This window comes from Ranitomeya variabilis, chromosome 1 (assembly GCF_051348905.1).
Source record: "Ranitomeya variabilis isolate aRanVar5 chromosome 1, aRanVar5.hap1, whole genome shotgun sequence".
NCBI lineage: Eukaryota > Metazoa > Chordata > Amphibia > Anura > Dendrobatidae > Ranitomeya > Ranitomeya variabilis.
The window spans coordinates 673,698,320-673,986,677 of NC_135232.1; the positions used below are offsets into that span (position 1 = coordinate 673,698,320).

The 288,358-nt window shown below is 46.4% G+C and overlaps 3 protein-coding genes and 1 long non-coding RNA gene across 6 annotated transcripts in view; 1 reads left to right on the forward strand and 3 right to left on the reverse strand.

Moving 5' to 3' along the window:
- The first annotated feature begins 91,804 nt into the window (after positions 1 to 91,804).
- Positions 91,805 to 119,905, forward strand: FBXO34 (F-box protein 34). 2 transcript variants are annotated; one of them, XM_077264508.1, is made up of 3 exons: positions 91,805 to 91,876; positions 114,651 to 114,804; positions 117,147 to 119,905. In XM_077264508.1, exons 2-3 carry the CDS (start codon positions 114,737 to 114,739, stop codon positions 119,245 to 119,247), a joined length of 2,169 nt encoding a protein of 722 aa, XP_077120623.1. In that variant the 5' UTR covers positions 91,805 to 91,876; positions 114,651 to 114,736; the 3' UTR covers positions 119,248 to 119,905. The 2 variants fall into 2 exon arrangements, with proteins under 2 accessions (XP_077120623.1, XP_077120614.1); XM_077264499.1 differs by lacking the exon at positions 91,805 to 91,876 and adding an exon at positions 91,893 to 92,196.
- Positions 119,906 to 143,194: 23,289 nt separating this feature from the next.
- On the reverse strand, positions 143,195 to 193,353 carry ATG14 (autophagy related 14). Of its 2 annotated transcripts, XM_077264531.1 has the most exons (11): positions 193,078 to 193,352; positions 174,882 to 174,944; positions 174,153 to 174,195; positions 173,813 to 173,894; positions 171,857 to 172,094; positions 170,595 to 170,824; positions 147,073 to 147,190; positions 146,296 to 146,386; positions 144,593 to 144,678; positions 143,710 to 143,806; positions 143,195 to 143,627 (listed from the first exon to the last, which is right to left on the reverse strand). In XM_077264531.1, the coding sequence occupies exons 1-11, from the start codon at positions 193,305 to 193,307 to the stop codon at positions 143,598 to 143,600; spliced, it is 1,308 nt and encodes a 435-aa protein (XP_077120646.1). In that variant the 5' UTR covers positions 193,308 to 193,352; the 3' UTR covers positions 143,195 to 143,597. The 2 variants fall into 2 exon arrangements, with proteins under 2 accessions (XP_077120646.1, XP_077120635.1); XM_077264520.1 differs by having other exon boundaries at positions 143,195 to 143,806; positions 193,078 to 193,353.
- A 7,605-nt stretch (positions 193,354 to 200,958) lies between these two features.
- Positions 200,959 to 239,330, reverse strand: TBPL2 (TATA-box binding protein like 2). The gene is made up of 7 exons (XM_077297241.1): positions 239,151 to 239,330; positions 236,841 to 237,220; positions 221,511 to 221,598; positions 221,347 to 221,438; positions 220,666 to 220,833; positions 218,071 to 218,165; positions 200,959 to 201,388 (listed from the first exon to the last, which is right to left on the reverse strand). Exons 1-7 carry the CDS (start codon positions 239,199 to 239,201, stop codon positions 201,309 to 201,311), a joined length of 954 nt encoding a protein of 317 aa, XP_077153356.1. The 5' UTR covers positions 239,202 to 239,330; the 3' UTR covers positions 200,959 to 201,308.
- A 48,269-nt stretch (positions 239,331 to 287,599) lies between these two features.
- The window catches only part of LOC143816663 (uncharacterized), a 4,792-nt gene continuing 4,033 nt past the window's right edge, over positions 287,600 to 288,358 (reverse strand). Inside the window, exons 3-4 of the long non-coding RNA XR_013223975.1 lie at positions 288,021 to 288,093; positions 287,600 to 287,931 (exon numbers count right to left, since the gene is read on the reverse strand). This is a non-coding gene — a long non-coding RNA (uncharacterized LOC143816663). The remainder of the gene's footprint in view (positions 287,932 to 288,020; positions 288,094 to 288,358) is intronic.

Consider the following 288,358-nt stretch of genomic DNA (forward strand, 5'->3'; position numbering starts at 1 on the left):
AAATGGCAAGGATATCCGTCTGAGGCGAACTCTTGGGAGCCGGTGGGCAATATCTGTGCTCCCCAAAAAATTGCTCTGTTCCATCAGACATATCCTGACAAGCCTGGTCCTGGATCGTCCTGAGGCCGCTTCTGAGGTGGGAGTAATGTAAGGATTCCGGACTTCCCTTGTTCCTGCTCACCCTGTTGTGAATTCTGCTCTTGGGCTCCCTCCGGTGGTTATAAGTGGTAGCGCTGCTGTCTTTGGATCGCAGCATTCATCAGGTGTGTCCACTTATTGCAATTCTGACTGGGCTATTTAGTCTTGCTTGACCCTTTAGTCAGTGCCAGTTGTCCATTGTTTCTGGAGGATTCACATCCCTGCCTGGTCTCTCCTGCTTTGCTGTTCATTTCAACAAAGATAAGTTCTGGCTTTGATTTTTGCAGTCCACATGCTGTGGGCCTTATTGTTCAGTTCTTTTCCATGATTTGTCTTGTCCAGCTTGGTCTGTATAAGGATTTGTTTAGCCAAGCTGGTATCTCTGGAGATGCAGATATACCCTCCATATCTTTAGTTAGATGTGGAGATTTTGTATTTTCTGTGGTGGATATTTTCTAGTGTTTTAATACTGACCGCATAGTACTCTGTCCTATCCTTTCTATTTAGCTAGAGTGGCCTCCTTTGCTAAATCCTGATTTCAGTCTGCGTATGTTATTTCCCTCTCCTCTCACAGTCAATATTTGTGGGGGGCTGTCTATCCTTTGGGGATTTTCTCTGAGGCAAGATAGTTTTCTCTTTTCTATCTCTAGGGGTATTTAGTCCTCCGGCTGTGTCGAGGTGTCTAGGGAGTGTTAGGTACATTCCACGGCTACTTCTAGTTGCGGTGTTAAGTTCAGGGTCTGCGGTCAGTACAGGTACCACCTTCTCCAGAGTACGTCTCATGCTGCTCCTAGGCCACCAGATCATAACATCGCCCTGATCCAAGATGGAGTCTTGGATCTCACCCTGTCATGGAACTTCCTGTCTGTCCTGATTATTTAAGTCCAAGTCATGTGGTGTTCTGTGCCTGAGTATTTTGCGCTGCTGGCTTCTGAGCTTCTACCTGTGTTCTGGTGAACTCCCTGCTTTAGCTGCTCACTACTCGGTGGTCTTCCTCGCTCCTTTCAGCTGCATCTCACCTCTGGAACTGCTGTGATGGGCAGCACACCTGTGGAAGGATTTCCCTAGTTTGCTAAACTTTTCCCAGTGCTGTGCCGCTTTGCACAACCATCTAAGGAGGTGAAGCACAAGAAGAGTCTGGGGGCGGTTACCTTCTCGTCTCTGTGCCTGGAACCATTGAGCTGTGCTACAGGTTCCCCAGGGGGCAGACTTAGAGACTGGGACAGGAAGGAAGCCAGGCAGAGAGCGGGAAAGGCATGCGCGCAAGGAACAGAGCAGCGTGAGCAGTGGTCAGAGCAGGGTGCAGAGAGAGAGAGCTCCCGGTCAGAGGACAAATACAGGGAGATTGCCTAGAAAGACTGCATCTTGTGAGTACATGAAAGTGGACTCTGCTGTGACTGGAGAGGGGCGCTTTGAGACCCGTGTAGAGACATTGGCCTGTGTGGAGACTGCGACTCCCTGGTACCCGTGGTATCAGTACAGAGACTGTGACCCCTGTTACCCACGGTATCAGTGCAGAGCCCCTGATTCCCGGTGAGTGACTTAACAGTGCAGAGCCCCTGATTCCTGGTGAGAGACTTAATAGACTGACCATCGTTTTCCCGGGATAGGATATGCTGTAAAAGCTAAGGATTCAGAGCCTGTGCATATCACATTAACTCCTGAAACCCCAGGCAGCGGGCTCCTAGAGACTACTCAGCCCACGGACAACAGAGGGACGACAAGTGCCGCTGTTTCTCGGCGCCTACGTTGGAGAAGACGACCCTTCAAGCAAGTCTTCATCAGACTGATAAGTGTTCTTTTCTCAAGAAATCCTGCTTATTTCTGTTACACTGTTTGACTCTCATATTTTTGCACTGTTTTATTGCTAGTTATACTGTATTCCATTGCTTCCTCCCTGCGAGGAGAACCTGATTCCTGTTATTAAACCCCTCAACTGTTGGTCTGTCTGTTCCGTGGTGACATACTCAGTACCTGCATACTATTACAACCACACCAGGTGAGCAAGATTCTAGTGTTGCTTTTCTCACCAAGAGAGTTTACTCATCTACTACGCTTAGATAGCGCTCTCCCTCTTTTTCCCTTCATTCACTTTCTCAGGACTTCATGCTCAACGCACCACCTACATATTTTTGAACTTCCACAAACAAGTGCTGTGCGCACGTAAGATCAAGTTTTGCTGGATTCCCAAGGTTAAGTACTGTGTGCATTTTCACTAATAACCTACTGGACTTCCTTGTCAAGTGTCTTGTTTGCTCCCTTGTCATATCCTTGCTGGACTGGTTAATATTAGCGGTCGCCTCCCGCTATTCACTATGCTGTGATTTACCATATTGTGCTGAGCACCTCGTTACAATTGCAGGAATTTCTGTGTTACTTCTGTTTGCATTTTTGTTTTGTTTAAATACATCATTTACTACAGCTTTGCTCTCAGACTGGTTTTATCCCATGCTATCAGATTCCTTAGTACCTATAAATTGTTACAGATCGGGTCCCAATAATTACATTACACCAGTAAGTATCTGCCTATCTCATGCACTTTAATCCAATAGTGGCGCTGCACCATTAGCACTACTAAGCACCTTATATTTTTCATATATACACACTTGTGTGCAGCTACTCTGTCCTCACTTGAGAGTACTGTCCCATATTGTTTGCACTAAAGCAATCTGCTGGTATTACACAACCTCTAATTTGAGTCATATTATGTACTTCAATATTAGATTGTGCTTTTAGGGTAATTTTTATTCATTAAGTACATATATATGAGATGCTGGATATTATGATTTACTACTGGTTGTTATAGACTCGTCATGGATTCCCATTTATCCCTATTTCGGCAGTATGATACTGTTTACTATCTATTTTTAAGTATTCTATTGAAATAAAACTTATTTGATACAAGCTACTCTTTTTTCCCTTTTGCTTTAATTAGCCTATAAGGATTGTGTATGCCAATTGTACGTTGAGTTGTGCCTACTAATCCCATTGTTGTGGGGATATCCTTGTGTTTATACAGATTGATATCAGTATGATAGGTCATCAGTATCAGATCTATGGGTGTCCATTGCCTGGTATCCCCACCGATCAGATATTACTAGCTGCATCAGGGGCCATGTGTAGATAGTTGACGGAGCAAATTAATTGGAGCTGATGTGCATTTCCAGGGAGCGAACATGAAACCGTGTGAGGGAGCCATGCTGTTCTGCTTTGCTCAACGTTTACAATTGGTGGCTACAGGTAATAGTGGATCAGTGAACTGAATTATTTGCCCAGAGTAATGAGTTGTCTAGTTGCACCATTTGTGGGAGGTATGACCCTACTATTTATTTGGCCACTTATTTAGCACAATGAATAATACTAGTTCTGTAATGATGACAATGGCAAATAATTGCTACAGACAAAGCTGCAGCACCAATGTGTACACTGCCACTGGGTGTTAGTTTGTCCCTTAATCGTGCCCTTGTCTGTGTGCAGCGTCGGACTGGAGCACCTTGGGCCCACCAGAGAAAATCATTCTTGGGGCCCACTATATAGTGTGGTGTTGCACTCACTAACGCGTTGGGGAATGCTCGCTTGGCACGGGATTCAAGCCCCCAAGCACGACTTTTAAAACACAAAACAGTCCATATGGTATATTTTATACAGCATAAACCGCACCGTAAGCCAGGTTACACATCATTGGCTTACACATAGTCCTTTACTTCATCATTAGCTTGCATCATTAATCTGCTGCAACTAAACATGCTGGCCCTCTCCTGACCAGTTGCCGTAGGTTACCACACAGTTCATAGAACATCATAAGCACCAACAGTCTATTGAGGTAACTTACGGGAGCTCCTGCTCCACCTGCTGACTCCTTGTCATTCCTCTCTTCTGGGGAAAGCTGGTTCACAGGGATCACCAAATTGCCTGGCAGGCACACCTCAGTCAGTCCAGACCCACCGAAGGACGGTAGCTTCCCCAACACAGACTGTCCAGGTCCACGGTCTCTCAGGTGCTCCAGGAATACACTCACAGGACCTTCCAACACTGGCCGTCCAGGACCACGATCACACTGTACTCTTCAGGACGTCCATCCCACCTAGGACCGTCCAACACAGAGGCATGTGGCCTGTCCAGGTGCTATTCAGGACTTCGTCCAACACCCCAGGCCACCAGTGCGCTATTCAGGACGTTCGTCCCAACCTGGGATCGTCCAACAGACAGGCGTGTGGACTGTCCAGGAGCTATTCAGGACGTTCGTCCAATACCCCAGGCCACCAGGTCCAACATGTGCTATTCAGGGAGATAGCACTCCCAACACATAGGCTCTCCAGGACCTTCAGCACAGACCATTCAGATCCATACTCAGAGACCATACAGGAACATGTGACCCACCCCACACCCTGGTCACATTATCAAGCTGTAGCCACTCCCCTAGATGGGAGTGTGTGTGTGGCTAGTTGACCCGCCCATCTCTCATAACTAGCCCTGCCAGCCTCCCTTTATAATTATACAAACACAACACAGTTACTTTGTGGGACTACAGGTCCCAGAACATCCTTACTTCAGGCTGACAGTGCAGAGTATCTTCCTCTGCGACACACATACCGGCCATTCACAATACTGCTGGGTTTTGACTCATTACCACCATTATGCCTGTGATTGCCATGCGTTCCTATGGCCTCAATACGCCTCCATGCGTATTCCGGGAAGACCATGCAGCGCGCCCTACCTGTAACAGGGGTCACTGCATCACAGTAGCTACATAGAAATAAATACAATACCACCAATTGTGTGGTAAAACACGCTAATATCAGAGTATAATGTAAGGTAGTATGCAGCGCCCCAGAGTTCTGGTCGTTGCAGTGCTGTGGCTTCGCCGCTAAGGGGAGCCATGGTACGTTCGATGGCACCGAAGGGGTTCCTCCAATCAGGTATCACAGACACCAATATGTTTCACAGCTGGGCCTCCGGGGGGAGCTAAGGGTGCTATTCATTAGGCCACTCCCCACCATAGTGGGTAAACTGGGGGTCAGGCAGGAAGTTAGAGAGAATGCTGACGGGATTGAACGGAGCAACACCTGGTGGCAGAGGGTGTTGTGAAGGGAGAGACTGTAGGGTCTCTGCCAGGGGTGGGATCCTGGCAGAGGCTTGGCATGGAAAGAACGTAAAGGGACCGTGCCTGCTCAGCATAGCGGCGGTGCCCAAGGAAGGACTAAGAAGCGAGATAGATTGTGCTGAGTGAGAAACGAAATCAAGCGAAAGGAGATACCAGTGAGGGTTGTGCTGAAAGAGGCAGCACCTTACTGAGGCGCACTACCGGTGGCCGGAACGCCGAGGAGGTAAAGAGTTTCAAGCCATACCTCAGACCTACGGCAGGGCAGTTAGCTTGAGGCGGACTGTCTCACGCATCACCCAGGAAGGCAAAGGGGGGTACCAACAGGAGAGGGGCGCAGATAGAGTCCCGGAAGATCTCCGAGCCTCCCCGTCATACGGGTGCGTTCCTACCATAGTATCTGGAGGGACGAGGAAGATCATTGCGAATTAAGTTGTTGTGAGGGAACACGAGAAACAGACACAACAGTTGTGGGGTACTTTCCGTAAGCACAGCAGGGAAGGACTGCAACACATAGCGCTAGAAGGAAGGCACCGATTTCCACCTGCAAGGAGAGCTCTGGAAGTGCCATTGGACCGGCCGGACTTGCGCAGCCTGGTGAGCCGTATTCCGGACTGAGGACCCAGAGAGCTTCAGTAAAGAGGTAAAGAGACTGCAACCTGGTGTCCTCGTTATTTACCGCGACCTGCACCCCACAACTGCACCGCTACAACATCACTTATTGCACCGGACGTCCCCCACTGACAGACAGGGCCACGGACCGGGTCTAGCCACCGTGACAACCCCAGGACTGAGACCTAGAGGCCCGGCTCCGGGTACCCCTCGGCCCTGCGGCGGTGTGGGGGCGCTCCAACTTGGCGTCACGAACAGGATCTACTTAAGCCTGAAGAATCAGGTCATGTGTGCCTAGAGACTGTGATTTATTGTGTGTGGACTGAACTTTATTGCAAGACTGTGTGCTGTGCCAGTTGCCGCCAAAATCCGCCGCCATTGCAGCGCTGAGGAGAGCGCAGGAAGAGAAGAAGGGCGTGGAGTGGGCGTAGACAAGCTGGAGAGCGCGAAGAATAATGGCCGCCCAGTCTAAATATTTCTGTGCAGTGAGGACGTGTCCGTCAGCAGCAGAGATCCGCCTCCTGATCCTTAATGGGGGGCGGAGGCAGAGAAAACGAAACTGCTCACGCAGGAGAGAGCGGGAAAAAGACCAGGAAGCGACCCACGTGGAGGACGCTATGGCCAGCAGCTCCGAACCCGACAGCGGGGTTGAAGTGGAAGTCTCCCCTGACTACCCGGACGAGCCCAGCAGCCTGTCCTCTGTGGATAACACCAAATTCCTGAGAGCCGAGATGGAGGAGTTATATACCCGGCTCCTCCAACTGAATGTGAGAATCCAGGCCCCGCATCAGGCGGTGCCGGCAGCGGGTTCCCGGACATCGGAGGAACCAGCGGGACCTGTTGCGGAAAGTGGATTCGTACCGGTGGGTGAGTCCCCCGGTCCTGCCCCACCAGCCGAGGGTGTGTTAGTGGGTCCCGTAGCAGCACCGCCTCTCCCGGGGACCCATAGACTTCAGCGCCTGTTACCATGGGAGGAAGCCACGGGCATGGAACACCGTATGCGAGCCCCTATCACCCCTACTCCCTTGCCGTGTGAGGTCAGTGCGGAGCGCACGGTGTGCCGCTGGGTGAACCCTGGATCCAATCTCATGGGGTTCCCCGGGGTGGAGACCCAGAAGGGGGAAATGGTACAGGCCCTAAGCTGGGAAGAATATCAGACCCAGCTAGAACAGCGGTGGCAAGAGGAAGAGAGAATACATCAGGCCAAACGGGAGGCCTACCATCAAAAAGATTTGGCGGTTAAGGATCGGGCCCGCAAGGACCCCACCACCCATCAGGCCCCGCGCAGGCAGGGCATTGTCACCATCTTCAAGCTCCGAGGAGGCTGGGGCTTTATCAAGGAACCGGGGCTGTATGCGGAGGTCTTTGTCAATCGCCGGGATGTGGAGTCGCACCTCAGAGAAGGTCACCCGGATCGGGACCTCTACCCGGGGGACAGCGTTACCTACACCCGGCACTTTGGAGAAAAGGGGTGGTTTGCTCTGAATGTGCACAAGCAGGAGAGGCCAGCCCCTGTAGCCAAGGTGTCACCGTGTGATCGATCTGAAGCCACTCCGGTCGCCTCCACCTGCCTGGCTGCGGAACCTGGAGCCCGCAGGTTGATCACCGCCACCACAGCAGTGGCCAAGGGAGTGCCTCTTCGGGTGGTTGAGACTCCTGAGGAGCCAGCGCAGAGAGCAGTGGGAACCCAGACCTTCATCGCTGCGCACGATCTGGTCATACAACAGACCCGAACACATGGGGTGTACCTGGCAGTAGGAGTGGACCTGAACCCTGAACAGCAGGGATCCACCTGCCGGGTGGCGCCTCGTGGAAAGTTTTGAAAGTACTATCATTGGATGGAAAATGTAAATAGTTAACTGTTCATTCCTTTAACTGTTCCTGTTTGCTGCTAAACCCGTCTAGGGTTAAAGGTGACCCCTTTGTTGACCCGGGGTCACTGTTGTTTTCCTGAAGTTTATACAGTTTAAAAAAAAAAGAGAACTGCAGAAATCATGAACTGCGCATGATTCAAACTTTCCCTTGTAAATAGTTTGCACTTTCTTAAAGGTGCACCCTACTGGTTTTAGCCAAAGACACTTTGCGAAGATGTTTGCCCTATTTGTTTGAGCCAAAGACACTTTGTGAAGATACCTTTCCTACCGGTTCTAGTTAAAGACACTTTGCGAAGATACCATGCCGGAACCTTTGCATGGGCCGGTAGGCTGAGAAGACGAGCTACCTTAGAAAGACTTGGTCTCCTCTTAAAGGGGATGTGAGAAACTGAACTTGAGAGAGATACTGTTGCAGAACAGTAATGCCATAATGATGCCTTGAAAAGAAATGTAACTGTTTTACATGCTAAGTTATATGTGTTGAATTTGTTGAAATGTCTAAATAATGTTTTGCAGAAAGAAAAGATGCAGAGAGCCCGTAGGGGTAGAGATAGAGGTCTGCATAGTTGAAAGTAAGCAAAGTAATAATGAAGGTGAGGATAGAAGGTAAACCCCGCGTCCCCATTGAAAGTTACTTTGTTACTAAGGACAGAGAGTGAACCCGTAGGGGTTAGAGAGTGAGTCCTTAAAGGAGCCGAGTAGAGCTGGCTCAGAGTTCTTTAAACGAAAGGAATGTTATGTCTATACTATGTATAGTAGAGAAAGGCAGTAGGCCCTGGATGAACAGGGCGGTCCTGTAAAAGAAAGGAGAGGCAGTAGGTCTGGTGCCATAGGGACAGGCGGTCCTGCAGGTTCAAAGTAGGAGAATGTGAAGTTACCTTACCCTGTAATGTGATTATAGGAAGGCCTTTGGTAAACTAAGAGTGTATGTTTCTTAAAGGCAATGTTAATTTATTGTTCCAGAATTTGCACTAAGTAGAATACCCGGTTGGGTAACAGGAGTTATGCATAGCCTGTAATTTATAATGTTGACCATGTTTGTAACGTTAAAAGTGTCCTCACCTCCCATAAAGGGAAGCCTGTTCAAGTATGCTTATTGTTTTACACTCAACAAAATTGTATGTCTTTTTGCTAATCTGTATTGTTGTTTTTCTTCCCAGTCCCGGAGTACTGTGTTTAACCAGGGGGGAGTGCAGCGCCCCAGAGTTCTGGTCGTTGCAGTGCTGTGGCTTCGCCGCTAAGGGGAGCCATGGTACGTTCGATGGCACCGAAGGGGTTCCTCCAATCAGGTATCACAGACACCAATATGTTTCACAGCTGGGCCTCCGGGGGGAGCTAAGGGTGCTATTCATTAGGCCACTCCCCACCATAGTGGGTAAACTGGGGGTCAGGCAGGAAGTTAGAGAGAATGCTGACGGGATTGAACGGAGCAACACCTGGTGGCAGAGGGTGTTGTGAAGGGAGAGACTGTAGGGTCTCTGCCAGGGGTGGGATCCTGGCAGAGGCTTGGCATGGAAAGAACGTAAAGGGACCGTGCCTGCTCAGCATAGCGGCGGTGCCCAAGGAAGGACTAAGAAGCGAGATAGATTGTGCTGAGTGAGAAACGAAATCAAGCGAAAGGAGATACCAGTGAGGGTTGTGCTGAAAGAGGCAGCACCTTACTGAGGCGCACTACCGGTGGCCGGAACGCCGAGGAGGTAAAGAGTTTCAAGCCATACCTCAGACCTACGGCAGGGCAGTTAGCTTGAGGCGGACTGTCTCACGCATCACCCAGGAAGGCAAAGGGGGGTACCAACAGGAGAGGGGCGCAGATAGAGTCCCGGAAGATCTCCGAGCCTCCCCGTCATACGGGTGCGTTCCTACCATAGTATCTGGAGGGACGAGGAAGATCATTGCGAATTAAGTTGTTGTGAGGGAACACGAGAAACAGACACAACAGTTGTGGGGTACTATCCGTAAGCACAGCAGGGAAGGACTGCAACACATAGCGCTAGAAGGAAGGCACCGATTTCCACCTGCAAGGAGAGCTCTGGAAGTGCCATTGGACCGGCCGGACTTGCGCAGCCTGGTGAGCCGTATTCCGGACTGAGGACCCAGAGAGCTTCAGTAAAGAGGTAAAGAGACTGCAACCTGGTGTCCTCGTTATTTACCGCGACCTGCACCCCACAACTGCACCGCTACAACATCACTTATTGCACCGGACGTCCCCCACTGACAGACAGGGCCACGGACCGGGTCTAGCCACCGTGACAACCCCAGGACTGAGACCTAGAGGCCCGGCTCCGGGTACTCCTCGGCCCTGCGGCGGTGTGGGGGCGCTCCAACTACACATCTTAATTATGTAGCTGGAGTTGGGTAGCTCCCTCATAGAATATAATGAGTGATTGCGCTCCCTTTGGGCGCGCGCTGTGATTACGAACCACGTAAATGGGGTGTAACCACGCAGCAGACTGACCTCGCAATGGGGTGTACCCACGCACTAGACTGGCGTATGTGCAGACTAATAGCAAACATAAACACCTGGTGTACCTTTCCTGCCACTCCTACATTGTGTATGAAAAAGCTCTGTAGTTAATACTGTTCTGGTAGAGCTATCCATGAAGAAAGTGAATGGGTAGAGCTACCCCATAGCCCTATTCCTAAAGGAAATGAACAGGTAGAGCTATCCGATAGCGCTATTCCTCAATGTTCCTGAGCGTAAGCTATTTCACATGGTTGAGTGCACTTGGGATCTGTCCCCAAGGCCCTGCCCATGCCCAATGTTTGGTCCGTAGGCCACGGCTTGGAGTTAGTCCCGCTTTTGTGTACAAAATGTTTTGGCTTTTACAATTGTTAAAAAGCTTAATAAAAGACTTCTTTGTACACACAGTTGACAGTAAACTATTTGTCAACTTTAGGAAAAGTTTATCTTGCTTCTGTATCTCAAATATTTTCACCCTTATTTGTTGGATTTTCCTTACCCTGGAGAAAGCCACATATAACTGCCCGTGTGAAAACACTGGGAGAGGCAAATAAATTCCTACAATATCCAAAGACTGTCCCTGAGATGTATTGATGGTTATTGCAAAAGCCAACATGATAGGAAACTGAGGCCGTCCCATCTGGACTGGCAAGTTGTTATCTTTGGAAATCAGGTCAATTCTTGGAATAAGGGTACTGTCACACAGAGCAATTTTGATCGCTACGACGGCACGATCCGTGACGTCGCAGCGATCGTATGATTATCGCTCCAGCGTCGTAGACTGCGGTCACACGTTGCAATCACGGCGCTGGAGCGATGCCGAAGTCCCCGGGTAACCAGGGTAAACATCGGGTTACTAAGCGCAGAGCCGCGCTTAGTAACCCGATGTTTACCCTGATTACCAGCGTAAACGTAAAAAAAACAAACAGTACATACTTACATTCCGGTGTCTGTCCCCCGGCGTCTCAGCTTCTCTCCACTGTGTAAGCACAGCGGCCGGAAAGCAGAGCGGTGACGTCAGACGTCACCGCTGTGCTCGCTTTCTGGCTGGCCGGCGCTCACAGTGCAGAGAAGCTGAGACGCCGGGGACAGACACCGGAATGTAAGTATGTACTGTTTGTTTTTTTTACGTTTACGCTGGTAACCACGGTAAACATCGGGTTACTAAGCGCGGCCCTGCGCTTAGTTACCCGATGTTTACCCTGGTTACAAGCGAACACATCGCTGGATCGCTGTCACACACAACGATCCAGCGATGTCAGCGGGTGATCAAGCGACGAAAGAAAGTTCCAAACGATCTGCTACGACGTACGATTCTCAGCAGGATCTCTGATCGCTGCTGCGTGTCAGACACTGCGATATTGTAACGATATCGCTAGAACGTCACGAATCGCACCGTCGTAGCGATCAAAATTGCACTGTGTGACAGTACCCTAAGAACTGTCTGACCCTTTGCTTTTCTATTTAAAGCAACTGCATGAATAACGTTTGCTTTTAAGCTTTTCACATAAAGCCTTGTGCCATTATAGAGGCCACGCTTTCTGTTAAGATTAGGCAGGAGCATAATTACAGCTCCTGGTTTCAGCTTTAGTTCATGAGGAGGCATCCCAGTGGGATTCAAAGAGTTAAGAAACTCTACAGGGTAATCTGTGAGAATCACACCCTCCTCTTCCGCAATTGTGTCGATGTTGAGTGTTCACCTTGAACTTGACTAAGAATTTTGTTGTTCAAGGCGTGAACGTCATCATTCAGTGGTGTAAGAATTTCTTTATTAGCAATTGCTTCTACTGTTGCAACGGTAATCTCAATTGAGTTGCCAAAAATAGCTGTAATTAATTCACCCTCTTCAATAAATGAATTCGGGATTTCAATTGTGTCTTCTGGTAGACCATATACATTTGACAACTCTCCATTGCCAAGTTTCAGTAACCATGAGTTATACTCAACTTCGTCCTGAGACGTTCTTGTATTCTGTTGTAATAGGAACCATGAAAACTGATTCCAGGATTTTGAGTATTTAATGGTGGACTGTACAATTTAGGCTATTTTTCCACCTTCCAATATCGGTAGGGTTTGATGAAAGTCACCACCGTTTATGAAAACTTTTCCACCAAATGGTCTTTTTTTCCACATATATCTTGGAAAAAATTATCCACAGCGTTCATATTAAAACAGGGAGTCATTGTTACTTCGTCCCAAATAACGACAGACGACTCCCTAAGCTCCTTTGCTTGAAGTGAGGTTGGCTTAATTTTTGACACTGTGGTCTCATTTGTTGTAATTCCAAGGCCAAACTTGGAATGGTAGGTGCTACTGTTTTGTAGTAATGTAGTCGCCAATCCAGTGGAGGCTACTGAGCAAATAGACTTCTTTTCTGCTTGTAGTGTCTTGTGAAAGCAGTTGTGCAAAAATGTCTTCCCACTGCCTCCTGGGCTGTCCAGAAAAAAACAGTGTGAGCTAGTGTCGTCTGGCTGTGATGCAGCATTGCCTGCTTGCATAATTGCATCGAAAGCTGATTTCTGAGCTTCATTAAACATAGCTTTCAATTGCTTAGCCTCCTGCTTTATTACAGCATATTTCAGTTGGTCCAGTATTTCATCTGGAACATTTACTGGAGTTGGCAATCCGTAGTCAGCACAGGACTTTTTATTGCTTAAGAGCACTTCATTAATATCACAAAGAGCCAGTTGCTCAGCAATTTCTGGAGTATACCGCCTGGTGTAATCCTCCATAAATTCGGTTTTATATTTTTGCCATAATGCCAATGGTTTAGCTGGTTGTTGTGAAATTGGATTTTGGGCTCCCCCTGTGGCCACTGGTGGAATTGAACTGGTGTGCATCATCCTCTCTGTTCACCTGTTTCCATCAGGATGTGGGAGTCGCTATTTAGCCTTGCTCCTCTGTCACTTCCATGCCGGTCAACATTGTAATCAGAAGCCTTTCTGTGCATGTTCCTGCTGCTAGACAACTCCCAGCTAAGTTGGACTTGAGTCCTTGTTTGTTTTTGCATTTTGTTCCAGTTCACAGCTGTAGTTTCGTTTCTGTGTCTGGAAAGCTCTTGTGATCTGAAATTGCCACTCTGATGTTATGAGTTAATACTAGAGTCTTAAAGTAATTTCAGGATGGTGTTTTGATAGGGTTTTCAGCTGACCATGAAAGTGCCCTTTCTGTCTTCCTGCTATCTAGTAAGCGGACCTCAATTTTGCTAAACCTATTTTCATACTACGTTTGTCATTTCATCTAAAATCACCGCCAATATTTGTGGGGGCCTCTGTCTGCCTTTCGGGGAAATTTCTCTAGAGGTGAGCCAGGACTATATTTTCCTCTGCCAGGATTAGTTAGTCCTCCGGCCGGCGCTGGGCGTCTAGGGATAAAACGCAGGCTACGCTACCCGGCTACTGTTAGTTGTGCGGCAGGTTTAGTTCATGGTCAGTTTAGTTTCCATCCTTCCAAGAGCTAGTTCTTATGTTTGCTGGGCTATGTTCTCTTGCCATTGAGAACCATAACAGTTTGACCGGCCCAAAAAGGGTTAAATTAATTGACAGAGAAAGGAGAGAAAAGAGAAGTCTGCTGAAGATTTTTTTTTTTTTTTTTCTCAGTTCTGAGTGTGCTTGTAATTGAATCTCTTGCAAGTCTGCCTATATTGCAGCCTTTCTCTCTCTCTCTCCTTCTAATCCTGGAATGGCTCTGTGTTCACCTGTTTAAAATGGATATTCAGAGTTTAGCTGCAGGTTTGAATAATCTCACCACGAAAGTTCAAAATTTACAAGATTTTGTTGTTCATGTTCCTATATCTGAACCTAGCATTCCTTTGCCTGAATTTTTCTCGGGGAATAGATCTTGCTTTCAAAATTTCAAAAATAATTGCAAGTTGTTTTTGTCCCTGAAATCTCGCTCTGCTGGAGATCCTGCTCAGCAGGTCAGGATTGTGATTTCCTTGCTCCGGGGCGACCCTCAGGATTGGGCTTTTGCATTGGCTCCAGGGGATCCTGCGTTGCTCAATGTGGATGCGTTTTTTCTGGCCTTGGGGTTGCTTTATGAGGAACCTCAGTTAGAACTTCAGGCGGAAAAGGCCTTGATGTCCCTATCTCAGGGGCAAGACGAAGCTAAAATATACTGCCAGAAATTCCGTAAATGGGCTGTGCTTACTCAGTGGAATGAGTGCGCCCTGGCGGCGAATTTCAGAGAGGGTCTCTCTGATGCCATTAAGGATGTTATGGTGGGGTTCCCTGTGCCTGCGGGTCTGAATGAGTCCATGACAATGGCTATCCAGATCGATAGGCGTCTGCGGGAGCGCAAACCTGTGCACCATTTGGCGGTGTCTACTGAGAAGACGCCAGAGAATATGCAATGTGATAGAATTCTGTCCAGAAGTGAACGGCAGAATTTTAGACGAAAAAATGGGTTGTGCTTCTATTGCGGTGATTCAACTCATGTTATATCAGCATGCTCTAAGCGGACTAAGAAGCTTGATAAGTCTGTTTCAATTGGCACTTTACAGTCTAAGTTTATTCTTTCTGTGACCCTGATTTGTTCTTTATCATCTATTACCGCGGATGCCTATGTCGACTCTGGCGCCGCTTTGAGTCTTATGGATTGGTCCTTTGCCAAACGCTGTGGGTATGATTTGGAGCCTCTTGAAACTCCTATACCCCTGAAGGGGATTGACTCCACCCCATTGGCTAGCAATAAACCACAATACTGGACACAAGTAACTATGCGGATTTATCTGGATCACCAGGAGATTATTCGCTTTCTTGTGCTGTATAACCTACATGATGTGTTGGTGCTTGGATTGCCATGGCTGCAATCTCATAACCCAGTCCTTGACTGGAAAGCTATGTCTGTGTTAAGCTGGGGATGTAAGGGGACGCATGGGGACGTACCTGTGGTTTCCATTTCATCATCTATTCCCTCTGAGATTCCTGAATTCTTGACTGAATATCGTGACGTTTTTGAAGAACCTAAGCTTGGTTCATTACCTCCGCACCGGGAGTGCGATTGTGCCATAGATTTGATTCCGGGTAGTAAATACCCTAAGGGTCGTTTATTTAATCTGTCTGTGCCTGAGCATGCTGCTATGCGAGAATATATAAAGGAGTCCTTGGAAAAGGGACATATTCGTCCTTCGTCATCTCCCTTAGGAGCCGGTTTTTTCTTTGTGGCTAAGAAAGATGGCTCTTTGAGGCCGTGCATTGATTATCGGCTTTTGAATAAAATCACGGTTAAATATCAATATCCGTTGCCACTGCTGACTGATTTGTTTGCTCGCATAAAGGGGGCCAAGTGGTTCTCTAAGATAGATCTCCGTGGGGCGTATAATTTGGTGCGAATTAAGCAGGGGGATGAGTGGAAAACCGCATTTAATACGCCCGAGGGCCACTTTGAGTATTTGGTGATGCCTTTTGGTCTTTCAAATGCCCCTTCAGTCTTTCAGTCCTTTATGCATGACATTTTCCGTGATTATTTGGATAAATTTATGATTGTGTATCTGGATGATATTTTGATTTTTTCGGATGACTGGGACTCTCATGTCCAGCAGGTCAGGAGGGTTTTTCAGGTTTTGCGGTCTAATTCCTTGTGTGTGAAGGGTTCTAAGTGCGTTTTTGGGGTTCAAAAGATTTCCTTTTTGGGATATATTTTTTCCCCCTCTTCCATCGAGATGGATCCTGTCAAGGTTCAGGCTATTTGTGATTGGACGCAACCCTCTTCTCTTAAGAGTCTTCAGAAATTTTTGGGCTTTGCTAACTTTTATCGTCGATTTATTGCTGGTTTTTCTGATGTTGTTAAGCCATTGACTGATTTGACTAAGAAGGGTGCTGATGTTGCTGATTGGTCCCCTGCTGCTGTGGAGGCCTTTCGGGAGCTTAAGCGCCGCTTTTCTTCCGCCCCTGTGTTGCGTCAGCCTGATGTTGCTCTTCCTTTTCAGGTTGAGGTCGACGCTTCTGAAATCGGAGCTGGGGCGGTTTTGTCGCAGAGAAGTTCCGATTGCTCCGTGATGAGACCTTGTGCTTTTTTCTCGCGTAAATTTTCGCCCGCCGAGCGGAATTATGATGTTGGGAATCGGGAGCTTTTGGCCATGAAGTGGGCTTTTGAGGAGTGGCGTCATTGGCTTGAGGGGGCTAGACATCAGGTGGTGGTATTGACTGACCACAAAAATCTAATTTATCTTGAGTCCGCCAGACGCCTGAATCCTAGACAGGCGCGCTGGTCGTTGTTTTTCTCTCGGTTTGATTTTGTGGTGTCCTACCTGCCGGGTTCTAAGAATGTTAAGGCGGATGCCCTTTCTAGGAGTTTTGAGCCTGACTCCCCTGGTAATTCTGAACCTACAGGTATCCTTAAGGATGGAGTGATATTGTCTGCCGTTTCTCCAGACCTGCGGCGGGCCTTGCAGGAGTTTCAGGCGGATAGACCTGATCGTTGCCCACCTGGTAGACTGTTTGTTCCTGATGATTGGACCAGTAAAGTCATTTCTGAGGTTCATTCTTCTGCGTTGGCAGGTCATCCTGGAATCTTTGGTACCAGGGATTTGGTGGCAAGGTCCTTCTGGTGGCCTTCCCTGTCTCGAGATGTGCGAGGCTTCGTGCAGTCTTGTGACGTTTGCGCTCGGGCCAAGCCTTGTTGTTCTCGGGCTAGTGGATTGTTGTTGCCCTTGCCTATCCCGAAGAGGCCCTGGACGCACATCTCGATGGATTTTATTTCGGATCTTCCTGTTTCTCAGAAGATGTCTGTCATCTGGGTGGTGTGTGATCGTTTCTCTAAGATGGTCCATTTGGTTCCCCTGCCTAAGTTGCCTTCTTCTTCCGAGTTGGTTCCTCTGTTTTTTCAAAATGTGGTCCGTTTGCATGGTATTCCGGAGAATATCGTTTCTGACAGAGGTACCCAATTCGTGTCTAGATTTTGGCGAGCATTCTGTGCTAGGATGGGCATAGATTTGTCTTTCTCGTCTGCTTTCCATCCTCAGACTAATGGCCAGACCGAGCGGACGAATCAGACCTTGGAGACATATTTGAGGTGTTTTGTGTCTGCAGATCAGGATGATTGGGTTGCTTTTTTGCCTTTAGCGGAGTTTGCCCTCAATAATCGGGCCAGCTCTGCCACCTTGGTGTCTCCCTTTTTCTGTAATTCGGGGTTTCATCCTCGATTTTCTTCTGGTCAGGTGGAATCTTCGGATTGTCCTGGAGTGGATGCTGTGGTGGAGAGGTTGCATCAGATTTGGGGGCAGGTAGTGGACAATTTGAAGTTGTCCCAGGAGAAGACTCAGCTTTTTGCCAACCGCCGGCGTCGGGTTGGTCCTCGGCCTTGTGTTGGGGACTTGGTGTGGTTGTCTTCTCGTTTTGTCCCTATGAGGGTTTCTTCTCCCAAGTTTAAGCCTCGGTTCATCGGCCCGTACAAGATATTGGAGATTCTTAACCCTGTGTCCTTCCGTTTGGACCTCTGTCATGATTCTCAATGGCGAGAGAACATAGCCCAGCATATATGAGAACTAGCTCTTGGAAGATGGAAACTATACTGACCATGAACTAAATCTGCCGCACAACTAGAAGTGGCCGGGTAGCATGCCTACGTTTTTTATCCCTAGATGCCCAGCGCCAGCCGGAGAACTACCTAATCCTAGCAGAGGAAAAGACAGTCCTGGCTCACCTCTAGAGAAATTTTCCCAAAAGGCAGACAGAGGCCCCCACATATATTGGCGGTGATTTTAGATGAAATGACAAACGTAGTATGAAAATAGGTTTAGCAAAATCGAGGTCCGCTTACTAGATAGCATGAAGACAGAAAGGGCACTTTCATGGTCAGCAGAAAACCCTATCAAAACACCATCCAGAAATTACTTTAAGACTCTAGCATTAACTCATAACACCAGAGTGGCAATTTCCGCTCACAAGAGCTTTCCAGACACAGTAACGAAACAGCAGCTGTGAACAGGAACAAAATGCAAAAACACACAAGGACAAAAGTCCAACTTAGCTAGGAGTTGTCTAGTAGCAGGAACATGCACAGAAGACCTTCTCTGAAAATCGCCGCCAGGGCACACTCATTCCACTGAGTAAGCACAGACCATTTGCGGAATTTTTGGCAGTATATTTCAGCTTCATCTTGCCCCTGAGACAAGGACATCAAGGCCTTTTCCGCCTGAAGCTCTAAATGAGGTTCCTCATAAAGCAACCCCAAGGCCAGAAAAAACGCATCCACATTGAGCAACGCAGGATCCCCTGGTGCCAATGCAAAAGCCCAGTCCTGAGGGTCGCCCCGGAGCAAGGAAATTACAATCCTGACCTGCTGTGCAGGGTCTCCGGCAGAGCGAGACTTCAGGGACAAAAACAATTTGCAATTATTTTTAAAATTTTGAAAGTGAGATCTATTCCCCGAGAAGAATTCAGGCAAAGGAATTCTAGGCTCAGACATAGGTGCATGAACAACAAAATCTTGCAAATTTTGTACCTTTGTGGCGAGATTATTCAAACCTGTAGCTACACTCTGAAGATCCATTTGAAACAGGTGAACACAGAGCCATTCAAGGATTAGAAGGAGAGAAAGAGAGGAAGGCTGCAGTATAGGCAGAATAGCAAGTGATTCAATTAAGAGCACACTCAGAACTAGAGGGGAAAAAAAAAAAAAATTGTAGCAGACTTCTTTTTTCTCTCCTTTCTCAGCCAGTAATTTAACCCTTTTTTGGGCCGGTCAAACTGTCATGATTCTCAATGGCGAGAGAACATAGCCCAGCATATATGAGAACTAGCTCTTGGAAGATGGAAACTATACTGACCATGAACTAAACCTGCCGCACAACTAGAAGTGGCCGGGTAGCATGCCTACGTTTTTTATCCCTAGATGCCCAGCGCCAGCCGGAGAACTACCTAATCCTAGCAGAGGAAAAGACAGTCCTGGCTCACCTCTAGAGAAATTTTCCCAAAAGGCAGACAGAGGCCCCCACATATATTGGCGGTGATTTTAGATGAAATGACAAACGTAGTATGAAAATAGGTTTAGCAAAATCGAGGTCCGCTTACTAGATAGCATGAAGACAGAAAGGGCACTTTCATGGTCAGCAGAAAACCCTATCAAAACACCATCCAGAAATTACTTTAAGACTCTAGCATTAACTCATAACACCAGAGTGGCAATTTCCGCTCACAAGAGCTTTCCAGACACAGTAACGAAACAGCAGCTGTGAACAGGAACAAAATGCAAAAACACACAAGGACAAAAGTCCAACTTAGCTAGGAGTTGTCTAGTAGCAGGAACATGCACAGAAGGCTTCTGATTACATTGTTGACCGGCATGAAACTGACAGAGGAGCAAGGTTATATAGCGACTCCCACATCCTGATAGGAGCAGGTGAACAGAGGGGATGATGCACACAAGTACAATTCCACAAGTGGCCACCGGGGGAGCCCAGAATCCAATTTCACAACTGACCTCCCTGCATCTTTTTCTATTCATAATGTTTTTCATCGGTCATTATTGCGCAGGTATGAGGTACCGGTTGTGCCTTCCGTTGAGCCTCCTGCTCCGGTGTTGGTTGAGGGCGAGTTGGAGTACGTTGTGGAAAAAATCTTGGACTCCCGTGTTTCCAGACGGAAACTCCAGTATCTGGTCAAATGGAAGGGATACGGTCAGGAGGATAATTCTTGGGTGACTGCCTCTGATGTTCATGCCTCCGATTTGGTCCGTGCCTTTCATAGGGCTCATCCTGATCGCCCTGGTGGTTCTGGTGAGGGTTCGGTGCCCCCTCCTTGAGGGGGGGGTACTGTTGTTAAATTGGATTTTGGGCTCTCCCTGTGGCCACTGGTGGAATTGAACTGGTGTGCATCATCCTCTCTGTTCACCTGTTTCCATCAGGATGTGGGAGTCGCTATTTAGCCTTGCTCCTCTGTCACTTCCATGCCGGTCAACATTGTAATCAGAAGCCTTTCTGTGCATGTTCCTGCTGCTAGACAACTCCCAGCTAAGTTGGACTTGAGTCCTTGTTTGTTTTTGCATTTTGTTCCAGTTCACAGCTGTAGTTTCGTTTCTGTGTCTGGAAAGCTCTTGTGATCTGAAATTGCCACTCTGATGTTATGAGTTAATACTAGAGTCTTAAAGTAATTTCAGGATGGTGTTTTGATAGGGTTTTCAGCTGACCATGAAAGTGCCCTTTCTGTCTTCCTGCTATCTAGTAAGCGGACCTCAATTTTGCTAAACCTATTTTCATACTACGTTTGTCATTTCATCTAAAATCACCGCCAATATTTGTGGGGGCCTCTGTCTGCCTTTCGGGGAAATTTTTCTAGAGGTGAGCCAGGACTATATTTTCCTCTGCCAGGATTAGTTAGTCCTCCGGCCGGCGCTGGGCGTCTAGGGATAAAACGCAGGCTACGCTACCCGGCTACTGTTAGTTGTGCGGCAGGTTTAGTTCATGGTCAGTTTAGTTTCCATCCTTCCAAGAGCTAGTTCTTATGTTTGCTGGGCTATGTTCTCTTGCCATTGAGAACCATAACAGCTGGTTCCCCATATACACAAATTATAGCAAATAATTCACAAAGTTGGTAGGGCATTTGGAAAGCGATTGTATCCGTTATATTGTCTTCCCATTGGAAATCGTCTTCCAAAAGATGAAGATCAATGCACACATTTTTATACGTGTCATGTACGACTCCATTGACAGTCCTTAAGTCAGCATAAGACTTTGCTCCTCTTACATGAAGTAAAAGGTGTCTTAGGTAATACAGCTCACCATCTGTTAAAGAGACTATATACATTCGGGCAATTGTTTTCCCAAATTGAGCCCGTCGTTTATTCCATCCTTCTGGTACAGGATTTCTATCCCAGACATAGTGTTCAGGGATTTCACTGTACAAATACTGACGAGCGGAAGCATCAACCCTGTTTAGCTCAAAATAAGCCTGCAGAGTAGAGGCTTTTGAGTCCGAAATAACCATATCCACATTACCATCTTCAAAAAACACTTGCTGCATGTTTTCAAGGTGAACAGCAAACCTTTTAATGGTATGTGAAGCATCATGCATTTTATTTTTTCTGATTCTCCACATGCCCTCAGGGGCGCTTATATACCGAGAATCTAGATACATGGCTGGTTCATTCCAGTTTAATGCATCAAACTTGATATTGGCACAGTCATGTCCTTTGTATACATATTTGAAGCACATATCTCAACACTGATTGGCTTCTAATGAAAGTCGACGGTAAAATTACTGGTATCCCAACTTTTAGCCCTTGGTGTAGCGCAGCATTATGGATGTGATCCATAACCCCGACATAACTGTCGACGCGTAATGCCTTTTGATTTTGTTTTTTATATTCGACCCTGTCGGATTCAATTTTGAAGTAACTGTCAACGATAAATTGTTGCGTCAACTTCCCACCATTTAAAAGGGGATTGAACTTGTCACGAATGGCAAGCCTGTATGCATAGTACTGCAACAGGGTGATTTTTTCTTGTCAATCTTGATCCACTGGTATGGAAGGTAGATGAATGTCACCAATTCCTTGATGTTGCACACTTAGGGCAATTGGAGTTGTCAAATTTATTGTCCATCCACTGTCCCCATATGGGAATAGAAGTGGATATGTCATTGCGTCACACTTTCTGTGAAGAAAGCTGATTTGAACAGTTTGGTTTTCACTTTTGAGGTGAACTCTGATGTTCCTATTAAATGGGGGTATACCCATTACATTTTGATAAATTATAGCTACTTCATTGCACCTTGGTGCATTGTAGCGCCTCTGGTCATCATTGTAGTCATTTATAATTGACATTGTTATTTCGAGTGGATCGCGATTTTCTAATTCAGCAATCCTCTCTTCCTCTATTTCAAATTCCCTCATCAATGTGAAGGCTCTTGTGAGTGGGTAATTGCTTTCATTTTCTCTCCAAGAGATGATAGCAGTGCTGGGGGGCACTTTTTATTTGCTTGACTTCTTATACCTAATGCTTCTTCACTGTCCAAGATATAAATTTGGGCAAACTTGGGAGTACTACCCACAGCGGGATGCAATGGGGCAGTTCTGTGGTAAATTTGTCCATGAATTCAAAAACAGTATGGACCATGCCCAGGAGGTGGCGCTACTGGTGCGCCCATTGATGCCAAAGCAAGCAAACTATTGTATTGCCTTATATTAGCCATAAAGGTATTGGAGTGCTGATGCTTTCCTTTCATCAACTTGATTAATTGATCATCCATACGAATGGGACGTAATTGGATGGCCCTCTCTTGCAGCAGGAAGGGAATGTTTTGTCTTGCGCCATTTCGTCTTTTAAATTTTTAGATAGGCAGAACTATCATCGAAATGTCAGTTCGCCAGCATAGTGCTCTTCAATACGTGTCTCATTAATTTGATTGAGAAGTCCTCTAGCGGTAAATGTAACTTGCCGTCATCGGAGTGGCTCTTGCATTTTGGACACGTATTCTATCTTGTTCTCTTTTTTGTGAAATATGTGTATCACTTTGTGCATTGCATGTTGCTCATTGTTGTGCTGCATTTTACGTTATTCAGTTACTTCATTCGTTTCTCTTGCTCTGGCCGCCCTCTGTCGGGCTGCATCAGCAGTTCTTCGACAATTTCATTCGTCTTCTGTTTCATTCAGATGCAGGTTACGCATCCGTATGCAATTAGCTTCTCTACGTGCAGCAGCACACTCAATTTGATCCATCTTTGCAATGTTGCCTCACACTGTTGCCTCACTGTTGCAAAAAAGGCTTAGCTTATGCCTTAACTCGCCACCAGGGAGAGCTCCACTCCTTAGGTATCCATGGTTACGCCCAGGCAGTTAGCTGCTAGTGGTAGTAACTATGGATACCTAAGTTACTGTTGTGGATGACTCATTGTGCACAGACACACGGACACATCCAAATTAGGTATATTGATGTAGCCCCCTCATAGAATATAATGTAGCCTCCCTCATGGAATATAATGCAGCCCCCCAAAGAATATAATGTAGCCTGTTGTATCCGCTTTTTGGCTCCCCTGGTGGTGGCTGGTGGTACTGGAGACTTGTGTGTGCTTTTCTGCCTCAGCTCACCTGCTTCCATCAGTTTTGGGAGTTCCCTATTTAGCCTTGCTCTCCAGTCACTTCCTTGCCGGTCATCATTGTAACCTGAGTCTTTCAGTTGCATGTTCCTGCTACTAGTCTGCTGATCAGCTAAGTGGACTCTTGTCCTTATTGTTTTGTTTTTCTTGTCCAGTTTACAGTTTTGTCATTTCCTGTTACTGGAAGCTCTTGTGGACTGAAATTGCCACTCCTGTGTCATGAGTTGACACAGGAGTCTTAAAGTAATTTCAGGATGGGTTTTTGAAAGGGTTTTTCAGCTGACCGTGAAGTCCTCTTTTGTATCCTTCCTCTATCTAGTAAGTGGACCTCGCTTTGCTAAATCTACCTTCATACTGTGTATGTCTTTTCCTCTGAACTCACCGTTAATATACGTGGGGGCTACTATCATCTTTGGGGAATTTCTCTAGAGGTAAGCCAGGTCTGTTCCTTCCTCTTCCAGGCGTAGTTAGTTCTCCGGCTGGCGCATGGCATCTAGGCAGCCGTAGGAATGCTTCCTGGCTACTGTTAGTTGTGTGGTAGATTTAGGTCACGGTCAGCTTGAGTTTCCATCACCCGAGAGCTAGTCTGTTATTTTTGTGTTTCTGATGTTCCCATGCCATTGGGGAATCATGACAGTATGACCGGCCACTGTTAAAGTAATTGGCAGAAGAAAGGAGAGTAAAAGAAGTCTGTAGATTTTTTTTTTTTTTTCCTCTCATGTTTGCTACTTAGTTGGCTCAGTTGTATTTCTGCTCTATTTACAGCCTTGCCTTTCTCTCCTTCTAATCCTTGAATGGCTCTGATCTCTCCGGTTTAAGGATGGACCCTCAGAGTTTGGCTGCAGGTTTAAATAATCTTGCTACGAAGGTTCAGAATTTACAAGATTATGTTATACGTACTCCTATTTCTGAACCTAAGATTCCTACACCAGAGGTATTTTCCGGAGATAGATCTCGGTTTCTGAATTTCAAATGTAATTGTAAATTATTCCTTTCTCTCAGACCTCACTCCTCTGGAGATCCTGTTCAGCAGGTTAAGATTGTGATTTCTTTGCTGCGAGGTGACCCTCAAAATTGGGCATTTTCATTGACACCAGGGGATCCTGCGTTGCTCAATGTGGATGCGTTTTTTCTGGCTTTAGGGTTGCTGTATGAGGAACCTAATTTGGAGATTCAAGCTGAAAAAGCTTTAATAGCCCTGTCTCAAGGGCAAGATGAAGCTGAGATATACTGCCAAAAATTTCGTAAATGGTCTGTGCTTACTCAGTGGAATGAGTGTGCCCTAGCGGCAAATTTCAGAGAGGGCCTTTCTGATGCCGTTAAGGATGTCATGGTGGGGTTTCCTACGCCCACAGGTCTGAATGAGTCCATGACAATGGCGATTCAGATTGATCGGCGTTTGCGGGAGCGCAAACCCGTGCACCATTTGGCGGTATCTTCTGAAGGGATGCCAGAGAAAATGCAATGTGACAGAATTCTGTCAAGAAGCGAGCGGCAGAATTATAGGCGCAAAAATGGCTTGTGCTTCTACTGTGGTGATTCCGCGCATGTTATATCAGCATGCTCTAAACGTACTAGGAAGGTTGACAAGTCTGTTTCTATTGGCACTTTACAGTCTAAATTTCTTCTGTCTGTAACTCTGATTTGTTCATTATCAGTTATTACCGTGGATGCCTATGTGGACTCTAGCGCCGCTCTGAGTCTCATGGATTGGTCCTTCGCCAGGCGCTGTGGGTTTGATTTGGAGCCTCTGGAAGTTCCTATACCTCTGAAGGGTATTGATTCTACACCTCTGGCTTGTAATAGACCACAGTTCTGGACGCAAGTGACTATGCGTATGACTCCAGACCATCAGGAGATGATTCGCTTCCTCGTGTTGTATAATTTACATGATGTTTTAGTGCTTGGATTACCATGGTTACAATCTCATAACCCAGTACTGGACTGGAAAACTATGTCTGTGTTAAGCTGGGGATGTCGGGGGGCTCATGGGGACATACCTTTGGTTCCTATCTCGTCATCTATTCCCTCTGAGATTCCTGCATTTTTGTCGGATTTTGGGGATATTTTTGAAGAGCCTAAAATTGGTTCTCTCCCTCCCCACAGAGAGTGTGATTGCGCCATAGATCTGATTCCAGGCAGTAAATTTCCAAAGGGTCGTTTGTTTAACCTATCTGTACCTGAGCATGCTGCCATGCGAGAATATGTTAAGGAGTCCCTGGAAAAGGGACATATTCGTCCTTCTTCATCACCTTTAGGAGCTGGGTTTTTCTTTGTCTCTAAAAAGGATGGCTCGCTGAGGCCTTGTATTGATTATCGACTCCTGAATAAAATTACTGTCAAATATCAGTATCCGTTGCCGCTGCTTACTGATTTGTTTGCTCGCATAAGGGGGGCTAAGTGGTTCTCCAAGATTGATCTCTGTGGGGCGTATAATTTGGTGCGAATTAAGCAAGGGGATGAGTGGAAAACCGCATTTAATACGCCTGAGGGCCACTTTGAGTATTTAGTAATGCCTTTCGGCCTTTCTAATGCACCTTCAGTTTTTCAGTCCTTTATGCATGATATTTTCCGTGAATATCTGGATAAATTTATGATTGTGTATTTGGACGATATTTAGATTTTTTCTGAGGACTGGGAGTCTCATGTTCAGCAGGTCAGGAGGGTTTTTCAGGTCTTGCGGGAGAATTCTCTGTGTGTAAAGGGTTCTAAGTGTGTTTTTGGGGTTCAAAAGATTTCCTTTTTGGGGTACATTTTTTCCCCTTCTTCTGTTGAGATGGACCCTGTCAAGGTTCGGGCTATTTGTGACTGGACGCAGCCTACTTCTCTAAAGGGTCTTCAGAAGTTCTTGGGCTTTGCTAATTTTTATCGTCGATTTATAACTGGTTTTTCTGGTGTTGCTAAGCCTCTTACGGATTTGACTAAGAAGGGTGCTGATGTTGCCAATTGGTCCTCTGCCGCTGTGGAGGCCTTTCGGGAACTTAAGCGCCGCTTTTCGCCTGCCCCTGTGTTGCGCCAGCCCGATGTCTCTCTCCCCTTTCAGGTTGAGGTCGATGCTTCCGAGATCGGAGCGGGGGCGGTTTTGTCGCAGAAAAGTTCCGATTGCTCAGTGATGAGACCTTGTGCGTTCTTTTCTCGAAAATTTTCTGCCGCCGAAAGAAATTATGATGTCGGTAATCGGGAGCTTTTGGCCATGAAGTGGGCATTTGAGGAGTGGCGTCATTGGCTTGAGGGTGCTAGACATCAGGTGGTGGTTTTGACTGATCACAAGAATCTGATTTATCTTGAGTCTGCCAGGCGCCTGAATCCTAGACAGGCGCGCTGGTCGTTGTTTTTCTCTCGGTTTAATTTTGTGGTCTCATATCTACCAGGTTCTAAGAATGTGAAGGCGGATGCCCTTTCTAGGAGTTTTGAGCCTGATTCCCCTGGTGATTCGGAACCTACAGGTATCCTTAAGGATGGGGTGATATTATCTGCTATTTCCCCAGATCTGCGACGTGCTTTGCAAGAGTTTCAGGCGGATAGACCTGATCGCTGTCCACCTGGTAGACTGTTTGTTCCGGATGATTGGACCAGTAGAGTCATCTCGGAGGTTCATTCTTCTACGCTGGCGGGTCATACTGGAATTTTTGGTACCAGGGATTTGGTGGCTAGATCCTTCTGGTTGCCATCTCTGTCTCGTGATGTGCGTGTTTTTGTGCAGTCTTGTGATGTGTGTGCTCGGGCCAAGCCTTGTTGTTCTAGGGCTAGTGGGTTGTTGTTGCCCTTGCCTATTCCGAAGAGGCCTTGGACGCACATCTCGATGGACTTTATTTCTGATCTTCCTGTCTCTCAGAGGATGTCTGTTATCTGGGTGGTGTGTGACCGTTTTTCTAAGATGGTTCATTTGGTGCCATTGCCGAAGTTGCCTTCCTCGTCTGAGTTGGTTCCTTTGTTTTTTCAAAATGTGGTTCGCTTGCATGGTATTCCTGAAAATATCGTTTCTGATAGGGGTACCCAGTTCGTTTCTAGATTTTGGCGGGCATTCTGTGCCAGGTTGGGCATTGATTTGTCTTTTTCGTCTGCCTTCCATCCTCAGACTAATGGCCAGACGGAGCGAACTAATCAAACTTTGGAGACGTATTTGAGGTGTTTTGTGTCTGCGGATCAGGATGATTGGGTTGCCTTTTTGCCGTTGGCGGAGTTTGCTCTTAATAATCGGGCCAGTTCTGCCACTTTGGTTTCCCCTTTCTTTTGCAATTCGGGGTTTCATCCCCGTTTTTCTTCTGGTCAGGTGGAGTCTTCGGATTGTCCTGGAGTAGATGCTGTGGTGGATCGGTTGTATCGGATTTGGGAACAAGTGGTGGACAATTTGAATTTGTCCCAGGAGAGGACTCAGCGGTTTGCTAACCGCCAGCGTCGGGTTGGTCCTCGCCTTCGTGTTGGGGACTTGGTGTGGTTGTCTTCCCGTTTTGTCCCAATGAGGGTTTCTTCTCCTAAATTCAAGCCTCGGTTCATCGGTCCCTATAGGATTTTGGAGATTATTAACCCTGTTTCCTTTCGTTTGGACCTTCCGGCATCTTTCGCTATCCATAATGTGTTCCATCGGTCGTTGTTGCGGAGATACGAGGTGCCGGTGGTTCCTTCTGCTGAGCCTCCTGCTCCTGTGCTGGTTGAGGGTGAATTGGAGTACGTTATAGAGAAGATCTTGGACTCCCGTATTTCCAGGCGGAGACTCCAGTACCTGGTTAAATGGAAGGGCTATGGTCAGGAAGATAATTCTTGGGTAACTGCCTCTGACGTTCATGCCTCGAATTTGGTTCGTGCCTTTCATAGGGCTCATCCGGGTCGCCCTGGCGGTTCTTGTGAGGGTTCGGTGCCCCCTCCTTAAGGGGGGGTACTGTTGTATCCGCTTTTTGGCTCCCCTGGTGGTGGCTGGTGGTACTGGAGACTTGTGTGTGCTTTTCTGCCTCAGCTCACCTGCTTCCATCAGTTTTGGGAGTTCCCTATTTAGCCTTGCTCTCCAGTCACTTCCTTGCCGGTCATCATTGTAACCTGAGTCTTTCAGTTGTATGTTCCTGCTACTAGTCTGCTGATCAGCTAAGTGGACTCTTGTCCTTATTGTTTTGTTTTTCTTGTCCAGTTTACAGTTTTGTCATTTCCTGTTACTGGAAGCTCTTGTGGACTGAAATTGCCACTCCTGTGTCATGAGTTGACACAGGAGTCTTAAAGTAATTTCAGGATGGGTTTTTGAAAGGGTTTTTCAGCTGACCGTGAAGTCCTCTTTTGTATCCTTCCTCTATCTAGTAAGTGGACCTCGCTTTGCTAAATCTACCTTCATACTGTGTATGTCTTTTCCTCTGAACTCACCGTTAATATACATGGGGGCTACTATCATCTTTGGGGAATTTCTCTAGAGGTAAGCCAGGTCTGTTCCTTCCTCTTCCAGGCGTAGTTAGTTCTCCGGCTGGCGCATGGCATCTAGGCAGCCGTAGGAATGCTTCCTGGCTACTGTTAGTTGTGTGGTAGATTTAGGTCACGGTCAGCTTGAGTTTCCATCACCCGAGAGCTAGTCTGTTATTTTTGTGTTTCTGATGTTCCCATGCCATTGGGGAATCATGACAGTAGCCCCCCTCATAGAATATAATGTGCCCCCCTCATGGAATATAATGCAGCCCCCCTCATAGAATATAATGTAGCCCCCCTCATAGAATATAATGTAGCCTCCCTCGTGGAATATAATGGAGCCCCCCTCATAGAATATAATGTAGCCCCCCATAGAAGATAATGTAGCCCCCTCATAGGGTATAATGCAGCCCTCCTCATATAGTGTAATGCAGCCCCTCCACAGAATATAATGTGGCTTCCTCAGAGTATAATGCAACCCCCTCATAAGCTATAATGCAGCCCCCTTAGAATATACTGTAGCCCCTCCCCTCATATAGTATAATGTAGCCCCCAGAATATAATGTACCCCCCTGAGAGAATAATGCAGCCCCCACACAGAATGTAATGCAGCCCCCCACAGAATATAATGTAGCCCCCTCATAAAGTATAACACAGCCCCCTCATATAGTATAATGCAGTGCCACTCATAGGGTATAATGCAGCCCCCACCTCCATCATTGTTCTCCCCTCCACCCCATCATTGTCCTCATCACCACCTCCATCATTGCCTTTTCACCCACCACCCCTATCATTGCCCTCTTCACCACCTCCATCATTGCTTTCTCCCCCACTACCACCATCATTGCCCATTCCACCACCTCCATCATTGCCTCCTCCCCACCACCATCATTATCCTTTCCATCACAACCATCATTGCCTTCTCCCCACCACCCCATCATTGCCCATTCCACCACCTCATCATTGCCATTGCCTCATCCCCCCACCGCCCCCATTGTTCTTTCCACCACCCACACTACCTTCTCCCCCACCACCCCATCACTGCTCTCTCCATCACCCACATACAGTGCTTTGCGAAAGTATTCGGCCCCCTGTAACTTTTCAACCTTTTCTCACATATCATGCTTCAAACATAAAGATACCAAATATAAATTTTTGGTGAAGAATGAACAAGTGGAACACAATTGTGAAGTTGAATGAAATTTATTGCTTATTTTAAATTTTTGTGGAAATTCAAAAACTGAAAAGTTTGTTGCACCACCTTTTGCTGCAATTACAGCTGCAAGTCACTTGGGGTATGTCTCTATCAGTTTTGTACATCGAGAGACTTAAATTTTTGCCCATTCTTCTTTGGCAAACAGCTCGAGCTCAGTGAGGTTTGATGGAGATCGTTTGTGAACAGCAGTTTTCAGCTCTTTCCACAGATTCTCGATTGGATTGAGGTCTGGACTTTGACTTGCCCATTCTAATACCTGGATACGTTTATTTGTGATCCATTCCATTGTAGATTTTGCTTTATGTTTGGGATCATTGTCTTGTTGGAAGACAAATCTCCGTCCCAGTCTCAGGTCTTTTGCAGACTCCAACAAGTTTTCTTCAAGATTGGTCCTGTATTTGGCTCCATCCATCTTCCCATCAATTTTAATCATCTTCCCTGTCCCTGCTGAAGAAAAGCAGGCCCAAACCATGATGCTGCCACCACCATGTTTGACAGTGGTAATGGTGTGTTCATGGTGATGAGCTGTGTTGCCTTTACGCCAAACATAACATAGTTCAATTTTGGTTTCATCTGACCAGAGCACCTTCTTCCACATGTTTGGTATGTCTCCCTATGTGGCTTGTTGCAAACTTTAAATGGCACTTTTTATGGATATCTTTAAGAAATGGCTTTCTTTTTGCCACTCTTCCATAATGGCCCGATTTGTGCAGTGTACGACTGATTGTTGTCCTATGGACAGACTGTCCCATCTCAGCTGTAGATCTCTGCAGTTCGTCCACAGTGATCATGGGCCTCTTGGCTGCATCTCTGATCGGTCTTCTCCTTGTTTGAGATGAAAGTTTAGAGGGACGGCCGGGTCTTGGTAGATTTGCAGTGGTATGATACTCCTTCCATTTCAATATGATCGCTTGCACAGTGCTCCTTAGGATGTTTAAAGTTTTGGAAATCATTTTGCATCCAAATCCCGCTTTAAACTTCTCCACAACAGTATCACGGACCTGCCTGTTGTGTTCCTTGGTCTTCATGATGCTCTCTGATTTTCAAATAGAACCCTGAGACTATCACAGAGCAGGTGCATTTATACAGAGACTTGATTACACACAAGTGGATTATATTTATCATCATTAGGCATTTAGGACAACATTGCATCATTCAGAGATCCACAATAAACTTCTGGAGTGAGTTTGCTGCACTGAAAGTAAAGGGGCCGAATAATAATGCACGCCACACTTTTCAGCTTTTGAATTTCCACAAAAATTTAAAATTACCAATAAATTTAATTAAACTTCACAATTGTGTTCCACTTGTTGTTGATTCTTCAACAAAAATTTAAAATAAGCAAAAAATTTAGTTCAACTTCACAATTGTGTACCACTGGATTACATTTGGTATCTTTATGTTTGACGCATGATATGTGGGAAAAGGCTGAAAAGTTCCAGGGGGCCGAATACTTTCGCAAGGCACTGTAATTGCCCTCTCCAATGCACACACACAGCACCACTCTCTCACATACACACACACACAGCAACGCACCACTCTCACGCACAGCACAGCACCACTCACGCACGCATGACAGACACACAGCACCACTCACCTCTCCGCATGTTTCCTGCAGCCGCAACACATCCCAGCAGCATCTTTGTCGCCGGCTGCTTTTGCGGTTGTAGCTAGAATGTATGAGCTCCTTCCAGGTCCTGACTACAGCCCATTCATTCTAGCTGTCTCCCAGAAATGACATCATACCTGGAAGCAGCCAATACATTCTAGTGTCTACCCTGCAGGCAGTGTTAGTCTCAGCCTGCAGTTAACACTGCCCACTAGTAAAGTAAAATGGAGCCCATGGGGGCGTGGGGAAGTATGAATATTAATTTCTCTTTAGCAGCGTGGACCGGCTCCTGTCTCCTGCTGCTGCTCCGCTGACACTGGGCAGGCCCCCCTGTTGTGAATTTGGATTCTGGGCTCCCCCGGTGGCTACTGGTGGAATTGAACTTGTGACATCATCTTCCCTGTTCACCTGTTCTGATTAGATCTGGGTGTCGCTATATAACCTGGCTTCTCTGTTAGATGCTTGCCGGTCAACAATGTTATCAGAAGCCTCTCTGTGCTTGTTCCTGCTCCCAGACATCTACTAGATAAGTTGGACATTCGTCCATGTTTTGTTTTTGTATTTTGGTTCCAGTTCACAGCTGCAGTTTCGTTACTGTGTCTGGAAAGCTCTTGTTGATCAGGAATTGCCACTCTGGTATTATGAGTTAATGCCAGAGTCCTAAAGTAATTTCTGGATGTGTTTTGTTAGGGTTTTCTACTGACCATGAAAGTATGCTTTCTGTCTTCTGCTATCTAGAAAGCGGACCTCAAATTTGCTAAAACTATTTTCCTGCTGCGTTTGTTGTTTCATCTCATATCACCGCCAATATATGTGGGGGGCCTCTGTCTCCTTTTGGGCATTTCTCTAGAGGTGAGTCAGGTCTTATATTTCCCTCTGCTAGCATTATTTAGTTCTCCGGCCGGCGCTGGGCATATAGGGATAAAAAGTAGGACATGCTACCTGGCTACTTCTAGATGATGCGGTAGGTTTAGTTCATGGTCAGTACAGTTACATCTTCCAAGAGCTTGTTCCTATAGAGGCTTATGCTAGTTCTCTGGCCATGGAGATCATGACAGTTTGACCGGCCCACTAAAGGGTTAAAATCCTTGGCTGAGAAAGGAGAGAAATAAGAAGTCTGCTGAGAGTTTTTTTTTTTTTTTTTTTCCTCTGTGCTCTTAATTGGATCACTTGCCAGTCTGTCTATGCTGCAGTCTTTTTTTTTTTTCTCTCTCCTTATAATCTTTGAATGGCTTTGTGTTCACCTGTTAATAATGGATTTTCAGAGTGTAACTGCAGGTTTGAATAATCTCACCACGAAAGTACAAAATTTGCAAGATTTTATTATTCATGCTCCGGTATCTGAGCCGAGAATTCCTTTGCCGGAATTCTTCTCAGGGAATAGATCTAGCTTTCAGAATTTTAGAAATAATTGTAAGCTATTTTTGTCCCTGAAATCTCGTTCTGCTGGAGACTCTGCACAGCAGGTTGGGATTGTGATTTCCTTGCTCCGCGGCGACCCTCAAGACTGGGCTTTTGCATTGGCACCAGGGGATCCTGCGTTGCGCAATGTGGATGCGTTTTTTTTGGCCTTGGGCTTGCTGTATGAGGAACCTCATTTGGAACTTCAGGCAGAAAAAACTTTGATGTCCCTATCGCAGGGGCAAGATGAAGCTGAAATTTACTGCCAAAGATTCCGTAAATGGTCTGTGCTTACTCAGTGGAATGAGTGTGCCTTGGCGGCTACTTTCAGAGAGGGTCTCTCTGATGCCATTAAGGATGTTATGGTGGGGTTCCCTGTGCCTGCAGGTCTGAATGAGTCCATGACAATGGCCATTCAGATCGATCGGCGTCTGCGGGAGCGCAAACCTGTGCACCATCTGGCGGTATCCACTGAGAAGACGCCAGAAAGCATGCAGTGTGATAGAATTCTGTCCAGAAGCGAGCGGCAGAATTTTAGACGGAAAAATGGGTTGTGTTTCTATTGTGGGGATTCTACTCATGTTATATCAGCGTGCTCTAAGCGTACTAAAAAGCTTGATAAATCCGTTTCCATTGGCACTTTACAGTCTAAATTTATTTTGTCTGTGACCCTGATTTGCTCTTTGTCATCTATTACTACTGACGCCTATATCGACTCTGGCGCCGCTTTGAGTCTTATGGATTGGTCCTTTGCCAATCGTTGTGGGTATGATTTAGAGCCTTTGGAAACTCTTATTCCTCTGAAGGGGATTGACTCCACCCCATTGGCTAATAATAAACCACAATACTGGACACAAGTAACTATGCGTATTAATCCGGATCACCAGGAGACTATTCGTTTTCTGGTGCTGTATAATCTACATGATGATTTGGTGCTAGGATTGCCTTGGCTGCAGTCTCACAACCCAGTCCTTGACTGGAGAGCTATGTCTGTGTTGAGCTGGGGATGTAAGGGGACTCATGGGGACGTACCTTTGGTGTCCATTTCATCATCTATTCCCTCTGAAATCCCTGAGTTCCTGTCTGATTATCGTGACGTCTTTGAAGAACCCAAGCTGGGTTCACTACCTCCGCACCGTGAGTGCGATTGTGCTATAGATTTAATTCCGGGTAGTAAATACCCAAAGGGTCGTTTATTTAATCTGTCTGTGCCTGAACATACTGCTATGCGAGAATATATAAAGGAGTCCTTGGAAAAGGGACATATTCGTCCATCGTCATCTCCCTTAGGAGCCGGTTTTTTCTTTGTGTAAAAAAAAGACGGCTCTTTGAGACCATGTATTGATTATCGGCTTTTGAATAAAATCACGGTTAAATATCAATACCCATTGCCGTTGCTGACTGATTTGTTTGCTCGCATAAAGGGGGCCAAGTGGTTCTCTAAGATTGATCTCCGTGGGGCGTATAATTTGGTGCGGATCAGGCAGGGGGATGAGTGGAAAACCGCATTTAATACGCCCGAGGGCCACTTTGAGTATTTGGTGATGCCTTTTGGTCTTTCTAATGCCCCTTCAGTCTTCCAGTCCTTTATGCATGATATTTTCCGCGATTTTTTGGATAAATTTATGATAGTGTATCTGGATGATATTCTGATTTTTTCGGATGACTGGGACTCTCATGTCCGGCAAGTTAAGAGGGTTTTTCAGGTTTTGCGGTCTAATTCTCTGTGTGTCAAGGGTTCTAAGTGCGTTTTTGGGGTTCAGAGAATTTCCTTTTTGGGATATATTTTTTCTCCCTCTTCCATTGAGATGGATCCTGTCAAGGTTCAAGCTATTTGTGATTGGACGCAGCCCTCTTCTCTTAAAAGTCTTCAGAAATTTTTGGGCTTTGCCAACTTTTATCGTCGATTTATTTCTGGTTTTTCGGATGTCGTTAAGCCATTGACCGATTTGACTAGACAGGGTGCTGATGTTGCTAATTGGTCCCCTGATGCTGTGGAGGCCTTTCAGGAGCTTAAGCGCCGTTTTTCTTCTGCCCCTGTGTTGCGTCAGCCTGATGTGACTCTTCCTTTTCAGGTTGAGGTCGACGCTTCTGAGATCGGAGCTGGGGCAGTGTTGTCGCAGAAAAGTTCTGACTGCGCCGTGATGAGGCCTTGTGCCTTCTTTTCCCGTAAATTTTCGCCCGCTGAGCGGAATTATGATGTTGGGAATCGGGAGCTTTTGGCCATGAAGTGGGCGTTTGAGGAGTGGCGCCATTGGCTCGAGGGGGCCAGACATCAGGTGGTGGTATTGACTGACCACAAAAATTTGATTTATCTTGAGACCGCCAGGCGCCTGAATCCTAGACAGGCGCGCTGGTCATTATTTTTTTCTCGGTTTAATTTTGTGGTATCGTACCTACCAGGTTCTAAGAATGTTAAGGCGGATGCCCTTTCTAGGAGTTTTGAGCCTGATTCACCTGGCAACTCTGACCCCACAGGTATTCTTAAGGAGGCAGTTATCTTGTCAGCTGTTTCTCCAGACCTGCGGCGGGCCTTGCAGGAGTTTCAGGCGGATAGACCGGATCGTTGTCCGCCTGATAGGCTGTTTGTTCCGGATGATTGGACCAGTAAAGTCATCTCTGAGGTGCATTCTTCTGCGTTGGCAGGTCATCCTGGAATTTTTGGTACCAGGGATTTGGTGGCAAGATCCTTCTGGTGGCCTTCCCTGTCACGAGATGTGCGAGGCTTTGTGCAGTCTTGTGACGTTTGTGCTCGGGCCAAGCCTTGTTGTTCTCGGGCTAGTGGATTATTGTTGCCCTTGCCTATTCCTAAGAGGCCTTGGACACACATCTCGATGGATTTTATTTCAGATCTGCCTGTTTCTCAGAAGATGTCTGTCATCTGGGTGGTGTGTGACCGTTTTTCTAAGATGGTTCATTTGGTTCCCCTGCCCAAATTGCCTTCTTCTTCCGAGTTGGTGCCCCTGTTTTTTCAAAATGTTGTTCGTTTGCATGGTATTCCTGAGAATATCGTTTCTGACAGAGGAACCCAATTTGTGTCTAGATTTTGGCGGGCATTTTGTGCTAGGATGGGCATAGATTTGTCTTTTTCGTCTGCTTTTCACCCTCAGACTAATGGCCAGACCGAGCGGACTAATCAGACCCTGGAGACATATCTGAGGTGTTTTGTGTCTGCTGACCAGGATGATTGGGTTGCTTTTTTGCCATTGGCGGAGTTCGCCCTCAATAATCGGGCCAGCTCTGCCACCTTGGTTTCCCCGTTTTTCTGTAATTCGGGGTTCCATCCTCGATTTTCCTCCGGTCAGATGGAATCCTCGGATTGTCCTGGAGTGGATGCGGTGGTGGAGAGATTGCATCATATCTGGGGGCAGGTGATGGACAATTTAAAGTTGTCCCAGGAGAAGACTCAGCTTTTTGCCAACCGTCACCGTCGTGTTGGTCCTCGGCTTTGTGTTGGAGATTTGGTGTGGTTGTCTTCTCGTTTTGTCCCTATGAGGGTCTCATCTCCTAAGTTTAAGCCTCGGTTCATCGGTCCGTATAAAATATTGGAGATTCTTAACCCTGTTTCCTTCCGTTTGGACCTCCCTGCATCCTTTTCTATTCATAACGTTTTTCATCGGTCGTTATTGCGCAGGTATGAGGCACCGGTTGTGCCTTCCGTTGAGCCTCCTGCTCCGGTGTTGGTTGAGGGTGAGTTGGAGTACGTTGTGGAGAAAATCCTAGACTCCCGTGTTTCCAGACGGAGACTCCAGTATCTGGTCAAGTGGAAGGGATACGGCCAGGAGGATAATTCTTGGGTCACTGCATCTGATGTTCATGCCTCTGATCTGGTTCGTGCCTTTCATAGGGCCCATCCTGATCGCCCTGGTGGTTCTGGTGAGGGTTCGGTGCCCCCTCCTTGAGGGGGGGGTACTGTTGTGAATTTGGATTCTGGGCTCCCCCGGTGGCTACTGGTGGAATTGAACTTGTGACATCATCTTCCCTGTTCACCTGTTCTGATTAGATCTGGGTGTCGCTATATAACCTGGCTTCTCTGTTAGATGCTTGCCGGTCAACAATGTTATCAGAAGCCTCTCTGTGCTTGTTCCTGCTCCCAGACATCTACTAGATAAGTTGGACATTCGTCCATGTTTTGTTTTTGTATTTTGGTTCCAGTTCACAGCTGCAGTTTCGTTACTGTGTCTGGAAAGCTCTTGTTGATCAGGAATTGCCACTCTGGTATTATGAGTTAATGCCAGAGTCCTAAAGTAATTTCTGGATGTGTTTTGTTAGGGTTTTCTACTGACCATGAAAGTATGCTTTCTGTCTTCTGCTATCTAGAAAGCGGACCTCAAATTTGCTAAAACTATTTTCCTGCTGCGTTTGTTGTTTCATCTCATATCACCGCCAATATATGTGGGGGGCCTCTGTCTCCTTTTGGGCATTTCTCTAGAGGTGAGTCAGGTCTTATATTTCCCTCTGCTAGCATTATTTAGTTCTCCGGCCGGCGCTGGGCATATAGGGATAAAAAGTAGGACATGCTACCTGGCTACTTCTAGATGATGCGGTAGGTTTAGTTCATGGTCAGTACAGTTACATCTTCCAAGAGCTTGTTCCTATAGAGGCTTATGCTAGTTCTCTGGCCATGGAGATCATGACACCCCCCTAACTCAGGGGCCCCATAGCAGCTGGGTGTATCGTTATTAGCGACACGCCACTGGCTGGGGGACCCTGGAGCAGCGGGGGCCATAGGCAGCTGCTAGCCCTGTATGCCAGCAGGTATAGGTGCCTGGGCCCACCGGAGAATCCTCCGGTTCCCCGGTGGGCCAGTCCGACCCTGTCTGTGTGCAGCTACGAAAGCATTGCCTGCTCCCGCCTGTATATAGCTACACAAGCAGTGTGCACTCCTGTCTGCGTGTAGCTATGGAAGCAACGCACACTCCCGCCTATGTGTAGGTATGGAAGCAGTCTACGCTCCCACCTGTGTGCAGCACCCCAGGTAGCCAGTTGCTGCAGTGATGTTGCCTTCCCTTCGGGGAGGGTGATGTCATGCTTGGAGGCAAGGAGGATTCTTTCTATCAGGTAAGGCACTTACATTCAACACATCTGAATCTAGGCGAGGAGGGGGAGCTCAGGAACAGGATTAAGGGGAGCTTCCTTAGACTTTGTTTCCTGGTCTGGAGAAGTCAGCCAGTTGTAGAGGAGTGTGAAGAGGAGAAGGACGTCTGGAGCAGACGTAGAGGCCCAGCAGCCACGAGGGAGCTGCAGCCTCTGGAAAGAGAGATAACAAGAGGAGTTGAATTGTGAAGGAGCTTAGAGGGAAGAAGCACAGTGGAGGAAAGAGCTCAGGAGGGGAACAGCGGAAGGACACCCTCAGAGCCAGAGTGCAGGAGCCGGGTACCAGGAGCCCGAGGTCGTGTTGTTCTCCAGGACGCGCGACAGAACCGGAGGGCATAGTACTATATGTCAATTGCCTGTAACAAGTCTGAGGTGAAGCAGTGATCTTTAGAGCCGGGTCATCTAAGTGATCCTATAAATAGGCTCAAACTGCCTATCGTACAGACATCTGTCTTAGGACAGGAGAGAGGGGACCCTGTCAGCAAGTTTTAAGCCGCAGGGACCTCGCCATCTGACGCAAGTAGGAAAGGCTTATGAACCTCACCTAAAGTGGGATCCCTTATTGCCTCCAAGCCGGCTGGACTACAGCTACGCTACAGCTGGTACCCTGGACTGCTACCATCAGTAAACCAGGTAAAAGACTGCAAACTCTGTGTCCTCCACTTATTCGTCGGCATACACCATCTTTGCCACATACCTTGGGAGCCCTGGGGACCCAGCTTCACCTGAGGGAAGCGTTACCATCTTGCTGCAACAACATCACCCCAGAGGACCCCTTAAAGCAGCGTCGGTCCCTACTGACCGAATACCACAGGTGGCATCACGAACAATAGACATTACAAATCCCTTTAAAGACCTTTCCCTTTAATTGGGTGCCCTCGGCCACAGACCGGGTCGCAGCCACCGTGACATCCCCTTTAAGACCGGACCTATTACTGAGTACCCCACTGCCCTGGCTGGGCATTTCATGTGTACCTGTTGACTCGTACCTGTAGTGCACGTCTCTGCCTATTTGTAGCTATAGAAGCAGTGCGAGCTCCTGCCTGTAGCTATGGAAGAAGTGAACAAATATGCGCTCTTGTCTGTGTGTAACTATGGAAGCAGTGTGAGCTCCTGTCTGTGTGTAACTATGGAAGCACTCCTGTCTGTGTGGTTATGGAAACAGTGTGCGCTCACACCTCTGTAGAGATGGATGTAGCTATGGAAGCAGTATATATGCTCCTGCCTATTTGTAGCTATGGAACAAGTGAAGACGTACTTTCTCCTGTCTGTGTGTATATATGGAAGCAGTGTGCGCTTGTGCCTGTGTAGCTAAGGACTTAGTGCACGCTCCCGCCTATTTGTAGTTATTGTAGTGCAGCAGGGTTGGTGCAGTCTGAAAAGACAGGCAGTGACCCAGGAAAGTTCAACCAAAGTCTCTTTTAATGGTCAGCGTACTCACAAACAGAAAGTAAATAGTATCCTCCGGTTTGTAGCCGGGAAAACAAGATAGTCCGGGACCGGTTGCCATGGGCGACTGCACTGCCTTGTACGCTGAGGGTGCTAGGCCTTTTGGCTCCGCTTGGCCCTGTGTTGTCTCACACAGGTGGAGCTTCGCAGAGTCTTCTATGCACGCTTGCCAAACCAAACTGACACATCCAACCCTCTGCTTCAGGGGCCTTTACAAGGAATCTGTGGCCGTAGGCCACATGGAAAACCTGGCCGGGAAGGAAACGGACTACCCCACTACCATCCTGTAGTCCGTTTTAAAAATAAAAGCCCAGAGCAGGTTTTCTTAAATCTGCCTTGGATAAATAGCTTACCCAAGACCAACACACTTTTATTTTGTATTGCAATCACAACTACGCACTCCCACGGCCTCAATACGCCTCTGTGCGCATCCTGGGGGGACACACAGTGACCCTCACATATGACACCGGTCACTGCCTCACATACCCCCTCCGCTGTTCAAACTTGTGGCGTTGAACACTTGCCACCATACAGGGGGTCCGTGACAGGACATCCCCATTTCCCTGTGACTTCACTGCCTGATGTTCCACTGAGAAAATAAAGTTTTGTAGGGACATGGTAACACAAAACCCATTCTTAATTAAAATAAAGACACAAAGCCTCAAATTGGAAATCAATGGCCGTGGTGTTTATTTAGGGTGACATGAAATAAATTAATTTAATATTACCAATAAATATCTTAATAAATAAATTAATACCAAGAATTTCATAAATTAATTAAATAACACCAATAAATAACTGAAACAATCCACCCAATAGTTGGGCGATTTTACCCTCAAATAAACAACCACGACAAGGAAGGGAACACAAAAAATAGGGAGGGTGGGCGGGATCTTCTCTCTTCATTAACGATATGAGGTAAACTGAGGTAAAGCTGTCTATTTATAGACAGAATTCTTCCCGCTCTTTTACAGCTGACCAATGAAAAGGCATAAAAAGAGCGCCAACCAACCAGAAATAACCAGCTCGTGTTACCACAGCTTTACTCATTTAACCCTAAAAATTCATATCATAAACCAACCAATATAAAAACCAAAGTGATAATTAAAGTAAGAAATAAAAATTAAACTGTAGGGTCTGTGTTCCCATGAGACCTCCCCGCATACTTGGCTTCAGGGGAGGGCTTCCAGGAACCATCTAGTGACTCGAGCATTCCTCTTTTTTGCGTTGCTCATCCAGACAAGGGGAGAATAGTCTGTTATCAACCGAAACAGCTGCCCGAGCAAATAGTGGTGTAGGGACTCAAAGGCCCACTTAATCGCCAAGCACTCCTTTTCCACTACACTATAATTTTTCTCTGCCGTGGTCAGTTTCCTGCTCAAGTAGGTGACTGGATGCTCATCCCCATTTACCTTTTGCAACAGCATCGCTCCTAGACCTACCTCTGAGGCATCTGTCTGCACGATAAATTTGTTTTTGAAGTTGGGGCCGATGAGAACCAGCTGTCCACACAATGCCGACTTCAGGAACTGGAATGCTTCCTCCGCTTGAGGATTCCATCGGACCATAACTGACTTCTTACCTTTTAACAGGTCAGTTAGGGGTGCTGATTTCCCAGCAAAATAGGGTATAAACCGGCGGTAGTACCCAATGATGCCAAAGCATGCCCTCATCTGTTTGGTACTTAAAGACTTGGGTCAGTTTCAGGGCTGGGACTAAAATTCAGCCCTGGCATTTGAAGTTACACAGGCCCACTTGTCACATGGTGACTGTATAATATCTTTGTACACTTGTAGGTTACAAGAAGTGAGGGGAGTGCAACACGACTACATAACATATAATCACAGCGGTATCCAGCATTACAGCTCGGTCCTATTTATTGCTTTTAGTTGCAGTACCAAGAAAAGCCGCTACTTTACCTACATAACTGGATCTCGTAGATAATGAAGGGATTGAGACGACCAAAGGCTATGGAACCTCATTCTGATGCTCCATATAGTTTGCCTACAGCCACTTTTGGTTCCGCTGCGCAGCACAATACCCGGTGACTCTGAAGAGCGGTGACATCAGTAACGTCACTGCTCTTCAGATATTCCGGGTCTTGCGCTAAGCTCGGCAACTGTGAAGAGCGGTATTGTTACTACCGTCACCGCTCTTCAGAGTCGCTGGGGCTCGCCAGGTCTGGGCTAGTAGTGGGGGTGTCTGCAGTGGCGTAACTACAAAGTTATGGGCCCCGGTGCGAACTTCCAAATGGGCCCCCCCCCCCCGCCATAAAATTCAATGTAACCCCCATAGAATACAATGCAGCCCCCCTCATAGTATAATGCAGCCCCTCCATATAGGGGCAGTGACAAAGACACGAGCAAATGGTGACGAGGGGGCAGGGGAGAGGGCACAAGGGGGCAAGGAAGACAGGCACAAGGGGACACATGGGGGCTAGGAGGCAGGGGAGAAGGTTACAAGGGGACTAGTGGGCAAGGGAGACTGACACAAGGGGACAATGGAGACTGACACAAGGGGCACACGGGGACAAGTGGGCAAGGGAGACTGACACAAAGGGCACACGGGGACTAGTGGACAAGGGACACTGGCACACGGGGACACGGACTAGTGGGCAAGGGAGACTGACACACGGGGAATAGTGGGCAAGGGAGACTGATACAAGGGGACTAGTGGGCAATGGAGACTGACACAAGGGGACACACGGGGACAAGGGACAAGCACAAGGGGACACACAGGGACAAGTGGGAAAGGGAGACTGACACAGGGACTAGTGGGCAAAGGAGACTGACACAAGCACAAGGGGACAAAGAAGACTGACACAAGCACAAGGGGACAAAGGAGACTGACACATGGGGACACACAGGGACTAATGGGCAAGGAAGACTGGCATATGGGGACACAAGCATAAGGGAGACAGGCTCAAGGGGACACACGGCCCCCTGACCTGCCAGAGCCGCTTGCAGCTGCGACCGTGGTAGTTACGCCGCTGCCTCACACACACACATACTACAGATATCACACACACACTACAGATATCACACACACACACACACACACACACACATCATATTACAGATATCACACACACATCAGTTATCACACACACTACAGATATCACACACACACACACACACTACAGATATCACACACACAGTACAGATATCACACACACAGACATACTACAGATATCACACACACACACACACACACTACAGATATCACACACACACACATACTACAGTTATCACACACACTACAGATATCACACACACACACACACCAGAGATACCAGCTCATATACACAACTCACAATCTCCTCTCTGGTACAGGGGTGGCTGATGTAAACCGGCTGCAGCTCCTCAGCTTCTCCTGACTAAAGCGGCTCTGTCCCGCACCTCCCCCCTGCTCTCGCCTTCTGTCCCGGGGTTATTTTGGCTTTCTCTTAAATATGATCTCATTCAGACGTACATGAGATGTATGAGGGGGGAAAAATACAGACTGAGAAGCTGTCTCATCGTGATGACTGGAGCTGCTTCCTGTCTCTCACGTGCCCCGGCTGCCCCCTTCCCCTAGATATGCCTCAGACTGTTGCCGTGCAGGAGGAATCTCCTGCACTGCAACATGGTGTTGGGTGCCAGCACAGCCCGCACAGTGGTCTATCCAGCACAGCCCGCACAGTGGTCTATCCAGCACAGCCCGCACAGTGGTCTATCCAGCACAGTGGTCTATCCAGCACAGCCCGCACAGTGGTCTATCCAGCACAGCCCGCACAGCAGTCTATCCAGCACAGCCCGCACAGTGGTATATACAGCACAGCCCGCACAGTGGTCTATCCAGCACAGCAGTCTATCCAGCACAGCCCGCACAGTGGTATATACAGCCCGCATCTCTCGCCCCCCCCACGAGAATGCCTCCACAGTCCAGTAAAAAAAAACAACACTCTCCTTACCTTTCCTCTTGCCAGCGTTGCTTCCTGCTCTGGTCTCAGGCTCGGCTGCAGTCTGCCTGGGACACAGCAGGTGCGCGATGATATGACGTCATCGCGCACCCGCAGTGTCAGAGGCAGAGTGGGGAATGATGGGAGAGGGAGCGTCTTTAGATGCTCTCTCCTCCGTCATAGACGCCGGTATAGTTGAATGCGACGGCAGGGGGGGTGAGTCGGCGGCGGTGGGGGGAGGCGGATCGAGCGGCCCATGACTGGCACCGGCTCTTCTGGCATTTGCCAGAAGTGCCCGATGGCCAGTCCGGCCCTGCTCTGACCTGCCGTCCCCGGGCCCCTGACCTGCTGGGCCCGGTCGAAATGGCGACCGCTGCAACCGCGGTAGTTACGCCCCTGTCCATACTGTACAATGGCCACACATAGTGCTCCATACTGTACAATGGCCACACATAGTGCTCCATACTGTACAATGGCCACATAAAGTGCTCCATACTGTACAATGGCCACACATAGTGCTCTATACTGTACAATGGCCACACATGATATTGCCTACAGTATAATGGCCACACATAGTTACTCCTACACACGCGGCTGAGCTCCGTACACATTGCACATGCGGCTCCCCTCCGTACACCTCGTACACACCCGGCTCCGCTCCGTACACCTTGCACACACGGCTCCGCTCCGTATACCTCGTACACACACGGCTCCGCTCCGTACACCTCGTACACACACGGCTCCGCTCCGTACACCTCGTACACACACGGCTCCGCTCCGTACACCTCGTACACACACGGCTCCGCTCCGTACACCTCGTACACACACGGCTCTGCTCCGTACACCTCGTACACACCCAGCTCCGCTCCGTACACCTCGTACACACCCAGCTCCGCTCCGTACACCTTGTACACACCCAGCTCCGCTCCGTACACCTCGTACACACCCGACTCCTCTCCGTACACACCCGACTCCTCTCCGTACACACCCGGCTCCGCTCCGTACACACCCAGCTCCGCTCCGTACACCTCATACACACACTGCTCTGCTCCGTACACCTCATAGGCAAAGTTCACATTTGCGGTCCGCGCCGCAGCGTCGGGCGCCGCAGCGGCGCCGCATGCGTCATGCGCCCCTATATTTAACATGGGGGCGCATGGACATGCGGTGCACTTGCGTTTTGCGCCGCATGCGTCACTGCGGCGCACGCGTCCGGGCGCAGAGGATGCAGCAAGTTGCATTTTTGCTGCGTCCAAAATCAATAGAAAATAGGACGCATGCGGCGAAAAACGCAGCGTTGTGCATGCGTTTTGCCGCGTTTTTGTTTGCGTTGAGCGTTGCGGCGCCGGCGCTGCGGCGCACAACGCAAATGTGAACGTAGCCAAACACACACTGCTCTGCCTCTGCTACATCCACACAAACCCCTCCTGACCTCACACAAAAGCTTACCCTCCTCCAGCATGATGACAACCAGCACTGAACTACTGTCCTGCACTACACGGAACTTGAAGCCCTTGATCATGTGACTCCGACTCCTCCCCTCCTGTGACCTCATCACAGGTCCTGTGCGCACAGAGCAGCTGCAGCCATAGTTGTGGTGTGCGGCTCTCTGCGGTGGAGGGGCTCTGCTGCGGGACAAGTGCAGTCCCACTCCCACCCGTGATCGGGCATGCACCGAGAGAGTGCACGCGCACCAGGGCCTGTAAAGAAGATTTATTTAAAGGGCCGGCGGCCCATTTTGTAGCTCAGAGTTATTAGGGGCCCGCCCAGTCTGCTGGACTGAGAGGGCCCCTAAGCACTGCGGGCCCCGTCGCAATTGCGACCCCTGCGACCGCGGTAGTTACGCCCCTGGGTGTCTGATAGACACCTCTCCATTACTTACACCAGAAATTGCTAGCAGCTGACATTACGCAGCTGGCATCAACCCTAAAAATCATTACACATACCAGAAATAAATGCTCTAGCGGCTGGGAAAAGCAGTAGAGTTAGCGCTATTCCAGGCGCCAGGTGCTAACTACAACTGTCATCATCCTTGCCTCATCTCTCTGCGAAGCATTTCTGCTGTATTTACATGCACTGATCTCAGGCCACTAAACGAGTGTGATCGACAATACTGAAGTCATTCGCTTGTTTCCCGACCTCTTTACACCAACTGAGAAAGAATGAAGAGAACAGAACAATCACAATGAGATCAATCTGTCCCCATACAGTATGTTATCAGCAGCACAACTACAGTTTACACCGGCGATGTGCTGCTGAGAACAAGGATTTCTGTTCCCACATAAACAATCCAATCACTCGATGAATAGGCAGCATTTTGCTTGTTTAGTATAATACACCCCATAGTCCTCCATATATTATAATGTGCACCTCAGTCCTCCATAAAGTATAATACACTCCTCAGTCCTCCATAAAGTATAATACACTCCTCAGTCCTCTATATAGTATAATACACTCCTCAGTCCTCCATATAGCATAATACACTCCTCAGTCCTCCATATAGTATAATACACTCCTCAGTCCTCCATATAGTATAATACACTCCTCAGTCCTCCATATATTATTATTATACACTCCACATAGTCCTCCATATAGTATAATACACTCCTCATAGACCTCCATATATTAAAATACACTGCAATTCCTCCATATAGTATAATACACTCCTCAGTCCTCCAAATAGTATAATACATTCCTCAGTCCTCCAAATAGTATAATACATTCCTCATAGCACTCCATATAGTATAATGCCCCGCCATTGTCATCCATGTAGTACAATTCACTTCCCATTGTATAATGGACCCCATAGTTCTTCATATAGTATAATGTATTCCCCATAGTCCTCGATACAGTATAATGCAGCCCACATATAGTATAATGATGCCACCCCAGAGTATAATGCAGCCACCCCACAGAATATATTGTAGCCCCCTGAGTATAATGTAACCCCCCAGAGAATATAATGCAGCCCCCTTATATAGTATAATGCAGCCCCTGCATATATAATATATGGTAGCCCCCTCATAGAGCATAATGCAGCCCCAATAGAATATAATGTAGCCCCTCCATAGAATATAATACAGCACCCCATAGAATGTAATACAGCCCTCCCCCCATAGAATTTAATGCAGCCAGCCCCCATAGAATGTAATGCAGCCAGCCCCCCATAGAATGTAATGCAGCCAGCCACCCATAGAATGTAATGCAGACAGCCACCCTAGAATGTAATGCAGCCAGCCACCCATAGAATGTAATGCAGCCAGCCCCCATAGAATGTAATACAGCCATCCCCCATAGAATGTAATGCAGCCAGCCACCAATAGAATGTAATGCAGCCAGCCCCCCATAGAATGTAATGCAGCCAGCCACCCATAGAATGTAATGCAGCCAGCCCCCATAGAATGTAATGGGGCCAGCCCCCATAGAATGTAATGCAGCCAGCCCCCATAGAATGTAATGCAGCCAGCCACCCATAGAATGTAATGCAGCCAGCCCCCATAGAATGTAATGCAGCCAGCCACCCTGTTGTGAATTTGCTTTTTGCTCCCTCTAGTGGTTACTAGTTTTTTGACTCTGGTTTTTCTGTCATTCCTTTTATCCGCACCTGGGTCGTTAGTTAGGGGTGTTGCTATATAAGCTCCCTGGACCTTCAGTTCAATGCCTGGCAATGTTGTTATCAGAGCTAGTCTGCTGTGCTCTTGTCTACTGATCCTGGTTCCAGTTATATCAGCTAAGTCTGCCTTTTGCTTTTTGCTATTTGTTTTGGTTTTGTATTTTTGTCCAGCTTGTTCCTAATCTATATCCTGACCTTTGCTGGAAGCTCTAGGGGGGCTGGTGTTCTCCCCCCGGACCGTTAGACGGTTCGGGGGTTCTTGAATTTCCAGTGTGGATTTTGATAGGGTTTTTGTTGACCATATAAGTTACCTTTCTTTATTCTGCTATCAGTAAGCGGGCCTCTCTGTGCTAAACCTGGTTCATTTCTGTGTTTGTCATTTCCTCTTACCTCACCGTCATTATTTGTGGGGGGCTTCTATCCAGCTTTGGGGTCCCCTTCTCTGGAGGCAAGAAAGGTCTTTGTTTTCCTCTACTAGGGGTAGCTAGATTCTCCGGCTGGCGCGTGTCATCTAGAATCAACGTAGGAATGATCCCCGGCTACTTCGAGTGTTGGCGTTAGGAGTAGATATATGGTCAACCCAGTTACCACTGCCCTATGAGCTGGATTTTTGTATTCTGCAGACTTCCACGTTCCTCTGAGACCCTCGCCATTGGGGTCATAACAGTTTGCCAGGCCAGTATTAAATGTTTAATGCATTGCAGAAGAGGGATTATAAGAAAGAAGATTCTGAGTTTTTTTTTTTTTTCTTCTTCCCCTTTACCTCAGAGTGGCTATGCTTGCTGCAGACATGAATGTCCAGACCTTGATTACAAGTGTGGACCAGCTGGCTACTCGTGTGCAGGGCATACAAGACTATGTTATCAGAAATCCTAGGTCAGAACCTAAAATACCGATTCCTGAACTGTTTTCCGGAGACAGGTTTAAGTTTAGGAATTTCGTGAATAATTGTAAATTGTTTTTGTCCCTGAGACCCTGTTCATCTGGAGATTCTGCTCAGCAAGTAAAAATTGTTATTTCGTTCTTACGGGGCGACCCTCAGGATTGGGCTTTTTCGCTGGCGCCAGGAGATCCGGCATTGGCTGATCTTGATGCGTTTTTTCTGGCGCTCGGTTTACTTTATGAGGAACCCAATCTTGAGATTCAGGCAGAAAAGGCCTTGCTGGCTATGTCTCAGGGGCAGGACGAGGCTGAAGTGTATTGCCAAAAATTTCGGAAATGGTCCGTGCTGACACATTGGAACGAGTGTGCACTGGCCGCTAATTTTAGAAATGGCCTTTCTGAAGCCATTAAGAATGTTATGGTGGGTTTTCCCATTCCCACAGGTCTGAATGATACTATGGCATTGGCTATTCAAATTGACCGGCGGTTGCGGGAGCGCAAAACCGCAAATTCCCTCATGGTGTTGTCTGAACAGACACCTAATTCGGTGCAATGTGATAGAAAAAACGCAAATTCCCTCATGGTGTTGTCTGAACAGACACCTGATTTAATGCAATGTGATAGAATCCTGACTAGAAATGAGCGGAAAATTCATAGACGCCGGAATGGCTTGTGCTACTACTGTGGTGATTCTACACATGTTATCTCAGCATGCTCTAAACGTATAGCTAAGGTTGTTAGTCCTGTCACCGTTGGTAATTTGCAACCTAAATTTATTCTGTCTGTAACTTTGATTTGCTCACTGTCATCTTATCCTGTCATGGCGTTTGTAGATTCAGGTGCTGCCCTGAGTCTCATGGATCTCTCATTTGCTAAGCGCTGTGGTTTTACTCTTGAACCATTAGAAAATCCTATTCCTCTTAGGGGTATTGATGCTACACCATTGGCAGCAAATAAACCGCAGTATTGGACACAGGTTACCATGTGCATGACTCCTGAACACCGCGAGGTGATACGTTTCCTGGTTTTACATAAGATGCATGATTTGGTTGTTTTAGGACTGCCATGGTTACAGACCCATAATCCAGTCCTGGACTGGAAGGCTATGTCAGTCTCAAGTTGGGGCTGTCGTGGTATTCATGGGGATTCCCTGCCTGTGTCTATTGCTTCTTCTACGCCTTCGGAAGTTCCGGAGTATTTGTCTGATTATCAGGATGTCGTCAGTGAGTCGGAGTCCAGTGCACTGCCTCCTCATAGGGACTGTGACTGTGCTATAGATTTGATCCCGGGCAGTAAGTTTCCTAAGGGAAGACTGTTTAATCTGTCGGTACCTGAACATACCGCTATGCGTTCATATATCAAGGAGTCTCTGGAGAAGGGACATATTCGTCCGTCTTCTTCCCCTCTTGGTGCGGGATTCTTTTTTGTGGCAAAAAAGGACGGATCTTTGAGACCTTGTATTGATTATCGGCTTTTGAATAAGATCACTGTCAAATTTCAGTATCCTTTGCCGCTGTTGTCTGACTTGTTTGCCCGGATTAAGGGTGCCAAGTGGTTCACCAAGATAGACCTTCGTGGTGCGTACAACCTTGTGCGCATTAAGCAAGGTGATGAATGGAAAACCGCATTCAATACGCCCGAAGGTCATTTTGAGTACTTAGTGATGCCTTTTGGGCTCTCCAATGCGCCTTCAGTTTTTCAGTCCTTTATGCATGACATTTTCCGGAAGTATCTGGATAAATTTTTGATTGTTTATCTGGATGATATTTTGGTTTTTTCTGATAATTGGGATTCGCATGTGGAGCAGGTCAGGTTGGTCTTTAAAATTTTGCGTGAAAATTCTTTGTTTGTCAAGGGATGTGCGGTCATTTGTGCAGTCCTGTGGGACTTGTGCTCGAGCTAAGCCTTGCTGTTCTCGTGCCAGCGGTTTGCTCTTGCCCTTGCCTGTCCCGAAGAGACCTTGGACACATATCTCCATGGATTTCATTTCTGATCTTCCGCTATCTCAGGGCATGTCCGTTATCTGGGTGATATGTGATCGCTTCTCCAAGATGGTCCATTTGGTTCCTTTGCCTAAGCTGCCTTCCTCTTCCGATCTGGTTCCTGTGTTTTTCCAGAACGTGGTTCGTTTGCACGGCATCCCTGAGAATATTGTGTCAGACAGAGGATCCCAGTTCGTTTCCAGGTTCTGGCGATCCTTTTGTAGTAGGATGGGCATTGATTTGTCGTTTTCGTCTGCTTTCCATCCTCAGACTAATGGACAGACGGAGCGAACCAATCAGACTTTGGAGGCTTATTTGAGGTGTTTTGTCTCTGCTGATCAGGACGATTGGGTGACATTCTTGCCATTGGCTGAGTTTGCCATTAATAATCGGGCTAGTTCCGCCACCTTGGTTTCGCCTTTTTTCTGCAACTCTGGTTTCCATCCTCGCTTTTCTTCGGGTCATGTGGAGCCTTCTGACTGTCCTGGGGTGGATTCTGTGGTGGATAGGTTGCAGCAGATCTGGAATCATGTGGTGGACAACTTGAAGTTGTCACAGGAGAAGGCTCAGCGCTTTGCCAACCGCCGTCGCGGTGTGGGTCCCCGACTACGCGTTGGGGATTTGGTATGGCTTTCTTCCCGCTTTGTTCCTATGAAGGTCTCCTCTCCCAAATTTAAACCTCGTTTTATTGGGCCTTACAAGATATTGGAAATCCTTAATCCTGTATCTTTTCGTCTGGATCTTCCTGTGTCGTTTGCTATTCACAATGTATTTCATAGGTCCTTGTTGCGGCGGTACATTGTGCCTGTAGTTCCTTCTGCTGAGCCTCCTGCTCCGGTGTTGGTTGAGGGCGAGTTGGAGTACGTGGTGGAGAATATCTTGGATTCTCGCCTCTCCAGGCGGAGGCTTCAGTACCTGGTCAAGTGGAAGGGCTATGGTCAGGAGGATAATTCCTGGGTGGTCGCCTCTGATGTTCATGCGGCCGATTTAGTTCGTGCCTTTCATGCCGCTCATCCTGATCGCCCTGGTGGTCGTGGTGAGGGTTCGGTGACCCCTCACTAAGGGGGGGGTACTGTTGTGAATTTGCTTTTTGCTCCCTCTAGTGGTTACTAGTTTTTTGACTCTGGTTTTTCTGTCATTCCTTTTATCCGCACCTGGGTCGTTAGTTAGGGGTGTTGCTATATAAGCTCCCTGGACCTTCAGTTCAATGCCTGGCAACGTTGTTATCAGAGCTAGTCTGCTGTGCTCTTGTCTACTGATCCTGGTTCCAGTTATATCAGCTAAGTCTGCCTTTTGCTTTTTGCTATTTGTTTTGGTTTTGTATTTTTGTCCAGCTTGTTCCTAATTTATATCCTGACCTTTGCTGGAAGCTCTAGGGGGGCTGGTGTTCTCCCCCCGGACCGTTAGACGGTTCGGGGGTTCTTGAATTTCCAGTGTGGATTTTGATAGGGTTTTTGTTGACCATATAAGTTACCTTTCTTTATTCTGCTATCAGTAAGCGGGCCTCTCTGTGCTAAACCTGGTTCATTTCTGTGTTTGTCATTTCCTCTTACCTCACCGTCATTATTTGTGGGGGGCTTCTATCCAGCTTTGGGGTCCCCTTCTCTGGAGGCAAGAAAGGTCTTTGTTTTCCTCTACTAGGGGTAGCTAGATTCTCCGGCTGGCGCGTGTCATCTAGAATCAACGTAGGAATGATCCCCGGCTACTTCGAGTGTTGGCGTTAGGAGTAGATATATGGTCAACCCAGTTACCACTGCCCTATGAGCTGGATTTTTGTATTCTGCAGACTTCCACGTTCCTCTGAGACCCTCGCCATTGGGGTCATAACACCACCCATAGAATGTAATGCAGCCAGCCCCCATAGAATGTAATGCAGCCAGCCCCCATAAAATGTAATGCAGCCAGCCCCCATAGAATATAATACAGCACAGCCCCCATAGAATGTAATGCAGCACAGCCCCATAGAATGTAATGCAGCACAGCCCCCATAGAATGTAATGCAGCCAGCCCCCATAGAATGAAATAAAGCACAGCCCCATAGAATGTAATACAGCACAGCCTCCATAGAATGTAATACAGCACAGCCCCCATAGAATGTCCAGGAAAGCATCCATTTGGTACCGGTTAACGAGTACCTGGCACAGCTACGGTTCGCTGCCGGCAGTGACTGTAGTGACGGTGAAAACTTAATCACTGACATGCAGCATGCTTAGGGGTATGCCTCAAGTCACACTGCCCGCATTCTCCAACCATATGTAGTGCAGCGGGGTTGGTGCAGAGTGACATACAGGCAGTGACCCAGGAAAATTCAACCAAAGTCTTTTTTTAATGGTCAGCATACTCACAAACAGAAAGTCCGTAACTGGGACCGGTTCCCATGGGCGACTGCACTGTCGTGTATGCTGAGGGTGCCAGGCCTTTTGGCTTAGCTTGACCCTGTTTCCCCTCATACAGGTGGAGCTCTGCAGAACCTTCTGCACAGGACGCTTGCAAAACCAAACTGACAAACCCAGCCCTCTGCTTCAGGGGTCTTTACAAGGAACCTGTGGCCGTAGGACACATGGAACTGGCAGGGAAGGAAACGGACCGCCCCACTACCATCCTGTAGTCCCTTTAAAAAATAAAAGCCCAGAGAATGTTTTCTTAAATTTGCCTTGGACAAATAGTTTGCCCAAGACCAACATTTACTTTTATTTTGCATTGCAATCACAGATATGCCTGTGACTGCAATGCACTCCCACGGCCTCAATACGCCTCTGTGCGCATCCTGGGAGGGACACACAGTGACCCTCACATATGACACTATGTAAGCACTGCGCACTACCGCCTATTTGTATTTATGAAAACAGTGCGTGCTCCCATCTGTGTAGCTATGGAAGCAGTGCATGCTCCTGTGTGTAACCATGGAAGCAGTGTGAGCTCCTGTCTGTGTGTAACCATGGAAGCAGTGCACGGTACCGCCTGTGTAGCTATGGAAGTAGTGTGTGCTCCCGCCTGTGTAGCTATGGAAGCAGTGCATGCTCCTACCTGAGTTGAAATGGCAGCAATGTGCGCTCCCACCTGTAACTATGGAAGAAGTACATGCTCCTGTCTGTGTGTATCTATGGAACCAGTGTGCACTCCCGTATGTATGTATCTGTGGAAGAAGGGCACACTTCAGTCTATTTGTATTTATGAAAGTAGTGCACGCTCCCACCTGTGTAGCTATGGAAGTAGTGGACGCGCCTGCCTGTGTAGCTATGCCTCCCGCTCCGGTCTGTGTGTAACTATGGAAAAAGTGCACGCTCCTGTCTGTAGCTATGGAAGAAGTGTGCACTGTGTAAAGATGTGTGTGTATCTATGGAAGCAGTGCGCGCCACCTGTGTGTATGCATGGAAGCAGTGCACGCTTCTGTCTGTGTATCTATGGAAGTGGTGCGTGCTCCTGTCTGTGTGTAGCTATGGAAGCAGTGCAGGCTCCTGTCTGTGTGTAGCTATGGAGTAGTACACGCTTCTGTGTGTGTAGCTATATTAGCAGTGCATGTTCCTGCCTGTGTGTAGCTATGAAGCAGTGCGCGCTCCTGCCTGCGTAGTTATAGTAGTAGTCACTCTCCAGCCTGTGTGTAGCTATGGAAGCTGTGCGCGCTCCCATCTGGGTGGTTATATGGTAGTAGCAGTGCGCGGTCCTTCCTATGTGTAACCATGGAAGCAGTGCGCGCTCTTGTCTGTGTGTAGCTATGGAAGCAGTGCTCGCTCCTGTCTGTGTGTAGCTATGGAAGCAGTGAGCGCTCCCGCCTGTGTGTAGCTATGGAATTAGTGCACGCTCCCGCCTGGGTAGTTATAGTAGCAGTGCACGCTCCTGTGTGTAGCTATGGAAGAAGGGTGCGCTCCTGTCTGTGTGTAGCTATGGAAGCAGTGCACGCTCCCACTGTATCTATGGAAGCAGTACGTGTGCCTGTCTGTGTGTAATTTTAGAAGCAGTGAGCGCACCCGCCTGTGTGTAGCTATGGAACCAGTGCGCGCTCCTGTCTGTGTGTAGCTATGGAAGCAGTGCGCGCTCCTGTATGTGTGTAGCTATGGAAGCAGTGCACGGTCCCACCTGTGTGTAGCTATGGAAGCAGTACGCAGGCCTCTCTGTGTGTAGCTATGGAAGCAGTGAGCGCTCCCGCCTGTGTGTAGCAATGGAAGCAGTGCGTGCTCCTGTCTGTGTGTAGCTATGGAAGCAGTACGTGCTCCTGTCTGTATGTAGCTATGGAAGCAGTGCGTGGTCCCACCTGTGTGTAGCTATGGAAGCAGTGCACGCTCTCACCTGGGTAGCTATAGTAGCAGTGCATGCTCCTGTCTGTGTGTAGTGTTGTGATCCGCTTTTTGGGCTCCCCCGGTGGTGGCTGGTGGTACTGGAGACTTGTGTTTACTTTTCTGCCTCAGCTCACCTGCTTCCATCAGTTTTGGGAGTTCCCTATTTAGCCTTGCTCTCCAGTCACTTCCTTGCCGGTCATCATTGTAACCTGAGTCATTCAGTTGCATGTTCCTGCTACTAGTCTGCTGATCAGCTAAGTGGACTCTTGTCCGTTTTGTTTTGTATTTTTGTCCAGTTTACAGTTTTGTCTTTTCCTGTTACTGGAAGCTCTTGTGGACTGTAATTGCCACTCCTGTGTCATGAGTTGACACAGGAGTCTTAAAGTAATTTCAGGATGGGTTTTTGAAAGGGTTTTTCAGCTGACCGTGAAGTCCTCTTTTGTATCCTTCCTCTATCTAGTAAGTGGACCTCGCTTTGCTAAATCTACCTTCATACTGTGTATGTCTTTTCCTCTGAACTCACCGTTAATATATGTGGGGGCTACTATCATCTTGGGGAATTTCACTAGAGGTAAGCCAGGTCTGTTCCTTCCTCTTCCAGGCGTAGTTAGTTCTCCGGCTGGCGCGTGGCATTTAGGCAGCCGTAGGAATGCTCCCTGGCTACTGTTAGTTGTGTGGTAGATTTAGGTCACGGTCAGCTTGAGTTTCCATCACCCGAGAGCTAGTCTGTTATTTTGTGTCTCTGATGTTCCCACGCCATTGGGGAATCATGACAGTATGACCGGCCAACGTTAAAGTAATTGGCAGAAGAAAGGAGAGTAAAAGAAGTCTGTAGATTTTTTTTTTTTTTTTCCTCTCATGTTTGCTACTTAGTTGGCTCAGTTGTATTTCTGCTCTATTTACAGCCTTGCCATTCTCTCCTTCTAATCCTTGAATGGCTCTGATCTCTCCGGTTTAAGGATGGACCCTCAGAGTTTGGCTGCAGGTTTTAATAATCTTGCTACGAAGGTTCAGGATTTACAAGATTATGTTATACGTACTCCTATTTCTGAACCTAAGATTCCTACACCAGAGGTATTTTCCGGAGATAGATCTCGGTTTCTGAATTTCAAATGTAATTGTAAATTATTCTTTTCTCTCAGACCTCACTCCTCTGGAGATCCTGTTCAGCAGGTTAAGATTGTGATTTCTTTGCTGCGAGGTGACCCTCAAAATTGGGCATTTTCATTGACACCAGGGGATCCTGCGTTGCTCAATGTGGATGCGTTTTTTCTGGCTTTAGGGTTGCTGTATGAGGAACCTAATTTGGAGATTCAAGCTGAAAAAGCTTTAATAGCCCTGTCTCAAGGGCAAGATGAAGCTGAGATATACTGCCAAAAATTTCGTAAATGGTCTGTGCTTACTCAGTGGAATGAGTGTGCCCTAGCGGCAAATTTCAGAGAGGGCCTTTCTGATGCCGTTAAGGATGTCATGGTGGGGTTTCCTACGCCCACAGGTCTGAATGAGTCCATGACAATGGCGATTCAGATTGATCGGCGTTTGCGGGAGCGCAAACCCGTGCACCATTTGGCGGTATCTTCTGAAGGGACGCCAGAGAAAATGCAATGTGACAGAATTCTGTCAAGAAGCGAGCGGCAGAATTATAGGCGCAAAAATGGCTTGTGCTTCTACTGTGGTGATTCCGCGCATGTTATATCAGCATGCTCTAAACGTACTAGGAAGGTTGACAAGTCTGTTTCTATTTGCACTTTACAGTCTAAATTTCTTCTGTCTGTAACTCTGATTTGTTCATTATCAGTTATTACCGTGGATGCCTATGTGGACTCTGGGGCCGCTCTGAGTCTCATGGATTGGTCCTTCGCCAGGCGCTGTGGGTTTGATTTGGAGCCTCTGGAAGTTCCTATACCTCTGAAGGGTATAGATTCTACACCTCTGGCTTGTAATAGACCACAGTTCTGGACGCAAGTGACTATGCATATGACTCCAGACCATCAGGAGATGATTCGCTTCCTCGTGTTGCATAATTTACATGATGTGTTAGTGCTTGGATTACCATGGTTACAATCTCATAACCCAGTACTGGACTGGAAAACTATGTCTGTGTTAAGCTGGGGATGTCGGGGGGCTCATGGGGACATACCTTTGGTTTCTATCTCGTCATCTATTCCCTCTGAGATTCCGGCATTTTTGTCGGATTTTGGGGATATTTTTGAAGAGCCTAAAATTGGTTCTCTCCCTCCCCACAGAGAGTGTGATTGCGCCATAGATCTGATTCCAGGCAGTAAATTTCCAAAGGGTCGTTTGTTTAACCTATCTGTACCTGAGCATGCTGCCATGCGAGAGTATGTTAAGGAGTCCCTGGAAAAGGGACATATTCGTCCTTCTTCGTCACCTTTAGGAGCTGGGTTTTTCTTTGTCTCTAAAAAGGATGGCTCGCTGAGGCCTTGTATTGATTATCGACTCCTGAATAAAATTACAGTCAAATATCAGTATCCGTTGCCGCTGCTTACTGATTTGTTTGCTCGCATAAGGGGGGCTAAGTGGTTCTCCAAGATTGATCTCCGTGGGGCGTATAATTTGGTGCGAATTAAGCAAGGGGATGAGTGGAAAACCGCATTTAATACGCCTGAGGGCCACTTTGAGTATTTAGTAATGCCTTTCTAATGCACCTTCAGTTTTTCAGTCCTTTATGCATGATATTTTCCGTGACTATCTGGATAAATTTATGATTGTGTATTTGGACGATATTTTGATTTTTTTCTGAGGACTGGGAGTCTCATGTTCAGCAGGTCAGGAGGGTTTTTCAGGTCTTGCGAGAGAATTCTCTGTGTGTAAAGGGTTCTAAGTGTGTTTTTGGGGTTCAAAAGATTTCTTTTTTGGGGTACATTTTTTCCCCTTCTTCTGTTGAGATGGACCCTGTCAAGGTTCGGGCTATTTGTGACTGGACGCAGCCTACTTCTCTAAAGGGTCTTCAGAAATTCTTGGGCTTTGCGAATTTTTATCGTCGATTTATAACTGGTTTTTCTGGTGTTGCTAAGCCTCTTACGGATTTGACTAAGAAGGGTGCTGATGTTGCCAATTGGTCCTCTGCCGCTGTGGAGGCCTTTCGGGAACTTAAGCGCCGCTTTTCGTCTGCCCCTGTGTTGCGCCAGCCCGATGTCTCTCTCCCCTTTCAGGTTGAGGTCGATGCTTCCGAGATCGGAGCGGGGGCGGTTTTGTCGCAGAAAAGTTCCGATTGCTCAGTGATGAGACCTTGTGCGTTCTTTTCTCGAAAATTTTCTGCCGCCGAAAGAAATTATGATGTCGGTAATCGGGAGCTTTTGGCCATGAAGTGGGCATTTGAGGAGTGGCGTCATTGGCTTGAGGGTGCTAGACATCAGGTGGTGGTTTTGACTGATCACAAGAATCTGATTTACCTTGAGTCTGCCAGGCGCCTGAATCCTAGACAGGCGCGCTGGTCGTTGTTTTTCTCTCGGTTTAATTTTGTGGTCTCATATCTACCAGGTTCTAAGAATGTGAAGGCGGATGCCCTTTCTAGGAGTTTTGAGCCTGATTCCCCTGGTGATTCGGAACCTACAGGTATCCTTAAGGATGGGGTGATATTATCCGCTATTTCCCCAGATCTGCGACGTGCTTTGCAAGAGTTTCAGGCTGATAGACCTGATCGCTGTCTGCCTGGTAGACTGTTTGTTCCTGATGATTGGACCAGTAGAGTCATCTCGGAGGTTCATTCTTCTACGCTGGCGGGTCATCCTGGAATTTTTGGTACCAGGGATTTGGTGGCTAGATCCTTCTGGTGGCCATCTCTGTCTCGAGATGTGCGTGTTTTTGTGCAGTCTTGTGATGTGTGTGCTCGGGCCAAGCCTTGTTGTCCTAGGGCTAGTGGGTTGTTGTTGCCCTTGCCTATTCCGAAGAGGCCTTGGACGCACATCTCTATGGACTTTATTTCTGATCTTCCTGTCTCTCAGAGGATGTCTGTTATCTGGGTGGTGTGTGACCGTTTTTCTAAGATGGTTCATTTGGTGCCACTACCGAAGTTGCCTTCCTCGTCTGAGTTGGTTCCTTTGTTTTTTCAAAATGTGGTTCGCTTGCATGGTATTCCTGAAAATATCGTTTCTGATAGGGGTACCCAGTTCGTTTCTAGATTTTGGCGGGCATTCTGTGCCAGGTTGGGCATTGATTTGTCTTTTTCGTCTGCCTTCCATCCTCAGACTAATGGCCAGACGGAGCGAACTAATCAAACTTTGGAGACGTATTTGAGGTGTTTTGTGTCTGCGGATCAGGATGATTGGGTTGCCTTTTTGCCGTTGGCGGAGTTTGCTCTTAATAATCGGGCTAGTTCTGCCACTTTGGTTTCCCCTTTCTTTTGCAATTCGGGGTTTCATCCCCGTTTTTCTTCTGGTCAGGTGGAGTCTTCGGATTGTCCTGGAGTAGATGCTGTGGTGGATCGGTTGTATCGGATTTGGGGACAAGTGGTGGACAATTTGAATTTGTCCCAGGAGAAGACTCAGCGGTTTGCTAACCGCCAGCGTCGGGTTGGTCCTCGCCTTCGTGTTGGGGACTTGGTGTGGTTGTCTTCCCGTTTTGTCCCAATGAGGGTTTCTTCTCCTAAATTTAAGCCTCGGTTCATCGGTCCCTATAGGATTTTGGAGATTATTAACCCTGTTTCCTTTCGTTTGGACCTCCCGGCATCTTTCGCTATCCATAATGTGTTCCATCGGTCGTTGTTGCGGAGATACGAGGTGCCGGTGGTTCCTTCTGCTGAGCCTCCTGCTCCTGTGCTGGTTGAGGGTGAATTGGAGTACGTTATAGAGAAGATCTTGGACTCCCGTATTTCCAGGCGGAGACTCCAGTATCTGGTTAAGTGGAAGGGCTATGGTCAGGAAGATAATTCTTGGGTAACTGCCTCTGATGTTCATGCCTCGGATTTGGTTCGTGCCTTTCATAGGGCTCATCCAGGTCGCCCTGGCGGTTCTTGTGAGGGTTCGGTGCCCCCTCCTTAAGGGGGGGGTACTGTTGTGATCCGCTTTTTTGGGCTCCCCCGGTGGTGGCTGGTGGTACTGGAGACTTGTGTTTACTTTTCTGCCTCAGCTCACCTGCTTCCATCAGTTTTGGGAGTTCCCTATTTAGCCTTGCTCTCCAGTCACTTCCTTGCCGGTCATCATTGTAACCTGAGTCATTCAGTTGCATGTTCCTGCTACTAGTCTGCTGATCAGCTAAGTGGACTCTTGTCCGTTTTGTTTTGTATTTTTGTCCAGTTTACAGTTTTGTCTTTTCCTGTTACTGGAAGCTCTTGTGGACTGTAATTGCCACTCCTGTGTCATGAGTTGACACAGGAGTCTTAAAGTAATTTCAGGATGGGTTTTTGAAAGGGTTTTTCAGCTGACCGTGAAGTCCTCTTTTGTATCCTTCCTCTATCTAGTAAGTGGACCTCGCTTTGCTAAATCTACCTTCATACTGTGTATGTCTTTTCCTCTGAACTCACCGTTAATATATGTGGGGGCTACTATCATCTTTGGGGAATTTCACTAGAGGTAAGCCAGGTCTGTTCCTTCCTCTTCCAGGCGTAGTTAGTTCTCCAAAAAGTCCTTTTTATATCACTTAAGATGGTACTTCCACAATACTAGTAACCAACCACAAGATGGCAGTAAGATCACTGTCACCTTCAAGAAGCCAACCATAAATAAGAAATTATTCTAAAAAAGTTTTTATTAAGGAAACAAACAATGAAAACAATACATCAAAACATAAATTAAAAACTACTGCATTCCATCAGGATAGTACCCCATGGGAAAATAGCAGTAGGAGGCCGTATGTATATATTAATACTGGGAAGAATAATGCAACAGATACAGACAAACAGAGAGATAATTCAAGAGTTCAGGATTCCATATGGATTTACATATATGGCGCTATCAGCATCCCTATTGAAACACCATAAATCCCCCGTATTTCTAGCAACTCTGCTTGTCATGAAGGCATAAAGACAATCATCATGGATCTAATAAAGCTGAATGCCACATCATACCAAGTAATACAATAAGAGATAAGTGCAAAATATCTTTACCCAGGTGCCGTGGATAACCGTGTGCCTCCTATACAGCTTTTTCCGGCGCCCCGACGCGCGTTTCGCCCTTTGCTTCTTCCGGGGGCGTGTCTCAAAGGAGACCGGGTGACGTATATATATATAAAGAAGGCCAATCAAATGCCGCCGCTAATGAAAAAATGGGACCGCTCATTCCGCCGATGACTCAATCGGCGCATGCGCAGATCCATCTCTCCCTGGATGAACCAACACTTCCGGACATCCGCCGTGTGGACCGCAAGCTAAAGCAAGCAGGAACCACCAATGGCGCTGTCTGAAGTGTACAGGGAGGAAGACCCACGCATGCGCACTATCATCCGGAATGAAAACCGGAACAGTGAAAAAAGAAGATGAGAATTTAATATACAGAGTGCCAAAATAAGAATACGGTACTAGTAGTGCAATAATAATAAAGTGCTAAAGTGCAATTACCACTTGGTATATAGAAATTGTCTATAATAACCAGAAAGTGCATATTTAATTACCCGAACAAGGGTGCAAAAAAGCTATATGTGAAAAAGTGCGAACTAGTGCGCATGAATGCAACATGAAACCACAACGCATGCATATTGTAAGTAATGCATACGCAGAAGTGAAAACATATTTATGGACATACAGCAAGTGCCGTGAAAACTATACTATAAAGCCAACCGAAGTGAATCAGTGCAAACAGCCACAAAAAATCTATAGTAGATAATTTAATATACTAAAAATGCCCATACAATAGTATAAATATAAAGTGCAGTATAAATATAGAAAGTACATAAAACACATAAAAAACATATACTAACTACTCAGGATCTCATTAGTAGAACAATTAATATGTGTTCATAATCTAATAAATAGAATAATAAACATCCATTCATGATACACCTCTTATAATGGATAACCCTTTAAAAATTACTCTATATCCAAAAGACCACATACAAACATAACACAATATCAAGACATATAAAAAGTATTTTTTCTTTTCTAAAGTGCATATAATAAAGTTAACCAAATTAAACAGCAAGTGTTCTTCACTCTTGATATAGATCCTTTTCGTAAGATCAACGTAACGAGTCCTCCCATTCTTCATCAAAAGCGGCAGAAGAAGCGGCCATGGCAAAATGCTATATCAACTATATGAATAAAATACACAAAATTAGAAACCATAATTAAAATACAATAAACTATATACTAATAACCCCATTAAAAACACCCAACCCTAAAAATACCTCTCAAAATGGATTATTAATGTACTTATATGATACTATTTACAAAAAGGCAGAAAAACCAAAGTTTTCATTAAGGCCACCTGGACTAAGGGTTCCCAGGCGATATATCCACTTACTCTCCACCCGGGCAAGAATTTTGGCCAAATCACCCCCTCTAGTACCCAAGGAAACTTGATCAATAGCTTTTACTACCAGACCTCTAGCATTACTTTCATGATAGATTTTAAAATGTCTGGCAATAGGTTTGAGGGGCACACCATTATCCACTTTTTTAGCCTTAAGAATATCCCTAACATGTTCCCTAGTTCTTACCTTCAGTTCCCTAGTTGTCATACCAATATACACTTTACCACAAGGGCATTGCGCATGGTATATAACCCCTTCGGAACTACAATTAAGGTGTTGTCGAATGTCATATTGTTTAGAGCCATCAAAATTACCAAAGTTTGTTGCCTTTGTGTGATTGAAACAGCCTTTACAAAAGCCACACGGAAAGAAACCTGGCCTTCCTATATTCTTCTTATTCTTTTTACGCTCGTAGTGGCTATGCACCAAAGTATCTTTCAAATTTGCAGATCTTTTCGCAACAAAAGATGGACGATCAGGTAAGCAATGTCGTAAAGTTGAATCCGCTTGCAATACTTTCCAATGTTTTAACACAATTTCTTTGAGTTCATTCCACTTATTGTTATAAGTTGAAATAAAACGTACTTGTTCAGGAAGATTTTGTACTTTAGTCATGGAAGAGTCTTTATATAATAGTTGGTTGCGCGAGGTTTTTGCAGCTCTAAGGTATCCTCTTTTAATCATCCTTTTGCTATATCCCCTTTCGGTAAATCTTCTTGTTAAATCCATGGCTTGTTTTTCAAAATTAGTATCATCTGAACATATACGCCGAGCCCGGAGAAACTGCCCAACCGGAATACCACGGACTGTGGAGAGGGGATGGGAGGAATCTGCACAAAGAAAGGAGTTAGTAGATGTTGATTTTCTGAAGATATCAGTATTTATCACACCACTGGGACCGACTCCAATTTTGATGTCCAAAAAATCAATTTCCCTTCCAAATTTAAATGTTAGTTTGATGTTCTTGGTATTGTTGTTTAGATGTCGCATGGTACATTCTAAGCTTTCCAACGAACCTTCCCATATAAACAGAACATCATCGATGTATCTCATCCAGTTATGGATATGACACATTTCCTGGATGAGATCACCTTGAAACACCTCCCTCTCCCAGGCCCCCAAAAACAAATTAGCATACGAGGGGGCACAAATGGCCCCCATTGCAGTACCCTGCAATTGTAGATAGGTCCGGTTATTAAACGTAAAGATGTTATGCGTCAGCAAAAATTCGAGCAAAATCATGATTAGATCCACCATGTCGGGTTCCACTGGACTGGAATTTAGAAAAAATCTTGTTGCCTCCAACCCATCTTGATGCCTTATGGATGTATATAAAGATTCCACGTCGGCCGCTACAAAAATCATGTTGTCCTCCAAACACAATAGATCAAGACGTTGCAATGCCGACGTGGTATCTTTAATGTAAGAAGGAAGGTTAGTGACCAACGGTTTTAAAAAATAGTCAATTACACTCCCAATCACTTCACAAAGTCCCCCATTACCTGCTACGATAGGACGGCCTGGGGGATCCAGATGATTTTTATGTATTTTCGGTATCAAATAAAGAGTGGAGAGTTTTGGATGGCAATTTCTAATCTGATCCACCAATTTCTTAGTCACCAGACCTTGTGTGAAAGCTTTTTCCATAATATCCACCAAAAGAGCCTGAAAGGAGGACATTGGATTATACGATAATTGACGATAGCAACTATGGTCATTCAAAAGTCTATTGGCCTGTTTTTCATATTGGTCAATTGGCCAAATGACCAAATTGCCCCCTTTATCGGCCGGTTTAAAAACAATATCGTCCCATGTCTGCATTTCTCTCAAGGCCAACCATTCCAATTTAGAGAGGTTCGATTTACTTCTTTGTTTACATGCCAACTCCTCTATATCTTGTGTGACCAGTTTTGTAAAGATCTCTACCGCGGGGCAGAGATTTAAAGCGGGAAACGTTTTACAACTAGTATATAGATGTTTAGGGATCATACTCACACTTGATGTACCAGATGTACCAGCATTTTCTTCTTCTAAGGAGATTAGAGCCTCCAAGGCCTCATCTTCAGCTGTTGTAGGTATATGATCCTTTTCTATCTTCAATGCATGTAACTTTTTAAGAACTAATTTCCTAGCAAATAGATGAGTGTCTTTTACCGATGTGAACGGGTCTAGGTTATTAGAAGGGGAAAACGTCAGACCACGTTGCAAAACATTAATCTGTTCTTCAGTTAAAACACGGCTAGATAAATTAACTACCTGATAGCGATCTGCAGGTCTACCATTCTTTTGTGCCTTTTGGAAGATGTCGGGGAATTTTTTCTTTCTCTCATTCCCTTTAAATTGAGGATCTCGTGTATTCTCTGCATCACTCGCCGAGGTTGCACTATCCGCCTCAGAAGCATAGGATCTGTCAGATTGTGTCCTAACTCTATTTCTTGGACCATTTTTCCCTCCTTTTAATTGCCACCTAAAGATTTTGTTAGAATCATAGTCTTCCACATCACGGAGATATTTTTTAGATTTTTCTTGGCTAATTTTATCTTCCCATTTTAATGCATCAGTCTCCAGATCCTTGGACCATTTACTGAATTGATCTGTAGTCATTTCTTTTGCTAATGTTTTAGAGATAGATTCCAAATCATTGTCCAGCTCTAATAATGAAGATGTATTATTTTCAATTAAAATTTGAATGAACTCTAAAGAACACCTCGATGCTGCTGATGTCCATCTTGCAATTAGCTCTTTATTGCCAAGTTCATAGGTAGGATACAATTGAATTCTCAATCCCCTAGGGACTATTTTTTTCTCTAAATAATTTTCGAGTGTGGTCTTATTCCACCATAGCTTTGTTTTACGTTGCAGAGTGTATCTATATTTATGCAACAAATCTTTAATTTCAAGAGAGGTATTCTGCGAAACCACAGGGGTACTCCGTGAGAAAATATCAGTAGCCTTTGAACGCCAGGCACTTTCCCTGGCTTTCAGATCCATACTGGAACGGACACTCTGTTACAAAAACAGCAATAAATAATTAATCCAAAAAGTCCTTTTTATATCACTTAAAGGGCACCTGTCACCCCCAAAATGGCTGGTGAGGTAAGCTCACCGGCATCAGGGGCTTATCTACAGCATTCTGTAATGCTGTAGATAAGCCGCCGATGTTACCTGAAAGAGGAGAAAAAGACGTTAGATTATACTCACCCAGGGGCGGTCCCGCTCTGGTCCGCGTCTGATGGGTGTCTCCGGTCCGCTCCGGCGCCTCCCATCTTCGTTCCATGACGTCCTCTTCGGGTCTTCGCGCCGCGGCTCCGGCGCAGGCGTACTTTGTCTGCCCTATTGAGGGCAGAGCAAAGTACTGCAGTGCGCAGGCGCCGGAAAGGTCAGAGAAGCCCGGCGCCTGCGCAATGCAGTACTTTGCTCTGCCCTCAATAGGGCAGACAAAGTACGCCTGCGCCGGAGCCGCGGCGCGAAGACCCGAAGAGGACGTCATGGAACGAAGATGGGAGGCGCCGGAGCGGACCGGAGACACCCGTCGGATGCGGACCAGAGCGGGACCGCCCCTGGGTGAGTATAATCTAACGTCTTTTTCTCCTCTTTCAGGTAACATCGGCGGCTTATCTACAGCATTACAGAATGCTGTAGATAAGCCCCTGATGCCGGTGAGCTTACCTCACCAGCCATTTTGGGGGTGACAGGTTCCCTTTAAGATGGTACTTCCACAATACTAGTAACCAACCACAAGATGGCAGTAAGATCACTGTCACCTTCAAGAAGCCAACCATAAATAAGAAATTATTCTAAAAAAGTTTTTATTAAGGAAACAAACAATGAAAACAATACATCAAAACATAAATTAAAAACTACTGCATTCCATCAGGATAGTACCCCATGGGAAAATAGCAGTAGGAGGCCGTATGTATATATTAATACTGGGAAGAATAATGCAACAGATACAGACAAACAGAGAGATAATTCAAGAGTTCAGGATTCCATATGGATTTACATATATGGCGCTATCAGCATCCCTATTGAAACACCATAAATCCCCCGTATTTCTAGCAACTCTGCTTGTCATGAAGGCATAAAGACAATCATCATGGATCTAATAAAGCTGAATGCCACATCATACCAAGTAATACAATAAGAGATAAGTGCAAAATATCTTTACCCAGGTACCGTGGATAACCGTGTGCCTCCTATACAGCTTTTTCCGGCGCCCCGACGCGCGTTTCGCCCTTTGCTTCTTCCGGGGGCGTGTCTCAAAGGAGACCGGGTGACGTATATATATATAAAGAAGGCCAATCAAATGCCGCCGCTAATGAAAAAATGGGACCGCTCATTCCGCCGATGACTCAATCGGCGCATGCGCAGATCCATCTCTCCCTGGATGAACCAACACTTCCGGACATCCGCCGTGTGGACCGCAAGCTAAAGCAAGCAGGAACCACCAATGGCGCTGTCTGAAGTGTACAGGGAGGAAGACCCACGCATGCGCACTATCATCCGGAATGAAAACCGGAACAGTGAAAAAAGAAGATGAGAATTTAATATACAGAGTGCCAAAATAAGAATACGGTACTAGTAGTGCAATAATAATAAAGTGCTAAAGTGCAATTACCACTTGGTATATAGAAATTGTCTATAATAACCAGAAAGTGCATATTTAATTACCCGAACAAGGGTGCAAAAAAGCTATATGTGAAAAAGTGCGAACTAGTGCGCATGAATGCAACATGAAACCACAACGCATGCATATTGTAAGTAATGCATACGCAGAAGTGAAAACATATTTATGGACATACAGCAAGTGCCGTGAAAACTATACTATAAAGCCAACCGAAGTGAATCAGTGCAAACAGCCACAAAAAATCTATAGTAGATAATTTAATATACTAAAAATGCCCATACAATAGTATAAATATAAAGTGCAGTATAAATATAGAAAGTACATAAAACACATAAAAAACATATACTAACTACTCAGGATCTCATTAGTAGAACAATTAATATGTGTTCATAATCTAATAAATAGAATAATAAACATCCATTCATGATACACCTCTTATAATGGATAACCCTTTAAAAATTACTCTATATCCAAAAGACCACATACAAACATAACACAATATCAAGACATATAAAAAGTATTTTTTCTTTTCTAAAGTGCATATAATAAAGTTAACCAAATTAAACAGCAAGTGTTCTTCACTCTTGATATAGATCCTTTTCGTAAGATCAACGTAACGAGTCCTCCCATTCTTCATCAAAAGCGGCAGAAGAAGCGGCCATGGCAAAATGCTATATCAACAAGTGTTGAAGAACACTTGCTGTTTAATTTGGTTAACTTTATTATATGCACTTTAGAAAAGAAAAAATACTTTTTATATGTCTTGATATTGTGTTATGTTTGTATGTGGTCTTTTGGATATAGAGTAATTTTTAAAGGGTTATCCATTATAAGAGGTGTATCATGAATGGATGTTTATTATTCTATTTATTAGATTATGAACACATATTAATTGTTCTACTAATGAGATCCTGAGTAGTTAGTATATGTTTTTTATGTGTTTTATGTACTTTCTATATTTATACTGCACTTTATATTTATACTATTGTATGGGCATTTTTAGTATATTAAATTATCTACTATAGATTTTTTGTGGCTGTTTGCACTGATTCACTTCGGTTGGCTTTATAGTATAGTTTTCACGGCACTTGCTGTATGTCCATAAATATGTTTTCACTTCTGCGTATGCATTACTTACAATATGCATGCGTTGTGGTTTCATGTTGCATTCATGCGCACTAGTTTGCACTTTTTCACATATAGCTTTTTTGCACCCTTGTTCGGGTAATTAAATATGCACTTTCTGGTTATTATAGACAATTTCTATATACCAAGTGGTAATTGCACTTTAGCACTTTATTATTATTGCACTACTAGTACCGTATTCTTATTTTGGCACTCTGTATATTAAATTCTCATCTTCTTTTTTCACTGTTCCGGTTTTCATTCCGGATGATAGTGCGCATGCGTGGGTCTTCCTCCCTGTACACTTCAGACAGCGCCATTGGTGGTTCCTGCTTGCTTTAGCTTGCGGTCCACACGGCGGATGTCCGGAAGTGTTGGTTCATCCAGGGAGAGATGGATCTGCGCATGCGCCGATTGAGTCATCGGCGGAATGAGCGGTCCCATTTTTTCATTAGCGGCGGCATTTGATTGGCCTTCTTTATATATATATACGTCACCCGGTCTCCTTTGAGACACGCCCCCGGAAGAAGCAAAGGGCGAAACGCGCGTCGGGGCGCCGGAAAAAGCTGTATAGGAGGCACACGGTTATCCACGGTACCTGGGTAAAGATATTTTGCACTTATCTCTTATTGTATTACTTGGTATGATGTGGCATTCAGCTTTATTAGATCCATGATGATTGTCTTTATGCCTTCATGACAAGCAGAGTTGCTAGAAATACGGGGGATTTATGGTGTTTCAATAGGGATGCTGATAGCGCCATATATGTAAATCCATATGGAATCCTGAACTCTTGAATTATCTCTCTGTTTGTCTGTATCTGTTGCATTATTCTTCCCAGTATTAATATATACATACGGCCTCCTACTGCTATTTTCCCATGGGGTACTATCCTGATGGAATGCAGTAGTTTTTAATTTATGTTTTGATGTATTGTTTTCATTGTTTGTTTCCTTAATAAAAACTTTTTTAGAATAATTTCTTATTTATGATTGGCTTCTTGAAGGTGACAGTGATCTTACTGCCATCTTGTGGTTGGTTACTAGTATTGTGGAAGTACCATCTTAAGTGATATAAAAAGGACTTTTTGGATTAATTATTTATTGCTGTTTTTGTAACAGAGTGTCCGTTCCAGTATGGATCTGAAAGCCAGGGAAAGTGCCTGGCGTTCAAAGGCTACTGATATTTTCTCACGGAGTACCCCTGTGGTTTCGCAGAATACCTCTCTTGAAATTAAAGATTTGTTGCATAAATATAGATACACTCTGCAACGTAAAACAAAGCTATGGTGGAATAAGACCACACTCGAAAATTATTTAGAGAAAAAAATAGTCCCTAGGGGATTGAGAATTCAATTGTATCCTACCTATGAACTTGGCAATAAAGAGCTAATTGCAAGATGGACATCAGCAGCATCGAGGTGTTCTTTAGAGTTCATTCAAATTTTAATTGAAAATAATACATCTTCATTATTAGAGCTGGACAATGATTTGGAATCTATCTCTAAAACATTAGCAAAAGAAATGACTACAGATCAATTCAGTAAATGGTCCAAGGATCTGGAGACTGATGCATTAAAATGGGAAGATAAAATTAGCCAAGAAAAATCTAAAAAATATCTCCGTGATGTGGAAGACTATGATTCTAACAAAATCTTTAGGTGGCAATTAAAAGGAGGGAAAAATGGTCCAAGAAATAGAGTTAGGACACAATCTGACAGATCCTATGCTTCTGAGGCGGATAGTGCAACCTCGGCGAGTGATGCAGAGAATACACGAGATCCTCAATTTAAAGGGAATGAGAGAAAGAAAAAATTCCCCGACATCTTCCAAAAGGCACAAAAGAATGGTAGACCTGCAGATCGCTATCAGGTAGTTAATTTATCTAGCCGTGTTTTAACTGAAGAACAGATTAATGTTTTGCAACGTGGTCTGACGTTTTCCCCTTCTAATAACCTAGACCCGTTCACATCGGTAAAAGACACTCATCTATTTGCTAGGAAATTAGTTCTTAAAAAGTTACATGCATTGAAGATAGAAAAGGATCATATACCTACAACAGCTGAAGATGAGGCCTTGGAGGCTCTAATCTCCTTAGAAGAAGAAAATGCTGGTACATCTGGTACATCAAGTGTGAGTATGATCCCTAAACATCTATATACTAGTTGTAAAACGTTTCCCGCTTTAAATCTCTGCCCCGCGGTAGAGATCTTTACAAAACTGGTCACACAAGATATAGAGGAGTTGGCATGTAAACAAAGAAGTAAATCGAACCTCTCTAAATTGGAATGGTTGGCCTTGAGAGAAATGCAGACATGGGACGATATTGTTTTTAAACCGGCCGATAAAGGGGGCAATTTGGTCATTTGGCCAATTGACCAATATGAAAAACAGGCCAATAGACTTTTGAATGACCATAGTTGCTATCGTCAATTATCGTATAATCCAATGTCCTCCTTTCAGGCTCTTTTGGTGGATATTATGGAAAAAGCTTTCACACAAGGTCTGGTGACTAAGAAATTGGTGGATCAGATTAGAAATTGCCATCCAAAACTCTCCACTCTTTATTTGATACCGAAAATACATAAAAATCATCTGGATCCCCCAGGCCGTCCTATCGTAGCAGGTAATGGGGGACTTTGTGAAGTGATTGGGAGTGTAATTGACTATTTTTTAAAACCGTTGGTCACTAACCTTCCTTCTTACATTAAAGATACCACGTCGGCATTGCAACGTCTTGATCTATTGTGTTTGGAGGACAACATGATTTTTGTAGCGGCCGACGTGGAATCTTTATATACATCCATAAGGCATCAAGATGGGTTGGAGGCAACAAGATTTTTTCTAAATTCCAGTCCAGTGGAACCCGACATGGTGGATCTAATCATGATTTTGCTCGAATTTTTGCTGACGCATAACATCTTTACGTTTAATAACCGGACCTATCTACAATTGCAGGGTACTGCAATGGGGGCCATTTGTGCCCCCTCGTATGCTAATTTGTTTTTGGGGGCCTGGGAGAGGGAGGTGTTTCAAGGTGATCTCATCCAGGAAATGTGTCATATCCATAACTGGATGAGATACATCGATGATGTTCTGTTTATATGGGAAGGTTCGTTGGAAAGCTTAGAATGTACCATGCGACATCTAAACAACAATACCAAGAACATCAAACTAACATTTAAATTTGGAAGGGAAATTGATTTTTTGGACATCAAAATTGGAGTCGGTCCCAGTGGTGTGATAAATACTGATATCTTCAGAAAATCAACATCTACTAACTCCTTTCTTTGTGCAGATTCCTCCCATCCCCTCTCCACAGTCCGTGGTATTCCGGTTGGGCAGTTTCTCCGGGCTCGGCGTATATGTTCAGATGATACTAATTTTGAAAAACAAGCCATGGATTTAACAAGAAGATTTACCGAAAGGGGATATAGCAAAAGGATGATTAAAAGAGGATACCTTAGAGCTGCAAAAACCTCGCGCAACCAACTATTATATAAAGACTCTTCCATGACTAAAGTACAAAATCTTCCTGAACAAGTACGTTTTATTTCAACTTATAACAATAAGTGGAATGAACTCAAAGAAATTGTGTTAAAACATTGGAAAGTATTGCAAGCGGATTCAACTTTACGACATTGCTTACCTGATCGTCCATCTTTTGTTGCGAAAAGATCTGCAAATTTGAAAGATACTTTGGTGCATAGCCACTACGAGCGTAAAAAGAATAAGAAGAATATAGGAAGGCCAGGTTTCTTTCCGTGTGGCTTTTGTAAAGGCTGTTTCAATCACACAAAGGCAACAAACTTTGGTAATTTTGATGGCTCTAAACAATATGACATTCGACAACACCTTAATTGTAGTTCCGAAGGGGTTATATACCATGCGCAATGCCCTTGTGGTAAAGTGTATATTGGTATGACAACTAGGGAACTGAAGGTAAGAACTAGGGAACATGTTAGGGATATTCTTAAGGCTAAAAAAGTGGATAATGGTGTGCCCCTCAAACCTATTGCCAGACATTTTAAAATCTATCATGAAAGTAATGCTAGAGGTCTGGTAGTAAAAGCTATTGATCAAGTTTCCTTGGGTACTAGAGGGGGTGATTTGGCCAAAATTCTTGCCCGGGTGGAGAGTAAGTGGATATATCGCCTGGGAACCCTTAGTCCAGGTGGCCTTAATGAAAACTTTGGTTTTTCTGCCTTTTTGTAAATAGTATCATATAAGTACATTAATAATCCATTTTGAGAGGTATTTTTAGGGTTGGGTGTTTTTAATGGGGTTATTAGTATATAGTTTATTGTATTTTAATTATGGTTTCTAATTTTGTGTATTTTATTCATATAGTTGATATAGCATTTTGCCATGGCCGCTTCTTCTGCCGCTTTTGATGAAGAATGGGAGGACTCGTTACGTTGATCTTACGAAAAGGATCTATATCAAGAGTGAAGAACACTTGCTGTTTAATTTGGTTAACTTTATTATATGCACTTTAGAAAAGAAAAAATACTTTTTATATGTCTTGATATTGTGTTATGTTTGTATGTGGTCTTTTGGATATAGAGTAATTTTTAAAGGGTTATCCATTATAAGAGGTGTATCATGAATGGATGTTTATTATTCTATTTATTAGATTATGAACACATATTAATTGTTCTACTAATGAGATCCGGAGTAGTTAGTATATGTTTTTTATGTGTTTTATGTACTTTCTATATTTATACTGCACTTTATATTTATACTATTGTATGGGCATTTTTAGTATATTAAATTATCTACTATAGATTTTTTGTGGCTGTTTGCACTGATTCACTTCGGTTGGCTTTATAGTATAGTTTTCACGGCACTTGCTGTATGTCCATAAATATGTTTTCACTTCTGCGTATGCATTACTTACAATATGCATGCGTTGTGGTTTCATGTTGCATTCATGCGCACTAGTTCGCACTTTTTCACATATAGCTTTTTTGCACCCTTGTTCGGGTAATTAAATATGCACTTTCTGGTTATTATAGACAATTTCTATATACCAAGTGGTAATTGCACTTTAGCACTTTATTATTATTGCACTACTAGTACCGTATTCTTATTTTGGCACTCTGTATATTAAATTCTCATCTTCTTTTTTCACTGTTCCGGTTTTCATTCCGGATGATAGTGCGCATGCGTGGGTCTTCCTCCCTGTACACTTCAGACAGCGCCATTGGTGGTTCCTGCTTGCTTTAGCTTGCGGTCCACACGGCGGATGTCCGGAAGTGTTGGTTCATCCAGGGAGAGATGGATCTGCGCATGCGCCGATTGAGTCATCGGCGGAATGAGCGGTCCCATTTTTTCATTAGCGGCGGCATTTGATTGGCCTTCTTTATATATATATACGTCACCCGGTCTCCTTTGAGACACGCCCCCGGAAGAAGCAAAGGGCGAAACGCGCGTCGGGGCGCCGGAAAAAGCTGTATAGGAGGCACACGGTTATCCACGGTACCTGGGTAAAGATATTTTGCACTTATCTCTTATTGTATTACTTGGTATGATGTGGCATTCAGCTTTATTAGATCCATGATGATTGTCTTTATGCCTTCATGACAAGCAGAGTTGCTAGAAATACGGGGGATTTATGGTGTTTCAATAGGGATGCTGATAGCGCCATATATGTAAATCCATATGGAATCCTGAACTCTTGAATTATCTCTCTGTTTGTCTGTATCTGTTGCATTATTCTTCCCAGTATTAATATATACATACGGCCTCCTACTGCTATTTTCCCATGGGGTACTATCCTGATGGAATGCAGTAGTTTTTAATTTATGTTTTGATGTATTGTTTTCATTGTTTGTTTCCTTAATAAAAACTTTTTTAGAATAATTTCTTATTTATGGTTGGCTTCTTGAAGGTGACAGTGATCTTACTGCCATCTTGTGGTAGTTAGTTCTCCGGCTGGCGCGTGGCATTTAGGCAGCCGTAGGAATGCTCCCTGGCTACTGTTAGTTGTGTGGTAGATTTAGGTCACGGTCAGCTTGAGTTTCCATCACCCGAGAGCTAGTCTGTTATTTTGTGTCTCTGATGTTCCCACGCCATTGGGGAATCATGACAGTGTAGCTATAGAGTAGTGTGCGCTCCTATCTGTGTGTAGCTGTGTAAGCAGTGCGTGGTCCTGTCTGTGTGTAGCTATGGAAGCAGTGCACGCTCCTGTCTGTGTGTAGCTATGGAAGCAGTGCGTGGTCCTGTCTGTGTGTAGTTATAGTAGCAGTGCACGCTCCTGTGAGTAGCTATGAAGCAGTGCGCGCTCCCGCCTGTGTAGCTATAGTAGCAGTGCATGCTCCTGTCTGTGTGTAGCTATGGAGCAGTGCGCGCTCCGACCTGTGTGTATCTATGGAAGCAGTGAAAGCTACTGTGTGTAGCTATGGAAGCAGTGCGCGGTCCCGCCTGTGTGTAGCTATGGAAGCAGTGCGCGCTCCTGTGTGTAACCATCGAAACAGTGCGCGGTCCCACCTGTGTAGTTATGGAAGCAGTGCATTCTCCTGTCTGTGCATAGCTATGGAAGCAGTGCGTGCTCCTGTGTGTAGCTATGGAAGCAGTGAGCGCTTCTGCCTGTGTGTAGCTATGGAAGCAGTGCACGCTCCCACCTGGGTAGTTATAGTAGTAGTGCACGCTCCTGTCTGTGTGTACCTATAGTAGCAGTGCACGTTTCTGCCTGTGTGTAGCTATGGAGCAGTGCGCGCTCCTGCCTGTATAGTTATACTAGCAGTCGCCCTCCAGCCTGTGTGTAGCTATGGAAGCTGCGCGTGCTCCCGCCTGGGTAGTTATACGGTAGTAGCAGTGCACGCTCCCGCCTATGTGTAACCATGGAAGCAGTGCGCGCTCTTGTCTGTGTGTAGCTATGGAAGCAGTGCACGCTCCTGTCTGTGTGTAACCATGGAAGCAGTGCGCGGTCCCGCCTGTGTAGCTATGGAAGCAGTGCGCGCTCCTGTGTGTAGCTATGGAAGCAGTGAGCGCTCCCCCCTGTGTGTAGCTATGGAATTAGTGCATGCTCCCGCCTGGGTAGTTATAGTAGCAGTGCACACTCCTGTCTGTGTGTAGCTATGGAAGAAGGGTGCGCTCCTGTCTGTGTGTAGCTATGGAAGCAGTGCGCGCTCCCACCTGTATTTATGGAAGCAGTACGTGTGCCTGTCTGTGAGTAATTTTAGAAGCAGTGAGCGCACCCGCCTGTGTGTAGCTATGGAACCAGTACGCGCTCCTGTCTGTGTGTAACCATGGAAGCAGTGCGCGGTCCCGCCTGTGTAGCTATGGAAGCAGTGCGCGCTCCTGTGTGTAGCTATGGAAGCAGTGAGCGCTCCCGCCTGTGTGTAGCTATGGAATTAGTGCACGCTCCCGCCTGGGTAGTTATAGTAGCAGTGCACACTCCTGTCTGTGTGTAGCTATGGAAGAAGGGTGCGCTCCTGTCTGTGTGTAGCTATGGAAGCAGTGCGCGCTCCCACCTGTATTTATGGAAGCAGTACGTGTGCCTGTCTGTGAGTAATTTTAGAAGCAGTGAGCGCACCCGCCTGTGTGTAGCTATGGAACCAGTACGCGCTCCTGTCTGTGTGTAACCATGGAAGCAGTGCGCAGTCCTGCCTGTTTGTAGCTATGGAAGCCGTGCGCACTCCCGCCTGGGTAGTTATACGGTAGTAGCAGTGCGCGCTTCCGCCTATGTGTAAACATGGAAGCAGTGCGCGCTCCTGTCTGTGTGTAGCTATGGAAGCAGTGCGCGCTCCTGTGTGTAGCTATGGAAGCAGTATGCGGGCCTGTCTGTGAGTAGCTATGGAAGCAGTGTGCGGTCCCACCTGTGTGTAGCTATGGAAGCAGTGTGTGCTCCTGTCTGTGTGTAGCTATGGAAGCAGTGTGTGCTCCTATCTGTGTGTAGCTATGGAAGCAGTGCGCGGTCCCACCTGTGTGTAGCTATGGAAGCAGTGCACACTCTCACCTGGGTAGTTATAGTAGCAGTGCACGCTCCTATCTGTGTGTAGCTATGAAAGCAGTGCGTGCTCCTGTCTGTGTGTAGCTATGGAAGCAGTGCACGCTCCCGCCTGTGTGTAGTTATAGTAGCAGTGCACGCTCTTGTCTGTGTGTAGCTATGGAGCAGTGCGCGCTCCTGTCTGTGTGTATCTATGGAAGCAGTGCGCGCTCCTGTCTGTGTGTAGCTATGGAAGCAGTGTGCACTCCTGTCTGTGTGTATCTATGGAAGCAGTGAACGCTCCTGTCTGTGTGTAGATATGGAAGCAGTGCGCGTTCCCAGCTGTGTGTAGTTATGGAAGCAGTGCGCGGTCCCGCCGGTGTTTTTCTATGGAAGCAGTGCGCGATCCTGTCTGTGTGTAGCTATGGAAGCAGTGCGCGGTCCCGCCTGTGTGTAGCTATGGAAGCAGTGCGCGGTCCCGCCTTTGTGTAGCTATGGAAGCAGTGAACGGTCCCGCCTGTGTGTAGCTATGGAAGCAGTGTGCGCTCCCGCCTATGTGTAGCTATGGAAGCAGTGCGTGGTCCCGCCTGTGTGTAGCTATGGAAGCAGTGCGCGCTCCCACCTGTGTGTAGCTATGGAAGCAGTGCGCGCTCCCACCTGTGTGTAACTATGGAAGCAGTGAACGCTCCTGTCTGTGTGTAGCTATGGAAGCAGTGCGCGGTCCCACCTGTGTGTAGTTATGGAAGCAGTGCGCGGTCCCGCCGGTGTTTTTCTATGGAAGCAGTGCGCGCTCCTGTCTGTGTGTAGCTATGGAAGCAGTGCGCGGTCCCGCCTGTGTGTAGCTATGGAAGCAGTGCGCGGTCCCGCCTGTGCGTAGCTATGGAAGCAGTGCGCGGTCCCGCCTGTGTGTAGCTATGGAAGCAGTGCGCGGTCCCGCCTGTGTGTAGCTATGGAAGCAGTGAACGGTCCCGCCTGTGTGTAGCTATGGAAGCAGTGCGCGCTCCCGCCTATGTGTAGCTATGTAAGCAGTGCGCGGTCCCGCCTGTGTGTAGCTATGGAAGCAGTGCGCACTCCCACCAGTGTGTAGCTATGGAAGCAGTGCGCGCTCCCACCTGTGTGTAGCTATGGAAGCAGTGCGCGCTCCCACCTGTGTGTAACTATGGAAGCAGTGAACGCTCCTGTCTGTGTGTAGCTATGGAAGCAGTGCGCGGTCCCACCTGTGTGTAGTTAAGGAAGCAGTGCGCGGTCCCGCTGGTGTTTTTCTATGGAAGCAGTGCGCGCTCCTGTCTGTGTGTAGCTATGGAAGCAGTGCGCGGTCCCGCCTGTGTGTAGCTATGGAAGCAGTGCGCGGTCCCGCCTGTGTGTAGCTATGGAAGCAGTGTGCGGTCCCGCCTGTGTGTAGCTATGGAAGCAGTGCGCGCTCCCGCCTGTGTGTAGCTATGGAAGCAGTGCGCGGTCCCGCCTTTGTGTAGCTATGGAAGCAGTGAACGGTCCCGCTTGTGTGTAGCTATGGAAGCAGTGCGCGGTCCCGCCTGTGTGTAGCTATGGAAGCAGTGCGCGCTCCCACCTGTGTGTAGCTATGGAAGCAGTGCGCGCTCCCACCTGTGTGTAGCTATGGAAGCAGTGCGCGCTCCCACCTGTGTGTAACTATGGAAGCAGTGAACGCTCCTGTCTGTGTGTAGCTATGGAAGCAGTGCGCGGTCCCACCTGTGTGTCGTTAAGGAAGCAGTGCGCGGTCCCGCTGGTGTTTTTCTATGGAAGCAGTGCGCGCTCCTGTCTGTGTGTAGCTATGGAAGCAGTGCGCGGTCCCGCCTGTGTGTAGCTATGGAAGCAGTGCGCGGTCCCGCCTGTGTGTAGCTATGGAAGCAGTGCGCGCTCCCGCCTGTGTGTAGCTATGGAAGCAGTGCCCGGTCCCGCCTGTGTGTAGCTATGGAAGCAGTGAACGGTCCCGCCTGTGTGTAGCTATGGAAGCAGTGCGCTCTCCCGCCTATGTGTAGCTATGGAAGCAGTGCGCGGTCCCGCCTGTGTGTAGCTATGGAAGCAGTGCGCGCTCCCACCTGTGTGTAGCTATGAAAGCAGTGCTCGCTCCCACCTGTGTGTAGCTATGGAAGCAGTGCGCGCTCCCACCTGTGTGTAACTATGGAAGCGTGCGCGCTCCCACCTGTGTGTAGCTATGAAAGCAGTGCGCGCTCCCACCTGTGTGTAACTATGGAAGCAGTGCGCGGTCCCGCCTGTGTGTAGCTATGGAAGCAGTGCGGGGTACCGCCTGTGTGTAGCTATGGAAGCAGTGCGCGGTCCCGCCTGTGTGTAGCTATGGAAGCAGTGCGCGGTCCCGCCTGTGTGTAGCTATGGAAGCAGTGCGTGGTCCCGCCTGTGTGTAGATGTGGAAGCAGTGAACGGTCCCGCCTGTGTGTAGCTATGGAAGCAGTGCACGCTCCCGCCTATGTGTAGCTATGGAAGCAGTGCGCGGTCCCGCCTGTGTGTGGCTATGGAAGCAGTGCGCGCTCCCACCTGTGTGTAGCTATGGAAGTGCAGCGCCCCAGAGTTCTGGTCGTTGCAGTACTGTGGCTTCGCCGCTAAGGGGAGCCATGGTACGTTCGATGGCACCGAAGGAGTTCCTCCAATCAGGTATCACAGACACCAATATGTTTCACAGCTGGGCCTCCGGGGGGAGCTAAGGGTGCTATTCATTAGGCCACTCCCCACCATAGTGGGTAAACTGGGGGTCAGGCAGAAAGTTAGAGAGAACGCTGACGGGATTGAACGGAGCAACACCCTGTGGCAGGGGGTGTTGTGAAGGGAGAGACTGTAGGGTCTCTGCCAGGGGTGGGATCCTGGCAGAGGCTTGGCATTGAAAGAACGTAACGGGTCCGCGCAGGCTCCTGGAAGCGGCGGGACTCAAGGAAAGGACTAGAAGCGAGACAGATTGTGCTGAGTGAGAAACGAGATCAAGCAGAAGGAGAATACCAGCAGGGGTTTTGTTGAAAGAGGCAGCACCCTGCTGAGGCGCAATACCGGTGGCCGGAACGCCGAGGGAGTGGATTAGAATACAGCTTCAAGCCATACTCCAAACAGCGGCAGGACAGTCAGTCTCAGGCGGGCTGTCTACCACATATCACCTATGAAGTCTTGGGGGGCAATTGCGGGAGAGGGGCGACTCTAGGGTCCCGGAAGAACTCCAGGCCTACCTGACAAACGGGTGCCATTCCAACCTGAATCCAGGGAAGGGGTGGATTACAGAGGAACATCAAATCGAGTTGTGAGGGAACTTAAGAAACAGACACAACCGTTGTGGGGTTACTTTCCGTAAGCACAGCAGGGAAGGACTACAACACATAGCGCTAGAAGGAAGGCACAGATTTCCACCTGAGAGGAGAACTCTGGAGGTGCCATTGGACCGGCCGGACTTGCGTAGCCTGGTGAACCGTGTTCTGGACTGAGGACTCAGAGATCTCCAGTAAAGAGGTAAAGAGACTGCAACCTGGTGTCCTCGTTATTTACCGCGACTTACACCCCACAACTGCACCGCTCCATCGCTACTATTACTACCACCTATTACACCGGACGTCCCCCACTGACGGACAGGGCCACGGACCGGGTCTAGCCACCGTGACAACCCCGAGACTGAGAACTAGAGGCCCGGCTCCGGGTACCCCTCGGCCCTGCGGCGGTGTGGGGGCGCGCCGCAGACATGGCGTCACGAACAGGATCTACTTAAGCCTGAAGAATCAGGTCATGTGTGCCTAGAGACTGTGATTTACTGTACTTGAACCGTACTTTATTGAAAAGACTGTGCTGTGCCATTTGCCGCCAAAATCCGCCGCCATTGCAGCGCTGAGGAGAGCGCAGGAAGAGAAGAGGGGCGTGGAGTGGGCGTAGACAAGCTGGAGAGCGCGAACAGCAATGGCCGCCCAGTCTAAGTATTTCTGTGCCCTGAGGACGTGCCCGTCAACAGCCGAAGTCCGCCTCCTGATCCTGGTCGGAGGGTGGAGACCATGGGGACGGGGCCGCCCACGAAAGAGACCGCGAAAAGAGGACATTGGAGGACAAATAAAGATGGCGACACCAGGAGCACCACGCGGCCCGAGGCTGCGCAACCCGAGACAGCCTCCAAGATGCCAACGCTGCGGGGCCTGACCCTCACAGAGCCACCAATGGGTCGACCTCCTTTGCCGCTGTCTGCAGAACGTGTGGCTGCGGCCGAGGCCCGACAGCTAGCCCGCCGGCTGAGGGCCGATGCCCACGTACTTACACGGCTAGGCCAGCCCACAGAGATTCGTCTGTCCCCAGTGTCCCCTGTCGCCATCCACCCGGCCGTGGCTGGAGGCATGTCACCGACGCCGGACTTGAAGATTTCACCAGATGCTGAACATCTGCGGCGTCTGATGGCCGCATGGAGGAGCCGACCCCAGCCTGCGGAACAGGTTGACTTGACCAGCGCTCCAGAGATCCCGTCCTCACACTGGGGTGTAGTGGTGGCCTTTAACCCCCGGTATGGAAGAGGGGTGATTCAGGAAATTGGAGAGCCGCTGCAGGTCCGCGTGGATCGGGAGGAGGTGGAGCCTTGCAGCGGGAGGCTCGATCGTGACCTGGAGCCGGGAGATGCCGTCACTTACACGAGGTGGAGGAGGGACACTGGCGAGACGGGCTGGTTTGCCCGAGGTGTCCAACGATGCGTTGCCCTCCAGGCTGCTGCCGGAACACCAGAAGGAGCTGATTCAGTGGGGAAAGCAGCAGAGCCCGGCCCTGCGGAACCCCGGGAAGCCCAGCCTTGCCGTGCCCCGGAGGGACGGGTGCACCTGCCGACAAGGAGGACCTCCCGGCGAGGGATTTTATCATTACTGGGACCGGAACGGCGTCCTGGCTCACCGGGGCGATCTGTTGGCCTGGTGAGGCCGGATAAGAGGCCGCCTTCTGCAGAACCCCAGTAAGATTTTATTGCTTTATGAAAATGTAAATAGTTACTGGTTGTCTTTTATTCCTTTAAGTTGCTGCTAAACCCGCCCAGGGTTAATGGATCCCTCTGTTGACCCGGGATCCTCTTTGTTTGTTTTCCTTTTCTGAAGTTGTTGCACAAAAGTTATACAAACTGCAGAAATCATGAACTGTGCATGATTCGAACTTCCCTTGTAAATAGTTTGCACCTTCTTAAAGGTGCTCCCTACTGGTTTTAGCCAAAGACACTTTGCGAAGATATTTGCCCTATTTGTTTGAGCCAAAGACACTTTGTGAAGATATCTTTCCTACCGGTTCTAGTTAAAGACACTTTGCGAAGATACCATGCCGGAACCTTTGCATGGGCCGGTAGGCTGAGAAGACGAGCTACCTTAGAAAGACTTGGTCTCCTCTTAAAGGGGATGTGAGAAACTGAACTTGAGAGAGATACTGTTGCAGAACAGTAATGCCATAATGATGCCTTGAAAAGAAATGTAACTGTTTTACATGCTAAGTTATATGTGTTGAATTTGTTGAAATGTGAAATCTAAATAATGTTTTGCAGAAAGAAAAGATGCAGAGAGCCCGTAGGGGTAGAGATAGAGATCTGCATAGCTGAAAGTAAGCGAAGTAATAATGAAGGTGAGGATAGAAGGTAAACCCCGCGTCCCCATTGAAAGTTACTTTGTTACTAAGGACAGAGAGTGAACCCGTAGGGGTTAGAGAGTGAGTCCTTAAAGGAGCCGAGTAGAGCTGGCTCAGAGTTCTTTAAACGAAAGGAATGTTATGTCTATACCATGTATAGTAGAGAAAGGCAGTAGGCCCTGGATGAACAGGGCGGTCCTGTAAAAGAAAGGAGAGGCAGTAGGTCTGGTGCCATAGGGACAGGCGGTCCTGCAGGTTCAAAGTAGGAGAATGTGAAGTTACCTTACCCTGTAATGTGATTATAGGAAGGCCTTTGGTAAACTAAGAGTGTATGTTTCTTAAAGGCAATGTTAATTTATTGTTCCCGAATTTGCACTAAGTAGAATACCCGGTTGGGTAACAGGAGTTATGCATAGCCTGTAATTTATAATGTTGACTATGTTTGTAACGTTAAAAGTGTCCTCACCTCCCATAAAGGGAAGCCTGTTCAAGTATACTTATTGTTTTGCACTCAACAAAATTGTATGTCTGTTTACTAATCTGTATTGTTGTTTTTCTTCCCAGTCCCGGAGTACTGTGTTTAACCAGGGGGGAGTGCAGCGCCCCAGAGTTCTGGTCGTTGCAGTACTGTGGCTTCGCCGCTAAGGGGAGCCATGGTACGTTCGATGGCACCGAAGGAGTTCCTCCAATCAGGTATCACAGACACCAATATGTTTCACAGCTGGGCCTCCGGGGGGAGCTAAGGGTGCTATTCATTAGGCCACTCCCCACCATAGTGGGTAAACTGGGGGTCAGGCAGAAAGTTAGAGAGAACGCTGACGGGATTGAACGGAGCAACACCCTGTGGCAGGGGGTGTTGTGAAGGGAGACACTGTAGGGTCTCTGCCAGGGGTGGGATCCTGGCAGAGGCTTGGCATTGAAAGAACGTAACGGGTCCGCGCAGGCTCCTGGAAGCGGCGGGACTCAAGGAAAGGACTAGAAGCGAGACAGATTGTGCTGAGTGAGAAACGAGATCAAGCAGAAGGAGAATACCAGCAGGGGTTTTGTTGAAAGAGGCAGCACCCTGCTGAGGCGCAATACCGGTGGCCGGAACGCCGAGGGAGTGGATTAGAATACAGCTTCAAGCCATACTCCAAACAGCGGCAGGACAGTCAGTCTCAGGCGGGCTGTCTACCACATATCACCTATGAAGTCTTGGGGGGCAATTGCGGGAGAGGGGCGACTCTAGGGTCCCGGAAGAACTCCAGGCCTACCTGACAAACGGGTGCCATTCCAACCTGAATCCAGGGAAGGGGTGGATTACAGAGGAACATCAAATCGAGTTGTGAGGGAACTTAAGAAACAGACACAACCGTTGTGGGGTTACTTTCCGTAAGCACAGCAGGGAAGGACTACAACACATAGCGCTAGAAGGAAGGCACAGATTTCCACCTGAGAGGAGAACTCTGGAGGTGCCATTGGACCGGCCGGACTTGCGTAGCCTGGTGAACCGTGTTCTGGACTGAGGACTCAGAGATCTCCAGTAAAGAGGTAAAGAGACTGCAACCTGGTGTCCTCGTTATTTACCGCGACTTACACCCCACAACTGCACCGCTCCATCGCTACTATTACTACCACCTATTACACCGGACGTCCCCCACTGACGGACAGGGCCACGGACCGGGTCTAGCCACCGTGACAACCCCGAGACTGAGAACTAGAGGCCCGGCTCCGGGTACCCCTCGGCCCTGCGGCGGTGTGGGGGCGCGCCGCAGAAGCAGTGCGCGCTCCCACCTGTGTGTAGCTATGGAAGCAGTGCGCGCTCCCACCTGTGTGTAACTATGGAAGCAGTGAACGCTCCTGTCTGTGTGTAGCTATGGAAGCAGTGCGCACTCCCATCTGTGTGTAGCTATGGAAGCAGTGCTCGCTCCCACCTGTGTGTAGCTATGGAAGCAGTGCGCGCTCCCACCTGTGTGTAACTATGGAAGCAGTGCGCGCTCCTGTCTGTGTGTAGCTATGGAAGCAGTGCGTGCTCCCACCTGTGTGTAGCTATGGAAGCAGTGCGCGCTCCCACCTGTGTGTAGCTATGGAAGCAGTGCGCGCTCCCACCTGTGTGTAACTATGGAAGGAGTGCGCGGTCCCGCCTGTGTGTAGCTATTGAAGCAGTGCGCGCTCCCACCTGTGTGTAGCTATGGAAGCAGTGCTCGCTCCCACCTGTGTGTAGCTATGGAAGCAGTGCGCGCTCCCACCTGTGTGTAACTATGGAAGCAGTGTGCGCTCCTGTCTGTGTGTAGCTATGGAAGCAGTGCGTGCTCCCACCTGTGTGTAGCTATGGAAGCAGTGCACGCTCCCACCTGTGTGTAGCTATGGAAGCAGTGCGCGCTCCCACCTGTGTGTAACTATGGAAGCAGTGCGCGCTCCCACCTGTGTGTAGCTATGGAAGCAGTGTGCGCTCCCACCTGTGTGTAACTATGGAAGCAGTGAACGCTCCTGTCTGTGTGTAGCTATGGAAGCAGTGCGCGGTCCCACCTGTGTGTAGTTAAGGAAGCAGTGCGCGATCCCGCTGGTGTTTTTCTATGGAAGCAGTGCGCGCTCCTGTCTGTGTGTAGTTATGGAAGGAGTGCGCGGTCCCGCCTGTGTGTAGTGTTGTGAACTCTGTTTTCGGGCTCCCTCTTGTGGTCACTGGTGGTATTGTGTGACTTTTGCTTTGGGCTCCCCCTGGTGGCTTTGTTTGTTATCCTGCTGGTCTCTGGCTATCAGCTGGTTCGTTATCCTCTGGGAGGTTCCTATATAGCTCTGTTTTACTTCCACTTGTGGCCGGCTGTCGATGTAATCAGTGCTACTCAGATTCCTTCTGACTACCTTGCTCCCAGTCCATCCAGGATAAGCTAAGTTTTGTTTGCTCATTTTTTGATCAGCAGTGTTTATCATGTTTTCTGTTCCAGCTTGCTAAAATGTAATTCCCTCGCTTGCTGGTTGCTCTAGTGGGATGAGTTTCTCCCCACACACCGTTAGTTGGTGTGTGGGTTCTTGAAATCTCAGGATGGATATTTTGTAAGGGTTTTTTATTGATCACATAGACCCCTGCTCTATTTTCTGCTTTCTAGTACTAGTGGGCCTCTTTTGCTGAATCTGATTTCATCCCTATGTATGTGCCTTCTTCTTACTTCACCGTTAATATTTGTTGGGGGCTTCTATATCTTTGGGGATTATTTCTCTGGAGGCAAGCGAGGTCTTTCTTTCTCTTTAGGGGTAGCTAGTTCCTCAGGCTGGCTCGAGACGTCTAAGAATTTTTTTGGCACGTTCACCGGCTACCTCTAGTTGTTTTGGATAGGATCAGATTTGCGATCAGTCCAGTTACCATCTCCCTAGAGCTCGTCCTTAGTTTAATCACTTGCTTATCTATTTGTGATCCTCCGCCACTAGGGATCATAACAGTACAGCCGGCCAGCAAAGTGTTAATTGCATGGCAGAAGCAGGAGAAAAGAAGCCTTGAGAATTTTTATTTTTTTTTTGTTGCTGTGTGTCTAGCTGCTGTGGCTAGCTTCTCTCCTCCTCTTAATCTTGGTGTGGCTCTGAGTTCAGCTGCTGACAATGATGTCCAGAGCTTGGCTTCCAGTCTGGATCATCTTGCTGCTAGGGTTCAAAGTATTCAGGATTTTGTTGTTCACAGTCCTATGTCAGAGCCTAGAATACCTATTCCGGAGTTGTTTTCTGGAGATAGATCTAGGTTCCTGAATTTTAGGAACAATTGTAAGTTGTTTCTTTCTTTGAAACCTCGTTCCTCTGGTGATGCCGTTCAGCAAGTTAAGATTATCATTTCCTTTTTGCGTGGTGACCCCCAAGATTGGGCCTTCGCATTGGCGCCAGGGGATCCTGCATTGCTTAGTGTAGATGCGTTTTTTCTAGCCCTTGGATTGCTCTATGAGGAACCTAATCTTGAGAACCAGGCTGAAAAAACATTATTGGCCCTCTCGCAGGGGCAAGATGAAGCAGAGGTGTACTGTCAGAAATTTCGGAAATGGTCGGTGCTTACTCAGTGGAATGAGTGTGCCCTGGCTGCAAATTTCAGAGAAGGTCTTTCTGAAGCCATTAAGAATGTCATGGTGGGGTTCCCTACGCCTGCAGGTCTGAATGAGTCAATGACTCTGGCCATTCAGATTGATCGGCGTTTGCGGGAGCGCAAACCTGTGCACCATTTGGCGGTGTCTTCTGAACAGACACCTGAATCTATGCAATGTGACAGAATTCTGACCAGAAGTGAACGGCAAAATTATAGACGGCAAAATGGGTTGTGCTTTTACTGTGGTGACTCAGCTCATGTTATCTCAGCATGCTCTAAGCGCAAAAAAAAGGTTGATAAATCTGTCACCATTGGTACTTTACAGCCTAAGTTCATTTTGTCTGTTACCCTGATTTGTTCCCTGTCATCTTACCCGGTTAATGCTTTTGTAGATTCAGGTGCCGCCCTGAGTCTGATGGATTGGTCATTTGCCAGGCGCTGTGGTTTTGATTTGGAGCCTTTAAAATTCCCTATTCCACTAAGGGGAATTGATTCTACACCATTGGCTACGAATAGACCTCAGTACTGGACACAAGTGACCATGTGCATGACTCCTGTTCATCGGGAGGTGATTCGCTTTCTTGTACTGCATAATTTGCATGATGTCGTCGTGTTGGGTCTACCATGGTTACAGACTCATAATCCAGTCCTGGATTGGAAAGCTATGTCGGTGTCAAGTTGGGGTTGTCAGGGAATTCATGGTGACGCTCCTGTGGTGTCAATTGCTTCGTCCACTCCTTCTGAAGTCCCTACGTTTTTGTCAGACTACCAGGATGTATTTGAGGAGCCCAAACTCAATTCTCTACCTCCTCATAGGGACTGTGATTGTGCTATAAATTTGATTCCTGGTAGTGAGTTTCCTAAGGGACGACTTTTCAATTTATCTGTGCCGGAGCATGCTGCCATGCGGAGTTATATAAAGGAGTCTTTAGAGAAGGGACATATTCACCCGTCCTCATCCCCTCTTGGTGCAGGATTCTTTTTTGTGGCTAAAAAGGATGGTTCCCTGAGACCCTGTATTGATTATCGCCTTTTGAATAAAATCACGGTCAAATTTCAGTATCCTTTGCCATTGTTAACTGATTTGTTTGCTCGCATTAGGGGGTCTAGTTGGTTCACCAAGATAGATCTTCGTGGTGCGTATAACCTTGTGCGTATAAAACAGGGTGATGAATGGAAAACTGCATTTAATACGCCTGAAGGCCATTTTGAGTACTTGGTGATGCCTTTTGGACTTTCTAATGCTCCTTCAGTCTTTCAGTCCTTTATGCATGACATCTTCCGTGAATATCTGGATAAGTTTATGATTGTGTATCTGGATGATATTCTGTTTTTTTTCGGATGATTGGGAGTCTCATGTTAAGCAGGTCAGGATGGTCTTTCAGGTCCTACGTGACAATGCTTTATTTGTGAAGGGCTCAAAATGTCTTTTTGGAGTCCAGAAGATTTCTTTTTTGGGTTTCATTTTTTCTCCTTCTACTATTGAGATGGACCCAGTCAAGGTTCAGGCTATTCATGACTGGACGCAGCCTACATCTGTTAAGAGTCTTCAGAAGTTCTTGGGTTTTGCTAATTTTTACCGTTGCTTCATAGCTAATTTTTCTGGCGTTGTTAAGCCTTTGACGGATTTGACCAAGAAGGGTTCTGATGTGACTAATTGGTCTTCTGCGGCTGTGGAGGCCTTTCGGGAGCTGAAGCGTCGGTTTTCTTCGGCTCCGGTCTTATGTCAGCCAGATGTCTCACTTCCCTTCCAGGTGGAGGTTGATGCTTCCGAGATTGGTGCGGGGGCTGTTTTGTCGCAGAGAAGCCCCGATGGCTCTGTGATTAAGCCATGTGCTTTCTTTTCAAGAAAGTTTTCGCCTGCCGAGAGGAATTATGATGTCGGTAATCGGGAGCTGTTGGCTATGAAGTGGGCATTTGAGGAGTGGCGACATTGGCTCGAGGGAGCTAAACATCGTGTGGTGGTCTTGACTGACCACAAGAATTTGATTTATCTCGAGTCGGCCAAGCGGCTGAATCTCAGACAGGCTCGTTGGTCGTTGTTTTTCTCTCGTTTTGATTTCATGGTCTCGTACCTGCCGGGTTCGAAGAATGTGAAAGCTGATGCTCTTTCTAGGAGTTTTGTGCCTGACTCTCCTGGAGATTCAGAGCCGGCTGGTATCCTTAGAGAAGGGGTAATTTTGTCTGCCATCTCCCCAGATTTGCGACGTGTGCTGCAAGAGTTTCAGGCGGATAGACCTGACCGCTGTCCACTAGAGAGACTGTTTGTCCCGGATAGATGGACCAACAGAGTCATCTCCGAGGTTCATTCTTCGGTGTTGGCGGGCCATCCTGGAATATTTGGTACCAGAGACTTGGTGGCCAGGTCTTTTTGGTGGCCTTCCTTGTCGCGGGATGTGCGTTCCTTTGTGCAGTCTTGTGGAATTTGTGCTCGGGCGAAGCCTTGCTGTTCTCGTGCCAGTGGTTTGCTGTTAACTTTGCCTGTCCCGAAGAGGCCTTGGACGCACATTTCCATGGATTTTATTTCAGATCTCCCTGTCTCTCAGAGAATGTCTGTCATCTGGGTGGTGTGTGATCGTTTTTCTAAGATGGTCCATTTGGTGCCCTTGCCTAAGTTGCCTTCCTCCTCCGAGTTGGTTCCACTGTTTTTTCAAAATGTGGTTCGTTTGCACGGGATTCCTGAGAACATTGTTTCTGACAGAGGATCCCAGTTTGTGTCTAGATTTTGGCGGACCTTTTGTGCTAAGTTGGGCATTGAATTGTCTTTTTCGTCGGCCTTCCATCCTCAGACGAATGGCCAAACCGAGCGAACTAATCAGACCTTGGAGACTTATTTAAGATGTTTTGTTTCTGCTGACCAGGACGACTGGGTTACTTTTTTACCGTTGGCCGAGTTTGCCCTTAATAATCGGGCTAGTTCTGCTACTTTGGTTTCTCCTTTTTTTTGTAATTCGGGGTTTCATCCTCGTTTTTCCTCGGGTCAGGTGGAGCCTTCTGACTGTCCTGGAGTGGATGTTGTGGTGGATAGGTTGCATCAGATTTGGAATCATGTGGTGGACAATTTGAAGTTGTCACAAGAGAAGGCTCAGCTCTTTGCCAACCGCCGTCGCTGTGTGGGTCCCCGACTTCGCGTTGGGGACTTGGTGTGGTTGTCTTCTCGCTTCGTTCCTATGAAGGTCTCCTCTCCTAAGTTCAAGCCTCGGTTTATCGGTCCTTATAAGATTTTGGAAGTCCTTAACCCTGTGTCTTTTCATTTGGACCTCCCGGCATCGTTTGCTATTCATAATGTGTTCCATCGGTCGTTGTTGCGGAGGTATGTGGTGCCTGTGGTTCCTTCGGTTGAGCCTCCTGCCCGTGCTGGTTGAGGGAGAATTGGAATACGTGGTGGAGAAGATCTTGGATTCTCGTATTTCTAGACGGAGGCTTCAGTATTTGGTTAAGTGGAAAGGCTATGGTCAGGAGGATAATTCCTGGGTTGTCGCCTCTGATGTTCATGCGGCCGATTTGGTTCGTGCCTTCCATGTGGCTCACCCTGATCGCCCTGGGGGTTTTGATGAGGGTTCGGTGACCCCTCCTCAAGGGGGGGGGGTACTGTTGTGAACTCCGTTTTCAGGCTCCCTCTTGTGGTCACAGATGGTATTGTGTGACTTTGGTTTTTTGGCTCCCCCTGGTGGTTTGGTTTATTATCCTGCGGGTCTGGCTGGATCAGCTGCCTCGTTATTCTCCAGGGAGGCTCCTATTTAGCTCTGCTTCACTTCCACTTGTTGCCGGCTGTCAATGTATTCAGTGCTATTCTGATTACTCCTGATTATCTCGTTTTCTGCCTCTTCAGGATAAGCTAAGTTCTGTTTGAATATTTTTTGCTCATCTGCCTGCAATATGATTTCTGTGTATGATGAGTCTAGTCCAGCTTGCTAATATGTGATTTCTTGTTTGCTGGTAAGCTCTGGGGTACGGAGTTGCTTCCCCCGCACCGTTAGTTGGTGCGGGGGTTCGAGCAATCTCTGCGTGGATATTTTGAATAGGGTTTTTTATTGACCGCACAGTTCCCTTCCTATTTTCTGCTATCTAGTATTAGCGGGCCTCATTTGCTTAATCTAATTTCATCTCTGCGTTTGTGCTTTCCCCTTAACTCACCGTTAATATTTGTGGGGGGCTATTCTATATCTTTGGGGTCATTCCACTGAGGCAAGAGAGGACTTTCTTTCCCTCCAGGAATAGTCAGTTTCTCAGGCCGTGAAGAGACGTCTAGGATTTTCAGGTTACGTTCCACGGCTGCCTATAGTTGTGTGCAGATAGGATCAGGTTGCGGTCAATCTAGTTACCACTTCCCCAGAGCTAGTCGTCTGTTCAGTTACTTAGCTAGTCCGACCTGCGATCCTTGTCACTAGGATCATAACAGCGCTCCCACCTGTGTGTAGCTATGGAAGCAGTGCTCGCTCCCACCTGTGTGTAGCTATGGAAGCAGTGCGCGCTCCCACCTGTGTGTAACTATGGAAGCAGTGCGCGGTCCTGTCTGTGTGTAGCTATGGAAGCAGTGCGTGCTCCCACCTGTGTGTAGCTATGGAAGCAGTGCGCGCTCCCACCTGTGTGTAACTATGGAAGCAGTGCGCGGTCCCGCCTGTGTATAGCTATGGAAGCAGTGCGCGGTCCCGCCTGTGTGTAGCTATGGAAGCAGTGCGCGCTCCCGCCTGTGTGTAGCTATGGAAGCAGTGCGCGCTCCTGTCTGTGTGTAGCTATGGAAGCAGTGAACGGTCCCGCCTGTGTGTAGCTATGGAAGCAGTGCGCTCTCCCGCCTATGTGTAGCTATGGAAGCAGTGCCTGCTCCCACCTGTGTGTAACTATGGAAGCAGTGCGCGCTCCTGTCTGTGTGTAGCTATGGAAGCAGTGTGCGCTCCTGTCTGTGTGTAGCTATGGAGCAGTGCGCGCTCCCACCTGTGTGTAGCTATGGAGCAGTGCGCGCTCCCACCTGTGTGTAACTATGGAAGCAGTGTGCGCTCCTGTCTGTGTGTAACTATGGAAGCAGTGCGCGCTCCTGTCTGTGTGTAACTATGGAAGCAGTGCGCGCTCCTGTCTGTGTGTAACTATGGAAGCAGTGCGCGGTCCCGCCTGTGTGTAACTATGGAAGCAGTGCGCGCTCCTGTCTGTGTGTAGCTATGGAAGCAGTGCGCGCTCCTGTCTGTGTGTAGCTATGGAAGCAGTGCGCGGTCCCGCCTGTGTGTAACTATGGAAGCAGTGCGCGCTCCTGTCTGTGTGTAGCTATGGAAGCAGTGCGCGCTCCTGTCTGTGTGTAGCTATGGAAGCAGTGCGCGGTCCCGCCTGTGTGTAACTATGGAAGCAGTGCGCGCTCCTGTCTGTGTGTAACTATGGAAGCAGTGCGCGGTCCCGCCTGTGTGTAAGGCTATGTGCACACGTAGGAAATGTGGTGCAGAATTTTCTGCACTAAATCTGCATCTGCAGATTTCATGCAGTTTCTGTGCAGTTTCTATGCAGTTTCTGCGCAGATTCTATGCAGTTTCTGTGCAGTTTCTATGCAGTTTCTATGCAGATTCTATGCAGATTCTATGCAGTTTCTGCGCAGATTCTATGCAGTTTCTGTGCAGTTTCTATGCAGTTTCTATGCAGTTTCTGTGCAGTTTCTGTGCAGTTTCTGTGCAGTACAATGTAAATCAATGGGGAAAAAAAAAAGCTGTGCACATGGTGCAGAAAAATCTGCAGCAGAAACGCTGCAGAACTGCACAAAAGAAGCGACGTGCACTTCTTTGAAATCTGCAGAGTTTCTGCGCAGATTTTTCTGCACCATGTGCACAGCTTTTTTTTTTCCCATTGATTTACATTGTACTGCACAGAAACTGCACAGAAACTGCATAGAAACTGCATAGAATCTGCGCAGAAACTGCATAGAATCTGCATAGAAACTGCACAGAAACTGCATAGAATCTGCGCAGAAACTGCATCAAATCTGCAGATTCAGATTTAGTGCAGAAAATTCTGCACCACATTTCCTACGTGTGCACATAGCCTAACTATGGAAGCAGTGTGCGCTACTGTCTGTGTGTAACTATGGAAGCAGTGTGCGCTCCTGTCTGTGTGTAACTATGGAAGCAGTGCGCGCTCCTATCTGTGTGTAGCTATGGAAGCAGTGTGCGCTCCTGTCTGTGTGTAGCTATGGAAGCAGTGTGCGCTCCTGTCTGTGTGTAGCTATGGAAGCAGTGCGCGCTCCTGTCTGTGTGTAGCTATGGAAGCAGTGTGCGCTCCTGTCTGTGTGTAACTATGGAAGCAGTGCGCGTTCCTGTCTGTGTGTAGCTATGGAAGCAGTGCGCGCTCCCACCTGTGTGTAGCTATGGAAGCAGTGTGCGCTCCTGTCTGTGTGTAGCTATGGAAGCAGTGTGCGCTCCTGTCTGTGTGTAACTATGGAAGCAGTGCGCGCTCCTGTCTGTGTGTAGCTATGGAAGCAGTGTGCGCTCCTGTCTGTGTGTAACTATGGAAGCAGTGCGCGCTCCTGTCTGTGTGTAGCTATGGAAGCAGTGCGCGCTCCCACCTGTGTGTAGCTATGGAAGCAGTGTGCGCTCCTGTCTGTGTGTAGCTATGGAAGCAGTGTGCGCTCCTGTCTGTGTGTAGCTATGGAAGCAGTGCGCGCTCCTGTCTGTGTGTAGCTATGGAAGCAGTGCGCGCTCCCACCTGTGTGTAGCTATGGAAGCAGTGCGCGCTCCTGTCTGTGTGTAGCTATGGAAGCAGTGCGCGCTCCCACCTGTGTGTAGCTATGGAAGCAGTGCGCGCTCCTGTCTGTGTGTAGCTATGGAAGCAGTGCGCGCTCCCGCCTGTGTAGCTATAGTAGCAGTGCGCGCTCCCACCTGTGTGTAACTATGGAAGCAGTGTGCGCTCCTGTCTGTGTGTGTAGCTATGGAAGCAGTGCGCGCTCCCGTCTGTGTGTAGCTATGGAAGCAGTGCGCGCTCCCGTCTGTGTGTAGCTATGGAAGCAGTGCGCGCTCCCGCCTGTGTAGCTATAGTAGCAGTGCGCGCTCCCGCCGGTGTGTATCTATGGCAGAAGTGCTCGCTCCCGCCAACAGGTACGCTCCAGTCAGAGGGCGATGGAAAGGGGCGGGACGACGTGTGAGTGGCAGGTTCACCGGCCCTATGAGAGGCGCTGGCCTGGTTAGTTCTGGTGACGTAGCGCTTATCTCCTCTCCACCCCATTCCTCTGGTGTCGGTTGCTCGGTATTACACTGCTGTCGTTTCTCCCGGGTGGTCACGTTACCGGAGGATTTCTCCTGCTATACACAGTGAGGAGAGCAGAGCGTGTGGCGCGGCCGAGCTGCTGCTGCTGCTGCTGCCTCCCCGGAGCCGCCTCCTCTCTCCCGCGTAGCCGGGGCCGCCGCTCATAGACAAGGTAAGAGCTGCCCGGGAGGGAGCGGGCCCGGCCGCCGGTACAGGGCTGCTCCATGGCTGCTACAGGCCGCAGCCTCGGACTTTCCTGCGCGCTGGGCCGGGGCTGCAGCCTCTGCTCTGTGCGGGGCCATTTCCAGCCTATGGGTGTTCTCCTGTGTTTGTTCCGGTTTGTGGTCGGTTTATCTCCCTCCCCCGAGTCCGTACATTGTAATGCAGCATTAGTGCCCCCATCACACCATCCTGATCAGCGGGGGGACTACATCTCCCAGTATGCCCTCATAGCATGCAGTGGTCAGGGCATGCTGGGAGGTGTAGTCCCGTCCCCCCCCAGCTGAGGTGCTCTACAGATGTCTGCAGAAAGGTGACCACAATCCGCAGCCTGTTGTCCTCCAGCCATTATAACTTGTGAAAGTTGGCGTAGATTCCTTCTTGTGGATTATTATTAATTATTGTTATAGCGCCATTTATTCCTTGGCGCTTTACATGTGAGGAGGGGTATACATAATAAAAACAAGTACAATAATCTTAATACAAGTCACAACTGGTACCGGAGGGGAGAGGATCCTGTCCGTGAGGGCTCACAATCTACAAGGGATGGGTGAGGATACAGTAGGTGAGGATAGAGCTGGTCATGCAGTGGTTTGGTTGATCGGTGGTTACAGCAGGCTGTAGGCTTGTCGGAAGAGGTGGGTCTTCAGGCTCTTTTTGAAGGTTTCGATGGTAGGCGAGAGTCTGATGTGTTGTGTTAGAGGGTTCCAGAGTAGGGGTGATACGCGAGATGCTGAGTTGTAGTTCCACATGTGCTGGAGAGGAGCAGGTTGCAGATCACTGACCTGTGGTTTCTAGCTTGTTGCTATGATGTTTTTGGCATGCTGTTATAAGAAACCCCTCCCCAAAAGTCTCAAATTAAGCGTGTCCACCTGTGTCTGATAAACGGCGGGTGCGGAAAAATGCACCAAGTAATGCAATTTTAAAGGGGTTTTCCCCTTTAAGAATGTCTCCCTCCTGAGGTCCAGTGCTGAGTCTCCGCTGCTGCTCAGTGTCTGTAGCATTAAAGGGATAGCCTGCTACTCGGTCAGCCCTTGTCTGTCCCCCCCCCCCCCCAGTATAACACCTACAGTCCCCTCTGGTGCCGGTGATGTTCCAGCAGTTTGGCCCTGGCGCTCCTGGGGATCCCCAAGTTATGTTTGGGTGATCCCTGCGGCCAGGGAGCACTGTCTTCACTCTCCCCTTCTTCGGATACAACAGAACATCAGTGCGAGCTTTTTTTTTTTTTTTTTTTTTTTTTTTAATAAAATTTCATCTGTTCTGTGGAGGAAAATGTATACCAATACCCCCACTGGAGGTGTTCCCCAATATTTAGTCTCTTGAACAGCAACTACTTATGATGCATAGATGAGGAAGGAGGAGTCGCTCCGTGTGTAGGCGGCTTAACCGTTTCGGGATCTGAAGTAGTGCGGTGACTCCCTGTGTTTACTAATAGCAGATTGTCATCCTGCTTCACTATGAATCTGTCATTTTGAGTGACAGAGGAGCAAAATTTTGGATTCGTATTTCCTAGCTGCACCAAATGTACAAGTTGTGTGCTGATCTTGTGTTTTAGTCTTCTACTCAAACCATAATATATCTGCTGCAGAAAGAAAGATAACGAGTCGTTCTAACAGTAGGCTAAACTCTTCAGTGCATTCCTGCAGTCAGACCATTTGGCGTTTTGCTCCACTTCTGCATGCAGGACGGTACAATTGGTGTCACAGCTTCATTACACCAGGACGGTATTGGACCCATGCATAGTATTTCGTTGTGGTATCATCATTATCATTGCAGTTTTTACAGCACAACTTACGAGAGTTGTAGCACAACAAAAAGTCTGACTGTACGGGAGGAAGAACTGCATATGTCTGTGGCTAAAATATTGGCATACAAGTAAGTCGGCTATAAGGCAGCATAGGGGAATGTGTCTAGCAGGCTATTCCTGGGAAAACTCCTTTAAAGGGAACCTGTCACCCTGTTTTTTCCGTATGAGATAAAAATACTGTTAAATAGGGCCTGAGCTGTGCATTACAATAGTGTATTTTGTGGACCCCGATTCCCCACCTATGCTGCCGAAATACGTTACCAAAGTAGTAGCCGTTTTCGCCTGTCAATCAGGCTGGTCTGGTCAGATGGGCGTGGTGTCTTCCCCCAGATCTTGCTTATTTTTCCGTTAGTGGCGTAGTGGTGTGCGCATGCTCAAGTCCAGAATCCACTGCACAGGGGAGGGAAAAGAGCACGATCTGCGCTATTCCCCTGGTGATCGGTGGGGGCGGCCATCTTCCTGAAGCAGAGTTCTCATCTCTGCTTCAGGAAAATGGCCGCCGCGATCTCCATCTGCGCACGCGCGGCATCCCGCGGCCATTTTCCTGAAGCCCCGGGCAGCAGAGCGCTCAATCTGCGCACGTGCGGCCACAGGAAGATGGCCGCCCCCACCGATCACCAGGGGAATAGCGCAGATCGTGCTCTTTTCCCTCCCCTGTGCAGTGGATTCTGGACTTGGGCATGCGCACACCACTACGCCACCAACGGAAAACTAAGCAAGATCTGGGGGAAGACACCACGCCCATCTGACCAGACCAGCCTGATTGACAGGCGAAAACGGCTACTTTGGTAACGTATTTCGGCAGCATAGGTGGGGAATCGGGGTCCACAAAATACACTGTTGTAATGCACAGCTCAGGCCCTATTTAACAGTATTTTTATCTCATATGGAAAAAACGGGGTGACAGGTTCGCTTTAACAAAGTAACCAGAGGACAAATTTCTGTGTCGGAGGCTCGAGACTGACAAATTAAAGTGGCGCGGAGCATTGCCTGCGGTGCAGCCGGCAAGTGTTGCATATTGATGTGGATATGCTCAGCAGCATGGGTGCTGGTCATACACTTATTTGGGAGACTGCTTTTTTGTCTGTCTGTCCATCCATGCGCATGATGCTCCTCTTGGACCAACTTGTATGTCCTCTTGGTGGGGAGAGAGGAACAAGCAGCTGCCATATCTCACTGGTTCTGGCTTATCTCCTCTTTCAGGGCATAGGATCGGACATGTTGTAATTTATCATGCCCAACCCTTCTCTTTTTTTTTTTTTTTTCCCTCCAACTGCATTGCCTTATACTTTTCCTACAGGTAGGGTCCCATGACCTTTTTCTCCACATCCGAGAAAAATGGTTCGATGACTTATAGGAGTGCCATCATTTTATTTGCTTGGATGTGGAGGGAGAGGGGAAAAAACAGTTTCTGCAGCTTCTCCATTCTGTAATCTGTAAAAATCCAAGTGCAGTATGTGTGTATTTATTTATTTTCTCTTCTTCACATGCCCATATGCTTACATTGCCGGTTTTGATCTGAGACTTGGATCAAAATCTGATATATTTTCCATGCGGACCGCTTGATCCAAGGAAAAATTGGGACATGTGCACAGCCATGTAGCACTCGCATCTACGATATGGGATCTGTAAAAACTGTGGATAGCACTTGTCCCATATATTCGGTTGTGTGTACGAGTCCTACAGGTTATAAGTCGCTGTCAGAAGAGCTAGGCAGTGGCCTAAACCATTTTCTCCATTGTAAACACGGGCGTCCTCAGCTGTGAGCGTACATGTGTATAAAGGGAAGGGTAGCGATAAGTGTAACTAATATTTAGCCCTATAGCTGTCTAAGAGAAACCTACATCTGTCGGGCACATATGTCCAACCATATGATGGATATGTAATACTGTGCCCAGTTGATGAGCAAACACTTGGATGGCCCACCACAATTGCATTATTTTGGCTTTGAGGAGGCAGACTATGGTGACATATGGCAGCTTCTGTAATATAAAACCATAGGGTGCCTCTACCATTTCTGCCTTGTACATGAGTCCTTAGTGACCCTGCAATAGAGATTAGCCTAAAACTGATAGCCTCAAAGCAGATTTCTTGGTGCACAACCTCCATTTTCTGCCTGGTGTGCTCCAGTTATTAGCAGAATGAGCTGAGCTTCTGCGTTTGGCTTATTTCCTTTGCTGGACAAAGCTTTCTACTTGTACGGATTCTTAATGAGTGCGCTGTAATTGCCAGCCTTGTCCGCTCTGCCAACTTTTCTATTTATGGGCAAGTACGTTGGTCAGAGGTACACATCTCCACCTGCTAGACCTCTCTGCATATCCACAAACTGGCTGTTCTTTACCTCCAGCTTTAGTTAGGAGCAGGTCAGGAGTTTGGAGCGCAGCCGCCGCGTGCACTGCAGGGAGGTAGTCACATTGCTGAGCCACTGTACCTATGACCTTCACCACCGGGTACAGGTGACTGACGCATCATCATGGATATGAGCGTCACTCATCTACATCAACACGTTCACAAAGGAAGCAGGCACTTCTGTACAGACAAATACAAAGGGGTGTGCACTGTGCGTGGAGCTTTTGGCTCGGTTGAAGATGTTTTTAGTGTCACCATTTCAATCGGAATACATAGGCATGTAGTGTTTTTGCTAAATATTTGCTAAGGTCCTAATTTACTATTTTTATTTATTTGGTTAAAAAACAAAAAAAACAAAAAACAAACAATGGGTGAAATTGCAGAGGTAAAGTTCTGGAATGAATGAGATCATAACATTTTTTTTGACCTAAGCTTCTTTACAGATTGCTGCTATAGTGGTACATTATATTGTCTATTATTTCACTGTCCTAAACAACATTCTTGCAGTGCTTTGCTGCTCCAATGATGTGCAATGACTTCTTGTGCTGTAGAGCATGTCTGTGCATGCAGTGCACGATTATACACAACATTCCTACCACAGTGCTTACATAGCCTGGACCCCCAACCTGCATGGGGGACAGGACGAGCTACAACGCACACAGTAACTAGTATGTGCAGGACAGTGTCTCCTCGTTTCATGTGACATCTGCGTACAGCTCGTCCAGGAAATGTCATCCTGTTGCGGTGTAATGGAGGAAGTTTACAAGTGCTTCTGTAACTGAGTTGCAGCTTTTATAGATTGCTATCAAAAGATGTTTGGGGTTTTTTTTTTTTTGTTTTTTCTTTGTGAAATCAGTCTTCTGTGCAAGTGTAGTTTGTTCTAGGAGTGCACATATTGTAAAACGAAAATCTGTCTGCAGAACTTTTGTCGATGGATAGCTACTGGATTCGTTCTGAGGGCTCGCTTACACCACCATATAAATCGGATGAGTGCTACCCGATTATTCCCTGTTGTTTGCTTGGAAGCCATCAGGAGATATATTGCATCTAGGAGAGGCCACCTCTGCATCTATGACAGGCCACCTCTTCAAGGCTCTGATTACTTGATGTTTATGGCCTACACTTAATATACATGAATGCCTCCCAGGGATACCATATTGTCACCTATGAGATCCCATTGTAAATCTATCTAGCTCTCCTTTTACCATGTACTTCTATGTTGGATAAAGTTGTATTGAGTAAAAGATACTGGCTAAATGGAGAATCATCCTCTGGCTGAGGTTGCCCTATAGACACGTATGTGAGATGTACATTTTAGGAGCTTTAACAATGTCAGAAAACTATAATCGCTACATGTATATGTAACTATATGGCCACATGTCGCGTCCGTTGTGTGACGAATGCGTCGTGTTTTGGCAGACCGTCGGCACAAAAAAGTTCCATGTAACGTTTTTTTGTGCGTCGCGGCCGAAACTCCTCCCCAGACATTACAGTGGGGCAGCGGATGCGTTGAAAAACTGCATCCGCTGCCCCGTTGTGCATTTATTTCACAACGTGCGTCGGGCCGACGCATAGTGACCAACTCTAGTGTGACAGTAGCCTCAGATGTAAATTCAGATATCATCAATTTACTGATTGGCAGTGAAAGCGAGATCTGAGGCGGACACTTGTATTTGCAGATTTGTGGCTCGACTTCTGCACTGCAAACGCTCAGCATTTGTAATAAATGTATATTGGGTTTTGAACTGACCCAAAAGCTGCAGAAAAAATTTGTACAAAATAAATGAGCATACTGCAGATGTTTAAGTTCTTTGCTTGCATGGTGCAGAAATAATCTAAGTAATGCGTGAAACGTACTGCAAAATTTATTAAGATTTGCATTGAGGTCCACAGTGGAGAGAGAAAAATTCCACCATATACAATATGTGCTTGGTGAAGAATGGCTGACTTTTTAGTGCTGTGTAAGAATCCTAGTGCTCCTCACAAAAGGGAAATCTCTTCTGTAATGTCTCCTCTGTAATTGCAGAGAGATGTAGTATGTGACACAGAGGTACAGGGTTTGGCACAAGACTGCTCTGTGGAAGGAGCCATTGCTTTGGACAGATCCTTCTTTCACTTGGAAAATGAGATCTGTATCTGGTTCACACCAGCGCTGCACGTCTAGGAACTACACCCATGAAAAGCAAGTTGTGTAACTGGATATAGAGCTTGGCACTGAATTTGCAGAATCACTTATTAAATGGGTGTAATGTGTGGTACATAGCAAAAACAGTCAAGACCAAAATAAAAAAGATGATTGATACAGCGGGAGCCAATATATACACTGCTCACAAAGTTAGGGATATTTGACTTTTAGGTCAAATTAGTGGAAAACATAAAAAGTTCCCACTACAGTGATATTTTCTCATGAGTCGGACATTTAAGTAGAAGCAGCAATGGTGATTCATTAATCTCAAACAAATTATTGAAACAAAAGTCAAGAAGAGTGGTGGGTAAATGGTGGATCTCAATAACTTGTCATGGGGCCTTGAGCATTAATTCCAGCTGACGACGTGTCCTGCTGTTCATAAGGCAAGTTATTGTCTGCGGCGTGGTGTCCCACTCTTCTTGAAGGGTGGCCCTCAAGTCATTTGAGGTTCTGGGGTACAGAGTTACAAGGCCCTAAATAGCGACTCGGCTGATTCCATAGGTTTTCTATGGGATTCAGGTCTGGAGACATTGCAGGCCGCTCCATTTGAGGGCCCCCAGTCTCCAGCAGCCGTTCCCTAATGATGGGACCTCGATGAGCTTGAGCATTGTCATTCATGAAGGTGAAATTTAGGCATGTGTTGTCCGTGCAGAGGCACAATGACTGGATGAGGTTATTCTTGTAGTAGGGGCTTGTCACCGTACCATTCACAAAGTGTAAGGCAGTTCTGTACTGACCAGACCACCTGCCCACCCTGTAACACCATCACAGGCTCACCTGGTGACAAGTGGCCAATGCACAACACTCTCCTTGACATCTAACGTCATTGGCGGCCATCATTTCTGCTCATTGTGAATCTCCTTTCATCAGTGAATAGCATTGAGGTCCCCTGGTCCAGCGTAGATAAGGCCTGTGACCGATGGTGGGGTCTGGTACCTTGCAGGTCATCTAGCACACAAACCACAGTGATGTAAATGGTTATGAATGGTCTGACGTGACCCTTGGGTGCCTCTCGCCTCACTTACATGTGCCTGGGGTTGTGTGGCATTCATCATCACCATCTGGTTCTGAAGGGTAATTTTTCACAATGAAGCGGTCATCGGTGTGGGATGTGGCAGAGGATGTCCACTTCTCTGCCGTTCTGTGACTCTTCCTGTATCTCTGTTGCACCCTGCTGATGACTCTGTGACTATCTAAGCTCAGGGGCCACTTTTGTCTGACAACATCCTGCTTTTTGAAGCTTCGCAATGGTGAGAGAGTGTTTATCAATTGTTAGATGTCGTCTTGGTCGACTGTTAACCATTCTGACCCTCAAAATGTATTGAGCGACTCATGGATTAAACACTTGTTGTGAATTTTGCCATTAAGCTCCTTGTTAGAGAACAGCAACTTAAGCAAAAAGTACTGGGACACTGAACAGTTGGTCATGGGTGTTCAGAGACGTCACATTCAGTTCACCTGAAAAGGTTAGAGGGCATTTTAGGATTATCCTGAAACTTTACCCGAAAGCCAAATAGCACTAACGTTTTATGAGGTGTGTGTGTGTATGTATAATATATATCTCGCTTATTGTTTTATAGATCAGTACATATCATACATAGTTGTATGATGGTTGTGCATGCCTGCATCCACAACAGTTGTGCTCAAAAGTTTACATACCCCAGCAGAATTTTTGCTTTCTTGACCTTTTTTTCAGAGAATATGTATGAGAACACCAACTTTTTTTTTCCCTCCACTCCTGGTTGGGTGAAACCCATGTATTTTCAAACTACCGTGTTTTCCCTTTTTTAAATTATAATGACACCCAAAACATCCAAATGACCCAGATCAAAAGCTTACATACCCTGGTGATTTTGGCTTGACAACATGCACAGAAGTTGACAAATGGGTTTGAATGGCTACTAAAGGTAACATCCTCCCCTATGACCTGTTTGCTTGTAATTAGTGTGTGGGCGCATAAAAGCTGAGTGAGTTTCTGGGATCCAGACAGATGCTTGCATCTTTCATCCAGCCACTGACCTTTCTGAATTGAGTCATGGGGAAAGCAAAAAATTGTCAACAGATCTATGGGAAAAGGTAGTTGAACTGTATAATAAACAGGAAAGGGATACAAAAAGATATCCAAGGGATTGATAATGCCAGTCGGCAGTGTTCAAACTGTGATTAACAATGGAAAATCAATGTTAAAACAAAACCATAGTCAGGCAGGCCAACAAAAATGTCATCCACAACTGCCAGGAATATTGTTCGGGATGCAAAGAAAAGCCCACAAATACCATCAGCTGAAATACAGGACTCTGAAAACTAGAGGTGTGGCTGTTTCAAGATGCACAATAAGGAGGCACTTGAAGAAAAATGGGCTGCATGGTCAAGTCGCCAGAAGAAAACCATTACTATACAAATGCCACAAAATATTTCTCCTACAATACGCAAAACAGCACAGAGACAAGCCTCAAAACTTCTGCAACAAGGTAATTTGGAGTGATGAGACCGAAATTGAACTTTTATTCGGTCTCCCATGACAGCACCACGAGAGAGGGGATCTGCCCTTCAGAGACTGGAAACCTACAGACATAAAAGTGCGGCACCTCTCTCCCGAATCTATATTTCAGGTGGCCGAAGTGCATTTGTGGTCATTGACCTCTCTGCACATAAGAGGAAAGGAGAACATCAAGGCCGACTTCCTAAGCCGAAACCAGCTCGGACAGGGAGAATAAGTGTTGAACCAAACTGTCTTTATCCGGATTGTCCATATGTGGGGGTGTCCGGACATGGACCTATTTGCCAACAGAGGGAACAGGAAGGTGCATCGGTTCTGTTCCCTAAACCCCAGAGAAGGTCTGCAAGCGGTGGATGCTCTGCTGATCCCATGGGACTTCAATCTGGCATATGACTTTCCCCCAATAGCCCTAATTCCATTAGTGTTAAGTGCCATTTGGGAGGGAATGGCACTTAATCGCTCCCTTTTTGCCCAAGAAGCCATGGTTTCCTAGCTGAGGAGGATGTCCATCACCGACCCGTGGGTTCTTCCAGAGCTCCCAGAATCTCTCCCAGGGACCAATCTTCCATCCACGAGTGTCCAGGTTACATCTGACAGTGAGCAATTTGAAAGGGGGAAAGGGTTTTCTCATAACTTAGTAACCACCTTACATAATAGTAGGTAAGCTTTCACAGCAAATATATATGCCAGAACCTGGAAGAAGTTTCAGATAGGCCAAGTGTTGGAGTTCCTACAAAAGGGGCTAGAGATAGGACTATCCACAAACATCCTGAAACTCCAGGTATCAGCTCTGGGGGTCCTATATAATTGTGATCTGGCAGGCAATTATTGGGTGGCTAGGTTTATTAAGACAACGGCTAGGTCTAGGCCCATCCTTAGACAGAGGTTAATGCCTTAGAATTTGAACCTAGTTTTAACAGCTTTGACTGTCTCCCTTTTGAGCCCATTGAGGTAGCCTCAATAAAAACTTTCCCTTAAAGGGAACCTACCACCCCGTTTTTTAAAAATTAGATAAAAATAGTGTGAAATAGGGGCAGAGCTGGGCTTTACATTAGGGCCTTTTCGGTGCCTTTACACCCCCGTTAGGCTGCCCAAATACCTTTGTGAAGTGGCCGTTTTCTGCTGTCACTCAAGTGGGTCAGGTCGGATGGGCGTGGTCACAGCGCTGTTTGTCCCCCAGGATCCTGCTCATCATTACGTTGGTGGCGTAGTGGTGTGCGCATGTCCAAAGAAGATCCACTGCCCAGGAGATGAATAACGGCGCGGTCTTCGCTATTCAGCCGTTTACCGGTGGGCGCGGCCATCTTTCCTGTGGCCGCGCCTGCGCAGATGGAGCGCTCTGCTGCCCGGGACTTCAGGAAAATGGCCGCGGGATTCCGCGCGTGCGCAGATGGAGATCGCGGCGGCCATTTTCCTGAAGTCCCGGGCAGCAGAGCGCTCCATCTGCGCAGGCGCGGCCACAGGAAAGATGGCCGCGCCCACCGGTAAACGGCTGAATAGCGAAGACCGCGCCGTGATTCATCTCCTGGGCAGTGGATCTTCTTTGGACATGCGCACACCACTACGCCACCAACGTAATGATGAGCAGGATCCTGGGGGACAAACTGTGACCACGCCCATCCGACCTGACCCACTTGAGTGACAGCAGAAAACGGCCACTTCACAAAGGTATTTGGACAGCCTAACGGGGTTGTAAAGGCACCGAAAAGGCCCTAATGTAAAGCCCAGCTCTGCCCCTATTTCACACTATTTTTATCTAATTTTTAAAAAACGGGGTGGTAGGTTCCCTTTAAGGGTACCGTTACACAAAACGATTTACCAACGATCACGACCAGCGATACGACCTGGCCGTGATCGTTGGTAAGTCGTTGTGTGGTCGCTGGGGAGCTGTCACACAGACAGCTCTCCAGCGACCAACGATGCCGAAGTCCCCGGGTAACCAGGGTAAACATCGGGTTACTAAGTGCAGGGCCGCGCTTAGTAACCCGATGTTTACCCTGGTTACCATCGTAAATGTAAAAAAAAAACAAACCGTACATACTCACATTCCGGTGTCCGTCAGGTCCCTAGCCGTCTGCTTCCCACACTGACTGAGTGCCGGCCGTAAAGTGAAAGCAGAGCACAGCGGTGACGTCACCGCTGTGCTCTGCTTTTACTTTCCGGCCGGCAGTCACAGTCAGTGCGGGAAGCAGACGGCTAGGGACCTGACGGACACCGGAATGTGAGTATGTACGTTTTTTTTTTTTTTTTTTACATTTACGATGGTAACCAGGGTAAACATCGGGTTACTAAGCGCGGCCCTGCGCTTAGTAGCCCGATGTTTACCCTGGTTACAAGCGAACGCATCGCTGGATCGGTGTCACACACACCGATCCAGCGACGAAATAAAGTTCCAAACAATCTGCTACGACATACGGATTCTCAGCGGGGTCCCTGATCGCTGCTGCTTGTCAGACACAGCGATATCGTATGGATATCGCTGGAACGTCACGGATCGTACCGTCGTAGCGACAAAAGTGCCACTGTGAGACGGTACCCTAAGACTGCCCTTCTCGTTGCGTTAACATCAGCCCGTAGGGTTGGTGACAATCAGGCCCTGTCCAGAATTCCACCATATACCCAGTTTCATATCTGCTATAGGTAGCCTTCAACTTTCACAGGCTGCAGGAGATCATTCTTCCTTCGTTCTGTGCCAATCCTGGGAATCAAAAGGATGAGAGGCTCCATTCACTAGATGTAGGGAGATGCCTACTTAGATATACTTCTATAACTGACACTTGTAGAAAGAATTTTGTCTCCTTTCACAGAGCTAGGAAAGGCGCTTAGGCTACTTTCACACTAGCGTCGCGCAATGCGATGTAACGACGCTAGCGTTGAAAGCGCCGCACAACGGGGGCAGCGGATGCAGTTTTTCAACGCATCCGCTGCCCCATTGTAAGGTCCGGGGAGGAGGGGGCGGAGTTCCGGCCGCGCATGCGCGGTCGGAAATGGCAGACACGTCGCACAATAAAAACGTTACATGTAGCGTTTTTTTGTGCCGACGGTCCGCCAAAACACGACGCATCCGTCGCACGACGCATCCGTCGCACGACGCATGCGACGTGTGGCAATCCGTCGCAATGCGTCGCTAATGCAAGTCAATGGAGAAAAAACGCATCCTGCAAGCACTTTCGCAGGATGCGTTTTTTCTCCAAAACGACGCATTGCGACGGAGGCCAAACGACGCTAGTGTGAAAGTAGCCTACGTCTCAAAAAGCACCTTAGCTAGGTGGATCAGGGAAGCCATTTCTTTGGCCTATACAGCAAGTGGTGAGGCAGTCCCAGAGGGTCTGAAGGCTCACTCCACACAGGCCTTGGCAAGTTCCTGGGCAGAGAGATCGGAGGTGTTGATTGAGGAGATATGTAAGGTGGCTACATGGTCTTCTCCCTCCATGTTCTTCAAACATTATAGACTTGATATGGATACCTCCTCCGATGTCACATTTGGGAGAAGGGTGCTTCAGGCTGTGATCCATCCCTAGTTTCCTTATCTCTCTGTATTTCTCTCGTGGTGCTGTCATGGGAGATCGAATAAATGCGTGGTTACTTGCCTGTAACGGTGTTTTTCGGAGCCCATGATGGCACCCTTTATATACCCTCCCCTCTTGTGTGGGTGAGCACTTCTATTCACCTTAGCTTTAATCACGTATGGTAAGTTACTTTGTATGTATTTATTTTGATACTTACCTGGGAGGTCCTCTCGTGCTCTATAATCGAAATGTGGATGTTTACCCTGGTTACCATTGTAAATGTAAAAAAAAAAAAACCAGTACATACTCACCTTCTGATGTCTGTCACGTCCCTCGCCGTCAGCTTCCCGCACTGACACTGAGCACCGGCCGTAAAGTAAAAGCCGAGCACAGCGGTGACATCACCGCTGTGCTCTGCTTTTACTTTACGGCCGGCGCTCACAGTCAGTGCGGGAAGCTGACGGCGAGGGACGTCAGACACCGGAATGTAAGTATGTAGTGTTTTGTTTTTTTTTTTGTTTGTTTTGTTTTTTTACATTTACGATGGTAACCAGGGTAAACATCGGGTTACTAAGCGCGGCCCTGTGCTTAGTAACCCGATGTTTACCCTGGTTACAAGCGAACACATCGCTGGATCGGTGTCACACACACCGATCCAGCGATGACAGCGGGTGATCCAGCGACGAAAGAATGTTTCAAACGATCTGCTACGACGTACGATTCTCAGCGGGGTCCCTGATCGCAGTAGCGTGTCAGACACAGCGAGATCGTTAGTGACGCTGGAACGTCACGGATTGTGCCGTCGTAGCGACCAAATTGCCACTGTGAAACGGTACCCTAAGGGACGACATACAAACAACCAATATAACTGCTTCATACAAGCTTCAGGGTATGTGCAGAGAATCAGTAAATGCTGCGGGTTGGATGCTTCGTACTTGTGCGGCGTACAGGTGTTACAGCATAGTGGATGGGATTTCAATAAATCTCTTGCCCACTATGCGTCCACAGACGCCCGTGGATATTGCAGCGCGTCTTTCCAGACCGCAGCATGTTTACTCTTGCGAAGGCTTATGTTTCCGCAAGATAATTTCACCCAATAGAATGTATTGGATGCAGTGAATCCGCATGGTTCAGTGATCACATGCGGATTCACCTGCGTTAAATAGACGGTGGCACTTTGGACACAGCGGACATGTTCTGCGTCCAAAGCGCTGCCACTTCCGTATCGTCTGCACAAACCTTCAGATGTTTAGATGTAAGAATGCTGTCTGGGGGATATCTTGTGCCTATGACTTCATAAGTGAACACTTGTTTTTCGTAACAATGTTAATGGATGTGGCCTGGAAAATGTGTCCGCCTCCATAACACCCATAGGTCATAATGGAGGTGAATTCCTGGCAACTTTCTAACTGAAAAGGGGTGTCCAAGCCATAAACACCTCAAATTTCTAGGAAAACCCTTTAAACAAGACCTACCAAGGGGCAATGCCAAATTCATAAACCCTTGAACATTGTATCTTGCAGGATATAGAAGTTTGGTGTAATAGTGTCAAACTGGGCAGGGCCACACCTGATGGTTTTTGCTGAATGAGCATTGTTTGGAGCGGTATAATACCAGGTTATGCTGAGATTATAATCCGCATGACCTGTCTCCATCTGACAGTCGCCACTTTATGTAACACACTCAAGCCACAGGTTGCCAGACCTGTGATGTAAGACATTGCTTATTCTGTTTTGGACAGACCTGCTTCCCCTTATAAATTTATTTTATTTTTTTTCTCAAAGGGTGAAATGTGCACTTGATGCCACACCTAAATCTGATTACACAATGTACATGCATGTCATTCCTCCATACGCTCTGTAGTTACAGATAACAAGCGCGGCCTCCACACCCTCCTCGATAATTGCAGCGGTAATGATCCTTCAGTCTGCTCGGGAGCTTTAGTCATGGCATTGACACTGACATAAGAAAGTGAAGAGGGCAAATTGTCCTCTTGTAGGTGCCAAGCAATGTTTTGGTTCTTATGCCAGCCATATAATAGGCACATAATTTTGGACTGTTGCATGTACTCTTTATATCAGAATAGGATTACCGTATGTACCACAGAAGCCTATGATCTAGTGTCTGTATACCCGTAGAATGAGTAGAGATGATGTGTGGCTAGTGCCCTCTACCATTATGATAATGGGCAGCAATGAAAATTCTCTATTTGTTGACACTGTCCTTTCGAATCACTTGGGCATCCATTACTTTTTTTTTTTGCTTTTGGAAAAAGTTTGTTTTCCATCAAAATGCTACATTCAATCATGTTTCTCATCAACAATAAAAACAATTTTTTTTTTTTTTTTTTTTTTTTTTTTTTTTTTACTTCTTACCAAACCTTTACAGATTAGTAGTAACAAAACAAACAAACTGACAACACTCAGAGGGAGTCACAGACCTCGTCCATGTCTTACCTATGGACCCACTAATTTGGATGGGCAAGTTTGATTTATGGCTAGCATAAAAAAAATTATGAACATGTCTCCAGTTTCATTTATTTTTTTGCAAAAAAAAATGCACAGTGAACAGTGTGACAAGTAACTAACACAGAACAGGAGAAATGCATTTTTGTCGTCTTGCAAACATATCTGTATTGTAACAATATTGCAGCCCTGACTCCCTGTGAGCTGGAGGCTGAGAGGAACCTGCAGATGGGTCCGGTATAATCACACGGCTCTGCAGTGAGATGAGAGCCGCCATTGGGGTATGTGCACACGATGCAGATTCGTGTGCAGATTTTTCCACAAAGATTTTGAAAAATCCGCAGGTAAAACGCCCTGCGTCTTACCTGTGGATTTACCGCGGATTTCACATGCCTTTTTACACCTGCGGATTCCGATTATGGAGCAGGTGTAAAATGCTGTGGAATCTGCACACAGAATTGACATGCTGCGGAAAATAAACCGCTGCGTTTCTGTGCGGTATTTTCCGCAGCATGTGCACTGCAGATTTTGTTTTCCATAGGTTTACATGGTACTGTACACCTCATGGAAAACCGCTGCAGATCCGCAACATGTGCATATACCCTTACACATCGCACTGGTAACTCCCCCTTCATGTAAAACAAGCTCTGGGGGCAGAGTAAGGCTATGTGCACACGTTGCGGATTCGGCTTAGGAATTTCTGGTGCGGATTCTGCCTCTCCTGGCAGAAAACACACCTGTGGTTTTTTTTGTGCGGTTCCGCAGCTTTTTTTTGTGCGTTTTTGCTGCGGTTTTCTTGCGGATTTGCTGCGGTTTTTACCCCTGCGGTTTTCTATAATGGAGTGGGTACAAAACCGCTGCAGATTCAAGTGACATGCTATTTCTTTTAAACCGCAGCGTTTCCACAGCGGATTTTCCAAGTGTGCACAGCATTTTATTTTTTATTTTTTCATTGATTTACATTGTACTGTAAATAAATTGCGGATCTGCAGTGTTTCTGCACCTCAAAAAACGCTGCGGACTCGCAGCAAATCCGCAACGTGTGCACATAGCCTAATTTTCCCAGAGCCTGGGAGAAGTCATTTATATAAAGTGATAAAAGATGATTTTCCCAGCAACAACATATCTGATGAGACACACAGGGAGGACTGTCTTCAGCAGCCTGTAACATGTATGCCCATATTAATAGTTTAGATGGGTCAAATGTGTTGACAGATTCCCTTTAATATAGCTGGAATCAGGGTCTCTGCCTCTGTCATGCTGCTCTCAGATTACATAGCAAAAATCTGCTGACCTATTCCCTTTTAATCAGTGGGTTGATATACAGTTATGGCCTGTTCACATGTTGCAGATTTGTCAATTGTGGTGTTTGTTTTCTGCACAGAAAAAAAAAAAAAAAGACACACAACCTGAAGGGCTTCCTGATATCAGCAAAGTGAATAAGAATTCTAAAGTCTCATGCACATGTTGCTTATTTGTGACTTGCAGATTTGGTGCAGCATGTCAATTCTTTCAGCTTTTTGTTGCACATTTTAGGGTATGTCTCCGCAAGATAAATAGACATGCTGCGGTCTATAAAGATGCGCCGCATGTGCGGAAACGCAGGGCCGCCGGATGCGGCTGTGCGCACATAGTGGAGATGGGATTTCATAAAATCCCCTCCACTATGTTGTAACACCTGGATGCTGCGGATGCATGCAGCGTCAAATCCGCAGCAAATCCTGATGTGTTACGCCACGTGGAAACATACCCTTACCCATACCAACAAGCACTATTTGCAGCTGTGTTTTCCTGTCAAGAGATGCAGAAATGTTGCAGCACTTTGTGCACCAAACACTTAACATGTGCACATACCTTTTATACATTGTACCAATATAAGGCTGCTTTCACACTAGCGTCGGCCCGACGCATACTGTGAAGAAAATGCCCAACGTTGGCAGCGGAAGCAGTCTTAGGAAGCTTCCGCTGCCCCATTGCAAGGTACGGAGAGGCGGGGGGCGGAGTTTCAGCCGCACATGCGCGGTCGAAAATGGTGGTCTCGACGCACAAAAAAAAAGTTACATGTAACGTTTTTTTGTGGCGGCGGTCCGCCAAAACACGACACAACCGTCGCACGACGGTTGCGACGTGTGGCACTGCGTCGCTAATAAGTCTATGGAGAAAAACCGCATCTTGCTGGCAACTTTGCAGGACGCGTTTTTTCCTCCACAACAACGCATTGCGACGTGCAGTGCCCAACGCTAGTGTGAAAGTAGCCTAAGTAGTGTAGTCCTGAACTGTCACTTGAACCTTTTCTCTGGGATGTACGTCCATTTACAACGTTGAAAGCAAAGGGAATGTTCGCGTCTCCATTACTCATTTTTTCCTATATCCTAGTAGCAGATTCCAAGATTGTTTCATGTGGTATACACCCATTTTATTTGGCCGACTTCTCCGCTGCCATGAAAATAAATTGGATTGTTCTCATCACAGTGTATGTTCTTTGGCAGGTTTGTAAGTACCTATAATAATAATAATACGGCTGTGATCTTTTGACCTGTTTGTCATAGTATCTGACCAAATTAACGACATGCAAAAGTGTGATTGTTATTATTATTATGAACACCATTAAAATACCTTGTGTTTTAAGGAAAAAAACAAGCTGCGTCACTCCACAGTTTTTGTCCTTACACTGATACCTTCCTTCGCAAAGGCTAATATGCCACCCATCAATATATTATCCATAGAATAGGTAAAGCCCTGAACAGCCCTTTTAACCACGGTCCACTATTGCACTCCAGCTGTTGTAACACTACTACTCCCAGCATGCCCTGGCAATGTACAATATCCTACATCGCGGTTCCTGTCCCACTTTATGGTAGTCCCTATTTGCCTTCTATTGAAGCCACCTAAAAAGCCAGATATTAGACTGCCCTTATCTTCTGACATTGACGGCTCTGTCTAGACTCTGTGACCTTTGCACATGTGGAAACCTACATAATGATCCTTTTATAGCCATACTGTGCAGTAAATGCGGGATGAGGCAGATCTGCTCTACAGGGTGCCAATATAACCTAGTCTCTGTGCCCCTATGTACTGACTCCGGGGGAAAAACCCACAAATGGAGCTCATTTCATATTGATATGAAGTCATTGTAGTCTGTGGTCCTCTCCAGGGTTTTGGGGGGACATTCATTCAGGCAGAACCCCAGAATTCCCGGCAGAAAGTGACTGGGGAGCCACACTGGAGAACAACAATACTAGCAATACACCATAAAGTTTGCCATTGGCTTGATATGGGAAGAAAGTCATTTGACTGGTAAGAGGTTTTTTTTGTTTTTTTTTTCTTCTGGTACCATAAAACGAAGGGAGTGTACATTGCCTAACTTTCCAAACTAAAGGCCTCGTCTCACATAGCGAGATCACTAGCGAGATCGCTGCTGAGTCACAAGTTTTGTGACGCAACAGCGACCTCAGTAGCGATCTCGCTATGTGTGACACGTACCAGCGATCAGGCCCCTGCTGCGAGATCGCTGGTCATGTCAGAATGGCCTGGACCTTTTTTTGGTCGTTGAGGTCCCGCTGACATCGCTGAATCGGTGTGTGTGACACCGATCCAGCGATGTCTTCACTGGTAACCAGGGTAAACATCGGGTTACTAAGCGCAGGGCCGCGCTTAGTAACCCGATGTTTACCCTGGTTACCAGCGTAAATGTAAAAAAAAAACAAACAGTACATACTCACCATCTGTTGCCCGTCAGGTCCCTTGGCGTCTGCTTCCTGCTCTGACTGAGCCGCCGTAAAGTGAGAGCACAGCAGTGACGTCACCGCTGCGCTCTGCTCTCACTGTACGGCGGCTCAGTCAGAGCAGGAAGCTGGTAACCAGGGTAAACATCGGGTTACTAAGCGCGGCCCTGCGCTTAGTAACCCGATGTTTACCCTGGTTACCCGGGTGCTGCAGGGGGACTTCGGCATCGTTGAAGACAGTTTCAACGATGCCGAAGTCGTTCCCCTGATAGTTGGTCGCTGGAGAGAGCTGTCTGTGTGACAGCTCCCCAGCGACCACACAGCGACGCTGCAGCGATCAGCATCGTTGTCTGTATCGCTGCAGCGTCGCTGTGTGAGACGGGGCCTTAAGCCTTGCGCCCCCCCTTCCCCAACACCACCATGTTCAGGATAGAAATGCAGATAAAACCAGCCATAGCTTGTTCCTTAAAGGGAATCTGTCAGCGGAATTTCACCCCCAAACTATTTGTGTAGCTCTTGTAAAGAAAAGTTCAGCAACACCTTTAGCTAGACAGTCAGTTCCTCCTTTAGGCAAGAGTCACATGCAGCCGCACACTCCGGTTCCGAGTGCCAGCGGCAGTGTCGGGACTTGAGGCGAGTTTCTTGCCTTGAACTTGCAAGTGTGACCCCAGCCTTAAAGAGAAATCGGCATGGAAGCACTGCTCAAGCCTCTGTCACTCCAGCTCTATTCCCCCCCATCCAGTGCCTCCTCCTTCTGCTTGGCTGGACGGCTTCTTTGTCTGAAGTCACACAGCATAGAGGCTGTCGGTCAAGCAGGAGAAAGCAGCATTGGCCAGTGGATAGAGCTGGAGTGACCCAGGCTTGAGATCTGGATGGGATAAAGGCTCACAGATATGGCAGTACCATGAGGAACAGTTGGGGGTACTGTTCAGGTAGTAGTTTGGCAAAGCAGAGATTATCACTGCATGCTGGCTCAGCTCACAGAGCATAAACAAGGTTGTTTTTTTGCCTGAATAAGTACAGAAACAGGTAGTGTGAATAATAAAACCTTGTTTATACTTTCTGGATCTCCTGCTCCTTCCTGTGAGTATAGCCCGCACATCGTGATGCTCCGTGAGTTGTCAGTCTTTACTTCCATACATGTTGGTTGATCCTAATTCTGTTTTACAGTGAAGCCTAATCTCTATTTTAAGATCAAAAGCTATAAAAACCATCCACTCGCTTGTCAGGTGTCTTGCTGAAGTTTAGCTCTGTAAAAATAGGAGTTGAGACGAAAGTTGGCTTCAGGGAGTGGTAATGACCTCCCACCGCTAATCCCTGTCATAAAGTACTTAACCCTTGGCTCATATTTGACCACTGAGACGTTTTCACCTTTTTTACCTGTTCCTCCTCAGGTATAATTTACTATTTTTTTTCTTTTAGTCAAATAATCTGCTTCCTCTATCCCCCTATAAAAGAAACTCCCCTACTTTGTCCTTGCTTATTGATTTACAGATTGTTCTGTTAAATATACTCCTTTCCAACAGCGAAGGGGGCCCTTATGACCTCGGCTTCTGGTGACCTTTTTGGGAAGGAGTCTTAAAACTGTTCGTCCACCCGTTTCCTGCCCCTTTAAGAATGTGTCCTCAGCTTTAAGCTCTTCTATGGGTGCATTTCACAACCTATTAATCATTCACTGCAAAAAATGCCTTTCAAACGACTTGGCAGTCATTTGGATTCCTCCCTGATTTATAACACTGGCACCATTGCCATATGACCAGGTTTATGTGGGTAACCATAAAATACCTGTTCTTTATCCATTTTTACATTACCAGGACAGCCAAAATCTCCCCGTTCTGATGACAGTGCGGCCAACGCTATTTATCTGCAGATATTTCTATAGCTGCCGGGAAACTGCCTTTCTCGATGTCGGGTTCCTTTTAAATGGGACCTGATATACCATTAATGTCCCCTGGATCCTGGGCCCCACACGGTGCTCTCTCCATTTGTTTGTACGGACACTTTCATAGCTTTTTTTTTTTTTTTTTTTTAACTTTTTTCAGAACTCTCATACAAATGAAAGGAGAGCACTGCATGTTTCAATTTTCACACTTATGGCATGTCCTGCACGTCGGCATGTGTTTTTATGAGACTTATCCAGTGTTTGGTGGTTTTGGTAATGTAAAATGATCCAAGGATCTAGAAGTACGAGAGATTTCGAGCTCTGTACTGTGCCAAACTATTCTCTAAGGCTTTTGGTTGGGCCAGGGTATACTGTAGCTACAAGGGTTGTCCGAACATCCTCCCTCCCCTGAGGACATCTTCAGCAATGTAATGTTCACACTGTTAGGATTCAGCTCCACTTGCCGCTTCATTTAATAGATTCCATTGAGAAGTGGCTGACACTAGTCTGTGCATGATTGCGTCTAGGCAAGAGCTGGAATCGACAATGCAGAGGCGAATACTACACATTGGAATAATTCGGCAAACTCCACTTTTTCTCAAGTGTAGACAATGCCTTTAAGTGGGGCAGTATGCTGACAACCTTAGTCTATGACTACCCAAGATATCTTTAGCACAAAGATGCACTCAGCTATCCTTGCCTGTGTAAGAGACTTGTATGGAGTGGCAGGGTGCATGACCAAGGGTAGAAGGGCCCCCACTTTTTATCAATTCTCAGTGGGGTTGCTGTGATGATCCACCTCCATGCTGGAAGAATTGCCGATGCCATTCATTAATAATGAGAAGCAGATGCAGACAGACCACGTTCGGCTTCTCGCTCCTATCAGAATCCCTCTGACTTATAAAGTCATCCAAAGGGGAATCTTTCCTTTTGGGCTACAGAAATAAGAGCGTGGCCCCGAGACCCCGGTTCCTCATATTCCTTTGATATGTTCTTTTGTACTTTAACCTTGTTTCCTGGAATCTTAAGTGCTTCTAAGGGGTGTGTGTTTTTGTTTTTTTTTCTATTTCCCCCCTCCCCCCCCCCCCCCCCTCCTGTATTTGCAGAATCCTCCCATGTTTTGCCATGTGATGAATCTGGCATGGCGCTGTACGTGGTGTACTTGTCCCTGTGTTTTTATACTAATTCTATGTTTAGTCCACTGCCGGCCACTCAAATCTAGAGGTCTACACTCTGCAGAACCCGCACATTGGGGTCTCTGTGCCCCTCATCCTGCACTGTTTGGGACACGGTGCATGAAATCAGGAACATGTAAGCTTCCACGTCCCATCTTTTTTAGGGGAGACAAGTCTGTCTGAAGCAACTTTTCTCCTCGCTCCTGGGTTTGCTCAGCCAGCCCAAGTGCTTGTGTGTATGGGGCTGGTCTGTTGGCCAAATATTTGGCCATCTCGTGTATAGCTGCCCCTTCTGTTTTGGGATCCTCAATCCTGTGATTAATAGGCCTCCAGTAAGTGGCACCGTCTGGATTATGAAGTGTCGGCCTCAGCTCCTGTATTTTTAGCCTCCTGGCAGATACCCCACAGTCACAAGTGTTGAGTTGTGGAAATCTTCAGTTCAGATATTTTTAAACCTGTTTTTGCCTAAAATAGATCTTGTAGTGTAAATAGGGCCAATAGTAAGTACACCTCGCTTATGGCTACAGTGTTCAATCATCCCACACAGTTTTGCTATTTGTTCCAGAAGTGTGCAATTTTTAATTTTTTTTTTTTTTTTTTGACGTTTAGAATGAAACTCCTAGAGCAATTCTGAAGTTATCTGCATGGCACTAAAAGTGGAGCAAGTGGCTCCATGTGCAATCCTTATTGTGGGAAGGGTGCTTGTTTCATGTAATGTGGTTTTCCGTGTCATCCATTACCTGTGTTGGGGATGACCGGCGCCAATCAGTCCCGCTAAATGTTCCTCTTCTGTTTGTGTTTCCGCAGTTTACCACAACTGTGACGGACTGAGCATAAACCCATAACCAAGATGGACTGGCTGTGACGACACGCCTCGTGTGCAGGCAGTTAGGATGAGTTCCAGCCGAGCCGGCCTCCACAGGGAACCACTTAAATTCCACTCCTATCAACATGTTAAGAGGTAAGTGTTGCTGGAGTCGTCCATGCTCCTTGCCGGTCATTGTTAAGAGGACCGTTTGCTGGATTTTTACATTTAAACAGAGAACTTCCTCCAGTTGGTGCTACTCTATTTAGAGTAATAATAATAAATAATAATAATAAAATTATTATTATTATTAATTATTATTATTACTCTAAATTATGCATTGAGAGGGAGGTGAGCAGCGCAATGATTCGAGCACAATCTGCAGGCGTTGTGCATGTGCCCTAGCAGGTAGCTGCCAATGCAACATCATCGCACTGCTCTTCTACCGATGCATAAGTGAGTGGCATCCATGAACCATTTCGGGTTCGGCAGCCCGAACAAAGGTTGTTCAAAGACTGCAGTGCAGCCAATCAACAAGCTTCTCTGGTGTAGGTATTTCCGCCTACTTTTTAAGTTTAAAAAAGAAAACCCGGCGTAGGGCCCCCATTTGTGATGCCAAGGTAAAGCGGACAGCTGGGAGCTGGTATTCTCAGGCTGTGAAGGTCCATGGATATTTGGCCCCTTCCCAGCATGAGACCAGCTAACAACTGTCTGCTTACCCTTGGTTGGTTATTTAAAAATAGGCGGGATCTCGCATCTTTTATTTGTAGATTTGGCATGACCAGCTGTCTGCTTTGCCTTTGCTGGTTATTAAAAATATGGGACGCTAAAAGAAATGATGATGGGCACACCTATTTATAATCAACTAAGGCAATGCGGACAGCTGGGCACTGATATTAATATACTGGGAACACCCATGGTTATTGGGCCATTCCCAACATACAAATATCAGCCTGCAGCCAACCCAGAAGTGGTGCATCATATTTGATGCACCAAGTCTGGCACTTGGCCTCAACTGTTCCTGACTTATGGTTAATAATGGAGAGGGGCCAGGCAGTGATCTCAGTAAGAGGACTAGTTGTCAGCCAGAGGACCCACCAAATGTGTATGGAATCCATTCACGGCCTTGGGTCTCATGACCTGAATTTGGCAAGGTTATATGTCTGAGGCTGTCAAGTATTGATAAGGAGACCCGCAGCCGGTCCAGACATCACTGTCTCCATGCACAGTGCTGTGTGTGTGTGTGTGTGTGTGTTTTTTTTTTTTTTTTTTTCTTAATTGGAAAGTTAACCAATAAAATCCAACATGGCAGGTTTGTCTTTTGCTTTTACCTTTTAAGCACCTGTGTGGGGATTGCCCATTTCTTCTGAAGGCCAGAACAGCCTTTTCACACCTATGTATAGGGCTAGCATTAGTCCAGAACGACTGCACATCAGAGAAAAGCAATTATTGTAGGATATTTTTATAGCAGGAACCCTAGACAAGTATTTTTTCTGATATGCACTTGCGTTCACCTAAAATATGCTGTGAATTTGATTGGTGTGGGGGAGAGCTAACCCTCCAGGGCATTAAGGTACCTTCACACGAAACGACTTTACAACGAGAACGACAACGATCCGATCGCTGCAGCGTCGCTGTTTACATCGCTGTAGAGATGTCAAACACAGCAGCTCCAGAACGACGCAGGAGCGATCCTGTGACGTAGCGGTGACGCACTTATTGTTCTCACAGGTCGTTAGCTCCATGTTTAACATCGCTGACATCGTTGCTTTTGCTGTCAAACACGACGATACACGCCGATCTGACGACCAAATAAAGTTCTGAACTTTAATCAACGACCAGCGATATCACAGCAGGATCCAGATCGCTGCTGCGTGTCAAACACAACGATATCGCTATCCAGGACGCTGCAACGTCACGGATCGTTCTCGTTGTAAAGTCGTTTTGTGTGAAGGTACCTTTAGGAACATGGCCTCAGTGACTACCATAGACTTGAATAGATAAAGGCACAGATGTGTGCACCCATGTGGATGCAGAGCCATTTTACTGGTGTGAAACCTAGTTCTTTGCAGACTATATACTGACATCAGTTTTTCTTCATTTATACAAATTATTTATTTTTAGCTCCACCTAGCTGATGTGTAGTCTTCAAAATCACTATTTTTTCCAAATGAAGAATGAAGTAAAATCAGTATTTTTTTTTGAAAGTTAGGTGTGAGATTGCTGCTAATATCGGGCTGTTGACTTTCTCGGATGGCTTGCTTGCCCTCGTGATTATCTTTTTCAAGGATTATAGAGCGGCCCGACTGCATAAGCTGTGTAAAGAGCAGCAAATCTGTACAAAATCTGGCTACTAATGTATTTTTCAACATAAGAGATTTTCCTTAAGCTGATGGGATTCGGCTGCATATGGTCAGCTGTGGGATTTTGCTGAATGTATTGATTTTGGGTTTTGTATGTCTGCGAGTCTCACTGCCTGCACTTCTGTTTTTTTGCAGGGCTTCTGGAATGCATTTAAAGCCATATCACAAAATACAGAAAAGAGAATCTCTCCTAGAACCAAGATCAAACAAAGGCATGCATCTGAACAACCAAAGCTCGGCAAAAGAAGAGAAGCGTAATGTGGCCACCAAGAATTGTTTACCCTGTATGGACAATCCCCCCCGCAGGCCATTGGGCACGCTGTCTCCGAACACCATGTGCAATATGGCAGGAATGAGCTCCTCCAACAGCTTCGAGGTCAAAGCAAAGAATGTTCCACCTGCAACCATCCATCAGGGTGACGAAGGAGATGTCCCATTGGATAGTTGTGCCCTCATCAAGCCAGGAAACACGAAAGAGAAGATTGCCTTTTTTGCCTCTCATCACTGCATCAGCAATAGGAACAGCTCCATGAAGATTAAAAACACTGGGGACATGAATGGAAGAGCTGCTAAAAGGCGAAAGAAATCGGTGGACATGAAACGCGTAAAGAACCATCTGGAGAAGGTGCAGGAAGCGCAGAAAAAGTGCCTCCTCTCTGAGTCTTTCCCAAGCGGAGTGGAAGACTGTTCAATAAATTTTGTCACTGATAATGATGGAATTCTTCCTGGAAGACCCATTTCTGTGATAGAGATGGTAGCTTTTCTAGAGCAAAGAGCAAGTGCGTTACTTTCTGATTGTGCTAAACCCTTTTCCAATCCTTCGAAACCCACTGGAAATTCTAAATGTGCCCTTCCGCCTGTCTCCTTGATGGCACTCGCAGCCAGTGAAAACTCTTCTGAGAAAGACAATTCAGAGAAGACCGAACTGGAGTCCGTGTGCGTCTTGGAAATGGTGGCAAAATTGGAATCCGAATGTTTGAGACGCCAGAACGACCGCGAATCAGGAGGACTCTCGAGAAACAACAGCTTCAGAAGGAACGTCGGCCGGATGTTGCTTGCCAGCGGCTCACAGCAAGGAGCGAGTCCTCCGCAGGATGATGCGTCTGATCCTGAAAAACACTCTGCTGCTGCTTCCGGGGTGGAGACCGATGTCTTGCAAAATGAGGAAGACGTTTCTCCTGTGAAATCTTGGCAAAACTGCGCTCCACCCAAGCCTCAAGATTCTGAGTCTTTGCCGCCTATGGAAGACTTTTTTGTGGCCAACGTAGATCTTGAACTCGTAAGAGAGACTTATCTAAAAATGAGGTGTAGGGGCGATATTGCGATAACTGTAGATCCTTGTAACTTATCTATTTCTGTTTGTATAAAAGCTGTTGAATGTGTCCCCGATTCTTATGAGAGTCAGTTGGTGAATGTTGCAGCTGATGAAAAGTCAGAGTGTTCAGATAGGATCCCTGATCTCTCCTATAAGACTGCAGATGTACTAATGCAAACACAGGATATAGGACACACGCAGGACAAAGCTTTATCAGGTGACCCATCACCCGGGGTCTTATTTTTTCAAAGTGATCAAAACGATGCAACACATGCACATGTACGGATGAGCCCTGAAGTAAAGTCACATGCAGACACCCCTGAGAAATGCACCTTTGACAATACTCTGTGTATGCAGAATAGCTCAATGATTGCACAGTACGCCGTCTCTATCTCCTCACTTGGAACCGTAACTCAGGTACTCAATGCCTCCTCCGTAAAGAGGCAGGTGTCTCATGATTTTCTCGAGACCCGATTTAAGATCCAACAGCTCTTGGAGCCACAGCAGTACATGGCGTTCTTACCCCATCACATCCTGGTGAAGATATTCAAGTATCTTCCCACCCGATCTCTCGCTGCCCTAAAATGCACTTCCTTCTATTTCAAATTCCTTATTGAACATTACGATATCCGACCGTGCGACTCGCTGTGGGTGCGGGACCCTCGCTACAAGGATGACCCTTGCAAGCAGTGCAAGAAAAAGTATGCGAGGGGCGACGTGTCTTTATGCCTGTGGCATCCCAAACCTTACTGCCAAGCTTTACCTTACGGCCCGGGTTTTTGGATGTGCTGTCACATGTCTCAAAAAGAGAGCCGCGGCTGTAGGGTGGGGCTTCACGACAACCGCTGGGTGCCCGCTTTTCACAGCTTTAACCGAACTGTGTGCAAGAAAGCGAGAGAGTCTGACATTGAAGAAGACTGACAAGTGCGGGCAGGAATTGTATTGGTCTTGTAGAAGAAAACAGAAAAATTTTCATGCCCCATGCTGTTTACATTGTACATAAACATGAGGGTTTCTTTTGTTCGTTTGTTTTTTTCTTTTTTTCATGGGGTCGCGAAACTGCACATTTAACACAAGAGCCTTTACTTTTTTTTTTTTTTCATTTTTCAACTGGATATTTAGCCCTTTAATGTAAATAACTCCCTAATAGATGTACATATAAAATCTATTGCTAGCTGATGCCACCTAATCTTTACAAAGCAGCTATGGAAGTTGTTGTGGCTATAGGTGTACGGATGGATTTTTTTTTTTTTTTTTTGCGTGGATGGTTTTTTTTTTAAATTTGTTTGTTTTTTTTTCTTTAATTTTAAGTGTCTTGTTAAATATGTATATCTTGTACGATGTTTCTAAAAAAAAGAAACTCTAAAAATATATAGGGCTTGAAGCATTTAAAAGTGTTTATCATTGGTTTAACTGGAGAGAGTTGTACTCGGAACTGGCACAAGTGTCTGAAATACTGTGACAAAGTGAATACATGAGGTGACTTATTATATAGTGACAAACTATATGAGAAAGATATTGTCTGGCTTTACTTCAATAAAATGTGCATCCTGAATCTTTCTGAATGCATTGGCTTTCACCTTTGTTTAATAGTGTTTTTGTGGTTTTTGTTTTCTTCGTCACTTTGCACTTTTTTTTTTATATTCCGTGTAATATACAGTCTTCATCTGTTGATCGTTCTTTCTAAGCTGCAATGTTTTCAGTAGTTTATAGATGTACAATTTATGGAACTGTGGAATCCATTTTTAAAAGCAAATCTGGTGAAATATTAAATGTATAATAACTTCCCGCCTTGTTTAATGACATTTACTACAAATTAAGTTTTGACACACTCAAAGGATAGGTTACCAATGTGAATGTAGGGTAAAACGATGACAGAGTTTAGTTTTCAAGAGCTCTGCTAATGACAAAAAACGTGATCATATACAGCAGACACACTTATGGCGCTAAAGAAGACAAAAGTTGTAGCGGAAAGTCTTATGTAGACTCCTATAATAATGAGTTGCCTGCAGCAGCCACTACAGGGTACATGTGTGCATATGTCCCTGGAAGAACTGAGCTTTGGCTTAGATGTAATGTCCCCTTTCAGGCTCGGGTAAAACGATGACGTGTTGCACAACACTGAAATGGCAGTGTGCATTGTGACATCGCAGCTAATGACTTTGGTGTTGTGCTGCAGCAGATGCAGTTGCAAAGGTTTCCAAATTGTTTTGATTTGTCGCTGGTCGCAAGTTGCACGAGACTTGCTTGCTAAAGACTTGAATTGAAGTAACATAGTAACAAACTTATTAAGGTTGAAGGAAGACTTTAAGTCCATCTAATTCAACCCATAACCTAACATGCTCTAACATGTTGAACCAGAGGAAGGCAAAAAAAAACCAAGTGGCAAAGAGTAAATTCCACACTGGGTAAGAAATTTCCTTCCCGACTCCACATACGGCAATCAGACTAGTTCCCTGGATCAACACCCTAACAAGGAATCTAGTGTCACGTGAATGCACGACTTGCGTATGTCTTATCTGCATTTTTGTGGGGTGGGGAGGGAGAATCTGAAGTACCTGGCAGATAGAGACCATATTTAATCAGCACTTTTTTTTTTTTTCCATTTATTTTTTTCCCTTTGTTTTTGGATTACTTTTCTGCATCACAGATCTGTTATATATTGGGTTACCACCCCTACACATTGTAAAGAATAAAATCGGAGTTTTTGAAATGAATGGACTAACAGATTTTAAATGTTTGCTTCCTGTCATTTTAAGCACCAGTATTTGCAGCCTTGAAGATAAGTTGTAGAAATCTGCTACAGAAAATCTGCAGCCTGTTGTGGCATCAGAAAAGTGAATGGTTACACAGAAAATCTGAAGTGTTGTGTTTTTTTTTCTAAAGATGCAGCATTTCTCTTCCTCCAAACATGGCGAGTTGAGTTAATGCCAAAGAGCTCAATTTTAGTATCATCTTACCACAGCACCTTCTCCTAATCACTCACAGAATCATCCAGGTGTTTATTGGCAAACTTCAGATGGGCCTGCATATGTGTCTTCTTGAGCAGGGGGACCTTGCGGGCACTGCAGGATTTAAAACCTTTACGGTGTAAAGTGTTAGCAATGGTCTTCTTGATGACTGTGGTTCCAGCTGCCTTGAGATCATTAACCAGTTCCCCTTGTGCAGTTTTAGGCTGATCTCTCACCTTCCTCACAATCAAGGATACCCCACAAGGTGGTATTTTTCATGGTGCCCCAGATGTATGTCTATTGACAGTCATTTTGTATTTCTTCCATTTTCTTGTTACTATTGCACCAACAGTTGTCTCCTCCTCACCCAGCGTCTTTCTTATGGTTTTGTAGCCCATTCCTGCTTTGTGCAAGTCTGTGATCTTATCCCTGACTAGAGATGAGCGAATTTGCTCGGGTTTCCTTTTATTCGGCAAGCTATAGAGCTTGCCGAATTAGCTGTAGAGGGAGCCTGGCTTCCTGGATCGCGTTGGCTGATCGGCACCGCAGCTGCATGTGTGACCATCACGACACATGCATGGAGAGCCTAATAAACAGGCTCTTCATGCAGGCTGTCACACCACCATGACACATGCAGCCGCAGAGACGATCAGCTGGCAAGAACCAGGAAGCTATAGAGCTTGCCGAGCAAATTCGCTCATCTCCCTGACATCCTTATAAAGTGCTTTGGTCTTGCCCATGTTGTAGGGGTTAAAGTGTGACTGATTTAAGTCTGTGGACAGGAGTCTTTCTTTTATAAAGGTGACTGTGTAAGACAGCTGTGTTTATTACAGGTAATGAGTTGATTAGAAGTGTCTAACTGGTCTGTAGGAGCCAGAACTCTTGGGGTATGTGCACACGTTGCGGATTTGCTTGCGGATCAGCAGTGGATTGGCCACTGCGGATTCGCAGCAGTTTTCCATCAGGATTACAGTACCATGTAAACCTATGGTAAACCAAATCTGTTGTACCCATGGTGCAGAAGAAACCAGGCTGAAACGCTGCGTTGTATCTTCCGCAGCATGTCAATTCTTTGTGCAGATTCCGCAGCGTTTTACACCTGCTTCTCAATAGGAATCCGCAGGTGTAAAACGTAGTGCATCTTGCCTACAGATTTATTTTTTATTTTTTTCAAAAACTGGAAAAATCCGCACATGAATCTACAACATGGGCACATAGCCTTAATGGTTGGTAGGGGATCAAATACTTATTTTTCACTGCAAAATGCACATTTATACAATGTGATTATCTGGATTTTATTTTTGATAATCTATCTCTCAATGTTAAAATTAACCTACCCTTAAAATTTTAGGCTGAACAGTGTCTTTGACCGTGGGCAAACTTACAAAATCAGTAAGGGATCAAATGCTTATTTCCCCCCACTGTACAGTAATTAAAAAAAAAAAGGCAAATTACAGAAAAGATCCAATGTCTTTCTGAAATGGATTCTCACATAAAAATGTGACTAGTACACCTGGGTTTAAAGCTGTATGCATACCCTAAAAAGGAGCAATTCCTGAAGTTTTCTGCTGGACACGTTTCCCCCCCCCCCCCCCCAAAAGCTATAGCATTGGCAGGCTATGGGCTACAAGGCTCAGTTCACACTGTAGATTTATGCAGTGAAATATTGTACCAGCAACTCACAGGCTATGTGCACACGTTCAGGTTTTTTCACTTTTTTTTCACGATAACGCTATAAAAACTCATTAAAGACACATACATTATGCATCCTATCATTTAGAATGCATTCTGCATGTTTTGTGCACATGGTGGGTTTTTTTTTCCACGAAAAAAAACACATTGTGGATAAAAAAAACCAGCATGTTCATTAATTTTGCGGATTTTCTGCGTTTTTCCCGCAATTCTATGCATTTGGAAAAAAAAAAAAGCACAAAAAAACGCATGCGGATTTCTAGCAGAAATTTTCCTGACAAAAACCAGACGTGTACACATACCCTCACACTTATTTTCTACTTCTACCTAGCTGCTGTTACAATTCGGCAAGGCTAGGTTCATGGAGTACTGCTATAGCTCAAATATTCACCCAAAAATATGTATTTATAAGATGTTTTAAAAATGGTGAGCGACAAAACATTTAATACACATGAATTAAAGGGGGGCGAATGCCTTTCCCTAACACACGGTCTTGCATACTGTGCTGTGGAGGTTGGCACCCTAAACCTGAGTAGGTGGTGCCCCTGCTTGTCCTTCTCACCTTTTTTATAATGTCGTCATACGAGTTGGGGGATCAGTAAACAGAAACATCCATGTAAAATCACAGCATCAGAGATAGCGAGTCATACAGAAAGGAAAGTGCTACATGCATTTGTGCCCAGAATTGATAAAAAAAAAAAAAAATGAGGTAATAGAAGACAGTGCCAATAGCGTGTATGACAGCCAGGTCTTGTCCTCTTTAGAAGCTATTCACTATACATTACAATGCATAGCTAAATTCCAATAAACAATCGTATCAGAATTTCACTTAACGGGGAAACGGACCTTGTGGGATCGCTAGATGGAATGCATTATTTAAGTCTTGGATTTGTTAGGTATATACGTGTGTATGTATACGAGGATGCGATTTTTACGCACAAATGTATCCGTGTCATCCGTATGGCGATTATTTTTTTTTTTTTTTTTGCGCAGGCTTGCAAAATGGACATCATGGATCAATCGGCTCAAATATTCTTAAAAACATATATATATCAGTGAGACACGCACACAATAAAAAAATCTATTAATTTTTATACTTGTATTTAATTCAGCGCTAGATAGCAGAAAAGCCGGTAATTCAATTTCCGGCTTTTTTGCTATCTACTTCACAATCTCTACAGGCAATTTTCTCTGCCAGAGTGGGAAAGCCAGTTACTGAGGACAGCTAGTAATAGCCTAGAGAGGGACCAAGGCTATAGGACCCCGACACCCCCGCCCCCCCCCCCCCCCCCGGCTAAAACCATCTGCCCCCAGCCACGCCAGAAAAGGCACATCTGGAAGATGCCCCTATTCTGGCACTTAGCCTCTCTCTTCCCACTCCTGTGTAGTGTTGGGATATGGGGTAATTAAGGGTTAATGTCACCTTGGTATTGTAAGGTGACATTAAGCCAGATTAATAATGGAGGCATCAATTATGACACCTATCCATTATTAATCCAATTAGTACGAAATGGTTAATTAAACACATTAAAAAGTATTTTAATGAAATAAAGACACATGGTGTTGTAATTTTTTATTATACTCTTAATCCACCTGAAGACCCTTGTCACCTGAAATAAATTTTAAAACTCATATGAACTCGAGCGTGGGAAAATATTCTGAAAAGTTCCCAGGCTCGAGTTCATGAGTTCATCCAGCAGAGGGCACATCACCGCGACTCGAGGTAGCTATAGGACATTCCCCTGCATTCCATTCATTCACCAAGTTTTACAGTCAGGAGCACAGCTGCATTAGCAGAGCTCCTGGGTGTAAAATGATTTAACCCCTTCAGATGTATTTACAGCATGGGACAAAACTGAACGACAGAAGGTATGGAATATTGTTGTGTTTTGTTTTTTTTTTAAATTATTTCAGGTGACAAGGGTCTTCAGGTGGATTAACCCCTTTACCCCCAAGGGTGGTTTGCACGTTAATGACCAGGCTAATTTTTACAATTCTGACCACTGTCCCTTTATGAGGTGTTAACTCTGGAACGCTTCAACGGATCCTGGTGATTCTGAGATTGTTTTCTCATGACATATTGTACTTCATGATAGTGGTAAAATTTCTTTGATATTACCAGCGTTTATTTTTGAAAAAAAAAATGGAAATTTGGCAAAAATTTTGAAAGTTTTCCAACTTTGAATTTTTATGCAATTAAAGCACAGAGCTATGTCACACAAAATACTTAATAAGTAACATTTCCCACATGTCTACTTTACATCAGCACAATTTTGAAACCAAATTTTTTTTTTGTTAGGGCGTTATAAGGATTAAAAGTTGACCAGCAATTTCTCATTTTTACACCATTTTTTTTTTTTTTAGGGCCCACATCTCATTTGAAGTCATTTTGAGGGATCTATATGATAGAAAATACCCAAGTGTGACACCATTCTAAAAACTGCACCCATAAAAGTGCTCAAAACCACATACAAGAAGTTTATTAACCCTTCAGGTGTTTCACAGGAATTTTTTGAATGTTTAAATAAAAATGAACATTTAACTTTTTTTCACAAAATTTACTTCAGCTCCAATTTGTTTTATTTTACCAAGGGTAACAGGAGAAAATGGACCCCAAAAGTTGTACAATTTGTCCTGAGTACGCTGATACCCCACATGTGGGGGTAAACCACTGTTTGGGCGCATGGCAGAGCTCGGAAGCGAAAGAGCGCCATTTGACTTTTCAATGCAAAATTGACTGGAATTGAGATGGGACGCCATGTTGCGTTTGGAGAGCCACTGATGTGCCTAAACATTGAAACCCCCAAGTGACCCCATAGTGGAAACTTATCTAGATATGTTGTGAGAACTTTGAACCCCCAAGTGTTTCACTACAGTTTATAACACAGAGCCGTGAAAATAAAAAATCTTTTTTTCTTCAATTTTTTTAGCCCACAGTTCTGTATTTTTCCAAGGGTAACAGTTGAAATTGGACCCCAAAAAGTTGTTGTCCAATTTGTCCTGAGTACGCTGATACCCCATATGTGGGGGGGAACCACCGGTTGAGCGCATGGCAGAGCTCGGAAGGGAAGGAGCGTCATTTGGAATGCAGACTTAGAATGATTGGTCTGCAGGCGTCACATTGCGTTTGCAGAGCCCCTAATGTACCTAAACAGTAGAAACCCCCCACAAGTGACCCCATATTGGAAACTAGACCCCCCCAAGGAACTTATCTAGATGTGTTGTGAGAACTTTGAACCCTCAAGTGTTTCACGACAGTTTATAACACAGAGCCGTGAAAATAAAAAAAAAATTTTTCCCCACAAAAATTATTTTTTAGCCCCCAATTTTGTATTTTCCCAAGGGTAACAGGAGACATTGGACCCCAAAAGTTGTTGTCCAATGTGTCCTGAGTACGCTGATACCCCATATGTTGGGGTAAACCCGATTGGGCGCACGGGAGAGCTCGGAAGGGAAGGAGCACTGTTTTACTTTTTCAACGCAGAATTGGCTAGAATGGAGATCGGACGCCATGTCGCATTTGGAGAGCCCCTGATGTGCCTAAACAGTGGAACCCCCCAATTATAACTGAAACCCTAATCCAAACACATCCCTAACCCTAATCCCAACCCTAACTTTAGCCCCAACCCTAACCCTAACCCTAACTGTAGCCTTAACCCTAGCCCTAATGGGAAAATGGAAATAAATACATTTTTTTTAATTTTTTAGTTTTTCACTAACTAAGGGGTGATGAAGGGGGGTTTGATTTACTCTTATAGCAGGTTACAGCGATACCTCATTTATATCATTTTTTAATGTTTTGGCGCTATGATAACTTTTATAGAAAATAGGTATTAAGCTTACCGTTAATGATGTTTCCAGGAGTCCATCCTGACAGCACCCTGGAGGACGTCCTCCTCCCCTTGCTGGGACAAGAAACACACGAGAGTTCAAAAGGTCCGGTCCCACCCCCAATCCTCAGTGTTGTAACAAGAACCGCCTCAAGGAAATGCAGAAAAATATACTTTAATGGTCAATAGAACATACTACATCATGTACCAGGAACATATTACATATATGTCAGGCTTACATTACAAATGCATATCAATAGTACCAGGGAGGGAACTACCAGTGCTGTCAGGATGGACTCCTGGAAACAACATTAACGGTAAGCTTAATACCTATTTTCCAGGATGTCCCTCCTGACAGCACCCTGGAGAGTACCAAAGCACCTCCTCAGGGTGGGATTACCACTTGGAGAACCTTTCTCCCAAACGCAGTATGTTGACCAGACAAAACATCAAGTTTATAATGTTTACAAAAGGTATTTGCACTAGCCCATGTTGGGCCTTACAAATCTGCTCTAGAGAGGAGCCTGTCCTCTCGGCTGAAGAAGTAGCTATCCCTCGAGTAGAGTGTGCGTGGAGACCATTTGGAGGTGGAATCCCCTCTGACTGGTAAGCCTCAGAGATCACAGACGTGATCCAACAAGCGATAGAGGCCTTTTTACCTTTATTCTTACCACTGAACAAAATAAGCAAATTTGGATCAATGCGCCATGAGTTGGTGGCTGACAGGTAGTCAAGGACCGCCTGTCTGACATCAAGAGAATGCAGAGCTTTTTCTTTAGAAGGGTTACTGCAAAAGGATGGTAACACGATTTCCTGATTCCTATTTTTAAGCGTTCCCACTTTTGGAATAAACAAGGGGTCCAGTTTAAGGATTAAGCGATCATCTCTAATCTGGAGGTACGGGTCCCCTTGTGCACAGGGCCTGAATTTCCCCCACCCTCTTTGCTGTGGTAATTGCTACTAAGAATGCTGTTTTACGTGTTAGGGCTGGAATGGGCATGTTATCAGCTGAGGCGTAATTATCTTTACAAAGGAATCTGAGGACCAAGTTAAGGTCCCAAGAAGGCGATAATTGTCTAATGGTGGGGCGCAACCTTTGGGTGGCTCTGATAAATTTAACTATCCACGGGTGAGCCGCTAGGGGATAGTCTAAAAAGGAGCTAAGTGCCGAGATCTGCACTTTCAAGGTGCTTGGCTTAAGCCCTTTGTCAAATCCGGCCTGCAGAAAGTCCAGAATTCTGGGTAAGTCAGGAGTGCCTGCCGCAACCTCAGACCTGCCACCCTCCAGACAGAAACGCCTCCAGATCTTCAAGTAAATTGCCGATGTGATAGGCTTCCTACTGGACTTGATAGTGGCTATTACTTGGTTCGACAGACCTGTTGCCTTCAGGATCCAGGCTGAGAGATGTAGCTTCTCTGGGTTCGGGTGATACACGGGGCCCTGGTGGATTACATCTGCCCTGAGAGGAAGCTCTACTGGGTTCTCGATTGCCAGGTCCACTAGAAGAGAGAACGAACTCCTTCTTGGCCAGTATGGAACAACCAAAATAACTCGAGCTTGATCCTCCTTGATCTTTCTGAGAACAGCCGGAATTAGTGCCAGAGGAGGGAATGCATATGAGAGGGGTTCCGTCCATTGCTGGCTTAGACCATCTATCCCTTCTGGAAAATCCCGGGGGTTCAGCGAGAAGAATCTTGAGACCTTCGAATTTCTCCTGTTTGCGAAAAGGCCTATACTGGGAGTTCCCCAACGAAGACACAAATCCTGTAAGATATCTTGGTTGAGTTCCCACTCTGTTGCAAACACCCTTCTCCAGCTCAAGTAGTCCGCTAAGACGTTCTGGGAGCCCTCTAGATGAATTGCCGAGATGGAAAGGACCGATCTTTCTGCCCAGCGAAATATTCTCCCCGCTAGCTCCTGCAGCGGATGGGGTCTTGAACCTCCTTGGTGCTTCAGAAAGGAAACCGTTGTCACATTGTCGGACAGTATCCTGACATGACAATTCTCCAGAGTGCGACGGTTCCTTCTCAAGGCTTCCCAAACAGCATACAGCTCTTTGAAGTTGGATGAGTTGTGAATGACGTCTGGAGGCCATCTCCCTTGCAGGATCCTGCCTTTTAAATGAGCTCCCCAGCCCCAGGCGCTGGCGTCTGTAGTAACTACCACGTAGGGATCGGTAGACCATAGCACTCCATTTCTTAGTTTCTCTGGGTCTGTCCACCAAAGGAGAGATCTTCGTACTGGATTTGGTAGACTTAAAATACTGTCCAGAAAAGACTGACGACGGTCCCACTTGGAGAGAATTAAACTTTGCAGTGGTCTTGAATGGAACTGTGCCCATCTTACACACGGTATGCAAGCCGTCATTAGGCCTAGCACTCTCATGGCCATCCTTATTGAGACTGCGTTCTAATAGGAGTCTGATCTGAATCTGTATTGCCTCCAGCTTGGACTCGGGTAGTAGGGATATTCTGTTTGCAGAGTCCAGACACACCCCCAGGAAGATCTTTCTGTATTCCGGAATCAGGTTGGATTTTTGCCAGTTTATGATCCATCCCAATTGTTCCATCACAGAGATAGTTTGGTTCCTGTGATCTGACAGAATTTCTGGTGTTCTTGCTACCAAGAGAAAGTCGTTGAGATATGGGACTATTATGATCCCTTGGTTTCTCAGGAAAGCCACGATCTCTGACACCAGCTTTGTAAATACACGAGGAGCTGAGGCAAGCCCGAACGGAAGGCACTGAAACTGGTAGTGACAGGTCCCGGACAGCAGAACTACCACAAACCTCAGAAGCCTCGGAGACAGACGGTGGACAGGGACCTGATAATAGGCACTCTTCAGGTCGAGAGTGCACATCACAGCGTCCTGATCTATGAGGAGGATAGCTGATCGTATTGACTCCATACGGAACCTCTTGTACCTGACCCAGGCATTCAGAGGTTTCAGATTTACTATTGTGCGAGAATCGCCTGATGGTTTAGTTATGGAAAATAGGGAAGAGTAGTGTCCCTGGCCTACTTCTAGTGGTGGTACTGGTACTATGACTTCTGAGGAAAGCATATCCATTAAGTCTATCAACATGGGAGAGTCTTGCATAACCACCGTAGGTACGATGTACCTGTCAGGTGGAGGGGAGTAGCGCTCGATACTGTAGCCTTCTGACACAGTCCGAAGGACCCACTGATTTTGAGTGATCTGGCCCCAATTGCTCGCAAAATGGCGAAGCCTTCCCCCTATAAGGGTGGCGTCATTGTGTCTTAGATTTAGAGGAGGGGCTGAAGAAGAAACTTCTGTTCTTATTACCCTGCTACGGGAACCCCTATTAAAACCTCTATTGGACCTTCCCCCTCTGAAGTCGGACTGTCTTCTGAAGGGAAACCCTCTCTGAAAGGACTGAGACCTCTTAGGCTTGTCCTCTGGAAACCCCTTTTTCTTGTCAGAAGCTAAGATAGTATCTAGGGAAGGACCAAATACCCTTGCTCCTAAAAAGGGAATTGAACACAATTTTGTCTTGGAAGCATTATCGCCAGACCAAGACCTTAGCCAGACCGCCCTTCTAGCCGCATTGGATAATGAACCATTTCTAGCTGAAAATCTGACTGATTCAGCCATCATATCAGATAGAAAAGCTGTGGCAGATCTCATTATAGGGAGAGAATTTAGAATTTTGGACCTCGGGGTCTTATTAGAGAGATGCTCCTCCAATTGACCCATCCAAAGGTGCATAGACCGGGCTACCGAGGTAGCTGCAATGTTGGTCTTAATTAGAGCCGCGGAAGATTCCCAGGCCCTCTTTAGCAGTATGTCTGCTTTCCGATCCATAGGATCGCGCAAGTTTGATTAGTCCTCGAATGGTATAGCAGTCTTTTTGGCAACCTTTGCCACCGGAACATCTACTTTGGGTATCTCATCCCATAGTTTTACATCCTCCGGCTCGAATGGCAGACGCGCCTTGAAGTCTTTAGACAATACCAGCCGACGTTCTGCCTCTTTCCACTCCGAGTACCATGGCTTTAATATGCTCACTAACTGGGAAGACAGTCTGCCGACCTGACATAAGTCCCCCAAACATCAGGTCCTGCCTGGATTGTGGCTTAGATGTCTCTTCTATCTGCATTGTGCATCGCACAGCCTGCACCAGATCATTCGTATCCTCCACCTGGAAGAGATATTTCCTTTGGTGGTCCTGGCTCCCTGAAGGAAGCTCACCCTCTTCTTCTGAGACAAGGTCTTCAGAGTCAGACCTGCCCTCGGAGGTAAATTCCAGCTTTTAGGTCTCGTTCCCGTCTGACTCTTTTGCGGCTGGGAATGGGGCTGGACTTTTCCACCATGCTAGCCAGAGAAGCCTGGACCTCTTCTCGTATTAGGGACCTCATTTCGGACAATAAAGAGGGCTGCTCATCTCTCATAACCTTGGATGTGCAATCTGCACATAAGGTTTTCCCATGAGTGTCCGGAAGCCTCACGCTACATATAGGGCATCTACTGGACTTTCCAGAGGCCTTGCCGGATTTCTTAGCTGGACCAGGGGGGACAGCGGGGGTTCCCTTATCCTTAAATTACATAAGATAGGGAAAGTAATGGGGCACCTGCTCGTGCTTGCAGATAGGGGAGTTTGCGCTATGCGCACTTACCCCCTCCTCGGCTGGCATGCCTTCCATGACTCCCGAAGTAGCAGGTCCCCGCAGCTCACAGCGCCGAACAGAAGCGCTTCAGCCGCTGTGTGATCCACACTGGCGCGCACACACTTCCCCCCCGTACATACCGCACTACTGGAAGTGACGGTAACGGATGCCGCGAAACCGGAAGTGACGCGGTCCCTGGGAACTTCCGCCGAAAGACTCCGCGCCCGGCACCACACAGTCTGGATGCCGCTGCGAACCTCAGGAACCGCGTCCGCAGCCGAGAGCCTCCCATCGGGAGGAGCGGCTGCTGGTCTTTGGAGGGTTTCTGCCCTGAGCCTCTTGACAGGGGGAAGGGTATTGGCAAGCCGCACGATCCCCCTGAGCTCCGGTAAGCTGCGCAGCTTCTCTCGTGTGTCCCTTGCAGGGACAGGAAAAACACTGAGGATTGGGGGTGGGACCGGACCTTTTGAACCCTCGTGTGTTTCCTGTCCCAGCAAGGGGAGGAGGACGTCCTCCAGGGTGCTGTCAGGAGGGACGTCCTGGAAAAAATAATTATTTTTGCATCGCTTTATTCTGAGGACTATAACTTTTTTTATTTTTTCTTTGACGCTGTATGGCGGCTCGTTTTTTGAGGGACAAGATGACGTTTTCAGCGGTACCATGGTTATTTATATCCGTCTTTTTGATCGCGTGTTATTCCACTTTTTGTTTGGCAGTATGATAAAACGTTTTTTTGCCTTTTTTTACGGTGTTCACTGAAGGGGTTAACTAGTTAGACAGTTTTATAGGTCGGGTCGTTACAGACACGGCCATACTAAATATGTGTACTTTCATTTATTTTTTTTTCTTTAGATAAAGAAATGTATTTATAGTAACAATGTATTTTTTTGGGGGGAATTTTTTTTTATTTATTTATTTTTTACACATCTGAATTTTTTTTTTTTTAAACACTATAACATTGCCCCAGGGGGGGACAAAATGTTATAGTGTAAGATCACTGATCTGACACTTTGCTGATCTGACACTTTCACTGATCTGACATGCACAGCTCCTGGCTTCCCCGTGCTTGCTCGGAGCAGGCGCTGTGAAGCCACCTCCCTGCAGGACCCGGATACCGCGGCCATTTTGGATCCGAGCCTGCTGCAACGAGGAGGTCAGAGACCCTCGGAGCAACGCGATCACATCGCGTTGCTCCGGGGGTCTCAGGGAAGCCCGCAGGGAGCCCCCTCCCTGCGCGATGCTTCCCTATACCGCCAGAACACTGCGATCATGTTTGATCGCAGTGTGCCGGGGGGGTTAATGTGCCTCGGGCGGTCCGTGACCGCTCCTGGCACATAGTGCCAGATGTCAGCTGCGACAGTCAGCTGACACCCGGCCGCGCTCCCTCCGTGAGCACGGCCGATCGCATATGACGTACTATCCCGTCGGTGGTCATACGGGCCCACCCCACCTCGACGGGATAGTACGTCTAATGTCAGAAAGGGGTTAAGAGTATAATAAAAAATTACAACACCATGTGTCTATTTCATTAAGCATTTCATTTGAGCAGCATGCTCAAATAAGGTGTTATCTGAGCATGCTCAGGTGCTCAATGACTTTCGTGTGCTTGAAAAATATGTTCCAGTTCCCGCGGCTGTTAGACAATCCCCGCAGGTGTTGCAACTAACAGCCACTGGGAATCAAACATATTATTCAAGCAAACCGAAGACACTCAGTACACGAGCATGCTTGGATGACACCTTACCAGGGCACATTCGCTCATCACTAGTACTAAATCAGGAAATTTTGTAAAAAATATACTTATCTGACTAATAGCCAGGAAGATATTTCTAGCATTCCATTTAGGGATCATATGCTCAGGCACCTGATACCACAAGGTCAGTTTCCCCACCTAGTGGAATTCTGATACATAATTATGTATGTTGGAATTTAGCTGTGCATTATATAGTATGGTGAGCAGCTTCTAATAGAAAAGACTGTGCCAATCGCATGTATCGGACAGCCAGGTCTCTTCCTATGGCTTTTTTTTTTTTTTTTTTAAGATAAATTATTGGGCACATATGCACTTGGCACCTTCCTTTCCATCTCTAATGCTGTGGTTTCTGCTTTACATTCATTTCTGTTTACTGAGCCCTAACTCATGACATGGTAGGACACTAGTGTGAGAAGGGCGAGCTATCGACTAGCAGGGGTGCCACATATTCCAGTTTAGGGTGCTAACCTCCATGGCAAGGTAGGTTGAGTGTTTAGAGTAAGGTTTTAGCCCCCTTTTAATCCTGTGCATTAATGTTGTCTTTCTTTATATTTAAAAAAAAATAAAGTTCTAAGTACATATTTCAATGAATGCTTTTGTGACAGTCATCCTGTACAATGGCAAGGGTAAACCGGCCAACAGAGCAGCATGCAGAATTTATTGCAGAAAATAAAATCTGCCCCAAATCTGTAACATGTGGATGTAGCCTCAATGTACACATTGTTCTGGGTAAGTAGTATAAACATTTATTCTAAGCTATGGCTTGATGTGAAGGTGACCAACCCCTAGAACACATCATGGCGTTCTTCCTAGGAGCACTTGGTGTTGCAGAGTTTGTCAGGGATCGACCCCCTTCTGCGTTATTGTTTCTTATGGTACAAACAGTTAATGTAAGCCTGAAGTCAGAGGAAAGCGGCTTGGTGGGAATACACAGAATGGCCCATTGCCTAGTTGGATCATGTCACTAGCAGGTTTTCATGCTTCTGAAGTAAGTAGGCGCAGCGGAGATTAACCTGTTCATGTCTCTGGCCATTACCAGGGGGCAGACAAGTAATATAAGCCACAATGCCTGGCTGCCACACATGGGTGGTCACTTTAAGGGCTTTTTTTGCTTAATTATTTAATACGTGACATTGAGAAGACATTGAATTATTTATGGAAACATTACTCCTCCAGCAATGTGGATCTGCTCCTCTACGGTTTTCCTATTCTTAAGCGGTTGGGTTACGTTCACGGTCACCAAATGCTGGGTCTGGCCTGAGGGGGTCACATCTTCACGATAATGGATGTTACTAGTATATATATATAGTGTCTTATTCTCGTTATCTGCACTTTGGCTGGGGCAACACTAAGGGAGCAATTCAGCAAAACATTTGCACTTGAAGGCCGTGTAAAACTTTTTGCTCGCCATCCGACGTGCCATTTTTACGATACCCTTATCAACTATTTGAAAAACTGGACGAGGTTTAACAGGAGTGGGTAGGAGATATTAGGCCACAGATGTGTACGCCAATGACTGGGATACATTTCTGGAGCTCAGTGGTGATGAGTTAAGACTTTTATGACCTCAGGCCTTTTAAAAGGGATTTGTACCCCTTTCAAACAATCCCAGTTGGTTATTTAAAAAAAAAAAAAATTAACCGGGCAGCGCTACACACCATCCCCTGGTCTGGGGTAAGTTATTCTGCTGCTTCAGCTTTTTGATATTGATGTCACGTCGCCAGTTGAGCACTGAGCTCGGTAGCGCTGCCCGTATGATCAGCATTTTGATAATGATGTCACGTCGCCAGTTGAGCACTGAACTCGGTAGCGCTGCCCATAGGATCAGCTTTTTTGATATTGATGCCAGTCGAGCACTAAGCGCGGTAGCGCTGCCAGTATGATCAGCTTTTTTGATATTGATGCCAGTCGAGCACTAAGCGCGGTAGCGCTGCCAGTATGATCAGCTTTTTGATATCGATGATAGCACTGCAGCCAGATACCGGGAGTAGCAGCAGAGACTCAGTCCTGGCCCTGAGAAGGTAGAATGTACTATGTGTGGATTTTATTTTTAAACTGCACCTGGTGCGAAGGATTTTAATGATGTACCAAATTGTATTCCAGCGCACTCTCTAAAGACTGGCTTATAACACACCAGTTTCTTAATCAAGACCTAAATAGTATTGCTGAGGAATTTTAACCCTCTTCTCACATTTTAATGGGATGGTTTGGAACATTGTCAGGAAATTAGCCTTCACCATAGATGATCTGTGAAACCAGTTTACCAAAGGCCAAGTACAGATCACCCGTGAGTCTTCGGCCCCAAACGCACAACCTCATACCTATAGGGCTGCTGCTCACTTCAGGAGAATTAAACTGAGGATAGGGAAATTATAAACCAAGCCATGCCATGGAGTGATGTATGATCAGACTTGGGTCATACCGCAAAAACCTTTTTTCCAAGCATGGGCTGCTTGCTGCAATCTCTGTTTTCTCTGCTGTAAATATAGCAGTGCTTAAATGCTGTGTATAATCCCACCCACACCCGTTTGGCAGCTTGCTCCCAAGCAATGGTGGGGAGTGGGGTTACATAGATTAGCTGAACACCCTGCACATGGACACCTAGTCCTGCAGTGATAATCTCCTGCTGATGAAACACTGATTGTATTGAAACCACAGAAAGCAGCTGAGCAAGTGACACATCACTTAGATTAAATAGCGAATGAGATCTTTCAGCAGTTTTTTTTTTTTTTTTTAAAGGAAACTTGTCTCCACGAAAATGCATGGGGGAGATGAGCAGAACGATATACAGTTTTGTAAGAAAATATTCAGTAAATCCTGTGTTTTTATCATTTAAACCTCTACTCTTTGACATTTTGGGTCCAGTGGGCGGTTTTATCAGTGATTGATAGCTACTCTAGTGTGCACACTTTTAGGACCACCCAGTGGACAGAGACTCTCAAACAGCAAAAGGTTTAAATAATTAAAACATATTATACTGAATCTTTCCCCACATAACTACCGTATTTTTTGGACTATAAGACGCACCGCACTATAAGACACACCCAGGTTTTAGAGGTGGAAAAAAAATATATTTTTTTATATTTGAAGCAAAAAAAGTGGTAAAATATTTAACAACATATTATATGTGGTGTTATTATATATAATAACGTTATGTTGGAAGCTGCGGGTAGATGGTGCTGTGGGACCAGTGTGGTGTCTGTAAAGTACTATGTGAAGACGCTGGAGGGTGAGTATAAGAATGGGGGCACAGGGCTTATAATTAAAGCACCACTCCAGCACTGAAAAATAACACTGGAGTGCTGCTTTAAAATCCCATGGGAGAACTATAACTCCCAGCATGTCCTGCAGATGCTATGGCATGCTGGGAGTTATAGTTCACCACAGGAGTGGCAGAGTGCTTTATTGTGTGTTGTAAAGACTAACCTTTTAATTGTGGCAGCCAGCCACACTGTGATGAGGTAAAAAGCTGGAGCATCCCATGACTGCACAGAGCCCTCCCTCTTGTTGCCTCTCCACAGCACAGGTCATAAGAGGAAGCTTGCAGATTATAGTGTGGTGTCTGAAGGACCTGTGATTACGTCAAGAAGAGGGAGGGCTATGTGCTGTCATGTGATGCTCCAGCCCACCCATTTCATGGCATCACACAGGTCCTTATGCCAGCATCCAGCACAGCCCAGGCAGGTATGCTGCGATCTTGTCTCCCCTGGCCCCTGCTGCCGCCTCCTCCACCAGACCCACAGATCTCCCCAGCTGCTGCAGGAATCCAGCACTGGGGAAACCATGTGTGTTTCAGTGAAGGAGTATTCATTTGCTGCTCCCAGCTCACTGCTCAGCTGACAGGTGGGCGGAAAAGCGGCTAATGAGTATTCACTGCACTTTAATCATCGGGATCACATGGTTTCCCCAGCACTGCAGCCAGGCAGCTGGGACATTTTTCTGCCTCCTGCAAGTGGGATCCCAGTGTGATCCCACTCGCCGCTGCCCCCTCCCCACGTTATGTTCGTACCGTAAGACACACACTTTCCTCCCAAATTTGGAGGAAAAAAAGTGCGTCTTATGGTCTGAAAAATACGGTATATAGCAATCTGCTCAGCTCCCCCTACTCTTATAACATGACGCCTGGAGACTGGACTACATTTTGTGGTGCCAGGGTCTCTTTAAGAGTCAAACAGGAAGTTCAGAAAACAAAAAAATAAATTGCCGATTGCGGTTTTCTCCTAAAGGGTCTCCCACGTACATTCCAACTGGATTGCAAAGGGCCACTGTCACCCCCTCCAGCCGTTATAAACTAAAAGAGCCACCTTGTGCAGCAGTAATGCTGCAGTCTAACAAGGTGGCTCTTTTAGTTTTTGCTTCAGCTATTCCCTCAATAAAACGTTTTAAAATTTTCCCTACATACCTGTCTTTGTACCTGGAGGCGGTCCGAAGCCTCCTCTGTGAAGCTCCCAACTGCCGTCACTCATCTATTCTGGGGCTATGGTCGCCGCCCCCTTCGCGCTGTTTTTCTTAAATCCGGCGCCTGCGCTGTGCGTGCCTGCCTGGGACAGGCGCAGTCTTCATTGTCCGTCATAGGTCATATGCAGGGTGCCTGACTGCGCCTGTGCGGGCAGTGCGGCCACCCTGTTGCTGAATCCCCGCCCCGCACTGTGTTATGCATTATGCACAGTGCGGGGCTGGGGTTCCTGGGCATGCGCACTGCGCTGTTCAGACGCTCCCCCAGCTCCCCCGCCTTCCAGCGTTGCCAGAATATACAGGTTTCCTTGCCAGCGTTTTTAATGAAGCAGCCGCAAATAACGCTGGAAGGCGGGGGAGCGTCTAAACAGCGCAGTGCGCATGCCCAGGAACCCCAGCCCCGCACTGTGCATAATGAATAACACAGTGCGGGGAGGGGATTCAGCAACAGGGTGGCCGCACAGGCGCAGTCAGGCACCCTGCATCTGACCTATGACGGACAATGAAGACTGCGCCTGTCCCAGGCAGGCACGCACAGCGCAGGCGCCGGATTTAAGAAGAACAGCGCGAAGGGGGCGGCGACCATAGCCCCAGAAGAGATGAGTGACGGCAGTTGGGCGCTTCACAGAGGAGGCTTCGGACCGCCTCCAGGTACAAAGACAGGTATTTAGGGCAAATTTTAAAACGCTTTATTGAGGGAATAGCAGAAGCAAAAACTAAAAGAGCCACCTTGTTAGACTGCAGCATTACTGCTGCACAAGGTGGCTCTTTTAGTTTATAACGGCTGGAGGGGGTGACAGTGGTCCTTTAAGACGTTTCCCCTGTTTAGACTGCCCACCCCACATGTGCCACCCATCTCATGGTAGAGAGTTAGGCTTTGGCAATTTGCAGCTAAATGAAAACTAAAGGGAATGTCGTCAATTAACTTGCCAGGAATTTGCATTGCTAGGGCACGAGACACCTGCTCGCTGTGCCTGCGGGCTCAGTGAGATCACTAGCTGGTGTATATCTTTTGCTGACTGCTCCCTTTATAATAATAATAATACAATAATCCATGTAAATGTGATCACCCTAAAACAAACCACATCACAAATAAAACACCAGTCACGTTGCCGCTTATCAAAAGGTGGAAATAAATATTTTATTGCCCTGTTAAACAAGCAGAGGTATCAATGAGCAGCCAGTGTCACAAGGCATCAGCCCATAGGAATAGGACATATCAGCATTTTATATAGCACCACAAGCTGATCGGATACAGGTCCATGGCTGTAACCCCGCAGCACTCCAGCAATGGTCGATCTATACGCGTGTAATCGGAAAAACCATCAGCTCACCATTCCCAGGCAACGTCATCCAGAGATTATCCTCGGTGCACGGAAGATACCGCAGAGCCGGCTACTCAACAGTCGATGGAGGGAACGTTGTAGATTGGGATCCAGCACTCCAGGTTTTTATTAAAAGCATTTGTCAAGTTCCAATTTAGATTAAAAAAACAAAACAAAACGAAAAACGCGTTGGGTTTCACGTTTTTTTTTAAGTGGCAAAACCTTGCTTACTCTTGGTGTAACAAGACATTTGTGCACAGACCCCTCTTTACAAAAATCCCTGAGACAGGATCCAGTCTCAGGGTGCAGTGCAACAATGAGCATCAAGAAAATATGATGGCGGCGGCTCACGATAGGTCTCTAAAGGTTGGAAGGGAGGGGGGGTTGGAGTTTGGGTTGGGGTTAAAATGCTCTAAAAATTATACATGTTTACTGTAAACAGTGATGCAATATCCTTGTATTATCCTTACTGTTCAATAAAAAATATCTGATTAAAAAAAAAAAAAAAAAAGAAAATATGATGGCATAATATTAATGGGACCGAATACAGCAGAGCCTGAATATCAGGGTAATGGCTCATGCACACGACCGAATCTCTCGTACGATGGCCATCCGTGGTTTTCATGGCTAAAACTCGCAACTGCTACAATCTATGGGACTGTGCACATGGCTGATTTTCTTTTTGCCTTGGAACAAGTAGTCCATGGGAAAAAGAAATAAAATCGGAGACATGATACTAGTTGTTTTAATTGTTGCACTGCCCCATGGGATTGGTGTTCCACCCCATCTGTCTGCCTTGTATGAAAAGAGGGGTCCTGGCAGAAGTTTCTTTGTTTTAAATCACACGTCAGAGCGATTTAGCCACTGCTGTTTTTCCAAAATTCTCTCTCTGTCATCCACCATTTTGGATTTAAAAAGGAAAATAATGAAATAATGAGTGCTGATTTATCCAAATAACATTCTATACATTTCTGTGATGCTTTAAAAAGGCAGTACTGTCCACAAAATGACATGACTGTTCAAACCAAGCACAGGCACGCGATGCACCGTTGCTGTGGCCAAACAGTTCAGTGCACCCTCCCACCTACTCGTTTTCCCTATTTATCTCTGCCCTCTTCCTTGATTGTCCTCTTCCTCCATCTGTAAAACCAGGGCTGTCAGAGATAGATGGAAAACAAGTAGGTGGGAGGGTGCACTTAGGTGCTTTGTTTGAGCAGTCATTTAGTGCAGACACTCAGTTATAAGTTGGGGTGCAAAAGAAAAGTATAATGAGACGTGTAGTTCAGCAACACATGGGAGTGCTTCAAACTTTCGAGCCCTTGCCCAACGTCTGACTGATTTATATGGCTGATTGCCGGGACCTTAAAAGGTAGAAGAATGAAAGAATGGTGCACCCTTAACACTCCAACTATTGCTAAACTGTAACATACGGTGCAAAGGACAAAGAAAGGATCTACAAGAATACCATAGAGAACTATCTAGCCTTCATTGTGAAACATGGTGCTAGAGGCAAACTGATTGATAGCTACAAAAATAAAAGTCAGATCCTTTACAATTATTTACACATTGGACGAGATATATATCTTTTTTGTTCCTCTAGGAGGGAATATTTGCCATTCTTCATCCCTCTTATCACTGAGCTGGGTGTAAGGCACCAGTCCTCATGGGTGGGACACGTGGTCAGTAGTAAGGCACATGACTCCACCCACGAGGGGAAAAGGCAGACACCAAGTTCATTGTAGCAATTTTTTTTTCTTTTTCTTTTTCAGAACATGCATCATATGTCAGGGTTATTATTGTAGACATCCTGGGGAAGTGGAACTGTACAGTTCATTAAAATGTAATTACATTTATTTCAAATGCTTTTTTTCTCATTACAATCCCTACAGTGTTTTTTTTTCTTAAATATAATCATAAGAGCATACTCTGGTGCAAGGTTAACGTCACATGAAGAAGAAAAATCCAACTGCATCAATATAATACAACAGAACCTTGGGTAGTCAATACTGTTAAAAATAAAAAAAATGGCGTCCCACAAGTGTGTGTGATAAATATGAGATTCAGCAAGGAGTAAAATGTGAAATGTAGGTGATCATTTGTGGGTCCATATTCTGAGCCAGTCAGTAAAGTTTGTGTCGTACCACTGAGCACTTGGAACAAAGTAAATTACATGACGCAGAGCAATTTATAAAAAAATCCAAGACATCATTCAGACTGGCGTATTTCATTGCAAGGATGCATTCAGACGTCTGTACAAATTGGTCCAAGATCGGACCGCAATGTTCGTACTGGCTGGGGGTCGCCAGACCTGAATCTGATAGAAAAATATGAAGCCATGAGGCTGTCACACTTGAGTCGGGAAACCCCCCCCAGCCAGTCGTACAGAAGTCTGAATGCAGCTCCAAATCAGCTCTTATACTGGTCCCCATGGTGCTCCAATGTCAGTCCAGCAGAACCACAAGGAGTCCATGTGTTACAGAAGATGGATAGTTAGCATAATCCCAATTGGACTGTATTCACACAGGTCCATCCATGCCGTCCTTTTCTTCCATAGAAAATATGGATAAAAATGTGCATTTGCACTGCACAATCATTGGGAATGGGCACAAGATTTTGGCTTGTATAAAAACTAATCTCGACAGCTCAACGTGCTGTGTAAATATGACCTTCGCTTCCGCGAACAATGGCAGCCGAAGTGTACTGAACCACCAATTACAGAACTAACGTGGGGTTTGATCTATGTAAACGGGATTAACATGTTGCCAATTAGCGGTCATTTAGCTCTGCAGGGACACTAGGACCGTTGTGCTGCCAAACCGGGCATAGGGGAGAGATACCAAAGTGTAAAAGGCCCAGTGCAACTGGCTTTTTCTTAGGCTAGTTTTACATTTGCGTATATGTGCACAGTGTATCATCTGCAACCGCATGCCAACGCAGTGTTTATCCGCATCAGCTTACGCATGACGGCAAAAAACCGCAGCGTTTGCATGTGGTTTTGCTTGCGGTTGTGTTTATGCGCATGCATTCGATACTTCCAGGAGGACGTGTCTCAAAAGAGTTCCTGGACATGCGCAGTCCGAAATACGCAAGCACATCGAAAGCATGCGTTCCCATAGACAGTAATGCGGTTTTTTTAACGCACTCATCCGCATGCCTGCGCATATTTGACGCTTCCAAAAATGCAACATGTGTTCGCCGCATCCTGTGAAAAAACGCATGTGTACGCAAAAGCATGTTCATGCATACACCATGTTAAAGATAGGTACGCATGAGGATCTATGCAGATCGTACGCTGCGCACACAGACACAAATGTGAAACCAGCCTTAGAGGGGTTTTGATGGCAATGTAAAATAGAGGCCACTGCTGAAGAAATATTACTCGTGAACAGCAGAAAATCTCTTTTCTTTTTTTTTCCCCCTTTACTTTGGCAGCAGTGCTTTTACCACTGGGCTCATTGTAAAAAGTGCTATAGGGTCTGACACTTATAAGAGGTATATGATTCTTTATGTATACATCCAAACAAAAGCCTCAAGGGTAACAAATTAAAAAAAAAAAAAAATTATATATATCTATCTATATATATATATATATCTCATTATCCTCCAGCTATTGCAAAATTATACTCTCCCAAACACTGTTCTGCTGGGATGTTTCACATGGTCCAGTTATTTTTCTTTAGAAGCAGCTTTCAGCTGCTACTCGGCCAAAATTGTACGCTATAGACAGAGTAGAGGAATTTTCATCTGGCCAGAGACGTGAAGGGCAGACACGCTCAGATAGGCAAAGTCCTGCACCCAGTGTGTGCGGATTTTGCTGAGCAGCAGGTAAAAGCAGCTTCTAAAAGAAGAATGTACTAACCATGTGAAACAGCATGGGGCTTGGGAGAGAAAGAAGCAAAATTAAGTAATGAAATCTATTCTGAAAATTCATAACTTAATGCCTGGAGGATAATCAAAAAAAAAAAAAAAAAAAAAAAAAAAAAAGGTTTAGTTTTTCTTTAAGCGATGCCACACTATAGGCATGCATTGGTTAAGTTACCTATAAGGTCCCATAGTACAAAGCATGGTATACTTTTATTGCAGGATGCCTCTTGGCATTACTGACACTATTCTATTCTATGCAGTCGAGGAAATGGAGCTTTATAGATACACTTGTTATATATGACAATCGGAGCCTAGATCATATCATGGCACTATCCCAAATGGGTAAGATAGGACCAAAACAACAAAACTTCCCATTATATGTTTAGTGCAAATCTGTAAATATACATATATCAATTGAAATTCTTCAGCAAGTGTACTAACCCAGGACCCACAGGTACGCTGCCCATCTGTCCAGAATGGAGAGCAGAGGACCCGACACTAGTTACTGTTCGAGTTTATAATTGGTGATAACGTTAGAACACTCCATCCGTGCACAAAATCCAAAAAAACACAACCCAATATAAAGTTTTGTTTTCTGCCGCAAGTCAAACTACCTGTGTAAAAAGTTAGCGACAGGAGAGGTAATGCCATGTGTTCGTCCTTCAGTGCCGTGTCAACGATGTCCAGTGTACGCCTTGAACCAGGAGGTGACCGAGGCGGCGGCAGAGGAGATCATGCCACCGGCACTGCTGCTAGCGATCGGCTGGGACATCATCGTGCTCTGGCTCTCCTGCATCTCCACTGGTTGAGAGGGGATGTCACAAAATTTGGGACTAGGCAGATTTTCCCAGTCAGTGCCGAGATCGGTTTCTTCATCACTTACGTGCTCGTCTCCGCTCTCATCACTATCGCCGGCGCCGCTGGGATCTACAAATTCCATGGAGTCTTCAAGGTCAGCGGTGACTTCAAAAGGCCCAGACCTAAGTAACAGAAAATGGACAATCATACTGTTATTGGTGCCTTAAACAGTCGTGTCACCCTTAAATGCTGCAGTTAAGTAGCAGTGAATGGAGCTAGAACTGATCACTGTGGTACAGGAAGGTGCATAACACAGCTGGCATCTGCCCTGTATGGAGCGGGCTCAGCTGCTGAGCCCGTTGCACCTACAGTGTGCCACATATCATATGCAAATCATAGATGGAGAAGGAGTTAAGGGGTTGTCCGGTCTAAAATGAGGTGTGCTGTGAGAATTCTTGGGCGTCAGCAGTCACGTGAACTTAACTATATGATATGTATTCTCCCGGCCAGAATCCAACTAGACTGTTTCTAGTGCGCTCAATGCAAGCATATTGTGCAAGTCTGGAAACCGTCAGATGGGTTCTGATCGGGATTATGCATATCACATACTTGCGTTCATATGACCGTTCCCGGCGCGGACATTCAAGAATCCGCACAGTGCGCAGTGGGAGGATTCACAAGTTTGAAGCCACACAGAATGACTGCAAATTTGACATTTTAGACCAGACAACCCCTTTCTTGGGCGTCTAAGCCAAGAGCTGAGGAACTTTCATTCATGTACAAGAAGTACGAGTTGTCACAGTGAATGGGAGTAATGAATGACGTTTATGTTCCCCGAGCACAAAGGCTTATGTACCGCCACACAATGCACACTGCTGACACAATGTGACACTCAGTCACCGCCGTACAATCAAAACATTACAAACAGTCCTCAAGAACATTGACGAAAGCCAACAATTCAAGCTCACCTGCCCAAGTTCTCACTGTCTGGACTGACCAAGTACATGAGATTCCTGAGCGTATGTAGAGGATGCAACAGATCCAGGTCCACGTGCTGCAGAAGAAAGGAAGGAGCACAGTTTTTACAGCAAGAAAAAAACCCAAAAACCTCACATTAACCCCTTAACGATGAGTGGAATTTTTGATTTTGCATTTTCATTTTTCGCTCCCCTTCAGAGCCATAACTTTTTTATTTTTCGGTCAATATGGCCGTGTGAGGGCTTGATTGTTGCAGAGCGAGTTGTACTTTTGAACGACCATATTGGTTTACTCAAAAACGGGAAAAAAATTCCAAGTGCGGTGAAATTGCAAAAGAAGTGCAATTCCAGAGATGTTTTTTTTTTTGTTATGGCTTTTTACTATGTTCACAAAATGCTAAAACTGACCTGCCATTATGATTCTCCAGGCCATTAAGAGTTCATAGACACCAAATATGTCTAGTTTCTTTTTTATCTAAGTGGTGAAAAAAAATTCCAAATGCTGTGGTTAAAAAAAAAAAAAAAAAAAAAAAGCCATTTTCCGATACCCGTAGCATCTGTATTTTTCATTTGTGGCTGGGTGAGGGCTTATTTTTTTGCGTACCAATCTGACGTTTTTAATGATGCTATTTTGGTGCAGATATGATCTTTTAATTGCCGTTATTGCATTTTAATGCAATGTCGCAGCGACAAAAAACCCGAAATTCTGGCGTTTTGACTTTCTCACTCAGTTTAGCGATCAGGTTAATCCTTTTTTATATTGATAGGGCGATTCGGAAAGCGGCAATAAGAAAATATGCTTACGTTTAATTTTTTTATTTTGAATTGGGCGAAAGGGGGGGGACGATTTAAATTTTTATTATTTGTTTTATATTTTTATGTTTTATGTTTTTCACTTTTGGCATGCTTCGATAGTCTCCATGGGAGACTAGAAGCTGCCATAACCCGATCAAATCTGCTACATACAGGCGATGTTCAGAGCACCTGTATGTAGAAGAATTACTCACTTGCTATGAGCGCCGACCATCGGGCGGTGACAACCACGGAGGTTTGCTGGAGACCTCTCATCATGCCATCCCATCGGCGACCCGCAGTCATGTGACACGGGTGCCGATGGGCAGAATTTCCAGCGCGATTGCCGGAAGTACGTGTTAAATGCCGCTGTTAGAGCATAACAGCAGCATTTAACTGGTTAACAGCCACGGGTGGATCGCGAATCCACACGCAGCTATTGCGGGCACATGTCAGCTGATCAAAACAGCTGACCTGTGCCAGGAAAGATGTGGGCTCAGAACCGGAGCTGACATCAGCGTACTATTACGCCCAATGTCTGAAAGGGGTTAAAAAAAAGTGAAGCGCATTTAGGGAATGGAAGCATTTACTAAACGGTACATGTCGGTCCTCTGGTTTCTTACTACTGGAAGGTAAATTTATGGGATATAAACCTTTGTATTAGGACACCTGTGCGACTAGTCTATGGTGGAGTGGTGCACAAGTGAGGACTGGTTCACCACCATAGCATATCAGGCCGCAGTAATACACATGAAGCCTGTCTAGGCTCAGATCCCAAGTCAGAACATGGCCTTAGAGTACATGGTGTAATACCACACATGCTGTGTTATTAGATAAGCCCCATCATGTTTCATTGGAGTTTCATTTTCTACAGCCAAAATACAGACCTCCATGATGCCCACCTGAGAGAAGCACAGATACAGAATGTTGGAGTTCAGCTTATTCACCGCGCGATTAAATTTCCACCGACTCAAGTTCTCGCCGCAGAATTCACTGAAAATTCAGAAATCATACATCAGACCACAGTGATATTCCCTCTTCCAGTACAGTCAGAAACCAACAAGTCTTGTGCATCTCAGGATGAAACCCCACAATGACATAGGTACATCAGGGCCTGAAAGACCCCGACAGGGGCCGGATTATGGCTCTGTACAACTCAGATCGCATGAGGTGTTTATGAGGCCTTTCTTTTGGTAAACCAATAGCCCAGTTAACCCTTTTCTGACATAGGAAGTAATTACACATCCTATGTCAAAAACGAATGCATGCAGCAGGAGCAAGACCTGAGCCTGCCCAAAATCCTGCAGATGCCGGCTGTATTATATAGTTGGCATCTTTCTGGAACAACTGCAGAGACGTGAGTTCACACAACCTCTGAGCTTCCTTCACCCTATACACCCTGCAACATGATTGCGGGGTCTCTGAGCTGACACGGCAGCCAGGGGCATGCTGGAAACCTCAGTCGCTGCCACCTTGGTAATACTGAAGGTTTCATAGGAGACTGACTATACACAATACTGTCATAGTGCAGCATATAGCACAAGGAATCAAATGATTGTAGATGCAAATCCCCAAGGGAGACTAAAATAATACTAACAAACAAAAAACACCACTCCTCAAATAATCATTTTGCATCTTGGGTATGTGCCATTGTTTCCTACTGCAGAATGCAAACTTACCTATTATAAAGCTTTCTTGGAAGGTTGACACTCAATATATGTGACAGAGTATTGACGAGCTGGGTTGCATAGCATAACGCAGCACTGATTGTGTACGCTGGATTGTTGTGTTCCATGTCTGAAGAGAAAAAAACAAAAAAAAAAAAAAACACTTGATGAGATTTACTAAGCTAAAAACGCAAGAATGCTGGATAAATTTGCACTTCATAAATGTGGTTTAACCCCAGAGGGTGGTTTGCATGTTAATGACCGGGCCAATATTTAAAATTCTGACCACTGTCAATTTAGGAGGTTATAACTCTGGAATGCTTTTACGGATCCCGGTGACTGACACTGTTTTCTCGTGACATATTGTACTTCATTATAGTGGTAAAATTTTCTTTGATACTACTTGCGTTTATTTGTGGGGGAAAAAAAAGGAAATTTGTTGAAAATGTAAAAAAATTTCCAACGTTGTATTTTCATGCCCTTAAAATCACAGAGATATGTGACACAAAATACTTAATAAGTAACATTTCCCACATGTCTACTTTACATCAGCACAATTTTGGAACCATATTTTTTTCGTTAGGAAGTTATAAGGGTTAAAAGTTAAATAACGATTTCTCATTTTTACACTTTTTTTTTTTTTTTTTTTTTAGGGACCACACCACATTTGAAGTGACTGAGGGGTCTATCATAGAAAATACCCAAAAGTGAAAAAAGTGACACCATTCTAAAAACTGCACCAGTCAAGGTGCTCGAAACCACATGCAAGAAGTTTATTAACCCTTCAGGTGCTTCACAGGAATTTTTGAAATGCTTAAAAAAAATAACAGGATTCTTGGTTGCTTACCGTAAAATCTGTTTCTCGGAGCCTCTATTGGGGGACACAGGAACCATGGCTGTATACTGCTGCCACTAGGAGGCTGACACTATGCACAAAAAAAGTTAGCTCCTCCTCTGCAGTGTACACCCCACCGACTGGCATTAAGCACTTCAGTTAGTGAGAAAGCAGTAGGAGAAAAACAAGAAGGTTGAACAACATAACCACAAACATGAGAACTGTAAATGTGAGCACAGAAACTGAGTAACATGGGAGGGTGCTGTGTCCCCCAATGAGGCTCCGAGAAACAGGTTTTACAGTAAGCAACAAAAAATCCTGTTTTCTCTATCGTCTCTCATTGGGGGACACAGGAACCATGGGACGTCCAAAAGCAGTCCCTGGGGTGGGAAAAAACAGACTTCCATCAGGTCAGAGGACTCACCACTGCTGCCTGCAGGATCCTTCTGCCTAGGCTGGCGTCCGCCGAAGCGTAGGTATGGACCTTGTAAAATTTGGTGAACGTGTAGATGGAAGACCAGGTTGCCGCTTTGCAAAGCTGTAGGGCGGAAGCCCTGTGGTGTACCGCTCAGGAGGCGCCGACTGCCCGGGTAGAGTGAGCCTTTATCCCAGGAGGGGGGCACGCTGTTCTTGACCCGGTAAGCCTCCAAAATTGCCGTTCTGATCCAGCGAGCAATAGTCGCCTTGGAAGCCGGCAGGCCTCTACGAGTGACATCAGGAATGACGAAAAGAGAATCCGTCTTCCGGAAAGCGGCCGTTCTAGCCAGGTAGATCCTCACTGCCCTGACAAGGTCCAGCTTGTTCAACGACCGCTTCAGAGGGTGAGTCGGAGCTGGACAAAAGGAAGGTACAACGATGTCCTCGTTGAGGTGGAAGGTGGAAACCACCTTAGGAAGGAACGAAGGCGGGAGGCCTGAGGACCACGTTGTCCTGGTGGATAACCAAGAAAGGAGGTCGACAGCAAAGGGCCGCCAACTCGGACACACGGCGGATAGAAGTGATGGCCACAAGAAAGGCCACCTTCCGAGATAGAACTGGCAGTGGAACCTCCCTGAGAGGCTCAAAGGGGGAACCTCTCAAAATTTCCAGCACCAGATTTAAATCCCATGAATCCACCGGGGCCCTGTACGGAGGAGCCGCATGGGCTACTCCTTGAAGGAAGGTCTTAACCTGTGGCCGAGAAGACGTCTTCTGAAAAAGGATAGAGAGCGCAGACACCTGGCTCTTTAGGGAACTAAGCGCAAGGCCCGAATCCAGTCCTGCCTGAAGGAAGGCCAAAATGGAAGGCAGGGAAAAGGACATGGGTGAAACGCGGTTGGACTCGCACCAATGGAAGTAAGCCTTCCAGGCACGATAGTAGATCCTGGAGGACGAGGGCTTCCTAGCCTGGATCAAGGTGTGAATCACCCGGTCCGAAAAGCCCGAAGCTTTTAGAACTGCGGTCTCAGCCACGCCGTTAAACTGAGCGACCGAGAATTCGGGTGGCAGATCGGACCCTGGGACAGCAGATCGGGTCTGTCTGGAAGGCGCAAGGGGGCGTCCGCGAGAAGATTGACGATGTCCGCAAACCAAGCTCTCCTGGACCAATCCAGGGCGATCAGAATGACCAGCACCCCTTCTGCTTTGATCTTTTTCAAGAGCTTGGGAAGCAAGGGAAAGGGTGGGAACAGATAGGGCAGCAAGAACTGTGACCAAGAAATGGCCAGAGCGTCAACGCCCACTGCAAGAGGATCGCGAGACCTGGAGACGAACCGAGGAACCTTCCTGTTCATTCGGGACGCCGTGAGGTCCACGTCTGGAGTCCCCCGTCGAAGACAAATCTGATGGAAGACCTCCTGATCCAACGACCATTCCCCTGCCGCGAGACCCTCGCGGCTGAGGAAGTTGGCGGCCCAATTGTCCACGCCGGGTATATGCACCGCGGATATCACTGGAACCGTTGCCTCTGCCCAGAGGAGGATCTTGGATACCTCGGCAAGGGCCAAGGAGCTCCGAGTCCCCCCTGATGGTTGACATAAGCCACAGCCGTGGCATTGTTCGTCTGGATTCGGATTGGAAGGCCCCTGAGAATCCTTTCCCAGTGACGAAGAGACAGAAAAATGGCCCGGATCTAAAGGACATTGATCGGCAGAGATGACTCCTGCGCCGACCAGCGGCCCTGTACAGTCAGGTGGCGAAACACCGGACCCCTGCCGAGCAGGCTGGCATCCGTCGTCAAAACTTGCCAGTGAACTGGAAGGAAGGACCTGCCCTGGGAGATGAGAGGTGATGTGAGCCACCAGTTGAGAGACCGTTTGACCCGGGGAGAGAGTCGGATCGGGCGATCCAGGGAGAAGAAAGACCTGTTCTACTGAGACAGGATGGCTTGCTGAAGAGGTCGCGAGTGAAATTGGGCAAAGGGAATCGCTTGCAATGTTGCCACCATCCTCCCCAAAACCTTCATGGCCGATCGGAAGGAGGGAGACCGAGGGCCCTGGAGCAAGCGGACGTCCCGACAAAGGATGGATCTCATCTTCAGGAAGTAAGACTTTGGTCTGACGAGTGTCGAAGAGCATGCCCAGAAAGAAGATGCGCTGAGAAGGAATAAGGCAGGACTTCTTCCGGTTGACCAGCCACCCGAAACGGGCTAGGGTGTCGAGAACGATGGACAGGCTTTCGTGAGCCTGAGAAAAGGACGGAGCCTTGATCAGGATGTCGTCGAGGTATGGAAACAGAACCAGGCCTCTGACTCTCAAAATGGCTATCAGCGCCGCCATGATCTTCGTGAAGACCCTGGGAGCGGTTGCAAGACCGAACGGCAGGGCGACAAACTGAAAATGATCCTGGAGACCCACAAAGCGCAGGAATCGCTGATGTCCCGGAAATATCGGGACATGTAGGTAGGCGTCCTGAATATCTATGGAACACAGAAATTCCTGAGCTTCCATGGAAGCAATTACTGAACGAAGGGATTCCATCCTGAAGTGATTCAGACGAACTCTCCTGTTCAGCAATTTGAGATCCAGAATGGGACGAACCCTGCCTTCTTTTTTTGGTACCACAAAAAGGTTTGAATAGAAACCTGTGAACCGTTCTTTTTCTGGGACGGGAACGATCACCCCGGCTTTGAGGAGAGAAGCGATGGCTGCGAAGAAACCTGGAATTAAAGCGGTGTCTTTTGGCGGTCGGGATTCGAAGAAACGATCCCGGGGTCGAGAAATGAACTCTATTTTGTAACCCGAGGATACAACTTCCCTGACCCAAGCGTCCTCTACTGAGGAGATCAAGACGTCCCTGAAGAGGAGACGGCCGCCCAGTCTGGGAAGTGGACTGGGGTCTTGCCGAGAGTCATGCCGAGGTGGATCTTCCAATCCTGGAGGATCTACCCTGGGAGTAGCGAGGACGCCAGGAAGGAGTGGGCCTGAAGGATACTGTCTTCTTCTCTTGGCGTGCCGGTGGCCTCTGTTGCTGCTGGGAGAAGGATTTTGACGCCGCAAAGTGACAAAAAGGCCGAAAGGATCTAAATTGCCGTCTAGGAGGAGGGCGGCGAGGTTTAGCCTGGAAGAGAAGAGAACTTGTACCTCCGCTGGCATCCTTAATGATTTGGTCCAGCTTAGAACCAAAGAGACGTGAGCCTTGAAAAGGTAGGCTGGTAAGGGACTTTTTGGAAGACAAGTCCGCCTGCCAGGCCTTGAGCCAAACGGTCCAGCGGATGGCAACAGCATTGCTGGATGCCTGAGCAGCACAAGAAGCGACATCTAGAGAAGCGGAGACCAGGTATTCACCTGCGTGAGAAATCTGGTTGGCAAGTTCCGCCAGCTGTTCGGGTGGAGCCCTGTCCAGGATGTCTCAACGGAGTTGTTTGGCCCATTTGGATATGGATTTTGAAACCCAAGTGGAAGCAAAGGCTGGGCACAGAGCAGCTGCTTCAAAGGATGACTTCGCAAAGGATTCTATGACCATCGTTAGAATCCTTCAGAGATGCTCCGCCGGACAGTGAAAGCACAGAGTTTGTGGTCAGCCTGGAAACTGGGGGATCCAACGAAGGAGAAACAGTCCAATTGGCGGTAAGTTCTGGAGAAAAGGGATATAAAACGCCAAGGCGTTTCCCCCTCTGAAAACATCTGGTCGGATTCTCTCTTTCTCCGTTTACGATCTCGTCGAATTCAGGGTGAGGAGTGAAAAAACTTGGAAGGTGGTTTAGCCCGTCTAAACGAAACCGCCTGATCTGCGGGTTCCATAGAGGGATCCTTGATGCCACAGGTTTGGTTTATTGCTTTAATGAGATTCTGGTCATATCCCTCATGGTAGCGATTTGGTTAGAATCCAGCTCCGAAATATCCTCCGAGGGCACATCAGAGAACGCCTCGCCTGACTCAGGGGAGGAGGATCGGGAGGCCGACCGCAGAAGTGGACCGTGTGGCGAGATGGAGCGAGAAGAGGACTCAGACCGTCGTTCCTATTTGGACCTTTTATGGCTTATCATGGAGGGCTCGGACGGAGGCTCCTGCGACCCGCTGGCTACTACGGGGGTTTGCAGAGGTAATCGATCCAGCACGGACACCAGAGTTTGAGACACCCGTGTTAGATCGGCCACCGATTCTGACAGAGAGGAAGCCCAGCCTGGGATGGGGGTATCACTCTCGGGCGGATTGGCCGGGGGATCCTGGGCGGTGGGAGCAATCAGGTTGCTGCAGGCCTGAGAGAGGAGAGGACTGACCTGAGGGAAGTTTGCAGTTACAAGACGAACATGCAAAGTACTTGACTAAGGGTACCGTCACACAGTGCCATTTTCATCGCTACGACGGCACGATTCGTGACGTTCTAGCGATATCGTTATGATATCGTTGTGTCTGACACGCTACTGCGATCAGACATCACGCTGAGAATCGTACGTCGTAGCAGATCGTTTGGAACTTTCTTTCGTCACTTGATCACCCGCTGACATCGCTGGATCGTTGTGTGTGACACCGATCCAGCGATGTGTTCGCTTGTAACCAGGGTAAACATCGGGTAACTAAGCACAGGGCCGCGCTTAGTAACCCGATGTTTACCCTGGTTACCAGCGTAAATGTAAAAAAAAAAAAACCGTACATACTCACATTCCGGTGTCTGTCCTCCGGCGTCTCAGCTTCTCTGCACTGTGAGCGCCTGCCGGCCGGAAAGCGAGCACAGCGGTGACGTCACCGCTCTGCTTTCCGGCTATGGTGCTTACACAGTGCAGAGAAGCAGAACGCCGGGGGACAGACACCGGAATGTAAGTATGTAGTGTTTGTTTTTTTTACATTTACGATGGTAACCAGGGTAAACATCGGGTTACTAACGCCAGTCATGGGAGATGGTAGGGCGGGAAAAAAGCCCGCCCAAGTAAAGGAGGAAGTGGGCGGAGCGGCGTCACCAGGGCCTAAATTAGGAACCGGCGACCGCCGGAGAGTGCCGCGGCGCCGGCGCCGTACAGCAGAGGAGCGGCGCAGCAGCTGCCAGTCCGCCGCATCAGAAGAAAGGAGCGCGGCCTACGGTTAGCGCGTTGCCGGAGGCAGGCCCCGGAGAAGCCGGGGCCTAAATTAGGAAGAGTGCCGCGGCGCCGGTGCAGCAGCCTGCAAGGTCGCCAGAATAAAGGAGCGTGGCCACAGGCTAGCGCATCGCCAGAAGTAGGCCCCGGAGGAAGCCAGGGCCTAAAATAGAAAAACGGCGACCGCCGGAGAGTGCCGCGGCACCGGTGCAGCAGCGAGGCAGCCTGCAAGATCGCCAGAATAAAGAAGCGCGGCCACAGGCTAGCGCATCGCCAGAAGTAGGCCCCGGAGGAAGCCGGGGTCTAAAATAGAAAAACAGCGACCGCCGGAGAGGGCCGCGACGGTGAAGCGCAGGAGGTAGCTCGGCTGCCAGAAAGGCCACCGCGTCGGATGAAAGAGTGGTCGCAGGAAACAAAGAGAAAGTGCTGCAAAAGCAGCGATGACCCCTGCCCACTCCTGGGACCCCTTTAGGAATGGGGAGCAACGCCGACCAGGCCAAAGATAGCCTGGAACACTGTGCCAGCAAAAAGGAGAACCCAAGGGACCCCCCGGGACTAGAGGAGGGGATCTGGGAATACTCACCTAAAAACATCCCACGCCGTCCTTTACTAACCCTCAAACCTCGAGGAAGGTATCAGACGTCCATGGGAGCTGCTGATGGGACGTCCTCGTCTCCTGCAACCGACAGGTTCTGGTGGGCGAGTGGGTGGGGGACGGAGCCAGGACCGGACTTCTGAGCACACTTGTGTGCTAGGATCTTGGTCCTGGTGAGGGATCTATGAGGATACGGGGTGGCAGTACACGCCGTACTCATAGTCCGCTTAGTGGGATTATAGGTGTGACTGTTCACCCTGTATCCCTTCCAGAAAAACGACGCACATTGAGGTAGATAAGGGTCTAATGAAAGACCCGTGTCCACCTCCTACTGACACTAAGCTAAACTGAAGTGCTTAATGCCAGTCGGTGGGGTGTACACTGCAGAGGAGGAGCTAACTTTTTTGTGCATAGTGTCAGCCTCCTAGTGTCAGCAGCATACACCCATGGTTCCTGTGTCCCCCAATGAGAGACGATAGAGAAATATAAATAAATGAACGAACATTTAACTTCATCTAGGTGTGCAGTGATCATATTAACACCACGTGTGCCTCACAGAGTTTTATACCACTGAGCGGTGAAGAAAGAATTACATTTTTATCACTTACGGTAAATGTTGTTTTAGAACCAAGTTTTAAATTTTTCTCAGGGCCAATAGTTGTTTTTTTTTTTTTGTTTGTTTTTTTTTTTTTAATATAACAAACTGAGGTCCATTTTTTTTCCTGAGTGTGCCAATACCCTACATGTAATCGGGAAACATTTTTCAGGCACAGTGCGAAGCTCAGAAGGCAAGGAGCGCCAGATTTTACTGTTACGGTTTGCAGGTGCCATGAACCACTGGGAGATTCCCTGAGGTGCCAGACGAGCAGAATCCCCCATAAGTGACCCTAATTTACAAGCTACACTCATCAATGAATTCATCTAGGGGTGCAGTGATCATGTTGACACCATGGGTGTGTCACAGAATTTTATACCATTGGGCAGTACAGAAAAAAATAAACTACATTTTCCAGGACGTCCCCCTGACAGCACTCTGGAGGACGTCCTCCTCCTCCTTGCAGGGACAGGAAACAACACGAGAGGTTAAAAGGTCCCACTCCGCCCCCTTTCCTTTAGTGTTTTTCCTGTCCCTGCATGGAGGGACACGCGAGAGAAGCAAGCTTACCGGACCGGAGGGCTCAGGGGGATCGTGCGGCTGGTCCAATATCCTTCCCCCTCGTCGATAGCCCAGGGCACATACTTCCCGGGTGGGAGTCCCTGTGCCCAGAGACCAGTCGAGCGGACGCGCTCCTGGGTGAGCCGCTTCCTCCCAGGGGGAGGCTCTCGGCTCGGGCGCCAGGAGGAACAAGAGGCGCCGGCGCCAGTAAGGGAAAAGGCGCATAGGTCCACATGACCTCAGGTGAACATGCATGGACGGCAGAACCTCCCGGCTCAGCATGCGTTCCACTGCGTGGAACGCGGAAGTAAGTGTGTATTGTCACTTCCGGTGACGTCAGCGGCGTCATTTCCGGCGAAGGCGGTGACAGAACTTGCGTTCCACAGTGTGGAACGCTGAAGCGTCTATAAAAAGGCGCCGGTTTTGAAAATGAGCGTCCAAGCGTTCTACTCGGCAAGCGCTACAGTGAACCGGGACGCACATTCAAACAAGCCAGAAAAGGAGGTCTGCAATGCCAGAGACAAGGGGTAAGTGCAGCAAGGCTGCTAAATCCCTATATGTATATCTGGCAGGGGATGTGCTATTTATGGTATATTTATATTTAAACAGAGGATATGGATCCCAGGAGTGAAGAGACTGGGGTAAGTGCGCATAGCGCATATTACCTTTCTCACTTATTCCTAAGTCACTAAGATATACTCACTCTTATACTTAGGATAAGGAGGCTCAACAGACATCCCTGCCAGTGGCAAAAAAGTCAGGCAAGGCACTGACAAAGTCCAGACGATGCTCCATATGTAATACAAAGTTACCAGAAGCGCATAAAAAGGAGTTGTGCGGGGCCTGCATTTCTAGAGTTGTAAGAGAAGAGCAACCGTCGTTATTATCCGAAATGAGATCCTTAATTCGGGAAGAAGTACAGAATTCATTAGCTACCATGACACAACGGTACCCCTCCAGCCCAGGTCGAGGTCGCAAGAGACCACGGATGGACCTGGACCAGGATGATGTGGAGGCGTCATCTAAGGAAGAATCAGACGGGAGAAGTTCGGACCAAGAAGAATTACCATTGGAGGAACAGGACCAAGGAAGGAAGTTTCTATTTCCCGTAGAAGAAACAGAAGATTTAGTGCAAGCAGTGAGGAATACGATGCAGATGAAAGAAGAACCGCGGCCTAAGTCCAGACAAGATTTAATGTTTGGAGGGCTTACGTCACAAAAACAGACGGTATTCCCTGTAAGCGATCACCTAAAGCAGATGATATTGCAAGAATGGAAGGATGCTGAACGTAGACTGATAGTGTCTCGGGAATTTAAAAGTCGTCTACCATTCGATCCAGAGGATATCAAGTCTTGGGAGGAAATTCCAAAGGTTGACGTACCCATAGCCAAGGTTACTAAAAAAACGGCTATTCCTTTTGAGGACTCATCTAGCCTCAGAGACGCTATGGATCGCAAAGCAGATATTCTGTTGCGCCGTTCCTGGGAAGCATCGGCAGCGCTGATAAAGGCTAACATTGCAGCCACGTCAGTAGCTAGATCAATGTATTTGTGGATGGGGCAGTTAGAGGAACATTTGGTGAATAAAACCCCACGGGCCGATATAATTTCCTCCTTACCCATCATAAAGTCTGCCACAGCCTTTATGGCTGACACGTCAGCAGAATCCGTCAGATTTGCGGCCAGGAATAGCTCCTTATCCAATGCGACTCGTAGAGCTATATGGCTTAAATCATGGTCAGGAGATAACGCATCTAAAAATAAATTATGTGCTATCCCCTTTTCAGGTTCCAAAGTATTTGGACAGGCTTTAGATGACATTCTAGAGTCTGCTTCAGACAATAAAAAAGGGTTTCCGGAGGAGAAACCAAAAAAGTTTCAGCCATTTCGGAAAAGACCCCCACCTCGAAGTTCCTATAGAGGCAAACAGCCTGACTATAGAGAACAATGGAGATCCAACAGAGGTACCTATAGAGGAGCATACTCTCAGAACCGAAAGGGAAGAAATACCCTATTTGGATCAAGCCCTAGATCTAGGAGACAATGACGCCATAGGTATAGGGGGCAGACTCAGTTTTTTCCTGAACAACTGGGAAAAAATTACAAAAAATGCCTATGTCCTCAAAATAATTTCAGAAGGATACAAAATAGAGCTAGTATCCCCAGCACCACAGAGGTGTATACCACCCACCAGCGTGGCAAAAGATTCACCAATGTTCTCGGACCTTCACAAGCTGTTCAGGTCTCAGGTTATAGTGCGGGTTCCCAAAACAGAAATAGCCAGAGGTCACTACTCTTCACTATTTTCAATTCCAAAGCCATCGGGAAAAACTCGCACAATAATAAACCTAAAACGCCTATGTAAGATACAAAAGATTCAGAATGGAATCAATAAAAACAACTGTCCACCTCATAGACAAAGATGCGGTGATGTGTACGCTCGACCTAAAAAGCGCTTATCATCAGGTTCCAATCCATGTAACATCTCAGGAGCTTCTGAGGTTTTCTGTAAAGATTCCGGACCAAACCTGCCACCTACAATTTCAGTGTCTCCCGTTCGGCCTGGCCTCAGCACCAAGGATATTTACAAAACTGGTAGCAGAGGTGGTGGCATATTTAAGAAACGAAGGAATTACAATAATTCCTTATTTGGACGATTTTCTGCTGGTAGCCAGAACAAAAAACACCTTAATCCTACACAGGGATCGAGCCATCTCAGTCCTAGAATATCTAGGTTGGGTTGTAAACCAGGAAAAATCACACATAAAGCCCGAATCTCGGAAGGTGTTTCTGGGAGTTCTTCTAGATGCCACCTCAAGACAATCCTTTTTACCAAGAGAAAAACAGGTGTCAATGAGAGCGTTAATTGTGGAATTCCTAAAACATCGGATTACTATAAGATCAGCCATGAAGATCTTAGGGAAGATGACGGCCTGTATCACTTGCGTAAGGTGGGCACAGGCTCACTCAAGATTGTTACAAGATCAGGTGCTCTCGACATGGGATCGACGTCAGTCATCACTGGACAAAGTAATCCATCTGACAAGAGCAGTAAAAAAGTCATTGCACTGGTGGACTCAAAACAGCAACCTAAGAGTGGGTGTTCCATGGACCTTGAACCCTTGTGTGGTGATTACCACAGACGCCAGTCAGTGGGGTTGGGGAGCCCATCTAGAAGGATCATTCATCCAAGGCAGATGGCCAGAAGATATCAGTCAAAGATCTTCAAACTACAGGGAGCTTTACGCTATTTGGGAAGCTCTAAGAAGGAATCACTCTCGCTTGAGGAACAAACATGTGAAAGTCCTAACGGACAACATGACAGCAGTATCCTTCATAAGACATCAGGGAGGTCCCAGACACAAACCACTTCAAGAGTTGGCACGAAGAATATTTTTTTGGGCAGAGAACACAGTCCTGTCGATCACAGCAGTCCACTTAGAGGGATCTCAAAACGTCCTGGCAGATTATTTGAGCAGAAAAGAAGTCTGTCCGACAGAATGGGAATTAAATCAAGAAATCTTTCACCAATTATGTCATCGTTGGGGAACTCCCAGGATAGACCTATTCGCTACAAGAAAAAATTCGAAGGTGGCCAGATTCTATTCCCTCAACCCTATGGACATGCCAGAAGCAGTCGACGCTTTGAGTCAAACATGGGTCGAGCCACTCTCTTATGCATTCCCTCCAATAGCACTCATTCCGAGAGTGCTCAGAAAGATTCAGGAAGACCAAGCAACAGTGCTGATGGTGGTGCCATTCTGGCCAAGAAGGAGCTGGTTTCCATTGTTAGGACAAATGACAACAGACAGTCCAATCAGACTCCCCCTATGGAAGGACATCGTTCATCAGGGGCCGGTGTTACATCAAAACCCGGAACGATTACACCTTTCAGCGTGGATCCTGAGAGGGACATCTTGAAATCGCGGGGATTATCGGATGAAGTCATCTCAACAATCCAAGCTAGTCGTAAACCAGTGACTTCAGCTATTTATTACAAGATTTGGAAGAAATTCTGTATGAAGGGTGGCAGGTTGGCCGAGACGTCGGGAAACCCGGATGTTCCCAGAGTTCTGGATTTTCTCCAATCTGGATTCAATATGGGGCTGAGACCTAGTACCCTTAAGGTGCAGATTTCGGCTCTTAGCACATTCCTGGATTACCCATTGGCCTCTCACCCTTGGGTAATCAGATTTGTAAAAGCAATCCAGAGATTACGTCCCACGTTTAGACAAATATCTCCCACTTGGGATTTAAATTTAGTGCTCAGAGCCCTATGTAAAGATCCCTTTACCATTAAAGGTGACATGCCCATTGCAATACGAACTTGGAAAACAGCTTTTTTGGTAGCAATTACAACGGCCAAAAGAGTAGGGGAGATACAAGCCCTGTCAATTAGGGATCCGTACCTCCAGGTTCGTGAGGATCATATAATCTTAAAACTAGATCCATCATTTATTCCCAAAGTGGCTTCAGTACAAAACAGAAATCAGGAAATAATTCTACCCTCCTTTTGCAATAAACCCTCTAATACAAAAGAACAATCCTTACATTCTCTTGATGTTAGACAGGCAGTACTAGACTATTTGGAGGCCACTAGTACTTGGAGAAAAGATCCCAATCTATTTATCTTGTTTGGAGGTAAAAATAGGGGTAAAAAAGCATCCAAAACCTCTATAGCTAGATGGATCACTACAGTTATCTCAAAAGCCTATACGTCAGAAGGGGTAGATTGTCCTATGGGAATAAAAGCTCATTCCACTCGGGCCATTTCAGCATCATGGGCTGAACGGGCAGGGGCATCTTTAGAACAAATCTGTAAAGCCGCAACATGGGCCAGTGCAAACACATTCTGTAAACACTACAAACTAGACGTGTTAGCAACACAGCAAATGTCATTTGGGAGAAAGGTTCTCCAGGCAGTTATCCCACCCTAAAGGAGTTTTCTTTGGTATTCTCCAGAGTGCTGTCAGGGGGACGTCCTGGAAAATGGGTATTATACCTACCGATAATTCGGTTTCCAGGAGTCCATCCTGACAGCACCGTTACTTCCCCCCCTATGTATACTATGTCATATGCTGTAAATATGATTTGGTTAAATAAAAATTCAAATGGTATCTATCCATGGTGTGGTACTTGTCAAAACACTAAAGGAAAGGGGGCGGAGTGGGACCTTTTAACCTCTCGTGTTGTTTCCTGTCCCTGCAAGGAGGAGGAGGACGTCCTCCAGAGTGCTGTCAGGATGGACTCCTGGAAACCGAATTATCGGTAGGTATAATACCCATTTTTACCACCAAAATGTTGTTTTAGCCAAAGGTTTTACATTTTCACACAAGAAGTTGGTAAAAATGGCACCAAAATGTGTCCCACAATTTCTACTAAGGGAAGAAGAAGAAAAGGAGATTTTTGTGTACTCACCGTAAAATCTCTTTCTCTTAGCCTCTAATTGGGGGACACAGGACCATGGGTGTTATGCTGCTGTCCACTAGGAGGCGACACTATGCATAATCTGAAAAAGATTAACTGTGGCTCCTCCTCTGTAGTATACACCCCTGGACGGCATCAGCCTTCTCCAGTTTTGTGCAAAAGCAGTAGGAGGAACGTAACATGAATAACATAATTATGCCTGTAAGAAGGCAACTATGTACGAGCTCAAGAAAACAATATGAGAACTCAGTTACAACGGCCCAGAAAGGGCAACAGGGTGGGAGCTGTGTCCCCCAATTAGAGGCTAAAAGAAAGATTTTACGGTGAGTACACAAAAATCTCCTTTACTCTGTCGCCTCATTAGGGGACACAGGACCATGGGACGTCCTAAAGCAGTCCCTGGGTGGGAAGCAATGGACGAATATTGTGCAGACAGGCCCCTATACTTGGGGCACCGCCGCCTACAGAACACATCTACCCAGGCTCGCGTCCACTGAGGACTAGGTATGAACCCTGTAGTGTTTAGTAAACATGTGTAGGCTAGTCCAAGTGGCCGCCTTACACACTTGTTGTGCCGAAGCCTGGTGCCGAATGGCCCAGGAGGCCCCTACCGCCCGTGTAGAGTGTGCCGTAATACCGGCTAGAAGAGGAGAATTCTTAAGGCGGTAGGCCTCTTGTATGGTGGATTTGATCCACCTGGCAAGGGTAGCTTTTGAAGCTGGCAGACCCTTGTGGCCGCCTTCCGGAAGGAGGAAAAGAGAATCAGACCTCCGGAAGGACGCAGTCCTAGACACGTATATACGCAATGCCCTGACGAGGTCAAGCGTATGCAGAGCCTTCTCCACTCTATGAACCGGGAGCGGACAAAGGGATGGTAGTGAAATTTCCTCATTGAGGTGGAAGTTGGACACAACCTTCGGAAGGAAGGATGGGACCGTACGAAGTACTACCTTGTCCTGGTGAAAGGCCATTAAGGGCCGTCTGCAGGAGAGTGCTGTCAGTTCAGTCACCCTGCGTAGCGAGGTGATTGCCACTAGGAAAACCACCTTCTGGGAGAGAAGGCGGAGCGGGACCTCCTTAAGGGGTTCGAAGGGTGGTTCCTGCAATGCTGTCAGGACCAGGTTGAGGTCCCACGTTTCTAGTGGTCGTCTGTAGGGGGGAACCAATCGGGAAACCCCCTGAAAGTCCTTACTTGCGGCTTGGTAGCAATGCGCCTTTGAAAAAGCACTGAGAGGGCTGACACCTGGCTCTTAAGCGAGCCTAATGACAGCCTGGCCTCCAGACCCGATTGGAGAAAACAAAGTACTTTGGGTAGGGAATAAGGGTGGGGTCTGGCCACGAGATTCGCACCAGGTAAAGAAAGCTTTCCAGGTACGGTAATAAATCTTGGCAGAGGCTGGCTTCCGTGCCCTGATCATGATTCCAATGACGTCCGGCGAGAGCCCTGCCTGGGTTAGAACCCAGGTCTCAAGGGCCACGCCGTCAAATTGAGAGTCCTTGAGTTCTGGTGGTAGAACGGGCCTTGTGATAGATCGTGGCGGTCGAGGAGACGCCAGGGGGTGTCTGCTGTAAGTTGTACGATGTCGGCGTACCATGTACGCCTGGGCCAGTCCGGTGCAATTAGGATGGTTGGAACTCCCTCTTGTTTTATCTTCCTCACCACTCTGGGTATCAGGGGGAGAGGTGGAAAAATGTACAGAAGCTGGAACTGGGTCCAGTCCTGAACCAGAGCGTCTGCTCCGAGCGACCGCGGATCGTGTGTTCTGGCCATGAAGTTGGAGACCTTGGCATTGAAGTGAGATGCCATTAGGTCCACATCCGGGGGTCCCCCAGCGATGGCAGATCTGGCGAAAAATTCCGGGATGGAGAGGCCACTCTCCCGAGTATTTCTTGTCGGCTGAGGAAGTCTGCTTCCCAGTTGTCCACACCTGGAATGTGGACCGCCGAGAGAACCGACCCTGTGTCCTACGCCCAGTGGAGGATATGTGACACTTCTCGCATCGCCTGGGTACTGCGGGTCCCCCCTTGATGATTCACATATGCCACAGCCGTGGCATTGTCCGACTGTATTCTGATGTGAGAGGCTGCAAGTAAGTGATGGAAAGCCCTCAATGCCAGGAGGATGGCATGAATTTCCAGGATGTTGATGGGCATGGTCGCTTCCACTGGGGACCACTTGCCCTGTGGTGTAGGTGCACTGCACCCCAACCAGTCAGGCTCGCATCGGTGGTCAGAACTTTCCAATGACCTGTGAGAAAGGATTTCCCCTTTGCTAGCGAGGTTGGCTTGAGCCACCAGTGCAGGGACCACTTGGTTGGCGACATTAGCCGGAACTCCCTGTCGAGAGAGAAAGGGTTCTTGTCCCACGACTTGAGGATGGCTAGTTGGAGAGGCCTGAGATGAAACTGGGCAAATGGGACGGCTTCTATTGCTGCCCCCATCCTGCCGAGGACTCTCATAGCAAACCGGAGAGATCGAGGGGGATTGCGGAGGAGGGTGCGAACTCCTATACGGAGAGCCAGTGCCTTGTCCTTGGGAAGGAGCACTAGACCCCTGGAGGTGTTGAATAGCATTCCCAGGAAGGTCAGAGACTGACTCAGGGTTGGTGATGACTTTTGTAGGTTGACTAACCAACCCATGCGACTCCGTGTCGATTGTGATTGAGACGCTGAGCTCGCAGTCCTTGAAGGTGGGAGCCTTGATGAGTAGATCGTCCAAGTATGGAACGACTACTATGCCTCTGGAGTGCAGGACGTCCATGGTGGCTGCCATGACTTTGGTAAACACTCTGGGAGCCGTGTCGAGTCCAAAGGGGAGAGCCACGAAATGGTAGTGGTCCTGGTCGATTGCGAACCCGAGAAATCTTTGATGAGCAGGTGCAATCGGTATATGCAGGCATGCGTCTTGTATGTCTATGGAGGCGAGATATTCTCCCTTCTCCATGGACGCAATGATGGACCGAAGGGACTCCATGCGGAAGTGACGGACCCGTACGCATTTGTTGAGTTGTTTTAGGTCCAGTATGGGCCGAACGCTGCCTCCTTTCTTGGGAACTACGAATAGATTGGAGTAGAACCCTCGGAAGCACTCGGCCATGGGGACCGGTACTATAACTCCTGCTTGAAAAAGCGAGGAGACCGCTTTCCGGAAGGCCCGAGCCTTGGCTGGCGGTTTTGGGGGGACAGAGAGGAAGAATCGGTCCGGTGGGTTGGAGGTGAAGTCTATTTTGTATCCGGAAGACACTAGTTCCCTGACCCACCTGTCTTCTGTAATAGACAGCCAGACTTGATGAAAGAGCAAAAGTCGGCTGCCTACGGGTGTGGTGTCTTCCGGGGTCTGTGAGTCATGATGAGGAGAAAGTGAGATTTTCCTCCTCTAGGTTTAGACTGGGCTGCTTTTGACTGCCAGGTCTTGCCCGACCTTTGCGTTGATCGTGAGTTGTTCCTGCGTGGGGAACGGTTACGATTTTGTGCTGGACGCGAGACGGACCAGCCCGAAGAATTCCGAAAGGATAGGAATCGAGTTTGGTTACGCTTCTCGTAAGTGTGTTTAGGTTTTAGTTGGGGAAGAGAGGTACTCTTACCCCCGGTGGCGTTGGATATCATTGTGTCCAACTGTTTACCAAAAAGACGCCCACTGAGGTAGGGGAGGTGCGTGAGGGACTTCTTTGAGGCTGCGTCAGCTTTCCATTCCCGCAGCCAGAGGATACGCCGAATTGTGATGGCGTTTGATGCTATCCCCGCTACACCCCTTGCTGAATCCAGAGCTGCATGAAGCATGTAATCTGCTACGACTGCTATTTGAACCGCTTGGTCTGACAGCTCAGGAGCGGATGCTTGGAGAGCTTGTAAATTTTTGGCCCAGGCCAGAATGGCCTTGGCAGCCCAAACTGAAGCGAACTCGGGAGCCAGGGATGCCCCTGCGGCCTCGAAAATTGAACGAGCCATGCGTTCTACCTGCCGGTCTGCTGCGTCCCTGAGGGTTGAGCTATCTGGCAGTGAAAGGAGGGTCTGTGCTGCTAATTTAGAGACTGGGGGGTCCACTTCGGGTGGGTCTGTCCACTCCTTGGTATCCTTCTGCGGGAAGGGGTACCTCGCCTCTAGATATTTGCGATTAGCGAATTTTTTCTCAGGCTCTGAGAACTGCTTTTTAAGAATCGCCTTAAACTCTGGGTGGTTAGGGAAAACCTTAGGCAGCTTCAGAGGTCCTTCAAAGGAAATCTTGTTTTCTGGGGCCTCTAGTGGCGGATCAGAAATGTCCAGCACCCGATGGATGGAAGAGTTTAAGTCCTCAACTAGCGCAGTATTGCTAGGGGGGATTGGGATCAGGGACCCCTCCGTTCCCTTGTCTGAGTCAGAGTCACAGATGTCTTCCGAATCCTGTGTATCACTGAGGCGTCCCCTGCTGCGTGAGCTGGGGAGGAGGCCTTCTCTGGTCGGGGATTGCGGAGATCTGCGTTGTCTGTCCCTGGAAGGGGACGGTCTAGCTGACCTGGAACTACGGTGTCTCTCCCTAGAAGGGGATGACCGAGTGCTATGGGATGATGTAGATGAACTGTGGGTCCGCTTGCGTCCTGATTTAGACGTGGATGTGCCAGGGTTTTCCTGTCCCTGAGCCAAGCTCTCCCTTTGCTGGGTAACGGTCATAGCCGAGGCATGACTCTGCAGAGCCTGAAGCAATGTGGAGGTTAGGTTATCTATAGACTGCGTCATAGATTGCGACATCTGAGAGACCCATTCTGGCGTGGCATTAGACACCGAAGCATTGGCAGGGGCCCCATGGGGCTCTGACACAGTAGTCTGAGTGCAGTCCTGGCAGTGTGGATATATACTGCCACTGAGGAGAGCGGTCCTGCAGGCTGTGCAGAATGCATAATAGCAGTCCTGCCTGGTTCTCTTGGACCTTGAGCCCGGCATAGTGCATAGTGCAGAAGGGCTGCTATGCAGAGGACGTTACTGAAGAGAACCCTATAGGGGAGCCTTATAGGGAATATGGATTCACAGCCGAGTAAAACCACCCAGCTGTGATCTTACCCCACCAGTTTGCCCCTAGGTCCAGCGCTGAAGATCCACAGTCCTGTGCCCCCCGGAGACTGGCTGGCCTGGTGCTGCTGACCGGGAGATGCAGGGTTAATCCTTGCTGCAGTAGAAATGGCCGCCGAGGAGAAGAGGCAGGGGGGAAGAGAAAAAAAAAGGTGGCATAGCTGTGTAAAAACGCGCCCTGTCTCGATCCACCCCCTTTATGACACTATAGAGTGTCATATTTGTCATCCGGGGGGCGGGCGGAGAGGAGGCGGCGGCTACAGCTAGGCCGAAGCCGGGGCCTAAATTAGATGCCTGATGCCCAGAAGGGCTTCAGGCCGGCACGAAAGTCCGGGAGGGGGGGGTCGGATCTGAACCAGACCCCTCCGGATTTAAAGGCAGGATAGCGGTGGGGCTGTAATCCGAAGGGGGGCCCGGTGAGGGGTCCCCCTGAGGCAGTATAGAGCTGGTGCTGCCACAGAGACAGGGGCGCAGGGAGCCCTGTGTCTGTATTGTGCCATGCCTGCCTGCACTCCCCCCGGCCCCAACAGGAGTCCGCAGCTGGGCTGGGGTCCCTAGATGCAGGCGCAGTGTGCTGGCCCATTGCTGGGGAGCTGCAGAGTGCTGCCTGTGCAGGCCCTACCTGAGGCGTCTCAACCTAATGCCCCAGAGGGGGATTAGGGAGTGGTGCTGCTGTCACCTTCAGGGGCCTTTATCCTCACCTTGACCTCAACCCAGAAACCAAAAGGAATTGGGGAAGAAGGAGGGGGTCTCGACTTCGAACCAGCACCCGAGGGACTGGGGAAGGAGCAACATGGGGAATAGCCATCTCTACTTCAACCGGGCACCCCGTGATAGGGGGCCGAGGAAGGAGCCATGCTGAGAGTCTTACAGGAGACCCTCTTTTCTTCATCTGTAATCAGTCGGAAAAAAACGGAGTAAAAGAAAAAATCTTAGGTGTGCCTCCTATGCGACACTAAGCAAAAACTGGAGGAGGCTGATGCCGTCCAGGGGTGTATACTACAGAGGAGGAGCCACAGTTAATCTTTTTCAGATTATGCATAGTGTCGCCTCCTAGTGGACAGTAGCATAACACCCATGGTCCTGTGTCCCCCAATGAGGCGACAGAGTAATACCCCATATGTGGCTGTACAGTACTGCTTAGCCATACGGACTCGGGAGGAACAGAGCGCTATTTGCCTATTCAAGTTAATGGGTCTGTGCACATGTCTGTGTGTTTCCACAGACCGTGTGTCCGTAGTCAAAACACACTGACAAGTCAATTTTTTTTTTTTAATGCCAGCACAGGCCATAAAACGTCCCGCACACGTGCACACGTATGGATGACATCTGTGTGACATGCATCGGCGCTGGGAAAGAAGCATTACAGCAAGCACTGTTCAGCGGCGTCGGTTGCTAAACACGGCTCTCATCATTCTCTCCTGCTCTGCTGACGATTGGCGCGAGCAGGGGAGAATGATGAGAGTTACATTTAAGCGATAAAAGACAGCAGGCGCCGGCTGATGGGACTACTACTCCCATCAGCCTACACCTGCTGCTGCTAACAGTGACAGCAGGAGCGGCTGATGAATACCCCCAGCTGTAGTCTTCAGCAAGGTTGGTTATCAAGACAAGACGGCGTCCCTACCCTATTTTATTTTTTTAAATCTAAATAATTAAAGAAAAAAAAAAAACAGTGTGGGGTCCCCCTTATTTTTGACAACCAGCCTTGCTAAAGCTCACAGCTGGGGGCTGGTATTCTCAGGCTGGTAAAAGGCCATGAATATTGACCCCACGCCCCTCAGTTTAAAAAGCAGCCCACAGCTGCCCAGAAAAGGCACATCTATTAAATGCGCCAATTCAGGCACTTTGCCTGGCTCTTCCCACTTGCCCTGTAGCGGTGGCAAGTAGGTTAATATTTGTTGAGTTGATGTCACCTTTGCATTGTCAGGTGACATCAAGCCCACAGCTTAGTAATGGAGAAGCGTCTGTAAGACACCTATCCATTACTAATCCTATAGTTACTCTTTTATTAGAAATAAATCAAATTAAAACTGTGTTTTGTTTTAAAAATAAACACCGTTATACTCACCAAACACCTATTCCAGAGAAGCACTCATTCTCCTGTAATAAAACAAAAATAAAAAAACAATATACCATATACCTGGGTCGTTCTGTCCCACGCCAAATCCATGTCTGGAGGATAATTAGTTTTTAACTTGGACAGAGCCAAGATGCAACCGTCCAGGCTGAGAACCACTTGTGAATGAGCTGCTGGGAACGCAGTGTCAGTGACCGGGGGTGACATCAGAGCTTATCTCCGCTCACTGAGGCTCCATTCCCAGCCGGGCTGAGCTGCGGCGAGATCCCCGCTAGCACCGTGAGCGCTCACAGCGTTAGCGGGCTCTCACCGAAGTCACCGCAGTTCAGCCAAGCTAGGACAATACAAAAGGCGACTTATTTTTAAACGTGTGTGTGTGTGTGTGTGTGTGTGTGTGTGTGTGTGTGTGTGTGTGTGTGTGTGTGTGTGTGTGTGTGTGTGTGTGTGTCAGAAATTATTTAAATTAAAAAAAAAAAAAAAGTCGTGGGTTCCCCTTTATTCTTGATAACCAACCTTGCTGAAGATGACAGCTGAGGGTTGCAGTCTATAGCTGTGAGTTTTGCCTGGCTGATTATAGAAAATACAGAGAAACCCATGCGGTATTCATTTGTTTATAGCGCAGGCTGATGAATACCCCCCCCAGCTGTCTCTTATTACTTAAATGTAACAGTCATCATTCTCCCCTGCTCGAGCCGATCGCCAGCAGAGAAAGGAAGAACGATGAGAGCTGGGACAGCGCTTACTGTAACGCTTCTTCCCTGGCGCCCGTCCATGTAGGACTGATGCGGCACACGCAGGCCACACTTGTGCCGCAAGTATTACACACATGGACACTGACATCTCCGGTACCGGAAATATCAGGACGTGTGAAAGAGGCGATATAGCGGATTTTTATATTTGGCAGCTGTCATACACTAAAAGACGCTTTTTATTGCAAAAAAAATAGTTTCTGCATCACCACATTTTGAGAGCTATAATTTTTCCGTATTTTGGTCCACAGAGTCATGTCAGGTCTTGTTTTTTGTGGGACGAGTTGGCTTTTTATTGGTACCATATTAGGGCACGTGACATTTTTTGATTGTTTTCTATTCAGATTTCAGGAAGGCAGAATGAACAAAAACCAGCAATTCATGAATTTCTATTGGGGGGGGAGAATTGCCATTCCATGTGTGGTAAAATTGATAAAGCAGTTTTATTTTTCTGATGATGGAGCTGTATGGCGGCTTGTTTTTTGCAGGACAAGGTTGTGTTTTCAGCGGTACCATGTTTATTTATATCTGTCTTTTTGATTGCGTGTTATTCCACTTATTGTTCGGCGGTGTAATGATAAAGCATTGTTTGTTGCCTTTTTTAAAAAATTTTTTATGGTGTTCACTAAAGGGGTTAACTAGTGGGAAAGTTTTATAGGTCGGGTTGTTGCGGACACGGCGATACCAAATGTGTGTACTTTAATTGTTTATTTTTTCAAATATTTATTTACAGATTTATATATATATATATATATATATATATATATATATATATATATATATATATATATATATATATATACATACATATGTATGTATATATATGTGTGTGTGTGTGTGTGTGTGTGTGTGTGTGTGTGTGTGTGTGTGTGTGTGTGTGTGTGTGTGTGTGTGTGTGTGTGTGTGTGTGTGTGTGTGTGTGTGTGTGTGTGTGTGTATATATACATATACACACACAATTAAGATTTTTTTTTTTACTCTTTTTACTTTGTCCCACTGTGGACCATCATTTTTTGCAGGCAGATCGCTTCTATAGAATGCTGATGAAGCACCATCGCCATGCCATAGAAGCTGTCAGCGCTGCACTGACAGACTTGCTGATCATGCACTGCGCATGATCACCAAGTTTTCTAGCTCTGGCGACTCTGATGTAGTCATGACGACATTGGGTCACCATAGCAAAGATCGGGATCCCGCGTCACGCCACGGGGTCTCCGATCCAAAGGCAGAGGGCTGACAGCCCTCTGTCAGCTTCTGGAATGATGCGATCGTGTTCCATCGCAGTTCCGGGTGTCAGCTGGCAGAATCAACTGACACCCGGCGGCGGTCGCCCGTGCACCCCACTGTGAGTGCGTGCGGTCGCGATGACTAAGGCTACTTTCACACTAGCGTTAACTGCAATACGTCGCAATGCGTAGTTTTGCCGAAAAAACGCATCTTGCAAAAGTGCTTGCAGGATGCGTTTTTTCTGCATTGACTAACATTAGCGACGCATTTGCGACGCATTGACACGTCGCAACCATCGTGCGACGGTTGCGCCGTGTTGTGGCGGACCGTCGGGAGCAAAAAACGTTACATGTAACGTTTTTTGCTCCCGACGGTCTGCTTTTTCCGGAACTCCGCCCCACCTCCCCGCACCTCACAATGGGGCAGCGGATGCGCTGGAAAAATGCATCCGCTGCCCCCGTTGTGCGGGGCAGAGAACGCTAGCGTCGGTAACCTCGGCCCGACGCACTGCGACGGGCCAGGCCCGACGCTAGTGTGAAAGTAGCCTTAGTATTCCATCCATGGTCAAATTGGCCTAGGTTACATGGATGGAATATTACATCCAATGTCAGAAAGGGGTTCAGGCATTTACAGCGGAAAGTAAGCATTTATAACTCTCTGCACCTCACTAAATAGGGCAGTGTGACTGCTAAGAAATGGAGTATGATGATAAAAAAAAAAAAAAAAAAAAAAAAATTTACTCCGAGTAATTCAACACAAAAGGAGACAAAGTGTGTAAAGATGTGCTAAAGTTATTACACAGCAAGGAGCTTGCAAGCAGACTCACATGGAGCTTACTTACATACACAAAGCCGTTCTAGCCCCTACAAGGAAGAACCACTTAAGTTTCTGGATTAGTAATAACTTTCTATCCACGTCTAATGAGTGATTACCAGGTCCTGGCGTGGTCTTCTTCTCCTCCACCCAGTTGTAGTAGGCAGAGTAATCGCCATTGTTGGGCAGAGTGATCCAGGGTCCGGCAATGCTAATGCTGGTATCTCCATTGTGATCATCGCACACCCATCTTCCGGAAAGGTAGGTGGTCCTCCGGGCTTCGGCCAGCTTGCTCACAGTGCTAGAGGTCATTGCATTGTCATTCTCAAATGAAACGTCCGCAGGATCCCTGGACAACACAGGATCACAAAACATGCACAATTTACTCACTGATGCCATCACAATTCAGCACTTAAGCTCCCAGTAGGTAAGAAGCCGCTTGACTTCTGCAGGAAGAGCTACAGATCTTTGTGCACTAATAAAGCCAGGATCATCCACACAGCAGGATAGTGGCTCAGGATGGGGCCTGCTCTTCCAAAATTGCAGAAACTTTAAACCCACATCATTGTATATTTACTTCCCAGGGTTAAAGCCCAGGACCAAGCACATTTGGTCTTTAGCAGATTAAATGCTGTATGTCAACCGCCAAGGAAGAGTTATGGACGTGGTGCCACAAGCCACCACATTGACTAGCCCCTTCCTGGATTGATTGATGCCCCTCTAGCCAGAATAAGTCATCACAGCTTTTGTGTCACCAGTGCAGGTGGAGCCATAGCTGGTACACCACCTTGTGTCACTGTGCGGACATGAAAAGGAGTAGACATTGAAACCTAGCCCGGGTCAGGTCATTGTGACTAGTCGGGGGACAGAGGAACCACGGGACTGTTTAGTGAGTGATAATACAAATAATACAGGAAGACAGAAGTTTTTATAGGGACAGGTTCAGAAACAAGCATTAAAAACCAGGGGTTGTATGGGCATATTATTGAGGACCTACTTTTAGGAGAGGACATCAATATCACACAGCAGCCCCACCAATCCACTACTATTTGCTCCGGTGGCAGCTGGAAGTAAACACTAAAAAGGTGAAGTTCCATTTAATGTGCAACAGCCGCTGCCTGGTATGGCAGATCACATTAATAGGATCTGCAGTGTTCGGGAGCTACGTTCTGAAAAAAAAGCTGACATGTTCTGTTTAATGACCACATCTGGTGCCAATAACAGATGATGGGTGTCAGACTCCTATTGATGACCCAATCTTAAAAAGAAGGCATCAATATTATATGCCTGGTCAGTATCGTTAATGCTAGAAAACATATGGAAAGATCCAATAATCATAAAAGGAAAAAATATGTTTTAGAGTGTGTAAGCCTGGAATTACCTAGTGACGTTCTTCACTTCGCCTATGGGAAATATGACTGAAGTCAGCTCCAGTATATGAGCGCGCCGAAGACTTGCCAACTCTGCGTGCCTGCTCTTCAGATCCTTGCTCCTTTTCTCCACCACCACGCTGAGCTTATGGTTCCTCCTCTGAATCTTCTCCTTCTTCTCCTGATGTCTTTGACTCCGGAGGTAAAGTTCTTGGTTGTATTTTTTGGACTTAGACAGAAGTTCAGAATCTTCAAAAAAAATAAAAATAAATAAATAAAATAGTTTTACTAAAACTTTATGTCCCCCCAAAAAATAATTTCATAGATCAAAAATACAGCACTCTTAAAGGGAAGCTTTTAAAATAGTAGATCAATACCACTGCCCTATATACTGCTGAACGGAACATCACAGAACACAGAAAATGCGCTACACTATCCAGCAAGTCCTTCTTTAACCCCCAGAAATGCTGCAGCCAGTGTTCATTTTACCCTCCACAAGAAATAAGCTGATATTTTGTAGGTAACACTTTATTTTGGAGGGGGGGGGGGTCCTGAGTGTTTATGCAAAAAAACTGTCGTTTTCACACAACTTTCCAACATTTCTGACCAAATGGGTGAATCCGGGGTGAGGTGTGGTTATGCCCCACAGTCAGGTTTTTCAGAATTGGCAGTATTTCTTATGCCGGGAATGTTACTCCATTCCTCTACTGGAGTAACACTTCTGTAAAGTGCATTGTGCTGATCAGATGCACTGACTGCATCTTATTGAATTTGGTACATTTTATTCCTGAGCCTCCTCATTAGGACTGGGGTACGAGATGCCAGTTTAACAAATCTGGCCCAGGTCTATCTCATGGATAAGAAATAACTTGTTTTCACCGGAGACCCCTTTAAACTGACTGCTTGATTGATTAAGGAGTCCAAAGAAAATCGCCAATCACACCATTATTAAACAGATAAACATAGCAGTTGAATCACAGGTTAAATTCATTTACAATAAAGAGGCATTTTCCGCCGGAAAGTCAGACTGGGATATTTTCACAAGTTCAGACGTCTGTCAGCATGTAGTCATTAGAACAAGAGACTTCTTGTGACCTCCACCCTACAAGTTTCTGAGCCGTAAGATCTTTATTCCAGGCATGTTTGCATTGCATGCATGGGGTCTGGAGAATGAAGGTAGGCTGGACAGACATATCTACAGAAGATGGCCAGCCAGGTGACCACCGTCCAACATCTCTGCACCCAGGTCATTACAGCAGGAGCTCTTCTTACAGGATGGATACAAGTCATATCCATAGCAAGAAGAACAACTTGCCATCTTCCCTATATATGGCTCTACATCACCTACATGAATAAGGGTTTATTACTGTGTAATGACCAGTTTTGGAGGCTCATACAGGTCCCAGAGGTGGAACTTGCCTCCATCTACAGAATGGAGCTCTCCACTCCAGCCGGTGTCTAACAAATAGTGAGCGGAGAGGTGGTGAAACAATGACTCTTGGATATATGTAGGACGCCCATAGTAATTAATGGAGAGAGCTGGCGCCTGGGCCAGAATAAGGGACCATGGTTATGGAAATCGTGCAGGTGCCAGAGGTGAGACACTCATCTATTACATGTCCTATAGATATGCCATGAGTATCTTCTGTGAGACAACCCGTTTAACATCAGATCTATGAGGGTCCAGCCCTTTTTTGAAGTTTATAGTGTGCAAGGGTACTGAAGGATGGAGAGGCCATCGATATTCTCATCATTTAACTTAGACATTTATGATTTTGATCTGCAAGCCTATGGGTCCGTGAAAAAAAAAAAAAAAAATTATTCTCCCTCTACATGGTCGAGAAAAACGGATGCCATGGATGTGGAGAAAACGGTCCTGTGACCCCAACCTTAAAATTAGGTTTTTTGTATTCCGGATAAAAGGTCTTAATTTGGGATGATTTGGCGCACAGCAGGATCCCACTTACTCTTTGCAATCTCCTCACTTCCGTTCCATATACTTTGCTTCAGCAATTCAATCCTCATCTTGCAGGACATGATCTTCCATTTCTGAAAGAAAAGGTTCTCCAGTCATTTTGGCCATAAGTATAAAACAAAGAGAACCCGCTGCTCTTTTGATTAGAGGAGCGGAGTGAACTATATGGATATTTTGATTGTTAGGACACCCTTACTATGCACATTCACCCGCGGCACTAAGGCTCTGCCCTCCATTTACAAGATAGAACGTTAGAACCTAGATTGATTCTTTTTTCTTCGGGAATACAAGTTTTTACTAAAATGGCTGCGTCATGACAGCAGCTTACTTACCAGCTTATCTGCTGCCAGCTTTCCCTCTATGACAGAGGCCACCCTAAAAATAACATAAAATTAGAAAAAAAAGTCAAAGGATTTAATTGTATGTTAATGTCACTGCTAGTCAAGAGACTTGTGCCACCAACCATGGGCAACACATGTGAGCCAAAACTACGGTCAGCTTACAAGATGTGAGGTGAGGCGGCTATGGATCGGCCGAGTCCATGAGCTTGCCGATTCACTAGCCTTCCTTCTTGGGTCTCTTGTTGGTTCTAACCAGTCTATCTGCCTTCACCATGGTAGCTTAGATCCTTGCGCTTGCTCATTTTCCTGCTTCCAATCCATCAATTACAAAAAGCAATATTTCACTTGCTGCCTAACAGATCTTGTTCCTTGAAAGAAGACATTGTAACCCCCACCCCCCCCCAAGAAAAAAAATAAAATCAATCAATGTTATCCCAAATCAGAATGACGTGCCCTCTTGTCCACCCCAGGCCTCCACAAGTCATATTGTAGGTTCGGCAGGGGTCATAGTTTGGATACGATGAGAACGGACCCCTCCGGCCAGGCTCAGTTGTTGTACGGCACAAGTGAACCGATCGTGTCAATTCTTGCTACAACACAATAACCTCCCATGTGAAAAGCTGACAGATCAGAGGACTACCACCCTCAGCAGGAATGTTAATAGCTGCACTTTTCAGTCATTATCTGAAGTACAATGTTTTTATGTGAAGAGCCACTTACTGTTTCTGGAAATCCAGCTGTGTTTCCCTTAAGTGATTTAATCTCTCCCTCTTGTCTGCAAACCTGAAAAAGATCAAAATATTTTTCTTATTTTTTTTTAAAACACAAGTGGTTACAGCCACAGCATTTATTAGGTGGCCGTGATTAATGGATGTAGGAAGTCTTCTCAGATTAAAGACAAATCTCTCACGATTGCCGCAGACATCACCTCCCAGGCGCCGCTTATCCCATTAAGAATACAGTTCTTAATATTGCTTCAGACTAATGACTATAGACAACATTGTTGGTGGGATTTGACCACCCCATGCCCAAGGCAGACAGACACTGGTCATCCCAGCAAGCAGAGGCCAATGTGTATAGCTGCATCGCAGGGTGGATCACGATGCAGGATGGGAGTCAAGAGGTGCCGTAATGTTATTCAAAGGGATTGTCGACATGTGCATAATATAAATATCCTTCTATATTATTTCAAAACACTTTTCCAGGGATTACTTTGTATGTACGCTCATACTGCACACACACAAATTATACACCATTTGAAAGGTAAACTTGCCCCCTTCAGCAAGAAAATAGCCAAACAAACCACACATCAACGATGTGACAACAATCGCAGAAATGTTCCCTGAACAGTGATCCGTATGTCATCCGTGTGCACTGCGAGGATGCGATTTTCTCGCATGACATCCGTATGGTGAGATGCAAAATGGACATACATACAATGGATCCATGGGCTCAAATATTCATGAAAAAAAATAAATAAATTATATATATATATATATATATATATATATATATATATATATATATATATATATATATATATATATATACACACACATACATACACTAACGCTCATCAGAGAGTCATAGTGAGCTCACTGACTTAGTTCTCAGTTAAATCATTCTGCAGCCAGAAATAGGGGGTGCAAAACAGGGGCTGTAGAAAGTGAATGGTGCAACAGTTTTTAATTAAACCCATTGGCAAAAATGATTGTTAGTTCCAGTTACATGTATTTAAGAGAAAAAAAAAAATAATAAAATAAAATTATATTAGCCTATATGATTGGGCAAACTATATTATGGGCTCCGTAACCTAAACCAAGGAGCCCATCTCGGACATCACAGATCTCATTCCCCCAGTAGTATCAATAGCAACAATATGCAGAGTTACCTGCTTTTGATCTAGAGTACTAGTAGAGGCAGCAGGACCCCACATTCTCTAGTAGTAATAGCTAGGACTACCCTCTCAGTAGAAGCACCAATAGTAGTCACAGCAGGACTTCTCTCACTAACCACAATGGCAACTGTCTCCCCTATAGAAGGAAGCAGGGCTCAGTGTAAGGTGCTGTATACTTCTACACCACGCCCTCTGCTGGTAAAAAGCAGCACGGCACAGCAGAACCCCAGCAGCCTGCTCAGACTTTGCTGACAGAGGCAGATGATGGAAGAGCACAGTCCTCATATTACAGCCACTTCTGCAGGTCTGGAGGTTAGAGGTTGTCATTTGCAAAAAGCCTTTACTAGATGCATCGGGCAGCTGACTAAGGGTTCCTTCACACATCAGTGATTTTTCTTGTATGGAAAAAAAAAAATAAAAAAATGGTCCGAGTTCAGAATTATCAGTTTCATTAGTTTTCTTAGAGATAAATAAACATTTTTCATCCTCTTGTGGTCCATGTGTACTTCCACCATCAATGTAGCTGCCGTTTTTCTTAATCATATCAATTTACAGCCTACTCCTACCCATTAAACAGCGTGAGGCAGTGACCGGTGTTATATGCGAGGGTCCCTATGTGTCCCCCAGGATGTGCAAAGAAGCATATGGAGGTCGTAAGAGTGCATTGCAGTCACAGGCATAGCTGTGATTGTAATGCAAAATAAAAGTGAGCATTGGTATTGGGCATGCTGTGTGTCCAAGGCAGATATAAGAAAACCTGTTCTGGGCTTTTATTTTTGAAACGGACTACAGGATGGCAGTCCGCTTCTTCTCCGGCCCCAGGTTTTCCATGTGGCTGATGGCAACAAGTTCTTTTACAAAAACCCTTGCATTTGAGGGTTGGGTGTGTCAGTGTGGGGTTTGCAGCAAGCAGAGCAGACGGCTCTGCAAAAGCTCAGCCTGTGTGAGGGAACACAGAGCCAAGGAGAGCGAACCCCTGGCACCCCGCAGTGTGATACGGCGGTGTAGTCGCCCTCGTCAACTGGACGCACTTATGGACTGTTGTGTTTCCCAACTGTGATCCGGAGGATACCATGTGCGAGTTTGGACATTAAATAGGTTTTGCTTTGAACTTTGCTGGGTCACTGCCTCATCACTGCACAGTGTGGATACCGCTGCACTACAGTAGTAAGAAACCTACAGCCAACACAAAATGCAGATGGAGGTCACCAGTGCGTCATCTTTCATAGATCTATTACTCTGAATGGGTGAGTCTGATGCACGTCTGTCTCATTGCAATCACTCAGCAGTTTGGATCCAAGTTTCCAGTTTCTGAACTCAAATTGCTCATTCAAGTTGAGTCTGTAAACTGGTAAGCACACCGATGCCAATTGTGGCGCATCATTGCTCTGTTACTGGGAGACAAAACATGGACATTTTGGTGTATAAGAGAATAATGCATGTCGCACTGATGGGGAAAATGGACATGAGCAAAAACAGGACTCCAGCTGTCCCAGATATCCCACACGGGTGTACAGGACTCGTAGCTCAAGCCACGTTCTCTTCTTGCTCACCAGAAAGTTTATGGAACAGAGATTGGGTTCTTATTTGGTTTAACCGCTGCCACAGAAGGCAGAAATGAGGCAGGTAGACGGACAGAGCGGAATGAGGTCCAGCTCACAGCACTGTCATTCCATACATCACGTCCCATCTGCCGGAAGAGGTCAGGGCTCGTAGAGAAAAATCATATAGGGCCATGTATACACTGACACCACCACATAAGGACCAAGTCACACAAGATATCTACATCCTGTGCAGAGGGAAATAGTACTGTAATGAGGCTTACATTTCCCCTAAATCTTCATAGTTTAGTTACTGGGAACATATCAGTCATCCAGGGCTAAGATACTGATAACTTATGTTAAGCATGAGCCATCAGTGCGGTAGCAGTGGGGGCCGACATACAGTGCAGCCACAGCCGGAAAGAGAGAAGGGTGCCGTGCCCTGGGAAGTGGCCATTGTCAGGTACTGCAGCTCTGCTCCCATTAGTAGTGAGCACATCCAGCTGCCGTGGCACCAGATAGCAGCTAATCAGAGGGAGTACCAGGAACGCCCACCAGCAGGATATTGATAACTTATTCTAAGCACGAGTCATCCATATCTCAGCACTGGACAACCACTTTAAGAGTCTAAAACCCCATATATTAGATTAATATCGCCTGTATCCACCGATCGACAGGTTTGGCAGACACTCTAATGTGTATGGTGACGCCAGGCAGGTTGTTGGGGGAAGATGTCGATCCGGCATGTTTTTTGGTGCGTTAATATTCTACAAAAGTCTTTTTTTTTTTTTTTTTTTTTTTTTTTTAAAATAGGTGTGCCTTTTCTTGCTGCAGTTCCTTTTAGGAAACATTGCTACAGTGTGTCTTAGAAGAGGGACTCCGTCAGTCAAATGAAGTCCAAAAGGTCATGCTTTTGACTTTACTTGCCCAACTAAGGGTGCTTTCACACTGTCGTACGACGCACGTCGCAATGCGTCGTTTTGGAGAAAAAACGCATCCTGCAAAGTTGCCCGCAGGATGCGTTTTTTTTTCTCCATAGGGTTGCATTAGCGACGCATTGCCACACGTCGCATCCGGCGTGTGACGGATGCGTCGTGTTTTGGCGGACCGTCGGCACAAAAAAAGTCCTCACCGGACATCACAATGGGGCAGCGGATGCATTGAAAAACTGCATCCGCTGCCCCCGTTGTGCTCTTTTTTCACAGCATGCGTCGGTACATCGGCACGACGCATTGCGTCGTGCGTCATACGACGCTAGTGTGAAAGTAGCCTAAAGTCAATGCTTCCGTCAGGGGAATGTGTGAATAAAAATGTAAATCCCCTACAGAATCTTGAACTGCGGCACAGATAGGGTCTCCGTTGGATTATTAGTTGCCATGTAATTATGCAGCAACTAATCCTCAGTATAAACAAACTCCTCTTAGGGCAAATCCGTCATTCCCAGTCGGTGTGAACCCATCCTTGGCATGACGACATCTTCACCGTTCACACATTTCCACCTGATGGATAAAGATCGCCTCAATCAGCAGCCGAGCAATTGCCATACTTCTACCCATCTAATGCACTGTAATTATTAGATGCTGCAGCCATCGTAATCACTACTAAACAATTAGGAGAATGTAATTGATGAGTAAATATCCAGAGGAACAATTACCGCGTGCTGCCAGGAATGACGACCTGACAACCCACATGTTCCTAAAGGAGAGGGACGAGATTCCAAGAGGACGGAAGAAAAACAAAGCCGGAACTCGGCACTTTCTAAGAGCCACAAATCATTTATAATGTTCCCCTAGCTTCTAACCTATGCAAACCCTTTTCTTCTGGGGTAGAGCTGTATTTCGTATTGGTCCCATTTTGGAGTACAAATCAAAACTTTTCTCCCCCTCGAGGCAGAGGGCGCCATACGGAGGAACTCTTGGCGAAACGCATTGTGAACTTCTCCCACGTGCATTTACATATCACTATTAGTTTTACTTTATACGATTTAAAGGGGTTGTCTACTACATCAATAAGTCATCACTATCAGATCAGACACTGAGGTTGACATGCGGCACCCCACACCGATCAGTTTGTGTCGACAGGTCACCTCTGCTGTGTACACTATATACAGGTCCTTCTCAGGCACTGCAGCTCAGCTCCTATTGAAGTGTATAGGAGCGAATCAATAGCAGATTGGTGGGGGAGGGGAGAGACCTCACCAATCTGTTATGGATGATGTATCCTAAAAGGATAGGCTATCAACATTAAGGAATGAGCATCGGGTATTCTAGAATATGTACTGTATGTATGTATGTATGTATGTATGTATGTATGTATGTATGTATGTATGTATGTATGTATGTATATTGCGCTGTGAGTGGGGGGTTAAATATCGCTGATTGGTTGCGCCCGGCTGGCCTATCAGCGAAGCGTGGTTAAAATCTGGCGCCAATTCGCGGCCGGACTGCACCTGTCGCTGATTGGTCGTGCCCAGCCGGGTGCGACCAATCAGCGAAGCGTGGTTTAAATCCCGCGTCAATTAACGGCTGGGACTGTGTCTGTCGCTGATTGGTCGCAGGATGTCGGGGGTTCGGGGTGCTGGATATAGCACTGCCCACGCAGTATATAAACACTGCCCACGCAGTATATATCAGTCACGCAGTATATATCAGTCACGCAGTATATATCAGTCACGCAGTATATATCAGTCACGCAGTATATATCAGTCACGCAGTATATAACATAGCCCACGTATGGATGGGGCACGGACTGCAGGGGAGTAGGGAGCGGCCATTTCATGGGCGGACTGTGCCCATCGCTAATTGGTCGCGACAAATCAGCGACTTGGGATTTCCGTGACAGACAGACAAACAGACGGAAGTGCCCCTTAGACGATTATTATAACATGTAGGATGATATGCCGCTTATTATTGTATTCATTTGTGTAACACTAGCAGGATGCTTTTTATGTAGGTATATGTGCTGTTACCTTTTGCATATACTATGTGCATGTAAGATGTCTAAATATGCACTTCTTTTACACCCTTTCCGCAACCACCATTTCTTTCCGCTTTACTTTTTTCATCACTATATCAAATGCCACATTCTCACCATGAGTATTTGATAATGCAGGTTTTCTGAAACCATCAGCAAAATTAGGTTACTTGAATTTTTTTTTTTTGGCATCTCACACATACGCCGCCCCCCCCTTAGAGGATGGGTGGCAGAAAATCTACACTCTGCAATAATGCTATTTAAAGTGTCTAAACATGTTTTCTTCATGTTGAAGGCACTTTAAATGGCCACAGATCTATGGTGGTCTAGGATCTAAGTCCCTCACAGATCACATAATAGATGCCCCCCAGAAAAGAACAACTCAGGAGACAGAAGCGTGAATACACTATGTTCCAAATTATTATGCAAATTATATTTTTCTCGGATTTTCCTAAATGGTTGGTGCAAATGACAGTCAGTCTAATAAAAGTCATCATCCGTTAGAGTATACATCGAATTTTATTGAATAAACCTCCCAATGATAACAGTATAATCTCCAAAATGAATAAAAACTCAAAATGCACTGTTCCAAATTATTAGGCACAGTAGAATTTCTAAACATTTGATATGTTTTAAAGAACTGAAAATGCTCATTTGTGGAATTTGCATTAGGCCGGCGTCACACTGGCGAGTTTTACGGACGTAAGAGCGCAGAAACTACGTCCGTAAAACTCGCATTACATACGGCACAATTATTCTCAATGGGGCTGCTCCTATTAGCCGTATATTACGGTTCAGTATTATACGGCTTTCTACGGCCGTACAAAATCGCAGCATGCTGCGTTTGTCAGCGAATTGCGCAAATAATACGCCAATGAAAGTCTATGGGGGCGAGAAAAATACGGATTCCACACGGACCTGCAGTGTGACTTGCGAGAAATATGCAGCGGTGTTAGTGAAAAGTCGGTAATTCAATTGCCGGCTTTTTCCTTCTCCTTCACAAACCCGACATGATATGAGACATGGTTTACATACAGTAAACCATCTCATATCCCCATTTTTTTTGCATATTCCACACTACTAATGTTAGTAGTGTGTATGTGCAAAATTTGTGCACTGTAGCTGCTAAAATAAAGGGTTAAATGGCGGAAAAAATTGGCGTGGGCTCCCGCGCAATTTTCTCCGCCAGAGTGGTAAAGCCAGTGACTGACGGCAGATATTAATAGCCAGGAGAGGGTCCATGGTTATTGCCCCCCCCCCCCGTGGCTAAAAACATCTGCCCCCAGCCACCCCAGAAAAGGCACATCTGGAAGATGCGCCTATTCTGGCACTTGGCCACTCTCTTCCCACTCCCTGTAGTGGTGGGATATGGGGTAATGAAGGGTTAATGCCACCTTGCTATTGTAAGGTGACATTAAGCCAGATTAATAATGGAGAGGCGTCAATTATGACACCTATCCATTATTAATCCAATTGTAGGAAAGGGTTAAAAAACACACACACGATTAAAAAGGATTTTAATGAAATAAACACAGCGGTTGTTGTAATAATTTATTGTTCTCGCAATCCATTTCCAGGCCCTCGCTTGGCAAAATAATTAACGCACAAGATACATACCTTCTGATGTCAGATCACGTCCCACGATGTAATCCATCTGAAGGGGTTAACTAATATTACAGGCAGGAGCCCTGCTAAATGCAGCGGTGCTCGTGTCTGTAATCCCCCGGCGAATGAATGAAATGTAGGTCATTGACCTACATTTCCTTCAGTCGCGGTGATGCGCCCCCTGGTGGATGTCCTCATTTGACCTGGAGCGTGGGAAAAAGTTCCCAGGCTGCAGTTCATGAGAACATCCACCAGAGGGCGCCTCACCGCGACTCAATGTAAGTACAGATCCAGCTTTCCTTTCAGCACCCGGGGATTACAGGCACGAGCGAGTGGTTTATCGCAGCTCGTGCCTGTAATATTAGTTAACCCCTTCAGATGGATTACTTCGTGGGACGTGATCTGACATCAGAAGGTATGTATCTTGTGCGTTAATTATTTTGCCAAGCGAGGGCCTGGAAATGGATTGCGAGAACAATAAATTATTACAACAACCGCTGTGTTTATTTCATTAAAATCCTTTTTAATAAATGTGTGTGTTTAACCCTTTCCTACAATTGGATTAATAATGGATAGGTGTCATAATTGACGCCTCTCCATTATTAATCTGGCTTAATGTCACCTTACAATAGCAAGGTGGCATTAACCCTTCATTACCCCATATCCCACCGCTACACGGGAGTGGGAAGAGAGTGGCCAAGTGCCAGAATAGGCGCATCTTCCAGATGTGCCTTTTCTGGGGTGGCTGGGGGCAGATGTTTGTAGCAAGTGGGGGGCCAATAACCATGGACCCTCTCCTGGCTATTAATATCTGCCCTCAGTCATTGGCTTTACCATTCTGGCAGAGAAAATTACGCGGGAGCCCACGCCAATTTTTTCCGCCATTTAACCCTTTATTTCAGCAGCTACAGCGCTGAAATTTTGCACATACACACTACTAACATTAGTAGTGTGGAATATGCAAAAAAAAAAAGGGGATATGAGATGGTTTACTGTGTGTAAACCATGTCTCATATCCTGTCGGGTTTGTGCAGGAGAAATGAAAAGCCGGCAATTGAATTACCGGCTGTTCACAGATATCGCGCTGAATGAAATCTAAATACAGAATATATATATATATATATATATATATATATATATATATATATATATATATATATATATATATATATATATATGTGTCTCAATGACAGATATATATATATATATATATATATATATACACACATACATACTGTATATATGTTTTAATGAACATTTGAGCACATAAATCCATTAGATGTCGGTTTTGCAAGCCTGCGCGAAAATCTCGCAGTACGGATGCCATACGGATTACATACGGAGGATGCCATGCGCAAAATACGCTGACACACCCTGACTACGGATCACTATTTTGGGAACATTTCTCCGTATTACGGCCGTAGTACGGACGTATAATACGTGGCGTATTGTCTTACGCCAAGTGTGACGCCGGCCTTAGGAGGTCACATTCACTGAACAAAAAAGCTATTTAACTCCAAAACATCCTAACAGGCCAAGTTACATGTTAACATAGGACCCTTCTTTGATATCACCTTCACAATTCTTGTATCCATTGAACTTGTGAGTATTTGGAGAGTTTCTGCTTGTATTTCTTTGCATGAAGTCAGAATAGCCTCCCAGAGCTGCTGTTTTGGTGTGAACTGCCTCCCACCCTCATAGATCTTTTGCTTGATGATCCTCCAAAGGTTCTCTATAGGGTTGAGGTCAGGGGAAGATGGTGGCCACACCATGAGTTTCTCCTTTTATGCCCATAGCAGCCAATGACTCAGAGGTATTCTTTGCAGCATGAGATGGTGCATTGTCAGCATGGGTCATTCCATATCAAGTGATCCAAATATGAATATTTTTTTTTACCTTACGTCTTTAGATTTTTTTTATTTTTTGTTTTTATGAAGTACAACTTTAGTTAATTACAAATTAAAAGTTTAGAATTTTTTTCTTCATCAGTTAATTTTTTACAGATTTTTAAAGTTTTGAAAAAGCGCGGATTTTGGCCTGGTATGGCTTTACATTTTTTTATCATATCGCGGGCTAGAATTAAGATATAGAGGTGGGAGAGGCATCATTTTTCTCAGAACGGTACCGGCTTTCATTTGATATGTCACAAGACTATGTTTCTTTATATTTTGTTTTGGAGAAATCAAATTATAAATTTTGATGTGCAATTCTGAAAAAAAACGTATGTTTTAAAATTGTGAAAACATGCATGTGTGTTACTTGTGTCCTTGTTTATATTTGTACAGGGATTCAACTTGGGATCTATCAAATTTGTATTTTTTTTTTAAGCCTTGAATCATCTGATTTTATGTTTGTGCGAGTTTCTTCCTTTTTTCTTTTCAAATTACAACTTATTGCATTCAACATTTAGATGTAACAATAAAGAAACACAAAAAAACTACTGAAGTGCCAGAATAAATACATCTTAATCATCATAACAACTTGCTCAGCATTTTCAACCTGAATTCCTTGAACAAGCCAAAAGATAAAAGGTGATCACATGCTCAAGTGTGGTTTTCTAAATACAGTCTGATCCTAATTATATGTTAAAAACCAGATTAAAAGAACCAATATTTCTACCACCTATTTATACATGGAACAATTTTTTTTCTACTATATCACTAAACATATCATTTCTGAAGTGTTTAAGAGAAATAGTACAGTAGTTAAATCCTCGTACTATAAAATATGAACTAATCAATTATTAGTAGGTTGTTACACTGGCCTGTTATCATTAATGTGTCCCTTCTAGTGGGTGAAATGTCATCTTGTCCATAAGCGCTCACTAGCAATGGCCATTTCCTTTGAGTATGGTCGGCCTGTCATGGTGCTCGGCTCCACCCGAGTTATATCTGATTTTTGTTCACTTTTACAATGTCTGATTTTCTTGGATACACAAAGGACGGCGCTGGACCAGACGGTGCAGAAAAGTCACTTCTACGTCTTCATTTTCACAATCTTTGGAGAGTCCAGTAGCCGTCAGCGCTGATCATATTCACAGGTCACATAGCCAGTTATGTCATCCATTGCCGATCTTGTGCCGCCTTCTACCACTTCATGGACGTCACTGTCTTTATTTCCACTACATGTGATGACAGTCCGGTATTGCCGAGTCCCTGTGATGGGTTCTGCTTCCTGTAACTGATGTTATAACAAACTCTCCTCCTCCCCGTAGTCCTGGTTTGTACAATACATGAACTGGATGTTAAGAATATTTTTCTCCCTCCATTTGAGGAGTTGCATCAGTGTTAAGATTTGGTGTGAATACGGTCTGTGCAGGCGCGAGCTGCCGGCCGGTCATCTGCTCTGCAGTCACCGTCTACCCCTGGTCATTCTCAGCCCTAACAAAGCTTCTCCTCTGTCCTCTCCTGCTTCTAAGCTCTAACATAATAAAATAATACAGGAATATCTAGCAATCATGGATTATTTGGTAAATCTAGACCCCACACTGTTAGACCACAGGCTGAACAGATCTGAAATCAAGATTTTTGAACTGACACTGTAATAGTTTTATTTTTTAAAATATGATCCCATCACGATCCCATCTTGTATTTTGGTACAGATGTGGATAGGAGCATAGCAGGCACATGTGCAGTTTTTGAAATTTTTAAATTAAACGTTTTTTTCGGAAATGCGTTTTAAACTTTTGCGCTTGCGTTCGCATAGGTAAAATATCAAAGATACCGTATTTTCCGGCGTATAAGACGACTTTTTAACCCCTAAAAATTGTCCCAAAAGTCAGGGGTCGTCTTATACGCCAGGTACGGCATGTGCAGGGAGCGATCCTGGATGTTCCCAGGGTCTGAAGGAGAGGAAACTCTCCTTCAGGCCCTGGGATCCATATTCATGTAAAAAATAAAGAATAAAAAATATGTATATTCTCACCCCTCCGAGAAGCCTGGCTGTCACCGCTGCAAGCGTCTGCCTCCGTTCCTAAGAATTGCAGAGCGTGAAGGACCTTCGATGACGTCACGGTCAGGTGACCGGTCACATGAGCGGTCACGGACCAATCACAGGACTGCGACGTCATTGAGGGTCCTTCATGCTCTGCAATTCTTAGGAACGGAGGCAGACGCTTGCAGCAGTGACAGCCAGGCTTCTCGGAGGGGTGAGTATATACATATTTTTTATTTTTATTCTTTATTTTTAACATGAATATGGATCCCAGGGCCTGAAGGAGAGTCTCCTCTCCTTCAGACCCTGGGAACCACACGCCGTATAAGATGACTGGGCGTATAAGATGACCCCCGTCTTATACAGCGGGCATATCCCAAATTCCATATTTTATATGGAAAAGTTGGGGGTCGTCTTATACGCCCAGTCGTCTTATACACCAGAAAATACGGTACTCTTGTGACATATCTGGTGAAAGCCTGTACAGTTCTGAGTAGAATGGTGTTTATTTTGTTTCACTATCTCTTTTCTAGCCTGAGTTATGGGGAGAAATGTAAAGGCATGCAACACCGAAATTCACACTTTTTCCGAACTTTGAAAATCAATAGAAAAAAATATCTAGAATTTTTTCTTCTTCACATTTTGCATTCTCAGACACACTATTACCAAATAACAAAATCTCAAAAGAATTAAAAATATATAGTGGTAAAAATCATTGGTTCACTTGACATGGAATGACCCGCATGAAGATGATTTTGCTCCTGAAGGCACATTTCTGCTTTTTATACCATGGAGGAAAGTTGTCAGTCAGAAACTCTATATACTTTGCAGAGGTCATTTTCACACCTTCAGGAACCTTAAAGGGCCCCACCAGCTGTTTCTCCATGATTCCGGCCCAAAACATGACTCCTCCACCTCCTCACTGACGTTGCAGCCTTGTTGGGACATGGTGGCCATCCACCAACCATCCACTACTCCATCTATCTGGACCATCCAGGGTTGCTCAACACTTATCAGTAAACAAGAATGTTTGGAAATTAGTCTTCATGTATGTGTGGGCCCAATGCAACCATTTCTGCTTGTGAACACTGCTTAAGGGTGGCCGAATAGTAGGTTTATGCACCACAGCAAGCCTTTGAAGGATCCTACACCTTGAGGTTCGAGGGACTCCAGAGGCACCAGCAGCTTCAAATATCTGTTTGCTGCTTTGTAATGGCTTTTTAGCAGCTGCTCTCTTAATCCGATGAACTTGCCTGGCAGAAACCTTCCTCATTATGCCTTTATCAGCAAGAACACGTATGTGCTCAGAATCAGCCACAAATCTCTTAACAGTAAGATGATCACGCTTAAGTTTTCGGGAAATTTCTAATGTTTCCATCCCTTCACCAAGGCATTGCACCATTTGATGCTTTTCAGCAGCAGAGAGATCTTTTTTCTTTCCCATGTTAAGGTACCGTCTCACAGTGGCACTTTGGTCACTACGACGGTACGATCCGTGACGTTCCAGCGATATCGTTACGATCTCGCTGTGTCTGACACGCTACTGCGATCAGGGACCCCGCTGAGAATCGTACGTCATAGCAGATCGTTTGAAACTTTATTTCGTCGCTGGATCACCCGCTGACATCGCTGCATCGGCGTGTGTGATGCCGATGCAGCGATGTCTTCACTGGTAACCAGGGTAAATATCGGGTTACTAAGAGCAGGGCCGCGCTTAGTAACCCGATGTTTACCCTGGTTACCATTGTAAATATATATAAAAAAAAAAAAAAAACACATACTCACATTCCGGTGCCTGTCACGTCCCCGGGCGTCCGCTTCCCTGCACTCCTCCTGCATCCTGTGTCAGCGAAGCCGGCCGTACATCAGAGCACAGCGGTGACGTCACCGCTCTGCTTTACGGCCGCGCTTACACAGGATGCAGGAGGAGTGCAGGGAAGCGGACGCCCGGGGACGTGACAGGCACCGGAATGTGAGTATGTGTTTTTGTTTTTTTTACATTTACAATGGTAACCAGGGTAAACATTGGGTTACTAAGCGCGGCCCTGCGCTTAGTAACCCGATGTTTACCCTGGTTACCCAGGGACTTCGGCATCGTTAGTCGCTGGAGAGCGGTCTGTGTGACAGCTCTCCAGCGCCCACACAAGGACTTTCCAACGATCACGGCCAGGTCGTATCGCTGGTCGTGATCGTTGGAAAGTTGCAGAGTGTGACGGTACCCTAACTTGAAAACTGTGACCTGCTTAATAATGTGGAACATCATTTTTAAGTAGTTTTCCTTTAATTAGAATCACCTGGAAAACTAATTATCCCATGTGTTTAAGATTGATTTCAGTGATCCATTGAGCCCCTGAGACACAATACCATCCACGAGTTTATTTGAAAAACAAAACAATTAAATCTTTATCACACTTAAATCCAATTTGCATAATAATTTGGAACACAGTGTAGACAGCAAGGTACAGATTCTGTCTCAGGTGGTGTACTTCGCTTTGGGAGTCTATTGAGCGATCTGTTGGGGTCTCAGCTGCTGGACCACTACCCATCGGCAACCAATTATATGTGAAAAAGAAAAGGGTGGTTACTTTTTAAATACCATTGTCAGAGATTGGCAGCTGCATGCAAATTAAACAGCAGCAACTGAAGCTTGCTCTGGTTGCTGCTGTTAGAGGTAAGTGTTGGCTATATAACAGCTGGCATCTAACCTGTACAGAGCAGGCTCACCTCCTCACCTTGCATCCAAAGTGTAACTTACATGTATGGGTGGTTTCACACTTGCGTTTTTGTAAGCTGCGTTTGAGCGCTAAAAAACGCATGCGTTTTTTCCTATACTTAACATTAAAAACGCATGCGTTTTGACGCGTTTTTGGCAACGCATGCGTTTTTTGACGCGTGCGTTCATTTGCAGAAATGCAACCTGTAGTAATTTCTAGCGGCGTTTTTTCGCAGCAAAAAAATGCATTGATGTCTATGTAAACGCATGCGTTTTTAAGCACATGCGTTTGTTTGCGTTAAAAACGCATGCGTTTTTATAGAAAAAAAACAGAACACACACTGAAAAGTCACCCACCACCATCAAGGTGATAAAGGGATCCAAACCCTAACCCTAACCGTTTAATGAACATTTTCTGACAGTCATAGGGCCACGTCTTTCAGGGCCACGTCTTTCAGGGCCACGTCTTTCAGGGCCACGTCTTTCAGGGCCACGTCTTTCAGGGCCACGTCTTTCAGGGCCACGTCTTTCAGGGCCACGTCTTTCAGGGCCACGTCTTTCAGGGCCACGTCTTTCAGGGCCACGTCTTTCAGGGCCACGTCTTTCAGGGCCACGTCTTTCAGGGCCACGTCCTATAAATACTATAACTACGTGGTTATACGTGGCACTGAAATATCGTGGCATTTACGTGAAATACGTGGCACTTAAATACGTATATAAACGTATTTCAGTGCCACGTATTTCAGGTTAGGGTTAGGGGAAGGGGTAGGGTTTTTTGTTTTTTCTTGTTTTCTTGTGTTATTCTATAAAAACGCATGTGTCTAAAAAACGCATGCGTTTTACCGCGTTTACATGCGTTTTTCACACATGCGTTTTTTTAAAAACGCATGCAGATAAAAATGCAAGTGTGAAACCAGCCTATGTCACGTTGGAAAAGTGTCAATGATATTTTAGGACAAGATTTTTTTTATATGCATTTCTTTCTGTCAAGTAAGTTGAATTCAATCTGTTCCTGGGAAAGTAAAATGTTTAGGAGTGATGCAAGAGTCATGACAAAGATGCCGATTTAGCCTCCAAATGTCCCTACACACGTGCCGCTATGTATCATACCGCATAATATTTCTATAGAATCAAAATCCATCCACTAGGTGGCCCTATGAGAAAGCTGAGCGGGTTACTAAGAACGCTTATTCATTGTGGCCTCCCATTGTAAAAGCTCACATTGCTGAGCCGCACTCTATTCTAGAAGTTAAGAGTCAGGCATTTACACAGCACCAACCTACAGATTTTTGCATGTATTTTTCCCATACAATTACTCTTCTTTAGATAAGCTGGGCATGAAGATTAGATGAAATCTGTCCAAACCAGACCTGCCCCAGTAATAAATCATTAAAGCATAAAGTAAGCACACAGCCTCGTAGGGGGATATAACCGCTATACAACCGATGTTGCAAATTCAGCAACAATTCCAGACCACAGACTGAACATTATGGCTTGGGAACCAACAAAAGATACCCAATATTAGGCTTGGGATCCTAGGCAAAGACACCCACCCTCAGGCTTCGGAACCTGCGATAGAGACCGCCCGAGGCTCGCCTTGCACGGCTATCGGCCATGGCTCCTAGGCAATGGGGCTGCCAATTCTCGAAAGACAGCATTATTACAATTCTTAATAGGATTATAATACCAATTCTTAGGGAATTGCTTGTGGTATAACCACCATGGACCAACGCAAGGGTTTGACTAGTGCAGTTACCATTCATTGCATATTAATAAATAACACCATGTTCAGTGGCATTTTTCATTTCTTAAACTGAGAGACTCCAAAAAAACAAACAATGATCCTTGTAGAGAAAAATGTGCTCTTTCTAATGATATCAGAATTAATATATTTTAGGGGTACCCTTTTTGAGAAATTTGACCTAAAAATAGGTAAAATTCAGTTTTTTTAAGTTTTTCATCATATGTGCGTGTGAATATTTCGGGTATGTGCACACGATGCAGATTTAGTGCAGAATTGGTGCAGAACTGCAGCAGATTTTTCTGCTGCAGAACTGCACTGTGATTTACAGTACAATGTAAATCAATGGGAAAAAAAAAAAGCTGTGCACATGGTGCAGAAAAATCTGCGCAGAAACGCTGCAGATTTCAAAGAAGTGCACGTCGCTTCTTTTGTGCAGTGTTTCTGCTGCAGATTTTTCTGCACCATGTGCACAGCTTTTTTTTTCCCCATTGATTTACATTGTACTGCACAGAAACTGCACAGAAACTGCATAGAAACTGCATAGAATCTGCACAGAAACTGCACAGAAACTGCATAGAATCTGCGCAGAAACTGCATAGAATCTGCATAGAATCTGCATAGAAACTGCACAGAAACTGCATAGAATCTGCGCAGAAACTGCATAGAAACTGCACAGAAACTGCACAGAAACTGCATCAAATCTGCAGATGCAGATTTAGTGCAGAAAATTCTGCACCACATTTCCTACGTGTGCACATAGCCTTTCACAAATACATATGCTTTGACCGTGATATTGCAGCAATGCAAAGTCATGTAGATGTTTGGTGTACAGGGCAAAGCACCAGTTACTATTGGTTTTTGGTCTTGAGTTATATATGGGCAAAGTTTGGCATAAATTTTATGCGACACGTTTTTCAAGCTACTTTGACACAAAATTGCAGCCCAAATATTGTTTTGTCATAGCCGGTAATAATTTTATCGTGTTTAGCAGGAAAAGTTGAGCTAGTATGCCAAATTTCAGCATCATAGCCAGTATAGAACTCTAATGGCTATGTGCCAAAGTTTGCAAAATCCTCTTAGCTGAAGCCGCAGGCTTGGTGGAACCTCCAGTGAAAGGTCAACAGTGCCCAATGTATTTGAGATCTGGCCCTAAAAATTTACAGAACCTCTTTTCAAACATACATGTACATCCTTATAAATTTTCAGCAAAATCGGAGAAGGTCGAGTGGGGACCACTGGTCCACTTGACACGGAATGACCCTATACTAAGCATCTCCTGTGGTTGGGGTACATGTATAAACTGGGAACCCCGCATGCTATACTCAGCACCTCCTGTATTTAAGTGGTGCATGTATATACTGGGACCCCAGCATCTCCTGTAGTTAGGGGGTACATGTATATACCGGGAACCCCCCACATCCTATACTCAAGCATGTCCTGTAGTTAGGGGGTACACAGATATACTGGGACCAACCGCAATGTATACTCTGCACCTCCTGTAGTTAGGGGTTACACAGATATACTGGGACCCCACATCCTATACTCAGCATGTCCTGTAGTTGGGGGGTGTACACGTACATACTAGGACCCCGCATCATATAGTCCGCACCTCCTGTAGTTAGGGGGTACACGTACATACTGGGACCCCCCCCCCCCCCATCCTATACTCCGCACCTCCTGTAGTGAGGGGGCACACAGATATACTGGGACCCCCCCCATCCTATACTCCGCACCTCCTGTAGTGAGGGGGCACACATATATTGGGACCCCCATCCTATACTCCGCACCTCCTGTAATGAGGGGGCACACAGATATAATGGGACCCCCGCATCCTATACTCCGCACCTCCTGTAGTGAGGGGGCACACAGATATAATGGGACCACCATCCTATATTCCGCACCTCCTGTAGTGAGGGGGCACACATATATACTGGGACCCCCCACATCCTATACTCCACACCTCCTGTAGTGAGGGGGCACACAGATATAATGGGACCCCCCACATCCTATACTCTGCACCTCCTGTAGTGAGGGGGCACACAGATATAATGGGACCCCCCACATCCTATACTCTGCACCTCCTGTAGTGAGGGGGCACACAGATATAATGGGACCCCCATCCTATAATCCGCACCTCCTGTAGTTGGGGGGGCACACATATACTGGGACCCCCGCATCATATACTTTGCACCTCCTGTAGTGAGGGGGCACACAGATATACTGGGACCCCCATCCTATACTCCGCACCTCCTGTAGTGAGGGGGCACACAGATATACTGGGACCCCCATCCTATACTCCGCACCTCCTGTAGTGAGGGGGCACACAGATATAATGGGACCCCCATCCTATACTCCGCACCTCCTGTAGATGGGGGGGTATACGGCCTACTACGACCCCCGATCTGTTAGAGACACTGCTATGAAATAGGTTTGTGACATGAAAGGCGCAATGCAGCGTCTCTCCTCCCCCACCGCCGTGTGTACATGGAGCCCAGAGCCCCCGCACTTACCTCTCCGTGTCCCTCCCATCAAAGAAGACAAAGTCGCCGCTCTGGACGCACTTGGCGCAGGTCAGCCTCCGGCGCGTCGTGTTACATAAGGGGCAGCGCTCCACAGCCACATACAGCCCCTCGGCGTCATCCACAGACTCCACCATCTCCGTCCCTCTGCGGGGGCTCCCGCTCGCCCCAGCCGGGAACTGCTGCCAGCTCCGGACTCCCCGCTCACTGGGAGACGCCATGACAGCTTCTTCTCACCTGCTGTCACGTGGGATTTTGTTTTCAAGCAGGTGCACGCTGGGAAAAGGGGGCGGGGATAGGTTCCGCGGCAGGCAGGCGACACGTGACCGGGGCAACATTCTGGTGACGTCATTAGGGGCGGCAAAGCACGGTGATCGCAGTGTGGCCGTCACGTCAGAGCAGCGGTTTTCACAGAACGAGGGTTGTCAGCAGTCTCACGCACTGCAGCACTTTCCTGTAGCCCAGCAGTGTAATTGTGACCCTACATCATCTTCACACCTTAAACAAACTTTTTTTTTTAGCCACAAATACATGCAAAATTTGTCTCAGTGGTGGACAGTCTCTTTAAGGCTGCCGTCACACTATCAGTATTTGGTCAGTATTTTACATCAGTATTTGTAAGCCAAAACCCGGAGTGGGTGATAAATGCAGAAGTGGTGCATGTGTTTCTATTATACTTTTCCTCTATTTGTTCCCACTCCTGGTTTTGGCTTACAAATACTGATGGAAAATACTGACCAAATACTGCTAGTGTGACAGCAGCCTTATTTTCACTCTGCGTTGTATGAGGAACAAATGTCATCTAAGTGCTGCAGAAACTTTCTGCAGGAAAATTGATCGTAGGATCCAAAACAACTAAAGGGGGGAAAAAAGAATAGATGCACTCTTAAAGAGGTTTTCTGGGGCTTGCATATTAATGACCCTTATGTAGAATAGGTTGTCAGTAGAAGACCCCCACCACCTCACTAATCAGCTGATATCCGTTCCCGTGGGGGGGGGGGGGGGGGGAGGGGAGATGTATGGCGCAGAGGGAAGAGTCCTGTTATCACTTCTCTATTTCCAATAATTGGTATTTCACACAGGAATAGCTGCACTGTGTATGGATGGGGGGCTTAAAGAGGGTTCCCTCATGTTCACAAATGGGTAAAATGGAAAAGTAGGTGTAGCAACAAGCAGCTGTGTAATGTACCTCTTACAAATTTTTAATTATAGAATTTACTACTCACTGCCCAGGTTACCGACCACCGCTGCAGTGTCAGCTTACTACTTGCAGACTCTGCTCACATCAGTCTGAAGAATGAAAAACCAAGAGAGAAAGGAGGTATGCATACAACTGAGGATCCCTTTAAAATAATTTTTATTTAGATACATGAAAAGGCACAAGTATAACCATAAGCAAATATAAAACATTTAAAAAGCCAAAGTCGCTAGCAGAACCTGACCAAATGTGGTCCTCCCCCAAAATATGACCGAGGGTGCACCATCAAGCTCTATAGTAGATAATTGTTGAATACTCAAAAAATACAGATCAGTTGATGGTACACTACAAGCCGTACCTAGTGAGCAAGAGAAGATTGGAAAAAAGTCAGGCACCATGCACATAAACATGGGCAATAGCCAGAAAGATGCTCTCTAAAATGACAGACAACATTACCCCTGAGGAGGACACTGTTTAGTGTCGATATGTGTGGGGTACCTGCTCCCCTGACTGTTCAAACCACTTTACTATAGGGAATCTGTTACCCCCAAAATCGTATTTGAGCTGCGGCCACCTGCATCAGGGGCTTATCTACAGCATTCTGGAATGCTGTAGATAAGCCCCCGATGTAACCTGAAAGATGAGAAATAAAGGTTATATTATACTCACCCAGGGGCGGTCCCGCTGCGGGCCGGGTCTGATGGGCGTCACAGTCCGGTCCAGCACCTCCTATCTTCACATGATGATGTCCTCTTCTTGTCGCGGCGCAGGCATACTTTGTCTGCCCTGTTGAGGGCAGAGCAAAGTACTGCAGTGCGCAGGCGCCGGGAAAGGTCAGAGAGGCCCAGCGCCTGCGCACTGCAGTACTTTGCTCTGCCCTCAACAGGGCAGACAAAGTACGCCTGCACCGGAGCCACGGCAGGAAGACAAGAAGAAGACCTCATCGTATGAAGATAGGAGGTGCTGGACCGTACCGCAACGCTTATCGGACCTGGACCGCGCCTAGGTGAGTATAATATAACCTTTCTCATCTTTCAGGATACATGAGGGCTTATCTACAGAATGCTGTAGATAAGCCCCTGATGCCGGTGGCCGCAGCTCATATACGATTTTCGGGGTGACATATTCCCTTTAATGGAGGGTTACATGGCTGCCTAGCGCTTTCTGAGGTCACATCGGCTGGAACCACATTGGGTAATTGCTACTTTTTCCCTACTGAAACCCCTAAATGGTCTCGCTCACTATGATACCCCTTTCATGACACCTTCAAAGTATTATGCCCCCACACAGTACGATTTCCCCACAAACCTTACACAAAGTATGATGCCCCACAGCACCCCACTCAATAAGATTGTCACCACAGCCTCCCATACAGAATGGTATCCACTACAGCCCCCATTATACAGTATGAGAAGCACCACAGGCCCCTATAGTGTTGTTCATCAAAGCCCCTTGTACAGTATGATGCCCCTACAGCCCCCATACAGTATGATGTCCTCCATTACCATCCCATATACCATGATGGTCACCACAGTCCCCAACATAGTACAATGTTCCCCATAAACCTCCACACAGTATAAAGTCCACCGCAGCTACCCCACAGTATGATGGCCACCACAACCACAGTTCACAGATGGTCCCCACAGCATGATAGATCCCCCATACACTATGAATATCCCCTCAAAGCCCTAGAACTGCATGATGGCCCCCCACTGCCCCCTATATAGCATGATGGTCCATCTCACAGCCCCCCCCACCCCCATATAGCATGATCCCTCCAACAGACCCTTATATAGTACAATGGTCCACCCCACAGTTCTTATATATTATGATGGTACACCTCACAGCCTCTATATAGTGTGAAATTACCCCCAACAGCCCCCCAATGTACTATGATTGTTCACCTCATAGCCCCTATATAATATGATTGTCCCCTCCCCAACAGTACACTATATAATATGGTGATTCACCCCACAGCCCCTTCTATACATTTGCATCTTACAAAATTAGAATATCAAAAAGTTAATTACAGTTCAATACAAAAAGTGAAAAACTCATTAGATAGAGTCATTACAAACAGTGATGTGTTTCAAGTGTTTATTTCTCTTAATGTTAATGATTATTGCTTACAGCCAATGAAAACCCAAAAGTCATTATCTCAGTAAATTAGAATACTTTATAACACCAATTTGAAAAAATGGATTTTAAAATCCGAAATTTTGGCCTACTGAAATGTATGTTCAGTAAATGCACTCATTACTTGGTCGGGGCTCCTTTGGCATCAATTACTGCATCAATGCGGCATGGCATGGAGGCGATCAGTACTGCTGAGGTGTTATGGAAGCCCAGGTTACTTTGATAGCAGCCTTCAGCTCATCTGCATTGTTTGGTCTGGCGTCTCATCTTCCTCTTGATATTACGAGTTTGCCGGCCAATCAAGCACAGTGATACTGTTGTTTGTAAACCAGGTATTAATACTTTGGGCAGTGTGGACAGGTGCCAAGTACTGCTGGAGAAGGAAATTTCCATCTCCAAAAAACTTGTCAGCAGAGGGAAGCATGAAGTGCTCTAAAATTTCTTGGTAGACGGCTGCACGGATTTTGGTCTTGATAAAACACAGTGGACCTACACCAGCAGATGACGTGGCTACTCAAACTATCACCATTTGTGGAAGCTTCACATTAGACCTTGGAAATCAAGGTCTCAGAGTCTGGAGGAAGAGTGGAGAGGCACACAATCCAAGCTGCTTGAGGTCTAGTGTGAAGGTTCCACAATCAGTGATGGTTTGGGGAGACATGTCATCCTCTGGTGAATGTAAACTGTGTTTTATCAAGACCAAAGTCAGTGCAGCAGTCTACCAGGAAATTTTAGAGCACTTCATGCTTCCCTCTGCCAAAAAGCTTTTTGGAGATGGAAATTTCATTCTCCAGCAGGACCTAGCACCTGTACACACTGCCAAAAGTACCAATACCTGGTTTACAAACAGTTTCACTGTGTTTGATTGGCCAGGAAACTCTCCTGACCTTAACCTCAGAGAATCTATGGGGTATTGTCAAGAGGAAGATGAGACACAAGACCCAACAATGCAGATGAGCTGAAGGATGCTATCAAAGCAACCTGGGCTTCCATAACCCCTCAGCAGTGCCACAAGCTGATCACCTCCATGCCACGCCACATTGATGCTGTAATTGATGCCAAAGGAGCCCGACCAAGTATTGAGTGCATTTACTGAAAATACATTTCAGTAGGCTAACATTTCAGATTTTAAAATCATTTCTCTAGCTGGTGTTATAAAGTATTCTAATTTACTGAGATAACGACTTTTGGGTTTTCATTGGCTGTAAGCCATAATCATCAACATAAACAGAAATAAACACTTGATCACTCTGTTTGTAATGACTAATATATACGAGTTTCACTTTTTGTATTGAAGAACTGAAATAAATTAACTTTTTGATGATATTCTAATTTTGTGAGATGCACCTGTACTATGATGGTCCAACTCACAGTGCCCTATATATTGTGATAGTACCCCAGAGTCCCCCCAAAAATAAATAAAAAAATAGTTATACTCACCTAATCGAGATTCTTCATCCTCCGCATCATCTGTCTCCTCTTCTATCCATTCTCGCAGTGGATGCTGACGGCACGATGCAGTGATGTCATTGCACCGCCAACGTCCCTTGCTTGGTGCTGGAATCCAGCATGCCACAGACAGAAGGGACACCCAGGACCTGCTGGCGTAAGTGATAGAGCCAGGGATTTTGTGCTTCACCACAACTGTTAACAGTGTGGGAGTCTTGAGGATGGCAATTCTGATAATGTAGCAGATAAGGCAGCCCACAACCAGACAGGCCATTCTGGCCTTTGCCAGAATTGCCAGTCCGGCCCTGGTGGCTATTGACTAGCGGCAGTGGTCATGTGTTTGTATGACAGCAGTGACACAGGGCAGATACACATTGTAATTACAACACCAAGAAGAAAAAAAGAAATCATGGCAATCACAGGATGGATACGTGTTAATGATATGCAAGTAAATGACTCAGACAATTTTAATAACTGATTTTTTCAGCAGTGATTACAAGTGCCACGTGCAGAAATGCCTGTGGATTGCCCCCAGGCGCAGGGCAGTGGGGTACTCGGTACCGGGTCCCTCTGTCTCGGTTCTGGGGATGTCACCCGACCCGGTCCGTGGCCCTGCTAAGGGGCGCCCAATTAAAGGATGTAGTTTGTCAAGTGTTCGTGACGCCACCTGTGGTGTTCGGTCAGGGTGACCAACGCTGCTTAGGGGTCCGCTGGGGTGATGTTATGGCAGCTAGATGGAATACCTTCCCACAGGTGAAGTATGTCCCCAGGGCTTCCCAGTAAGGTAAATGATGATGGTGTAGGTTGCAGTAAATAATGAGGACACAGGGTTGCAGTCTCTTTACTTTTTTACTGAAGGCTTCGGCATCCACAATCCAGAGCACTGCTAACAGGGCTGGCTGAGACCGGCCGGTCCGAAGGCACATCCAGAGTTCCCTTTGCAGGTGGAAATCAGTAGCCTTCCTACTAGCGCCTGTGTTTTGTAGTACTTCTATGCTGAGCACCACGGGATAGTCCTCACAACTGTCTGTTTGTTTCTGATATTCTCTCTCCGTCCCCCAGATGGTATGGATAGGACGACCCGTATGACGGGGTAGGCCTGGAGCTATTTTATAGGGACCCTAGAGACGCCCCTCTCCCACAATTTGCCTCCGTTGTCTTCATTAGGTTAAAGGTTGGGCTGCCAACTTGCAATTAACTGTCCTGCCGTTGTTTGAAGTAATGCGTAGAGCCTATTACTCCCTCGGTGTTCCGGCCACCGGCTACGCGCCTCGGAAGGATGTTGCTGATCTTAAAGCAGGACTCCTCCTGGTATTATCTCCTTGTGCTGTGATCTCGTTTCTCACTTCTCCACAATAAACCTCGCTTCTTGTCCTTTCTTAGGATGCTGCCGCAATGAGGTGCAGGCGCAGCTCCGTAACGTTCTATCTCTTGCTATGTCTCTGTCAGGATCCCACCCCTGACAGGGACCTCTGTCTGCAGCTCCGATGTTCCTCCTTCTCTCTCTGTCTGACAGGTCTTTCCTGGGTCTCACCCAGGCAGCTTTCTGACTAACTTCCTATCCAACCCCCAGTTTTACCCGAGTGTGAGGAGTGGCCTAATAGATAGAACCTTTTGCTCCCCCTGGTGGCCGGAGTGTGAAGTGTAGTGTGTGACTGATACCTGGTCAGGTGAACTCCTTTAGTACCATCAGACGTACCATCACTCCCCCTGGTGGAAGAGCAACAATACTGCAACGACCAGGACTCTGGGGCGCTGCACCTGCACTTATTGCCTCAGCTGCAATCACGGAGGTTATTAATGGTCGTCTGAGGAATGTTCTGCCACACTGAATGCACTTTGGGAAATCATCAAGATCCGCTGCTGGCAGCTCCAGTATAATTACAGACCAATGAGGTCCCAGATGTGCTCCATGGGAGACCAGTCCAGAGACACTGCAGGTCACGGTAGCATGGAGGTAGCACCATCACCATGCAGTCTGGCATTTTCAGGTTGAATACTGCTCCTGGGAGACGTGGCTGTACCACTGGATCCACTTCTGGACCACTCGCCTCATTGGTTGGCAATTGTAAGTAGTGGATCTTGATTTGTCCAAGTCCTTTCACTCCCCCTATATCATGTATTATGTATATCAATTCTGTGATTTCCATAATTCCACAACCTTCTTTGTGTTGTATTTTCAATGTTGTAATGCATCAGAACACACCTAACAGATCTGTAATGGTGGCCATATTTACTCATGTACCTTGAAGATGGGGAGGGTTAAGGTCCCTATGCAAAATATGACAGGTTTCCCCAAGCATCAGTCCTTCTCATATTTGCCAAATGATTGAAATGGAGTTTACTATGCAGCTGCTTCTCCATTAGAGGATGATTTGTGGAGCGAGTAAAGTTTGGCTCCCTAGTTTGTCAAACATGGTACGTGGCACCTCCATCAAATTAGAATTAGCATGAGATGGGTGTTCGTTCCTCTTAAGCCAACCATGGAGCTGTTGTAGACCAATAGTAGCCAGTGAAGGACCTGCAAACCTAAAAAGGCACGTGGCAATGCTTAAAGTAGGCTTGACTGTCAGCATTTCATATCCATTGGTTGGCTAAAAAAAAAAAAAAAAAAAAAACCTTCAAAACATATAGGCCATGCTCACTGCATAAAGGTCAAGGAGATCCAGGGTGTTGGGTGAGCTTACCCAAACAGGACCTAATTCTATTCAGACCTGCGGTGAACATAGCCTATATGTCCAATAAAGGGATTTTTTACCCAAAACATTTTGCAATCCTGTTCTTACTGCGGTGTAGCCGACGGATGTGAAATACTGACAACAAATCCTATTTGTAGCATCTCATCTGCCTTTAGGTTTATGTTCCTTCACTGACTACTGTTGGGGTCCTTAGTTTAGTTGGGTGGTGTTATTTGTACAATAATCAGATTTTGGATAGTACACAAGTAACTTTACGGTGTTATGTGGTACACCATGGGGACATCAATAAGACCATGAATCATCCACCTGAAATCTAACTCTGCATTTTGGTCCTGTAGATGACATGGTCCATCCAGCAAAGTCTGGCTTTTTTCCCACATCAGTATTTTTGTATGTATTTATTTGCCAATACAAAGACCAGAACAGGCGCCAATCTTTGAATTATAGTCTCTGAACAAGTTCTACTCATGGCTTTAACATACATATACCAATGTGTGAACGAGGCCTTAATCTGGTCTCAGGACCGTGTTGGTAGCACCATCGTCCCATCATTGCCCTGATCCTTGGTGCAGTAAGTGGTGTGTTGTAGGTACAACGGGAATCAGACAGGGCATCATGCTAGCTGGATTGGAGAGCTGAAGAATTTCACAAGCGGTTACAAATTGCCCTATATATTTTAGTACAATTTTCATAAATTACAGTTAACCCCTCCCCCCCCCCCCCTTTCCCTGGCAAAAGATTTACGTCGTCTTCTTGAAACCTTTCAAAATAGGGTAGATGTTTTCGAACGCTTCATAAATTTCTGAACGTTCTTTTGCACCTACAAGAAAAGAACCCAAAAAATTACTCCCATCTTTGTATTAGTCAATAACTCCTTGCATTAAAGGGCATGTACCCCTCTGAAAAGATTGTATGAAGTGATCATTTTATTCAGTCACAATTCATATTTGCAGCAGGTCTCAAAATATATTATATATCATATTCTAAATCCTCATATTATATAACATTATATATCATATATAACAAATTGTACAAGCCATCACTGGGTAACAAATTCACTAAAACCGGTGTAGGTGAAGTCTACACCATCTGGTTGCTGGAATAAATGTCATGTTCTGGGTTGCAAACAGCCAAAAAAGTTGCACTAAGTTTATTAGGTGTAGGCCTCCTAATAAATTTGAAGCCACTTAAGTCTGCAGTGTAGCTGTGAGCAGGTGCAAGGGATGCAGTGACGGACAGGAGGCAGAGCAAGGGTTAACAGTTTAACATTTTAGTGTAACAGGGGGGTTAACCCAGAGGTGCAGGGTTAAACAGGGGATTAAATTGTTAAAATGGCAAAGGATATTGTGAGTTGAAGAACAATGGTTGAGATATACTCAAGCTACTTACCAGGTAGCGGTGTTTTTCAGGAGTCCATGACAGCACTAACGAGAGAGGGGATCCGCCCTTCAGGGACAGGAAACCTACAGAGATAAAAGGGCGGCACCTCTCTCCCGCATCAGTTGGATTACAGAGCATGAGAGGACCTCCATTGATTAGTAACACATAAATATCTTAACACATTTCACCTTGTGACTAAAATTTGTAGAAAAATAACCTACATGAGAATATACTTATCGTGATGAAACCCATACCAGTAGAAAGGGAGGGAATATAGGAGTGCTGTCATGGACTCCTGAAAAACACCGCTACCTGGTAAGTAGCTTGAGTATTTATTCAGTCGTCATGACAGCACTAACGAGAGAATTACAGAGAAAAGAGTATTAGGGTGGGATTACTGCTTCCAGCACCCTTCTACCAAATGTGAGATCGTTGGAGCTACCAAGATCTAATCTATAATGATTCAAGAAAGTAGACGGAGATGACCATGTGGCCGCCTTACATATGTCCTCAATTGACACCTCCGATCTCTCTGCCCAGGAAGATGCCATGGCACGAGTGGAATGAGCCTTTACGCCTTCCGGGACTTCTAGGCCACCTGCTGAATAAGCCAGAGAAATTGCCTCCCTAATCCATCTACCTAAGGTGTTTTTGGATACTCTAAACCCTTTCTTGACTCCCTGATAGGATATAAACAAGGAATTGTCTTTTTTCCAGGGGTCTGTTAAAGAAATATATTTAAGAAGGCATCTTTTGACATCCAATGTATGGAGTTTGAGTTCCTTTGGGTTTTTAGGATTAGGACAAAAAGTGGGGAGATTTATCTCCTGGAGTCTGTGGAACTTAGACGCTACCTTCGGGAGATAGAGGGGATCAGTTCTTAATACTACTCTATCTTCTCTAATCTGCATATATGGAGTCAGTCTAGAGAGGGCCTGTAAATCACTAACTCTCCTAGCCGATGTAAGAGCAATCAAAAGAGCTGTTTTTAAGGACAGGATCTTTATAGATGCAGATTCTAAAGGCTCAAAGGGGGGTTCCGTTAACGCTGAGAGGACTAAGTTTAAGTCCCACGGGGCTAGTCTTTTCTTAACGATGGGTCTTGATCTAGCCGCTGCTTTAATAAAACGAGCAATCCAATAATTTTTAGCTAACCCACAATTATACAGCGCCCCCAAGGCTGAAACCTGGACTCTAAGGGTCCCTTTCCACTTGCGAGATAAAAAACGGTCCGTAATCTGGACCGAAAAAACGGATGGAACGTATGCGATTGTCATGCGAGTGTTATGCGAGTGCCATGCGATTTTTTTAATCGCACCATCCGTATGACATCAGTATGACATCCGTATTGCTGTCCGATTTTTACGCACCAGTGTCCTTTGAAAAGCCGGCAATTCAGCGCTGTGTACAGTAAAATCACACTGACAGGTTAGAATAGAGTAGATATATGCACATAGAATGTGTATATATACATATATACATGTCAGTGAGACACCTATATATGTATATTTATATTTAATGCAGCGCTAGATAGCATAAAAGCCTCTAATTCAATTGCCGGCTTTTTCCTTCTCCTTCACAAACCCGACAGGATATGAGACATGGTTTACATACAGTAAACCTTCTCATATCCCCATTTTTTTTGCATATTCCACACTACTAATGTTAGTAGTGTGTATGTGCAAAATTTGGCCGCTGTAGCTGCTAAAATAAAGGGTTAAATGGCGGAAAAAAATGGCGTGGGCTCCCGCGCAATTTTCTCCGCCAGAGTGGTAAAGCCAGTGACTGAGGGCAGATATTAATAGCCAGGAGAGGGTCCATGGTTATTGGCCCCCCGTGGCTAAAAACATCTGCCCCCAGCCACCCCAGAAAAGGCACATCTGGAAGATGCGCCTATTCTGGCACTTGGCCACTCTCTTCCCACTCCCTGTAGCGGTGGGATATGGGGTAATGAAGGGTTAATGCCACCTTGCTATTGGAAGGTGACATTAAGCCAGATTAATAATGGAGAGGCGTCAATTATGTCACCTATCCATTATTAATCCAATTGTAGGAAAGGGTTAAAAAACACACACACACATGATTAAAAAGGATTTTATAAACACAGCGGTTGTTGTAATAATTTATTGTTCTCGCAATCCATTTGCAGGCCCTCGCTTGGAAAAATAAAAAACGCACAAGATACATACCTTCTGGTGAACCGTCTCGTCCCACGAGGTAATCCATCTGAAGGGGTTAACAAATATTACAGGCAGGAGCCCTGCAAATGCAGCTGTGCTCCGTGCCTGTAATCCCCGGCGAATGAATGAAATGTAGGTCAATGACCTATAGTTACCTTCAATCGCGGTGATGCGCCCCCTGGTGGATGTCCTCATATGACCTGGAGCGTGGGAAAAAGTTCCCAGGCTGCAGTTCATGAGAACATCCAGCAGGGGCGCATCACCGCGACTGAATGTAAGTACAGATCACTGCTTTCCTTTCAGCACCCGGGGATTACAGGTACGAGCGAGTGGATTATCGCAGCTCTGCCTGTAATATTAGTTAACCCCTTCAGATGGATTACTTCGTGGGACGTGACAGTTCATCAGAGAGGGTATGTATCTTGTGTGTTTATTGTTTTGCCAAGCGAGGGTATGAAAATGGAATGAGAGAGCAATAAATTATTAAAACAACCGCTGTGCTTATTTCATTAAAATACTTTTTAATCATGTGTGTGTGTGTTTTTTAACCCTTTCCAACAATTGGATTAATAATGGATAGGTGACATAATTGACGCCTCTCCATTATTAATCTGGCTTAATGTCACCTTCCAATAGCAAGGTGGCATTAACCCTTCATTACCCCATATCCCACCGCTACAGGGAGTGGGAAGAGAGTGGCCAAGTTCCAGAATAGGCGCATCTTCCAGATGTGCCTTTTCTGGGGTGGCTGGGGGCAGATGTTTTTAGCCACGGGGGGGCCAATAACCATGGACCCTCTCCTGGCTATTAATATCTGCCCTCAGTCACTGACTTTACCACTCTGGCGGAGAAAATTGCGCGGGAGCCCACGCCAATTTTTTCCGCAATTTAACCCTTTTAATTTAATAGCTAGATCCCCCAAATTGTGCACACAGACACTTGTTACATTATTGAAGAGGAATATGTAATAAAAAAAGGGATATGAGATGGTTTACTGTATGTAAACCATGTCTCATATCATGTCGGGTTTGTGAAGGAGAAGGAAAAAGCCGGCAATTGAATTAGAGGCTTTTAAGCTATCTTGCGCTGCATTAAATATAAATATACATATATAGGTGTCTCACTGACATATATATATGTATATATACCTATTCTATGTGTATATATCTTCTCTATTCTAACCTGTCAGTGTGATTTTACTGTACACCGCACTGAATTGCCGGCTTTTCAAAGGACACTGGTGCGTAATAATCGGACAGAGCTCGCATGGTGCGAGTGCTGTGCGATTTTTTTCTCGCACCCATTGACTTGCATTGGCGAGTCTCGTCCGAGAATCGCAGCAATACGCAGCATGCTGCGATTTTTTTCTCAGCCGATCCAGATTTTTCTCAGTCCGATTTCGGCTGAGAAAAAAATCGCAAATGAAAAGCCACCTATTAAATAACATTGGTCAGAGTGCAATCCGATTTTTAATCGGATTGCACGCATCCGTTTTCCTCGCAAGTGGAAAGGGACCCTAAGGGTGCTTGTAGCTAGCCCCATCTCGAGGCCTTTCTGCAGGAACTCCAAGATCTTTGGAATATTAGCTTTCTGACTCATAATCGATCCTGAGACCGAAAAGAAATTTTTTCCAGATTCTTACATAAATATTTGTTGTGGAATCTTTCCTGCTTTTTAATAGGGTATTAATAAGTCCCTCTGAAAAACCCTTTTTTCTTAGTAATGACCCTTCAAATCCCACGCCGTCAGATGTAAACTGGCCACTCGTGGATGGAAGACCGGACCCTGTGAGGAGGTCTGGGAGTTCTGGGAGAATCCACGGTTGAGAAATGGACATTTTCCTCAGCCAAGGAAACCACGGCCTCTTGGGCCAGAACGGCGCTATCAGAATTACATGAGCTTTGTCCTCCCGAATTTTCCTGAGGACTATCGGGATCAAGTTCAACGGGGGAAAGGCGTAGGCTATGTCGAAGTGCCAAGGAATCAGGAGAGCATCCACCGCCACCGGATTGTCTCTGGGGTTTAGGGAACAAAATCGACGACATTTTTTGTTTTCTTTGTTGGCGAAGAGGTCTATCTGTGGGTACCCCCAACGATGGGTGATCTGATCGAAGACGACCTGATTGAGCACCCAATCTCCTTGCCCGAGTTTTCTGCGACTTAAAAAGTCGGCTACCACGTTGTGTTTCCCCTTTATGTGCAGTGATGTGAGAGACCGTAGATGACTTTCGGCTATCTGATTGTCTGAGAATAGTCTGACGTGATGGTCCTGCAAGGATATAAGGAAATGTCTCAGAGCTTGTTCTACGGCTAACAACTCTTTAAGGTTAGATGACAAATTCTGTTCAGAGGGTGACCAAACCCCCTGGACCCACATCTCGCCCATATGCGCCCCCCATCCCGTGGGACTAGCATCTGTGGTTATCACCCGCGATATGTGGTTTATCCAGGGAACCCCATTACGTAGGTTTGGAGCGTGTAACCACCAACATAAGGACTGAATAGTGGAATCCGACAAGGAAAGAGAACTATCCAAGTGACCCTCTAACAGACGAGTGTTGTACAAAACCTCCCACTGTAGGACTCTGGTGTGGTACTGGGCCCAACGTACTGCCGGGATACACAACGTGAGTGAGCCTAACAGTGACATTGCTCCCCTCAATGTTATTACCGGATTATCAATCACTCTAAGAATCTGTCGTTGGATTTTTTCCAACTTAACGTCAGGTAGACGGCATTCTTGTAATCTCGAGTCCAATATGAGACCCAGGAATTCTTGAACCTCTAGAGGCTGTAACCGTGATTTTTTAAAATTAATTATCCACCCCAACCTTTGCAAGGCTGCAATTACTTTGTGTAGTTGGGACGTGCAGTGTGATTCAGAGTTTCCTATTATTAATAGGTCATCGAGATATGGAACTATGAGAATATCCTGCTCATGGAGATGTGCCATGACCTCCACCATTATCTTCGTGAACACCCGAGGGGCCACCGCGACACCAAAGGGGAGTGCCTTGTATTGGAAGTGTTTTATCGATTCCCCTAAGAGGACTGCAACTCTTAAATAACACTGGTGGTCTACGTGTATGGGGACGTGATAATATGCGTCTTTAAGATCTAAGACGACCATAAAACACCCGCCAAACAATAACTTTATTGCAGACTTGACCGACTCCATTTTAAATGACGGAATCCACAAAAACCTATTTAGGCCTTTAAGGTTTATAATTGTGCGAAAGGTATTATCTGGCTTCTTAAATCAAGAAGAGGGGAGAATAGAATCCTTTACCCCTTTGTACTTCAGGAACCTCCACCAAAACGCCTTTCTTTTGGAGTTCCTGGACCTCAGTTTCTAATGCCAGCTGTTCTGTGGAGGAAGAACGCACCGGTGTTACTAGAAACCTGTCGCCAGGAGTGATTTGAAAGTCAAACTTTAGTCCAGACTCAACAATGTTCAGGACCCACGGGCTATTGGAAATAATACGCCATGCCGGATAGAAGGCTAGAAGCCTGCCCCCTACCCGGTCCGCCAGTCAGTCATTGTGGCTTCCTGTTGTCTCTAAAGGAATTAAACATGTAGCCTCTACCTTTCTTTTTATTGGCGTCATATCTGGATTTTTCTCTATTTGGTCTTGTTCGGTCAAACCACCTCCTATTAGTGCCTCTTCTGTAAGTGGGCCTACCGAGGTAGGGAAAACGTTTCTTACTGTCTCCCGCTTTCTCTAATTCGTCCAGGACCGGACCGAATAAGTTCTCCCCTTCGCACGGAATGTTGCATAATTTGGATCTGGCCTGCATGTCTCCTTGCCAACATTTCAGCCAGATTGCTCTACGGGCTGAATTAGAGAGTGCGGCCGACCTAGCCGCCAATTTAACTGAGTCCGCTGAAGCATCAGCAAGGTAAGCCGCAGCCCCTTGAATCATAGAGAGGGAGGATAACATTTCCTCTCTCGGGGTTTTGTTCTTCAGCTGACCCTCCAGGCTATCCAACCACACCATCATAGAGCGTGCCGTGCAGGTGGCAGCAATTGATGGTCTGAGAGCCCCTGCTGAAGTTTCCCAGGCTCCCTTGAGAAACACATCTGCCCTCCTGTCCAGTGGGTCCTTTAAAGTCCCCAGATCCTCAAACGGTAGAGAGGATTTTTTAGAAGCCTTGGCTACAGCAGCATCAAGCTTCGGGGCTTTATCCCTCGTGGCCGATGCGGACTCCTCGAACGGATACTTCCGTTTAAAGGATGGAGGAAGAGAACCTTTTCTTTCCGTTTTTTTCCATTCTCTGGAAATTAGGGCGCTAACTTTCTCCACCACCGGAAAGCATCGGCGGGATTTACGGTCCAGACCTCCGAACATGACATCCTGCATGGATTTTTCTGGCGGTGTCTGCTCAATTCCAATTGTGTTATTTACCGCTTTAACGAGGCGGTCTATGCGGTCAAAAGAAAAACAAGAATGTTCGTACTCCATGCCCGAGGAGGATACTGATGAGAGAGAGGCTTCCGACTTCAGATCTCCTAAGTCACTATCCTCATGTGAACTTGGGGATCCAGGGTCTATTATTTTAGACCCCCTATTATGAGATTGAGATCTTGTAGAGCTTCTAATCTCTTGTCTAACAATCTGTCTTAGACTAGAAGCGAAATCTGGTGTCTCTTCCGCTATTAGACGCTGGATACACGGACCACATAGTCTTTTAACGTACTCGTCAGGGAGAGGAATACCACATTCTGCACATTCCTTGTGCTTGGATTTAGAGGACCGCTTTTTTCCCTGATGTAAAAAAGGGAATAAGGAGGGACACCAATCACTAAGTGAACTTTCACGATGATCACTTACCCCTACAGTGTCCAAGTGGTACCGAAGATTGCGGGGGGACCCTCTCCACCGAAGCAATATCCATCCGGCTTGAGGACTTTCCGGCTTTAGCAGATTGACCTCCAGGACGACTACTGCCACTAGAACGTCGCTGGGTGTTTGCTGCATGGGGCTTCTCCAGGGGTTGACACTGTTGCTCAGAAGGCAACTGCTCCTGCTCCTGAGACTCCATTGTAACAATGGATATGAAGCATGAAGCAGCCATCATTGAATCCTTAAGTAGCCGGCCCCCTAAAGGTACCTCCCCCTGATGGGGGACAGCCGGCCAATCCTGGTGAACTGCCTGGTACAAGCCGGCGTGTGGGAGGCCCCTCCCTTTCCCGAGACCCCCGCCAATGGTACTCACGATATCAGTCCGGAAGTACCGCCGCAAGTTGCAACCGAAAATACCCCCACGCCGACTATTCAGGGGAGACCGACGGGCGCCGCCATGTTTTTTCTCAGTGTGACGCACTGCGCATGCGCCGGGCGTCATTGCCTGCCGCCAACTAAGCACCGCCCCCCTATGCGCGTCACCTCCGGTGCGACGCTTCCGGAACGCTGAGCGCAGCGCTCGTGCTGCCTAGGACGCCGGTGCAGAGGGGAAGTTCCAGCGCCCAGCGCCGGCAGCAAGGGTACCGCCGCTGCGATGTGCGCTACCAGCGGAAAAATGCGCTCGTGCCGCTTAGAACGCTGGTGCAGAGGGGAAGCTCCAGCGCTAGTGCCGGCAGCCGCTGCGATGTGCGCCACCAGCCGGGAATAGCAGACACCTTCTTAGTTTCGGAGGGCCTCCCACACAATATTCACCCATACCTGGCGATGGGACACCACTCGAGACAGCACTCCCCCTGAAGGCTGCTCCTGCCGTGCTGTTGCCTACCCCCACAGCCCTCTGTGGTGCGGCACTTCCAGCGTCGCGATCAACACCGGGGAAGGGGCCATCCCGCCTCCAGGATCGGTGAGTCGGACCTGGGTCCAAAATTTCTTCGCCTTTCTTCAAAAGGCCTCTGCAGGGTCCCCTGTCAGGGACAGGAAACCAACTGATGCGGGAGAGAGGTGCCGCCCTTTTATCTCTGTAGGTTTCCTGTCCTTGAAGGGCGGATCCCCTCTCTCGTTAGTGCTGTCATGACGACTGAATAAAACGGCAGTTCTGATCAAAGTCAGTGGTTCCCAATTCCATAAACTGAATAGCGCCGACAATGAGGTCCTGTGGGGAACAATGCTCCGTCTTCCGGCAGCAGCGGTCGGTCTCTGGTACCTTCTGCTGAGCCTAGTCCATATGCTACAATGGCTGACAAGGGTGTGGGCCATGGTACTGTACATGAGCCCAATGTGGCTCAGCAACTATAAACTGACAAAACTCAGGGCACAAGTGTCAGTCCCTCTAATGTGGCATGTGCGCTATACTCACAGGCCCAAAGCATTTGGCACCTTGTTCTCTGTAGTCACCGGGCACCTCTCTCTATAGTCACTGGGCCCACACACACTGCACATTTCTCTCCCTCTCTGGTCCCTGCTGCTGGCGGCAGGAGACAGCGGACGTTTGCCTGCATGATGCTGATGCTCCCAGCCAGGGCAGACGTCAGCACCCGGGCAAGTGCCGGGGCCCTAGCGAGACAGGGGGAGGGGGGGGGGGCATTTTGACAAGTGGGGCCAACTTGTTAGTATTGATGCTGCCTATGCAGCATCAATAGTAAAAAGATATAATGTGTTAAAAAAAAAAAAAGTAGGAATTAGTCCTACCGGTAAGTAGGTTTCCAGGAGTCCATCATGACAGCACCACCAGGAGGTTGTCCTTCTTATCCTTGATAGGGACAGGAAACACAGAAGAGGTTAAATAGCCCCTCCCCACTTCCACCCCTCAGTGATTTTCCCAAGTACCACACCAGGATGGATGCAACTATTTTATTGAAATTCCCTTCTTCACATGTTTACATCACATATCAGAGAGGAACTCAAGGGAGGGTATATAAGGGGTGCTGTCATGATGGACTCCTGGAAACATACTTACCGGTAGGACTAATTCCTACTTTCCAGGACATCCCTCCTGACAGCACCACCAGGATAAATACCAAATAACTCCTTAATTTTTTAGGGTGGGATTACAGCCTGGAGGACCTTCCTCCCAAATGTAGTCTGTTGATTCACAGTTACGTCTAACTTATAATGTCTACAAAAGGTATTTGACCTCGACCATGTTGCGGCTTTGCATATTTGGTCCATAGAAGCCCCAGCTCTTTCTGCCCATGAGGCTGAGATTGCTCTCAACGAATGCGCCTTGAGGCTTTCTGGAGGAGTTCTTCCTGCCGAGATGTAGGCTGCCGTGATGGTAGATTTAATCCATTTTGCTAGAGTAGCTTTGGATGCTTTCTTCCCTTTATTCTTTCCGGTCATCTGGATGAAGAGGTTAGAGTCAATTCTCCAACTATCTGTGATCTCTAAATAGTGTAGAATTGTCCTTTTTACATCCAAAGCGTGAAGAGAACGCTCTTTTTCGTTAGTGAAGTTCTGGCAGAATGTAGGCAAAACAATTTCTTGACTTCTGTGGAAGTCCGAAACCACTTTAGGAAGGAACCCGGGATCTAATTTAAGGATGATACAGTAATCCTGGACCTTTAAGTATGGATGTTTAAATAGAGAAAGATTGGATCTCACCAACACGTCGTGCTGACGTTATTGCCACCAGGAAGAGAGCTTTAAAGGTTACTGCTCTCAGGTCTGCTTGAGCTAGTGGCTCATAAAGGTTCCTTACAAAGTTCATTTAGCACCAGGTTTAGATCCCAGGGAGGCACTGTACTGCGAATTGTAGGCCTAAGTCTCTGAATGGCCTTGACAAACCTCATTATCCATGGATGAGAGGCTAGCTGGATGTCATAGAAGGAACGGAGGGCTGAGATCTGCACCTTCAGAGTACTCGGCCTTAGTCCTTTATCAAACCCCGACTGGAGAAAGTCTAGAATTTTTGGAATATTCGGACCGTGAGAGACCAATACAGGAACTGTACTCTGAGAGCAGAACTTTTTCCATATCTTCCTGTATATTGCAGAAGTTACAGGTTTTCTACTATTTTGAATAGTAGCAATGACTGGCTCCGAGAGACCTTTTGATCTTAGGATCTCTTTTTCAGGATCCATGCTGCTAACTGTAGTAGGCCCGGGTCCTGATGGACTAGGGGCCCTTGAGACAAAAGGTCCGGTACCGCTGGTAGATGGATTGGATCCTCCCAGGACATCTTTAGTAGAGGAAACCAGTTCCTTTTGGGCCAGTAAGGGGCTATTAAGATAACTGATGTCTGGCTGTCCTGAATCTTCCTCAATACTTTCGGTATTAGGGCCAATGGAGGAAAAGCGTAAGCCAACTTCATGTCCCAGTTCTGAGCCAGTGCATCTATTCCTGATGGCCTGTCTCCTGGGTTTAGTGAGAAGAATCTTTCTGTCTTTGCGTTCTTCCTTGAGGCGAATAGATCTACTTGCGGGAAGCCCCAACGTTGGGTTATTTGGAGGAAGATTTCTTCTTTAAGGACCATTCTGTGGGACATAATTTTTGTCTGCTTAGGAAGTCGGCTACCTGGTTTTGGGTTCCCTTCAGGTGAACTGCCGTTATTGATCTGACTGTCTGTTCTGCCCAAGAGAATATTGTGTCTGATAAGTCTTGTAAATGACGATGCTTTGGACCTCCTTGGTGAAGTAGAAAGGCTACTGTTGAGTTGTCTTAGAAAACGCGGATGTGTTAGTCTTTTTAACTTTCCCTGGAATGCTTTTAAGGCCTCCCAGACTGCCCTGAGTTCTCTGTAATTTGAGGACCTGCTTTGTACTGATACAGGCCAAGTTCCCTGGGAGTAACTCTTCTATGTGGGCTCCCCAGCCGCTGTGACTTGCATCTGTAGTGATGTTTATACACAGAGATGTTTTCCAAGGCCTTCCTTTCTCGAGATTTTTTGTTATGGTCCACCATGACAGCGAACTTTTTGTATCTAGGGATAATCGTATTTTGTTGTCCAGGGTCACATCCCTGCCATCCCAAAGTGAGAGAATTTCTTTCTGCAGGGGTCTTGAGTGATATTGGCTCCACTGGACGCTGGAAATGCAAGAGGTCATCAGGCCCAATACCCGCATGGCCTTTCTTATGGATGTTTGCTTTTGCTTTTGTAATTTTTGGATTTCTTTTTTGAATGACTCCTGCTTGTGATGTGGGAGGTACGTATGTTCCTGAACTGAGTCTAGGATTACCCCAAGAAATGATTTTCTTGTTTCGGGTTTGAGGCTTGACTTTTTGAAGTTTATTAGCCATCCTAACTTTTCCAGGAGTGAAATAGTTGTTGATAAGTTCTCTTCCATCTGTTGTGGAGAGTCTGCTATGAGTAGGATGTCGTCCAGATAAGGGACGGTGAGTATCCCTTTTTCTCTCAAAAACGCCATCACCTCTGCCCCCAGAGTATTCACCAAACTCATGGCAGACGAGATGCCGAATGGCAGACATGTGAACTGATAGTGTAGAATTCGGCCTTGGTCTTTTATGGCGAATCTGAGGTACTGTTGGTGTGAGGCGGAGATGGGAACCTGGTAATAGGCACTTTTTAGGTCTAATGTGCTCATTACTGATCCTTTCTGGATCAGAGGTATTGCAGTTTTGAGGGATTCCATTTTGAATCGTTTGTAGGTAACTGACAGATTTAGAGGTTTTAGGTTTATAATAGTACGGAATTCTCCACTTGGTTTCTTTATGGAGAATAGACTGGAATAGTGTCCTATGAACCTCTGGGCATGGGGTATTGGAACGATGGCCTTTATCTGGATAAGTTCTTGAATATCCTTTAGGAGTCTTTGATGAACCGATAACGACTGGGTCTGAGTTAGGCGTAATCTTTTGGGAGGTGTTTGGCTGAACTCTATCTTGTACCCTTATTCTATCAAATTTAGGATCCATGAGTTCTGAGTGATGTTTTGCCAACCTTGTAGGAAGTGCTGAAGCCTTCCACCCACTAAGTTGGCGTCATTGTTTATTAGATTTTGATTTCTGATCCTGAAAGGTACCTCTGCCCCTACCACCTTTCGGGTAGCTCCATCTTCCACCTTTCCCTTTCCCTCTATAGTCTTGCCTGGATGGGATCGAGTCCTGCGAAAGGACTGTGTATTTTTCGGTTTTTCTTCGGGAAAACCCTTTTTCTTATCCGCTGCTTTCTCAAGCAATTCATCCAGTACCGGACCGAAAACGTGGAGGCCAGAAAAGGGTATTGAACACAATTTGTTTTTTGACTGCGTATCACCGGACCATGATCTAAGCCATAAAGCTCTTCTTGCTGCATTAGACAAAGCATTGTTTCTTGCAGCGAACCGCACCGACTCTGCCGAAGCATCGGCCATAAAGTCTGTTGCCATCCTTAGGAGTGGTACAGACTTCAGGATCTCATCACTGGGAATTTTATTGTTGATCTGGGTCTCTAGTTTGTCTACCCACATCGACATTGATCTGGCAACTGAGGTGGCCGCAATATTGGTTTTCATAACGGCGGCTGACGATTCCCAGACCTTTTTGAGATCTTCCGATCTTTTGTCCATAGGATCTTTGAGACTCGAGGAATCCTCAAATGGGATGGCGGTCTTTTTTGAGACCTTGGCCACCGGTATGTCTACTTTAGGAACGGATTCCCAGGTTTTGGTCTCATCCGGATCAAAAGGCAGACAATATTTGAAATCTCTAGGGACTATCAGTTTCTTCCCTACGTCGCCCCCTTCTTCCAAGATCATTTCTTGTATATGGTGATTCACAGGAAATACTCTATTTCTATGAGCTCTCAGTCCCCCAAACATCTCGTCTTGGACTGTAAGAGGTTCCGTAGCCTCTTCCACTCCCATGGTATTCCTGACGGCCTGTAATAAAGCGTCTGTGTGGTCAGAAGAGAAGAGATATCTTTCTTTCTTCTGGGAGGATATTTGAAGAACATTCTTCCTCCATGGACTCGGATACGGAGTAAGTTGACAGTTCCCCCTCTTCCGAACTAAGATCCTGTTCTCACCTAGGTCTCTTGGGGCAGGGAGATTCGACCGGCATCAGTGCTGATACTGTGGACTGTACTTCCTCTCTGATCTTCGTTTTTATACTAGTCAGAAGGGAAGTTTGTTCTTCTTTAAGTAGCCCAGCGACACATTTATCACACACTTTTTTCTTATGCCCCTCTGGTAGCCTATTGGAACATAGAGGGCATTTACTCGTCCTGCGCCTTTGGCTTGCTGTTGGGCGCTTGGACGTCTCCTTATCCTGAAATAGATACGGAGAAGCTCTATAGCTTGTGTTGTGAATGTGATAAAATCCCTCAATGTATAACTTACATGATCAGGGGAGAGCTCTGAGGATAGGATCTCTGGACGATCTGCACCCTCCATCTCTCTAGGATCAGTGTGCAGTCAGATGTGTGTGATTAAATAGGTTTCTCACCTGTCTTCAAATCATCTGACTCGTCCTCCTTCCGAGCTCAGCTGCAGGTGATCACTGCGTCACGGGCGGGCATCTCCTTCCGGCTGCATGCACAGCCCAAGGCTATTGTCTTCAGCGTTCCCAACCAGGAACGCCCCCGGAAGTCAGCGCCATAATTGATAGGGCGATAGATGCCGCGTGCACAGAACGCGGCCTGCCCGGTGATGCATCACGCCAAGACGTGGCGCGCTCGGTGACGCGGCACGCCCGCTACTGGCCGCTGTCGGTCACCTTGTGCAGCTGGAGGCGCAGAGCCCTCTGGAGAGGGATGCGCCGAAGACGGGAGCACAAAGCTCAACCGATGCGGAGGGGCCTCCGTCGGTATCAGCGCCATGCTGCGGAGTTCCATGCTCCGCTCCCTCAGAGCCCTCAGGAGAGGGATGAGGCCGCTCCGGGAGCCCTGCTCAACCGGCTATTGGAATCTTCAGCACGGTAAGCCGTGCCACCGCTCCTCTGCGTCTGTCCCTGATAGGGACAGGAAAAACACTGAGGGGTGGAGGTGGGGAGGGGCTATTTAACCTCTTCTGTGTTTCCTGTCCCTATCAAGGATAAGAAGGACAACCTCCTGGTGGTGCTGTCAGGAGGGACATCCTGGAAAATAAAAAATTTTAAAATCGTGCTATTCTCACCTTCCGGCATCCCCCGCAGCCTTCCCGATCCTCGCGATGCTCTTGGCAGCTCCCGTTCCCAGTAATGCCTCGCAGCAGTGACCCCAGATGACATAGCATCACGCGAGACCGCTACATCATCATAGGTCATTGCTGCGAGGCATTACTGGGAACCGGAGCATCGCTAAGGTCTGGCTGGATCCAGGGGCTGCCAGAAGGCGAGTATATAATTTTTTTTTTTTTTATTTATTTAATTTATTTATTTATTTAACAGGGATATGGTGCCCACACTGCTATATACGCTACGTGGGCTGTGCTATATACGCTACAAATTTTGCACTTTTACAAATGTTCTAAGTTACGGTAATACTTTCTAATGTTTACTTTGAATATGACAATTTAATGGAAAACTAATGTATGCAATTTTTTCTTTGCAGCAAATTTAGCTAATAAAATGCCTACTGGTTAACTGAGGAAGAGGGAGTAGGTCACAAATTTGCATATAGGGGTTGACTTATATAAAGCCCCTCTGCTGTATGGAATTGTAGAATTTACAATAGCGATCACTCATGTAAGAAGTGAAATCTGGCATTGTACTATACCCATGCTCAGACTGGCCCATAGGGTAACAGGGGAATCCTCCTGTGGGCCCCTGTGCAGATCTGGGCCCCCAACCCCACTATATGGGCATTATTTGGCATAATTCAATTGATTAACTTTGCACATAAAGCAGCATCTTATCATGCATTAACCACGCTACCCAGTTTATTATTATATAGAGATATAGGTAAATTTGTGAACAAGGGTAGTGTAATATTTGTGTGCAGGTGAGAAGTCAATGTTACTGGTGGGCCCTTAGCACCCCAGTCCGGCACTGGCTATACTTATATTTCTCTGCATCATGAATCGTGTTATGTGTTAACAGGGTGGGGGGCACAGACTTTCGCCCAGGGCCCTCAAAAACCTGGAGCCGGCCCTGCTCCCAGCTACTGGGCACGCTGCACTTCTCTCTATGCTGTGCGCTGCCTTTTCCCACCAAGACTGAAGTGCCGACAACCACTGATGCGCCGCTTCTCCACCGCAGATCACGGTCCGATGACGAGGGCAGCAGTGAACAGTCCTGAACTCTGCCCTGGCTCTTAGGCTGGTGCACAGCAATTATCTGAACAGGGCTCCCGGCTCTTTCCTTATTACTGTGGTCATCACGGCCTGGCTGCACACCCCTCGGAGCCCGCTGCGCACGTACCTTGCCTCTGTCAGCGCTGGCATGACGCCACTCACGCTTTCACTTATAACCGTGCCCCCAGCTTCCGTTTCAGGGAACCTGTCCAGGCCTTTTTGCCTTCCCCCAGGAAACAAAGGATGCAGCCTCAGCAGCAGTTCCGGACCCAGCTAAATACAGGTACTTGCAGCCTGGTGTACCTCCTTACATAGCCACTACATGGGAACATGCCCTTAACAACATGAATGGGGCACAAACTGGAGATCAATTTGGGGCAAAAATCATTGTCGCTCCCCCCTAAAAGCTATTAAATGTCCAATCAGCACCTTTAGTTTTAATGATGATTTTATTATTTTGCAGAAATTCTGGCAGTATGCAATGTACCATACGCCACCGGGTCCTTCCACTGCTACACTCCTGCCATCATGTGCCAACCATCATCTCTTCTGCATTTTCAAATGGTCTCCGATGAGATGTCGGCACATGATGGCAAGTACGGAAATTAGGAGTGTAGAATCGGCTGAAACAAGTGAGCACATCACAGACTCTGCAGTAATATGATGGGTCACAGGACAGCCTAGACCTGACAAGAGAAACTGTTACATGTACCAAATGCATTTAGAGAACCTGCGACCAGAGCAGAAGTGGACTTTTTGCTGCCACCTTTTCATTAACATGCAGTCATATGGCAACATCACACACACACACACACGGAATCCAGAACCTTAGCAACATCACACACACACACACACACACACACACACACACACGGAATCCAGAACCTTACCAGTTAACACAACCTTTCCAGAAACAAAAATAAGGAGCACAATCCTTGGTTTCACCATCCTATAAATAAGGCCTGGAAATAGTTCAGGTTCATAGCTGTAAAAAAAATATATATATATTATTTTTTTCAGCATTAGACAGTGGTGAACAAGAAAAATCTCAAAGTCTTAACATTTTGGGTCAACGCAATAGATGGCCAGTCCTGCCCTGTCTTCTAGCTATCGGTCAGTTCTGGAAGATGCCAGAAGGGCCGGTGCCAATAGTGTGCCACTGCACGCCGACTCACCCTTCCCCCCTTCTCCAGCATCTATGACGCCGGTACAGTTGAATGCAATGATCGAGGAGAGAGCGTCACCCGACGCTCCTCCCATCATTCCCTGCTCTGCCTCTGAAACTGCAGGTGCGCGCGCACTCACTGTGTCCCAGGCAGTGCAGCGGCCGCCGCTGAGCAGGGAGCACCGCAGGCACGAGGGGAGGTGAGGAGTGTTTTTCTTTTACTGGGCTGTGGGGCCATTCTAGGGGGGGGGGGTGGGAGAGAGATGTGGGCAGTGCTGTATACTACTGTGTGGGCAGTGCTGTATACTACTGTGTGGGCAGTGCTGTATACTGCTACGTGGGCAGTGCTGTATACTATGCGGGTTGTGCTATATACTATGGGGGGTATATTATATTTTATCCGGGAGGCCGTGTTATATACACTATGTGGCTGTTATATACTATTGTGGAGGTATATTATATTCTATGTGGGAGGCTGTGTTATATACTATTGGGGGCTGCATTATATTCTGTGGGGGCTACATTATATTCAATGGGGGGGCTGCATTATATTCTGTTGGGTGGTGGCTGCATTATACCATATTGAGGATTATGGGGAATACGTTATACTATATGAAGAACTATGGGGTGCATGTTACTATGGGAAGTGAATTGTACTACATGGATGACTGGCAGTGCATTATACTATATGGAGCACTATGAGGAGTGTATTATGCTGTATGGAGGACTATGAGGAGTGTATTATGCTACATGGAGGACTGAGCAGTGTTTTATAATATATGAATGACTATAGGGAGTGTATTATACTATATGGAGGACTGTGGTGCACATTATAATATATGGAGGCCTATGGGGTGTTTTTACTAACAAAGTAAAATGCTGCATATTCAGATTGATTTTGCTGGAACAAAAATCATTGTTCTCAGCAGCGCATCGCCAGCGTAAACTGGGGATGTGCTGCTGATAACATGATACTGTATGGTGATCTGTTAGTGCTCTATTAGTGATCATTCTGTCCCATCATTATTCCTCAGCTGGAGGAAAGTGGCCGGGAAACAAGCGTTGAACAACTTCAGTATTATTTATCAAACTCATTTAGCGGCCTGAACTCAGCGCTTGTAAATACAACCGAAATACTTGTGTGATGTGCAAAATGTTAGCATTTGGGGCCCCATTATTATATTGTGACAAATGGGCCTGTGTAACTTCAAATGCCAGGGCTGAATTTTAGTCCCAGTCTGACCCTGCTATAAGATATACTGCCTCCATCAGTCACTAGGGGCTACATTGTGCTGTTCCAGTTCATCCTCCTAAAAGCTTATGAATAAATTGACAACTGGGCGTTGCCAGAAGTTGATATTGACAAATCCATATCTAACTGTAGGAACACAAGCCCTTGTGAAGGTTTACACTGACTACAATCACCTTTAACGGGGCCAAAGATTGCTTGGTGTCAATGCAACATTGAGCAATAGGTCGGGGTCACACTAGCGTATTGCATCCGATGTGAGAGCATCGGATGCGATATGCTAATGACACTCGGCTCCTGCTCTGCTGTGAGTGGGAGCCGAGTGTCATGCGTCTGTGCACCGAGCCTCTCGCACAGAGCGGATCGGAGCACAGCTGCAGAGGAGGCGGAGAAACTAATTTCTCCATCTCCTCCATTCCCGGGGTCAGCGTTTAACGCACATCACTCGGATGATATCCAAGTGGTGTGCGCTGTCTCACTCGCACCCATAGGCTTATATAGGTGCCAGCAAGCCGACAGTCGGCCGAGTGTCCGTGACAATCGGAGCATGCTGTGGATGTCTCGGACCGAGGAAAACGGCTGTAAAGAAAAAAAAAATAAATAAAAAAAATTGGCTGCTGGGAGCTGCCCCATAGTTTAACACTGGTCCGAGTGCAATGCGATTTATCGCCAAAAGAGTACTTTTTTTTTCCCCCTCCAGTCTTACCTTTATCTTGCCTTAGTTTACTTTTTTGCATTAATTTTTATAAATGGCAAAAGCATTTTATTAATTTGGCAGGGAAAAAAAGCATTTTTTAACCTTTGGTTTGTGATTTAGTGCAAGATGACACGTGTACAAGGAAGATAGAACCCTCTACCTCCCACAAAAAACACTGTAGGGGGAACTGGGGTTAATCTGCAACTTTTAAAAGTCGATTAATGAGATCAATGACTGGCTAAACATCTGGAAAGACCAAGCCCTGCCAGCCCCCCAAAACCCCAAGTCCCCACCCCCCAGAAGACCAAGCCCTACCACCAAAAGTGGAGAAAAAAAACCCCAATGCAATAATTAATCAGGCACACGGCATTTACCTGCTGAACTGCTGATGTGTGAGGACGAGACCTTCCAGCCGTATTGGGAATCTCACATCGCAGCTTCCCACCATGTTCTGGATTTTAAAGTCAAGAAACCTTGCTGGAAAACCCAGTTTTTGTACAATCCGGGCGTACTTCCTCGCTGCCAGACGGGACTGCTCTTCACTATCAAAGAACATTAATATGAATAATCCAAAACAAGCTGTAGCCATTTACCCAACTGCTACCGTAAAGACAATATTCTGTGTACATCACAAGCAAAAATGCAATCATGCAGTGTAAAGCATGGGGAACAGAACCTCTTAATGATCTAGGAAAAATTTTAGAATATAAACTATCAAATGATTTAAGAATTGAATTTCGTATAGAAAATATAAGAACTGTATGATTAGGTTCGCTTTTTGGGTGCAGTTATTGAACAGAAACACGTTATTTCTGCGGCCGAGAGAGGTCCTTCTGACAGACAACTTAGGGGAATGAGAATAGCATTAAGCTGGATTGCATGCATTTTATCAACTGCAAGCAGAGATCCTGAAAGTGGCAAAGAATTGAGTCATGTTACCATCAGTGCTGCCAATCAAGGAGGAAGGGTGTGCCAAGAGCTATGATCCCATGACTCTGCCCCCATGACTCTTTGAGCTCTTGCATGCAGGGATGCTATGGTCGCTCCAGTCCTACCTCTTTGCTCCAGTGCAGACCATTTTGCCGGAACTGAATATCAGTGCTGTAGTCCTGGGCTCTCGTATTCTCATGATCACCGCTGCAAACCTCTGAAATCAGAGAACACAAGCGACATTTTTCATACAAGATGGTGTACAGGCAGTACAGCACGTCGGCCTTACCTTTGGGTTATACTCTGCATTTCTAGCATGTAAGGCAATCTTCTTTAAGTCAAGTTTACAGGCCAAGTTCACAGTGGATACAATATTTCTGGGAGGGGGGAGAAAAAATAAAAAGTTTATGTGAGAGCGTAGCAAAGGTTGGGGTGTCTAGTGGGGAGGGGGACATGGAAGTGCTGCAAAGGCATAACTAGGCTCCTGGACTCCCACGCAATGTGTCTCAATGTCCTCAGTCTTCTATGCCAGGTCATTCATTGTCAAGTTTCTCTTTATGAGGTAAATGGACTTAAGACAATAACAGAGCTCAGCCTGAGTAAACAGAACACTCAGTCACTGAACTAAGCGATTGGCTGCACCATCGTTTATGTGACATCAGGGCTGCTGACCAAAATCAGTGGCTCTGAGGCCATGTTCACACGTTGCGGATTTTACCACGGATCCGCAGCGTTTTTGACTCTGCGGATCTGCAGCAATTTCCCCATGCGGTTTACAGTACCATGTAAACCTATGGAAAACCCAATCCGCTGTGCACATGCTGCAGCAAAAAACAGCGCGGAATTCTTTGTGCGGATCGGCAGTGTTTCGAGAGAGAGAGAGAGAGAGAGAGAGAGAGAGAGAGAGAGAGAGAGAGAGAGAGAGAGAGAGAGAGAGAGAGAGAGAGAGAGAGAGAGAGAGAGAGAGAGAGACACACGGGATAGAGAGACACCTCATTCCTTCTATCTAATTCCTTCCATCTATCTATCGATAGAAGGCAGTGGCGTATCCAGGGGGGCATAGGGGGTGGAGCCGCATATTCATTACTGTAATGAGCGGTAACGGTGACCGCTCAGTACAGGAAGAAGCTGCCGGTGCCAGGGAAGCAGGGACTGCACAGCTCCAGGAGCAGGTGAGTATAGCGGGGAGGGGAGCGCTGAGCGATATTCACCTGCTCCCCGTTCCGGCGCTGCTCAGTCTTCAGCAGTGACGTTGAGGTCAGAGGGCGCGGTGACGTAGTTAGTGCGCGCCCTCTGCCTGAACGTCAGTGCTGAAGATGGAGCGGCGGCTGGAACGAGGAGCAGGTGAATATTGAAAGTGCCGGGGGCCTGAGCGACGGAGAGGTAAGTATGTGATTTTTTTTTTTTTATCGCAGCAACAGCAAATGGGGCATCTTATGGGGCCATAATGTTTGTGCAGCACTATATGGGGCAAGTGCCTGTATGGGGCATCTTATGGGGCCAGAACGTTTGTGCAGCACTATAAGGGGCAAGTGCCTGTATGGAGCATCTTATGGGGCCATAACATTTGTGCAGCACTATAATGGGGCAAGTGTCTGTATGGAGCATCTTATGGGGCTATAACGTTTGTGCAAGACTATATGGCGCAAGTGTCTGTATAGAGCATCTTATGGGGCCATGACGTTTGTGCAGCACTATATGGGGCAAGTGTCTGTATGGAGCATCTTATGGGGCCATAACATTTGTGCAGCACTATATGGGGCAAGTGTCTGTATGGAGCATCTTATGGGGCCATAACATTTGTGCAGCATTATATGGGGCAAGTGTCTGTATGGAGCATCTTATGGGGCCATAATGTTTGTGCAGCACTATATGGGGCAAATATCTTTATGGGGCATCTTATGTACCTTGGCTTGGTCATGCAGTTTCAATAGAGTTAAGGTTCAAATGGGGTAGGTTGGGGGGGGGCGCCAAACTGATCCTTAGCCCCAGGTGCAGGAAAGGCTAGAAGGAATGAGACAGATCTATCGAGTCTGTCTTGGACAAATGTAAAAAAAAAAAAAAAAAAAAAAAAAAAAGAGGACGTTGGACACGAAATGACATCACAAATCTTTTTTGTTGTACCAAAAAACCAAAAAATAGAATTAGGCTTACCGGTAATTCGGATTCTAGGAACCTTCCACGACAGCCACTTCGGAGGTTGTCTTCCCCACCCTAATAGGGGACAGGAACACAAAGAGGTTAAATACCCCTCCCCTTCCTGCAACCACTAGTGTTTTCCTGGACACAGTAGCACGTATAGTTACCACAAAAGTGCAGGAATCATCCAATAAGAATATCAGATAGGGAGGGAAATTAGTGCTGTTGTGGAAGGTTCCTAGAAACCGAATTACCGGTAAGCCTAATTCCATTTTCTCTAGTCACCTTCCACGACAGCCACTTCGGAGTAGTACCAACAGCTAATTTCTCTAGGGAGGGATCACCGCCTGCAGAACTCTTCTGCCAAATGTTAGATCCCTATTGAAATTTAGCCTGTAATGTCTGGTGAACGTGTGGATGGACGACCAGGTGGCGGCTCTGCCTATCTGCTCTGATGAAGCATTCCCCCTCTCTGCCCATGATGTTGCCATCGCCCGGGTAGAATGTGCCTTCAGTGAAGCAGATGGATCAGTTCCCTGTGATGAATAAGCCAAGCAAATAGACTGTTTGATCCAATTTGCAATAGTGTTTTTTGCCACCTTTGTTTCGACCTGAGAACTGGAAGAATACATTTTGATCAATTTGCCAGGCTTCAGTCTGTTGTAGGTAAGATGGGACCACCCTGTGAACGTCAAGGGTGTGGAAGGTCTCTTCCTTAGGGTTGGATGGGTTTGGGCAAAATGAGGGCAGTACAATGTCCTGATCCCTGTGGAAATTTGAGACCACTTTAGGTAGAAAGGACTGATCTAGCTTTAGTATAATGCTATCCGCAGCGAACATCAGATAAGGGTCCTGTATTGACAGGGCCTGCAACTCTCCAATACGTCTAGCCGTAGTGATTGCGACTAAAAAGACTATTTTAAGAGTTAGGCTGTGTGCACACACGTTCCGTTTTTTTTTTGCGTTACTACGCGATAAAAACGCATACATATGCATCCTATCATTTAGAATGCATTCTGCAAATGATGCGTTTTGTGCAAAAAAACGCATCGCGGTAAAAAACGCAGCATGTTCATTAATTTTGCGTTTTTCTTTCGCGTTTTTCCCGCTATATAATGCATTGGGAAAGCTCCGGAAAAAAACGCATGCTGTTTTCTTGCAGAAAATGTCCGGTTTTCTTCAGGAATTTTCTGCAAGAAATTCTTACGTGTGCTCATACCCTTAGAGTTTATGTTCATAGATTCCAGGGGTTCAAATGGATCTTGAGTTAGCCTAATACCGTGCTGAACAGCCTATGTGCACACGTTCAGGATTTCTTGCAGAAAATTCCTGAGAAAATCCTGAGATTTTCTGCAAGAAATCCGCAAGAAATCTGCATGCGTTTTTACCGCGTTTTTTCCGGACATTTCCCAATGCATTATATAGTGGGAAATCTGTGAAAAATCCGCAAAATTAATGAACATGCTGCGTTTTTTACCACGATGCGTTTTTTTTGCGGAAAAAAAAACGCATCATGTGTACAAAAATTGCGGAATTCATTAAAAATGATGGGATGCATAATGTATGCAAATTTTTTGCGGTTTTATAGCGTTTATCGGGAAAAAAACGCGAAAAATCTGCAACGTGTGCACACAGCCTAAAGGTCCCAAGGAGGCACCTTACTACGGAGTCTAGGACGAATCTCGGATGTTGCTGTCATGAAGCGCTTGATCTAGTGGTGACTGGCTAAATTTAAATTTAAAAAAAAAAAAAAAAGTGCTAAGGGCCGATACTTGCACTTTGAGTGTGCTAGGGGTAAGGTCCATTTGTAAACCTTTTTGTAAAAATAAATAAATAATATCTAAGATTCGCGCTATATTGGGATAGAAGGGGTCTTGAGTTTGAGGAGCACCAGGACGTAAACTTTTTCCAGACTTTAGCATAGATGGCATTCGTTACCGGCTTCCTGCTTTTTTGGAGGGTCTGGATCACTTCATCCGAAAGTCCTTTGGCTCTTAAAATTCTGGCTTCAGTAGCCATGCCGCCAGGTTCAATCTGCGTAGGTCCGGATGCAGTAGGGGACCTTGGTGAAGGAGATCGACTTTGAGGTAGAAGGTAGGGACTTTCCCGAGCCATGTCTATCAGGGCACTGTACCAGATCCTTTCAGGCCACAGTGGAGCAATTAAGATTGTGGTAACTCGGTCTGTCCTGATCTTTTGTAGTGTCTTTGCCAGCATGGGGATGGGTGGAAATGCATAGGCAAGATTGAACCTCCACCTTTGTGAGAAGGCATCTATTCCCTGCACCCCATCCGTGTGATAAAGGGAGAAGAATGTTTCCACCTTCGCATTCTGTCCGTTGGCAAACATCTGGAGTTCCCCATCTTGAGGTTAGGGACCGGAATACTGTTTGGTCCAGACACCACTCTCCTGGATGTATGTCTTTCCTGTTTAGGAAGTCTGCCTGAGTATTGTCTAATCCTCTTAGATGTACTGCTGTGACTGACAGAAGGTTTTACTCTGCCCAGAAGAAAATTCTTGCTGCCATTTCCTTCAGACGGGCATACTTCATTCCCCCTGGTGTTGTAGGTAGGCTACTGTGGTCATGTTGTCCGAGTAGACACAAACATGGTGATTTTTGATCAGCGCAGATGATACTTTCAGGGCTTCTTCCACAGCCTTCAGTTCTCTTAGGTTCGAGGAACTGTTGCTGATGTTTGATGTCCATCGTCTCTGAAAGTGGAAACACTACCTCTGCACCCCAGCCTCTCTTGCTGGCATCCGAGCGGAGTGTTTTTAGGGGGAAACTGATCCCAGCTGACCACTTTCTGAAGATTTTGGTGATCTAACCACCATTTTAGAGCTGATTTTACATGGCCAGGGAGAAGAATTTTTTGATTCAATGGAATCTGCAGTCTCCTGGAATGTAGAAGCACATAAGTCTGAAGGGTTCGCATGTGAGCTTGAGCCCAGGACCCGCCTGGATGCATGCGGTTAGAGACCATAGCACAGACATGGACTCTGAGGGTTGGTGCTCGCTGGTCCCTGAATCTGGTTACTTTGCGGACAAGGTTGATCTGATGATCTCTGGGTAGAGACGATGTCCTTTCTTTTGAGTCCAGTAGAACCCCAAAAAATTTTCTCCTTGTGGAGGGGTGGATCTCTGATTTTTCACGATTCGGGATCCAGCCCAGGAACTAATATCTCCTGTGTCCTTGTTACATCTGTTTCCAGACGGGGTGTAGATGGCGCAATAATGAGTCGTCCATTTATGGGACAATGCATATTCCCTGTTGACGGATGAAAATCATTGCTACCGCCATAATTTTTGTAAAGACCCATAGGGCTTGATGAGATGCTGAATGGTAGGACATTGAATTGGAAATGTTTGATTTGCTGCCCCTGGGAGACTGCGAATCTGAGGAATTTGAGTGTTCTGGGTGGATTGGTACATAGTAGTACGCATCCCTCAGATCCACAGTCGCCATTACCCAATTTTGTCCAATGAGGGGGGGGATTGTTTCCATCTTGAATCTTCTGTACCGGACTGATTCGTTTAATGGTTTCAGGTTTATGATGATTCTGTTCTTCCCCGACAGTTTTGTTATTAGAAAGACGTGAGTAATGGCCACGTCCTTCCTCCAGCTTTGGCACCTGCTATATCACATTTGAATGGAGCAGATTTTGTAGATCCTTCAACAAAGAGTTTGAGGTGTGGATGCAGCGCCCCAGGGTCCTGGTCGTGGCAGTAATATTCTCCTTTAGGGGGGAATGATGTTACGTTTGGAGGCAAAGAACCACCAAATCCAGGTATCACGAACATACAACACATTTCGCACTCCAGGCCACCAGGGGGAGCTATGCTCCTATTTATTAGGGCACTCTTCACACTTAGGTAAAGCTGGTTGCCTGGAGAGGAAGTTAGGCAGTTGCTGGCTGAGCTTTGCTCAGGTAGTTGGTCCCTGACAGGGGTGGGAGCCTGTCAGAGGCCTAGACAGAAGGTCACGGAGCTGTACCTGCCCTAAGTGCGGCAGTTCCGAAGAAAGGACACTGAAAGAACTGTATTGTAGAGAGGGTGAAGAAGTCATAGCAAAGGAGAGGATACCAGGAGGAGTTCTGCCCTACACAGGCTGCCTCCTTCTGAGGTGCAGGATCCCGGTAGCAGGAACACCGAGGGAGCAACAGTCTTTTATGCCTTGCTCCAGAGACTGGCAGGACAGCCAATTTCACATTACTGATCCGTCCCTACACCCAGGAGGCAAGGTGGCACTACGTAGAGGCTGGGGCATGATAGAGTCCCTGTAAAACGCCTTAAGCCACCGGTCATATGGGTTTGTCCTATCCATCTGGAGGACAGAGAGACATAACATCTACAACATCTGTGAGGATGTTATGAGAGGCTTAGCAGCAAGGGACTACAACACCACGGCGCTAGAGGAAGGCTACTGATTTCTACCTGGACAAGGGAACTCTGGATTTGCCTCCATACCGGCTGGACTCTGCCTGCCCTGTGATCTGTGCTCTGGACTGTGGATGCTGAAGCCTTCAGTAAAAGGTAAAGAGACTGCAACCTTGTGTCCTCGTTCTTCACTGCGCCTCTCACCATCCACCATATACACATTGGGAAACCCTGGGGACATACTTCACCTGTGGGAAGGTATACAATCTAGCTGCCATAACATCACCCCAGCAGACCCCTTAAAGCAGCGTCGGTCACCCTGACCGAATACCACAGGTGGCGTCACGAACATTTCCCCTTTAAAGACCTTTCCCCTTTAATATGGACGTTCCAGGGCCACGGACTGGCCACCGTGACATCCCCCTGTGAACCGAAGGACCCGGTACAGAGTACCCCACGGCCCCATGGAGTTTATCCTCAAGCATTGTGGGGGGGAAAAAAAGCATTTTTTAGAAATTTTTTGTTCAGGGAGAGATTTCTTTTTATCTGCTGCCTTATCCAAGATATCATCCAGAATGGGTCCAAATAAATTATGGCCCTGGAAGGGGATGCTACACAACTTAGACTTTGAGATGAAGTCACCCCCAGGATTTTATCCACAGTGCTCTCCTGAACGAGTTGGAGAGGACAGCAGCTTTTGCGGCTACTCGGACAGATTCAGCCGAGGTGTCGGCTAGGAACCCAGTTGCTTTCTGTAGCAGGGGTAGGGAGTCTAAAATCTCCTCTTTTAGGGTGCCCTGTGTTAAATGGTCTTCCAGCTTGCGTAACCAGACGAACAGGGATCTGGCCACGCAAGTGGAGGCTATGTTAGATTTTAGTAAATTTGTGGATGTGTCCCAGGACTGTTTTAATAAGTTCTATCTTTCGATCCATCGGATTCTTGAGCTGGGAAGAGTCCTCAAAAGGGAAGGGCTGTTTTCTTAGTTACTCTGGACACTTGCACATCCACTTTTGGGGGTCTCCCATAAGGAGTTCTCCATCTAAGGGAAATCGGTTCTTTAGCTCTGAGGGAATATTAAGACCCTTTTCAGGGAGGCACCATTCATGTAGAATTAGATTCTGGATAGTCTTATGCACAGGAATAGCCGGATTACTTACGGTAATGCTCTTTTAATGAGTCCATGACAGCACCCACTGGAGAGATAGGGATCCGCCCCAAGGAACAGGAAACCTACAGAGACATAAAAGGGGGCGGTCCCCCTCTCCTCCTCAGTTTAATTTCAGAGTACCCGGAGGACCGCCAGTGTTAGTCAATCATCACAATGTATCATCAGAATATAAACTTCATAGAAGTAATTACATTGGCTTTTATTAGGGAGGGATGTGACTGGGTGCTGTCATGGACTCATTAAAAGAGCATTACCGTAAGTAATCCGGCTATTTACCCTTCGCCATGACAGCACCCACTGGAGAGATTTCCAGAGACCAACACCTAGGGGGGGACCACCGTGCTGAGGATAGTCCTGCCAAAGTGTAGGTCAGAGTCGGAAGACAGGTCGAGCCTGTAGTGATTATAGAAAGTGGAAGGAGCCAACCAAGTTGCAGCCTTACATATATCTTCGATTGGCACGTTCCCTTTTTCGGCCCAGGAAGAAGCCATGGCTCTGGTGGAGTGTGCTTTGATGCCCTCCGGAGGTTCTTCATTTTTCATGGAATAGGCCAACCGGATAGCGTCTCTTATCCACCTGGATAATGTTGCTCTTGTGACTCCATATCCTTTCTTTTTGCCCTGGAAGGATATGAACAGAGCCCTACTCTGCCTCCAACTACTAGTTTTCTCAATATATTGCAAAACTACTCTCCTGACGTCTAGAGTATGGAATTTTTGTTCTTCAGGAGTAGAGGGGTCTTTAAAGAAAGTAGGAAGATGTATCTCCTGTGACCTGTGGAACTTCCCTGCTACCTTAGGAAGGTATAGGGGGTCCGGTTTTAAGATTAGTCTGTCATGAAATGTGAGAAGGTAAGGTTGATCTATCGACAAGGCCTGAATGTCGCTGACTCTTCTAGCCGATGTTAAGGCTACTAAGAAGGCTGTTTTTAACGACAAATGTTTTAAAGATGCTGTGTCTATAGGCTCAAACGGAGATTCTGTTAGAGAGTCTAAGACTAGGTTTAGATCCCACGGAGCTACTCTAGGTATGTGGATAGGAGTAACTCGTTCACAGGCCGTGATGAAGCGGGATACCCATTTATTACCAGCAATATTATGGCCATAGAGGGCACCCAGAGCGGACACCTGGACCTTTAGTGTGTTAACTGACAGACCTAACTCTTTCCCTTTCTGCAGAAATTCTAGTACAGATTTTATTGGGACTTCAGAGGGGTTTGAACTAGTATGGAACTGAAGAAACTTCTTCCATACTTTGGTGTAAATTTTTGTTGTAGATGGTTTCCTGCTAAGCAGGAGTGTATCAATTAGGCCCTTTGAAAACCCCCTGGAATTTAATATCTGCCTTTCAAATTCCAGGCCGTCAGGTGGAGGCTGTCCACCTGAGGGTGGAAGAAAGGTCCCTGGGAGAGAAGGTTTGGGATTGAGGGAAGGACCCAAGGATCCGTCACCGACATCGACCGCAGGCACGAGAACCATGGTCTCTTGGGCCAGAATGGCGCTATTAGTATTATCCTGGCCTGCTCTTCCCTGATTTTCCGTATTACTTGTGGAAGCAGAATTATCGGAGGGAAAGCATACGCCAGCTTGAATTGCCATGGTGTTTGAAGAGCATCTAGAATGTCCGGGTGATCTGCACGGGACCGAGATGCGAATTTGTGGACTTGTTTGTTTTGTTTTGTAGCAAACAGGTCTATTTGGGGTTTGCCCCATAACAATGTTATCTTGTGGAAAATGTAAGGATTGAGACACCATTCTCCTTGATGAAGAGTGTGTCGACTTAGGAAGTCCGCTTGTTGATTGTCCTCTCCTTTGATGTGGACTGCCGAGAGGGACAACAGATGCTTTTCGGCCAGGATTAAGGTACTGTTTGCGGAAGACATTAGAGCGTCTGATCTTGTGCCGCCTTGTTTGTTTAAATACGCCACTGTCGTAGTGTTGTCTGAACAGATTCGGACGTGGCTTCCTCGTAGCTGTGGGAGAAATTGACGCAGTGCATAGTTTACCGCATTTAATTCTTTTAGGTTTGATGAATATAAATCTTCATTCTTATCCCAGGTTCCCTGGCAGAATCTATCTCCCATGTGTGCGCCCCACCCGTGGGGACTAGCGTCCGTAGTTATCGTGTGGGATGGTGATATTACCCAAGGGACACCCCCCGCTAGGTTGTCTTTATTTAGCCACCATTCTAAGGAGGATAAGACTTTCTCGGATAAAGTTATTTTCGATTCAAGGTGCCCCAGAAATTTTCTCTGTTCCCGAAGTATCTGATGTTGTAATGTTCGGGTATGAAGTTGTGCCCACTGAACGGCTGGAGTACAGGAGGAGAGGGATCCTAGCAAGGACATTCCTGCTCTCAGGGACATTTGAGGTTTGTGAATGGCCGCCACAACTTTACCCTCTATAAGAGATATTTTTTCTTGGGGAAGTAGACATTTTTGCTTTATGGAATCTAGACTAAATCCCAAAAATGTCTGAAGGGAAAGTGGGGTGAGTCTGGATTTTTTATAGTTGACGATCCAGCCCAGGCTTTCTAAGGACGAGACAGTGTCAGCTAATCGTTCCGCACACTGAAGGGATGAATTTCCTACAACTAAAAAATCATCTAAGTAGGGAATGATTAATGTGTCTCTCTGGCGAAGGTAGGCCATTACTTCTAACATTACCTTCGTGAAGATCCTGGGTGCCGTGGAGAGACCGAAGGGCATGGCTGTATACTGGAAATGATGAATCTCCCCCTCAAGAGTTACTGCCACTCTTAAGTATTTTTGATACCTACTATGGATAGGGAGATGGTAGTAGGCATCTTTTAAATCAATGCCGCCCATTCTACAATTTGGAAAAAGGAGCTTAATGGCCGATCTAATAGACTCCATTTTAAACGTATAATTTTTAATAAATGTATTGAGTTTTTTAAGATTTATAATTGTTCGAAATGAACCATCGGGTTTAGGGATTAAAAATAACGGAGAGTAGAACCCTTTACCCTCTTGTCCCTTTGGCACCCTAACTAAAACATTTTTAACTATAAGACTTCTAATTTCTAGCTCAAGGGCCTTCTGTTGCACTGGTGAGGAAAGGGCTGTTAAAATAAAGGAATCATGGGGAATTTGGAGGAATTCTATTTTCATTCCTTCCTTAATAATATTTAGCACCCAGGAACTTGACGTGATTTTTCGCCATTGGGGAAAGAAAAATTTTAACCTGCCCCCTACTGGGGTGTCTGGTGTTTCAGAATTTGTTGTCTCTACGGAAGGGGGGGCCTTTGAACATAGTGCCACCCTGTTTTCCCTCTCTTGTGGCCCATCGTGACGATCTTTCATTTTGTGTTCTTTTCCCGAACGGCCTCTTCCTAAAGGTCTTCCTATAGAAAGGAATTGAGGGGTCAGGGAAGGCTTTTTTCCTCTCTTTTGCTTTTTTGAGGATCTCGTCTAATGCTTTCCCAAACAAAAACTCACCCTCACACGGAATAGCGCAGATCTTAGCCTTTGACTGCGTATCCCCCTTCCAGCTCTTCATCCATAACGCACGTCTGGCATTATTAATTAGACCGGCTGACCTTGCTGCAAGGCGAAGAGAGTCAGCTGAAGCATCGGCCATGAATGCTGCTGCACCTCTAATTAGTGGTATCGCATCCCGCAATTTTTGTCTGGAGACCCCCTGTTCGATTTGTTGATCCAGCTGATCAATCCACACAAGCATGGATCTAGCTGTGCACGTGCTGGCAATTGATGGCTTAAATATGCCCGTGGAAGCCTCCCATGATCGTTTCAGTGACGATTCTGCCTTCCGATCTAGAGGATCAGAAAGTAGGCCCGCATCCTCGACTGGTAGGGCTGACTGTTTTGAGGTGGAGGCGACTGCAGCGTCCACCTTAGGGATTTTAGTCCATGAAATTAACTCCTCATCATTAAAGGGGTACTTCCTTTTGGAGGCTGACGGGAGAAAACCTCTCTGGTCCTGTTTCTCCCACTCCCTCTTTATCAGAGCCTTAACCGCCGGAATTACTGGGAATGCTCTTCTCTTCCTCTCCGCCAACCCTGCAAACATGATGTCTTGTGCAGTTTGGTCGTCTTTTGTATCCTCACAACCTATAGTATTCCTGATGGACTTTACTAGGTTGTCCACCCCATCAAGAGGAAAACAAGCTCGACCCTCAATGTCGGAATGTGTTGAGGAAGAGGATGACGCCTGCGAGGAGTCTGAGTGGATAACGCCTTCCTCCTCGGACTCAGAGCTGGATATAGCCTTTTCTTTCCCGGATTTTTTAGGGGGGGTACTGGCTTGTGAGATGGCCTGTAACTCCTCTCTAATTATGGCCCGTATATCTGTGACCGACATAGATGGACTCTGCATTGTTTCCGCCATACACTGATTGCAGAGTTTTTTGGGGTGGGAATCTGGGAGAGGCTCGTCACATAACGCACATTGCTTGTGCTTAGATTTCTGTCTCTTTTTGGCCTGGGAGAAGAAGACATTTGTGGAAAAGGGTGTCAGCTTTATAGGCAGAGGGGAAATCACTCACCCAGTGAAGCTGTACGGTACCGAAATAGGAGGCTGCGACTTTCTGGATCTTGAATCCTTGGTCTCACTCCTGTGGCTGGCATCTGAGGACCTTCTGCTGGCTGGCTCACCTGCTGGGTCCACAGTCTTGCCTGGGGACGACATGTTGCATCGCCTGTGCGTTTGCAACTTCCCCCTTTTTATAGGCCAAGATCCGGTCTCAATCAATTTTTTTTTTTTTTCCTTCAGCGGTGTACTGCGCATGCGCGAAACCGCGCTTTCCCTCACCGCTGTGTGGGTGACCCGGAAGTGCTCACCGGCCCCGGGGCAGTATGGGGATGTTTTCCCCCACCACCACGCACGCGCGGCCGCCATCTTTGTCCGGCCTGCGCTATGGAGCGGTGTGCCGGCTGCCGCTGCAGCTGTGCCTCAGAACTCGGACCTCATACCTGGCGGTCCGCGTTTGGAGCTCCTTTTAGGGCCGCACATCTGCCGCAATGCCTGTGGAATCGAGCAGCCTCCCGGACCATGCGTTCCATATGCCGGCCAGACGAGGGGGGAGCCGTCTAGCGGAATCTCCCCCGACGCTGCTTCTGGACTGCATCCCCTGCCGTTCTCGCGGACACCGCACAGGCGGATGCGTGTAGCCCAGGTATGCCTGTAGTTCGAAGAATCCAGAGATCCTGTCCCCTGGGAACAGGAAACCTAAACTGAGGAGGAGAGGGGGACCGCCCCCTTTTATGTCTCTGTAGGTTTCCTGTTCCTTGGGGCGGATCCCTATCTCTCCAGTGGGTGCTGTCATGGCGAAGGGTAAAAGCCTTTTTGATCTTTGGGCTTCAGACCCTCAAACATTTCGTCCTGTACCACGAGTTTAATTTCCTCTTCCTCCACCCCCATGGTGCCTCTTACTACACTGATTAGGTCACTCATCCTCAGAATTAAAATAATATTTTTTGGTATCCGATTTAAGGGTGGGGGTGGAAGTGGAGCCTTCATTTTCCCAAACATCCTCCGAACCAGAGTATTGAATCTCTCCTGAGTCTGAATCGGATTCTACTGGGGCCCTTTTTCCTCTTTTTAAAAGGAGGAGGTTGAGGCATCAGGATCTGGGTGAAGGTAGCCATGGAAGAGTGGACCTCCTCTTTAAATGAGTGATCTGATGTTTATCCAGAAGAGAGGGCTGCTCAGCGCGAAGGACCTCTGTACAGGATTGGCAGAGTTTTTTCCCCATATGTAGATGGGAGTCTGGCTGCACACACTTTACATTTGCGGCTTGTCCTCCTAGGGTCAGAGACTTTCTCCCTATAAGAGAGAAAAAGGGTGTGCTAAGCCGCTTGTAGGAATGTATATAGGATAGCTGGGCCCAACACCTGCTATTTACGGTAGGAGGGGGTACGCCGAGTTCTGCAGATGCAGAGCAAGGGAGTTTGTCACTGTCCATATGTAGCGCCCCCACTGCCGCAGGGCCGAGGGGTACCCGGTACCGGGCCTCTGAGTCTCTGCTCTGGGGTTGTCACGGTGGCTAGACCCGGTCCGTGACCCTGCTGAGGGGCGCCCAATAATAGGTGTGTGTGATGGTGATGATGTTATGGTGGTGCGATGCAGGTTGCAGTAAATAACGAGGACACCAGGTTGCAGTCTCTTTACCTCTTTACTGAAGGCTTCAGGATCCTCAATCCGGAATATGGTTAACCGGGCTGAGCAAACCTGGCCGGTCCGATGGCACATCCAGAGCTCCCTTTGCAGGTGGAAATCTGTGCCTACCTTCTAGCGCTTGTGTGTTGTGGTCCTCCCCTGCTGTGCTTACGAGATAGTCCCCACAACTGTTGAGTCTGTTTCTCGTGTTCCCTCACAACTCGATTCTGATGTTCTTCCACGTTCCCCAGATCTTATGGTTAGGACGCACCCGTATGACTGGGAGTCTCGGAGCTCTTCTGGGACTCTAGCGTCGCCCCACTCCTGTTGTTACCCCCCCTGTGTCTTCCTAGGTCAATTGGGTGAGACAGCCCGCCTATAACTGACTGTCCTGCCGTAGGTTTGAAGTTTGGCCTGGAGCTCTATACTTCCTCGGCATTCCGGCCACCGGTTATGCGCCTCAGTAGGATGTTGCCTCGTCTTACAGCACGACTCCTACTGGTATTCTCCTTGTTGCGTTGATCTCGTTTCTCACTCAGCACAATAAACCTCGCTTCTTGTCCTTTCTTGGGGTACCGCCGCTATATCGTGCAGGCGCGGTCCCGTAACGTTCTCTCTGGTTGCTAGGCCTCTGTCAGGATCCCACCCCTGACAGGGACCCCTCTGAATCTTCCCCTACAACACCCTCTGCCACAAGGTGTTGCCTGGTTCCAACCCAGTCAGCTTTCTCTCTAACTTTCTGCCTAACCCCCAGTTTTACCAGACTGTGAGGAGTGGCCTAATACATAGTACCCTTAGCTCCCCCTGGAGGCCAGACTGTGAAGTGTATTGGTGTCTGTGATACCTGGTCAGATGAACTCCTTCAGTGCCATCAGACGTACCATAGCCCCCCTTAGCGGCGGAGCATCAGTACTGCAACGACCAGGACTCTGGGGCGCTGCACTTATCCGTCACAGAAGTGGCTGTCAGACAGGCTTACCTTGCCACCCGGATCTTTTAAATCGGATCGTGGGCCAGCGTCATTGTGCTCTTTCTCCCCTTGCCTGATTGGGGGGATCCTTCCCAGAAAGCCCCAGTATTGCTGCCTTGGTGGGCCGGCCAACGAGCCACGAGAAAACGCCGGCCGGCTCGTGATCCATTGTGGAAAGCACCTAGGACAATCCAGAAGTGACACGCGTCACCCGGAAGTGAAGCAGCAAACGCCACAGCATCCGAGACGCTCCACCTCCGACGTGCAGCATGGGAGGAGGAAACGGGGGGGCTACAGGAGGCCCCTGGTATGCACGTCACCGCCCCGCATTACCCCCAGAGGAGGCGCAGGAGGGGCAGGAAGGTCCCGAGTCCCGCCGAAGCGAGGAGACTGGAGCAGCACCAGAGGAGGGGGGAGACCGACCTCAGCTGCCCGGCTTGTCAGGTATGTGTGGAGCTCCGATCGCCGGCCACGGCAGCCCCTTCAGATCCTCTTCATGCCCCATAGGGGACAGGAAAACACTGGTGGTTGCAGGAAGGGGAGGGGTATTTAACCTCTTTGTGTTCCTGTCCCCTATTAGGGCAGGGAAGACAACCTCCGAAGTGGCTGTCGAGGAAGTGACTAGAAAAAACACCTGCGTTTTCTGCCAAGAGCTGCGGATTTAGTGCAGAAAAATCCACAGGCAAATCTGCAACAATTGCACATACCCTGAGCCTCTACTTGAGCAGAATGGCTGCAGCGCCATCTGTTCTTTCAGATTTGCATCATATGAGCCAACCCATGAGCAAATATCCATCCATTCTCCTTTACAATGAGTGTTACTTACTGTAATTGAGGGACAATTCCAGAGGCCTCTGATACTGGTGTCATAGGGGTCATCGGGGTCATGGGGGTGATCGGCAGGGGGCAGAGGTTCGAGGCATCTCTGTTCTCAGATGGGGTGAACGGCTGTGACAATACAGACGAGTCCATACAAATCCCACTATCCTGCAGCTGTGAGGAGTACTGCTGGCCTTGGTTCTTCTCTTCATGATCAGGATTCAAGTCGTCAGGCAGAAAGCTCAGATCCACAGAGGAGAAGTCTGCCGACAGGTCTTTGGAAGGATCCAGAGCGGATCCATACGACGTATTTGGGAGCGGTTGTATATTCAAGTCATCATATGGCGTCATAGAAGAGAACATGTGCGGTGTAGAGCAGCGGTTGTCCTAAGGAGAAGGGCACAAAAGCCTCAATGCCATAAAAAAAAACCAAAAAAAAAACCGACAAACGCTACAAACTTTCTAGCTTCCCTCGCCACAAGCAGTAATGACTTTAATCTGGCTATGGCAGCATGTTGGACCCACAGACATGAAAAATAGGAATGGCTCCCTCATGTGCGGTAGTTTTAGGAAGGTCACAGTCTGGATATCTGCCAACGTTGGAAAAACACAGATCCAGGATATTCCAGGAACCTTTAGGCTATGTACACACATTGCGGATTTGACCTCTGCAGCAGTTTTCCATGCGGTGTACAGTACCATGTAAATCTATGGAAAACAAAATCCGCAGAGCACATACTGCGGAAAATACTGCGCGGAAACGTAGCGGTTTACTTTCCGCAGCATTTTACACCTATTCTATTATAGGAATCTGCAGGTGTAAAAATGCAGGGGAAATCTGCAGGTTATTTTACCTGCGGATTCTGCAGAATTCACACGGAGAAATCTGCAATGAATCCACAACGTGTGCACATACCCTTAGGCCTTGCTTCCTCCTACTGTGTCCGCTGCATTTTCTCTTTATGCAAAGAAATGAATGTGATTTCATAAGAACTCCCATCGTCTATGCGTTTTTTTCCTTTAAAAGCTTCTATGGATGCACTACCCCTGCTACATTCATTGTCTATGGGACTGACATCAGATGTGAAGCACTGAACTTTGGCTTCTACGTCTGATAGACGACGAATGGAGCAGAAGTAGGTCATGTGCGCGTATGCCCCATACAAGGCCGGGCTAAATTCCCAGGATCTAGAGCCCTGACTGTCCGTGCTGGGTAAGTCTATGGCCACAGACATGCTCTGCCTCCACAGAGCAGCTGAGGGGGAACAGTTAGAGTTAATTCATAAGGAGAGTTACCTCCAAAATGCAAGCTACACAAAGCTATATAAAGCTGCAGTTCCGTTACCCCTCTCCCAACTAAAAAAAAATAAATAATAATATTTGCATTTTTAGCACTTTCCCTGATCTTGATTGACAGGGTTTGTTTCCCCGAGCGAGTGCTGACTTAAGGGGGATGTCCAGGTTTCACAGGAGTTTGCAATTACTTTAGGGAACAGCAGACATGCGAGCCCTCACATTGTGCACAGTGCACGCTGTCAGGATTCTCCAGCGCTAGCTGTGAGAGCGGTCATGTGACTGCAAACTCCCGGCCACATTCCAACTAGACATGCACAAACTCATTTAATACAAGTGAACTGAGCGAAGCCACGCACGTCTAGTCAGAATGTGTCTCGGAGTATGTATAGCGCATACTTGCAGTCATAGGACTGCTTGGTCATGCCAGCGACTCCTCACACCGCATACAGTTTGAGGATTCACAAATCCGCAGGCAGAGTAAAAGCAGATGTCATGAAAAACCTGGACAACCCCTTTAGCTCAATCTTCCTTTGTGCGCACAGACACTAGAAGAATCCAGCAGCACCGACACTGCCGGTACACTGATCCCTGACAGCCGATCACTACACTTGTGGCTGTATCAGTACAGCGAGCAGAGGCAGCAGACAGGAGCCAGAGCGCGTCCGCACCCACACTGTGCACCGCTGGTCGCCCCAAGTGTCAGCCCAAATATCGACTGGGTCCCAGTGCCATTATGGTTACCACCCAGATATTGATATCTTAGGGACAAAAAGAAAAAAAAAAAAATTACCGGTACAATTGGTGCATCCCATAAGGTTTACCATCCATGTTAGTTTTTATATTTTGGCAAAATCAGTGCAAAGTTAGTTGTTTTTTTTTTACATTTTACACCAGGTAACAGTATTTTAGAAGGGGTTGATCATCTGGCAGCTGCACATACAGAAGCCCATTTTCCACACAATGCATGATGGAAAGGAAGATGGATTTCCCTGGTAGTCCAACTCCACCATAGGATACATACCTCTGCATCACACTGGTCCAAATATCTTTCCAATGAAGATTCTCCATCCATTTTGCAAGCCTTCCAACACCAGCAAGTCTCCTCTGAAAATGAGGAAACCTCCCAGAATTCATATTTTCACACCACATCTCCATAGAAAAGGGGCGCATACCACCTGAGCAGGCGCACACAAATAGGGATCCTTACTGATCACACCTGTGCGGCCCTGGCTCTCCCCCTATAAAACACCCCCCAGTAATGTGCACCAGCCCAGGTGATTGCTCAGGTGTCCGGCTCTGTGATTGCCTCACCTGGAGGCGCCTCTATATGGTGCATGCTTTGGTGCAAAATTGCTGAGCAAATGTGAGCTGTATTTTATGCAACCAAAGTCAATGATGACATATTATACGCATGGTATTGTGTTGTGATCGCATGCCATCCCTTGTAGATTGTGAGCCCTCGCGGGCAGGGTCCTCTCCCCTCCTGTACCAGCTGTGACTTGTATTGTTCAAGATTATTGTACTTGTTTTTATTATGTACACCCCTCCTCACATGTAAAGCGCCATGGAATAAATGGCGCTATAATAATAATATACTACCTGCAATAAAAGGGGAGGGTGGGTACCCAATTGCTTATATTTAGTTATCGTGGGAAAAAAATGTAAATCAAAGATTTTGTTGGGTAATTCTGATATTGTCATGTTTTACCGGACATGTGTAAGTTTGATCATAGCACCAAATGAATTGTCATGGAACCCTTATCTGCAAACACAAGCAGAAAATCCACCAAGGTGTTGCGGAGGAGCGAATTTTCCAGTTCACATTCAGGCATCCATTTTTTAAAAAACTTGCAAAGCTTCTGCCATTCATAAGGCCTCGTTCACATGTCTGATTTTTCCATGTACGAGATGAGCCCAGTGATTACTGGGATCAGAGAGTCATCCGTTTTCAAGTTTTTCCACCATTTCCTTTCCAAAAGTCCATGAAAATCAAACAGCATCATCCGAATGCGGACCGGTATTTTCACGGACCCATAGATCTGGATTGCTAATTTTGATCCGACCCTCAGGTCAAAATCGCAATTTTGTGCGGACCGAGAGGTTAAAAATCACAGACATGCAAGTGGCCCTATAGACCATGAGTGCTATGGATAGCAGTCACATGTGAAAATCAGACGTCTGAGTGATCCCTTAGGCTAAATTTCACATTTCTTATATATGAAAAAAAAACGCCCTTCTATAAGAATTAGGCTTTACAGTACTAAAATGGGACGGATTGTGCAAGAAGGTGATATTCAAAGACCTGTAATTATGGAGGATAGATATTGGTCCTTGCCTTGGATCAAAACCGTGATTTTTTTTGTGGACACACGGCAGGTGACCATTGTCTCTGTGCAGGTTGGCGTAACTTCACCTACACTGTGCAGCTGCACCCCAGGAACAACGCTGCGCAAAATTCATGCCTTTTTGATGAGTTTTTCTCCTATAATTTGAACGGGTGAATAACACTGCAAATACGCAGAAAGAATTGACATGCTGCGGATCTGAAAAACACTTTAAGGCTATTTGCACACGTTGCCAATTCGTGTGCGGATTTTTCCGCCCAGCTTCTGAAAAATCCGCAGGTAGAAAGTAGGGCGTTACCGTGGATTTACCATGGTTTTTGTGCGGTTTTCACATGCATTTTTACACCTGCGGATTCCAATTATGGAGCAGGTGTAAAATGCTGCAAAATCCGCACAAAGAATTGACATGCTGCAGAAAATACAACGCAAGGCCGGTTTCACACGTCAGTGATTCCGGTACGTGAGGTGACAGTTTCCTCACGTACCGGAGACACTGACACACGTAGACCCATAAAAATCAATGCATCTGTGCAGATGTCATTGATTTTTTGCGGACCGTGTCTCCGTGTGCCAAACACGGAGACATGTCAGTGTTCGTGGGAGCGCACGTTTTACACGGACCCAATAGAGTCAATGGGTCCGCGTAAAACACGGACCTCACACGGACATTCTCCGTCTGGGGTCCGTGTGCGTGCAGGAGACAGCGCTACAGTAAGCGCTGTCCCCCCCACATGGTGCTGAAGCCGGTATTCATATCCTCTCTGCAGCAGCGTTTGCTGTAGAGAAAATATGAAGAATAGTGTTTAAAATAAAGATCTATGTGTCCGCCGCCCTCCCACCCCCTGTGCGCCCCCCCGCTGGTCAGAAAATACTTACCCGGGTCCCCCGTCGGCTGTTGCTCCTTCCTGGTCTGGCCGCGGCTTACAGTATGCGGTCACGTGGGGCCGATCATTTACAATCATGAATAGTCGGCTCCGCCCCTATGGGAGGTGGAGCCACATATTCATGACTGTAAATGATCGGGCCCACGTGACCGCATGCAGGAGAAGCCGCGGCCAGACCAGGAAGGAGCGACAGCCGACGGGGGACCCGGGTAAGTATTTTCTGACCAGCGGGGGGGCGCACAGGGGGTGGGAGGGCGGCGGACACATAGATCTTTATTTTAAACACTATTATTCATATTTTCTCTGCAGCAAACGCTACTGCAGAGAGGATATGAATCGCGGCTTCAGCATGATGCAGAGTGGGTACCACACGCTCCGTGTGGTACCCACTCGCCATACGGGCGGCACACGTGTGCCGCACGTATGGCCTCTGTGAGTTCCCAGGCACACGGACACGGATAACTCCGGTACCGATTTATTCCGGTACCGGAATTATCTGGACGTGTGGGACAGCCCCAACGCAGCGCAGCATGTGTACTGCGGATTTGGTTTTCCATAGGTTTATATGGTACTGTACACTGCATGGAAAACTGCTGCCAATCCACAGGGACAAATCCGCTGCGGATCCGCAATGTGTGCGGAAAATACAACGCAAACGCTAGAGTGAAAGTAGCCTAAGATGCACCAAACTCATTGGTGCACAAAAAATAAAGACAGATGAAAGAGTTATAAACTCTCCCATTAGATCTTAGAACGAGCTTACTGACAGATTCTCAGTTAACTCAGTGCAACACAGAGGCTACAGAAAGCAAATGGTGCAACATTTTGTTTATGAAACCCTATTGTAAAAACTATTTTTAATCAAAATAAACCCCATGCATTTACATAAGGAAAACAATTGTCCCCAGAGGTGAACAAACCCTGTGACTTGGAACGAAAATGGACACGACCCCATGATTTTTTCAGACACATAGAACACAGACATGTGAACAGCCCCGAGACCATAAGGCTACTTTCACACCAGCGTCGTTTTGCCTACGTCGCAATGCGTCGTTTTGGAGAAAAAAACGCATCCTGCAAAGTTGCCCGCAGGATGCGTTTTTTCTCCATACAGTTGCATTAGTGACGCATTGCCACATGTCGTGCGACGGATGTGTCGTGTTTTGGCGGACCGTCGGCACAAAAAAAGTTACATGTAACTTTTTTTGTGCGTCTTGTCCACCATTTCCGACCGCGCATGCGCGGCCGAAACTCTGCCCCCTCCTCCCCGGACCTTACAATGGGGCAGCGGATGCGTTGAAAAACTGCATCCACTGCCCCTGTTGTGCTTCTATTTCACAGTATGCGTCGGTACGTCGGCCCCACGCACTGCGACGGGCCGACGCTGACGCTAGTGTGAAAGTAGCCTAATGGGTACATGTTGTATCTGTGAAAATACAGAGAATGTGTAGCTAAAAAGCACGCATCTGAATAAGGCCTTATCCTTCATGTTTTACTTTCACAGCAGTACAATCTAATTTTTAGGTGGCATGTGAACATCTAATATTTTTCTTTAAGGTTGGCTGCTATTCCTCCTCTTACACTATGAATAAACTATATTGTCTTGTTTATTATCCTGTAACTGTAATATAATATTTAATATTTTGGAATGACAACTATATTAATTATGAAAAGGACAATTCTGTATATTTTTTATCAGTAGAAACCTGTAAATAAGATTGTGAGGTGTGGATACATTTTTCTCCAGCAGGTGGCAGTGCAGCCTGAAGATTAGAAGGTGCAGTGATTGATCAGTAGGTGTAGATACATGTTTCTCCAGCAGGTGGCAGTGTGTAGATTAGAAGGCGCAGTGATTGATCAGTAGAAGTAACATTGGTGCAGAGGTAGAGGTGTGCACTCTGGTCTATTGCCAGCCAGTCACATAGATACATCAAATTCTTATTTTTTTTTATGGTAGAGAACCTTTAATTATTTTCTGCAATTTTAGCAAGTTCCTCACTGCTGCTTACCTGGGAAGTCGGGGCCACTGGAAATTGGTAAGGTCGGCTTGTGACTACAGAGATGTCAACCCCCTCACAGGGTGATAGGTGAGCTTCTGGTCCCAGCAAAAATTAGATTGGCTTTTTTTTTAATGGCTGCGGCTTATAAAGAAAAAAACCTTGAATTTAATTTGGGCCCCATATTAGACAATAAGCTTACTCTCCGCAGTCCTGGCTCACACGTCATCCATTGCACCCATAGGCATCCATCACTTCACAACCAAAACAGCGGTCCGATAGAGGTGAGGGGGAACATATCCATTAATTTGGGGTGTCCTATAGAAAGGACATTACAGCTAACTGATGTACAGTGGGGCAAAAAAGTATTTAGTCAGTCAGCAATAGTGCAAGTTCCACCACTTAAAAATATGAGAGGCGTCTGTAATTTACATCATAGGTAGACCTCAACTATGGGAGACAAACTGAGAAAAAAAAATCCAGAAAATCACATTGTCTGTTTTTTTATCATTTTATTTGCATATTATGGTGGAAAATAAGTATTTGGTCAGAAACAAACAATCAAGATTTCTGGCTCTCACAGACCTGTAACTTCTTCTTTAAGAGTCTCCTCTTTCCTCCACTCATTACCTGTAGTAATGGCACCTGTTTAAACTTGTTATCAGTATAAAAAGACACCTGTGCACACCCTCAAACAGTCTGACTCCAAACTCCACTATGGTGAAGACCAAAGAGCTGTCAAAGGACACCAGAAACAAAATTGTAGCCCTGCACCAGGCTGGGAAGACTGAATCTGCAATAGCCAACCAGCTTGGAGTGAAGAAATCAACAGTGGGAGCAATAATTAGAAAATGGAAGACATTCAAGACCACTGATAATCTCCCTCAATCTGGGGCTCCACGCAAAATCCCACCCCGTGGGGTCAGAATGATCACAAGAACGGTGAGCAAAAATCCCAGAACCACGCGGGGGGACCTAGTGAATGAACTGCAGAGAGCTGGGACCAATGTAACAAGGCCTACCATAAGTAACACACTACGCCACCTTGGACTCAGATCCTGCAGTGCCAGACGTGTCCCACTGCTTAAGCCAGTACATGTCCGGGCCCGTCTGAAGTTTGCTAGAGAGCATTTGGATGATCCAGAGGAGTTTTGGGAGAATGTCCTATGGTCTGATGAAACCAAACTGGAACTGTTTGGTAGAAACACAACTTGTCGTGTTTGGAGGAAAAAGAATACTGAGTTGCATCCATCCAACACCATACCTACTGTAAAGCATGGTGGTGGAAACATCATGCTTTGGGGCTGTTTCTCTGCAAAGGGGCCAGGACGACTGATCCGGGTACATGAAAGAATGAATGGGGCCATGTATCGTGAGATTTTGAGTGCAAACCTCCTTCCATCAGCAAGGGCATTGAAGATGAAACGTGGCTGGGTCTTTCAACATGACAATGATCCAAAGCACACCGCCAGGGCAACGAAGGAGTGGCTTCGTAAGAAGCATTTCAAGGTCCTGGAGTGGCCTAGCCAGTCTCCAGATCTCAACCCTATAGAAAACCTTTGGAGGGAGTTGAAAGTCCGTGTTGCCAAGCGAAAAGCCAAAAACATCACTGCTCTAGAGGAGATCTGCATGGAGGAATGGGCCAACATACCAACAACAGTGTGTGGCAAACTTGTGAAGACTTACAGAAAACGTTTGACCTCTGTCATTGCCAACAAAGGATATATTACAAAGTATTGAGATGAAATTTTGTTTCTGACCAAATACTTATTTTCCACCAGAATATGCAAATAAAATGATAAAAAAACAGACAATGTGATTTTCTGGATTTTTTTTTCTCAGTTTGTCTCCCATAGTTGAGGTCTACCTATGATGTAAATTACAGACGCCTCTCATCTTTTTAAGTGGTGGAACTTGCACTATTGCTGACTGACTAAATACTTTTTTGCCCCACTGTATATTATTTAATGATGTGGAACTGCAAGTGACAGCATGCCCTGTTTACTTCAGGTGAGACATCCTAGGATTTGTTGTTCTACAACTAAAGATAAACAAGATGGCAACAGTATGGGAATACATATACATACTTAGATTGCAACATCAAGAAGGAAAATGTGTGGAATGATTAAAACGATTGAAGGACTGACATCACAGCATGGACAGACATGTTACTGATCTGTAAGTGATGAAGAAATGGGAACAGAATTTTTGAAACATCTGGATTTATTCAGTATTGAGTATGAGTGCCATTTGCAGAAATCCTCGCACTTGCAGCCTTGGCTGCCATCACTGAGGTTATTAATGGTCGTCTGATGTTTGATCTGAATGCACTCGGGCAAATCATCAACATCCGCTGCTGGCAGCTCCCTTTGCAAACCCGACCAGTGAATTCCCAGATGTGCTCAATGGGAGACAAGTAACCATGCAGTCATCGAGCATGTTTAGGCAATGCAGGCTGTTCACAGTAGTACAAGCAACATGCAACTTGATGTCATATTGATAAATGGCTCCTGGGACACTTTGGAGAAACAGAAACTTGCCGGCCACAAGGCTACTGCTTTCACTTCCATCATGCTGCGGAGTAGCAGTGGCATAGCGCAATCATTGGCTGCATAGCCCTGGGCTAGTTTTTGCACAGTTTATATGGAATCCTTTAACCCATGGAGAGACCATAAGAGCTTAAAGGGCTTTTCTTTAACTGATGTCTTTTTTATATGCGGTGTTTTGGGTTCGTAGAAAGTGAAAAACCCAGCAGCTACTTATCTCTCCAGCCTTTCTTGTCAAGGTATTCTCATTGTAGACGTTTATGGCTTAGGTATAGCTACTCCCCTTATACTGGGACATTGTACATTTTGCCTGCAGATTATCCTGATTCATCGCGGCCTGCCAGTCAGCTATTTTTGGATTTGTCAGTGTGCATGTGTCTACGAAATGCAGCTGCTTATGTGACACTCCGATCATGTTTTCCAGTTCTACAGTACACATATGGGAGGACATTGCTGATTCACCCTCTACTAATGCAATGAGCAGTGACCGGGCTCTTTCTTCTACTACAGTAAAAATATCACCATTACAGGGGCACTATTCCCAGAACTTTATTCCATTATTTTATATATATATATATATATATATATATATATATATATATATATATATATATATATATATATACATATATATATATATATTATTATTATTTGTTAACTGTCTTAGAGGAGACCTACTGTACTTATAACTCATTCATACGTTCATGCACATTGGTCCAAGATTGGACTGATAATGCACAGACTGGTCGTGGGTCTGCTGACCTGAGCGGGCGGCCTCATAAAAATATATAAAGCTGTCACACTTGGGTTGAGAGACCCGCAGCCAGTCCTTTTATTATCTGTCCAATCTCAGACTGATATGTACGGATGTCTGAATTAGCCATGATTGTATGCCATTCCATATCTTTAGCCCCATTCTTGGAATAGATCGGGTGTGAGGACTCAAACCCAACAGCTCTTGTGCACCAGGTAACAGCTCTTTCCTCTGAGCTATTCATCTCGCTGGACTGTTCCATGCTAACCCAGATACTTATACCTGTGTTGTTTCTGATTGTCTCCCAAGGCCGGACTGGCCATAGGGCAGTTCTGGCATTTGCCAGAGGGGCCACCCCCACTGCAGGAGCACCATTGATGTGGTGACAGGAGCTGCTCAGGAGCAGGAGATGGAGGCGTGGCCTCAAATTCTCTTTTCATGTTAGCAGCAGTGCCCACCCGGGATAATTTACATACATACCTCTCCTGGAGGCCGCGCAAGATCCACATCTTCACCACAGCTGCTGTCTGTAGCACCCAGCCAATTAATTCAAGCAGGGGAGCTACAGAAACCAATGAGAGGAGGTGGGTGGGGCCAGTGCTGAGAGGAGAAAAAGACTGGAAGATTCCAGCACTGAGCTCCTCCAATAGCAGCTCCAGCGTTCCCTCCCTTACTGTATCAGTGCTGGAGGATGCAGGGCTTAGAGAGGGTCAGTGCTGGAAGATGCAGGGCTGAGAGAGGGTCAGTGCTGGAGGATGCAGGGCTGAGAGAGGGTCAGTGCTGGAGGATGCAGGGCTTAGAGAGGATTAGTGCTGGAGGATGCAGGGCTGAGAGAGGGTCAGTGCTGGAGGATGCAGGGCTGAGAGAGGGTCAGTGCTGGAGGATGCAGGGCTGAGAGAGGGTCAGTGCTGGAAGATGCAGGGCTTAGAGAGGATTAGTGCTGGAGGATGCAGGGCTGAGAGAGGGTCAGTGCTGGAGGATGCAGGGCTGAGAGAGGGTCAGTGCTGGAGGATGCAGGGCTTAGAGAGGGTCAGTGCTGGAGGATGCAGGGCTTAGAGAGGATTAGTGCTGGAGGATGCAGGGCTGAGAGAGGGTCAGTGCTGGAGGATGCAGGGCTGAGAGAGGGTCAGTGCTGGAGGATGCAGGGCTGAGAGAGGGTCAGTGCTGGAGGATGCAGGGCTGATAGAGGGTCAGTGCTGGAGGATGCAGGGCTTAGAGAGGATTAGTGCTGGAGGATGCAGGGCTGAGAGAGGGTCAGTGCTGGAGGATGCAGGGCTGAGAGAGGGTCAGTGCTGGAGGATGCAGAGCCGAGAGAGGAGGGCTCAGGCCTGTGTAACCACTGCTCTAGCAAGGACCTGAAATCCCCTGCTCCTAGGAAGTATCGTCAGATGAAGAAATCTAGCTGCCTGCAGAAAGGAGTGAGCATATAGGTGTATGCTCAATGTGTTATGAGTGTATATGTGCAAGTCATGTGTCTGTAGTTTGAGTATAAGTACTTATGTACTATCTGTAAATGTATATATGTACTGTGTGTATAAATCTATATATGTATATATATATATATGTACCTTATGTGTCTGTATATATATATATACACATACTGTACATACACTGTGTATATGTACTGTAATGCTGCAGAATCACGACCCTCCCAGGTTGCCCACCCTTAATTTCTGTAACTTGCATTTTACTGCCTTATGTTGCAGTTTTGTGGAAACAAAAGTCTATTTTTAAAGGGAACTTGTCACCAGTGTTTGAGTCTTTCAACAAATGCCGCCACCTTTATCTCCTCTGTGCTGCATTACACCGACATATATTGACTCCTGACCCCCTGCTTACCCCAAAACAAATCATTTGATTTGCTCTCACGCTTTATTTAAGTGAGGCTGGTCGGGCGACATCTCTGTGGTCCGTGCACCTCCTTTCTGCTCCTAAACGTCGTCCTTCGGCTCTGATAAATATGGATGACTTGTCATCCACATAGCACAACAAAATCTTACGCCTGCACAGTAGCATCGCCGTCCCACGCAGGCGCACTTTCACCGGTGCTGGAATTACATCTTTTGCCACATATCCAATAATGTGCCTTGCTCCACCAGCAGAGCAAAGTGGACGGGCCGGCGATGCTACTGCACAGGCGCAATGTTTCGTTGCACTATGTAGATGACACAGGACAAGTCATCCACACCAATCAGAGCCGGAGGACAGCAATTAGGAGCAGGGAGGAGGCGCACACACCCCAGATGGTTTGGGGCTATACAGGGGAAGGCAGGAGTCAAAATACACATTTGTGTAATGCAGCACAGAGCAGATAACGTGTGACATTTGTTGAGAAACTCAAAAACTGGTTACAGGTTGCCTTTAAATTTCTAAATAGCTTTAAACACTTTTTTTTTCTTTTCAATCTGCTTTTTTTGTGGGGTAGGTGGGGGGGTCCTATGCCTCCGTCTACCTTTTTCTTAAAATGATGCATCCTTTTAAAATGCAGCAATTTTCACATCATTTACGTGTGATTTGGTTTTGTTCTCATAGCGATATACCTGTCCTGTTGAGGGCAGAGCAAAGTACTGCAGTGCGCAGGTGCTGGGCCTCTCTGACCTTTCCCGGCTCCTGCGCACTGCAGTACTTTGCTCTGCCCTCAACAGGACAGACAAAGTACGCCTGCGCAGGAGCCACGACAGGAAGAAAAGAGGACGTCACCGTAAGAAGATGGGAGGACCCAGACCGCGACACCCATCGGACTAGAACCGGACCGAGACTGCCCCTGGGTGAGTATAATGTAACCTCTTTTTCTCATCTTTCAGGTTACATCGGGGGCTTATCTACAGCATTACAGAATGCTGTAGATAAGCCCCTGATGGCGGTGGCCGCAGCCTATAGGCCAAAAATGGGGTGACAGATTCCCTTTAAACTATCTAGAGAGCAAGATTATAGAAGTTACAAGATGTGGGCCTGTGTTCTTAAAAATGCCAGGGCTGAATTTCAGTCCCAGTCCGGCCCTGTTGTCTCCACACTGAGTTCCAGATTGGCTCCATCCTGATTGAACACCCTACCTAAACCTGGTATTGTACTTCCTTCTTTGCAAGATTATTGAGCTACCAGCCTTTGCTCAAGCTTCCTTTCACCTGCTCCTTCACGCCAAGATTATACTGCTGCTTCCGTGTACCAACCCCCTGGCTATTCCTGACTATGCTACTTGCCAATGCTGAAATACCTCTATTCCAACCCAGGTCAGTCCATAACATTGGGGTCCCAGAAGTTGGACCCCCATCCAGTCATGAAGGCTGCAGCCAATTATTAGCCTTAGCTTTAGAGCCAATGGGAATCAATATGCTGGATATGATCCAGGGGCCATGAAAGTAGTCTGTGTCGCCCAGGGGCGGACATATCATTGGTGCAACCTGTGCAGCTGCACAGGGGACCAAAAGCGAAGGGGGCCACAACCTCCTCCAAAACGAGGAATTGTGCATAATGATCAGTTATTGGGCTGAAAAGGGCCCATAAATTCTTCATGCACAGGGGCCCTTTTCGCTCTATGTCCACTAGTGGTGTCACCGATGGATGGTAGCTGTGACAATCACCTCTTACCTGATGGCATCTGTGGTTCTTTTAATTAACTGGCTAATTAGCAGTGAATAAATGCAGGCTGGCACACATGGCTCTGTGGCAGCCATGCAGGAAAAGCATAACAATACTTTCCTGGCTGCAAATTAATATTCCAATGCTGAGCAAATAAACTGGAAGGCTAAGTTCCCATGGTAAGTTTCTTGTGCCCATTGTGCCTTTTTTAACGCAGCATAAACTGACCTGCGGTGCTTTTTTGAAATGAGCAACATGACAATTTCTCTTGCGGGTGCACTGAGTTTTTGTCATGATCCAGACTGGGTTTTGAGTCCTATTTTCCCTTTTTCCTGGTCTGGTCATGTCAGAGTTAACCTTTCTCAGCCTCTGTCTGGGTTCAGGTCGGCTATTTATCGACGCTTTTTCATGCAGGCGATGTCAGTTATAGTTGTTGCCTAGTGCTGCTGTAGCTGACTCTGATTGCACTGATTTGTCCTACTGCGTTGCTGTCTGAACCTGTGTCTCTGTTTTACCCTATTCCCGTCTTGACTCCGTGTTTCCCGTTAGTGTGCTGAGTTTATGGTTTTAACTTGGCTTGTATCCTAACCTGCTTCTGTCTTTTGGCTTATCCGCTAATGACCATTACGGACTCTCTGGTTTGTCTCTGACCGTGATTTTGCTTATTCCTTTGGTACTGCACTACAGTCTAGTATTTGACCTGGCTTGTTTGACTATTCTGCTGCCACCTGTGGTAGACTCACTGCTGCACTGCAGGCCAGCTCTGTATAGGTGCAGTCCTTCTTCCACTCTACTGCCATCTAGTGGAGCCTGCACCTACCTGCATTGCAGCAGCGTAGCATTATAACTGACAAGAAACAGTTTTTTTTCTCTGCTCTGCTTTCTATAGATCCGCTCCATACCTTGGCAGATCAAATGACTAGTTTGACACAAATTATGCAGCATCTGTCTGTGGAACATAGGGCCTTGGTCACGTCTCATAACCACCTGCAAAGAGAGCTTTCTGACACGGTAAAATCTTTGTAATCCAAAGCGGACTTATATAATATTAGCCGCAAGAAGAGAACTATATAGTTAAAATGTATATAAATCTTTATTCACTTTTTATAAATAAAAACAAGACCCAACAATATCCAAAAACAAAGTATCCAAGAGAACAACCGGATCACACCACCTTATATATTTATCTCAACTATGTTACCAGCTATGCTGACATGTCTATAAAACCTACTAGGGAGTCTAATATAGTTTATCAAAATATCAAAAACTGTTATTATTATCTTCTGCTGTAGATTTGTAAAAGTAATGGTAATCAATACAAAATTCCCCCTATCCACATCAAAAAGACCCAGGCAACATGAGGTCTCCCAGACTCCCAGGTACCTTTTTCCTCATTCTCTAAAGTATTGTTTGAAGTGGAACTTAGTTGTGGGAGTTGCTTCACGCCCACTTCTGCTTTCGTGGACTGCGGGTCATCCATGAACTTTATTGACTCTGTCTTAGTGACCAAGTGTAAGTTAGGGAGTTAGGCTGGAGACTCCTATTCATATTGTTGCCATTGACAAACATCGCTGGCTAAGAATGTCATTAAATTTGTCTCGGATGAGTTTCTCCTTAAAGTTGGTTCCTTGCACCAGGAATGTATTTCATGTTTTGTCCTGGACAATCTGCCTATGGGACTGTTTTGGGGTTCCCCTGGTTACAGTTACATAACCCAGTGATAGATTGGGAATCTTGTGTCAAAAATTGCCTTACTGCTGTACTTGTGTCATCCGTTAAGGGGAACCTGTCACCCCCTCAGGGCCTATTCAAGTAAAAGAGCCACCTTCAGCAGCACTAAGGCTGCATTCCAAAGAGAGGATGCGGCACCCAGAGGACACAGGGGGATGATGGACGGCTGCGAGGCGGTTGAGTCAGGGGGAGAAAACATACCTCCCTGACTCAATAGAGGTATGGCGGGAAATTTATAACAGTCATTATTTCAGCTTTCTTAGGGATAATAAACATAAGAGCCACCTTCACAGAATGCAGCCTTAGTGCTGCTGAAGGTGGCTCTTTTACTTTAATAGGCCCTGGGCGGCGAAAGGTTCCCTTTAATCTGGAAGGTATTCCGGAGTACCTGAAAGATTTTGAGGATGTTTTTTCCGAAAAGGAGGCCGAGGTCTTATCACCACACCGCCCTTTCGACTGTACTATTAATCTGGTTCTGGGTGCTAAAAGGCCCGTTTGTACAACCTCTCTGGCCCAGAGCAAACCGCTATGAAGGAGTATATTTCTGAAAGACTACTTAAAGGCCACATCTGTCCCTCTGTCTCTCCTGTGGCGGCTGGATTCTTTTTTTGTAAAAAAAAACATGGTGGTTTTTGCCCGTGCCTCAATTTTCTGGAATTAAATAAGATCACAGTGAGAAATACCTATCCCCTCCAGATAATCCATGATTTGTACAATCAATTGTCGGGGGCCAAATGGTTTTCTAAATTGGACCTCAGGGGAGCATATAATCTAATCCGTATTCGGGAGGGGGATGAGTGGAAAACGGTATTTCTCACTTCTGAAGCATTATTTGAGAATTTGGTTATGCCCTTTGGTCTCACTAATGCACCAGCCGTTTTTCAGAATTTTAGCTACCATGTATTTTCTGATTTTATTGGGCGCTTTATGGTGGTATATTTAGATGAGATCCTTGTGTTTTCATCTAACAAACAAGTTCACATGGATCATCTATGTGCAGTTCTCCAGAGGTTACGGGAGACTCGCTCTTTGCGAAATCTGAAAAATGCACATTTTTTGTAAAAGAATTGTCCTTTCTAGCTGGGATTCATTCTGTCTGACAAGGGGTTTCATATGGACCCTGGGAAGGTACGGGCCATTGTGGATTGGGTGCAACCCAGAGACATAAAGGGTCTTTAATGTTTTCTGGAGTTTGCAAACTATTATAGGAAGTTCATTAAAGGGTTTCCACAGGTGGTCAAGCCCCTCACTGATCTGACTCGTAAGGGGGCGGATCTCAAAAACTGGTCAGCTTCGGCTGTGGAGGCGTTTGCTTTATTAAAGAAATGTTTTATGTCTGCCCTTGTTTTGGTCCAGCCTGATCCGTCTGAACCGGTCATCGTTGAGGTGGACGTGTTGGAGGTGGGGGTGGGGGCAGTGTTATCCCAAGGACCCGCCACTTTGACTAACCTGAGGCCCTGTGCCTTCTTCTCGAAAAAATTCTCTCCTGCTGAGAGAAATTAGGATGTTGGGAATCGGGAGCTTAAGGGTATGTCTCCACGGTACGGATGGGCGACGGTATCGCCGCAGCGGCGAAGCCGCTCGGCGCTAAGCCCCGCCCCCTTAATGGGACGCGATCATGCCGGATGTGTTAACTCTTCACATCCGGGATGATCGCTCTCTCCCATAGGGCCCTGTGATATGCCTTGCGGGGACGCTGCGTCCCCGCAAGGTGTACGGGCATGCTGCGATCTGAAAAGACGCGCAGCATGTCCGTAGTCGCAGGGCCGCCGCGTGCGGGTTTCCACGCATAGTGGAGACAGGATTTCATCAAATCCCCTCCACTATGCAGGAACATCTGGACGCTGCTTGTTTGACGCTGCAGCGCTGCGCAGCGTCAAACAAGCAGCGTTTCCTGAACGTGGAAACATACCCTAAGGCTATCAAGTTGACCTTTGTAGAATGGAGGCTCTTTTTGGAGGGGGATGTTCATCTGATCATGATGATTACAGACAAGAATCTGTCGTATATTGAGTCGGCCAAACGTTTGTCTCCCAGACAGGTGAGGTGGTCGCTTTTTTTTCCACGCTTTAATTTTTCTATCACCTTTCGGCCTGGTTCCAAGAATGTCAAGGCGGTTGCCTTATCTTGCAGCTTGGATCCAATATCACCTCTTGAACCTCCTTCCTCCATTCTTCAGCACGGGGTGGTCGTGGCAGCAATGTCCTCAGAATTGGAGCAGGCGACAACAAGTTCTTTGTCCCGGTTCAGTACTGGTTGAGGGTGCTCCAGGAGTTTCTCGATTCTGCTCTTAGTGGGCATCCTGGAATCTCGGCCGCTCGTAGAGCTATTGCTAGGCTGTTTAGGTGGTCCTCTATGGCTTCTGCTGTCACTGTGTTTGTGTCTTCCTGTGATACTTGTGCCCATGCTAAAAGCTCTCATAACCGGCCGGCCGGGAAATTGGTGCCATTGCCAATTCCGGATAGACTTTGAACTCATTTGTCCATGGACTTTATCACTGATCTCCTGCCTTCCAATGGCAAAACTGTGTCTCGGTGGTGGTGGATAGATTCAGTAAACAGGCATATTTTGTACCTTTGGCGGGACTGCCTCATGCTGAAACACTTTCTAGGTTGTTTGTTGAGCACATGATTATTATTATTATTATTTATTATTATAGCGCCATGTATTCCATGGTGCTTTACATGTGAGGAGGGGTATACATAATAAAAACAGGTACAATAATCTTGAATAATACAAGTCGCAACTGGTACCGGAGGAGAGAGGACCCTGCCCACAAGGGTAGGTGAGGATAGAGCTGGTCATGCAGTGGTTTGGTCGAACGGTGGTTACTGCAGGTTGTAGGCTTGCCAGAAGAGGTAGGTCTTCAGGTTGTTTTTGAAGGTTTCGATGGTAGGTGAGAGTCTAATATGTTGTGGTAGAGAGTTCCAGAGTAGGGGGGATGCACGAGAGAAATCTTGTATGCGATTGTGGGAAGTGGAGATAAGAGGGGAGTAGAGAATGAGATCTTGTGAGGATCGGAGGTTGCGTGCAGGAAAGTACTGGGAGACGAGATCACAGATGTATGGAGGAGACAGGTTGTGGATGGCTTTGTATGTCATGGTTAGGTTTTTGTACTGGAGTCTCTGGGTAATGGGGAGCCAGTGAAGGGATTGACAGAGGGGAGAGGCTGGGAATAGCGGGGGACAGGTGGATTAGTCAGGCAGCTGAGTTTAGAATAGATTGGAGGGGTGTGAGAGTGTTAGAGGGGAGGCCACAGAGCAGGAGGTTACAGTAGTCGAGGCGGGAGATGATGAGGTTATGGACTAGGGTTTTTGCAGATTCTTGGTTTAGGAATGTACGGATCCGTGAAATATTTTTGAGTTGAAGGCGGCAGGAAGTGGAAAGGGCTTGGATATGCGGTTTGAAGGAGAGATCAGTATTGAGGATTACCCCGAGACAGCAAGCTTGTGGGACTGGGGAGAGTGGGCAGCCGTTTACTGTAATGGATAGGTTCGTTGGGGGGGGGTCGCGTGAGATGGGGGAAAGACAATTAATTCTGTTTTGTCCATGTTAAGTTTTAGAAATCTAGCGGAGAAGAAGGATGAAATAGCGGATAGACATTGAGGGACTCTGGTTAGTAGGGTGGTGATATCTGGTCCAGAGATGTAGATCTGTGTATCATCAGCATAGAGATGATACTGAAAATCGTGAGATTCTATGATGATAGAATGATGATTGCATGGTGTGCCTTTGAATGTGGTTTCAGATAGGGGGGTACAATTTGTGTCCAAATTTTGGAGGGCTTTTTGTAAAAGGTTAGGTATTACTTTGGCCTTCTCCTCGGCCTATCATCCTGAAACCAATGGTCAGACCAAGAGGACCAATCAGTCTTTTGAACAGATTTTGCTTTTGCGGTGTATTGCCACGTCCTAGCAGGATGATTGGTGTTTTTTGTTACCAGTGGCTGAGTTTGCCTTTAATAGTCGTATTAATCAGTCCAAGGGCACCTCTCGGTTCTTTTGTAATTATGGCTTTCACCCCTATTTTGGTGAGTTTTCCAGAATTGACTCGGCGTGTCCAGGGGCTGATTCGGCCATTCAGCGGCTGAGGGAGGTATGGAGCGAGGTCCAGAGGAACATTGGGGAAACTCAAGACAAACATAAACAGCTTGCTGATAAGCGACAATCTACAGGACCCATATTCCTGGTGGGAGATAAAGTATGGTTGTCTACCAAGAATATTCATGTGAAAGTTCCTTCTGCTAAGCTAGGTCCCAGGTTTATAGGTCCTTATGAGGTAATTGAGGTTGTCAATCCATTTGCCTTTCGCTTACGTCTACCTCCGCTGCTTCGGATCCCCAATGTGTTTCTGTGGATGGGCAGAAGAGTATGGAACGGAGTGTGGATTCGCGCATGTTCTGCAGTTCGCACCTGGAAAGCACCTTTAGAAAGCACCTTTATTTAATACAAGACATAATAAAAAGACAAAAACATATAAAAAAAGTGCATATAAAAATAATGCATATCCCTAAGGTTATGGGAAATTTCCCACGATTCCAACATTTTATGCTCTCCCCAAAATCCATAAGGGTTTGGGACCATTAAAAGGGTGTCCTATAATCTCACGGTGGATTCACTTTCACAAAACGCAAACATTTACATTGACTATATCATGTGTCCATTTGTGGTTACATTGCCATCCTATATTCGTGATACTGTCAATCTTCTTCTCAAACTGGAGGCTATATGAGTGGAAAAAATATCCTTGCTTAAGTTGACATGGAAGTTTTATATAGTAGTATTCCTCACAATATGTGTATAATATGTGTATACGAGCTGTAGAACAGCGAAAAAAATAAGGGCAATGAAATAATAAAATTTTCGTCACTCTACTTGATTTCATCTTGACCCATAACTACTACCTTTTTGATGGCAGGTTCTTCCACCAGCTCAGAGGTAAAGCGATGGGCATCTCCTCTGCCCCAAAGTATGACTACTTGTTCCTGGGCTGGTGGGAGGATGTTATTGTATTCAAGGAGGAAGGGCAATAGAGGATCCCCAGATTTTATTCTGGGTAGATTTACTGATGATGTTTTTATTTTATGGGCAGGTACAAAGGAGGAGTGTGGTTTCTCCATTGATTGTGTCAACATGAATGACATTGGCCTACAATTTACCTCTGAGGTTAATGAATGTAGATTAGCCTTGCTGTACCTGTACATTACAACAAGAGTGCCAACCTCTGCGCTTTAGTTACAACTAGCACACTCCAATGTGATGCAAAAAGGGGATGTTTAATATACTTACAGTAGTCACAAACGTTTCGGTCTGCAATGGACCTTCATCAGTGTGCCAAATATAGCGTGAATAGTATATATAGTAGAACCCCGGTAGGAATTAATTGATTCACATCAAAATGTAAGTTTAACTGGAAAAATTGCACTGAAAACAGTTTTGAATGGTAGGTCAGTCCGGCTAGCATGAGAGGAAGAGGCACGAGAGCCACGCGGTATCCGCCGCAAGTGGAGTGGAGACTCCTTTATTTTTTTGAGCAGTGTATAAATATGTGACATGGAGAAAGAAATTGCGTCACTCACCAGATGGAGTATATCCAATAATCTTTAATACACCATCATTGCTTTAGACAAAAAGATTGACATGCAGAGGATTACAGAAGCGTGCGGGGAAGAGAGGACGATGGCCGTTTCGCGAACACTCGCTTCAATGGGTCCAGGAGATTTCCTCTTGTCATGAATAAATATATATATATATATATATATATATATATATATATATATATATATATATATATATAGTGCCATGCAAAAGTATTCTGCCCCTTGGGAACTTTTCAATCTTTTCCCACATATCATGCTTCAAACATAAAGATCGACAACAAGTGGAACACAATTGTGAAGTTGAACGAAATTTATTGGTTATTTTAAATTTTTGCGGAAATTCAAAAAATTAAAAGTGGGTTGTGCAATATTATTCGTCCCCTTTACTTTCAGTGCAGCAAACTCACTCCAGAAGTTCATTGTGGATCTTTGAATGATCCACTGTTGTCCTAAATGCCTAATGATGATAAATATAATCCATCTGTGTGTAATCAAGTCTCCGTATAAATGCACCTGCTCTGTGATAGTCTCAGGGTTCTGTTTGAAGCACAGAGAGCATCATGAAGACCAAGGAACACAACAGGCAGTTTCGTGATACTGTTGTGGAGAAGTTTAAAGATTTGGATACAAAATAATTTCCAAAACTTTAAACATCCCAAGGAGCACTGTGCAAGCGATCATATTGAAATGGAAGTAGTATCATACCACTGCAAATCTACCAAGACCCGGCCGTCCCTCTAAACTTTCATCTCAAACAAGGAGAAGACATCAGAGATGCAGCCAAGAGGCCCATGATCTGTCTGGATGAACTGCAGAGATCTACAGCTGAGGTGGGACAGTCTGTCCATAGGACAACAATCAGTCGTACACTGCACAAATCGGGCCTTTATGGAAGAGTGGCAAGAAGAAAGCCATTTCTCAAAGATATCCATAAAAGTTTTGTTTAAAGTTTGCAACAAGCCACCTGGGAGACACACCAAACATGTGGAAGAAGGTGCTCTGGTCAGATGAAACCAAACTGAACTTTTTGGCAACAATGCCAAACGATATGTTTGGCGTAAAGGTAACACAGCTCATCACCCTGAATACACCATCCCCACTGTCAAACATGGTGGTGGCAGCATCATGGTTTGGGCCTGCTTTTCTTCAGCAGGGACAGGGAAGATGGTTAAAATTGATGGGAAGATGGATGGAGCCAAATGCAGGACCATTCTTGAAGAAAACCTGTTGGAGTCTGCAAAAGATCTGAGACTGGGACGGAGATTTGTCTTCCAACAAGACAATGATCCCAAACAAAGCTAAATCTACAATGGAATGGTTCACAAATAAACATATCCAGGTGTTAGAATGGCCAAGTCAAAGTCCAGACCTCATCCAATTGAAAATCTGTGGAAAGAGCTGAAAACTGCTGTTCACAAACGATCTCCATCAAACCTCACTGAGCTCGAGCTGTTTGCCAAGGAAGAATGGGCAAGAATTTCAGTCTCTCGATGTACAAAACTGATAGAGACATACCCCAAGCGACTTGCAGCTGTAATCGCAGCAAAAGGTGGCGCAACAAAGTATTAAGTTAAAGGGGCCGAATAATATTGCACACCCCACTTTTCAGTTTTTGAATTTCCACAAAAATTTAAAATAACCAATAAATTTCGTTCAAATTCAAAATTGTGTTCCACTTGTTGTTGATTCTTCACCAAAAATTTACATTTGGTATCTTCATGTTTGAAGCATGATATGTGGGAAGAGGTTGAAAAGTTCCAGGGAGCCGAATACTTTCGCAAGACAGTTGTGCTCAAAAGTTTACATACCCCAGCATAATTTTGTCTTTCTTGGCCTTTTTTCAGACAGTATAAATAATAACATCAAAACTTTCGAATTCTGAGGCAGTTAAAAGAAGTAACAAGAGGCTGAGCATACTCACTGCAATAGTGTTTTTACATGACTGTGCATTAAGTTAATTTTTTCAGGCAGTTTTGCTGTGCTTTTTCAGATGGAATCCAGTTGAAAAAGACATTGTGTGAACATACCCTTAGTCTCCTAACAGGTCTCCTTTAGGATTTGGAGCTCAATATCAGAAACACAAAGCTCTGACCCCTATAAAGATGTTTAGAGAAATTAATCGGCAGAGAATTTCAGATCTAAAAATGACTCAATGACAAGTCTGCAGGAACACAAGACGTGCAAGCTGACAACATAGTGAATGGTGTTTATCACTGGATTTATCATTGAGATGCAACATTTTATAAACATTGAGTAATGGAGTTGAAGTAATTGCATAAAAAAATTGACGCAAATGATCCTATTTTTGAAAAATGTTATCCACAATGTCTAGTACTAGTTGTGCCCCTTTTTTTATGGATAGAACATGCTCCAATTAGGCTACATTCCCGCGATGAGTTTTTAGTGAATTTTCTACTCTGCATATTTTTGAAAAAAATGCATGTAACTTATTTTATTAATGGGTGCAGAAATCTGCAACATCAAAAACTCACCAAAAGCTCATCATGGGAACTTAGTTATAGTCTATGGGACTGTTAACATGTCACATGAAAAAAGTCAGGCATGTCTGGACGATCAAAAAGCAACCTCAATTACCATCCATGTGTCATCCAAGCGTTGTCCATTTTTTACTGTCTAATGGGTAAAACAGTGGAAAAATAGGAAAAACAGACCAAAAATGTAAGCAAAAAAAGGGACGTCTGAATGAGCTCTTCTGGAGCAAACATTTTTTAAGCTCCTTCCCCTCCCCCCAAAAAATAAAAATAATTTTATGCCACACGGATGGTAAGGACAAATACAGAACAAAAATAGACTAAAATTGGAGAAAAAAGTGGACAAAGGGAGGTGTGGGAGCAGACGAGCATAAGTCCTGGTAATTTGAACATACTAAGAAATGTGTGTATCTCTTGGACGAGGATCATTACACTTTACATTTTCATATTCTTTTTCTCCACAGTTTTGGGGAATATATTTTCATTTTAAAAATCCTTTCATTCAGACACACCTTGTCCCTCCTCCTTGCTTGAAGGAGCATTTCCCTGTTAGACATTTCTGGCATATTCATGTTGGTCGTCTTCTTTGAAAATTCCATAGACGTGAGTGGCGAAAGCAACATAAACATGTGGTCAACTCTTCATCCACAGCAACCATCTCACCAGGTGGGCAGCATCGGGACTCACTTTCTGGAGATATACAGTACAGACCAAAAGTTAGGACACACCTTCTCATGACTGCTTTGCACACTCTTAGCATTCTCTTGATGAGCTTCAAGAGGTAGTCACCAGGAATGGTCTTCCAACAATCTTGAAAGAGTTCCCAGAGATGCATAGCACTTGTTGGCCCTTTTGCCTTAACTCTGTGCTCCAGCTCACCTCAAACCATCTCGATTGGGTTCAGGTCTTGTGACTGTGGAGGCCAGGTCATTAGGCGTAGCACCCCATCACTCTCCTTCTTGGTCAAATAGCCCTTACAGAGCCTGGAGGTGTGTTTGGGGTCATTGTCCTGTTGAAAAATAAATGATGGTCCAACTAAACTGGATAGAATAGCATGCCGTTGCAAGATGCTGTGGTAGTCATGCTGGTTCAGTATGCCTTCAATTTTGAATAAATCCCCAACAGTGTCACCAGCAAAGCACCCCCACACCATCACACCTCCTCCTCCATGCTTCACGGTGCTCCCTGTATCTGTTTGTTATTTCTATTATATTTTGAATAAATTATATTTGATATTTTGGACTAAAAACTGTTTTTGGTGCTTTTTTTTCTGTGGGAACCAGGCATGTAGAGTCCATCTGTTCACCTTTTCTGCGTCGCACAAAGACACGGTGGTTGGAACCGAAGATCTCAAATTTGGACTCATCAGACCAAAGCACAGATTTCCACTGGTCTAATTCCTTGTGTTCTTTAGCCCAAACAAGTCTCTTCTGCTTGTTGCCTGTCCTTAGCATTGGTTTCCTAGCAGCTATTTTACCATGAAGGCCTGCTGCACAAAGTCTCCTCTTAACGGTTGTTGTAGAGATGTGTCTGCTGCTAGAACTCTGTGTGGCATTGACCTGGTCTCTAATCTGAGTTGCTGTTAACCTGTGATTTCTGAAGCTGGTGACTCGGTTAAACTTATCCTCAGAAGCAGAGGTGACTCTTGGTCTTCCTTTCCTGGGGCGGTCCTCATGTGAGCCAGTTTCTTTGTAGCGCTTGATGGTTTTTGCCACTGCACTTGGGGACACTTTCAAAGTTTTCCCAATTTTTCAGACTGACTGACCTTCATTTCTTAAAGTAATGATGGCCACTTGTTTTTCTTTACTTACCTGCTTTTTTCTTGCCATAATACAAATTCTAACAGTCTTTTCAGTAGGACTATCAGCTGTGTATCCACCAGACTTCTGCACAACACAACTGATGGTCCCAACCCCATTTATAAGGCAAGAAATCCCACTTATTAAACCTGACAGGGCAGTGAATTGAAAACCATTCCCGGTGACTACCTCTTGAAGCTCATCAAGAGAATGCCAAGAGTGTGCAAAGCAGTCATCAAAGCAAAAGGTGGCTACTTTGAAGAACCTAGAATATAAGACATATTTTCAGTTGTTTCACACTTTTTTGATAAGTATATAATTTCACATGTGTTAATTCATAGTTTTGATGCCTTCAGTGTGAATGTACAATTTTCATAGTCATGAAAGTATAGAAAAATCTTTAAATGAGAAGGTGTGCCCAAACTTTTTGTCTGTACTGTATGTGAGTCCTGCATCTATCAGATATTTGTTGTATATCTTTACATTTTGGTCTCCAAGATGTTTCAAGTATATCCAATTCTTGCATTGCTCTTTAAACCTCTCAAGTTACCTGGATCTCCTGCAGGTAAATTATGTTGCTACGTCTTAATGTGTATAGATCGAATTTGTGACATACTAAGAATATTTTTCTGACAGAACATATAGACAGGAATCCCTAACACACGGTGATTAAATAGTAACATGAGGGAATGTAATAAGGGCTAACAAGATATTCTCACTTGACAAAAAGGCTTAGTCAACATCTATCGTTTTTGTTTTGGTCAAAAATAGGTGATGAGCTTAAAGGAAAGTATATACAGGAAAAAATAAATGTATATTAAATGGAAAGAGGGGGGGGGCATATCTAAAGAATAGTTAGAAGAGCTATAGCCAGTAATGAAGTGAGGCTTGCAAGGGAGACCAAAAGTAGCAAAAAGGGATTTGGGGGGTATGTCAAAAGCAAAAGAAAAGTCAAAGATGCAATAGGATTTTTACAGGATGAAAAGGGTAAAGTTGTAAAAAAATGATGTTGAGAAGGCCGAACTTTTCAATTCCTATTTTGCATCTGTGTTCTCTTTGAAAGCAATTGTAACATCAAAAAATTCTGGAGATCAGAAGTCCCAGAAGATTGGAGAAGGACAAATGTTGTCCCTATCTTCAAAAAAGGAAAGAAGACGGAGCCAGGAAATTACAGGCCAGTAAGTCTTACTACTATATATTTATATTTCAGTGTTTATTGCTTATGGCCATCTTTTCTCATGTGGATGTGCGGCCATATTGTTTTTAACTGTCTTTGCACACATTGTCTCTTTTGCTCCCATTATTACCCCTGTATTCTATCATAATTAATAAATACTATACTGTTAGTATACTACCTCTTGGACTTTTTTGTCGGTTTCCTTTTCTCTCTTTTATTTCCCTCTGTGTGTGGGGGCTGCACTATACTGTGTGTGTTTGTGGGGGGCTGAATTATACTGTGTGGGGGTGGGACCTGCATTACATTGTGTGTGGGGGGCTGCATTACACTGTGTGTGAAGGGGGCTGCATTACACTATGTGTGAAGGGGTCTGCACTATACTGTGTGCATTTGTGGGGGTGGGGCTGCATTATACTGAGTGGGCTGCATTATACTGTGTGTGTGGGGGGCTGCATTATACTCTGAGGTGGCTGCAGCATACTCTGAGAGGGGCTGTAGTATACTCTACCAAGGACCATGGGGAGTGCTTTTTACTACATATGCACTATATGGGACCTGCATTATACTGTATCGAGGACTATCTATACCAATCATTCTTCCTCAGTAGGAGTAAGGGTAGGTGCACACGGTAAGTACACCGTGTTCCAAATTATTATGCAAATTGGATTTAAGTGTCATAAAGATGTAATTGTTTTGTTTTTAAAATAAACTCATGGATGGTATTGTGTCTCAGGGCTCAATGGATCACTGAAATCAATCTTAAACACAAGATAATTAGTTTTCCAGGTGATTCTAATTAAAGAAAAACTACTTAAAAATGATGTTCCACATTATTAAGCAGGCCACAGTTTTCAAGTAACATGGGAAAGAAAAAGGATCTTTCTGGTGCTGAAAAGCATCAAATAGTGCAATGCCTTGGTCAAGGGATGAAAACATTAGATATTTCCAGAAAACTTAAGCGTGCTCATCGTACAGTTAAGAGATTTGTGGTTGAATCTGAGCACAGATTGTTCATGCTGATAATGGCATAATGTGGAAGGTTTCTGCGAGGCAAGTTCATCGGATTAAGAGAGCAGCTGCTAAAAAGCCATTACAAACCAGCAAACAGATATTTGAAGCTGCTGGTGCCTCTGGAGTCCCTCGAACCTCATGGTGTAGGATCCTTAAAAGGATTGCTTTGATTCATAAACCTACTATTCGGCCACCCCTAAATAGTGTTCACAAGCAGAAACGGTTGCAGTGGGCCCAGACATACATGAAGACTAATTTTCAGTCTTGTTTACTGATGAGTGTCGAGCAACCCTGGATGGTCCAGATGGATGGTTGGTGGATGGCCACCATGTCCCAACAAGGCTGCGACGTCAGCAAGGAGGTGGAGGAGTCATGTTTTGGGCCGGAATCATGGGGAAACAGCTGGTAGGGCCCTTTAAGGTTCCTGAAGGTGTGAAAATTACCTCTGCAAAGTATATAGATTTTCTGACAACTTTTTTTCCATGGTATAAAAAGCAGAAACATGCCTTCAGGAGCAAAATCATCTTCATGCATGACAATGCGCCATCTCATGCTGCAAAGAATACCTCTGAGTCATTGGCTGCTATGGGCATAAAAGGAGATAAACTCATGGTGTGGCCACCATCTTTCCCTGACCTTGACCCTATAAAGAACCTTTGGAGCCTTTGGAGTATCATCAAGCAAAAGATCTATGAGGGTGGGAGGCAGTTCACATCAAACAGCAGCTCTGGGAGGCTATTCTGACTTCATGCAAAGAAATACAAGAAACTCTCCAAAAACTCACAAGTTCAATGGATGCAAGAATTGTGAAGGTAATATCAAAGAAGGGGTCCTATGTTAACATGTAACTTGGCCTGTTAGGATGTTTTGGAGTTAAATAGCTTTTTTGTTCAGTGAATGTGACCACCTAATGCTGAAAATTCAACAAATGAGCATTTTCAGTTCTTTAAAACATATCAAATGTTCAGAAATTCTACTGTGCCTAATAATTTACAGTGCATTTTGAGGTTTTATTCATTTTGGAGATTATACTGTTATCATTGGGAGGTTTCTTCAATAAAATTCGATGTATACTCTAACGGATGATGACTTTTATTAGACTGACTGTCATTTGCACCAACCATTTAGGAAAATCCGAGAAAAATATAATTTGTATAATAATTTGGAACATGTTGTAAACGATGCGGGGTTGGATGTTGCGTACTTGTGCAGCGGCCAGATGTTACAGCATAGTGGATGGGATTTCAAGAAATCCCATGCCCGCTATGCGTGCACAGATGCCCGCAGCTACTCGTGGAAATGGACATGCTGCGCTTCTTTCCAGACCGCAGTATGTCAATTTATCTTTATTTGTCTCCACAAGATAAATTTCACCCATACAATGTATTGGACGCAGAGAATCCACACGTTCAATGAACACATGCAGATTCACCTGCGTTCAATAGCCGGCAGCGCTTTGGACGCAGCACATATCCGCTGCGTCCAAAGCGCTGCCGGCTATTGAACGTGTGCACCTCCCATAAAGTGGCCAGGAAACAAGCGTCTAAGGACTTGTTGATCACGCTCGTTTAGCGGCCTAAACTTAGCGCTTGTAAATACAACAGAAATGTTTGTGTGATGGTGCGATATGTTAGCATTTGAGGCCTCACTTTAAACTTTTGTCCAGGGCCCCACTTTGTCTAAAACTGGCCCTGTTAACAGGGATAAATGCAAGATTCTACATCTGGGCAAGAAAAACTAAAATTACATGTACAGAATGGAAGGAATAGAACTAAGCAACAGCACATGTGAAAAAGACTTGGGTATATGCAGCGCCCCAGGGTCCTGGTCGTTGCAGTAATGTCGTTCTTCCACCAGGGGGAGTGATGTTACATCTGAGGGCAATAAAGGAGATCTCTTTACCAGGTATCACAAACCATTCAACACACTTCACACTCCAGTCCACCAGGGGGAGCTATGCTCCTATCTATTAGGGCACTCTTCACAATTAGGTAAAACTGGTGGTCTGGATAGGAAGTTAGGCAGAAGCTGACTGGGCTTCACCCAGGCAGCACCTGTCAGGCAGCCAGAGGGGAAGGAGGAACATCTAAGAGCTGCAGAGAGGTCCCTGACAGGGGTGGGATCCTGTCAGAGGTCTCGACAGAAGGCCCCGGAGCTGCACCTGCCCCACGTGCGGCAGCATCCTAAGAAAGAGACACGAACAGTGGATTGTATTGTAGAGGGTGAGAAACGAAGTCATAGCAAAAGGAGAGGAAACCAGAAGGAGTTCTGCCCTACAAAAGGCTGCCTCCTTCTGAGGCGCAGGATCTGGTAGCCGGAACACCGAGGGAGCAACTGTCTCCAAGCCTTGCTCCAGAGACCGGCAGGACAGTTAATTCCATATTAGCTGCCCGACCCATACCCAGGAGGCACGGTGGCAACTTTTGGTTACTGGGGCATGCTAGAGTCCCTGTAAAAATCCTCAGGCCACCAGATATACGGGTTTGTCCTATCCTTACCATCGGGGGACAGAGAAAGAGACATAACATCTAGAACACCAACATCAGTTTTGAGGACCTTACCGAGACGCTCAGCAGGGAGGTACTACAAGATCCAGGCACTAGAGGAAGGCTACTGATTTTCACCTGGATAAGGGGACTCTGGATTTGCCTTCAGACCGTCCGGACTCTGCCTACACTGTGGTCTGTACCCTGGACTGTGGATGCTGAAGCCATCAGTAAAAAAGGTAAAGAGACTGCAACCTTGTGTCCTCGTTCTTCACTGCGCCTCACACCATTCACCATCTACACTCTGGGAAGCACTGGGGATACACTTCACCTGTGGGAAGGTATACCATCTAGCTGCCCTTACATCACCCCAGTGAACCCCTAAGCAGCGTCGGTCACCCTGACCGAATACCACAGGTGGCGTCACGAACATATCCCTTTAAAGACCTTTCCCCCATTTACAACGGACATCCCTAGGGCCACGGACCGGGTCAGCCACCGTGACATCCCCCTTGAGAACCGAAGGGTCCGGTACCGAGTACCCCACTGCCCTACGGGGGCGCTCCATATACTAATAAATCACAATTTGCACATGAGTCAACAGAGTGATGCAGCAGCAAAAAAGACAACAGTTCTAGGATGTATTAGGAGAAGCATAGAGTCTAGATCATGTGAAGTAATTATCCCCTTCTACTCCTTCTTGGTCAGGCCTTATCTGGAATACTGTGTCCAAGATGGTGAGCGGACTGCAAAGTATGTGCTACGAGGAACTGTTAAATGATCTGGGAATGTTTATGCAGCGCCCCAGAGTCCTGGTCGTTGCAGTACTGTTGCTCTGCCGCTATGGGGGGCTATGGTACGTCTGATGGCACTGAAGGAGTTCATCTGACCAGGTATCACAGACACCAATACATTTCACAGTCTGGCCTCCAGGGGGAGCTAAGGGCACTATGCATTAGGCCACTCCTCACAGTCTGGTAAAACTGGGGGTTGGATAGGAAGTTAGTTCAGAAAGCTGACTGGGTTGGAACCAGGCAACACCTTGTGGCAGAGGGTGTTGTAGGGGAAGATTCAGAGGGGTCCCTGTCAGGGGTGGGATCCTGACAGAGGCCTAGCGAACAGAGAGAACGTTACGGGACCGCGCCTGCACGATATAGCGGCGGTACCCTAAGAAAGGACAAGAAGCGAGGTATATTGTGCTGAGTGAGAAACGAGATCAATGCAACAAGGAGAAATACCAGTGGGAGTCGTGCTGTAAGATCGAGGCAACATCCTACTGAGGCGCGTAGCCGGTGGCCGGAACGCCGAGGAAGTATCAGGCTCCAAGCAATACTTCAAACCTACGGCAGGACAGTCAGCTATAGGCGGGCTGTCTCACACCAATCACCTATGAAGACATGGGGGGCACACTAGGAGAAGGGCGACACTAGGGTCCAGGAAGAGCTCCGAGCCTACCCGTCATACGGGTGCGTCCTAGCCATATCATCTGGGGGACGAAGAAGAACATCAGAATCCAGTTGTGAGGGAACAGGAGAAACAGACACAACAGTTGTGGGGACTATCCCGTGAGCACAGCAGGGGAGGACCGCAACACACAAGCGCTAGAAGGTAGGCACAGATTTCCACCTGCAAAGGGAACTCTGGAGGTGCCATCGGACCGGCCGGACTTGCGCAGCCTGGTTAACCGTAATCCGGACTGAGGATCCTGAAGCCTTCAGTAAAGAGGTAAAGAGACTGCAACCTGGTGTCCTCGTTATTGACTGTGACCAGCACTGCACCGCACTACCACCACCATCCACACCTTTCATTGGGCGCCCCTCAGCAGGGTCACGGACTGGGTCTAGCCACCGTGACAACCCCAGAGCAGAGACCCAGAGGCCCGGTACCGGGTACCCCTCGGCCCTGCGGTAGTGGGGGCGCTGCAAACTTGGCATCACGAACAGGATCTACTTAAGCCTGAAGAATCAGGTCATGTGTGCCTTGGAACTGTGATTTATTATACTTGGACTGTGACTTATTGCGGACTGTATATTACCACTTGCCGCCAAAAGTTCCCGCCAAGACCCGCCGCCATTGCAGTACCACAGGGAGTGCAGAGGAAGAAGAGGGGCGTGCCTTGGGAGGAGACCACCAAAGCGGCGCCAAAAGTAGCGACCGCCCCCTCCGACTTCTGCTGCGAGATGACGACCTGCCCAGCAGCAGAGGAGAACCACCCCCTGATTTGCAACGGCGGGAACGAGGCGAAGAAGGAGCTCGACCTTGGAGAAATGGCGGAGCCAGGTGCATGCGTTGCCGTCGAATGCCGGACAGCGATGACGATCAGCAAGTGCCCGCGCGGCAGCGAAGTGATCCCGGCTTGCCCTCACCCACCAGAGACGGACTCGCGTCCACCGCCGGTGAAGGATCTGAACTCCTTGGAGCCGCCAGCGGAGGAGCCGAGCCTACCTATCCCAACCACGGAGCCATGGAGGGCGGAGCCACATCAAGAGGCCACCTTGGAGGAGCCGCGGTCCGGGCTGCAGCCGATTCCAGTGTCCTTGTCAGCGGAACAGATCGACACCGATGGAATCACATCAGGCGCAGGTATGGAAAGCGCCCCTACTCCCCCGGCCGATTCTGTTCCCCCGACCGATCCTGCTCTCCTGGCCGATCCCGCTCCCGCGACCGCTCCTTACCCCAACAATAACCGTTTCCTCTCGGCGGGGTTGGCGGTGCTCACCCCGACACGATGGGGAAGCTGATACCTCCATTATCAACCACGAGGGGGGAACCCATAGATGTGAGCCCAGAAGGGGTGATCCTCAGATGGGACACTCCCTGGACCGGGCCAGAAGGAGCGCGGGAAGAAGGCCTCACCCTTGCTGTGCTCACTTGGGAACAATATAAACAATGTCTGATCTTACATTGGAAAAACTGAAAGGAGACCGAACAGACTGATCCGCTAACAGTACGACACCCAAAGCCTGCGCACGGCAGGAGAGACATGGTAAAGCGGGGAACTGTGCTGGCCTTTCACCCAAAGCGGGGTTGGGGCTCCATACAGGAACCGGGACTACCGCCTGACATCTTTGTTACCAGTTACAACGTGAAGGCTCCCTGCCGCAACCAATATGGTGACCCACTATTGCAAAGGGGGGATCAGGTGACCTACACCCGCTACCGGAGTGCACAAGGATGGTGCGCTCGGAACGTCCAACGATGTGGGCCTGAGGGGGTGTCACCTGTTGCCCCGACCATGACCGATCCGGACCTGACAGATCTTGTTACTATTGCCACTGTACGCCTTGTTGCGGCTGCCGAGCTTGCAGCCAGGGTTAGCCTTCAAATCCAGACGCCGGGTGACCTGACTGCACCCGGAAGACCAACCCTTGACACTGATACCGCATCGGCCGCAGATCAGGAGACCGCCCCCTGCGCTGCTAGAAACTGAGTAAGCAAGAATGCTTTATCACATGTATATAGTTAACTGTTTGTCTTTCTGATGTTTTTGCTGCTACAACCCGATCAGGGTTAACTCTTAAAGGGATCCCTTTGTTTACCCGGGATCCCTTCCTATGCTTTTTGTTTTTGTTTCCTGTTTATTCATCATTGAAAGGACTGCTGAATCATGAACAATGCATGATTACAAACTTTTTGTACATAGTTTGCACCTTCTTAAAGGTGCTCTCTACTGGTTTTACACAAGGAAAGGACTCTTTGCGAAGACACTGGTCTTGGAACCAGCACCGGAGTCCTTACTGCGAACAGACTTGCAGCTTGAAAAGTTGCACTACCTCATAGAGACTTGGTCCCCTCTTAAAGGGGATGTTCACATATTGCACTTATGAACAGTGTTGCCTTAAGATGGTTAAATGGCAATAATGTCTTGAAAGAAGAAGTTAAATGTAGCTAACTAGTTGATTGCGAGAAATGTTTAATGATGTTGATAGAAGAATGAGGACAGAAAGTGAACCCGTACGGGGTTAGTGTTGTGAATTAGACTTTTTGGCTCCCTCTTGTGGTTACTAGTGATATGACTCTGGGATTGTCTTTCCTCTGTTTGGCACCCACCTGAGCCGTTAGTCCAGGGGTGTTGCTATATAAACTTCCTGGATCCTTAGTCCAGTGCCTGGCATCATTGTAATCAGATCCTTTCTGTTTGCTCCTGTCTGCTGATCCTGGTTCGTGCAAAATTAAGCTAAGTCCTGCTTCTTTGTTTTTTGGTTATTTGCTTTGCTCTTATTTTTGTCCAGCTTATACTAAATGTGATTCCTGACTTTGCTGGAAGCTCTAGGGGGCTGGTGTTCTCCCCCCGGGCCGTTAGACGGTTCGGGGGTTCTTGAATATCCAGCGTGGATATTTTGATAGGGTTTTTGCTGACCATATAAGTCATCTTACTATATTCTGCTATTAGCTAGTGGGCCTCTCTTTGCTAAATACCTAGCTCATTCTTACGTTTGTCTTTTCCTCTTACCTCACCGTTATTATTTGTTGGGGGCTTGTATCCAACTTTTGGGGTCTTTTCTCTGGAGGCAAGAAAGGTCTTTCTTTTCCCTTCTAGGGTTAGTTAGTTCTCCGGCTGGCGCGAGACGTCTAGAACCAACGTAGGCACGTTCCCCGGCTGCTGCTATTTGTGGTGCTAGGATTAGATATATGGTCAGCTCAGTTACCACTGCCCTATGAGCTGGTTTTTTGTGTTTGCAGACTTAGTAATTATTTCTGAGACCCTCTGCCATTGGGGTCATAACAGTTAGTCAGTGAGTCCTCCTAGGAGCCATACAGGGCTGGCTCAGTAATCCTGAACTGAAAGATGGATGATAAGTTCTATACCATGCATAGTAGTAGAAAGGCAGTAGGCCCGGGCAGAAAGGGGCGGTCCTGTAACAGAAAGGAGAGGCAGAAGTCCTGGAGCGGATAGGACAGGCGGTCCTGCAGATGTAAAGAAGGAGAATGCAGAAAAGTTGATTAGCCTTATAATGTTTTATAAGAAGGTCTTTAGTGGATTCAGCGAGTACGTCCTTAAAGGCAAAGTAAATTATTGTTCAAAAATTTGCACTTAGTAGAATACCCGGTTGGGTAAAAGAAGTTATTTATAGTAAGTTATTCAAAGTATTTAACCATGTTTGTAACGTTCAAGTGTCCTCACCTCCCATAAAGGGAAGCTCTGTTCAAGTATACTTATTGTTATTGCATTTCAAAAATTGTATGTCTTTTTGCTGACATGTATTGTTGTTTTCATCCCAGTCCAGGAGTACTGGATTTAACCAGGGGGGAGTGCAGCGCCCCAGAGTCCTGGTCGTTGCAGTACTGTTGCTCTGCCGCTATGGGGGGCTATGGTACGTCTGATGGCACTGAAGGAGTTCATCTGACCAGGTATCACAGACACCAATACATTTCACAGTCTGGCCTCCAGGGGGAGCTAAGGGCACTATGCATTAGGCCACTCCTCACAGTCTGGTAAAACTGGGGGTTGGATAGGAAGTTAGTTCAGAAAGCTGACTGGGTTGGAACCAGGCAACACCTTGTGGCAGAGGGTGTTGTAGGGGAAGATTCAGAGGGGTCCCTGTCAGGGGTGGGATCCTGACAGAGGCCTAGCGAACAGAGAGAACGTTACGGGACCGCGCCTGCACGATATAGCGGCGGTACCCTAAGAAAGGACAAGAAGCGAGGTATATTGTGCTGAGTGAGAAACGAGATCAACGCAACAAGGAGAAATACCAGTGGGAGTCGTGCTGTAAGATCGAGGCAACATCCTACTGAGGCGCGTAGCCGGTGGCCGGAACGCCGAGGAAGTATCAGGCTCCAAGCAATACTTCAAACCTACGGCAGGACAGTCAGCTATAGGCGGGCTGTCTCACACCAATCACCTATGAAGACATGGGGGGCACACTAGGAGAAGGGCGACACTAGGGTCCAGGAAGAGCTCCGAGCCTACCCGTCATACGGGTGCGTCCTAGCCATATCATCTGGGGGACGAAGAAGAACATCAGAATCCAGTTGTGAGGGAACAGGAGAAACAGACACAACAGTTGTGGGGACTATCCCGTGAGCACAGCAGGGGAGGACCGCAACACACAAGCGCTAGAAGGTAGGCACAGATTTCCACCTGCAAAGGGAACTCTGGAGGTGCCATCGGACCGGCCGGACTTGCGCAGCCTGGTTAACCGTAACCTGGACTGAGGATCCTGAAGCCTTCAGTAAAGAGGTAAAGAGACTGCAACCTGGTGTCCTCGTTATTGACTGTGACCAGCACTGCACCGCACTACCACCACCATCCACACCTTTCATTGGGCGCCCCTCAGCAGGGTTACGGACCGGGTCTAGCCACCGTGACAACCCCAGAGCAGAGACCCAGAGGCCCGGTACCGGGTACCCCTCGGCCCTGCGGTAGTGGGGACGCTGCATTTAGCTTGCAAAAAAGAAGGCTAAGAGGAGACTTAATAACTGTCTACAAATATCTGACGGGATGTCACAGTGTACTGTATAGGGATCATCCTTATTCTCATTTTTACATGGAAACACGAGAAGCAATGGAATGAAACTGAACGGGAGAGGATACAGATTACAGTAGATATTAACAAAACGTTTTGACAGTGAGGGTGGTCAATGAGCGAATCAGGCTGCCACGAGTGGTGGTGAGTTCTCCTTCAATGGAAGTCTTCAAACAGAGGCTGGACAGACATCTGTCTGAGATAGTTTATTGAATCTTGCATTGAGCAGGGTGTTGGACACGATGACCCTGGAGGTCCCTTCCAACGCTAACATTCTATGATCTAAATAAAGGCTGTGCATGTCCCTTCAACTGCAATCTGTGAGGGAACCCAGCTGGAAGTAATTGAGGGGTTGTGCTGCTTACTTCCACATCGGAAGTGAATTGTTTAAATGAGGTTGTGACTACATATACCTTCCGAGACACGTGTACAATTGGCAGATATTGTGCACGTATCCTATTCTAATGATGACATGTGTGTACAGTATTGTAGCTACCAAGGGAGGCAGAAGGGTCAGTTGCTCCAACTCTCACTCTCAGATGGGCTCACCCGGAGCTACCGCTAACCTCAACTATATTGGCTTGTGCAGTGTGCCGATATAGTTAAGCTATGCGGTAAAGCAGGGAGACATGATCTCCCTGCACTACCGCTCTCCGTTCTGTAGACTGCAAATCACTTAAAAAGCCTGTGCTTTACAGAACTGCAGGGTGATGCACTGGCGGAGGCGCACGCTTAAGACGTCAGACTTTCGTCGCGCTGACTCTGACATCCTATACATGTTCCAACACCATGATATAAGCACGTTGGTCAACAAGGCCATCATCCTGGGTTAGGTGAGTGTATCTTGTTTTTTATTTTACATAAAATGTATGGGGGCATCATAAATAATGGAAACCCTCATACTGTGTGAGGAGGCCTCATACATTGTATAGACTACTGTAGGGGGCCCTCATAAAGTGTTAGGGCCATTAGACATTTTGGTGGCCATTGTAAAGTTTGGGAGCTAATGCTGGGACCCAGAGGCGTAGCTAGGGTTTTGGTTCAGGGGGGCGAATCTTCTGAGTGGGCCTCTAACCAGGTAACCTTCATTACACTGTAGTATAAGACAGCACCCCACAGGTAGACCCTGTAGTATAAGGCAGCAGCCAATAGGCAGCTCCTGTAGTATAAGGCAGCACCCCATAGGCAGATTCTGAAGTATAAGGCAGCACCCATATAGGCAGACCCTGTAGTATAAGGCACCCCCCATAGGCAGACTCTAGTAAAAGGCAGCACCCCATAGGCAGAACCTGGAGTATAAGGCAGCACCCCATAGGCAGACTCTAGTTAAAGGCAGCACCCCATAGGCAGACCCTGGAGTATAAGACAGCATCCCATAGGCAGACCCTGTAGTAAAAGGCAGTACCCCCATAGGCAGATTCTGATGTATAAGGCAGCCCCCCATAGGCAGATCCTGAAGTATAAGTCAGCCTCCCAAAAGGCAGATCCTGAAGTATAAGGCAGCCCCCCTATAGGCAGATCTTGAAGTATAAGGCAGCCCCCCTATAGGCAGATCCTGAAGTATAAGGCAGCACCCCTATAGGCAGATCCTGAAGTATAAGGCAGCCCCCTATAGGCAGATCCTGAAGTATAAGGCATCCCCCCTATAGGCAGATCATGAAGTATAAGGCAGCCCCCCTATAGGAAGATCCTAAAGTATAAGGCAGCCCCCCTATAGGCAGATTTTGAAGTATAAGGCAGCCCCCTATAGGCAGATCCTGAAGTATAAGGCAGCCTCCCTGTAGGCAGATCCTGAAGTATAATACAGCCCCCTATAGGCAGATCCTGAAGTATAAGGCAGCCCCCTATAGGCAGATTCTGAAGTATAAGGCAGCCCCCTATAGGCAGATCCTGAAGTATAAGGCAGCCCCCCTATAGGCAGATCCTGAAGTATAAGGTAGCCCCCTATAGGCAGATCCCGAAGTATAAGGCAGCCCCCCTATAGGCAGATCCTGAAGTTTAAGGCAGCACCCTTATAGGCAGATCCTGAAGTATAAGGCATCCCCCATAAAAAAAAACAAATAAATACTCACCTCTCTTCCTCCTTGTTCCAGCGGTGCTCCGACCTCCCGCTCATCTTCTGACAGCGGGCGCCGGGTGGTGACGTCATTGCGCCCACTGTCAGTGACGCCAGATGCTGAAAGGGGGATGATGGGAGAAGGAGCGCAGCACTCCTTCCCTCATCAGTACGGTGACAGGCAGGGGGCTCACTACTGGCACCGGGCCCCCCCCCCCCCCCCGGCCTGCTCAGGGGCCCCATGGCGGGTTGCAGATCGATTCTCCCTGCTCTGCCACAGAAGGTAACTGTATCGGCGCGCTGCACGCGCTGATACAGTTACAGTAGCGTAGCTCCGGGTGGGCCCCCTCTGAGCCCCGGGGAGATGGCCCCCTCTGCCCCCCCGGTAGCTACACTACTGCTGGGACTATTATATAGATTGAGTGTTAGGCGTTGGGATTCTCCCACTGTGCGGGATAGATCCCAAGCACTATCTAGCACTGTGGTCTCCCATTCAGGTACAGCCGCTGCAATTGCTGCTCAGCACAGATGTCGGTCCGAGTATCGTGCTCAGGCTCGTGGTATACATTTGGTTACTGCTGGCTCTTCAGCCAAGTCTTGGGTAATCAGTGATATGCAGGTGCAGCCTTGTGCTCTGGAGTCTAAGTCCAGAGATCACCTTACTGAGCATGTCCCTGATATAGCGTCTTCTTATTGGTGGTTGGACGTTAGCTGCTCTGGTGATGTGGCAGCTCCGGATTGTTCTGCTGGCGATGTGTCGACCGACTGGGCATGAGTGTTTGGGGTAGAGCCTAGCGTATAAAAGGTTCTCAGCGGCGCACGTGGGCGCGCTATGTCATTTATGTTCGGTGTATGTGGGTGGATACTCTACCACTTTGTCTGCATGTTTGCGTGTGTCTGTCTACGCTCAAAGACTGTGCACGTTGGCAGGCAGATAGCACACTTATGCGGTTTTGCACCCATGACGCAATGCCTGAGTCTCTAGTCTGCTACATGCTTAGAGTGCGTCAGGACTGGGATAATCAGCCGCTGGGCTTAGCATCTGATTCGTTCATGTGTGCGGTTAGCACAGTTCAGTTACAGAGCAAGCTCAACCCTCATGCTTTCTCTCAGTGAAGTCGACAGGGTATTGTATCTAGCATCATGAGAGTTCCTTCTCTTGGCACTGCATCTACTTCATTCGTGTGTGCGATTGGCACAGTTTAGTTGCAGAAGCAAGCTCAATCCATGTGCTAGCTTCCCTGTGACTTTAACAGGGTATAGTACTTAGCATTCTTAGTGCAGTACCTCTCTGTGAAGTATCTGAGCTTGGTACTAATTTTTCCGTTCACACTGTATGGCGTTAACACAGTGTGTTTAAGGTATGCTCGCTATTTTGTTCCGTTATTGTTCATACTAGCAGCGGGTTCATCTCTGCACGGTGGACCCCGGGTTGCGATTGCACTTTATTTTATACTAGATGGTAGCCCGATTCTAACGCATCGGGTATTCTAGAATATGTATGTAGTTTATTTATGAAGATTTTAGAATAATACATTGAATACACAGCGACTGCGCCTGTCGCTGATTGTTCGCGGCCGGCCATGTAGTATATAACAACCCACGTAGTAAATAGCACAGCCACGTAGTATATTGCACAGCCACGTAGTATATAGCACAGCCACGTAGTATATATAGCACAGCCACGTAGTATATAGCACAGCCTATGGAGTATATAGCACAGCCCATGGAGTATATAGCACAGCCACATAGTATATAACACAGCCCATGGAGTATATAGCACAGCGACGTAGTATATAGCACAGCCCATGGAGTGTATAACAGCCCACATAGCATATAACACAGCCACGTAGTTTATAACAGCCCACGTAGCATATAACACAGCTCACGTAGTATATAACAGCTCACGCACGCAGTATATAACACAGCCCACGTAGTGTATAACACAGCCCACAAAGTGTATAACACAGCCCACGTAGTATATTGCACAGCCCACGCAGTACATTGCATAGCCCACGTAGTACATTGCACAGCCCACATAGTACATTGCACAGCCCACGTAGTATATTGCACAGCCCACGTATTATATTGCACAGCCCACGTAGTATATTGCACAGCCCACGCAGTATATAGCAATGTGGGCATCATATCCGTGTTAAAAAAAAGAATTAAAATAAAAAATAGTTATATACTCATCTTCCGTTGGCCCCGGATCCAGGCGAAGCGGTTACTGACGCTCCTCGCGCGCTCCGGTCCCAAGAGTGCATTGCGGTCTCGCGAGATGATGACGTAGCGATCTCGCGAGAACGCTATGTCATCATCTCGCGAGACTGCAATGCATGGAGCGGTCACCGGAGCGTCGTGAGGAGCAGGAAAGGCTGGTTCTGGATCCGAGGGGCCGACGGACGGTGAGTATATAACGATTTTTTATTTTTTAAATTATTTTTAACATTAGATCTTTTAACTATTGATGCCGCGACCAATCAGCGACTTAGATTTCCATGACAGACAGAGGCCGCTACCAATGAATATCCGTGACAGACAGACAGAAAGACAGAAGGACAGACAGAAAGACGGAAGTGACCCTTAGACAATTACTGTATATAGTAGATTTTATTTAGTGCAATCCGCCAACCCTAACATTGAGGTCTATTGTGGGAGCCATCATAAAGTGTGGGGAATACTGTCGAGGTCATTATACAGTTTGGAGGCCATTATACAGTGTGGGTTCTTCTGTTGGAACCATTGTACAGTGTGAGGGCTTCTGTGATGTCATTATACTGTGTTTTTGTGGAGCAGTGAGGACATCGTATTATGTATAGGGGAGCTGAAGAGACATCATACTGTGTATAGCAGCTCTGTAGGTCAATCATACTGTGTGTAGGGGAGCTTTGGTGACATAATACTGTTTATAGGAGAGTTGTGGGGACATCATACTGTGTGTGGAGGAATTGTGGGGCATCATACTGTGCATATGGGAGCTGTGGTGACATAATACCGTGTATAGGGAGCTGTGGGGGTATCATACTGTGTATAGCGCAGCTGTGGGCCCATCAACCTATGTATAGAAAAGCTGTGGGGTCAATATACTGTGTATAAGGAAGTACGGAGCTGTGGGCCCATCGTAGTATGTATAAGCAAGCTGTAGGGCCACCATACTGTGTATGGTGGAGCTGTACAATGGGGAATTCAGTGGACATTATTAAATTTTAAGTGGGAACTTAAGAAACATTATTGTTATAGGGGCACTCAGAGTATTGTTACCGTCAAAGATACACATGGGACATTATTAATTTCAGGGGCATAAAGTGGGTACTGTTGTCTAGGGCACTTTCACAGGGCATTAATATTTTCTATGGGCAATTTTACCATCTAGGTGGCTGAAAAGAGTCACAATTACTATGTAAGAGGCACAGTGGTGGCATTATTATGTTGGGGCAGTAAGAGGAGTGCTGTTATTGTACCACACTGTAGGTGCAGTAATAGGGACACACACATACGACAGAAGCAGCTCAGTATTGAGCATCAGCAGGATGGGGAGGTTGTGCAGTTTGGGGATAGATGGGGACAGTGCCTGAAATGTGAGACGACAGATGTGTCTTTCTTGTAATCTCTGAAGCTGAGTACTGGCTGGAAGAAGGGCTGGAAGAAGTTGTCATGTCGGTCTGGGGCAGATGGAAAAAACGGGAAAAGTGAACTATTCCACCAGAAAGAACGTCAGCTGCAAGTTACTATTGTGACAGTCACTGGTGATGTCTGTGAGGGGACATATGTATCGAAGGTTGCTATCTCCCATGATACCCAGAAGCTTCTCTCCAGCATGTTATGTGTTTGTGGGGTTAGTCGGCCATGACAGGGTGGGGGTTTTTGTGAGTAGTTGTAAGAGATGGGGGGACAACTACTCATCATATCGCCGCCTCAAAGGTGTGATTATGCAAATTAAATATCCGACCACTGTGTTTTTTTTCTGTGTGTGTTTGGAAACAAGGAAGTCTCCAGTCTGGAGCTCAAGTGTGAGCTGGAGTGTGTTGTTTCCCACAAGGCTGGAGCTGCGGTGGAAAGGACTTTTGTATGAACTGTTTAGTTTCACTTAGGTCAGAAAAGGCTGTTTTGTGTTATTTTGTTTTCTGGTTTATGAAGCAATAAACCAGCCACGGACTTTGTTCCTGTGTCTACCTCAGTAGCAGACAAGTGAGTGGCATTACCACACTATATACTGTATAACTGTACTGTAATCTCCTATGTGTTCTGCAGGACTGTTATCTATTACTATATGGTCACCATATGGCGGTAATATCAGTGTTGGTCTTTGTGTAGATTTATTTTCAGTAATAGCTCGGTCATCTACTGAGGTTCTCCTATGCCCACAATTAGGGTGAGCCACCATAGTTGTAATCAGGGTTACCACTCAGATGTTTTGTTCTCCTCCCCCGAGCTGAACTCCTAGCTATGCCAATACGTGTGCACAATCGATGGGCATCATGCACATGTCCTTTTCTAATGAACAGACGTGCACAATCGGCATGTATCATGCACGTGTCCTTTTCTAATGAACAGACGTGCACAATCGGCATGTATCATGCACGTGTCCTTTTCAAATGGCCAGGACATGTTCTTGAAACCTGCCAATAATTTGCACGTTTTGGCAGATACAGTGGGGCAAAAAAGTATTTAGTCAGTCAGCAATAGTGCAAGTTCCACCACTTAAAAAGATGAGAGGCGTCTGTAATTTACATCATAGGTAGACCTCAACTATGGGAGACAAACTGAGAAAAAAAAATCCAGAAAATCACATTGTCTGTTTTTTTATCATTTTATTTGCATATTATGGTGGAAAATAAGTATTTGGTCAGAAACAAACAATCAAGATTTCTGGCTCTCACAGACCTGTAACTTCTTCTTTAAGAGTCTCCTCTTTCCTCCACTCATTACCTGTAGTAATGGCGCCTGTTTAAACTTGTTATCAGTATAAAAAGACACCTGTACACACCCTCAAACAGTCTGACTCCAAACTCCACTATGGTGAAGACCAAAGAGCTGTCAAAGGACACCAGAAACAAAATTGTAGCCCTGCACCAGGCTGGGAAGACTGAATCTGCAATAGCCAACCAGCTTGGAGTGAAGAAATCAACAGTGGGAGCAATAATTAGAAAATGGAAGACATTCAAGACCACTGATAATCTTCCTCGATCTGGGGCTCCACGCAAAATCCCACCCCGTGGGGTCAGAATGATCACAAGAACGGTGAGCAAAAATCCCAGAACCACGTGGGGGGACCTAGTGAATGAACTGCAGAGAGCTGGGACCAATGTAACAAGGCCTACCATAAGTAACACACTACGCCACCATGGACTGCGATCCTGCAGTGCCAGACGTGTCCCACTGCTTAAGCCAGTACATGTCCGGGCCCGTCTGAAGTTTGCTTGAGAGCATTTGGATGATCCAGAGGAGTTTTGGGAGAATGTCCTATGGTCTGATGAAACCAAACTGGAACTGTTTGGTAGAAACACAACTTGTCGTGTTTGGAGGAAAAAGAATACTGAGTTGCATCCATCAAACACCATACCTACTGTAAAGCATGGTGGTGGAAACATCATGCTTTGGGGCTGTTTCTCTGCAAAGGGGCCAGGACGACTGATCCGGGTACATGAAAGAATGAATGGGGCCATGTATCGTGAGATTTTGAGTGCAAACCTCCTTCCATCAGCAAGGGCATTGAAGATGAAACGTGGCTGGGTCTTTCAACATGACAATGATCCAAAGCACACCGCCAGGGCAACGAAGGAGTGGCTTCGTAAGAAGCATTTCAAGGTCCTGGAGTGGCCTAGCCAGTCTCCAGATCTCAACCCTATAGAAAACCTTTGGAGGGAGTTGAAAGTCCGTGTTGCCAAGCGAAAAGCCCAAAACATCACTGCTCTAGAGGAGATCTGCATGGAGGAATGGGCCAACATACCAACAACAGTGTGTGGCAACCTTGTGAAGACTTACAGAAAACGTTTGACCTCTGTCATTGCCAACAAAGGATATATTACAAAGTATTGAGATGAAATTTTGTTTCTGACCAAATACTTATTTTCCACCATAATATGCAAATAAAATGATAAAAAAACAGACAATGTGATTTTCTGGATTTTTTTTTCTCAGTTTGTCTCCCATAGTTGAGGTCTACCTATGATGTAAATTACAGACGCCTCTCATCTTTTTAAGTGGTGGAACTTGCACTATTGCTGACTGACTAAATACTTTTTTGCCCCACTGTAGGTGGAATCGTAACGTCATTGGTACCATTCCCCTCCAATACAGAACTGAGGCAACCCCTTAAAATTCCCAAACAGTGCCATTACATGTGAAATAAATCCTTATAGTGTGCTGATTAACATCGATGCCATGCCAAGTCCTCACGACATAGAGACATTATTGTAGCAATTTTCTGTTCTGGCTGATAGAAAAAGATCCCAATTCTCTCCCCTTCTTAAAAAGAAAAGCCGAAAACCTAATTATGCCCTCATAGAGTATTTGCAAATCGGTTATCTCAACTACATCGGCTTTGTCTTTTTAAATGACTGCACAGAGCAATAAATACTAAGGTAGGGAACATTCTTTTCACATGAAACTGCCCCGGGGTATTGCTTTTATTGAAAATATTCAATTTTTACCAACTTTTGCTCATTTCAGCAGGAACACACTGTATGGATAAATTTTCACCAGCCAGATAGGGCTGAATACTGCAGGCACAATGGTTGTATTCTACTATGTTGGTAGCACAATGGGCACATCCCCTGCACTTACTGTATGCTGAAAGCACTGCAGGACATGTTTGGCAGAGTGACATGCGGGTTAGAACTGGAAGTTCAGGTGAGACTGTAAAATATACCAAAAAATCCTGTTTGTAGTAATGCATGAAGAAAAATAAGAAAAAGCATGCAGTCTGACGTGGCTGTTTAGTGTATCTGGTGCCATGACACCATGAATCTGCTGCTTATATCTCTACAATGGTTCAGTGATACAAATGTAACATAACTGTCATGGTTCCCAATGGCAGGGGAACGTCAGGACACATAAATAACGGACGAGCTCTTGGGTGATGGAATCTCGAGCTGACCGTGAGCTAAACCTACCACACAACTAATAGTGGCCGGGGGGCGTGCCTACGTTTTATCCCTAGACGTCTCTCGCCAGCCGGAGGACTAACTAACCCTAGTAGAGGAAAAAACAGACCTGGCTTACCTCTAGGGAAATTCCCCCGAAAAGGAGACAGAAGCCCCCCACATATATTGACGGTGAGTTCAGAGGAAAAGACATACGCAGTATGAAGGTAGGTTCAGCAAAGCGAGGTCCGCTTACTAGATAGTAGAAAGATACAAAAGGGAACTGCACGGTCAGCTGAAAACCCTTTTAAAATACCATCCTGAAATTACTTTAAGACTCATGTGTCAACTCATGACACCGGAGTGGTAATTTCAGCCCACAAGAGCTTCCAGCTACAGAGAATGATATAACTGTAAACTGGAACAAAAAATGCAAACAAACTTAGGACTAAGAGTCCAACTTAGCTGATCAGTAGTCTAGGAGCAGGAACATGCAACAGAAAGGCTCTGGTTACATTGATGGCCGGCAAGGCAATGACTGAAGAGCAGGAATAAATAGGAACTCCCCACTACTGATGAAAACAGGTGAACTGAGAAAGAAAACACACCCGAGTCACCAGTACCACTAGCCACCACCAGAAGGAGCCCAAAAGCAGATTCACAACAGTACCCCCCCCTCAAGGAGGGGGCACCGAACCCTCACAAGAACCACCAGGGCGATCCGGATGAGCCCTATGAAAGGCACGAACCAAATCAGAGGCGTGAACATCAGAAGCAGTTACCCAAGAATTATCTTCTTGACCATAACCCTTCCACTTAACCAGATATTGTTGTCGCCGTCTGGAAATATGGGAGTCCAAGATTTTCTCCACAACATACTCCAATTCACCCTCAACCAGCACAGGAGCAGGAGGCTCGGTAGAAGGAACAACCGGCACCTCATACCTCCGCAACAACGACCGATGGAAGACATTATGGATAGCGAAAGATGCCGGAAGGTCTAAACGAAAGGATACAGGGTTAAGAATCTCCAAAATCCTATAAGGACCGATGAACCGAGGCTTAAACTTAGGAGAAGAAACCCTCATAGGGACAAAACGGGAAGACAACCACACCAAGTCCCCAACACGAAGACGAGGACCAACACGACGACGGCGGTTGGCAAAATGCTGAGTCTTCTCCTGGGACAACTTCAAATTGTCCACCACCTGTCCCCAAATCCGATGCAACCTATCCACCATAGTATCCACTCCAGGACAATCCGAAGACTCCACCTGACCGGAAGAAAAACGAGGGTGAAACCCCGAATTGCAAAAGAAAGGAGAAACCAAAGTGGCAGAACTAGCCCGATTATTGAGGGCAAACTCTGCCAACGGCAAAAAGGCAACCCAGTCATCCTGATCCGCAGACACAAAACACCTCAAATAAGTCTCCAAGGTCTGATTAGTTCGCTCCGTCTGGCCATTAGTCTGAGGATGGAACGCAGACGAAAAAGACAAATCAATGCCCATCCTAGCACAGAATGCCCGCCAAAATCTAGACACGAACTGGGTCCCCCTGTCAGAAACGATATTTTCCGGAATACCATGCAAGCGAACCACATTTTGAAAAAACAGAGGAACCAATTCGGATGAGGAAGGCAACTTAGGCAAAGGTACCAAATGAACCATCTTTGAAAAACGGTCACACACCACCCAGATGACAGACATTTTCTGAGAAGCAGGGAGATCAGAAATAAAATCCATAGAGATGTGAGTCCAAGGCCTCTTCGGAATAGGCAAAGATAACAACAATCCGCTAGCCCGAGAACAACAAGGCTTGGCCCGAGCACAAACATCACAAGACTGCACAAAAACTCGTACGTCTCGAGACAGGGAAGGCCACCAGAAGGACCTAGCCACCAAATCCCTAGTACCAAAGATTCCAGGGTGACCTGCCAACGCAGAAGAATGAACCTCCGAGATGAGTCTACTGGTCCAATCATCAGGAACAAACAGTCTACCAGGCGGGCAACGATCAGGTCTATCCGCCTGAAACTCCTGCAAAGCCCGTCGCAGGTCTGGGGAAACAACAGATAATATCACCCCATCCTTAAGGATACCTGTAGGTTCAGAATCACCAGGGGAATCAGGCTCAAAACTCCTAGAAAGGGCATCTGCCTTCACATTTTTAGAACCTGGTAGGTATGAGACCACAAAATTAAACCGAGAGAAAAACAACGACCAGCGCGCCTGTCTAGGATTCAGGCGCTTGGCAGACTCAAGATAAATCAGATTCTTGTGATCGGTCAATACCACCACCTGATGTCTAGCCCCCTCAAGCCAATGACGCCACTCCTCAAAAGCCCACTTCATAGCCAAAAGCTCCCGATTACCAATATCATAGTTTCGCTCGGCGGGCGAAAATTTTCGAGAAAAGAACGCACAAGGTCTCATCACGGAGCAGTCGGAACTTTTCTGCGACAAATCCGCCCCAGCTCCGATCTCGGAAGCGTCGACCTCAACCTGAAAAGGAAGAGCAACATCAGGCTGACGCAACACAGGGGCAGAAGAAAAGCGGCGCTTAAGCTCCCGAAAGGCCTCCACAGCAGCAGGGGACCAATCAGCAACATCAGCACCCTTTTTAGTCAAATCAGTCAAAGGTTTAGCAACATCCGAAAAACCAGTTATAAATCGACGATAAAAATTAGCAAAGCCCAAGAATTTCTGAAGGCTCTTAAGAGAAGTAGGTTGCGTCCAATCACAAATAGCCCGAACCTTGACAGGATCCATCTCAATGGAAGAAGGGGAAAAAATGTACCCCAAAAAAGAAATCTTTTGAACCCCAAAAATACACTTAGAACCCTTCACACACAAGGAATTAGCCTGCAAAACCTGAAAAACCCTCCTGACTTGTTGGACATGAGAGTCCCAGTCATCCGAAAAAAATCAAAATATCATCCAGATACACAGTCATAAATTTATCCAAATATTCACGGAAAATGTTATGCATAAAGGACTGAAAGACTGAAGGGGCATTTGAAAGACCAAAAGGCATTACTAAATACTCAAAATGGCCCTCGGGCGTATTAAATGCGGTTTTCCACTCATCCCCCTGCTTAATTCGCACCAAATTATACGCCCCACGAAGATCAATCTTAGAGAACCACTTAGCCCCCTTTATTCGAGCAAACAAATCAGTCAGCAGTGGCAAAGGATACTGATATTTGACTGTAATTTTATTCAAGAGTCGATAATCAATACACGGCCTCAAAGAGCCATCTTTTTTAGACACAAAGAAAAAACCGGCTCCTAAGGGAGATGAAGAAGGACGAATATGTCCCTTTTCCAGGGACTCCTTAATATACTCTCGCATAGCAACATGTTCAGGTACGGATAAATTAAACAAACGACCCTTTGGAAATTTACTGCCTGGAATCAGATCTATGGTACAATCGCAATCTCTGTGAGGAGGGAGTGAACCAAACTTAGGCTCCTCAAAAACATCACGATAATCGGACAAAAATACCGGAATCTCAGAGGGAATAGATGATGCAATGGAAACCAAGGGTACGTCCCCATGAGCCCCCTGACATCCCCAGCTTAACACAGACATTGCTTTCCAGTCAAGGACAGGATTATGAGATTGTAACCATGGCAATCCGAGCACCAAAACATCATGTAGATTGTACAACACAAGGAAGCGAATCACCTCCTGATGGTCTGGAGTCATACGCATAGTCACTTGTGTCCAGTATTGTGGTTTATTACTAGCCAATGGCATAGAATCAATACCCTTCAGAGGTATAGGGACTTCCAGAGGCTCTAGATTAAACCCACAGCGCCTCGCAAAGGACCAATCCATAAGACTCAAAGCGGCGCCAGAGTCGACATAGGCGTCCGCGGTAATGGACGATAATGAACAAATCAAGGTCACAGATAGAATAAACTTAGACTGTAAAGTGCCAATTGAAACAGACTTATCAACCTTCTTTGTGCGTCTAGAGCATGCTGATATAACATGAGTTGAATCACCACAATAGAAGCACAACCCATTTTTTCGCCTAAAATTCTGCCGTTCGCTTCTGGACAGAATTCTATCACATTGCATATTCTCTGGCGCCTTCTCAGAAGACACCGCCAAATGGTGCACAGGTTTACGCTCCAGCAAACGCCGATCAATCTGAATAGCCATTGTCATGGACTCATTCAGACCTGTAGGCGCAGGGAACCCCACCATAACATCCTTAATGGCATCAGAGAGACCCTCTCTGAAATTCGCCGCCAAAGCGCACTCATTCCACTGAGTAAGCACAGACCATTTACGAAATTTTTGGCAGTATATTTCAGCTTCATCTTGCCCTTGAGACAGGGCCATCAAGGCCTTTTCAGCCTGAATCTCTAAATTAGGTTCCTCATAAAGCAACCCCAAAGCCAGAAAAAACGCATCCACATTGAGCAACGCAGGATCCCCTGGTGCCAATGCAAAAGCCCAATCTTGAGGGTCACCTCGCAGCAAGGAAATTACAATCTTAACCTGCTGTGCGGGATCTCCAGCGGAGCGAGGTCTCAGAGAAAGAAATAATTTACAATTATATTTGAAATTCAAAAAACGAGATCTATCTCTGGAGAAAAATTCTGGTATAGGAATTCTAGGTTCAGATATAGGAGCATGTATAACAATATCCTGTAAATCTTGAACTTTTGTGGCAAGATTATTCAAACCTATAGCCAAACTCTGAGGATCCATTTTAAGCAGGTGAGATCAGAGCCATTCAAGGGTTAGAAGGAGAGGGAGAGAAAGACTGCAATTAGAGTTGAAATGCAACTGATTCAACTATAGAGCAAGCACCAAACATTGCAGATAGTATCACCAGAACGAGCATTATAGCTTCTTGTTACATTGGGTGGTTATTACCCCATTTCCCCCATTACTGTACATATAGGACCAAAAATATGGTCATGTGAACATAGCCTAGCCATTATAACCTATGGAGCTGTCAACATGTTCGTGGTTTGTTTTTTTTGTGAACTGAGTATCCATAAAAAAAGGAAAATGTCTGTTTTTTTTTATCTACATCATGGATCAAACTTCACAGAATAAGGTATATTATTGTAGTAGAAAACCAACATCTATTTTGAAAAAAACGATCTTATAGACATCCATCCAAACTAGGAAAAGTCAACTTCAAGGACAGTGATAACATCACAGATATTTCTATTTTTACAGCCTCGAATGACCATTTGGATTCTTCAATGAGCTCTGTAGGTGAAATGCAACACTCCTCATTTGGTAGAAATAACCTGTCTAATTCATCAGGTGTCATTCCAAGAAAAAAAAATGGAGGAAGAGGGCTGGTAGAAACCACAGGTGCAAACAGGCATGCGACACGCAGCAACAATCACAACTAGATTCACCCATATGGAATTTATCAAGTTATATTTTGGCAGAAAAACAAGGCTCACTGTTAGCCAATGGCTTGAGTTTTTTACCTATGAATGAGTTCGATATTTTAAAGACAATTCTGGATGTGAATTTACTGGCACGTAATCTTACCATCAAACGCCATTCTTCAAATGACCATGATTCAACATCTATGGAGCAAGTTAAAAATATATACTTGGATTCTATAAGACTTTTTACTGAACAACAGACTTTATTGCAATTAAAATCACTGGAGAATCATTGGAGACCAACACCATCTTGAATAATAAATTCCATGTTGGCAATCCTTTTTTTCTAGCCACTTTAATCTCGACCAGTGTTCTTGGACCAGTTCCAAGACATAGTTAAAAAGGAAATCGTGGAACTGAAAAAGGAAACGTCAAAAGACAAAATTATGTCAATTTAACATGATCAGAAAGGATTGCACTTAAGAATTTAAAGACTAATACAGACCTGTTGGTTCGCCCTGCAGACAAGGGCGGTTCTATTGTTGTATTGAATGCTGGTTTATATAAAAAAACTTCACCTGATGGATTTGGAAAATAAGGATGTATATTTAGAACTACTCAAGGATCCTACCAATGGTTTTAATTTTGACCTATATGATTTGTTACAAGAAGGTTTCCATACAGATGCACTTGCTACAAAATAATTGATTAAATATTTATGCATTGATCACCTCATTATTCTAATTTACCATTCATCGCCTAAGGTGCACAAATATTTTCCCACCACCCTTCGAACCTATAGTGACGGGCATTGGATCATTGGGGGAAAAACTTAGTGTATGG

Bases quoted from the DNA above. Each gene is read 5' to 3' on its own strand.
- ATG14 (XM_077264520.1), bottom strand. From the start codon at position 193,307: ATGGCGTCTCCCAGTGAGCGGGGAGTCCGGAGCTGGCAGCAGTTCCCG. The intron at 146,387-147,072 runs GTAAGTTTGCAT...CTGAATTTTCAG, and splicing joins CCAAGAAAGCTTTATAATAG to TGAATTCTGCGGCGAGAACT. The intron at 144,679-146,295 runs GTGGGCATCATG...TTTCTTCTGCAG, and splicing joins TGTATCTGTGCTTCTCTCAG to CACGTGGACCTGGATCTGTT.
- FBXO34 (XM_077264508.1), top strand. From the start codon at position 114,737: ATGAGTTCCAGCCGAGCCGGCCTCCACAGGGAACCACTTAAATTCCAC. The intron at 114,805-117,146 runs GTAAGTGTTGCT...GTTTTTTTGCAG, and splicing joins TCCTATCAACATGTTAAGAG to GGCTTCTGGAATGCATTTAA.
- TBPL2 (XM_077297241.1), bottom strand. From the start codon at position 239,201: ATGGATGGAGAATCTTCATTGGAAAGATATTTGGACCAGTGTGATGCA. The intron at 220,834-221,346 runs GTAGGACTGGAG...GTTCTTTGATAG, and splicing joins GTCTGCACTGGAGCAAAGAG to TGAAGAGCAGTCCCGTCTGG. The intron at 201,389-218,070 runs GTAAGGTTCTGG...CTTTTCTTGTAG, and splicing joins TGGAAAGGTTGTGTTAACTG to GTGCAAAAGAACGTTCAGAA.